Source organism: Peromyscus eremicus, chromosome 3, assembly GCF_949786415.1.
Source record: "Peromyscus eremicus chromosome 3, PerEre_H2_v1, whole genome shotgun sequence".
NCBI lineage: Eukaryota > Metazoa > Chordata > Mammalia > Rodentia > Cricetidae > Peromyscus > Peromyscus eremicus.
Genome location: NC_081418.1, coordinates 85,558,676 through 85,847,033, shown reverse-complemented (window position 1 = coordinate 85,847,033; position 288,358 = coordinate 85,558,676). Strand labels below are relative to the sequence as shown.

General features: G+C 44.1%; 2 protein-coding genes, 1 long non-coding RNA gene and 1 pseudogene across 4 annotated transcripts; 2 read left to right on the top strand and 2 right to left on the bottom strand.

Annotated features, from left to right (window-relative positions):
* Positions 1 to 2,586, top strand: part of LOC131906430 (large ribosomal subunit protein eL8-like) — a 12,338-nt pseudogene extending 9,752 nt beyond the window's left edge.
* A 19,050-nt stretch (positions 2,587 to 21,636) lies between these two features.
* Suclg1 (succinate-CoA ligase GDP/ADP-forming subunit alpha) lies at positions 21,637 to 52,406 on the bottom strand. Of its 2 annotated transcripts, none has more exons than XM_059258005.1 (9): positions 52,274 to 52,406; positions 43,939 to 44,042; positions 39,480 to 39,596; positions 37,616 to 37,828; positions 37,380 to 37,437; positions 32,454 to 32,537; positions 30,942 to 31,093; positions 23,615 to 23,803; positions 21,637 to 21,860 (listed from the first exon to the last, which is right to left on the bottom strand). In XM_059258005.1, the coding sequence occupies exons 1-9, from the start codon at positions 52,368 to 52,370 to the stop codon at positions 21,834 to 21,836; spliced, it is 1,041 nt and encodes a 346-aa protein (XP_059113988.1). In that variant the 5' UTR covers positions 52,371 to 52,406; the 3' UTR covers positions 21,637 to 21,833. The 2 variants fall into 2 exon arrangements, with proteins under 2 accessions (XP_059113988.1, XP_059113987.1); XM_059258004.1 differs by having other exon boundaries at positions 52,235 to 52,405.
* Positions 52,407 to 77,915: 25,509 nt separating this feature from the next.
* On the top strand, positions 77,916 to 282,976 carry Dnah6 (dynein axonemal heavy chain 6). The gene is made up of 77 exons (XM_059258003.1): positions 77,916 to 77,989; positions 79,918 to 80,152; positions 87,194 to 87,352; positions 91,588 to 91,850; positions 100,281 to 100,548; positions 103,334 to 103,468; positions 103,550 to 103,670; positions 103,961 to 104,087; positions 104,721 to 104,889; positions 106,068 to 106,184; positions 107,317 to 107,517; positions 116,488 to 116,608; positions 121,306 to 121,457; positions 123,953 to 124,105; positions 126,795 to 127,046; positions 128,183 to 128,311; positions 132,897 to 133,010; positions 134,955 to 135,098; positions 136,686 to 136,898; positions 137,617 to 137,709; positions 139,434 to 139,553; positions 140,524 to 140,704; positions 145,238 to 145,334; positions 146,750 to 146,969; positions 148,371 to 148,535; positions 148,617 to 148,727; positions 152,453 to 152,578; positions 152,667 to 152,822; positions 153,521 to 153,682; positions 159,377 to 159,514; positions 160,692 to 160,859; positions 164,120 to 164,268; positions 166,177 to 166,284; positions 169,760 to 170,315; positions 171,183 to 171,305; positions 178,091 to 178,273; positions 179,289 to 179,432; positions 182,163 to 182,384; positions 183,403 to 183,550; positions 186,094 to 186,251; positions 190,131 to 190,262; positions 191,183 to 191,354; positions 193,021 to 193,167; positions 194,369 to 194,442; positions 196,795 to 196,949; positions 201,115 to 201,346; positions 202,803 to 202,955; positions 204,648 to 204,788; positions 208,051 to 208,293; positions 210,097 to 210,264; positions 211,312 to 211,547; positions 217,215 to 217,476; positions 219,125 to 219,248; positions 219,975 to 220,171; positions 221,157 to 221,360; positions 222,069 to 222,194; positions 225,338 to 225,502; positions 226,471 to 226,538; positions 228,534 to 228,714; positions 231,144 to 231,323; positions 236,434 to 236,667; positions 243,929 to 244,064; positions 248,934 to 249,076; positions 253,098 to 253,288; positions 256,646 to 256,806; positions 258,819 to 258,907; positions 259,967 to 260,113; positions 262,674 to 262,812; positions 264,512 to 264,631; positions 265,804 to 265,925; positions 270,849 to 270,978; positions 273,571 to 273,698; positions 275,023 to 275,208; positions 275,746 to 275,818; positions 277,139 to 277,290; positions 278,294 to 278,516; positions 282,751 to 282,976. The coding sequence occupies exons 2-77, from the start codon at positions 79,925 to 79,927 to the stop codon at positions 282,852 to 282,854; spliced, it is 12,432 nt and encodes a 4,143-aa protein (XP_059113986.1). The 5' UTR covers positions 77,916 to 77,989; positions 79,918 to 79,924; the 3' UTR covers positions 282,855 to 282,976.
* LOC131907069 (uncharacterized) lies at positions 204,214 to 204,806 on the bottom strand. Its single transcript, XR_009378278.1, has 2 exons — positions 204,636 to 204,806; positions 204,214 to 204,338 (listed from the first exon to the last, which is right to left on the bottom strand). It is a non-coding gene; the product is annotated as an uncharacterized LOC131907069 (long non-coding RNA).
* Positions 282,977 to 288,358: the final 5,382 nt, after the last annotated feature.

Here is a 288,358-nt window from a genome sequence, read left to right as displayed (position 1 = left end):
GGAAGGGTGGGGGGTGGGAGGGAGGCTAAGTACAGGAGACATCAGCTTCTGGTGCAATGGAGACAGTAGATTTGGGGATTGCACGGCCTCCAGCTCATCAAAATCATCTCACATGTGTCATTCCCAACTTTAGTTTCCTCTGCAGCCCATAAATGCTTGACTTTTGCATGTTACCTGATTAGTCTGTGCACTCAATCTGTGTTGTGATGATCACCCCTACACACATACACATTCGTACATGCATGCAAGTGTACACACACACACACACACACACACACACACACACACACACGCACGCACCAGATCTCAGGCTCGTTTTGATTTTATCACCTCCACAGCAGCAGAGGTATCACATTATTTAAGGACAGAAGAAACACTAATTCTCTGACTGAGCTCACAATGAAAAATTCAAAATCCAAGAGTTTATCAACTTTTCAAGTGTCAGTGTAGGTATCTAGCACATCTCTGTGATTTTGTGTTACAACTCCTCTATACTCTGTTGTAGGTGTGGTTCTAACAGACACGGTCCTCCAGATGACCTTGGGACTCGAGTGTCTTCTGTCTCTCCCTGACACGATCTACCAGGAGCCCATCTTTTACTTACCACTAACTGCTGCATCCTAACTACTTAAGTTACCAGATCCCGAGGGCTTCAGACTCAACCAAGACAGGAAGCTGCCCCAGAGTCCCACCCCTCAGTGACTGTCTAGTACCCATTTCTACATTTCTCTAGGTTCAGAGCCTGCCATAGAATTTGTTTCAGTAATTTTAATTTAAAATCATTAAGACTCATTATCAAATGACTTAAAAGGCAGTGCAGTCATTGAGCTGGCCTTGGGAACGGGAACGCCCAGGAACACAGTACAGAACTTGCAGGAAACTGGGGTGAGAACATCAAGATCATCTTACCTTTGTGATCTTCGCCAGCAAATTATACAACCTTGTTTCTCAGTACCTACCAAGCTGAAGCTGGACAGGATGACATCTGTGACAGATGCTGGCGGTGGCGACAGAGCTACAGACGACTTCTACTCTGCAGTGCTAGAGTCTGCCTTCCATCTAACACTGTGGATGGGTCCGCTGTGAGGAAGCTGGGTCATCTACTGAACCAAAACACAAGGGAGTCTAGGAAATGCTTACAGCGTTTAGAAAGCCAGGATGCCTGCGACATCCTCAAGGAGGCTGAAGTCTACACAATGGAATTTGTTATGGTATAGGCATTTATGTAATTTCAAAGTTTCATGTAAAAAACTAACCCCACGGCTGGCACCATGCTCGAGTTAAGAGCACATACTACTCTTCAAAGAACCTGAGTTCCCTTCCCAGTATCCATGTCCTTGATCCTGCAGCTCCAGATCCAGGATATCTGATACCCTTCTGGCCGCCACCAGCACGTTCACTTACATATACATATCCACACAGAAACACAATATTAAAAAAAAAACAAATCTTTAATGAAAACAAGTGTTATCCCTAGTGCAACAGTATAAAGAAATGAATGAGGGCTTCAGGTCAGTGTTACTCAACCTATGGGTAGCAACCCCTTTATGGGGGTCGAACAACCCTTTCACAGGGGTCAAATATCAGATATCTTAAATATCAGATATTTACATTATTTACTAAAATTACAGTTATGAAGTAACAATGAAAATAATCTTATGATGGGGGTCACCACCACATGAGGAACTGTATTAAAGGTCATAGCGATATTACCCACAACTCCCTTTTCTTTATCTCTCTTCCAGCCAAGCAAGATGCCCAAGGGGAAGAAGGTGGCCCCGGCCCCCGCCGTCGTGAAGAAACAGGAGGCCAAAAAGGTGGTGAATCCTTTGTTTGAGAAAAGGCCCAAGAACTTCGGCATTGGGCAGGACATCCAGCCCCAAAAGAGATCTCACACGCTTCGTCAAATGGCCCCGCTACATTAGGCTGCAGCGGCAAAGAGCCATCCTCTACAAGTGGCTCAAAGCACCTCCTGCCATTAACCAGTTCCCCCAGGTCCTGGACCGGCAAACAGCTACCCAGCTGCTTAAGCTTGCCCACAAGTACAGGCCAGAGACAAAGCAGGAGACGAAGCAAAGGCTGCTGGCCTGTGCTGAGAAGAAAGCTGCTGGCAAAGGGGACGTCCCAACTAAGGGACCACCTGTCCTCCGAGCGGGGGTCAATACAGTCACCACCTTGGTGGAGAACAAGAAGGCTCAGCTGGTGGTGATTGCCCACGGTGTAGACCCCATTGAGCTGGTGGTCTTCCTGCCTGCCCTGTGTCGAAAGATGGGGGTCCCCTACTGCATTATCAAGGGAAAGGCCAGGCTGGGGCGGCTGGTCCACAGGAAGACATGCACCACTGTTGCCTTCACACAGGTTAACTCGGAAGACAAGGATGCTCTGGCTAAGCTGGCGGAAGCTACTAGGACCAATTAAACGACAGATAGGATGAGATCTGCCGCCACTGGAGAGGCAACGTCCTGGGTCCTAAATCTGTGGCTCGGATTGCCAAGCTGGAAAAGGCAAAGGCCAAAGAACTCGCCACTAAATTGGGTTAAATGTACACTGCTAAGTTTTCTGTACATAAATATAATTACAAACTTATCTTCCATCTTAAGAAAAAAAAAGGTCATAGCATTAGGAAAGTTGAGAATCACTGCCTTAGGTGATTAGACCGTGAAAGCTCTACTCACATGAATGAGATCAGTGCTTTATAAAAAAGGAAGCTAGTTACATCTTTCCCTCTCTTCTGCCATGAAAATACACAGCCTTGGGACCCCTCCAGAGGAAGAGTATTCGCAGTACCATCTGAAAGCAGAGACTGAGCCCTCAACTAAACACTAAACCATGCAGTGTCTTGATGGACTTCCCAGCCTCCTTAACTATGAGCAATGAATATGTGCTGCTTGTAAATTACTCCATCTATTGTATGTGGTTATGGAAGCAGTGGTGAGCATGGCAGGAGGCAGGCAGGCATGGCCACTGGAGCAGTAGCTGAGAGCTTACATCCAGAACCATGTAGGCAGAAGTTTCTCAGTCCCGCCTGGCCCCGCGGTCCTGACAAATCTCTCCCACCCACGATCCCGCAGCCATTTATAAAACAATTACACAGAGGCTTCTATTAATTACAAACTGTATGGCCTATGGCTCCTGCTTATATTAGCTAGCTCTTTCAACTTAATTCAACCCATTCCTATTAATCTATGTCTTGCCATGTGACTTCGTGGCTTACCAATACTTTCACATCTTCCTTCTTGGGTGTCTGGATCATGTCTCCTCTGACTCCACCTTTCTTCTCTATCTCATTTGGATTTCCCACCTGGCTGTAAGCTTTCTTGCCATAGGCCAAAACAGCTTTATTTATTAGCCAATGGGAGCAACACATATTCACAGCATACAGAGAGACATCCCACAGCAGAACTGCAAGTTAAATGCAGAGAGAGGGGGGCGGTCTGCTGTGGGCTTTTGAAACATCAAAGTCCACATCCAGTAATGCACCTCTTCCAACAAGGCCACACCTTCTAATCCTTTCCAAACAGTTCTACTAACTGGACCAAGTATTCAAACTATGAGCCTATAGGGGCCGTTCTCATCCAAACCACCATACCAGGTGATTTAATGTAGGAACTCCTGACCTTACTCAGCAGCACCCCACTCAGCCCCAGCTACCTCTAGCCCTAAATTACAGTCATCATAAACACTCCTGGTGCCTGTAGGATCCAATAAATCATGAGAACTTTATTCAGTGAAGACTCCCCAGTGTGAGGAAAGTTTGGTGACGCATGGCTATCATCCCATCACTGGCTGAGTCGGAGGACAGTAAGTTTAAGGCTAGCCTGAGCTATACAATGAAACTCTGTCTCAAGACAAAACAGGAGCTCAGGAGAATGCTTAGAAGTTAAGAGCACTTGCTGCTCTTGCAGTAGACCTGAGTTTAGTGCCCAGAGTCTGTATCAAGTGGTTTATAATAACTACAACTACAACTCCAGGGGATCTGACACCTTATTCTGTCCTCTGTGGGCATAAACACACAAGTGCATATATATAAATTACACCCTAGATCAGTGCACCTCTCAGCCCTCATCAGAGAAGCTTCCTTTTGCAGCAGATGGAGATTGGTATAGAAACTCACAATGGACCAAAGTGTAAAGATTAAGAGACTATTGTGTGCTCAGTCCTAAATGGGATATCTATGACACCCCTCCCTCCAAAGACCCAGATCACTGCAGACAGGAGGAGGGAGGGGAAGGCAGAAAGGTTGTAAGAGCCAAAGGCAGTGACTGGCTGCAACAAAATAATGTTTTCTAAACAAAACAGGGCTGTTGCTCATGTGAACACACAGCATTGCAGCGGTGTGCATAAGACCTTCACAAGCTCAAACCAAACATGACCCCAGAACGAAGTGCCCACCACAGCTAAGGAGCTTTGGCAAATAGCTGCTGGGAGAGAAAAAGCCCGTTTTTCTTTAATGGTGTGATCCCTGGTAAGTCTGCCTTGCTCTGGGGAAAGCCCCAGATGCAAGAGAGAGTTGGGCAATGCAAACTGTATTTGGTGGGTTTGAAAATAAAGGAGGACACAAAGTTGGGTGGGTAGGAAAGGGGGTGAATCTGGGAAGAATGGAAGGAGGGTAAATACAATCAAAATACTTTGTATGAAATTCTTCAAGAATTAACTTTGAGGGCTGGGCGATGGTGGCACATGCCTTAATCCTGGCACTTGGGAGGCAGAGGCAGGTGGATCTCTGTGAGTTCGAGGCCAACCTGGTCTACAGAGCTAGTTCCAGGACAGTCAGAGATATTAAACAGAGAAACCCTGCCTCAAAAAATGAGAAGAAAAAAATGAGATCCTCAGTGTATACAGTATGAACCACAGCATCGCCCTCTGTGAAGGAGATGAAGGACGCCTTCTGGCATAGACTGGTTGGACTTATGTGATGGCAGTCTCCAGAAAGCACCCAAATGTCTCATCTTTGCATTTCTGCAACTGTTATTCAACAGTTGTTAGGAAGCCATGTTGAGCCCTGACCAGGTTAGTGCTATGATGAATGAATAGAGGAAAGTGATTGCCATTTCTATCTTGAAGGGTAATATAGCTTGAATGTGTTCCCCAAATTTCATATGGTAATAGAGTCACCAGACTAGGCCTCAGGTGTCAAATCTAGTCCACTCCTATTTATGGAAATAACATTTGATGAGCACATACTGCATCCATTCCCTGAAGAATTGTCCATGCTGTTTAGGCCCTGTGACAGCAGAGCAGAATGGTGGTGACAGTCAACATCCTTGCCAAGCCTACAGTACTTACTGTCTAGCCATTTATAGGAAAGGTTTGCAAACGTCTGGGTCTCACAGTGGCACCATCAAGTGGGTTTCCAGACATATATCCATCTGATGGTACAGGGTTGGGGTAAGGTAAGGAGCAGAGGATGACCAAGGGGTTCTGATCCACAGGCCTGGGTAGCCAAACACATATTCCTCGGCTTGATCATTGAAACTGAAGGACAAATCTCTAGTCAATTAGAGGTACATTCTTGAAGAGTCATTGCAGAATGAGAAGCAGAGTTAACAAGATAATAAACCAAAGCCAAAACATGCTGAAGGTCTGGGAGGAGGGAGCAGGAAGTTTATGGATAAACTGAAGAAGAGGGAAAACAGAGTAGAGAGGTAAAGAGACATGACCCAAAATGCACAGGAGAGCCTGAAGAAGTCATGTTGGCTCTGTACCTCTGGCACTGGTCTCCAGTTTTCTGTATTCATTGCCTGTGAATTGCAATATCCTCTCCTGGCAGAAGGATGGCTCATAAGGCTGAGGAAACTGATCAAACTTGGAAGGTTCCCATGTTCAGAGAGTTATGCAATTCTCAAGGTCCTTCCCCAAGGTTATATAAGCAGTAAGAAATTGCTGTGGGCTCCAGAGAAGCTAGGAAACAAGGAGGACCCTAAGAGGGATATATAGATCACCTTGGGAAGGGGAAACAGAGGAGATCCCTATGGGTAAACTGGGAATAGGGGGCCAGTAGAGGGGAGGGGATGGGGGATGAGAACATGAGAAAATGGGATGATTAATATGGGGGAGGGACGGAGTGGGAGAGCAATGAGAGAGTTGATAGAGGGAGACATCATGGGGTAAGGGAGAAACTGGGTGCTGTAGCCATACGTTTCTTGGTCCCACCCAGCCCACTGCGGCCCAGACAAATCTCTCTTACCCACAATCCCATAGCTACTCAGACCCAAGTAAACACACAGAGGCTTTTATTATTTACAAACTGTATGGCTTATGGCAGGCTTCTTGCTTGCTAGCTCTTATAACTTAACCCATTTCTATTTATCTATAAGTTGCCACATGGCTGTTGCATTACCAGTCTGCTGGCATGGTGCTGACATCTTGCTGCTTCTTCTGCAGCGGCAGCTGGTGTCTCTCTAGACTCCGCCTTTCTCCTTCCTGTCTCTCTCCTTGGATTTCCCACCTGTCTCTAAGCTGCCTAAAGCAGCTTATTTATTTAACCAATGGGAACAACATATATTCACAGCATACAGAAAGATATCCCCCATCAGGGTGCTAGGGAAATTCTCAGGAATTCACAAGGATGACCCCAGATTAGACTACTAGAAATAGTGGTGAGGGGCCTGGACTGGCCTACCCTGGTAATCAGATTGATGAATACCATAACTGTCATCATAGAGCCTTCATCCAGTAACAGAAGGAAGCAGATGCAGAGATTCACAACCAAGCACCAGGCCTGGCTCCAGGAGTCCAGTTGAAGAGAGGGAAGAGGGATTACATGAGCAAGGAGGGGTCAAAATCATGATGGGGAAATCTACAGAGACAACTGAACCAAGCTCAAAGGAACTCACAAACTTTGGACAGACAGTTGTGGAACCTGTGTGGAACAGGACTAGACCCTGGGAGATAGTTGGGGAGCTGGGTCTGTTTGAGGGGCCCCTGGCAGTGTGATCAGGGTCTATCCCTGGTGCATGAACTGGATCTCATTAACTATGGTCGGACTCCTTGCTCACCCTTGATACAGTGGGGAGAGGCTTGGTCCTACCTCAACTGAATGTACCAGGCTTAGCTTTCCCCTTATGGGAGAACTTACCCTGTTGGAGGAGGGGATGAGTGATGGGTCTGGGTGAGGGGAAGGAGGGAGGAGGAGGAGGGATTAGAGGGGGACCTGTGATTGGTATGTAAAATGAAAAAAAAAAAAAAAAGAAATTGCTGTGGAAGAGGAAACTGTCCAGTAAAGCTTCCTGCACAGTGGGCAAAGAAGTCCAGGAATGCTGTTTTCAAGATTCGTCTACCACGCTGAAGACAGCCTTCTGCTGAGGTAGCTACCTTTGAGTCACTCATGCTCCTGAAAGTATCCCCTCACTCACGCCCCAGTAAACTCACAGGCTCATGAAGTTAAACTTTGATGGAATCCTTTCTTAGATCTATCATCAGTGTGTTACTTGAGGTGAACAGAAGACATCTCTTCAGGAAATGTCACACAACCGCAATGTAGCATGAATCTTAAAGGGTCTTATTAATAATAAAAAAAAAAAACCTCAGAGCCAGGTATTGGGGTGAACGCTGAAACGTTCCAGTTTGAGGAGACAAGATCAGCTAACCTCACCTCGCCAATTCCTCAGCTGATCTTGTCTCCTCAAACTGGAAGCCTCTGTGTCTTCATTTGAATGGATCTCAGCTGAACTGCTGCTCAAAAGCCTAAAAGCTTAACAGACTCTAGTTCCTGGTTCTCACACCTCATATACCTTTCTGCTTCCTGCTATAACTTCCTGGGATTAAAGGCGTGTGTCACCATGCCTGGCTGTTTCCAGTGTGGCTTTGAACTCACAAAGATCTGGATGGATCTCTGCCTCCAGAATGCTAGGATTAAAGGTGTGTGTGCCACCATTTTCTGTCCTCTATGTCTATCTAGTGGCTGTTCTGTTCTCTGACCCCAGATAAGTTTATTAGGGTGCACAATATATTGGGGGACACAATATCACTACACTGCCATACATTCTTCAAAAGACCGCCGTCCTAATCTGTAACACTATCAGCATCTTTAGCTTAATAAGCTAACTGCTCCCAAAAGACAGATATTAGGGGAAGGGTGAAGCTAGAAAAGGTGGATTATGTAGACTCAGGAGAAATTAATTCAAATCACATATCACTCTGCTTCCTTGTACAACTAAGCAACTGCTCTAAACTCTGCTGCGTCTTTTTTCTTGTCTCTGAAACGGGAATAGTATCTGTTCCATTCGGTTTCCTAAAGAATTCTAGGACATATCAAATTTAGAAGATGTTTTAAAAGTTAACATTTTTACTGAGACAACACATAGCAAACACTCAGCCCCTGTGTGTGCCCCTGAGCTTGATGATAATAACTGGAGAAGACTGGTCCACAGAAGGAGCTCCTGAGTTGGTACATGCGACTGGCGGGGAGGATGCAGAAAACAGAGTGAGCAGGTAGATGGCTGTCCACCTGCCCTACATCTGAGAAGTCTATTTGAGTGACACCCCTTTATCCCTAAGGTGCTCTTTCTTTGGGTGCTCCAGACTAGCAGTGTCTTACGGTTTTATAGCTGTGAATAGACCCCATAACCACAGCACTCTTCTGTAGGAAAACATTTCACTGGGGCTGGCTTACTGTTCAGGGATTTAGTCCATTATCATCATAGCAGGAAACATGCTGGCATACAGGCAGATGTGATGCTGGAGAGGTGGCTGAGAGTTCCACATCTGGATCCACAGGCAGAAGGAAGAGACAGCAAGCCACTAGGCCTGGCTTGAGCTTCTGAGATCTCAAAGCCCCCCCCCCCCAAATGACATATTTTCTCCAACAAGGTCTCACCTACTCCAGCAAGACCACATCTCCTAATAGTGACACTCCCTATGGGCCTATGGGGGCTGTTTTTATTCAAACCACCACAAGCAGTATCCATATTATTTGGGAACTTGGTAAAAATAGGCACATTGCCTCAGAGATGGCGTCTTTAGTTACTGCTCTATTGCTGTGAAGAGATACCATGACCAAGGCAACTCTTATAAAAGAAAGCATTTGATTGGGGGCTTGCTCACAGTTTCAGAGGGTTAGTCCATTATCACCATGGCAGGAAGCAGACAGGCATGGCACTGGAGCAGTAGCTAAGAGTTTTACATTCTGATTTACAGGCAGCAGGCAGAACGAGAGACACTAGGCCTGATGTGAGCTTTTGAAATATCGAAGTTCAGCTTCTATTAACAAGACAGCAGTCACAGTGTGTGCTACTGGTCATCTCAAGGACCGAGCTCCTTGGCATGGCTGGTGTCAGGTCTCCTGTGTTTGCCAAATTTAGAGGAGGGAGCCTCTCCATGGAGTAGCCCCCAAAGACAGTTGGCTTTCCTCAAAGAAAACAGCATCGGAATCATGATCTTTGTCTCTTAGTCTTAGAAGTGGCATCCAACCTCTTTCACCACATTCTATCCATTAAAAGTGAGTCACTAGCCGTGGATCTCTGCATCTGGTTTCCTCAGTCATTGGATGAGGTTTCTAGCACGACAATTAGGGTGTTTGGCCATCCTATCACCAGAGTAGGTCAGTTCGGGCTTTCTCTTGACCATTGCCAGTAGTCTATTGTGGAGATATCTTTGTGGATTTCTGTGGACCTCTCTAGCACTTTGCTTCTTTCTATTCTCATGTGGTCTTCATTTATCATGGTCTCTTATTTTTTGTCCTCCCTCTCTGTTCTTGATCCAGCTGGGATCTCCCGTTCCCCTCCAGGAGTCCAATTGGCGAGAAAGAGGAGGGTTTGTATGAGCGAGAATTGTTGAGACCAAGATTGGAAAAAGCACAGGGACAAATAGCCAAACGAATGGAAACACATGAACTATGAACCAATAGCTGAGGAGCCCCCAACTGGATCAGGCCCTCTGGATAAGTGAGACAGTTGATTAGCTTGATCTGTTTGGGAGGCACCCAGGCAGTGGGACCGGGTCCTGTCCTCAGTGCATGAACTGGCTGTTTGGAACCTGGGGCTTATACAGGGACACTTGGATCAGCCTGGGAGGAGGGGACTGGACCCGCCTGGACTGAATCTACCCGGTTGAACTCAATCCCCAGGGGAGTCTTTGCCCTGGAGGAGATGGGAATGGGGGGGTGGGCTGGGGGGAAGGCGGCGGGGGGGGGGGAGGGGAGGGGGGAGAACAAGGGAATCCGTGGCTGATATGTAAAATTAAATTAAATTATAAAATAATTTTAAAAAAAGAAACGCTGGCAAGAAACAAGTCAAGCAAAGGCCAGACATTCAGAATTAAAAAAAAAAAAAAAAGTGAGCCACTAGATTCCACCCATGCTCAAGAACATGAATGCCAGGAGAAGGAATGATCAGAGGCCATTATAGGAGCTGCCTGCCAAACCTACTGAATCAGAAACTCGGCAGTGGGAGCCCAGACATCTGTTATAACAAGGTCTCCAAGTGACTGGTGCATGCTAAATTTAAAATCCACTGGACTATGAAGTAGGTACAAGGTTCTCTGATGATTTCTCAGTAGAACTATTCCTAAGTGAGTAAAAAGTTTTACTCCCATGATCCTTGCATCCATCTTTAATATAGAAGGTGGAGACCTGCTATCTATTCCATTCAGTGCCACCCATATTTGCTCTATATTAGAGGCTGAGGATGGAAACTTTGAAAGAGAAATGAATCCTGATGCCAAGGCCCCCAGTGTAGACATATAGAGTATTCCGAAAACTTACATTTGAGTTTTTTTAGTACCAGGTACCACTGATGAGTGATTGATTGGCATGCACCTGCTACCATGCTTGATTAATTTTTAAAATATTATCCATTTAATCTTCCCAAGAATCCAGTGAAGAACATTCCATTCTTCTTATTCAATAAATGAAAATTTTAATGGTTAGTTTTAATTGTCAACTTGTCACAACCTAGGGTCACCTGGGAAGAGAGTCTCAGTGAGGGGATTCTGTATATCAAATTGACCTGTGGACATGTCTATAGAAGACTGTCTTGACTACATGAATTGAGGTGAGAAACCTGCCAACTGTGGGTGGCATCCATCCCTATAAAGGGGATCCTGGGCTGAATGGAGAAATTGAAGTAAGCACAAACATGAATGCATTATTTCCTTACTCTCAATTCCTAATTATAGATAAGATATATGTGCTGGCTGGTTTTATGTCAACTTGACACAAGCTAGAGCCGTCAGAGAGGAGAGAGCTTCAACTGAGAAAATTCGTCCATAAAATCAGGCTGAAGCAAGACTGTAGAGCATTTTCTTAATGATTGATAGGGGAGGGTCCAGGCCATTGTGGGTGGTGCCAGGCCTGGTTTGGAGGTCCTGAGTTCTATAAGAAAGCAAGGCAGTAAGCAGCAGTCCTCCATGGTCACTGAATTAACTCCTGCTTGCAGGTTTGAGTCCCTGTACTGACTTCCTTCAAAGATGAAGAATTATGTGGAAGCATAAGCCAAATAAGCCCTTTCCTGGAGAGATGGAGAGATGGCTCAGTGGTTAAGAGTACTTGCTGCTGTTCCAGTCAATCTGGGTTCCCAGCACCCATATCAAATGGCTCACAACCATTGCAATTCCAACTCCAAGAAATCTGACACCCTTCTGAGCTTCTGGGCATCTTTACACTTGTACATACATGCACACATATATGCATACACACACACACAAACAAATACTAGAATACATCTTTAAAAAACAAAATAAACTCATATATAACAGCAGAAAAATCTTTAAATAAATAAGAATATATCCTTTCTTTCCCAGACTGCTTTGGTCATGATGTCCCTTCACAGCAATAAAACCCTAACTAAGACAGAGTTCATCAGGCTACATGACCCATAGTGAGCAGAGGGAATGTGTCCTAGAGGTAGGAAAAGGTTGGTGTGTTACAAAAGCCCAAAGGAAGATGAGTGGGCTATGTGATTGAGGTGGGGTAAGATGGCAGAGGGGAAGCAGTTATGGTGATATTTTATTTGTGCACCCCAGTAAACTTATCTGGGGGTCAGAGAACAGAGCAGCCACTATATTAAACATAGAGGTCAGACAGTGGTTGTACATGCCTTTAATCCGAGCATTCAGGAGGCAGAGATTCATCTGGATCTCTGTGAGTTCAAGGCCACACTGGGAACAGAGCCAGATATGGTGGCACACACCTTTAATCCCAGCATTAGTTAACCATAGAGGTCTGGAGGTCTGTACAGACAGACAGGAGGTGATGTAGCTGGGCAGAAAGAGGAAGTGATGTAGCTTGGCAGAGAGAGGAAGTAAGATGGCAGGGCACAGAAAGGCATGCAGGTGTGGGTATATAGGAAGTAGCTCTCTCTCTGGAGGTTGGGGAGTTGGTAAGGTGAGATTGGCTGTGGCTTGTTCTATTCCTCTGATCTCTCAGTTTTCACCCCAATATCTGGCTCCAGGTTTTTCATTAATGAGACCATTTAGCAATTCATGTTACAGACAGTAGCCAAAGTATTCTGGGAAATACACAGGTAGAGTGTCTAGACCTGAAGCTTAAAACACACTGATCAAAACGGGTCTCTTGGAAATCAAAGAAGAATGTTTATGGGACCCTCCCAAGGCAAGACCAAGTTTTATGAGGACTGAAGCTTATGAAGTTGTAGAGAAAAGAGCACAAGATGGGAAATATGAAGTTATTGGGATACCTGAGAGAGCCCTGAAAGAGCAAATAGGAGACCTTACAGCTTAAGCTCAGTTGGCTTCTTGATAAGCTGCCAGAGCTACCTTGCTTCCAGTCTCTCTCTTCCTTCTGACAGAGTCTAGGGAGAACTTTTCACAGAGCTTCTTAATTAAGACTCCTTCTGCCCCTTTTAAACAGAACCCCATGTAGACCACAATCCACAGAACACTCTGATGTGAGTAGTCAGAATCAGGTGATCATTTAGCAAATATATGTTCTCATTTGCTAGACTAAATCTCAAACTTCTAAAAATTTTATTAAATTTACAGTGCCCTTGGTAATCTATGGTGTGGTCTAAAAGGTGTGTAGACCAGGAATACAGCTGCCAATTAGACAGGTACATATATTGGTTTCATGAAATGAGCATCCCTCATTTACTTACTTGGCAGTATTTAAGTAGAAGGAGGCTTTGGGACCCTCTAGTAGTCTAGGCTAATGATCTGGTCACTGTAGACATCCATATGGAGTTTGTTTTCTTTATGGCAAAAGCTAGTCATGTGGTCAAAGAAACTGCCCTTGCCTCAATTGCTGACAGTTACTGTCCAAACTGGACCAGCAGGAAACAAAAAAGGTGACTGCTGAACTTTGCCAAGACAAGGTAGGACAGTCCTTCAGAATTCCCTGCTTCATGGGAAAGCCTGTCAGATATGCTGGGTCTATAGGCCAGAGTTGGATGCCCCAACGTTACAGAAGAACTCTGGGTAACTGTCCAGGCAGCGATTTGTCCCTGTCATTAGGTAACATTTCACCCTTCTGAGGTCTTTGATGGAGTTGAAGACTAGATAGTTATAGTTTTCCTTATTTATGATAAAAGATAAATTATATACAAAACTTTAGACTCTTTAAGATAAGATAGACAATTATTTTCTCTAATTTTGCCTATCTATAACAATAGATAGGATATTGTTACCATAATTCTTATTTAATAACTGTTGTTGTTGTATATAGTTTTACTATAGTAAGGTTAAAAATCTTCCTTTTTAATTAGACAAAAAAAGGGAAATGATGTAGAACAATCTTTTTCTACACTATGAATATGTATTACTTTCATTAGTTAATAAAAATCTAACAGGCCAGTAGCTGGGCAGGAATTTAGGCAGGAAAGCCAAACTGATGATGGGAAGAAGAAAGGCAGAGTCAGAGAGGAGACGCCAGCCAGCCAAGAGCAAGCAAGACATGTGGAAAATGTGGTAACAAGCCATGAGCCACATGGTAGAATACAGATTAATAAAATGGGTTAATTTAAGTTGTATTTTCTAGTTAGAAATAAGCCTGAGCTATCGGCTGAGCAGTTGTAAGTAATATAAGCCTCAGTGTGGTAATTTGGAAGCAGCTGCTGGAATGGGAAAACTCCACACACAGGTCACTGTAACAACCTCCCAGGGAGTAGGATCTATAAGAACAGAACCATGTCAGAGAATTTCACAGAGACAGCTGTGTGAAGGAAATAATGTGAGTTTTATCTTAAATATTCTCCTGCTTGGTTTACCATGTAAGAATGTATTGGGCCTTGGCCCCCGTTTTGGGGGAGCTGTTGCCTTGCTTGCTGACCTTGATCAGATGCTAATTCCCTGCTGGTTTCATTCCGCCTAAACAGCTGACTGAAGTTTCCTTGTTTGCGTATCCTGCATATTGGTGTAATGCTAGAATGTAAAACATCTGTAGCTTACTTTTGCCCTCCCAGGTTCTTCCACTGTCCTGTAAGTCTGTATTTAAGGCCTCCTCCCTCCTTCAATAAAGGGCATTCTACTGAGACAAATGACCCGCTGTCTTGTCTCTCTTTTTAATCCTTAGCCCCCTCACTCGGACATGGTGAATGGGTAGTAACGCAGGTGTTGCTACAAGAATGTGTGTGCGTACGTGTCTAAATGTATATAATCTCCAAAGATATGCACATACCATATGCAAGGCACCATGTCCACACATTGAGTCTGTTCCTTCATGTGATGAGGTTTTTAGACTGCAGTTAGCAACTAGCCTATAAATGGAGATAGAGTCTCTGAGGGAAGGGATAAGGGACATAGCCTCTGCAGGTAGGTTTCTCCCTGTGTGCTGTTTGTCTTTACAGAGAACTGAGGACAGGATTTGGCCATGGTAATAAAGGCTGGGGTCCTAGGAGCCAAATGTGAGTGATCAACTGCCATGAAGTAACTGAGGTAAGGTAACTAATGACTCAGAGAGAAGAAAACAAATGGAAGGTCAGCCCTCATTTTCTTTTTAAGGTTTCTTATGTGTATGTGTGTGTGCCTATGTGAGTTTATATGCACCATGTGCATTCAGGTACCTGCATAAGCCAAAAGAGGGTGTCAGATCTCCTGGCACTGAAATCACTAGTGATTAGAAGTAGCCCAACATGAGCACTGGAAATCAAACTCTTGTCTTCTGCAAGGTCACTAAGTGCTCTTAACTACGGAGCCATCTCTCCAGCCCCCACACACCTCCTTAAGAATCAGTAAGTGCTCTTAACCATGGGGCCATCTCTCCAGTCCCCTGTTTCTTCCATGAGAAAACATTTATCAAGAGGGAGATGCATCCTCAACAATTATCACTATCTTCTGTGAAGAGGATAGGCTAATTTGATTTCAGGGTTGAGGTTCAGCAGATTAACGTTGAATGTCCGTACATGGGAGTGAGCTGTAGAGTTTACAGGCATAAATAAGTCAGACAGAACTTGGATTATTCAGGTCTGCTTCCCCCCTTTTCTCCTTCCCTAGGGTCTGAAAGTATCTCAGTGGGGTCTTCCTAGTGACCTCCAAGTGTCTGGATCAGAATGATGCATCATGGCGACAACCCTAATCACTCTGGTCCCAGTCGCCTGCATTACATTAAAGGTTTCCAGAACTCCTGGTGATTCCTTCCAGTGTGAATTAACTTTATGGGACATAACTGCCTAGTACAAGGTGGTTTTTTAAAGTCTTTAATAAAATGTTCTGCTGTGACCTGTTTTTGCAACAACTCCAACAGTTTTTGGTTTATGACTCGAGGTGACCGGGGGCCCTATACCCTTACATGTCACCACCTCCCCATCAGATAAAATATAAATATAAGGTAATTTGGACTATATTAGGGACATAAAGAATCTAGGAAACCATACCTTCGAGACACCATCAAAATGAAGAATGCAAAAGGAAATGATTTTGCTGTGGTTTGCCTTCTTATTTTTGAACTTTGTGCATAAAACAATTCCTTTGAGCCCTGCCAAGTGAAGTCTAAAAAGGACCATTTTCCTTTAATATTTATCGAACTAGATGGGAGTGTACAGCATGACTCTAGGAGCCACACAGACATAAAATGCAAGCTGTGCCCTTCAGAAACAAAGTCTGCTTGTGAAGCACAAGACAGTTACAGGAGAGATAAATGATAGAACCAGCCAGACACCATGAGGAACAATGATAGTTTGAGCACAGGAGGTCAAATGCTGAGAACTGTCCCTAAAAGCTTTGGGGCAGGTGACATGGTCACCTGCACGTGTGTGGCCAAAGGGAAGGAGGGAGCATGTGTGGAGCTCCAGGGCTTGGCCAACTGGAGCATGAGTCTTGGTGGTAATTAAGGATGACTCTCATCAGGTACTGGCATGGACTCAACACCTTCTTGACCTTACCCACTGCTGGAGCCCTCTCACCAGCAAGTAACTTGTGATGGGGGACACACTCACCAAGACCACTGTCTCACCTTCCCTAGCTGCCTAGAATTTCCACAGCACCAACCCAACTCTGTGGCAGAGAGCCCCTCAACTCCCTGTGACAAAAGTAAAGTTCTCAAATACTGAAACATTAATTCAGGTGCTAAGAAGATACCTCCCTTACTAATGAACTAAAAAGTTATGAAAGCTTAGACTCCTGGATTTGAAGAAGTCACTCACCTTCACACTATCGGTTCAGCTTTCCCTTGGGTTACGGCATGCCTAACCTGGCTTTTGATAACCAGCAATTTCAAATCTCCATCCAAATCAAACAAGAGCTGGTATCAGAGATGCCTAGAACAGCAAAGCTTTGATGGAATTCATCTCTGTGTGTGTGCATGTATGTGTGTGCGGGTGTACGTGTGTTCAAAACCACAAGTCAACCTTGGTGTTGCTCCTCAGGTGCTGTCTACCTTCTCTTTATTTTGTTTTGTTGTTTTGTTTTGCTTTGTTTTGTTTTTTGAGATAGCTCTCTTACTTGGCCAGGAACTCATCCATCAGGTGTGGCTGGAGGGCCAGGGAGCCCCAGGGGTCCACCTATCTCCGCCTCCCCAGTGTACACATGACCAGCTCTTTCACATGGGCTCTGCGTATCAAGCTCAGGTCCTCGCGTTTGCACAGGAAACACTTTACCAGCCAAGCTAACACCTTGGCAGAACTCTGAACCACTAAAGCAAACTATGAAGTCCTGATTCCCACCCTGCCCTCCAGCTGGACTCTATCTCACGGCGAGAGAGCTCGCTCTAGCTGTGCTTGGCTCTCGGGATCAACTAATCTCACTTCTAGAATACGGGAAATTTCCAGAGAGTGGGTCCGGTGCATATTGCACACATTTGAACAGCTGTTGTCTGTGGCCCATGCCATTCCCCAGAATGCTATTTTAAGCCCCTCCCTTCACCTCTGCTCCACTTGGTAGGGACTGGCTCATGTGCCTTCCCTGTGCCCCTTGCCAAGTGAGGCATGGGCTAGGGCCTCGGAGAAGTGACCTCAGGTCGAATTCCAGTTTTTCTGCCAACTCAATTCTGAGTTTAGACTTCAGTTCTTTGGGTCTTAGCTGAGACATGAGGCTAGGGCAATCTTCAGCTCACCCTTCTACCAACAGGGACCAAAAACAGCTGCAAATAACAACAGGACAATTGTATTCTTGGCCAGTGTTACCCAGCTGTGAGCTTCAGCTACAAGTCCCATGCTGCCTCTGTGCTCTGGGAAAAAATGCTCCTTGCTGGGGGAGTTCATGGAACCCCTTTAAAAAGCCAGCCTGGGACCACAAGGTCACCACCAGAACTCTGAGAAGCAATAAAAGATGAACTCTCTGAAGCCATTGAATTGGCCCAGAATCCTGACCTGCCCCACGGTCCTTCAAAAGTAAATGTCTACCAGGCATTTCCTGGAGTCATTGGTATGCTCCAAACATAGTCTATAGCCTACCTCTGCCAATACTTAATATATAGTCCCCTACCCCCCACCCCAGCTGCTACCCTGGCCAAATATGAGTCAGAAGGTGAAACTCTAAGTTTCTGCTTGGTCATCTGGGCCCATTCTCCACTTGTGCCATGATTCTGTGCCCCTGGGAGATTACCCCATGCATGGCATCATCTGTGCCTGCACATTCTCTGCCTTCTAGTTGGTTTCAGCCAACCCTCCTGGCAGGAGATTCAAGAGGGGGGTGGGGCGGGAGGGGGGAGAACAAGGGAATCTGTGGCTGATATGTAGAACTGAATTGTATTGCAAAATAAAAATTAAAAAAAAAAAAAAAAAAAGAGGGGGGTGGGTTAGCCAGGGTATGCATTCCCGTCCCTCCATGTCAGGGTTTGGCCTGGGCAGTGGTAAAGTTCTTCTGTGCAGGCCGCCCCTCCTTCCTGTGACCTCACATATAGCACTGGCCTCATATCTTATGCACAGCTCATATCACGTGTCAATTAAGGTCTAAAGGTGGTAAAGGCTTCTCACAGTTGCCGACTTGTGAGTGTTCCATATTTAAATATGCCATCTGTTAGACACCTCCCACAATAACTCAGGGGGGTGCAAACCAAAGGGGCTGTCAAAGCAAAGTTCAAAGGACGAGCAACATTCACACACGTGCAAGATGAAGTCCTAATTCATGACCTGTCCGGGAGAGAGAATTCTAACAGACTGACAACCAGGGGAGAACCTGAACACAGGATTCCAAACGGACAAACTCAACCACAAACAAGTCAAAGGCCCTCTAAGGGACCATCCTCAGGAGATCGTTCTCTACTTTCTAAGCCACAGCAATGACTTGATCAAGTTGGGCACAGGGACCAGTGAATTCTGCAATTCCCAGGTTCATCTCTCTTTCTCCAAGAGCTCAGTGTTAAATATAAGTTCCTCAGAGAAGAGTTTTAATCAAGCATCGCAATCCTGGAGCCCAGAATCACCAGACCCAAAACAAGAGACCAGAGGCTCAAACTGGACATTTGCAGTTAAACTTACAGCTAACTCACTCATTTCCTTCCCTCCCAAACCTCTCTTATTTCTGAAACAGAGTCTCATGTAGCCCAGGCTCTGTAGCTGAGAATGATCTTGAACTCCTGATCCTCTTGCCTCCAACTCCCAAGGGGCTAAACGACAGGGGTGCACCATCAGGAAGTCTATTTACTGCCCAGCCTTCTCTTTTTTCTGACAGAAATGCCAACTCCCTTCTGGCCTCTCAGCACTCAGACTGAAGCACAGGAGTGTGGTGCAGTCCATCTCTGTGGGGACAGATGCTCCTTTGTCCTACCCTCATGACCTTGACAGGGGTCCTCTCCTCTACTTGGCTGCTCTTGAGTGGTTTTATAATGAAACTGTGGTCCCGGGTACTGTGCTTTCAGAATTGAGTCACCCCAGCAAATCAGTCTGAGGAGAGTTACAGAAAGAAGTCTCCAACCTAAAACCAAGCCAAGTGTGGATGGCATGGTGACACCAGGATCTGCAGCTGGCATGTAAAGTAGGCACCCTAGTGAGATGGCTTTCCTTACCTGTGGGGTCTCTAGTTGGTGCAGGAAGGTAGGGTCAAAACTGAGCTGAACTATGGGACGGAGCAGTTGGTGCTGGGGAGCTGGATGTGGGGATGTAACACTAAAGGAAGGATGGGAGTCAGGGAAGCAGGAGTCCCACCTGCTAGTGATAACTGAATCTCTCCCTGGTGACTCCTGCCACGGTGACTGCTTAGACATTGTCAAAGGCTGTGGATGGATGTGTTTCATCTGGAAGCTCAGGACCCCCTGAGGAGCTGGGCCTACAGCGAGTGCTGCAGGTTCCTCAGGAGAAAGTGTGGTTTTGCAATCTGGTAGCAGCTAAAGCACCGGGATGACACAGAGCTACCCCCCTGGGGAGCTTGGCCTGAGGAGGGGAAGCCTACATGTCAGCCTGCTGTGGGAGAAGCACTGTGGTGAGCCTGGAGGCCAAAGTTCCCTGGTCAGTACCTCTCGGTGACCTTGACGTGACCAAGGAAAGGTAGAGCTGAGCTCACTGTCACCGTGAGCACATCCTGGTGCCTCTTGCCAGGTCCACCACACACCAGTGTGAAGAATGAGTTGTGAGAGCAGGCAGGTGGCTCACAACAGCCCAGAACTCCAGCTCCTAGTGGTCTGGTGCCCTCTTCTGTCCTCTGTGGATACTGCACTCACATGGACATACCACACACAGACATGCACACTCACACATAATTAAAAATACATCTGTAGCAACTACAACAAAAAGCGTAAGTTGTGGAGAATTCAAAATGAGACTCTATTGTTTGATGGGTGACCCCAGGGGACACAAGGAATAGTCAAGATGTACCAAGAGCAAAGGCAGAATGAACACCAGGCCAGGCGTGGAACTGTAAGGGAAGAAAGTCAGTCTTGGCTTCTACCTCATGCTACTCAGGAAGGTCAACAAGGGTGATGTGAGCTACATATATAGGCTCTTAAAACAAGAACATTACTGTGAACACGGGGCAGAAACACAGTACTCAGGATGAGAAAGTTACAAAAAAAAAAAAGAAAAAGAAAAAGATCCTTGCTTTTTATCTTTATTTAAAACCTTCAACTCATTAGAAGACACTGTTAAGGCTGGGTGTTGGAGCTATTGCTTGTAATCCCAGAATTCACAGCACTGAGGCAGGAGGTCTGCCGCTGATTTAAAGCCAGCCCTGCCTATATGCTAAGTTTAGGCCCTGCCCAGCCTACAGAGCAGACTTGCTTCAGACTACACTGTCATATTTTTTTTTTTTATTTTTATTTTCCCCCGGAGCTGAGGACTAAACCCAGGGCCTTGTGCTTGCTATACTGCTGAGCTAAATCTCCAAGCCTAGATTTTAACAGGTATCCTGTGGGATGAGTCATGGTCTGTGTTCAAGGTGATGAAATGCATGGCTACTGCACTCCAAAGCCATTCACACCGCATCCCCCAGGCCTGGGCAGACTCACATGGTCTTCCCAGGCTCTCTGTGCCTTCAGCAGCAGCCCAAGCACATGAGCTCAGATCATGTTTCCCTTGGCTCCTCAAACACCTCAAAACCAGCACTTTTCCTGCCCTGTACAACCAGTTCCCCCAGCCCCCAGGGCACTTGCCTTCCCTTTCCAGCCCTTAGGTGCCCTGTCCAAGAAGACACCACCTAGCCTTCCCTCTCAGACTTCTCCTTAAAGCTATTGCTTATTTTCAGGGTAGTTATACAATTTGAGAATATTTTGTCTTCCCCACTCCAGAATGTAAGTTAGGGTTGGGCATGTCACATTTAGTGACAAATTCCCACTGAAGCTTCCAGTTACAAGCTTTTTTTTAAACACAAAGCTGCAGAGCCAATGGCTTTCTTCCATCTTGCAGTAAGTATCCAAACCTCAAGCTGGGATGGAGGCAGTGGAAAAGGAGGAGGTGCCCTGTGTCCAGCCACAGTGAAGCACTTTAGTAAGCACTCTCCACTTCCCAAGGACAGGAGCTTCCGGCCAGCACAATGACAGCGGGGATGGGTAAGGCTCCAGAGAAAGCCAGGGTGCCATCCTACAGGCCAGACTTCCGACATTTATGTCCTACTCCCTGGTGAACTGGACAGTGAAGACTTATATGTGCAAATGAGCTATGATCCAAAGGTCTAAGGTGTATGTCTAGAACAATTAGAAAAACACCATACAGAGTTGTTAGAGTCTCATTCTGTTATGTTTTCCACAGAGCCATTAGCCATTTGTGTATGTGCGTGCATGCGCGCACATACACACACACGCACACGCGCACGCACACGCGCACGCACACACACCCCTCCATCCCCACCATCACTGCCGGAACAATGACAAGTCTCATGTTCAAATCAAATGATAGATTTATTATCTGTCTCTGTTACACAGTAAGTGAAAATAGCTCAATTTCGGACATTCTAAAATTCACCTGGGTTTCCCATGTGCTGAGAGGCCAGTGTCAGATGCGTGGTCCAACACTCTGGACTGACTCTCAGTCTACAAGGGTTCTTCCACAGCTTCAAAGAACTTCATGTCATGTCCTTCATAGCATCTTCCTCTTTTCAAATTCCTTCACAAACAGGAGAGAAGAAAAAATGCACATTACATTCATGGGAAAGCGATCTTCAAAGTAGCACCCCTAGGACCTCGCCTCTGCAGAGGTAAAATGTACGAGAGGGAACAGGGTTCTTGCGCACACGGTAACTACTTTCAAATCAGTCTGCTCCAGTGCCAGAGCGGCAGACAGAGATTGACTTTTTCCTGGAAACCCCAAAGCCAATAGGTTTTAATAATCCTGTCTTCACTGCAGAACTACTGCTAGGGCTGATGGGCACCACTGTTCATCCAAAACTGTAAGGCCGTGTATGCGAATGCAACAGGCCATTTGATAAGACAATGAAGACTTTCTCAGAGAATAAAACTCAACACTGACTCAGCTAGAATTTGAACACAATGTCAAGAACCTTAGAAATGCCCGAAACACACAAATACCCTAACCAGAAGGAGCCAGGGCAGTAGCCAGGCTGTAGCTGGAAAGGCGCTGCCTGCCACTCACAGGAGCAGAGTGGTAAGCCCCACGAAAGGCACTTGCTTTTGACCCTTGCCTGGGTTTCAATCGCACTTCTTCATATATGGAATACGATATTCAGAAGGCAAGAGATGCAAAGATTTGGTCAAACAAGGAGTCTTTTAGAATTCCTAAGATGAGGGCAAAGTTCACAGGAAAGCAGAACTTTTGAATTCTCTGATAACTGTTCCCTCCCTGGAAAATAATTGTGCCTATTTTCAGCTTAAGACACGGTGTTTTGTTGTTAAGAGACAAAGGCCATACGAGCTGTTGTCTACCTTTCTTTTGGTTTTGTCAAGGTTAAAACTCAGAGGAAAGAGGAAAACAGTAAAATACAGGAGGGGAGAGAGCCGTGCTATTCAAGACATACTGAGAATCAGTGCGGAGACTACAGGGAACAGATCGACTGAGGGTGTGTGTTTTGCACTACAGCATCCTATCAGAAAGGAAAAGCGACGGCAGCTGACATGGGGCTCCTCTAACCAGCGAGCAAGAGGACAGCACTGCACAGTCGGTCACCGCATACCTGGTCACAGCCCAGGCCCACCCTCCTCAGGCCCCAACTCCCAGCACCTCTGTTTGCTTCCTTACTGAACTGCAGCCCCTCTCTCTGGAAAGTGATATCTGTGGAGTTAGGATGGCAAGATCCCAATTTCCTGGGAACCGAAACATGAAACACAAAGCTGCAGCCCTTGCACACCCACACACCCACAGGGCGCCTGCGGCCTCTGCAATGCTTCTGTGCATGTCATGCCTGGCACTGACAAAGGCACAGATGTCTACACTTTAATCAGGGTTGGGGGGCGGGGGAGCAAGAGTGTCCAAGGAAGGTTTCTCTGTGCAGCTCTGGCTGTCCTGAAGCTCACTGTAGGCCAAGCTGGCCTCCAACTCAGAGTTCCACTGGCCTCTGCCTCCTGAGTGCTGGGATTAAAGGCCCACGCTTCCATCGCCTGGCTTAGAAGGTTTACATTGGGCAGTGGTTCTCAACCTTCCAAATGCTGCGACCCTTTAATATAGTTCCTTATGCTATGTGACCCCAACCATTAAATTATTTTGTTGCTACTTCATAACCGTAATTTTGCTACTGTTATGAATCATAATGTAAATATCTGATGTGCAGGATGGTCTTAGGTGACCCTTGTGAAAGGATCATTCAACCCCTAAGGGATGGAGACCGACTAGTTGAGAATCGCTGCACTAGGGCATGAGAACATTAAGCTATGGAGAGAGAAGGAACATGGCCACTGTGTGCTCACCTTATACATGGCGGTTCCCAGCTGTGCGGGGGACATGCTCACAACAACCCCTGCACTCTGAAGGGCAGCGATCTTCTCTTTAGCGCCACCTTTTCCTCCAGCAATAATGGCCCCTGCATGGCCCATCCTTCTGCCAGGGGGAGCAGTTATACCAGCAATGAAGGACACTACAGGCTTGGGATTTGCCCCCTGGAGAGAGAAAGAGAGACATTTTCAATAACAGAAGAGTAAGTCAATCAAACTGGACTTGAAATCCTGGACTCTTGGTAAACAGGAAGTGGCTTGGGAAGGAAAAGTCCATCACTCAACCCCAACACTGAAGTACTCTCCTGAGGGAGACTCAGCTTTCCACACGAATGCAGAAGCTGCCCTGAGCAGACTATCTGCTGAGTATCAACACTGTCCCACTCCACAAAAAAAGGTTCCTGAACCTTTCTTTTGATAACCAAAAAAGCATACCCACCTGAAAATTTTGTTTTGTGACTTGTAACAATAAATTAAGACTCAAGAACAGTTGACTTGTTTTACTTCTACACAACTTCTTATCTTGAGTTGTTATTATAATTCTCATCCTTAATAAATATCCTCCAAGAGAAAGATGAGGGGTGATGGGCACAGGGAAAGACCCAGGACTTGAACTCAATTTCCTAGTAAGGCTGCATGTTCTTGGACCCAGCCCATCACTAATACAGACCTGGACATCCTCAAATATGATGAAATGGATGACAGTTACTAGTTCTTTCTACTCTAAAATTCTACAGTCTAAGATGATTGAGGCTGACTTTGATACATCTAGTACACAAACCCATTTACATTACTATCATTGGACTAGATTTTGACTTTAAATTTTCTTAAAGCCCACACACAGGAACCAGTGGTTTCTAAGCTCTGGGCTTGCATTGTAGTTGAGGAAATACTATCAAGTATCCTATCAATCCATCATGAGATACCACACAGCAACACATGACTACATATGGTCAGGCTTCACAATGAATCTAAGGAGAACAGGTCTGAAGCATGGATCAAGAGCTTCATTCAGTTGCTACTGTCTTCCCCACCCCATCCCACCTCCCAACACACACAGCAGCTCTCAAATTATTTAGTCTGGGGACCCTGGATACTTATAAAAGTTATTAAGAATCTCAAAACACTTTTGTTCATATAAATAACCAAAGTCCATTCAAATATGCAACCTCTGTGTATATCAATGCCTCAGCACTCAATTCTGAGCTATTTATTCTTTGTAATGATATCCAATGGTACTTACTATATTAAAAATTAAAACTGAGGGCCAGTGAAATGGCTCAGCTGGTAAAGGCACTTGCCCTGAAGGCTTAGTGATCTGAGTTCACTTTCTGGAACCCATATAAAGGTGAAAGGATACTCTATGAAGTTGTCTACTGAAATCCACGTGAATGCTAAGGCATGTGGGGACCCATCCACACCCACACACATAAAATGTAAAACTGAGGACTTTTATAAAAATATAAAGTTTTGTAAAAACACAAAAATATTTGTGAATTCACTTAAAAATCAACTTCTTTTTAAATAGTGTCTAAAACATTCTGGTGAGGAAAGTAGCATTTTACAACTAACTTCTACAGCTCTGACAGCTTAACTTAATAAGTGGTCAATCATATCTTCTTTTGCAATTGATCTGTTGTGACAATTCATTTAGCTGAAGTACAAGAAGAAAATCCAGCCTTGGGCAGACAGATGGAAAAGGATGATGTGTTTTAACTGCCTTCGGAATGCCTAAACACTCTCTAATACTAAACAAGCCTCTTCAAGTGGTCATTTTTCAAAGGTCACATGTAATGCTGCAATCTGAAGCCACAGTGCTGTGGAACAATCCTTTCTACACTATGAATATGTATTATTCTCATTAGTTAATACAGGCCAGTAGCTGGGTAGGAAGTTAGGCGGGAAAGCCAAACTGAGAATGATGGGAAGGAGGGTGGAGTCAAGAGAGATGCCAGCCAGATGCCCAAGAAGCAAGACATGCCAGAGGACAGGTAAAGCCACAAGCCATGTAGCAATACATAGTTAAATAGAAATGGTTTAATTTAAATGTAAGAGTTAGCCAGTTACAAGCCTGAGCTATCAGCCGAGCATTTATAATTCATATTCAGTCTCTGAGTCGGTTATTTGGGACTGGGCAGGGGGGACAGGAAATGTCCATTTATACCACAGCAATGAATTTTTGTTCTTTGTCCTTCTGAAATTCCTTCATCTGTCTTAGTGTCTGAATGGCTCTTTAATCCACAATGGTTTTGTAACAGAAACTGTTAAATTGGAAAATACCTGTTCAGTAGGTATGCACATCTTCCAAATGCTTCCGAATTTAACCACTCAGTGTCCACAAGCACAGGCCACATTGTACCAGCACCAATTGCAAGAGAAAAGTCTCTTACAGAAAACAGAAGATCCTAAGTTCACGGTGGCAGAAAGCATTTTCTAAACTGTTGCTAGAAAGCTCAACTTGTATCATTAGCAACAAGCAGCAGGGCAGCTTTCTTACTGCGTTCCGAAAGACATTCTGTGAGGTACCCAAGTCCAGTGAAGCAGCTTGCTTGCCAGCCACTCTTCCAAGTAACGTTAGCGTCCGCTGGACGTGGCTGTGAGAGAAAGAGCTGCAAACCGCAGGAAAACGCAGTGGAACCCGGCTACTATCACAAAAGCCTAGAAGTCTTGGTGATATTTTAGCTTTGGATGTATATTAGCCGATTCCTACAATGGTTTCCTTGTGTGCCATGTGCAGTTCCAAGAACTTCTAACAGTGTATTTATCTAAAATACCTATCAAGCATCCAAGGCCAAATGATCTCCTCAACTAAGGTAATACCCTTAGGGAAACAACACCTGTCTCCTAGGTCAGGCGGACAGCTTTATTTCTTGTGCAATTTTAGCTGAGACCCTCCTTTCTTATACAGCCTTACTAACATTATAGACTCCTAACTTCTTACCTAACCACTTCTAGGAATGTAGACTGAGCACATAGATCCCCTTTTCTTGATATACTAACCGGTCATTAGCTCTCAGTTGACCTCCTCCTTTACCACCCTCTTTTTGGGTTGTAAAAGAAAACCTGATGGTCACTCCCTGAGGAAAACTCTTGTCTGCCTTTATGACCCTGTAGGAATTCAAGCCTGGTGACCTTGCTTGGCCAGAGGAATGCTACTGCTTGGTTTTATAACTGAATACCTGAGAGATGAGGGAGCGGAAAGGTATAAGGAGACTTAGGGGAGAATTCTGGAGGACGAGACAGAGAAGAGAAAAGAGAATAGAAGAACTAGATGAGGAGGAACTAGACTGAAGGGCTAGAAGAGAGTACTAGAGAAACAAGATGGAAGATGAGGAAGAGCCAGATGGGGAAGAACAAGACGAGGAAGAAGGAGATGAGAGAGAAGGAGATGGGAGAGGAGCTAAGATGGGAAGAAACTAGATAGATGAGAACCTAGATGGGGCAGAGCTAAGATGAGAGAATTAAATTAGAACTTAAAGAGAACTGCAGATAAATGAAAAGAGAAATCAGGCAAGAAAGGAGCCAGGCATAAGAACAGAACTGAAGCTGTGTAGATAGGATTTTATCCCAGAGCAATAAAGTAGACGGACAAAGAGCTCAGTACTTAGATTCTTTCCCGAAAATAATTCTTGCCATTTTTAGCTTCTCTTCTGAGCCCTTGGGAAGACCATTATTAAGGCGGGTCCTTAATAATATTCGAGAAGAAAGCACTCCCAGCTCATCACAAAATAGTCTCAAGATTCACAATTCAATAAAGCTAATAACTCTTTTGCTTCACCAGGAACATTCCTAAGTAAAACTGACTTTCTTTTTAGCCACAGATCCCCAGAGCTAGCCCACTGGTTCTGCAGGTTCCACCAGGTTCTGCAGGCCTGCCCTGGCTGGACCCCATTGCTCTTGCCTGCTGTGGATGAAGCCCCCTGACTTCTCCCACTCTGCACTTGGCTCAAAATGCTCCTCACTCTCGCTGCACATACGCAGCTTTTCACTCTGGCTCATCCCCCCCTCCCGACAGAAGCCTTTCCTGAACCCTTCTCCCCCATCCCACCAAGGCCCTAGGCTGACTGGCTCCTGAGGCCCTGCTCTGCCTCTTACGTGTGTCTATCACACACACACACAGCACACTGGCTGTGCTCTTCTTCCCATGTTCTTCTACTACGCAATGAGATCCCTGAACATCAAAGCCGCCCTCAGTTCCCTAAGCCCAGCACCACTGCAGTGCCTGAGATGGAGAATACACAGCAAACAGGCTCCAGTCATTCATACATTCCTTTGTGGTCTTGCTCAGGCTATGGGAATCTCCTATTTGAGTGGTATAAACTTCTACTTCCTCTGTTCCCTAATAGCCCCCTAAAATGGCAATGCTACTGCACTAGGAAAAGATTATAAGCTTAGAATGCCAAACAAAATTATGCTCTGTCTCACTGACAAAGAGCCAATGGAGACTGCTGAAGTGGAGAAAAACAGAATTAGACAGCAGGAGGTGTGGTGAGAAATCAGGACGGGGTGGTGAGAAATACGAAAAGCCTAAACACAAGGACCAAGGACTGGCGGTGACGGCTCAGGGCACTCTGCACAGCCCAGGATGACTGTCCCATCCTTCAATCTGCCTGCTTCACCCTCCAGCAGACACTACTTATTACTTACTCCAAACCACGTATTATCTGTTTATGTAACCAACACTCTGTCTTAAGCTGCTTAACCTTGAACCACGTATAGGTTAGGCTCTCAAATAAAAAAATAAATAATAAGACACAAACAAGCTCTGCAAAACCCAACCAGAAATAATAAATGAAACAAATGTGCATGCTTTCCACGAAACTTGTAAACTGGTTAAGGAATTCAGAGTTAGGACCTACACTTTAATGTTAATTTAACAGTGTAACATAGTATCTGATTTTTTTCTGAAGAGAGGTGAATTTTTACTTAAACTTTCAGACTTTTCTGAACTTATGACAGCAGCTAACAATCCGTCCTGCTCATTAATCAGCACTCATCAGTGCTTTCTATGGACTACGCCAAGGAGACCAGCACCCTGACATCCACAAGCAGCAAGCTGGCACATGCAATGGGGCATGGACCTGAGGAGGTGGCGGGGGTCGGCAAGGAACTAGAACATGAGCCAAATGGGGCCTAGAGTCGTACTTTCACCAGTGGGACACACACACACACACACACACACTTCAGTGGACAATTTAAAAGGAGAGATTTAACTTCCACTCATTGTTTCAGAGGGTTTGTTCAATCCATACTAGGCATGCTCTCCCACTATGATATGTGTGTAGCAGAGAAACGTGGTCTGCTGATGTCTCTGCAGCCAGTAAGCAGACAGAGCAAGAAGGGGCTAGGGCAAAATAATACCTCAAGGACTTGCCTCTAGTGACCTGCTTCCTCCAACTAGGCCCATCTCCTAAAGTTTCAGAACCTCCATAGTACTACCAGCAAGGGACCAAGCCCTCCGCATGTGATTATACAGACACTTCATCCAAAGCATAACATGTGCCATGGGAAACTCTGATTAGTTTTACCCAGAGACAAAAGGTCCCATGGCCTGGGGGAGAAACCAGTGGCTGGGGAGAAATAGAGACATCAGGGAAGGCATGACTGGGACAATCCAAGTGAGCAAGAAGAGGCACAACACAGAGCAGCATGAGGAACTGTAGGTGAGACCTCTGGATCTGGACCTATCACTGCATGGACACAGGGTAGGAGAAGTAAAGAAAGCAGCATGGAGGAGCCTGCCATGGACAGCAGCATGTAAGACAATCACACAGGATGCTTAGGAACAGATACAGGAAACAGACCAGGGAAGAGGAACAAGGAGACCACTGAGAAGCCCCCAGAGGACAGAGGAGTCTGAGCTCTAGCGGAGGCCCCTGGGAACCTCTGCAAACACAGCAGGGGAATGCCAGCAGCTCAGTTCACCAAGACTGCTTCCCTCCCTGTGTCACTGTCATCCAGACTCTCTGACCCTCCCACACACTCCAGCAGGCCTGTGCCAAGGAGAAGACCAAAGGGGAGCTAAGGAACACTCTCAACCGAAACAAGACTGCTGGGGGGGCGGGATAGGGAGTGGAGGACAGGAGGGAAAGACACAGAGGTGAGGGGCTAGCTGGGCCATAGCTAACCAAGTTAGAACTTCAGATCCCCACAGAAGATCAAGAACACTCAGAACAGGCCCCGGAAGCTCCTGAAAGCACAGGTAAGTGAAGGACACTGTGTACAGGATGCTGGTGACATTACTGGCTCCTTTAACATGACCATATTCACTATTTCTCCTCTGGCATTTCCTTCATCCACTCCTCAGGTCTTTCTTCCAAAAGCACTAAAGGGAGGTTATCTCCCCTCTCTTTCATTTTTCACTTTATCGTGTATGAGGGTTTTGCCTGCACGTATGCATGTTCATTAAGTTACGTGCCTGTACCTGTGGAGGCCAGAAGAGGGCACCAGATTCCCTAGAACTGAATTCACAGACAATTGAGAGCCACTGTGTGGGAGTGGGGAACTGAACCCAGGTCCTCTGCAAGAGCAGCAAGTGCTCTTAACCTCTGAGCCACCTCGCCAGTCCCATCTCACCTCTCTTGCTTGGTCAGCTCTCAGACACATCTCTCAGAGCACAGCGGGGCTGGGACAGTGGCCTCCTTCTGGCATTGTGGCATCCCTTCCCTCACCCCTCACCTACCAAATCCCAACAGAGGCGCTAAACAGTATGTTGGCATAGCAGCGCACTACTCCTTATTTAGTTAACTCTAAGGCAGAGGCAACAGGAAAGCCTTCCCCTGGAGGATACAGAAAGCCTTTTTTTCCTACCCAATCTTTGGTGCTAAGTCCTTTCTCCAAGCAAAGACTAAAGCTAGCAGGAGGGGGAAAAAATCACAAAGAAGGTTATGTAAGAAATTCTCTTTAGAGGGCCAACCTTGAGAAAGACAAAGGATATTTATTTCCCTTGGAATTTAGAGAAAGAACACCGGGGACCTTGGATTTAAGCCTCAAGTCAAGTGTGGGCTTCTTCGACCCACGGCCTGAATTCTCTCCACTTAGCAGGAGGCTACACAGTGTGGGTGATGCCTGGGGAGAAGGAGGCAAGAAGAGCCATAGAGAAGAACATTATGGGAAGCAGGGGAAAGGATGAGCTAAGAATCTAGAATTTTCTGAGTGTTATAGAATAGAAAGCCTAGATTTAAAGTTAGCTTTCATGTTTTCTTGCGAAATTAATTCATGAAAAAATTAAAGATAACTTTTTCTACAGCAAGCCGCAGGGTCAGTCAGCAGCAGAGGCCTGTACTCTCCAACACAGACTTACTGAATTATGTTCCTTCAAGAACTCGGCGGCGTTCTCTTCAGCATGACCACCAATTTCACCAATCAGTATGATGCCTTCCGTGGCCGGATCTTTCAGGAAGATGTCAAGGCAATCAATAAAATTTGTCCCATTAAAGGGGTCACCTCCAATGCCTGAGAAGGGCAAAGGATGTCACTATTAGTCAAAAATGTAAGGACAAACCATGGAACTTCTGTCAAAAACCGTTCTAACTCAGTTTTCATCCTCTGTACCCTTTCTCTTTAACATCTCCAGACTGCAGCCTCACTCTTCACCATTCAAAGATCTCAAAGTGGCACTTGTTTCTGTTCACAGAAACATATGTAAATGATCGTTCGCTGCCTGCCCGTCTTCACAAAACCACAATGAGCGAATTTCTCTGCACAGAGAAATCCTTGACAAGTGTGCTGCAGAGAAACTACTAAGCCTGGAGACACACTGTCAGTGAGCAACAGGGTGGAAGGTTCCCAGGCCCTGCAGGTCCCAGGCTGGGACACCGCAGAGCCTGTACACAGGGCTCTCCTCTGACCACGGGGCATTTGAGAACTTGGAGGGCAGTGAAGCAAATGTCCTCTACGCTCTGCCTGCCAATGCTGTAGTGTTTAAATTATAAACTTAAAGAGGCTAGGGATGCTTGTTCACTTTTCAACCCATCTTTGAGAGGTGACACTGAGAAAGGGAAACAACGTTGATTACAGCCAGGTGTCAAGTCCTGTGCTCTGCTTCACAAGTCTGTTCAAAACCAGTTCTTCGTCTCCATTACACCAAATGATCTCATGCCTAATATTGTGTTCTGCAAATAGAACAGCTTGATTCATGTTTTCAACTTGAATTTATTTATTTAGAGTATAATAAAAATACTCCAGGGCTCTGTTTTGTAATTTTTATTATAAAAAGATATTTTTAAAAAGCTTTTAAAAGGTATTCTGAGGATCTGAAGATTTAAAAATGAGAAACTTGTCTAGTTTTTGGAAAAAAAAAAAAAAAAGACAGTTACTGTGTAAAAGCTGCTCTGACTTTCTAAAGTGTCAGAGAGTCCTGTGTGGCACCAAGGGAAGCCCTGGGGCACATACCAGCCTCAACCTTGACTTTCTGCCCAGCAAGCTACACCTTTCAGCCTCAGCTCAGAGGAGCCTCAGGGGCTGCCCAGAGAGAAACAGCGAGGCAAAGAATGCAATAGCTACAAAACACAGAATATAACTGTGATAACAGAATGCCAAATGTGAGGAGCCATTTCTTCATAGCAAATGAAATTAGTCATGCTTTGGGCACCACGCCCATCCCACGGCCACCCGTCCTACAATGTACACTCAGCCTAGAATCCGATCTTTAAAAATGCAGAAAGCACCACACTTCAGCAAAGCAAATGTGAGATCCCAACATCTCCTTCTTGAACAGCACCAAAGCCTCTCATAAACCCTCGGGTAAGTCCTTGTCACCGCTTGCTCCTTGAGGACACTGCACTCCAATAAAGACCTGCCGCCAAGCACTCACCAATGCACAAGGACTGCCCCAGGCCAACCTGGGTTGTTTGGTGAACTGCTTCATAAGTCAGCGTGCCGGATCTGGACACAATACCTTAAAAGGAAGAGAAAACTATCAGATGGTGTGGAGGAGAGACTGCCAGATAGATGCTAAGGAAACTAACATAGAACTGTAAAAATCCTCATCTTGGTTTGCCACTTAGATCAACAGTATCTTCAAATAATGAAGATGAAAAAGAAAACAGTTCATTAGTTAGGGTAGTTTTATGAGTATGAAACTAATGCCAAGACAAAGAAACAAAAAAACCTTAAAATCCCTCTTCTGAGACTTTACGGGGAGGAGAGTATTAATAGGAACTTGGTAGGCATGATCCTGCTTAGGGCGGTGGAACAGACTGGCTTTAGGTACCCCAGGCACTAAAGCATAAAAGCAGCATTAACTGTACTTACCAACATTATCCACCCTCCCCACAACTATTTTTCTAACAATTTTCACACAGTATACAGGCATGCCCCCTCCGGATTCAGCTAGCCTCCCATTCAACTTCCTACTGCATCAAGTCTGCAGTAAGAGCATCTAACTTCACAACCGAGGTCTGTGGGAGGAGGGCAGCAGCAAGGGTCCAGTCGAGCTCACCGGGCTTGCCTGCACTGCCCTGCACTTCCCAAAGGCAGCTAGTGCCATGCAGCGATCCACGCAGTACTTACAACAACAGATACGAGATGCAGATATTCCTAATTCCATACAAGCTTAACTAACTTTAGTTGTTACAAAGTATTAACTTTTTTAAATGTCAAATAAAACATATCAGCGCATTGGACAGCTCTAGTATGTCCATGGGCTGCTGTCCTGAATCTCCTGCCTTGGGTAAGACTTTGTCCTAACAGCATGACCCTCCTATTAGGATTAGGAGAACTCTTGTCTGACTAAAACAACGGCCATGACCAGGAGCTAACTGCAGCTACAGTGCAGCGTGTTCAGTCTTCAACAGGTGCTGTGTCTCTGCTGCCACTCTTCACTCACAGGCATGACATACGTGATCTGCAAACACACCTCTGTGCCCTAAGGACTCAGGCACACAATACTGCAGATTCTCCAGGTGAAACACAGTCAAACTGGAAGCAAACATTCATGGACCTCCAGCATGCCACCACGTCGTTCTTTTAGATGGGGTCTACACAGCTCCCTGCCAATGCTTCACCTTGTAGGGAACTCGGCACCAACCCCCTGGCCCAGAACAACGCCCTCCCACAAGCCTTGTTGCATTCTCAAAGGAGTCAGACCATACAACAGGGCTCTCGTGGGAGGTTTATTGGGGAAAGCAGAGGAAAGGAGTAGAGAAGGGGTGGGAGGAGGGAGGGAGAGGGAGAGAGAGACAGAGACAGAGAGACAGAGACAGGAGGTGGGCAAGGCCCACCTTTTATAAGGAAACAGGGCAAACGCTCACGGGGGTGCTCTCAGTGGCTGCAGCTGAGGTCTGTCCTGCCAGGACTCTAAGGGCAGGCCAGTACAGACGTCTAAATGCTAGCAGCCCTGGCCTACTCCCTAAACGCATTTCCTATATTTCCTTCTTCCAAAGAACTGCATTCTTCCTTGTTATCCTTCATGCTTCCCTGCCTTTTCACCTTCATTTTGCTTAAAACAGAGTGCCTCACCTGCCCATCTGACAAAATGCCAACTATCCATCAAAGACACACAGGAAGCTGAGTGCTGCTTTCCCACACAGGTCCTTCGAGACTGCCCCAGTGGAAAGGAGTCGGATCTGCTTCTCTCCGTCTCTTCTATAGCTCTTAACAGTGGGTGTCGAGAGAGTTATGCCTTACACTCCACAACATAACCCTAAGTATTCTCAGGTTGAGAACAACTTTCTGCACTAAATGGGTCACCACACAGCACAGCAGGAGAGCACACGGACTCCCCTCCCTCCTGAGGTCAGGGCTGGTGAAGACAACACTCAGTAGCCTACGGGTAACTATTTTGTTCTCTCTTGGTATTATAACAAATTCTACGAAGTATTAGCAGCAGACCAAAGAATATAAACACTACTTAAACAGGCAACAGGTTGTATGGAGCAACCTTACCAACTGCTGGCAGCGGGGCTGACAAGTTCCAAGAAGAAAGTAATCAACAAAAATTGTGACGTTGAATTAATTCTACAGCCTACACCATCAACAATGCCCTACGATGAAAGCTGTTCTTATTTAGTGTTAACACTTATAGGTAGAGATAAACACTGCCACCAGCTATTACTCTAGAAAAACAATATAGCTTAGTCAGTTAGCTGCAGAGAGTCTAAATTCAAGACTAGCACAGCTGACTTTGAATTGTGGGTTGGCCGTTGCCGTAAGGAACCAACCAAGTAACAGTACCATTTCCCAAGGCATTCTGAGAAAGTTTGTGACATCAATACAAAGTAAGTCTCAGATGAAACACAGAAACAGCAATGGAAAGCTCGCTCTTCCCAAGTGCACCTCTTGGCCTTCACTTGGAACAATGGTCTCTTTTTCCCTTGCTTCTAAGGTTGGTCTCCGGAATGATGAACTTGCCGTCTGCTTTACGTGCTCTTTGATAGCTGTTGCTGTTTCTAATACTTTGGGGGCTCAGTTCAGGAACCTACCTCACCGAAGCAGTGCCTCAGACCCCCTCCTAGGAGAAACACATCCTACCAGATCCTTTTTGGTGGCTCTTGGGGGCTAGGCCTCTGACATTCTCCAAGTCAGCAAAAGAATCCAGATTTGGAAGTCTCTGGATAATATAGGAGAGTCCAAGGAAATTCCCAAGGGACCAGGACCACTCTGTGCACAGGCCAAAAGTAAGAAATGCTATGGAGACAGCAAAGTAGTCCTTTGGTGGTCAGGGTATCCTAGAAGTTGAGACTTGCCTTTGACATGAAACTCATTGCAAGAAACCTCCATAAACGGGTTGAGCGTAAAATAATCCAGGATGGGAGAATAACCTAGGTTATTTTCAGTTCCCTCAGGGAACCTGGGAACCCTTCAGTCAGGTCTAGTAGAAGGAATGAAGACAGTCAGACAGTCTTGTGAGATGGTTAAATCTGATTGCCTTAGAAGATGCTGTCCAGCAACGACTTTTCTAGTTAGGTAGACGTGTCACGGGCTACTAGTGTTTTAAATTAGGATTAGCTACTTTAACAAGTTGGTTTCCAAAGGTCTTAAATTCCTGCCAACACAGGAAGTCACAGATCTTCTGATCTCAGCCCATGTAATATTCAAGTGGGATAAAAGGAGGCCAAGCAACAACTTGTGCCTATGGGCGGAGGAGAGGCTAAATCACACCCAGATGACAACGGTGGGTGTCCACAGTTATAGCTCGTGTGACGCCACATAGGACAGGCATCATGCTGACTTTTAGCTGACGCAACAGCTATCAAAGAGCATGCAAAGCCGACTGCAAGGTCATCGTTCTGGAGACCAACCTTAGAAGCAAAGGAAAACAGGAGTCCAATAGATGGAGGATCTTGTGAGCCCAACAGGAGATTCTAATGGACTTTAATTTGGACATTTGGTAGCTTCATCCCTGCCAGGGGCCAAAGATGCCAGAAGTTTGGGGGGAGCTCTGATTTCTGATCTGGTTCCTGGATGATCCTTAGGATTACCTCTTTAGGGAGGCGGGGATTGTTAAAACTGCAATGAAGGCGCTAAGAGAAAACCACTTCCAGTCAAGAGAATGGAGTCTCCGGCCTGGAGACAGACCCAACATTCCAATGGGGCCAGGAAAACCTCCAGGCCAGGGAACCACCCCTAGGAAAGCAAGCTTACCCTAAATCATGCTAACAAAAGGCCACCTCAGGATTAGTTTCTTAACTGACATCTTAAAGAGTTTGAAGAAAAGAGTGTTTAAAGAAAAAAAGAGGGATTCATAAGAAATGCCAAATATGAGTCTTTTCTATCAAATCCTAAAAAATGTGTGTTAAGGACAAGGAATTCTTTTATCTCTCCCACCTTGAAAACCTTTTATGTGAATGTTTTAGTCCTCCCCACCCAGAAATATCTGTTTTCAGGCCCACAGCTCTACTCCAGGACTCTGATGGCCTGGAGACCATCAGAATCTGATGACCTTCTTCTCTTGGAGCGGTGACCCTCCCCTTTCCTTCCTCCTTCAACTCCTGTGTGCCAACTCTTTTCAGACTAGCCAACTAAGACTGTGAGGTGGGACCCCAACCAGGAAGGAAAGGACAGTCACCACCTGAGTTAGACTAAAAGCCAAACGCATGTCCTGTCTCTATGGGTCTGCTCTTCCAAGTGCACCCTCTTGATCAACAGTAAAGACTTGAGAAGGCACTCTTCAACATCAGTCATCAGGGACATAAAATAAAACCCAATGTGACGCCATTTCATCCCCAAAAGAACAGGTTCACTGAAGACAAGAACACTGGAAGATGAGGGGCAACTGGGACTCTCCATTGATGAGAATTCAAAATGACACAGTCATCTCCTAGAACTATCTGGCAACTTCTTTACAAATCTAACATACTGTGTTCTTGTCAATTTTGTCCAACAGAAATGAAAGTGTATCCACAGCAAGGCCTATATTTTAGTCTAGCTCCTACTGCTCAACCCTGCAAACAGCCCAAATGACCACTGAGAGTGGATTAACAGTGGTCACACTGCATAAAGCAGACAGCTACTGAGCAGAAGCTGCTCTTCACCACGGACACAGAAAACACAGAAGAACTCAGACTGAACAGAAGAGGAGTCACGGCTCTCCTCCCCCAGATCATCATTGGTTCTACAGAATAACAACCAGTTCTCAAACAGACCCATTATATTTAGGATCCATGACTGACTCACTGTAAGAATGAATTTGATCTATTACAGTCACACATTTATTTAGTCACAAATTCCCTGTGAGCTTTGAGTTTGGATGATGAAATTTTTATTTTTTAATCCATCAGAAATCACAAATTCTACTCACCTATTCTTCCTTTCTTGTGAATATGGCCAGGCATGATGCCAATTTTGCATTCTCCGGGCTAGAGGAAAGTAAATTGCAGTTTTCAGGAAAGTTTCAAAGAAAATTCTAATTCCAAAGTCTGTCTGTCTGTCTGTCTGTCTGTCTGTCTGTCTCCCGCCCCACCCCCCCAGCCACACGCTTGAACTGACTCACAAAAGGCTAACCATGGGCCTCCCTCCTTCCTATCTGGCACTCACATTGATGATTCCAGGGCAGTTTGGCCCAATCAGCCTGGTCTTCCCCTGCCGCGTCAGCTTGTGTCTGACCCGCACCATGTCCTGCTGTGGGATACCTTCAGTAATGCACACAACCAAGGGAACTTCGGCGTCAATGGCTTCATCGATGGCGGCAGCAGCAAAAGCAGACGGTACATAAATGACAGAAGCTGTCGCTCCTGTTTTCTCTTTGGCCTGGAACGATAATCACAACCGGTTGAGTCATAAATAAACTACACTCAACAGCCTGATTTGATGAAGGTCTAGGAAAGGGTCACGGGCAGGCTCTCCTCATCCCCCATTCTGCAGTCCAGGACATGGTCAGACTCCTTCTGTCCCCTTTGAATGTCACTGTGAATGAAAAGGTTCTACACATCTCACCCCACAAAGGACAGTAAACCTGAGAGCACTGGCTGATGTGCACCTGTGTCCTCTTCTCCCTGAGACCATGCATAGCCTCACTGTTCCTCCCCAGACTCTCTAACAAGATCCGGTACCACCTACCCAGCTTCAAACTCTGCACCTCCTTAGAAGAGCCAAGGAACCCAAGTGCTCAGAACTTGGCTTTCAAGCATGTATTTTAAATCTATGGTAAATATTATCAACAAACAGTAAAAGTAGACTGTTCCTTTTTATATAGATTTAGTGTGCCTGTGTGTGTGTGTGTGTGTGTGTGTGTGTGTGTGTGTGTATGCGCACATGCCCTCAGGTGCCCTCAGAGGTCAGAGAGGATGTTGGATCCCCTGGAGCTTGAGTTATAGGCAGTTACCAGGAGTCCAGGTGGGTGCTGGAAAGTAACCAAACTTGGGTCTTCTAGAAGAGCAGCAAGTGCTCTCAATCTCACCCCGTGCCACTTCTCCAGCGCCTAAGTGTTCTTACCTGACATTTTACTTAAAGCATTCTTACTAGAAATCAACAATCAAACCAAGTGCAGATACACATATGGCCACAGATTAAGAATGTAGGTAAAATAAGCATTAAGTTTACAGGGTGTCAATCTGACCACTGTTCTATGGTCATGACCTGATCCATATATGATCTTTGTACATATGCATTCTTCTACTCATCATTTTATTTTTTTTGTTTTTGTTTTTCTGAGACAGGGTCTCTCTAAGCAGTGCTGGCTGTCCTGGAACTCACTATATAGACCAGTCTGGCCTCACCTCACAGAGCTCCACCTGTCTCTGCTGGGATTAAAGGCGTGTGTGACCCAGCCCAATTCTCCATCCACCTTTTTGTGTGGCCACGCCTCCTTGTCTACTGGAAGTCTTGTAGCCACAGAGGCTACAGAGCTATGAACGCAAGAGCAGCGGCCATTCCACAGCAGTCCTGTGAAGGCTCTGCACAGGAATCCGTAAGACTTCAGGGTACTCCTGAACCAGAGTATCCCAGTCTACAGATGAAGATGCTGAAGCCTGGGGGAGGGGCCCAGAGGGCCTCACCTCTCCCTGAAAGCTAACAGCAGGAAGGGGAGTCGTTCTCTTCAATGCCGTAGCCACTGATAAGGTACCCTTGCTCCAGTAGGTAGCCTCCAGTCCAGGCTCAGGCAAGCTCTTCCAATGAACTCAGCAGGCCACACACAGGAAGACTCAAAGGAGGAAAGAGATTCCTTGAGAGGAAGGGTTGATCCAGTAAGAACGAAGAATGGGGCATGAGAATAACCAAATGGGGCACAGCTTTAGCAAAACTCATGTGCTGGATCTTCCCAGCATTCCACTTTCTCTAGGTTACCGGACACCAGACAGCAAGTAACTCTCCCAAAAGGCACGCAGTTAAGACCTTTGCCCACAGAATGCCAGTCTTTCCCTGCAGTTTTTTCTCCACAAACCCAGAAGCCATTACTTACTTCCTTCACAGTATTAAAGACGGGCAAGCCCAGGTGTATCTTGCCGCCCTTCCCTGGCGTGGTTCCTCCCACGATTTTGGTGCCGTAATCCAAAGCCTGCTGGCTGTGAAAGGTACCCTGTGAGGAAAAAGCACAAGACCCATGAACAAGGCAGAAGACAGCTGAGAAGCAAAGGCAATCTCAGCAACTTGGGAAAGAAACCCAAACACGAGTGCTCCCAGGCAACAGCCCAGCCCAGCACTCTCGCCCCTTAGTGAGCTCTGCTGTCAGCACTGCGGTAAACTGGCTGGCCAAGCCAGAAGAGCCCGGAGAGCCCTTTCCTATTCCCTGCTGGAACTGGCTGCTGATCTGACACCCTGTTGCCTGCTTAAAAGGTCATTCCATTTTCCCTAGCCCACTTTGCCCAACTGCAAATCCATGATGGACCATTATATTTGTCCAACCACGGCCTTTTCACTTTTTTTTTTTTTTTTGCGTTTTTTCGAGACAGAGTTTCTCTGTGTAGCTTTGAGCCTTTCCTGGGACTCACTTGGTAGCTCAGCCTGGCCTAGAACTCACAGAGATCCACCTGGCTCTGCCTCCCTTAAATTACATATATAGCAAAAGCACAACTTGGTTTAATCTAACTCACCACCACCCACCGTCTCTCACACACACACACACACACACACACACACACACACACACACACACACTGCCAAATAGTAACTAGAGAAAACCCAAGGCTGTGCTAACTGGTCTTACTTTAATTAAGGATCAGTCAATCCACGGGCAGTCTTTCAGACTTCCCTGCCACTTTCTGCATTCCCAGTAACTCACTTTCTGTGACAGCCTTCCTGGGTTTGGGGACACCATCCTGCAGGGTATTTAACAGTATTCCCAGACTCTTCCCACAACATGCCATACCACACACACACACACACACACACACACACACACACACACACACCAAAATCCACCAAGTTGTAACAAGCACAATGGCTCCAGAGATTGGAAGAATCTTTCCCACTAACATCCAGGCCTCTGCTGTGTCCTGTTCTCTTCTCTCTTTCTTTTCCATCTCAGTTCATGACTTTTGTGAAGCCACCCTTACCAAGGCAGCAGTAGAATCTACATGGTGACCCTTGCCATTCACACTCCTCACACAACTAGCCAAGATCTCTGCCTGTAGTCACACACTCACCTGCCTACCTAACGTCTCCACATACAGAGCTGGTAGGTATCTCTGACTGAACATACCTCAAACTGAGTTCCTGATTACCCTCTTCTCGATCTGCTCCGTCTGTTGATGACTCCACTCCCACAGACATTCAGACTAAAAGTATGACATCACACAAATCCCTCTTCCTCTTAAACCCCGAATTTAGAGCCATTGGTAAATCTCACCACTGTATCCTGAAAACAGCCTGTCTCTCTCCTACCTTTTGCTGAGAAGTGTGAGGCTGACATCACCTTAACTCCTAGAAGCTTATTTTCCTTGCTCCCTTTGAATCTATTCCCCATAGCACCAAGAGTTATCCTATAAAACCTGAAAAAAATCATTCCATCTCTTTCTAGCTCATTAACTGTGAAAGTCAACACATCGTGTGTCCTCACAGCAGAGCCCATACCTGTCAGCCCTTATTTACTGTCTGCCGTGAAGATCTGACTGTAGCTTCCACACGGCAGGCATGTGCCTGCCTGAAGGACTTGCTGTGTACCCTGCATAAAGCCTCCCCCATCCCAACGCATCTCCGTGATTCATTCACATATCTCCTCTGGATCCTGGACCTGTCTGCAAACCTTCCCTGACCACAAATCATCTTCTCCCCGATACCAGCCACATGACTCCACACATAACAGACACTCTTTCTCCTTTCCCTGGTCTGTTCCTCCACAATGACTATACTTTCTAGTACACCACATAATTCAGTCATGGATTTTGTTGATGTATTTGCTCCTCCCAGCTGAGAGGTACACTCCATGAAGACAGTGATAGCTGTCTACTGTGCTTACTCTAATATGGCACCTAATTCAACACATTACGTATAGCAGACACTCAACAATGACCAGTCAACAGTGAAAGGTCTATGTGACAGGGACCTAAAAGTGCTGAGTCAACTACTTAAGTTCGTAATAATTTAATGCATAAAAATTGTGACTTTACGGACTTTAGAAGCTTTTCAATTAAACTTCTCTTTACACTAGCAAACTCAGCCTAAGCAAATCAAACAACTAATTTGAAGCCAGTGATGGAGTTTTAGAAAGAGCCACAAGTCAGTGCTCTGCACTCTCTCTTTAAACAGTGCTATTCCCTGTATGGTCCACAGACCAACTGATCAAGAGTGAAAAATGAGCAAGACAGAAGGAAAAGAAAAAGACCCCAAAACAGAAAGGACAACAAAAGTCTAATTTAAAAAAATGTTTGCAAGCATGACAGTGTGACACTATTGTGACGTTTACTATGTTTCACCAAAGTACTGATTCACTTTAAATCAGAAAGTCAAAACCAACACCCTAACAGATCCTTTACTCCTGACTCTGAGAAGCAATGGCCTACACTATACTGCCAGTTATATTTTTAGTCCCACTGTGCTAGTAAATAAAATCAGTGCTCCCAAGCAAAATAAGCTTTTTCCACACAGTTTTCATGCTAACACCAGCCAGTCCCAGTGTAGAACAGGAACACTTTCTGCAGCTCAAAAGAGCCAGTAAAGAATCCTACAGCACCCACTGGAAGTGTGCATAGCTAGAATCCACTCTAACATACAGACGTTCCTAGTTTATGTAAACAAGGTGTGCACTGAGAAAAAAAACTAACATGATAAACTACAAGCTTCTGTGGCACTTAGTTCAATAGTCAGTCAAAAAAAAAAACAACCAAAATAACTGAGACCATTAAGAGTCACAATTACTAAAAATGCAAACACAAGGGAAATGAAAAGACCCCAAAACATACAGTCAGGAGGCAGAGGTAGTCAGATCTCCATGAGTTCAAAGCCAGCTAATGGACACATTGAGTTCCAGGCCAGCCAGGACTACAAAGAGAGGCTCTGTCTCAAAAAAAGGAAGGAAGAAAGGAAGGAAGGAAGGAAGGAAGGAAGGAAGGAAGGAAGGAAGGAAGGAAGGAAGGAAGGAAGTCTTTGAATGCCGGCCAACCCAGCATTCAAAGACTTAAACAAATCATTACCTAATTTGGGAAGCAGAGTCAGTTCCAAATAGTGCTTATATATGGAACACAGCTCTTACAAAGGCATCAGAGGTTAAAGTGTCACAAGAATGTCATATAAAGTTCAAGAAAAAACAAACAAGCATAATGAACTTCCTCAAGAATTTGATTATATGCTAATATAATATACACAGAATTAGACTATACTTGGAAAGAAGGTGTGGTAAGTCACACCTCGTTCCCTCAGGATGTGTCTATCTTACTTTTGAGGATGTCTGTATGTGGACATGATATTTGTAACTCCTGGCCGGCCTTTAGCTACCACCCTCCAGATTAAGGCTTGGCAATCTGGTCTGTGAGATTGTGCCCACATCTACTTTTGTAAATTACATTGTATTAGAACAATTCTACAGTACAAATGCTGTAAAACATGTACTATACACATACAAAACACTTGTACATGTGTTTTTAAAATGAGACACACAGACCACAGAAATAAGTCAGAACAGCAAACACAACTCTGCCTTTTCCAGGATCACCTCTTCACTGACAACAACTATGCAGCAGCTTTTTCTAAAGCGGAAAAGAAATACCCAAGTTTACCATCTCCTTCCTCAGACAGAAAACTGGGGGACCTGTATCTGTTATCTGGAAGGACATATGCCAACTGAACAGAGGATTCCTGGAGAGCAGAATGGGTGGAAAGAGGGAAAGGAGACTCTTGTGATAGTTTAATTGCAGAATCAAATCGTAGGTACATTTCAACTGATGCAAAGTCTATGACATAGGTAGGGAGAGGGGACTATGTGAACAGAGAAGAATGAAAACCAATACTTAAGAGCAAGTTTGCCCACTGGCTTCTTCAAAGACCACTTGCCCCAGAGAGAGCGCCCCAGAGGAAAGTCACCTGCTGGGTCATCTGCCCACACTTGCCAGGAGCCTCTCTGGGTTTGTGTGTTTCCCCACACTGAGGTGCGGATTCCACGGTTAACACAAGTTTCCCTTTCCTATTACCTGGTACTCACAGGAACAGTGACCTCCCACAGCACTGGAGGAAAACCAGGGGTACTTGCTAAAAGACAGGGAGTCTCCACCACAACACTGCCATTCCTCTGCATGCTCGAGCTGATTTTAAACGCAGTCACCATCTTACAGGCTGTGACACCACCTGCCTCCCTCCTAACACACAGCCCCTTCTGAGTGGTATAGTTCTGTGCCAGTCACATAGAACTATTTTTATGTTATTAAAAGCAGGAAATAATTTTTTACATCTTTAGTCCACACTTTAAATAAAAATGTAGATGCACGTACCTGCTTGCCAGTGAATCCCTGGCAAATAACCTTCGTATTTTTATCGATATAGATGTGTTTCCGGGAAGCTGTATAAGACCCATGCCGTATCCCATTCTGCTGCACTGAGAAGAAAAGAAAATATGGCACGTTATAATTTTCCCACACTTTTGAACCATGAATTAAATTTAATAACCCAAATTTTTAAAAGGAGAAATCTTCTAACACAAGAGCAATGCTGTGACCACTTCTTAATTGAGACAGGTGCACCCCAGACACAAAACAGAAAAACAGACACAGGAGCCTGTTCCTTGTCACAAAGAAGCACAATCTTCTAGCACTTTCTGAACTGAGAAAGAAAAGCTGAAATTTGTAATTTTCGTTCCCAAGGGAACCTGGGATTCAAATGTAAGGTCTCAATTAGACCCTGCAATCATTCCTGCTCACGTTCACCACGTGCAGTACCCCGCTCTGGCATAGTCACAGCACCTATGAACACCGGTGAACTAGGAGGCACACTTTAGGAATGTAAGAGCTACCACATTCCTCGTAAGAGCAACGCAGGAAATGCTAAGTCGTGGGTTAAATCTGCCTAAAATACAACCCAAGATCACTTGGCTTGTTCCCTTCTGATGGAGGATTCCAAAGCATACATATTAAACAGAGAAAATAAAATGAGTTCCAAAGTAGATGAGAAGAGAAATATGAAAACAAACCAACAAAGAGCCACATTCCTAAGCTATGATTGGCAACCCACCTCAAGGGAGACTGAGGAAGTCTAGTAGTTACTATAACCCACCCCTAGTTCAAAACTCAGTGCAAAGAAGAGCACGTGACTCACAACTATGCGTGGCCTCTGAACCTTCACAGAGCCACTTAGCCTGTCTTCTCTATGGCCCACCTCTACCTCTTCAAAGCAGCCGGGCCTTCTCCCTAACTCAGAGAAGCCGTGAAAGCTAGCTCCAGAACGGACCTGTCTCCTCAGGCATTTCTCGGAGCCTACCCCACACACTTTCCTACTTCCTCATCTTCAGGCCTCAGGTGCACAACTAGAGAGGCACCTACCAGAAGAGGTGTCTGGAGACCCAGTCCTCTAGGGAAGAAACCCTCTGGGGAAGAAGTGCTCTGCGTGCACACACACGGCGGCACCGCATGCACACACACAGCTGTGCCGCATGCACACACACAGCTGCACTGCACATACACACACAGCTGCACCGCGTGTACACACAGTTAGTTGTATTGTATGTACAGACAGTTGCACCACATGTACACACACAGCTGCACCGCATGTACAGACAGCTGCACTGCATGTACACACACAGCTGCACCGCATGTACACACACAGCGGCACCCCATGCACACACAGCGGCACCGCATGCACACAGACAGCTGCACTGCACATACACACACAGCTGCACTGCACATACACACACAGTTAGTTGTATGTAAAAAGACAGTTGCACTGCATGTACACACACAGCTGCACCACATGTACAGACAGCTGCACCGCATGTACACACACAGCTGCACCACATGTACAGACAGCTGCACCGCATGTACACACACAGCTGCACCACATGTACAGACAGCTGCACCGCATGTACAGACAGCTGCACCGCATGTACACACACAGCTGCACTGCATGTACAGACAGCTGCACCCCTGCACCAGACTATGCTGCAACGGACTGTGAGGGTGCACTACAGCCAAGTCCTAGCTCAGGAACAACCAAGCACCTGACCTGAGCCAAGAGCTCCCACAACAGGGACTCAGGGCCTGTAAGGCTGACCCCACTGCACTGTGCAGCAGAGCCCAGGGATGTTACTCAGATTTACTGATAAAGATCACAAACAAGAAACACAACTGATGACAGAGATAGAGCAACACCCAATGAGATACTGACCTCCACTGACAGAGAAAACGAACACCCTAAATCAACCAGCAGGCCCGCAGGGAGGCCTGAAGTAGGCCATGATTATGCTGATGGCGAGAGCTATGAAGGCCACAACCTGGGCCATCTCCAGAGGCTCCAACACTGGCCAGGGGAGCTTGGTACTGTTCCCAGAAGCAGCTGAAATCACTCTCAGGAACCAGACAGGCCTGGGCTAGTGCTCATGCCCCGCTGGTTTCCAGCAGTGCAAACCAGGGCACTGCTTTTGATCTCCTTAGCCTTAGTATTCCGATCTGTAAATGGGCTAACAGCTTCGCACAGGAAGGGTGTGGTGTTACCATGAAATGGTGCCTGTAGACAAGGCAGCAAAGTGCCTGGTACATTCCTGAAACCCTACATGGGCACAAAGGTAAATCTTCCCCTAAAACAGTGGTTCTCATCCTGTGGATCGAGACCCTTTTGGGTGAGTCAAACGACCCCTTCACAGGGGTTGCCTAAGACTACTGGAAAGCACAGACATTTGCATTACGATTCATAACAGTAGCAAAATTACAGTTATGAAGTAGCAACAAAAATTATTTTAAGGTTGAGGGTCACCACAACATGAGGAGCTGTATTCAAGGGTCACAGCATCAGGAAAGTTAAGAACCACTGCCCTAAAGAGAGAATATAAGGTTCACACTTTAAAATCAAGTAAGTCCAGCCATATATACTTTCTATGTACATAAGAAAGAAAGAAAGAGCCGGGCGGTGGTGGCGCACACCTTTAACCCCAGCACTCGGGAGGCAGAGGAAAGCGGATCTCTGTGAGTTCGAGGCCTGCCTGGGCTACAGAGTGAGTTCCAGGAAAGGCGCCAAAGCTACACAGAGAAACCCTGTCTCGAAAAACCAAAAAAAAAAAAGAAAAAAAGAAAGGAAGGAAGGAAGAAGAAAGGAAGGAAGGAAGGAAGGAAGGAAGGAAGGAAGGAAGGAAGGAAAGAAGGAAGGAGAAAGGAAGGAAGGAAGGAAGGAAGGAAGGAAGGAAGGAAGGAAGGAAGGAAGGAAGGAATTATCATCAGCATGGGAGGTCGGAGAGGAGCTCTGTAAAGTCAGTTCTCGCCTTCCACCATTTGTGGGTTCCAGAGACAGAGCTGAGGTCGTCAGACTTGTGTGGAAAGTGCTTTTCCCAGGGCCATCTCAGCAGTCCACCCTCACACACGTTCTACACACAAATAAACCTCTGCGTAGACACACTGTGAGCACTCACAGACAAACTGGGACTCTCTTCACAGAGGAGCATTTGTACAGGGCTGGTGTGCAATTAAGTAAGTTTATACACAGCATGTGCAACACTGGCTAGGGTACAGTATGTGGAGCATCACTAACCATTACCTTACTATCATCACGGTCACTGCTGCAGAGTGAGCAGAGCAAACCACTGGAAGAAATCAGTGTGGCAGCTATCCACCAGGGGCTGAAGCCCTTGAGTACTTAAGACTCAGTCCTACCCAGAAGTCTCCTGGGTCTGTAGTAGAACCAAATGTTAAATGGAGAAGCACAGAACTATAAAAGGACAAACTGAAAGAAGTAGGATGCTAAAGGAAAGGGACTGGGTGCTGAGAAAGATGCTTTCTACAGAGCAGATGGGTTTGTCAGTCAGTCCAGAGTCAGTCAGTCCTAGCTCCTATAGACAGGTAGCAACTGTATTATAAGATGGCCGGTGCTATTAATGCTGCAATATATAACCAAAGAGCACCTGCCAAGTGGAACTAAACCATGACCTTTTATGACTAGTACACCCCTATCCAGTAATCGGACTCTGTTTATGTAAAGACTCAACTCAACCCTGGAAACTGTGTCCCGGTTCCTCCTTTACTGATCTGTCTGTACTCACGAATTCAACAAATGTAAACTTTAACTGTACTGTAATCCCACCTGCAGCGGATTTAACAAAGTAACTGACTTTTAACAGAGTAACGAATTACAAAGAAAAGCAGTTTGTTCAGCTCACACTTAAGCAGTGGTTCTGATCGCAACCCCTCTGGGGGTCAAACCACCCTTTAATAGGGGTCACATATCAGCTATCCTACATATCAAATATTTACAAGTCATAACAGTAGAAAAATTACAGTGATGACATCACAAGGAAAATAACTGTATGGTTAGGAGCTGAGGACCACTATTTCAGGGCAGCCTTATCTGTTTGCCTCTGGTAAGGACCCCTTTGCCTGTACAGGAACACGGCAGAACAAGGGGAGAACAGCATGCCACGGTGCTGGCCAAGCACATGGGACAGCCATGCTTGGCAACTCACTCTCAGGAGCAACTCAGACAGACTAACAGAAACCTCTTCTAGGCACGGTGATCTCAGTGACCGAACCACCTTCCATACTCACCTTACCACACCGGAGATTCCTGGCATGTCAACTCTCGGAGGACCCTCAAACCTGTCCTAATCATGAATTATAATTGGAAAACACAAGTATAGTGGTCCCCACATGAGGAAACCGTGTTGTGTGACAAAACTTTTCCTGGAGAGACACTACTCGCATGTCTACTTACCCCAGACAGGGAGCCCAGGACAGACTAAAGTACAAATACCAACAAAATGCAACTTGGTGGACCAGTAAGTTTTACTGCGGTTACTCACAGGAATGTGGGTAGGGGATACTGACAGGAGTAGAAATGACTCAAAGTCGGCTGCACCACCAAAGCCCACCCAGCATGGGTGACAGCTCCCAAAGCTGGGGACCGGGAGCACTCTGCACAGCCTGCAGGCAGGGAACACTCAAAGGGAAGAGTGTCCTTTCCCAGTGCCTTAGCTGGTCTAAACCTCTTCCAAGCAGCTTGGCTGCTTTCTGCAGGTCTGGTCTGAGAGACTTTCCTGCTTTGCTTGTCTGACAGTCTTCTTTGTAGCTCAGCTTCCTGCTGACTGAGTGGAAGGCTCAGCTTTTATTGCTTACTCTGACAGGGAGGAGCCTAGTGAATCTGGTCAGTTTTAGGGACTTCCTCAAGCTATTTTGTGTTCTTTACCTTCCTGCTTAAGGAGCTTTCCTGCAGGATGGTGTTTTAATGGCAGAGGAAACTGTTACACAACAGACCTACAATATATGGGAGTACCTTAGCAGCTACTTACCCCAAATCCCAAATACAAAACTGTATACTCACATATATTGATGATACATTCAATACTATTGGCTTAGTTGATCATAAGTATCATGTTTCATAAAATAAGCACTCTCATTTTTTAAGTACTAAGTGAAAAAAGGAAGGAAATAATGTGTTCAATGTTTTATAATGTATCAACAATGAGAAGACATTTCAATTTTAGAAAAACTATAAAGTAAAAATTAATAAATGAGTTTAACACAATAAATGGGTATCTATCCTGTGGCAAGCTCAAATTATTCTCCTATACCTAGGATAAATCCTTTTAAACTTCAGAGTTGTCATGAAGCAACTTTGAGGCCAGAAAATCAAGTTACTTTTCTCAGGGCTACATCAAGGCATTTAAATACAGGCTTCTATTTCTGAAATAAAGGTTTAGTTCTTGGATACAAATGGGCAACAGAGACTAGAAACGGAGAGGTCACTGTTGAGCGTCTCCTTTTCCAAATGCTTCTCTGAGTCTACACACAAGCCTGTGTAACTTGGCAAAGACATGAGAAGGGTAAATAGCACCTGTGAGCAGATAGATCCTGGAGAGTGCCAAAACTCCTGCTTCTAACAAGGGAGTTCAAGCTTCCCAAAGCACACGTTAGTGAGAAGACACCACAATGTGCCAGTTGACATGGATTCCGGGGTTCCTTGAACACCACCTGGGAAATTCTCTGGGTTTGTTTCCTCATTTGCCAAACAAAACGGTAGAACTAACTGGATTGTAAGATCTACTTCCTGACATCAAAATACTGTAATTCTAAGGATCAAAATAATACCTGCTCTTATTAACTATTATGAAAAAATGTGATTTACAGAAACTCCTGATTGATATTTTAAAAGACCCTACCACACTTTAAGTTTCTTTTAAAACTTCATTTCAACCTCAATGGTGCATATAAAACTCTTACACATTCTCATCAGAAATTATTCTCATTTTCCATTTATTTAATTCTCCCTACATCAACAGGATTCTTCCCCTTCTTTCATAAGTCAAAAAAGTGTGGGAAGGTGGGCAGCTGAGCAATTTCTGAATTGTCCTCCAATGGGGCCCTGTATCACCTAGGGCTGTTTGCCTTTTTGTCTTTTTTAACTTAAATCAACATTACAAAACTTGGGACCTCAACACATCATGTGCCAACAGCTAAAATTTAAGGGAGGGGTGGATGGGATTCTTTATCATCTCTAGTTATTTAACCTAAGAGCATAAGTAATTTGTGACTTTCTAGGAGGAAAGGAGGAGGGGGAGGAGGAGAAGGGGAGGAGGAGGAAGAAGCAGTAGCAGCAGCTTGCAAGGCAATGTGGCCACTGCAGTGGCTTGGAAATATGTCTGGTGTGATCAGATTCCGAGGTCTGCCAACTTGGAGGTTTTTAACCATTAAACACGGTCCTTTGTACCCTTAGTACTAATACAAAAACACCCTAGTTTAGATCTCAGACCCCTCAAAGCTTTAATAATATAACTCAGCTCCAAGATGACTCTAGCAACAGAAAGCTAAGTAAGTAGATTTTAGGTTTTCAGTCTTGGGACTCCAGGAAGAAAGCCCTTTACTTCTGTGGGGTGAGGACGGCCAAGTTTTGCTAAAAAATGACTTAAGAAACCAGATCATCTGAACATGCTTCTTCTGGAGACACTTCTATTAAGGCAGCAGACCTTCTGTCTGCTCTAAAAGAAGCCAGGCTCTTTTAGAGGCTTGGACCAGCAAGACCTGAGCAGAGAAAGACACCGGTGTGGTGTGTAGGTGAGCCACTCTTTGCTGGGCATTTCCATCAAACTGGCGAAAGTCTGGTCTTCCACATCTTAACCCACAAACAATTCCAATTAAGCTGGATTAGGCCCATACACAACACACTTGTGTTCAAACTCTACTGACCACAGTGATTACTAGGACAACTAATCCCTTTCTTCCCTTCTAACTAGAACACATTCAAGCATCCTTTTCATCATTCAAGAAAGAGCTCCAGAAAACTTTCCTCAAATAAACTCAACTCTTTCCTATTTGGCAAAGCCTTTGTCCTCAAACGATTTGGCAATGACGTATAGCTACTAGGTGCACACTTATCCTTGAACACTTTAGGATACTCAAGAAAAGAACTAAGTCTCACTCACTACTGGACACAAGAAGAAGCAGAAACAAAATGTGTTAACAATGAATAGAGGGGGAAAGACTGTTACTTGGGCGTCTATTCACAGGTTGTAAACTGACTCGCTTCTTCTGCGCAATGAAACCAAATCACTCATCACTTTTTAACATCTCTTAAATTTGGATGTGTCTGATAGCCAATCGCTCATCACAATTTTAATTGGCAATAATTTCTCCTGTTAGTAACAGGCAGGACAATGCTGCACTTCACAAACCACGCTCTCTCAGGCTCATTGCAATATGGCTCTATTTTCATGTGACTGGAAACATTACTTGAGAAATCTTTTTTTTTTTTTTATTTGGTTGATTGGCTTTTGTTTGTTTTGTTTTCTAGATACGGTTTCTCTATGTTAACAGCTCTGGCTGTCTCGGAACTCACTCTGTAGACCAAGCTGGCCTCAAACTCACAAAGATCCACCTGCCTCTGCCTCCCGAGTGGGATTACAAGCATGGACCACCACATCTGGTGAGAAATCATTTTTTTAAAGGACTATTATACAAGTATGAATGGATTAGAGAGACTACAAACACGCCATGAACGATTCCAAGGTTGCGCCCTAACATACCTAACACAGAGACTTTGGACGCAGCAATAATTTTCAAGAGTCAGCATTACTGAAAGAGTAGCAACCCTGGGAGGTTAGTTCTCAGAAACTGAGGTGTTCATAGAGCCTGGTGAAAAACACATTAGTGGTGAAAGTGCTTGCCAAACCAGCTTCTAGGCGCCCACAGGGTCATGCTGACTCTGGTTGCTGAAACCGCCTTTCTGTTCGCCCTACCGCACCACGTAACTGTTAACTCCAAGTGCAGGACCAACTTTGGTATAGGGTTATAATAGCCTCTTCAACCCTGGCTCACTGTCCCAGCAGAGCTGATCCCGGACCTCTTCACCATCGGCTCTAAGTAAGGGCCAACCTAGACGCCACCTCCACCCCGCCACTTGTCACCGTAGGGGCTGGAATACGTTCCCGGGTCTGCAGGATGCCCTGCCCCGAATCCGGCCTCGACCGATCCACCGCCCCATCGGACAAAGTCCCCTCCACCCCCGGGGAGCTGCCACTGGGGTCTGGCCCGGTGGCTCCCTCCCGAGGGCCCGCCTGGAAGAGCGCGGCCGCGGCCTGAGCCAGGACACGGAGCCCGAGACCTGCGGAAGCCTGGAGGAGAGAGCCCCGGCACGACTCACGGAGGAAGGTACGCGACAGCAGGCGGGCGGCGGCGAGGCCGTTGCTGCCGGAGACCATCGTGGCAGTGGCAACTGCAGCAGCTAGTGCTGCGGTCATCCCCCAATGACACTCCCAGGCCCCCGGGACCTAGCACCGATCTTTGCTCGCGGAGAAAGGTGTCTAGAATAGGAGCCTGAATGAATTGCTCTCCTCAGAGCCTCTTCTCGGACGGTGATAGTCACGGGAGGGAAAGAAAAAGACAAATGAGGTTTGAAAAGCAGATCGTACCTCAGTTCTTCTCGAAGTGTGCATTCGGGTAACCATAAGCATAAAGGCAATGTTAGGGACGTCCCATGCGAGGCCCGGTCGGCGCGTGGTATTGTGGGAAATGTATTTTTCCAGTAGGCGGCATGCGGAAAGGGAACCGGTAGGATGCGGCTTGAACTCTGGCGTGAGCGCAGGGTGAAAACGGTAACAAAACGGTGAGGGGAGGAGCCAGACGTAAAGCCTTGTCCCAGACGGTGGTCCCACACCTCGGTTTTCCTCGGCTGTTACAGAGAAGATACTACCTCCCATGCCTTTCTTGTAAGGATCCGAAAATTACCCCTGGAAATCGGGGCCGAATTCGCGAAAGACTTAAAGCTCCTTAGCTGAGTTTCCTGAAGCAGGAATCTCTTCATTCAACAAACTGACTCACTGCCTTCGACTAGTGTTAAATGTATGGATGCCTCTTTCTAGAATCCTAAGGACTGCAATTTAAGATCAAATACGATTTTTGCCCTAATGGGAAAAACTATTCACTTTTGAAAAACCTCATTGAGTCCTGGAGCTAACACACGAGGATTAGCCTGGTTCCTTGTCTAAAACCGTGTTCCTCAGATTCCTTATCATCAATAAAGTTATTCTTGTTCACTAAGGACGTCGTTGGAATGTGCACCAGTCTCTGGCTGGACATGTCTACAAGCTCCTTCCTTGTCTTGTAGATCCTATCTTGTCTTGTGGTAAAGTTAAATATTATCAGTGCTTTCCAAGTAAGTCCAGTATGAAGACTAGTTTTAAAGAGCAAAATTTTCACTGAGCCTTTACTTAATAATTTAAAATGTTGTTTCCTTTAGTTAACAATGTATATTTTTAAATATACATTTTTGTGTATATGTAGATATATAAATTATATAAAATCACTGATTTTTATTTTTTGAGAATATTATACATGAGCACTGCATCTACATCACTCTGGTTCTCCCACCACCACCACCACCCTGTAATTCCTCCAGTATCATCCCTCCCAATTTCATGACCTCGTACCTCAATCATTATTGCTACATACATTTGTATGTGTATGTATGTACATGGACCTACTGAGTCCATTTAGCATTGCTGGTATGCACGTGTGTCCAGGCTGACCACTTGGGGTTGGACAACGATGCAGGAGCTTATCCCTGGAAAAAACAAAGTTTCCTTTTCTCAGCAGCCATTGACCAACCACTGTAGCTCCCATCTCTAGGGATGGGACCTTGATTTTAATAAATTTGAATTTCCATGAAGGCATGGATTTTTGTTTATTTTGTGCACTGATGTATGTATCCCTAACAGCCAGAGCAATTCCTCACACTAGCACACACAAGAACTCATTGTGTGTTGATATATAGGGAAAAGAGTGTGCACATTATTTATTGACACCACAATGTTTGATAGACCTAAAGATATCTCAAGCCCTTGTAAGAACTATGTCGCACCTCAAGTCTGTAGCTCATAGTGGGGTTGGGGGGCATTACACTAGACAGTGCCTGTACCACTCTCTATACGCAGATTGAGTATCGGAATCATATGTGGATTTGTATTCCAGATCTGCCATTGGGATTCAGGTTTTCTCAACGAGACTGGGATAAAATTCCCATCTCATAAGACTGTAAGTAGGAAGTATAGTACAGCAAGCTCTTAGGACTTGTAAGCACTCAATAGGTGGGAACAAGTTCTTACTAAAGATTGTAGCGTGATGCTCCAAGGGCTGTCATTGGTGTGAATAGGCATTTGTAGAACAGGATAGTTCCGTTTGTCTTAGAACTTTGGCTAAAGACCTACATTATCACCATAGCCTAAGTAGAACTATGCTGGAGCTTCTGCTCTGGAGAGTTTAATGAGTGCCCAAACTTGTCTTTGGATTCCCAGCATCATGACAGAACCCACTCAAGTGGGAACAAAAGACTAAAATTCGCTGGTGGAAGGGATTAATTCTACTGTGTCTTGAGCTTAGTGTTCCCATTTCCTGTCTCAGCCAAGCTGATGAGAGAAGGCTTCTCACCTACAGATTAGCACTGAATTTCAGGCTAAAATTGTACAAAGCTACAGGAACTCAAGAGCCCTCCTCAGCACCCAAAATTAGACTTTGTTCTAAGAATACTTGGGAAAAATCTTATTTGAGGAATATGATGGCTATTCTTGCTTGTCAACTTGACCACATCTGGAATTAACCTAATGGCTGGGTACATCTGTGAAGGGTTTATTCTTCATTAAATAACTTCAACTAGGAAGACCCACTTTTAATCTGGATCTTTTGAGGTGGGACAATACACCTTTAATCTGGGCCGTACGTTATGGTGGTAGCCTCTATAAAGTATATGGAAGAAGGAAATTTGTTCTCTTTGCTTTCTTGGTCCTGCTCTTGCTGGCAAGTCCATTCCTTCAGTGGCATTAGAACCTACTTCTTCAGAATTCTGGCATACACTGAAGACCGGCTGAAACATCCAGCCTCATAGGCTGAATAACTACTGGATTCTTGGACCTTCTGTTAATAAGTGTGTGTGTGTGTGTGTGTGTGTGTGTGTGTGTGTGTGTGTATCAGTTATATCAGTTCTGTTCCTCTAGAGCAGTGGTTCTCAACCTTCCTAATTCTGTGACCCTTTAGTACAGTTCTTCATGTTGTGGTGACCCCAACCATCAAATTATTTTTCTTGATACTTCATAATTGTAATTTTGCTACTGTTGTGAATCATAATGTAAAAATGTGATATTTCCAATAGTCTTAGGTGACCCCTGTGAAAGGATCATTAGACTCATTAGACTCTCAACCCACATGTTGAGAACCATTGCTCTAGAGAGCCCTGACTAATAGAGAAGTGGTCCTAGAGCAATAGAAGAATAAGGATGAATTTTTAAAGTATCAGGAATAGGCTTTCCAACTTTCCAATGCCTACTGTTACTGAAGCCTCTCTGTTAGAAGCTTGGAGAGCATTGAAAACCCATGGTGTGAACTATTTTTGCAAACTATGACGAATACATTTGATTAAACTGATTCATCAAATGTGAGGGACAATGGATTTGGTGACTCTGTATATAAAACTATGGAAAAATGGGGGAAATGATGCTGCTGTTGGTTGCTTCTAGCATCTCTGGATAAATTGGCAAAGGAAAATAATGCACTCTGTGATAAAATTAACCAACTTCTAGCATCTCAGAATACAGCGAAGGACAATGAATTCAGTAATAAAATTAACTGACTCCAGATACAAATAAACAGTCTAAAGCTTTCTAAGTGTGCCCTAACAGAGCATCTTCTCTCCATCAGCCACAGAGCTCAAGTTGTGGAAAATCAACCCGAAACTCTCATTATAAGATAGACTGAGGCCGGGCGGTGGTGGCGCATGCCTTAATCCCAGCACTCGGGAGGCAGAGGCAGGCAGAGGCAGGTGGATCTCTGTGAGTTCGAGGCCAGCCTGGTCTACAGAGTGAGTTCCAGGAAAGAAACCCTGTCTCAAAAAAAAAAAAACAATATATATATATATATATATATATATATATATATATATATATATATATTGAGTTACAGCGAAAACGCAAGTCCAAACCTGGGAGGGTTTCTATGGTTAAAGTGTGGGCATTAACTGGTAACTGATAGGATCTTCTAACCTGGCATGGAGATGTGTAGGAGGACCCTATTGAAGATGAGACCATTGAACCCTCAGAATCTCAAAGGTTTATGTCACCTGAAGAAGAAGTCTCTCTACCCTTAGTAGATACATGCCCATCCCCACCTCCTGAAATATTCCTTTTTTTTTTTTTTTTTTTTTTTTTTTTTTTTTTTTTTTTTTTGCCTTCATTGTCTGCTAAGCTAGCAGTGACTTTCTCTGAAGGAAATGCCAGGCAAGACGGTACTGATGTTCCTCAGAGCCCACCAATAATTGCCTCTAGACCTATAACTAGACTAAGAAATCTCTTAGAAGAGAGAAAGTGTAGTCCATGAGGAGGTACACTACACTTCTGAAGAGCTTAATGCGTTTGCTAATTCATTCAAGCAGAAGCCTGGGAATATGTGTGGGAATGGATTTTAAGGGTGTGGGGTAATGGTGGAAGGAATATAAAACTGGATCAGGTTGAGTTTATTGGTAGGGGCTCACGGAGTGGAGATTCTAGGTTTAATATGGAAGCTCACACAGTTAAAAGGGGTCAAAAGTCTGGACGGTTGGCTGAAGCATTTGTCAAAAGATGGCCTGCTGAAAAGGAGCTGGAGATGCCTGATATTCTTTGACTTTGTGTTGATGGAGGGATTTTAAGGGCCGGGGAAATTGCAATGCTGAAGTGGATGTGCTGTGTAAATCCTCCACAATGGGAAGGCCCAGAAGACATGCCCTTCACTAATCCTTTAAGACACAAAATGGTAAAAAAAAAAAAAAAAAAAAAAAAAGGGCATCAGCACATTTGAAGAGCTTTATTATCAACCTTTTTCTTGTGTCAGACCTTAGGGTTGAGACACTGCTTCTCGGTTGGATGAATTCAATGCAATGGGTTTAGTTGGGCCCCAGAGTATCGGGGGGCCAGGTGGCAACACTGCATCGCCAAAGGCAGGAGAATTGTAGTTATTGTGATGGGCAGCGCAGACAAAGCAGTGTCCATAACGGCCTGACACATAAGGGACAGTGCAGGCGAAGTATTCTTATGGTGGTGTGACTTGTATGGACCTTTGGTACTGGCTAATCAATCATGGTGTTTCCAGGCATGAAATAGATATGCCTACTACATTTTTGTTTGATCTCTGTAAGTGGAAAAATTCTCAAAAGAAAAAAAAAGTTACATTGGATCTTGGTAAAAGGGAATCTTGGCCCATGAATCAATTTCCAAACTTGAGCCAGTTTGCAGACCGAGAACCCCTTGAATGAAGAGACGGTCAGGTTCCCCTGAAGAAGGACCTTGATAAGATACCTAAGAGTTTAACTGTTAGCCTCTATCTAGTCCTTCCCCAGAAGGACCTATAGGCCTTTTGCAAGGATAACTGTATACCCAGGGAAAGGAAACAATCAGATTTTCCAGGGTCTGTTGGATACTGGTTCTGAATTGACTCTGATCTCTGGAGATCCTAAGACACTGTGACTTATGGAGGTCCATGGGGGTTTATGGAGGTCCATAGGGGCTTATGGAGGTCAAGTGATGAATGAGTTTGGTTGAAGTCCATCTCACAGTAGGTCCAGTGGGTCTCAGAACTCATTCTGTCATTATTTCCCCAGTCCCGGAATGTGTAATTGGAATAGATACACTTAAAAGTTGGCAGAATTCTCACATTGGTTCCCTGACCTGTGAAATAAGGGCTACATGGTTGGAAGGACTAAATGGGAGCCTTTAGAGTTGCCCCTAAAGGGACAATAGTGAATCAAAAACAGTATCGCATCCCTAGAAGAACTGTAGAAATGAGTGCCACCATCAAGGACTTGAAAGATGCAGGGGTAGTGGTTCCCACCACATCTCCTTTTAATTTTCCTATCTTGCCACTGCAGAAGACAGGTAGATTATGGAGAATGACAGAAATACACCCTAGAAAAAAAGACAGCATCTTCAACAAATGGTGCTGGTCAAATCGGATACCCACATGTAGAAGAATGCAAATAGATCCATATCTATTATCTTGCACAACACTCAACTCCAAATGGATCAAAGACCTCAACATAAAACCAGATACACTGAGCCTGATCCAAAAGAAAATGGGGAATAGCCTTAACTGCACTGGCACAGGAGAAGACTTTCTGAACAGAACACCATTAATGCAGGCACTAAGATCAATAATTAATGAATGGGACCTTATGAAACTGAAAAGCTTCTGCACAGCAAAAGACACTGTTATTTGGACAAAGTGGCAGCCTAAAGAATGGGAAAGTAATTTTACTACCTCTGCATCTGATAAAGGATTAATATCCAAAATATATAAAGAACTTGAAAAACTTGATATCAAAAACCTAATAACCCAATTAAAAATGGGTTACAGGTCTAAACAGAGAATTCTCTATAAAGAAAACTCAAATTTTATTAAGAAACACTTAAAGAAATGTTCAATATCCTTGGCCATCAGGGAAATGCAAATCAAAACTACTTTGAGATTCTATCTTACACCTGTCAGAATAGCTAAGATCAATAATACAAGTAATAGCTGTAGGGAAAAGGGGGCCGGCTAAAGAAACCCACCCTGACCCTGGAACCCAGAACCAGTGAAAGAAACACAGCCTAGATCTGGGACCTGGGCCAGACAAAGAAACACTTCATCCCTGAACCCAGAACCTAAGAAACATGCCCTGACTCTGAAACCACTGCCAAAGAAACACACGTTGTCCCTGGAATCAGAGCCAGTGAAAGAAATATGCCCTGGCCTTAGAGTTAGAACCAAAAAGCTAAGAAAGGCCAATGAAAGAAACACAGTTTGGCTCTGAAATCAGGGCTCTCCCTGCCCCTGACCAACAAAACTAATCAATCTCTGAGCAGAAAAAACTAACCAATCCCTGGACAGAAAATCATCTCCATGGAGAAATTCCGCCCCTAAGAAATCCTATATAAACTACTCTGCCTGTTCAGTTGTGGGCTGTTCTTTCCCACGCTGGTAGAGGCAACCACTCTCCTGGACTCCTCCTTCCCAAATAAATCTCTTTCTCAAAAGAATCTTGGGTGTGAAGATCTTTATTCGCTGGTGCAGAGAAGAACCTTGCTGAGACATCTCTTAGGGGACTGAGCAGAACAAACCTTGTAGAGATGTTCCTTTAAGGGGCTGAGCAAGGCAGAGCTGAACAGAAGAACCTTGATGAGATGTCCCTTAGGTGACTGAGCAAGATGGAGCAGAAACTTTTCACCGGAGCCGGAGCCGGAGGAGGTTGCTAAATTTCTGCAAGGGTTTCCCCTTCAGCAGAGTGAAGCAAAAGAAGCAACATCTTAGGCTGGAGAAGAAGCAGAGCTCTGCCAGGAAGCCTCCTTAAGTGGGGGCTGAGCAAAGCCCAGCTGTAGCGGCTCTCCAGGAGAGGAGCAGGATTGCTATATCCTGCGGGGAGACCATCCCCCACTGTACCCCAACTCCAGGTACAGCCTGACTCCCAATCAGCATACCTTTCCCTCCAGTGCTGAGCTGTTCCATTAGAGCTCCAGCTGCCAGAGCTGTCCTAGCAGCTCAAGGTATCACCTAACTCCCCCAAGCAGTCAAGATACCTTTCCCCCAGAGTTGCAACACTCACTTACAACAGCTAATGCTTGTGGGGATATGGAGCAATGGGAACTCTTCTCCATTGCAGATGGGAGTGCCAATTTGTACAGCCACTATAAAAATCAGTATGGTAGTTCCTCAGAAATATGGGAATCAATCTTCCTCAAGATCCATTTATACCACTCTTGGGCATATACCCGAAGGAAGTTTCACTCTACCACAGATATACTGCTCTGCCTGTTCAGTTGTGGGCTGTTCTTTCCCACGCTGGTAGAGGCAGCCACTCTCCTGGACTCCTCCTGCCCAAATAAATCTCTTTCTCAAAAGAATCTTGGGTGTGAAGATCTTTATTTGCTAGTGCAGAGAAGAACCTTGTTGAGACATCTCTTAGGGGACTGAGATGTTCATTGTAGCTCTATTCATAATAGCCAGAAATTTGAAACAGCTTAGATGTTTCTTAACAGAAGAATGGATAAAAAAAATGTGATAATTTACACAATGGAGTATTACTGAGATCTTTAAAAAAAATGACATCATGAAATTTGCAGGCAAATGGATGGAACTAGAAAAAAAATCATCCTGAATGAGGTAACCCAAACCCCAGAAAGACAAATATGGTATGTAGTCACTGGATATTAGCCATTAAATAAATGATAACCAAGCTATAATCCTTAGGCTCAGAGAGGTTAGGCATAGAGGAAGGGATTGGGGGGACACATGGGTCTCCTTGGAAGGGGGAAATGGAATAGATTTTATGGATGGACTGCAGCTGGGGGGACAAGAATGGGAAGAGCAAGTGGGAAGCGGGAGGGAAGATGAGATTGAAGGAGGGAATGAGGACGGAGACAGCTAGAGCTAGAGAGCTTTGAGGGGGGGGGGGGGTGGTATGGAAACCTAGTGCAGTGGAAACTTCCTGTAACATATGAAGGTGATCCTAATGAAGTCTCCAATAACGAGGGAGATGGAAACCTACTGGCCATCTCTTGTCTGGATATTTCTTGTCTCTTATGTACAATAAAACCTTCCCCTTAATTATACCATGGGGTAGTCATGTTGTCAGTTTATACTTTCACCATAGTGCACACACAAATATGTACTCTCACAGACACACACTCAAAAAGAAAAATGGTGGGGAGAAGAGATGTAGGAGGAGTTTCCTGTCTAGACTGCCAATCAGCTCTGTCCCACCAGCTGCTCCCCAAATAACCACACAAAGACTTATTATTAATTATAAATGATCGATTGATAGCTCAGGCTTGTCTCCAGCCAGCTCTTACAATTTAAATTAACCCATTTCTATTAATCTATGTGCTGCTCCAAAGCTCGTTTGCCTCATCTATGAACTTCCCATATTGTTTCTTTCGGGGCTAGCTAGAGACTCCCCCATCTCTGCCCTCCTTCTTCCTAGTGTAACCTCTGCCCTGAAAATCCTGCCTAGCTATCAGCCAATCAGCTTTTTATTAGCAATGAAAGCAACACATCTTCACAGTGTGCAAGATTATTCCACAGAACAGAGAAGTAAGTACTCGTGGTGGGAGAGTCGGAGGAAAGAAGTACGTGGAGGAAAAACCTATTCATATTACAGAGTATATTCCTTCTAGGAAATGGGTACATATGCACTCACTCCGGAAGTTGAATCTGCCACATGGAAGGAGAATGAAAAGAACCTTCCAGAACCATTCTGTGAACTTTCCAACGAAAGTTTTTGATTTAAAATAATAACTTTAAGAACAGCTGCCTCCCACAGAGAGTAACTGCTTTATCAACAGCGGTTCATGCACACTGGGAGGAAAACCTGTTTGTAGCCAAGAGAAACTGTGGCCTCTGGGGTGAGCAGGCAGCCTAAGCCCTCAGGCTCTGTCATCTGAATCCCTAATCCAGAGATCAAACCGATGGACAGAGCACAGAGCTTGTGTCCTCGTCCTCAGGTAGGGAACAGGAACACAGTGTGACACAAATCAGAAACACCTCAACCCAGATAGGGCTTTGGCATTGAGAGAACAAAGACAGGATGAATCTGAAAGGCTGGGGATTGTTTTCATTTCAATCACAGTGAAAGAGAGAGAGAGAGAGAGAGAGAGAGAGAGAGAGAGAGAGAGAGAGAGAGAGAGAGAGAGAGAGGGAGGGAGGGAGGGAGGGTGAGAGGGAGGGAGGGAGAGAGAGAGAGGAGCCACAGCACAATTCTGAGTGAATCAGCTAGAGTTCTGTCTCCTTCTCTCCTCTCGCCTCTCTGTCCCCTTCTCAGCATATATAGTCCCCTACATAACTACGAGGATTTGAAAAAAAAGACAACGAAGTTTAGGAGTGAAAAAAAAAAGAGACTTTTTATTTTGAAATAATAATAGGTTTGCAGGAAACAAAACAAATTACAGGTTTTTCCAGGAGGTGGGATTTGTCCTCATACAACCACTGACTGGTGCTGAAAGTCCCAGGGTCATACTTGACCTCCTCTGACACCTCAGCACCCCTTGCCCCGGGATGGGGGACGGGGAGGGGAGGACACCCTGCGGCTGTCTGGTGAGGGTGGAAGGCTGGCATTGCTGACCTTTGCAGGGAGGCTTCATCATTTCCGGTAGGAGTCAAGTCTCCGCTGCCCCTCCTCCATCTTCTCTCCCACTCCTCTGGTGGCAAGAACTGGGGCCGACTCTGTGGGAATAAAAGACAACTGAATCGGGACACTGAAGAAGGGATCTGCTCGGTCCTCTGGGCTCTGGGCTGGCACCATGTCGCCCGAGCTAGGGTGAGTATCTGACAGTGGGAGGCACCAAGGAAAGACGGGACAGGACTGAAGGAGGTCCTGCTGTCAACACACAGGACACTGCCCAGCACTGTGGATGTGGTAAGGGAAGCCTCCCTTCCCAGCTCCAGGTGTCCTTTTTTTCTGTCCAGTACTGAAATTTCCATCTTGCCAAGCCTGATGCCTCTTCAGTGGCCCAGTTTAAGGTTTTATACCCAGAGTGCATTATCTACTCATCCCACTAAATAAGAGTCTTCTGCGGGACTTTCTACACCTTCCACGCTAGCACATACCTTCCACACCAGCACCGCCCCTGACATTTGCGGAGCTTGCAAATAGTTCAGGTCGCGTAAATGTACTCCTGACTTTCTCCCTAGCTGACTTCCAGATTCATAGTTCCATGCAATGGAAACAAAAACTTGAAAGTATTGGACGTGTCATCCTCTTTAAAAATCTTCACTCACATCTGGGAGGGGACACCGGGAAGAGTGGAGGGAGGGGAACCTGGTAGGGATGTACTAAAAACAAAACAAAACAAAACAAAATTAAGAAAATAAAATTAAAAAAATAATAATACAAGGCAAAGGAGATTGGGCTGCTGGTAACTTTGTAAGGGTATCGATGAAAGGGAAAGCATTGCTCAGGACCCCCAAGACCAAGTTCCCAGCACAAAGGAGGTTTATATGCCCCAGAGGGACAAAAGACTACCTCTGCATAGAGAGGAGGCAGATGTGGCCCATAGGAAAATGGTAGTTTCTAAAGGTAAAGGGGGAAACCCGGGGTTAGGATAAGGTGTTTAATTTTAGTTGGGCATGTTTCTTAGGTGAGCCAAAGGGGGCTTCTGATTGCTGGATTTCAATACTTTCATAGCTGGACCTTGATAGTCAGCATCAGGAGGAGGGATTGGCCTAAATAAGGAAATGGACCTTGGGGGCGAGTTTTAGGAATGTAATCTAATGGTTTTTAGCAAAGCAGAGGGAATTGGAGAGAAGGGCGAGGACTGCCAGAGCCAGACTCAAGTAGGCTAGTGTCCCTTCAATAGGTGAATGTCTTCAGCTTATCCACTGTGTACATTCTGATGGCTACATTAAAGAGAAATATTACATTACGTATTACAAGATATTTATGTACACATGTTTGTATTTTGTGGGAAGTGTCAGTGTAATTGATATAAATTAATATAAATGAGTAGATTTAAAATACAGAAATCAATTTTAAATGGATAACAAAGTGAAAATGTAAGTTCACTCACATGTCAGGCGTAGTTTGAATGTCTATAATTGCAGAATTTGGGAAATTGAAACAGGAAGATTATGAGTTTAAGAGCAGCCTAAACTACATAGAGAGAACCCACTATATCTCTGTCTGTCTCTTACACACACACACACACACACACACACACACATACACACACACACACACACACACACACACACACACACACACACACACCTTCAGTCATTGAAATGACCTTGAACTGCTAAAGCTGGCCTAACTGCTACAATCCCAGTGAGCATGGGGGTAGGGTGGAGGAGAGTGAGGTCCAGAATGCCTTGTACAAAGCCTCACAAAATAAGCATACAAAAACTGTTGGCAAAGAGGAAGGCTGGAGCATGCACACCCAAGACCGACTAAAACTGGCTGAAACCGTTGGCACAAATGTGGAGTTGCTGAAGGTGACCCGTGGCTCACTGTGATACTGAAACACACAAACCTAATGGAAATTTAAGTGGCTAATGAGACATGTGATGAATGAAATTATATGTAGAACTACTTGTAACAGACAGAACATGCTCGGAAAACCCCACACTGTGCAAATGAGCTCCAAAGCTCAAGGTATGTCACATAAAAGCCCAATCCTTTGTGCGGTGGAGCTATTGAGCTAATGAACTTACTCTCTGCCCACTTCTTCTCTTGCAATGTGCAGGCTTTCTTTTTTCTTTTGTTTGTTTGTTTTCATTTTTTGATATATATTTGTTTGTTTTCCAGACAGGGTTTCTCTGAGTAGCCCTGGCTGTCCTGGAACTCGCTCTGTAGACCAGGCTGGCCTGAAATTCAGAGATCCTCCAGCCTCTGCCTTCCAAGGGCTGGGATTAAAGGCATGCACCACCCCTGCCCGGATTATTTTTCTAATTTTTAAAGAAAGATTTTATTTTTAATTTTAAATTATGTGTGTGTGTGGATTTGTACAAGTGAGTGCAATGTCTGTGTATGCCATTAGAAGGCGTTGGACCCCTGAATTTGGCATTTGCAGGTGGTTACAAGCCTCCCGCTGTGGGTGCTGGAAACCAAACCAGGGTCCACTGGGAGAGCAGCAAGCACTCTTAACCGCTAGGCCATCTCTCTGCAGCCCCAGTATATCTTTTCTCAACAGCGTGTCTTACTCTGCTTGCTGCTCTCTACCCACTTGCATGTTTCTGTCCAGTTCTTTGTTCTGGGACACAAGAACCCAGAACTTCCAGGGGCGCTTTCTGAACCCTGTCAGTGGAGACCACCAGTGAATGAAAATGAGGACAAGACCGCTTTAAGGTATAGCTGAGGAGAAGGTTTTTATTGTAGCTATTAGGGAGAGTACAGCCAGAGGCATCGGGAGGAGTATGGAGCAGGGAGAGAAAACAGCCGACTGAATACAGCGAGCAGACTCAACCTGCCATGAGAGGAGAGAGCAGGAGAGCAAGAGAGGAAAAGAGAGAGGGCAAAGAGAGAGAGAGAGAGAGAGAGAGAGAGAGAGAGAGAGAGAGAGAGAGAGAGAGAGAGAACCAAGAGAGGAAGCAGCCAAGAGCAGAGGACCAAGAGAACGCACAGTCGTAATGGCAGGGTTGTATAAAAAAGAGAAGCTGGAGAAAGGGAAGCGAAGCCCCTGGGCTGGAGACATTTAGGGTAGGGGGCTGTGTGGAGTCAAGTGTGCTGGGTGAGCCTGGCCAGCGTGGGCTTTCATAAGCCAATAGGCACCACAGTTAGCCATTTGTCCAGCATTTCTTTGGGACCTCACCACCAGCACTTAGGAGGCTGAGGCAGGAGGACAGTCACCCACTCAGACCAATCTGGAATATACAGTAAACCCCAAGCCACCTGGGGATACACAGTGAGACTTTGTTTCAAAACTAACTTTTGTATTTTGTTTAAGTTAAAACTGTGATTTTTAGGTAACAGTGTCAGCTTTGGGTGATAATGTGGGAAATGCTTCATCTGAATAGCTGGCCGTTATCCGTCCCCCTGATTTACCTCAAATCACCTTTTCTCTCCCATTGGCCCTCCTACCACTCTGATGCTCCTCAACCTTTCCCAGACATACCTTAATATTTTCACAATTCTGTACCTTTAAGTACAAAACAATGAGGATGCCGGTCCCTTGAGAGGCCACTAGTAAATCGCAAGGTGACAAAATGAATTTCAATCATCAGTTTCTGGAAATCTCCCCCTCCAGCTTTACCCACCCCAGGTCCGCTGACTGCCCGGCTGCCTGAGACCTCCACTTGAAGCTGCCCCGTGTTTCTTCCGACTGCTGCTGCCTGGATCCTGTTAGAGAGAGGAAGGAGAATGACTTCCTGCCATCACCGCCTTACCACCCTGGGCGGAAACGTCAGGGAACGAGTCTCCAGAGAGGAGAGGCACCAAGGTCAAGGTATAGAGGGGAATTGTGCTCTCTGCTGGTTAATAGCTAACTAGCTTGCCCCTTTATTGCCCACAAAACTTGGCAACCTCCTAGGTCTACGTGGCTGTTTGCCTTTCCCATGGTGAGAAAGAAGGGATTTTCTTCCACTGTAAACAGGGTTGACAAATGAGACCCTGAGCAGAACAAGAGAGGCGATTACTAGAAGAAAACTGTTCTGCATGTAACCATGCCCGCAGGGTGGGGATATTCTGAGCAGACACTTGCTTCTAACCTTCTTTGCCTATCTGAGCGTTGAGACACTAGGCCCCCAGGAAACTGGAATTTCCCCTGGACTCCAGTGCTGGAAGAAGGAAAGGACTGAAGCCCAGTGCCAGTCAGAGAGGGAGACTGTCCCGCAGAAAGGGAGTTCATTGGGTCTGACTTGTCAGAGTGCCATGCTGGAGCCTAGACAGTGGTGTTGGGACCCACCTTGACCAGGACTACTGAGTTATCTTCGTTGCTTCCCATCGAAAGCCAAGCCTCATGTCGGGACCCTGAATACGGACTTGAGCAGTCCTGGACTTCTTCCCAATGCAGCAACATTGAATAAGTCTCACCTTTTTGCCTTTTACTATTGCTGTTCATGGAATTGACCTATGAGGATAGATGGTCAAGTCTAGCTTACTAGGGCTTCCCATATCGCCCTCAGTTCTGACAGCTATTTTTATTGTGGAATACCAGAAAAAGTTCTGCAGAAGTGTTGTATATAGACTTAAGAAACAGGATGTTTAGGAGGGAGGGGGGCTCAAAAAAGAAAGATTTAGGGAAGAATAATATTGTCCTCAAATACTTTAAAAGAGATTGTTGGAACAATGCAGAATAGAGAGATGATAGTTCTGCTGAAGATGGAATTACTTACAATAAAAGTCTTCCAACAGGGTGGTGAAGTAACACACATCCTGTAGCTGGGAATCAATAGAAAGGAGAAACCCACTCGCTGGGTGCCGTTCCTACCTTGTGTATGCTGGATAGCCTTCTTGTTTTCCATGAGAGCCCTTCTTAAAATTTAACATTCAGTGAGCTGCTTGCGAAATATGACTCTGGCTGATTCAGGACATTGGGGGCAGGGCATTAGAGTCTGTGTGTCTAACAAGTTCCAGATCATGCCAGTGTTACTGGCCCACCAATCACGCCTTGAAGAGAGGTTCTGGGACCTGATGGCACATTGGAGTCATCTAAGGGAGAGGGGATCTTTCCTTTCCAAAAACTTAATTCCCAGAATACAATGATCCAAGACTGACCATGGCTTACAAGTTATGTATTTTAACAATGTCTCAACATTGTACGGTAAATATAATAATAATTATTGATTTTCATAAGTTCTGAGACACTAGCCTCTCAAGTCTTTTACAAATCTACTCATCAGATCCACAATTCCTAACTTATCTAGTAATACATCCATTTGACCACAAGATGTCGCCAAAGGAACAAAATACGCCCCTTGCAAAGTAGAGCAAGGCACCAGGCCACAGAAGTCAAAGCTAAGGCGCAGCTCATTTTAGGGACCACATTCCCAGTTCTGAGGAAGAACAGATCACAGACTCCTTTGAGAATTGATCAAATCTATAGACAAAAAGTATGTACACAAATAGGAACACAATTTCAAGAAGTTCACAGGACCTCAAATTAAAATCCTCCTTTGCCTTTATAGGACGCCTTTGTTACCCCATTTCCATCCTTCTCAACAGCTGACCATATCTCCTGCTTCATAAGGAAAATAGAATCTGGCCCTAAATCTTCCAACTTGCTCAGTTCACCTGACATCTTCCTTTCATCTTCATAGGACAAACACAATTTCTTTTAAAAGGTTTTAAATTTTTATTTATTTTGTGTGTGTGTGTGTGGGTTCAGGTCAGAGGACAACTTGCAGAAGTTAGTTCTCTCCTTCCACCGTGTGGGTTCAGGCAATTGAGCTCAGGTCGTCAAGCTTGGTGGCAAGTCTGCTTAACCACCGGACCATCTCATAGCCTGATACCGTTTCTTTTCATTGAAGATTAAATTATGCTGTTCCTAATCCATTCCACACTGGCCTCTGACAAATTTTACTCTCTGCCAATTTTACAGCCAGTTACTTTTCTGATTGTTAAAATAGCAGTATTTTATTATTTTTTTTTATTTTTGAAACCTGAAGAAGCTGTGCCTATGGCATACAACTAAGGCCAGCCCACTAACAGGTTCAGCTTTTTATTAGACATGTGTAGCCGGAAGTTTCTCTGGTCCTGCCTGACCCTGAGGCCAGGACAAATCCCTCCCAACCCTGCCCTGTAGCCACTTGGTCCCAAGTAGACACACAGAGGCTTATATTACTTACAAACTGTATGGCCTATGAGTCAGGCTTCTTGGTAGTTTGCTCTTACAACAACCAATTTCTATTAATCTACATTTTACCATGTGGCCATAGTGTTACCAGTCTGCGGGCATCTTGTTCCTTGGGTAGCGTGGCCTTGAGTCTCCATGAATACGCCCTTCTCTCTGTATCTCTGCTTGGTTTTCCCTCCTGGCTGTAAGCTTTCTTGCCACTGGCCAAAACAGCTTTATTTATTAACCAATCAGAGCAGCACAGATTTACAGAGTGCAGAAAGACATCCCACAGCACTTCCCCTTTTCCATCTAGTAAAAAAGGAAGGTTTTAAGTTTAACATAGTAAAATTACATATAATAGAAGAGTTATCAAGCAAGAATTACAGTTACAATATCTAGTCTATTTGTATTGGCAAAATTAAAGAAAATATTCCATCTATCCTATATTTGTGAGTCTAAAGTTTCATATCTAATTTATCTTTTATCATAACTAAGGAAGACTATAATTTTAACTATATAATTATAACAACAGCTGTGGAGAGACACTGGATAATAGAAAAAACTACAGAATTAAATCAGCCTATATACTTTAAAGATGTGCTGACCTCAGAATGGAAACCAGGATATGTGTTATATTGGGGACGAGGTTTTGCTTTTGTTTCCATGGGAGAAGAAAAGCTGTGGGTACCATCAAAATTGATAAAGGTTCGATTTGAACAAGAGAGACTTCTTAATTAGAAGAGGTGATGGTTCATCAACCAGCATGACCATCCAAATTAAACTAACTTATACCACTAACAAATGCTTTTCATTTAATCAGATATAACTTACCAAAAGGGAACCTCCCCAAAGTTAGTCTTGGGGAAGAGTTTTTGTTTTTGTCTTTCAGGAGAATGAAGGTGAAGAAATCTGAAGAACACTGGACAAACAAGACATCTGAAGAAAAAGGACAAATCATCCAGAAAAAATGTCCCCCCCCAAAAAAGAGTAAATTGGCCTATTGATATATTACATATCTGACAGGATAAAATTTCATAAGTCTTCCTAAATGTTTCTTTCTGCTCTTCTCTACAGACACATAATGCAAATGGTCTTTATGTAGTTCAATTAAAAATTAAAGCTGGCTTTGGAGTTGGAGTGTGGCTCTCTCCTTTTTTAACCCAAGCATGCTTGTTAAAAGAAAATGCAAAACTTCTGTATTATGTCAGAAGAGCCACCTGATATGGGACAGAAGAAAAACCAAAATTAAGAGATTATTCTATGGCTATTAATCTCATGATCCTTTGGTTTTATTTTGACTCTTTAAAACTTTTCTTAAGGTATGAATTTTATATCAAAATTTATAAGATTAATATATATTTTAAACTTTTGTTATGATATTAATGGTCATATAGAGTACTAACTAATTCTAGAAAAAAGGCTTCATCTAGTTTCCTGTACATGATTTTGGGTTTGAGTCTCTATCAGTTTTCTGCAGTGAACCGTGACCATGCCTAACAGTGACTTTGAAGTCTCCAAAAAGATGATGGAACCCTACAATGATGATTCCACATGGACTATGATAATGCCATTAAGCTGACCAACATCACCAAAAGATTGACTTTGGACTACATACTTCTCAGGACAATTAGCCTCATAGACTACTTTAGCTAAGACTTGAGACAAGCCCTTCACTTCCCCATTACACAGAGACTGTACAACAAATGATACAGCTACCTCTCTCAGTACTTGACAATGACCTCAAAATCTTTCTTTTCAGGATCCCCTAAAGATACCTTTGCCCCCAGATGGCAGGAAGTAATTTTAAGAACATGACACCCACATTCCCAAGAGGTGGGGTGGGTAGTTTTTGGCCTTTCAATGGGTTATGGATAATTGTCATTGTTTAGAATGGTTGGTTACAAGTTATTAATTGATAATGATCAGAAAAAAACTAAACAAAGGAGATTAGATTCAGGGATCTTGTTTGAAAAAAGAAAAGAAAAAGAAAGAAAAGAGGATATAGATATGATAGATAAAAGGTAGATTATTGAATTTACTCTGAAAAAAAGAGATTAGAAATAATAGGATAAAAGGGTAGATTATTGGCTCTACTCTGAAAAGAAAAAAGGGAAGATATGTATATGATAAGATCAAAAGGCAGATTTTTTAATCTACTTTTAAAAATCAACTACTAGTTTTAAATATTTACATTGTATTGGATTTTTGTATGTTGTATACAAATTATGTATATTGATACAAAGTTGAGATTATTTTTTGTTGGAACATATACTATACATGCATTTCTACTCTTGTTCAAGGTATTGTACCTATACAGCTCATTTAACATTGTAATGCAAATTACTAGTCCTTGAAAGTTATTATTACCAACTAATTAAGATATAAAGAAATGCAAGTTAGTAGTTAGTCATTACAATCAAACTTGTAGTCAGGTTAGGCATGTTTTTAAGGTCAAACAGAAATATATTTTAGATAGACAAGTCATCTTCAAATACTTCAGAGATCTACAGAATATGGCATTTAAGATGTTTTAATAACATAGATTCTTTTTTATGACTATGAGACATGTCTGCTCCTGGCAGCACCAATCTGCTTCACAGAAGATGATGGACATTGAATAAACTCCATATGGACTTTACTTTCTTTGTGACAAAGGTTAGCCACTGGGCAAGAAAGTGCCCTCTCCTCGACTACTGACAGTATGCTGTCCAAATGGGCAAGCAAGACACAAAAGAAAGGACTGCCAAATCTTGCCAAGACAAGGTAGGAAGGCTCTGTAGAAAATCCTGCTTCACAGATGAGTTTGTCAGATAGGCTAGGCCTGTAGACTGAAGATGGATGCCCCAACATTATAGAGGAACTTTGGGTGGCTGTCCAGGCAGCCAGCTGTTTCTGTCATTTCTCACATTTTTTGCAAGTCTCTTATTTGCACTTTCTGCTTACTTAGTAAATATTTCCTTCTCAGGTCTCTGAGGGAGTTGAAGACTAGATAGTTATATAGTTTTCCTTGTTAACAAATTCAGAAAAGAAACTCACTAAAGAGGTGTAAAGTGTATAAATTTGAAAGACATCAAAAGTATTTGGTTGGTAATACAAGTTAGGATAGAAAGTGAATTAGATATAAAATTTTGGACTCACCAAAACAGGATAAATAATGGAGTATTTTCTCTGAATTTGTCAAATGTTTATGGACTAGACATTGTTAATGTAATTCTTGACTGTATATATTGTATATACTTATTGTACTTAATTGTATATAGTCTTTCTTATATTAGTTATAACCTTTTATTATTTTAGACAAAAGGGGGAAATGTAGTGATATATTGTATACCCTAACAAAATTTGCTTGAAGATCAGAGAACAGAACAAGCCACTAGATGAAACATAGATGCCAGGCAATGGTGGCACACACCTTTAATCCTAGCACTCGGGAGGCAGAGATCTGTCTGAATCTCTATGAGTTCAAAGCCACCCTGGACTATATGAGATTGACTCAGTCTAGGAGAGAAACAGAGCCAGGTAGTGGTGGCATACACCTTTAATCCTAGTAATTGGGAATCACACACCTTTAATCCTAGCATTAAGAAGGCAGTGATATGGCTGGGTGGAGAAAGGTATATAAGGCGTGAGGAAACAGGAACTAAAGCCTTTTAGGCTGAAGTTTTTCAGGCTGAGGAGTCCAAGAGGTAAGACGTGGCAGTGGCTTGTTCCCTTGTCTCTCTGATCTTTAAGCATTTACCCCAAAATCTGGCTCTGGGTATTTTTATTAAAAGACCATCTTAGCAATTCATGTTTCACAAAGCTGGAAGGAAAAAGAGGATGGACTTAGGTCAGTATTTGCAGAGACAATGACAAGATAAAACACTGCCTGAGAGTTTTCTAGAACAGAGATTAGATCAGACTGGCCTTGTATAAAACCTGCCTGAGTTGACAATATTCTATCAAAATCAGGTTATTCCTGAGGTCATAGCATCACAGTGGCTGAGGTGTAGAGTGGGAATGTGCTTCCCGACAGCCGAGTCCATTCCTTGAAATTCAAGAACTAAAGATGAGGCACTGTGACTTTGGGGACATTATGGATTTATCTATAACTAATATCAATTGTTCCTATTCTCTGCTGTGGTAAGCAATGAAACCTTTGGAGAACGACTGTGTCTCTCTTTGCTAACAACAGGGACAACAGACTGTTGCATTTGACATCTCAAGTAGCCTGAGAGGAAACACCCACAGGGCAGAGTGAGAGACTGTGGCTACCCAAGAAGGGAAAAGTGAGCCACAACTCTGAGGCTGTGGTGGCATTTTTTCAACTTTCTTTTTATTTATTCTTTATGTATTTCACATCATGCATCTCAATCCCATTCATCTCCCCATTCCTTCATATCCACCCTCTGCCCTTGCAACCTCCCCCACAAAATAAAATACAATAAAATTTGAAAGAAAGTAAAAAAGAAAAATCTTGTCATGGAAGCTGCAGTGTGACACAGTGAGTCACACAGTTTACCCTTTAGTTCATACATCTTTACTTGCAAGTGTTCATTGGCAAGGGTTATTGGTCTAGTTGGAGCCTCTGGCTTCTGCTACACCATTGATACTGGGCCCTCACTGGAGCTCCTCTTGGCTATCCTGTTGTTGCCTTGTGTTGTGGAGATCCTGCAGCTGTGGATCAGCAGGCTGTATCCCTTCACGTGCTCCAGCAGATCATAGATGGGGTGCAAGTGGGGGTGGGACAATTCATAGCCCTGGTTCTGGGCCCTGGTAGTTGCAGCATTGGTCAGCCTGCCACCTCTTTCCCATTCTCATCACCAGGGGGCGCTCTCCAGCATTGCCCCAGCTAGTTCACCCTATGTGGCAATGACCAAGGAATGGTGCCAGTACTCCTGCTTTCGTGCCCCCACTCAGGGTCAGTTCACCCACGCTTACACCATCAGGGCACTTCTGTGTTTCCCAGGCATGGTGCAGGGGCCACTCTCCCGAGTGCTGCAGTATTGGCGAAATTATTAAGGCCACTCCATGTAGTTAAAAGGAAGATTTATTTAGTGGGTAACTTACAAATGAAGGGATAGGTAGGTCGCGGGGCTGGGGAAGGTGTATCGCAGTCCAGCGCTGGCCCATCCCGATCTTAGGTCTCTCGGCGCCTCCCTTGGCCCCGCCTTGTAGGCGTAACAGTTGCCGAAGCCTCAATGGGGGTTGGAACTTCCAGATCCAAGCTGGAATGGCTACCCACTACACTGCAGCTGGTGAGGGGCAAGGACAGCTCTTCTGTTCTTATGACCTTGGGGCCATCTCTCCCAACCACCATAAGCAGAGGGGTGGGGGTGAGGGTAGGGTGTATGTGTGTGTCTTACCACACCACCATATGGCAGATGAGGGACCAGGCCAGATCTCCCAAGCTCACTGTCTTGGGAGGTTCACCCACATTCCTGTCAACAGGGTCAACTCTCCCATGCTGCCCAGATGAGGTATAGGGCCCGCTTTCCTGAGTGTTGTAGCTGCTAAGGGGGAGGGACGGCTCCCTCACCTGTGGCAGAGGTGAGGGCATCTTTCCCTCTCCCTCATGTGGTGGCTTTTTTTTTTTTTTTTTTTTTTAACTTTTAATGGTACACAAGTAGCTGGGCGGGTGCTATGATCTGACCGCGGTCCGTGCAGACTGAATACAAATGCTCACACTTGTTATTTCTGCTCCCCAAGTCTCTTTAGAAACAAGGTATCTTTGGCTTGAATCTAGTCGCATTCTGTCTCTGTGACAAAACACTCTGACCAAAAGCTACTTTGGAAGAAAAGGATTTTATTTGGCTTACATATACAATCATAGTTCATTGCTGAAGGAAATCAGAGCAGGAGATTGAAGCAGAAACCATGAAGGAACACTTCCTGCTCAGGCTCATGCTTCTCTGGCTTTCTTACACAGCCTGGGACCACCTGTATAGGGAATGGTGCTGCTCACAGTGACCTGGGCCCTCTTACATCAATTAACAACCAAGACATTCTCTCCACAGACATGCTCCCAAGGCCAATCGATCTAGGTAGTCCCTCAACTGAGACCCTCATCTCAGGTGACTGTGTCAGGTGGCAGTGTCAAGTTGACAGTTAAATCTAACTGGACACCCTGGGTGTTTTCCACAAATCTCATTTAGCAACTCACAAAAAAAAAAAAGGCCAGTATTTTTGGGGGGAGAGGTTGTGGAGGAGGGGGCGTGGTAGGGAGAAATGTTGATCAACGGGTGGTAGGTTGCCCTTAGGTCTGAGAAATAAGGCCTGGTGTTTATTGCATATTTGCTTTGCATAGTTTTAAATGCAGGAAGGAAGTATAGAAAATACTTACACAGATTGCAGCCGATGCTGCAGCTGCTTTGCAGCCCTTCAGAACCCCGGCAGCCACAAGCCGTTGTCCCAGGGTGGTCATCAACGCAGAGCTGTATCCTTTTCTGAGTCTGCCGTGATTAAGAAGGCACAGCCAGATGTGCTTGGTTTCTTAGAAGCCAAACAACAGGGTTTGAAGAAGAAGATATTACGGCCAGTGAAGGGACAGGGAAGTGAAGGACAGAAAATGTTCCTTGGAAACAGGCTAGCCCCAGGATATCCCCTGCCCCCTCAATGAAAGTCAGTACCATTTTCTCTTCAAAGCTTGAGAAACCAATGCATTTTTTACGGGCTTGATGTATCACCAAAACATCAATTTTGTCACATTATAAAAATATGAATACAGGAGCTGGAGAGATGGCTCAGTGGTTAAGAGCACTGGCTGCTCTTCCAGAGGATCCAGGTTTGGTTCCCAGCACCCACATGGCAGCTTGCAATCATCTGTAACTCCAGTTCTAGGGGATCTAATGTCCTCTTCTGACCTCTGAGGGCACCAGGCACCCATGTGGTACACAGATATACATGAAAGCAAAACACTCAAATACATGAAATGAAATTAAAAATAAGAGTAATACTTGATGTATTTCAAAAGAATGTCAGTGTTGACAATTCTGCTTTTCACTGCACTCAAACAGCACTAATGGAAAACTCATAACTTTTAGACCCATCAGTGGGGCCGGTGAGTCATCTCAGAGGGGAAGGTGCTTGCCACCAAGCCTGGCGACCTGTAGTTTGGTCCCTAGGACTCACGTAGTAAAAGGAGAAAACCAACTCTCAACTGTTGTCCTCTGACTTTCACATGTGTGGCATGGCAACACACACACGCACACACACACACACACACACACACACACACACGCAAAATAAATTTAAAAATGTATATGTAATATTTTCATTTATATTTTATGTATAAGTGTTCTGCATGTGTACCTGCATACCAGAAGAGGGCACCAGATCTCACTACAGATGGTGGTGAGCCACCAGGTTGTTACTGGGAATTAAACTCCTCTGGAAGAGCAGCCAGTGCTCTTACCCTCTCTAGTCCCCACCCCACCCCCCATATGTAATTTTTTAAAAGAAAAAAGTCCATTGGTATTAACACATTGTGTTCTTTATTCTAATTATATATTTTATTTAACACGATTTACCTAAAATAGTATTGTCCATCTCAGCTTGTAATCAATATAAAAAAATTAGTGAGATACTTTACATTACTTCTTACATCCTAAGTCTTGAACTCTATTGTATATTTTATCTTATTGACTTAGTTTGAGACAGGGTGGAAGGTGTCTCAGGCTAATGGAAGTCTATTAAATCAACAATGACCTTGAACTCTTGAAATGGCTGCCTCTACCTTCTGATGAGCATATTATCTGCAAAGGCAAGACCATATGTTTAAAAATAAAGATCATTTAAAGTGAAGGAAAATCAGTATTTTTAATAAAACTTAAAATTCTAGAAATAGAAACAGAACAACGGCAAAACACGCTGCCCCATCCAAAATAAATAATTTTTTTAAAAAGCAGACCGACAAATGCCCGCACTTTATACACAGTGGCAAACTGTTTTGAACAAGCTGTGTATAAACAGCAAGCCAGGGAGCCCTGGACAATCCAGGCTGAGAGCCTCCCGGCCAGACGATGTCCAGACAAGCTGCCAAATGGGACAAAGTTGAAACCCCTGTGGTAAGCAGTGTATGTGGAGTGTGGCACCTCAGCTTACGGACGCTTGCGGCAGCTGTGTGTGTGTGTGTGTGTGTGTGTGTGTGTGTGTGTGTGTGTGTGTACTCTCTGAGACTTCTGGATACGCAGAAGAAGTGCCAGCACTGGAAGTCTGAGTACAAAATCACACCTGCCCTGAAGAGTCTCCAGGACGTAGTGTACAGCCTGTTCGTGGCGGAAAACTGAAGGTCTGGGAAAGGACAGCACCCCATGCAGGGACATGTGCAGAATGCCGAAGAGTGGGAGAGGCGGGCTGAGAGCCAGAGGCTCTGTTGCCTTCCAAAGATCAGTCTTGGGTCCAGGGCTGCAGTTCTAACGCCAAGCAACATGTTGCTTAGCTGCCTAAGTGTGTCTAATGAGTCTTTTCTTGTTTGTTTTTCTCCTGACATCGGGCCTCCGTTATTCAATAATACCTTTGCTGCTAAATTAGTGTGCACTCATGAAATACGTTAATTTTATGAGCTTCTAGAAAGCTGAGTTGCCAACTTAAAAAAATACTGTTTAAACACTCCCTAGGGCCAGAGAGATCGCTCAGCAGGTAAAGGCACCTGCTGCCAAGCCTGGTGACTCGACTTATATCCCTGGGATCCACATAGTGGTAGGAGAGAACTGAACTTTTGTAAATTGTCCTCTGTCCTCCACATACACACTGTAGGACATCCCCCACCTCCACACACATGTTCCCTGAAAACTTCATGTGGCAAGAGACTAATGTCAGCTCAATTCTCGGGTGGCGTGTGAGGGGAGGTGGGTTAGCTTGAGTGATCTGTGATCTACACTCCAGCTCTAGATAATCCACTTAGAGGTAGGTGGAGTCAAACCAGCATGCCATCCATATGCGGTATGTGCTGCTGTTTCCTCGGTTTCACTAAGGGGGTCGCCACCCAAGACGCGAACGCGGTAAAAGGGGGAGGCGAAAAAGAAGAACGTTCCAGCGGTGATTACATTTTGTAGGGAAGGTTGAAAACAAGCCTCTGCCAAGCGGCGAAGCCGTGGCTCAAGGCAGGCGAAAGGGCTTCAACAGACCACGCATCCTGCTCTTGAGATTCGTTTCTTTCACCTCGGGATTTGAAGATGTGGGCAAACGTCAAATCAGACTCGAGCCTCTTGAGGAACAACAGATTCCTGCGCGAGACTGGGTCAACGATCGTGGACCGTCCACTAACGAAAGAGCATACAGAACGACCAGACCGCCTACGCCTGCTACACATCGCCAGGAATCCTTGGAGGAGGAAGCCTCTGGGTGGCGCCTGCGCCCTGACAACTAGTGACGTCAAGCTCCGGAAACACTGATTGGCTCAATTACTTGGCGCGCTCTGGAGGAGAGTTGTAGAGAGCAAAGGCCGTGGCGACTGGCTGGCTCCTCCCTGGCGTAGTGAGCGTCCTTGGAGGCCCAGTGGTTGCTAGGCAACGGGAAACATTTCCTCCTGGGACCCTTGGACCTAGACCACTTGGACCACTTGCGTCGCTCGGCCTCTAGAAACCCCTCAGGAACCGCTGCAGTTGGACCCCTGGGTGAGTCCAGTGGAATTGAGCCCTGGGCGGTGCCGGACACTCAGCATCGCCTCCCCAGCGATGGCTAAGCCTCCGAGAGGATGGATTCGGTGGTAGCTTACTATCCTGGGGGACTGGAAAGTGAGGACTAGGGATGCCAGGCTTACCCAGGACCTTACACTGACCAAATGTAGGTCTATCTGTCCTATCCAATAGGACACAGTTCCTAGACACCAGGTATAAAATGCACTCGGAAAAATTAAAGATAACCCTGCATCACACAACATCATTATGTATTAAAACGATCGTTCGAATGTAGGTAAAGCACATCATTAAAATCGAGACCTCTCGGTTTTTTTTTGTTTGTTTGTTTTGGTTTGGTTTTTTTTTTGGTTTTTCGAGACAGGGTTTCTCTGTGTAGCTTTGCGCCTTTTCCTGGAACTCACTTGGTAGCCCAGGCTGGCCTCGAACTCACAGAGATCCGCCTGGTTCTGCCTCCCGAGTGCTGGGATTAAAGGCGTGCGCCACCACCGCCCAGCGAGACCTCTCGTTTTTAATGGGGTTACTTGAGAAGTTAAAATTACATAAGAGGCTTTTGATTCTTACTGTCACTGAGCTAGGTTAAAACGTAGGTATGTCAACACCTGATTCAAGACGTTTTGTACTATGTAATGTGTGTGTGTGTGTGTGTGTGTGTGTGTGTGTGTGTGTGTGTGTGTGTGTAACTCTGTGTTCGCTCTTGCATGGTGGCTAGAGATTGGCATTGAACTGGCTTCGTCAATTGCTTCTCCACCCTGTTTTTGTTTATTGTGTTTTTGTTTGTTTGTTTTGAGGCAGGGTTTCTCTGTGTAGCCCTGGCTGTCCCAGAATTTGCTCTGTAGACCAGGCTGGCCTCGAACTCACAGAGATCCCATCTGCTTTCTGTCTCCCAAGTGCTAGTCTTAAAGGTGTGCACCACCACCACTACCACCACCCAACTCCCACACTGTTTTTTGAGACAGGGTCTCTCACTGAATCTGGAGCTTGGCTGGCTTGGCTGGCCAACATGTCCTGGGAGTCAGCTGTCTGCCCCTACTCCCCAATGCTAGGGTTACATGCAACACTTCCATGCCCTGCTTTTTATGTGGGTGCTAGAGATCTAAACTCCAGTCTTCATGTTTGCGGTCTTGTTTGGCTTTTTGTCAACTTGACACAAGCTAGAGCCATTTGGAAAGGACTCTGAGAAAATGCCTCCATAAGATTGGCCTATAGGCCTGTCTGTCCGGCATTTTCTTGGTTAATGACTAGAGTTGGAGGGTCCAGTCCACGGCTGGCTGTGCAGCCTCTGAATACAGGTGGTCCTGGGTTGTATAAGAAAGCAGGCTGAGCAAACCACGAGGAGCAAGTCAGTAAGCAATGTTCCTGCATAGCCCCTGCTTAAATTCCTGCCTTGAGTTCCTGCCCCTGTTTCCCTTCAAGATGGACTGCAGGCTGTAAGATGAAATAAACACACTTTCCTCCCCAAGTTGCTTTGGTCAGTGTTTTAGCACAGCAATAGAAACCTTAAGACACTTGTGTAACAAGCATTTTACAGACGGAGACATCTCCCCAGCCCCCTTAGCTACATTAAAAAAAAAAAAAAAAACAAGTTCCTTGGGAGATGTTTTGCATACTCAGGTCTGAGAGATTTAGTGTTCAACGCTTTTCTTCGTCCTTTCAAATCCAAGCCAGTGCAGGCCCCAGACCAGGGCTTCCTCAAGCCCAGGCATGCTTCTCAATTTTTATTCCTCTGGCTCAAGCACTCTGTTGGGGAAGACCTCAAGAGCTTTAACTGGCTTCCTTTCGGGAAAGCAGAAGAACTCAGTCCTCCCTAGTCCTTAATTCTCTCTCCACTCGCTACATCTCTCCCCAATTATTTTGTTCAACTTTGCACCTACTGTTCTTTTCGTTTCTTTACCCTATCTGTGCAGGAGCAAGATGGCTTCCCAAGCCACTGAGAATGAAATTGACCTGAAAAATATGGGAAACCAGGCAGAAGAAAATCCTGTGCTTACCAGACTAAACAGTATAAAAGCGAAAGGAGCTATGAATTATATGGCACTCCAAGGAAATGAACCTGAAATGCGAACCCTGACTTTTGGGCGCATCACAAAAGCCCAAGAGAAGACAAGAAAGAGACAGCAGCCTGTGAAGCTGGAGCCTCTGGTAAGTTAAAATAGGAAAAAGCAAGCAAGCAAACACACACACACACACACACACACACACACACACACACAGACACACACACACACACACTCACACTCACACTCACACTCACACCACCCCCAAACACAAGAACAGGTATTTGGGCCATTTTTCATGTACACAGGAGTTGTGAAGTTGCTTTACAGGACTGATTCCCACACCCTTAACTGGCAAAGAACAGATGAAAACTTTAAAAGTGAATTAATAACCTGTTCATAAAGTTGTAAATAACACAGATGTCTGTTCTACAAATAGGAAGTTTTAGGCACTGTTTAAGTTGGGCACACAATGATGAACCAAGCTTCCTAGTGGCTAAATCCTCTAGAAGGTTCTGTGTAATTTCTATATCCAATGATATGTTTTATAAGGATTTCTCAGATAACAGTATCATTTAATGCTAATAAAAGTCTTATGCACACTGACAAAGTTTTATCAAAGTATATGCCTCATGTCTGTTAAGTGTGTGTGTGTGTGTGTGTGTGTGTGTGTGTGTGTGTGTGAAAATTTTTTTTGAGGTAAGTTCTAACTGTGTACATCTGAGAGCTGTCCTGGAACTTGCAATGTAGACCAGGCTGGCATTGAACTCCCAGAGATCTGACTGTCTCTGCCTCCCTAGTGCTGGTTTTAAAATAAGATTATGCAATGCATACTGATCTTCAAAGTTCCTGTTGTCTTTTTAAATTGCATTTACTTTTTGTGTATATGTGTATAGGGTGGGCTTGCACATGCCTGTGAAGGTGAGCAGACAACTTGCTGGAGTCAGTTTTCTTCTTCTAACCTGTGGGTCCCTGTGGCCAAACTCAGGTCCTGAGGGTTGGCACCAAATGCCCTTACCCACTGGGCCATCCTGCCAGTCCTCAAAGTATATATGTCAGTTAAACACATGCAGAGACTGTTCTAACCCATGCATGTGGAGGTACCTTTTTAGTTTTGCTTCTTCCTTAGACAGGGTCTCACTGTGGAGTGCAAGCTGGCCTCGAGAGCAAAGCCCTCCTGCCTCAGTCTCCTGAGTGTTGTTATTACGGGCATCTGTCACCACACCCAGATGAAGGGATCTTTTCCAACAGACTGCTGCACACTGTTGCCTAGCTGCACCATAGTAAACACCCATAAACTGGCTTCCAATGGAAGGGAATTTAGGTTGTTTCTTATTTTGTGATGAGTTACTTTCCTATGATATATAATGCTCCTTTGTACATATAGAGATATAAAGATGGATTTCTAGCAGTGATATTTTATAGGTCATGTTACACACACACACACACACACACACACACACACACACACACACACACAAATGTTTTTCAGATAGGCTCTCACTGTGTAGCCCTGGCTAATCTGAAACTTGCTGTGCATACCAGGCTGTTCTTGAACCTAGAGCGATCTGCTTGCCTCTGCCTTCAATATAAACACTTTTAACTTTGAAAAGTGCTTTGGACTGCTCTCCAGAGAGATTTAACTCTTTTTTTCTGCCTATGATGGAAGTGAGGGTGTGCACACCCACACATTTGCATACTGGGTGCTATTGGGTCTTTATTTTTGCTAGACACACAGATTTACAATGGTATCACATTGATGTAATTTATATTACATTTGATTAATTTTTTTTACTAATATAAGTGTTATATTTTATTTAATTATTTTCTATATCTATGGAGGTTTTCATGTCTTTTTATTCTTAAATTTTGTCCTTAGTGGTTTAGTAGTTTTTCTATAATAAGGTCCTATCATTTTCTTGCAAAATTGATTGTGTACTGTTTTAATTTTGTTCCTTATTTGGAAAGAAGCTCTGTTGGGGGTCTGGAAAGATGGCTCGGCTGATAAGAGCACTTACTGCTCTTCTGAAGGACCTGAGTTCAATCCCTATCACAACCACCTGTAGCTCCAGCTCCAGGGATCCAGCACCCTCTTCTGGCTGTTATGAGCACCCACATACATGTAGCATACATACACTCAGACACATATACAAAATAAAACTTAAAAAAAAACTATTTATTGCCAGTAACATCCTTTTAAATGCTCATATTTAATTTTCAGCTTTTGTTTTCAAGCCATGTAACAAATATTTTTAATTCTAATACTCCTGTTTTTATTTCCTAGCAACTAAACCAATAGTTTATTTCATTTTCAAATTATGGCCCACGGGTCAAACTGAACTCCCCAACCTTTCGGGGTGATTGCTGCCACATGCACTTATTTGCATCATGCCCAAGACTTCTTTCCTGCTACCTTGACAGTTATGTGGCTGTAATGGAAACCTGTAATATGGTAGAGTAACGCGCCGATGGGAAGAGTGATGGAGGAGGCCGTTCATAGCGCGGCATCCAGGAAGCAGAAACGAAGAGAAAGGAAGGAGCTGAGCACAGTGTGCACCCTTTAACATATGCCCCAGATGACCTGTTTTGTCCAAGGGGCCTCAGCTTCTAAATTAGTACCATTTCCTAGTAGCTGAGAACCACACCTTCAACATGCAGGCCTTTGATGGATGTTCCAGATCCAAACTTTAAGGTTCTTATTCTGACAAAAATTAAGAACTGAATACGGTGTTGGTTTGAATGAGAACGGTCCCCACAGGCTCATCTATGTGAATGATTGGTTCCTAGTTTGAGGAACAGTTTGAGAGACTTGGAGGTCTTCAGAAGTCTCTCTCTCTCTCTCTCTCTCTCCCTCTCTGCCTCCTGATTGTGAGGCAGATGGAAGCCCTCAGCTACTTCTCCAGTGTCATGCTCGCCTGCCTCCTGCCTTGCTCACCACCATGATGGTCAGAGACCTACTGTAAGCATGCAACCAATTAAATGCTTTCTTTTATAATTTTCTTCAGTCATGGTGTCTCCTTACAGAAATAGAAAAGTAACTAAACAAGTACTAAATGCCATAGTTTATTATTATATATTATACATATATACCATATGTAATATATATTAATGATCTTATTCTTGATTTTAATAATGGCTTTAGTACTTAGGGTAGTTGATATTCACTATTGATTTTGTGAAATAGTTTACAGTATATTAAACTTATTTTTATCTATTTTTATTTTGTAAATAAATGATAAACACCTCAAAGAGAAATATCATAAGCAGCATTAACAGTGTTGAATTTTGCCAAATCTTCTTTAAAGTCTATTTTATCTTTCTGAAATACATTTTACATATATTTAGTGTGTGTGTGTGTGTAACATGCTACACTCATTGTGTGTAGACGTCTGAGAATGACTTATGAGAATTGGTCCTGTCCTATCATATGGGTTCAGAGAACTAAACTCAGGTTTTAAACCTTATCTTCTGAGCTGTCTCACTAGCCCAGAATGAAGTGTATTTCCAAAAGAATCGGGTTTATATCTCACTGCAGTCTCGGAGCCCTGGCTGCTTGCTTAGAGACGACCAGTATTATGACCAATGTGAACCTGTCCCATTTTGGGTATTTACTACTGTGCTTTAAAATTCCCGTTTCTCCCAACTTTTTTGTTATTCAAAGTTTCAAATATATAGAAACACTGAAAGAACCATGCATACACCTACACACCTCCCACCCAGATTCAAGAACTGTTCGTGTGTCGTCCCATTCACTTCATGCCTGTCTGCACACCTGCATGTGTTTGTTTTTGTTGTTGTTGTTGTTGTTTAAAGTGTGCTGTGAGCATCATAACACTTAACTCTCTAACACCTCAGCTTGCTATCCTGAACAAAACTAGTTCCCTATGGATTATAAAGTGTTCTTAGACTATCTTTAGTTACTTAAAACTTTCTAAATTACATCTTGGGGGGACATGTGCCATATGGCGGGATATTTGCAGGTTAGAGAACAATTTGTGGGTGCCAGTTCTCTCTTTCCTCCAGGTAGGTCCCAGGGATTGAACTCAGGACATCAGGCTTGGCAGCAAGTGCTTCTACTTGCTGATCCATCTCCAGCTCCCGTGACCTTTAAAAATTCATCATATTTAAAATCAACAAGAGACTGATTTTTGATGCTAAAATTGTTCCATACCCTTATTTGTTAGCATCATTTTTAGAGAACATCTGAATCTTCTTTAAGATGTCAGTGTGGATTTACAGTTTTAAAGATTATTTATTTATTTATTTATTTATTTATTTATTTATTTATTTATTTATTTTATATGTATGAATGTTTTGACTGACCATATGTCTGTGCACCATGCGTGTGCCTGGTGCCCAAGGAGGCCAGAAGAGAAGGTTGGATCTCCTGGAACTGGAGTTGAAGAAAGTTGTGAGCTGCTATGTGGGTGCTGGGAACTAAACCCGGGTCCTCTGTAAGAGCAGCAAGTGTTCTTAACTGCTGAGCCATCTCTCCAACCCTTATTTATAGGTTTTCAATAATTCATCATGAGGGCTGGTGAGGTGGTAAAGGTACCTGCTGCCAAGGCTGATGACCTGAGTTCAATCCCCAGGACCTACATCGTGGAAGGAGAGAACTGACTCCTGAAAGTTGTCCTCTGACTTCCACATTTACGGTACATGCAGGAACACACAGATACATGCATGCACATACACTGTGCTGCTTGTTTTTTGTCTGTTTGTTTTTTATCGATTTGACACAAGGTAGAGTTATCTGGGGAAAGTGAGCCTCAATTGAGAAAATGCCTCCATCAGATTGCCCCATAGGGGAACTGGTCAGTGGGGTATTTCCTTGATTAATGGTTGATGCGGAAGGGTCCAGCCCACTAAAGTCGTGACACCCCTGGATTGATAGTCCTGGAGATATAAACAAAAAAGATAGCTGACTGTGAGACTGGAAGGCAAGCCAGTGAGCAGCATTCCTCCATGGTCTCTGCTTCTGAGATTTCTGTTCTCTCTCTGTCTCTGTCTCTGTCTCTGTCTCTGTTTCTCTCTCTCTCTCTCTCTCTCTCTCTCTCTCTCTCTCTCTCTCTCTCTCTCTGTCGGTTCTGGCCTTGAGTTCCCCTGATGGACTGTAAGCTTCAAGAGGAAGTAAACACTTTCCTCCCCACGTTGTGTTGCATTTGGTCATGGTATTTCTTACAGCAGTAGTCAGCAAACTAGGACACCTTGCAAACGTGAGAGCCTGAGTTCAATCCCCCAGAATTCATGTTACAAAACAAGCCAGAGTGTAGAGCTGGGTAGGGTGGCATACCCTTGCCATTCTGAGAAGGGTGACACACAAATCCCTGGGGCTGACTAGCTGTTCAGCCTAGTCTACTTGGCAAGTCCCAAGCCACTGAGAGTCCTGTCTCCAAAAATGAGGTGGATAGCACCTGGAGAATAACAGCCCCAGTTTTCCTCTGCCCCCCCCATAAACATGAACACACATGCACTTGAATATACGTGTACACACACACACACACACACACACACACACACACACACACACACAAACAAACAAACAACCAGCACACTTTCTGTGTTCTCCTTTTTCCGGCCTTTATCTGGATCTTCTCTTTTCTTTGTCCCCATTGATATCTGTCTCATTCAATTGACATTCTGGTCTCTGAAGTTGCTTCCCCACTTGGGACTTTGTCCTAGTATTTATAGATCTTTGAAAGCTTATTAGAGCCATACTACTCTGACATCTTCAGTCTGCCTCTAAAACCTACAGACTGGAATTTGAAGGGTTCATACCTAGTTTCCATGGCTAATCTCATGGTAAAATTATTACTGATAAGGTTGTGTAGTGGTTTGAGTAAGAATGACCCCATTGGTTCATAGATTTGAATGTTTAGTCACCTGGGAGTGGCACTATTTGAAAGGATTAGAAGGATTGGGAGGTATGGCATTGTTGGAGTAGAGGTGGCCTTGTTGGAGGGAGTGTGTCACTAAGGGTGGGCTTTGAGGTTTCAAAAGCCCATGCCAGGCTCAGGCTTTCTTTCTGTCTGCCTGTGGATCAGGATATAGCTCTCAACTACTTCTCCAGCACCATCCCTACCATGCCTGACACTATGCTCCCCACCATGATGGACTAATCCTCTGAAACTGTCAGCAAGCCCCAATTAAATGCTTTCTCTTATAAGAGTTGGTCATGGTGTCTCTTCACAGCAATGGAACAGTGACTAGGACAGGTTGTGTATGGCTTTGGGAATTGTATTCAGAAAAACTTGCACACTAGATAAAAATCATAAAGGATGCTTCTACCAGCTACTCAACATCTTCTCATCCTCCCCCCCCCACACATAGTAGAAAAAGGTGCAACAGCATTTTGAATATAATTATTTACAATTTCATAATTCTTACCCCATACAGAAATCTTTAAGAAACTATCACAATTTGCTTTCAGTTGCTGTGATAAACACTATGACCAAAAGCAGCCTGAAGAACAAAGGGTTTATTTCCACTTACAAGTAGCAGTCCATCATCCAGGGAAGCCATTGGCAGGAGCTCAAGGTGGGAACTGAAGGGGACCACAGAGGAATGCTTGTTCCCCACAGTTTGCTCAACCAATTCCTATGCCTCTTAGGACTGGCTGTGCCACTGTGGTCTGGGACCCTCATGTCAGTCATTAGTCAAGAAAATGCCCCACTAACATGCTCACAGGCCATGATGGAGGCAATTCCTCAATTGAGGTTCTCTTTTCCCAGGTGACTTTGGTTTGTGTCAAGTTGACAAACACTAATTAGGATAGAGATTGACTTCCTTTCCACTGAGTATCTGCTGGGAATTTTGGGGTGTACCATTGTAAAGGTTCTTTGGTATCCTAGAGCCTTTGTCTTGTTTCAATCAGCACATGGACTTGTGTGTTGTTGCTTGTTTCTTCCAACAGTCAAGTGGTGGTAAAATTGTCACAGTTAATTAGAGGTATGTGATCCCATGGTTCTGAGTTTTTCTTAATCTTAGTTCTAGACATGTTTGCTGACACCCAGCAGAAGAGTCTTATTTGAGCAGCAGACCATGGACAGGAAGCAGGAGGACTGTGGCTTGGCTAGGAAATTAGAGCAGAGAAGATCGATTTCCTACAGGGCAAGCGTCCAGTATTAGTGAAGAATAAAGTCTGCAATGACATTAACAAGATTGTCCCATCTCTTCCTCCCCAAAGCCAGTGCTAAAAGTCTACCAAGATCACAAGCAGCCAGAATACATATATGAACAGAACCGATATCAACTAATGACCTCTGGAATCCTTAAGCCATCACCAAGCATGCTTGAAAGATCTTCACTTACTTCTGAGGCTCAAGATGCTGTGAAAAGGAAGCAGGTAAGATATGTTACTGTGGGATAGATAATGCTCTTGTACACTGTAAAAATTTGTCACTCAAATTGGTTTAATACAACGCTGATTGGCCAGTAGCCAGGCAGAAAGTATAAGCAGAGCTAGCCAGGCAGAAAGTATAGGTGGGCCAACCAGACTAGGAGAATTCTGGGAAGAAGAAGGGCAGAGTCAGGAGTCACCAGCCAGATGCAGAGAAAGCAAGATGAGAATGCCACACTGATAAAAGGTACCAAGCCATGTGGCTAAACATAGATAAGAATTATGGGTTAATTTAAGTGTAAGAGCTAGTTAGTAACAAGCCTGAGCTACCAACTGAGCATTTATAAGTAATATTAAGCCGTGGAGTCAATTATTTAAGAAGCAGTATTTGGGAACAGGCAGGTGGGAGAAAAACTTCTACCTACAATATGTAAAACATGTAAGCAGTCTTTGAAACTGTCATGTGTGTAGTGTTGCTAACATGCTTTTAATTCCTAAGAATATGGATAAGGTTGCCCACATTTGGAAAATAGACTATTTCTAAGGAAAGTGAGCATAGGAAAGGAAAATTATGGAGAGATTATTATTGTCTTTATTATCTTCTGGCATTTTCTTGCATATTAATGGTGTCCCAAACAATATATATAATTATTTGAAAATTGTAACAGTTTTTACCAGAAGTGGGGAACTTGGAAAACTCTGAAAAAGGGCGATAAAATAGAGATTGAGCCAGGTGTGGTAGTACACACCTTTAATCCCAGCACTCAGGAAGCAGAGGGAGGAAGATCTTTATAAATTCAAGGCCAGCTGGTCTACATAGTGAGTTCCAGAACAGCCAGAGCTACATAGTGAGATTCTGTTTCAGAGAGAGAGAGAGAGAGAGAGAGAGAGAGAGAGAGAGAGAGACCAAGGCAGCACAAAAAGATATATTCAATAGAGATTATAAAGCTGATTAACTGCCTTCTTACATTTCTCTTTGGAATGAATTTACAAAGGGCTTATCAGAGAATGACTTTGTGTCAGAGGTTCTCAACCTTCCTAATGCTGTGACCCTTTAATACAGTTCCTCATGTTGTGGTGACCTCCGACCATAAAATTACTTTGTTGCTACTTTATAACTGTAATTTTGCTACTGTTATAGATCCCATGTAAATATCTGTTTTCCGGTGGTGTTAGACAATCCCTGTGAAAGGGTCATTTGGCCCCCAAAGGGGTCACAACAACTGTTGCTTTAATAGATTGTAGATAACTAAGAAAGTAACAGAGATGAGAGAAGTTGTTCCTTGTTGTGAATGATTGATTGATAAATAAAATGCTGATTGGCCAGTAGCCAGTCAGAAAGTACAGACGGGACAAAGAGGGAGAGAATTCTGGGAAGTGGAAGGCTAAGAGAGAGAGAAGCTGCCAGCTGCAGCGATGAGTAGCAAGATGTAAGTTACCGGTAAGCCACAAGCCATGTGGCAAGGTATAGATTTATAGAAATGGGCTGAGTTTAAGTGTAAGAGCTAGACAGTGGTAGGCCTGAGCTAATGGCCGAGCAGTTTAAGTAATATAAGTGTCTGAGTATTTTATAAGTGGGCTGCGAGACTGGGGGGGCTTGGCAGAACCCAGAGAGAAACTCTCCAGCTATAGTTCCTTCTCAAGAGACAATGTAAGTAGAGCCAGGAAAATGTTTGACTTATCATAAGCTGTTAATTTGCATAAAATGGGCCTCACAATCTTGAGAGTTAAGAAGAAAAGAGAAATTGTGTGAGCATCTTGCATGGAAGGGCTGACCAAACGGTGATGGTAGCTTTTGACCAATGCACAGTTACTGGTTGTAATTGAAGGAATTTGCTAAAAGGGATTAAAGAGAAATGTGGAAGAAAAAGAGATGCCCAGGAGAAAGAGAATGCTATTCTTTCAGAATGTGGATTTCCCAGAAAGCTGCTCAAAGCATTGGGGTTTGAGCACAGCAAGGACGGCACTTGGCCTTCCTGCTCCAAGTGCGGTTGGTTCGGTTACCAGTCAGTTCCACGACTCTTGTGAGCAGGTTAGAGATGTAGCCTCCCAGGCTCCATCCCAGCAGTACTGAATCAGAACCTGCATTTAAACAAGCCCCCTACTGCTGTGGGATGGTCTGTATGTCAAGTGTGTTGCTGATTGGTCAATAAATAAATCACTGATTGGCCAGTGGCCAGGCAGGAAGTGTAGGCGGGATAAGGAGGAGAAGAATTCTGGGAAGTGGAAGGCTGAGTCAGAGACACTGCCAGCCGCCACGATGACAAACAGCATGTGAAGATGCCGGTAAGCCAGGACCACGTGGCAAGGTATAGATTTATAGAAATGGATTAATTTAAGCTGTAAGAACAGTTAGCAAGAAACCTGGTACGGCCGTACAGTTTGTAAGCAATATAAGTCTCTGTGTTTACTTGGTTGGGTCTGAGAGGCTGTGGGACTGGCAGGTGAGAGAGATTTGTCCTGACTGTGGGCCAGGCAGGAAAACTCTAGCTACACCCTACCCACCCACCAATCCATGTGTACATTTACATTTGAGAAGCACTGGTCTATGGAACAGACAATTATTCATTAATAAAATAAATGCTTTCCAAAAGCTGTAACAGCAATGATTTCAAGGATTCACTGTAACCACCCCTGAGCTTCACAAGTGTGGTGATATTTTATCTGTGCACCCCAATAACGCTTATCTGGGGATCAGAGGAAAAAGCCAGCCACTATATAAATATAGAGGTCAGGCAGTGGTAGTGCACACCTTTAATCCTAGCTTTCAAGAGGCCGGATCTCTGTGAGTTCAAGGCCACACTGAGAACACAGCCAGACATGGTGGCACATGCCTTTAATCCCAGCACTAGTAAGCCATAGAGGTGTGGAGGTCTGTACAGAGAGGAAGTGATAGAGCTGAGCAGAAAAAGGAAGTGATGTAGCTGTGCAGAGAGGAAGATGGCAGGGCACAGAAAGGTGTATAGGCATGAGTATACAGGAAGTAGCTCTCTCTCTGGAGACTGAGGAGCTGGTAAGGTGAGGGTGGCTGTGGCTTGTCCTATTCCTCTAATCTCAGTTTTCACCCTAATATCTGGCTCTGGGTTTTTTATTAATAAGACCATTTAGCAATTCATCTTATACACAAGGAAGTAAAGTTTATTACCAGTTATGGTGGCAGCTGTCTAAGACTGCATTCGTCATAAAGCATCAAGGTTGTCCAATAAGTGCTAAGACCTAGAGGATTCAGATACAATGTGGAAGGATGCCAGGGTTGCAGCTGTCTTAGAGAAGGGTCAGACAGGGGGCAGCAGGACCTTGGACAAACTGTTCTAAAAAAAACCCACCAGAAGATGTGCTGCTCCTTCGCCCCTAGACCCAGACAATTAGGAACTGCACACCAGACATTTCCTGCCATAACCTAAAGGATATGATATAACATAACTGGCATGATAAACAAAGCACCAGATATGTCCTGTGGGATGTTTTCTGCTGTTATAGATTGTATACCATGGCTGTCAGAGGGAATGGGTTTCCTGCAGATAAAAATGAGATGTCTGACTATCAGAGGAAATGGGTCTGCTGGCAAAATAGATACAATAACATAGATTCCTAGAGGATGCGGCAATTTCCTTACAGCTGCAACTCTCCAATCAGTTCAAATCAAGCATCTCTAACCTGAAGTAAGCACCAATCCTGAGCTTGTAACTATGAAGAGTTGGAATTCCCCCAGATCCCCTACCCTAACCATTATAAAAAACCCTGTTTGGTTGCTACTCAGGGTCTCTCCTCCTCAGCTGCTACATCAGACAGAGGGAAGGACCTGGGCTAACTCACAACAATAAAAAGACTCTTTGCTTTTGCATCAGATTTGGTCTCTTTGTGGTCTTTGGGGGACTCTGGGTACAACATTTTGGAGGTCCCACCAAGACCCCAAACCCACCATGACCACAATCTGTTGAGTCTTACAGCACCTACTGGGGACTCTGGGTACAACACAGCACAGCTGAGCGAGGAGCAGGTAAGCTCCCAGATACTCCAGAGAGCTAGCAGCATGTGAGTATGATGAGTGTGGCATTAAAGGGGAGAAGGCATTGGGACTTCTGTGTGGTAGAGGGATGGTGAGGCCTAAGAAGCTGCTCCGCTATGACAGAAAGTTTTTGACTTGAGAATGTTTCAATTTGAGGGGATTTTGTGTCTCTGCTCTTTTTCTTTTTTTCTTTTTGTGGAAACTCTTGTTTAATACAATTATCTTTGTTTAGATCCATCGACCCTCTGCTGATGTGTTTTCTCCTTCTCCTTCTAAACTGCCACGCACGGGTATTGGAAGAAGAGGGCTCTTTGGAAAGAGGTCTTCAACTTATCCTAAGTACACCTTCCATGACAGAGAAGAAGTCATTAAAGCCAACATTAGAGACCCCTTGCAAATCATCAAAATAATCCATGAGAATGAACATCTTGGATTCCTTTACATGATTTCTGCAGTGCCCAAGTCTTCCATTGAATATGATACATATAATCTAAAGTGAGTTCTCTTTTATAAAGCAATTCATTTAGTGTAACAAATAACAAATAAGATTGTAAATATTATCCATAATTGATTTGGTACAAATGATAAATATTATCAAAAGTAATTTAATTATCTCCCAATTATTAGTAAAACCTCATACAGTAATTTTATTCATACCTCCCATTATCTTTCTTTTTTTCTAGCTATAAAGATGAACTCTTTTATAGGGCAGTACACTGCTGTGTTTCTCATATATTTATATATCATTACTTAACATAAAGTTACAGCAGGTATTTTGATCAATATTATAAACATTTTTGGTATTTTTTATTATTGAAAAATATCAAGCTATAAACAGTAGATGATGCATGATTTATTTTGCATATTACTTTGGCTTTTCTTAAATTTTGCTTTGTTTTATGTATATGAGCATTTGCCTGCATATAAGTGTGTGTACCACATGAATACAGTGCCCTTGAAGGCCAGAAGAGAGTATCAGATGCCCTGGAACTAGAGTTAGACTGCTGTGATTTGCTATGTGGGTCCTGGGAACCGAACAGAGGTCCTTTGCAAGTGCTTTTAACTGATCAGCCATCTCTCCAACCTCACATCAGTTTTTCTTTATAGGCTAGAAATGAGGGTTTCAAGGAATAAGGGACATTATCAAAGAGACACACACCTGCATTCTCTCCATTGACACTGAGCACACATGTTGTTGCTATAATTTGAAGTATCATGTGATTGTTGACAATTTGGAGTTATCATGCATTAGAGGTCAGAAGCATAGATGATAGCTGCCCCACCTACTTCAAAAGACAATACTGCCTTTCTCTATTACTCAGTCAGCTTGAAAGATATTGTCAAGTCTTTCCTTCACAGTGATAACAGTTTGGTTTTGGCCCCCAGTCCCTCAAGCTACCAGCTTCATGGTTGGCCCTCTTGTTTTCCTTACTAAAGACTGTGCTTTAAAGTTTAGTCATCTGTAAGCCAGTTTGCACTGAAGACAGCTGTTCTGGGCAGAGGAAACACTATTTTAATGAAAATGTAAAGTAATAGACTTGTTGTGAATCCCAAAAGTATTAATAAGAGAAATAATTTGTAGGAAGGATAGTGTATATCTCAATAAAGAAAGACCACAAACACAATGCATGAACTAGTTACATGGAGGCTAAAAGTGACACCCATGGAAAAACAAGTGAGTTACAGAGAAGTAACTCTGGGAAGTGTCGGGAGAGGGGTGGTGAACTAACCAGGATGGTCAGTGTGGTGCAACAAGAAGTTGAAGAAAAAGGAAGAAATTATGTAGTGGTGCAAAGAACATTCCAGACAGCAAGAGACTGAATCCTGTTGAAGGGTGGAGAGACGGTGGCCGGCCACAGGATGAGGGAGAACTGGGGTGGATCACTTGGCCTTGTTGGTCACTGAAGGACTTTAGCTTCTACTCGGAGAACATGGAAAATGACTGGCAGATCTCAAGTAGAGAAGGGACATGGTCTGACGTGTTTTGAAAAGGATCCTTGTGCCTCCTGTGGAGAGCATAGACTGCTGGGGGGCCGGTGCTGCCACAGGAAGAACAATTAATGCTTTTATTCTGAAAGTCTGAAGAGAAAGTCACTGAGATGCTTCTGAAGGCCACAAGTAAGGAAAGCCACCAGAGGAGCCAGCATGACATCACCAGTGTCTCGTCTGAGCAAGAGAGTAGAGTGGCTGTTATCTCAGACACAGAAGGCCACATGAGTCAGACTCAGGAGAAAACAAACAAGCCTTTGGGCTTAGGCATACACGAATTTGAGGATGTTAATCGGAGGAAAGAAATGGAGTGGTACCCACTTTCACGGGCACTTAACAAACTATTCTTAGAAATAGTTTTTAAAAAAGATACCAGGATTAAGCATAATAGAATTTCAAGTCCTGTGATGTATAAAATATTTTTAATATTTTATACTGCAAAAGTGTTATCATCCCCACCACCACTTTATTAGTTTTAAAAAATAATTATCAATTTTGAAGAGGAAGTTAAAGACTTTAAAGGAGTGAATAATGGTTTATTTGCCGATTTTATAAACATATTTATTGATCCATATGTGGTAGTATGTCCATAATTTTGACTTCTGAGGAAAAAATCCAACAACCCAGATAGCACAGAACACTACATGGAATCTGTACTTCCCCATAAGGCAAAGAATCAAGTTTACCAATGGCAAAATCACTTCTCACTGAGGTCAGCAACAGGTGAGGCCCTGCATGAGAGACAGGAAGCCAGGCTTTGCCCAGTTCTGGGGAGTCGTCATAGTCTAGACTAATGAGTACCGATACCAGGGGAATTGAGCTCATTATTTTAGATATTTTGAGACTAATCCAAGTGATACTTAGAGTTAAATTCCTGCCCCTCAACTGCACTTGAATATTTGAAGTCCTGTGGTTGAAGGCAATTTCTTGGATGCTACACAGTCGGAAACAGCTAAAACAGAAGTCAAAAAGCAGTAAAATACCAAGGCTGGTGAGATGGCTGAGCAGGAAAGGGAATTTATCACCAAGCCAGACCATGTGACCCATATGAGTTCAATCCCGGAACCCACATGATGGAAGAAGAGAACTGACTCCCACAAGGTTGTCCTCTAACCTTCACACACACACACACACACACACACACACACACACACACACACACACGTGCGCACACACACACGCGCACGCGCGCACACGCACACTATGGCACATGAATCCCAAAAATAAATAAATGTTTAAAAGTATTATAAAATAGTGAAACTGGTTAACCAAATGAGGACACATTATAGTGAAGTCCTGTTTAAAATAATGTAATACAATAATTGTAACACCTTCGCATAATTGCTAAGCACAGTAACCCAACATGGTGGTGCACACCTTTCATTCCAGTACTCAGGAAGCAGAGGCGGGTGGATGTCTGTGAGTTTGAGGCCAGTCTAGTTTACATATCGAATTACAGGATAGCTAGAGCTACGTAAAAAAGAGATCCTGTCTCAGAAACAAAACAAATAAACAAAAGATGAAATTTCTAAGCATAGTAAAATACACACATTGTAGAGTGGTTTTCGCTACCAAGATCCCTATGAGGAAAAGTTTATCATTTATTCTAAAGAATCAGTTCAGTGGTACGTGTTAAGCATTCACAATATTTTCAAGACTATGCCTCAAGGAGAGATGCCTAACTATGTTAGCCAGCTTTACCTCAGCCCCATCGCTTCCCCGTTTACTAGTTTGGATTGTGTTTAGTGTCCCACAGAGTTTCATTAGGGCTGTCTGTGTGAGTCTGCATTTGGAGCTAACCATCAGAGCCTGGGCAACTCAGCAATGGATATAAAGCTGGTACTATGCCTGCCCCCTTCCCGAATCTGATGCTTGCTAATAGATCCAGCGGTGTGTGGAAAGGGTTCTCTCCCCCTCCATAGCTGACTGTTGAGAGGACCCAATTTCTGTGGATCCAGTACCAGCACACAGAGCTGTAAAGACTGCTAGATAGATCTTAGTTGCCATGGCTGTGTTGTGCTTAGAAGAGAGTTATTCTTCAGTCCTTCTCAACATCCTCCATCTTACATTCTTCCTGCCTCTTCTTCCTCAATGGAGTAGTATAAGTGACTTGTTTACAGCTAAGCTTTCTACCACCATTTATACTCAGCATCTTGTGCACATGGTTTGTTTGTTTGTTTGTTTTTATCTTCAGCTTCTGCAAAAGAACAAGAGCAGGACATTTCTTTAGCTTCACTCTTGATGTGTTGGATTAAAAAGAAGAATTTTGTCAGTAATCAGAAAATATTTGCAAATGATGCTATTTTGCAGATTTAGTTAGGAACAGTTCTTGGCTACAAAACTGGGGATGTAACAGACATTTCTACACCTGAATGAACTGAAGAAAATTCCAAGAGTTTCCTGGAAATATACTAACACATGCTGAGGATTTCCAATTTTTAGCTCTGGGGAAAGGATGGTTTAACACAGTTCTGGGGTTATTTTCATTTGAGGTGTGGATATGAACTAATTACATCTGTATTTGAGACAGCTTTACCAGTGTTTCCAAGATACTCATCATCGGAATATGTGACCAGATTTTAGCGCAATTATACTACCACAGGAAATTTCAACACTGCATCCATCACAGAAAGAGACATCTTTTAGGATTAAAAAAAACAAAGACAAAAACAATGGTGTCTTTGATAGCTGATTGCAAGAGGACCAGTCATCTAAGTACTGGGGCTTTCTAGCCATCTGGCACAGGACAATAGAGCATCATTCACCACTTGCCGCCTCCAGCTTACACGACTCTCTCAGCAGAGGTGGCTGCTAAGACCTTCAACAGATCCCTCACCAAATCTTGATTCGAAATTCAGGAGCTACTTTAGAAAGGGCTAGGCACATCTCCATGGTTACTTATGAACTGCACTGTATGAAACTTTTATCAAACTCTGTCCTTTGCATTTTTTAATTGTATTATATAAAGAATTATCATTAGTGTCTTTACAAGCCCTTGCAGTCACCCAAGTTCTATCACTATGTGGGGATTTTATATCAAATTTGGGAAGTGTTCTAGGATTATAGAATATTGTTATGCTGCATGGGAACATGACCTTTGTTTAAAAATCACAACTCTATTTCCCTGGTTAAGAGTAAAGTTGATTGGTTCTAGATAACATTGATTATGATTTAAAAAAGTGACCCTGATTGGTAAACTATTTCTGCATGGGAACAAGCTAAAAACAAATTATGAACATATGGTGGAGAATCGTCCCTTTGGGATTCTCATAGCACAGCATCTTGGGACCTGAATTTGGAAAAGGAGCTTTCATCAGTGGACAAGAAATTCTAAGGAAATAAGATTACAGAACATTGCACACACCATCTAAATTTTTATGGGCTTTGCTTGACCTAGCTGCTCCCTCTGTCTAGTAACTGGATTTAGTTGGATCTTTATGAGAAGAGTCTCATTAAAGAGGCAGGAAACAGGGCAGAGGAGATAGTTCAGTCAATAAGGTGTTTACTTTTCAGGCATGAGAACTGGAGTTCAGTCCCCAGCACCCAGATGAAACACTGGGCATGGTGCCATGTGCTCGCCACTCTGGTGCTGGGAAGGTAGAGGAATCCCCAAGGCTCCCTGGGTACCAACTTGACCTACTCAGTGAGCCCCAGATCCTAGTAAAAGACCCTGCCTCACAAATGCAAGGCAGATGATTCCTAAGAACGACACTGGAAGTTGATTTCTGGCCTCCACATGTACACACACACACACACACACACACACACACACACACACACACACTCTCTCTCTCTCTCTCTCTCACACACACACACACACACACACACACACACACCAATTTTGGGGGCCAGCAAGTGAGATGACTCAGCTTATAAAGGTGCTTGTCACCAAGCCTGATGACCTGAGTTCATTCCCTAGGACCCACCCGGCAGAAGCAGAGAATAACTCTTGAAAATTGTCCTTAGACCACATGTGCACTGTGGCATGCCCCCAATAAATAAATAAGCAACAATAAAAATAATCCATGCTTGTGAAAGACTTACATGTGTTCTTCTCTGTGGAGAGTTGAGATGAGGAAAATAAACAGATTGAGGGCCCGACAATATTTTGTAAAGAAACAGACATATAAATAAAAATCTCTTAAGTAGCATTGAGCACTGACTAGCAAGTGGATTTATGTCATGGACCCCCAACTGCCTTTGCTGTCAGTAGCAGAACACACAGAGGAAGTTCTCCAGACGTGTACAGGACCGTGACCACCTGCTTGTCCTTGCTTGGTTTTGATGTCTGATGTCAAGGAGACACCAGGAGTTAACTGCAGTTTCTGAGGTGTGGCGATTTGAATCATAATAGTCCCCACAGGCTCGTGTGTTTGAATGCTTTGTCACCCAGGAGTAGCACTATTTAAAAGGGTTAAAAGGACTAGGAGGTGTGGCCTTTGTTGGAGGAAGTGTGTCACTGGGGCTGGGCTTTGAGGTTTAAAAAGCCCACACAAGGCCCATATTCTCTCTCTCTCTCTCTCTCTCTCTCTCTCTCTCTCTCTCTCTCTCTCTCTCTCACACACACACACACACACACACACACACACACACACACACACACATCAGGATGTAGCTCTCAGCTACTGCTCCCGCACCATATCTACTGCCGCCATGCTCTGCACCATGATGATAATGAACTAACCTCTGAAACTGTGACCATATTCCCAATTAAATGTTTTCTTATTTTTTAAATAAGAGTTACCTTCGTCATCCTATCTCTTCACAGTGACTAGGACAAAAGGCAAGCTGAAGTTTCATATCATGGAGCAAATCATTCCAAATATATACCAGTTATACCTTCAGCTATTGATAGTGGCAAAGGAGAAACTTTCAAATGTGGCGTGCAATGCCTGACCTGCTTTCCAGTCATTTCCAGTGTGAGTTAATTAGAATACAAACAAAAAGTTAGACCCTGAGGTCAGGTGAAAGCAAAGCAGGTCAGAGTTTTCCATGGCAACAGTAAAGTAGGAAAGCAACATTCTCACTAAGTTCTATTAATGTAAAAATAGAAATTAAAAACCCAAACTGGTTTATGACAATGGTTCACAGCTTTTTGATGAAGAGGCCCAGAGTAGGTAAGAATTTTGTTCTGATCTCTTAAAACACTGATCATAAATGTGTAGCTTACATTATCTGTTTGTTTCTTGAAACAGAGTTTTTCTGTGTAGCCTTGGCTGTCCTGGAACTTGCTCTGTAAACAAGGCAGGCCTTGAACACAGAGATCTGCCTGCTTCTGCTTCCCAAGTGCTGAGATTAAAGTCCACTACTGCCTGGCAGTTTGTATCAGTTATTTGCCTTCAACCACTATAAACATCTCAAATGTCCAAAAGGCTATATTAAAGGGCCTTAGACTCCTATTCAGAATGCAGAGCCAAGAACAGAACATACGTGTGGGAAAAGTTGGTTTTCACTAGAGTGCTGCCATCTACTCTTTACCTAGTGCATATACTTTAAAAAAGTTTTTTTTTTTTCTGTTTTTAGTTATGTGTGCGTTGGGGGTTGGGAGTATGTGCACATGAGTGTAGTGTCTGTGGAGGCCAGAAGAGGGCAACAGGTCTTCTGGAGCTGGAGTAACAGGTGGTTGTGAGCATCTGACATGGGTACTGGGAATTGAACTCCGGTCTTCTGCAAGAACAGCCATCAATCTTAACCACTGAGCCCCCACTCCAGCCCCCATTGTATGTACTTTTTACATGGCTTTAATATAGGAATGATTTGGGCTTTGGTCTTTATGCTCAATCATTGTCTTGTGATTTTAAGTTTTCAGAGACTACGGCTATTATTCTTCTAAATTCCCAAACACATTTTGGCAAGGTTGTTATAGCATATTTTGCATTTGTTTTATTTCATTTAAGTGGCACATATTTGTTGCTTTAGCTAAAATTGCAGAAAATATCTTTATACTTTAAATTCTCATCGAAGAATTTTAAATCAAAGAACTTTTATAGAATCCACCCTTATTTTTTCCTTTTAATTTATCCTCTTCTTAAATGTCTCTTTGGTCTAGTTTTCTTTTGTTGTGTGAAGCTGAGGAATGCCCTTGATGAAAAGGAGTATCTTTAACAAAAATTTTTTTACAATAATCTGTGATGAATTAGACACTATTTTAGTTAATTTGAATCTTGATTCTACTTTTAATAATTCATGTTTTCTTTCATCTTTCTTACAATTATGTCAATACTAGATAGTTGAAAGGTCTTTTGTGCCATTAATATTGAATAATCACTAAAGAGTTAATAATTAATACAAGCTTAATTCCAAGCAGCTTTCATAAAAGACTATTAAGTTTAAAATGTCTATAGTGGAGTTAGATTTAGTGGCACATACCTTTAATCCCAGCACTCAGGAGGCAGGGGCGGGCAGATCTCTGTGAGTTCAAGGGCAGCCTGGTCACATAGTGAGTTCCAAGACAGCCAGGACTACATAGTAAGACCCTGTCTAGAGAAAAGTAATGTCTATAGTGAGGGTGGCAAGATGGCTCAGTGGGTAACGGTGCTTGCAGCCAACTCTGGGGACCTGAGTTGGATCCCCAGAACCCACATAGTGGAAGGAGAAATGACTCCCACAAGTTGTCCTCTGATTGCCACATACCTGCAAAATGTGGAAATAAATGTAACAAAAATGTCTATAGTGATTTGTTTTGTTGAAAAGATCACGCAACTGTAATGATTAAACATACCGCTAACATGGAATCTGTCTAATGTCTCATCCGATGTTTAAATCTAGCTCTTCTCTTGAGACTTCTCTTTAACTCAAAAGTTTCTTAGGATTTGGTTAAAATTTAAATGGTATTCACCTTTAATACGTTTATCTTTTAACATCAAAAAGCGCTTCCATTGCTTATTCTTGTGCTGAATACTTTATCCATTTGTCCCAATTGGTATTTGTCCACAGGGTGGTAAGTTATGAGAACATCAATAAAAATGACTACTACACAATTAGCAAAAAGGCAGTGACCCACATTTACAACGACGACATCGAGTTCATCGAGATTGAGCGGTGGGAAAAGGAGTATCTGTACCACAGAGAACTCACTAAGATCCCCATATTCTCGCTCTTCCGGAAGTGGAAGGCTTTCAGCGTGTGGAGGAAGAATGTCCGCTCCAAGAAAATCACTGGCTGTCGAAAAGCGCTACAAAAAAATCTGTTCATTGTTAATCCTGTATGTATTTCTTAATCATGTTTTTAAAAACATTACAGGGCAAGAAAGTGTGACTTGGTCACAGGCGTTGGTATACCAACACCTGACATAGACTATTTCATCTTAGTAAAAGCACAGTCTTTGTCCGGTCACATCTAGCAATCTAGTCTTCAGCGGGGTTCTGGCCCCTTAACAAGGGCAGCAAAAGGCAGACGCATAAGAAGAGAGACACAGGTCTCCTTCGATTAGAGGCAACCTAGAAATCTTAGAATGGTAATTTTCTCCGGGAGGGGTGGGGCCTTGTGCACCCGGGCCCCATTTATGAAGAATTACGATCAGGTGCTGTGCGGGCGACCACCTCATCTGTCTATTTCTACACGAGTCACCTTCCCCGGTCAGCAGCCACAGTTTGCTTCTCTTTGAGAATAATCTGATTTTTATGGGCGTGTCAGTTGTACAAGAGAGGAGGTCGAGAGGACTAAGATTAATGTAGATCAATAATAATTAAAATTAATCATGCAAAGTAAGGATGCAGGATGTGTCGTCCTGGTTCACCCCTCCCACTGAACGTGGTGAACTGTGTAAGGATGTCCCATTCTCTTACAGCATTAACCTCAAATTCTGCATCCTTAACTTCATTAGCCACTTGAACTTCTTTACCATGCTTTAAATACGGCATGGATCATACAATTTTTTAGATCATTATGTAGAAACTCTTCCTGGATTTGTCTTTTAAATGACCTTTCCCAGTCTTCATGGCCTCTTACGTACCGAGAATCGTCTCTTTGCCAGTGGTGTCTTGGTCATGATAGTTCCTCCCCTTAAATTTCTTCTTAGTATTCTAGAAAGTTCTCATCTTTCTAAGCTAAGATTTACCTAGGAATCTACCTACTGTCGTGGTTCAAATACCTATCAGCTGCTAACCAACATTCCACAAGTGCAATGTATACAATTAAGTGACTTCAATGGCTAATTCTTCTAGACCAGGCTAAAAAAGGGAGCATAGAATTTAAAATTTTTATGTAGGAATTATTTTTTAAATTAAAAAATTAACCTTTATTTTGTGTGTATGGATGTGCTGCCTGGATATTTGTCTGTGTCCTATGTGTGCAGGGCTTTTGGAAGCCAGAAGAGAGTGTTGGATCCCCTGGGGATGGAGTTACAGACCGTGGTGAGCTGCCATGTGGGTGCTGGGAACAGAACCCGGGTCCTCCGGAAGAGCAACTATTGCTCTTTACCACTGAGCCATCTCTCCAGCCCATTTTTTTTTTTTTTTTTTTTTTTTTTTTTTTTTTTTTTTTTTTTGGTTTTTCGAGACAGGGTTTCTCTGTGTAGCTTTGCGCCTTTCCTGGAACTCACTTGGTAGCCCAGGCTGGCCTCGAACTCACAGAGATCCGCCTGGCTCTGCCTCCCGAGTGCTGGGATTAAAGGCGTGCGCCACCACCGCCCGGCTCCCATTTTTAAAATGTCATTGCATTTTACGTATTCAGGTGCTTGCGCGTGTGTGTGCGTGTGTGTGTGTGTGTGTGTGTGTGTGTGTGTGTGTGTGTTCACCTGATCACCATGGTATATGTGTGGAGGTCATAGGACAACTTACGGGGGTTAGCTCTCTCCTACCTGGTGTGTCCCTAGGATTGAACTAAGGTCCTCCTCAGCTTGGTGGCAGATATCTTTACTTGCTGAGCCAACTTGCTGGCCCTGAAATTTTTATTTCACAAAAATAGCCAACCTTATAAGCACCTGTGCTTAAATTTTCCTTAACAACTTCATTGATACTTAATGTACATGCTTGCTATGTGTTCCCTCACCCACGGTGTATTACTTAGTGTGTTCACTAAGGGTGGACCAACCATTGCCACAGTTGATTTTGGCACATATCCATCACCCTAAAAGGAAGCTACATTTGCCGCCATGAATAGCCTTCTCAATTTCTCCCCAACTCCCTTGTTCCTTCCCCAACATCTGCTTCCTGTCTCCATAAGTTGGCCCTTTGTCTGTACTTATGGAATCATACAACATGCCTGACATTTTTCACTTAATGTACTCTCTTCAAAATGCATCACTGTTGTGAAATACCATTTATTTCCACTGACTAAATATATTTCTTTGTGTAGTTATACCTACTTTATTTATTTATCTCTTGATAGATATTTGAAATGTTTTCCCACTTTCTGGTAATTACAAATAATGCTTTTATAAATAAATGCAATTGCAAATTAATAACCATGTATAATTTTTTTCTAAGCATATTATAAATTCTCTAAATATTTTCTAAACATTTTCTCAACATTTTGTCTCCTGGGCACATTGTTGGGATGAAAGTGATGGGTCATTTGTGACTCTGTTTATCCTTTTCCAATGCATCTTGTTAGCCAGGGTAAATTTAAAGTTAAGTTTAGTTTTGTTATATGTCATAGCCTCTCAGATTAATAAATGGTCCCTTCTGTGATCATTGTGACTGGACACTGTAAAGCCTTTTAGTAGCCATTAGCTGAAGCTAATGAAATTTAAGATGCATAGCTTTTGTTATTGTCTTCAATCTTATTCCTTTAATAGCCAAAAGACATGCATCCTTCTTGAAGTGAAAAGGAGAGAACTGGGCAAATTAAATATGATAACCCGATTAATTCTTTTACAAAAATGTTTCCGAAGAGTTCCTACCTGGTGTGTGATTTTGTACTTATTAGCCAAGTTAACACCCCCTCACACACACTCCTATAACCCTTCATAACCAGTTTTCATTCTGTACATATTTTTTGCAATATAGGACTTTAAAAATTAAATACTAATTCTTATTTCCATTCAGTATCTGCGACCAGCTCTTCTTAAAATTAATGAAATGTGCTACCAACTGAGTTTTATGGGACTCTGTTATATTGAAAAATTTCACACCTACACCCTGCAGGAGTTCAAGGCTGTGCAAATTGTGCGCCTACAGGAGGTAATGGATGTTGTCTGTTGAGTTTCAGACTCCCTTCTTCTCAGGACCCGTGACTAATTACACACACCTGTGAATGTTTAGGTGACAGAGCGCCTCGATGATTTCCGAACTGAGGCCAAAGAAGTGGTCAGGAAGTCCTGCCGCTTTGCCTTACGTGCTGCGGGATTTATTCCTGATGACTGTGCATTCGAACCCTATGAGGGTATGAAGGGCCGAGAACTGGGAGGGTCCCGAGGGGCAGCCTTCCAAAATACCATCTCTTCTGTATTCTCGATTCCCTTCCAGCTCAATAGCTGTTCTCTTTTCACTTGTTCCAAACTTCTGCTTGCATGCATAAACTGTAGGCATGAATTCTATTTGTTTTCTGGAGTCCTGTGTTATTTTTTCAAATCAAAGGATTTTGTTGCTTTTGTGTTTTGTTTTGTTCTGTTTTTCTTTGAATCAATATTGAAAGAGCTTTTACAGAAGATTTGTGCCTTGTATTGTCCTTAGATTACTTTAAGATAAACATTGCAAGTTTAGTTGGAGCTTCGTCTGATTTGCCCACTTACGGAGAATCGGAAAAAATGACGTACACAGAACAGGCCAGCAAAAGGCATCACTGCATGAGGCTCACATGGTGAGAGCATCTTCTTTCTTTCAGGATAGAAAAGAGAATCTACACTTCTCAAGACATGAAAAAGTCAGCCCTGGGCTGGGGAGATGGCTCGGTGGGTAAAGGCTTTGCCCAAGCCTGATGACCTGAGTTTGATTTCTGGAACCCACGGAGAACAGAGATGTAGCTTGCAATGCTACATGAGTGCTGAGTTACAGGTGTGAGTCTCCCACAACACATGCACCATATCAGCATCCCACAGTACCTGCGCCATGTGAACCAGATTGCAAAGATGTCATACTTTACTTACAGACACAAGTTACACACATTGTGTGCACAGAGTTTTTCCTTAAAGCTCCCTGAAAAACTCCTGTGGCCCTTGGACTAGGTGAGCTGGGTGCATTATTCTTAACATGCATCTTGTTCATCAAATAACTCATGGGAAAGTCAGGACCACTAGTTAAGTCAATGTCCTGTGTTTGAATACATTTATGCTTTCAAGGCAAGAAGGTGTAGGAACAATTCCTAATGTTTTAATATAATCCAACCAAAATTCCAGGAGATACAATGTTCTAAATTTTAAATCTGTGCCTTAGAGTTGCTATCAGAAATATGTAGTGATCACAGAAATCTGAGAGTGTTTGCCTTTTTCTCAAGCTTCATCCGTCTGAATGACTACCTAATTCAGAACACCCTGCACGTCTTAACAGTAAACACTGCCAGCTCACTTTTGAATTTTCTCTCTGACAAACTAAAGCGAACGCCCTCAGCAGACATCATTCAGAAGTGGATTACTGAAGAGAAGCCCGAAGTCACCGAGAAAAAGGTACATTTGGACGAAATCATGTCTCTGGGTGTTTACCGAAAAGTGTCTCTATTTTGGAATTTTTCCTGGTATTTTCTATATTCTGGGGGGGGGGGAGAAATTTCCATTTGAGTGTTATATTGGTTAGTTTTAACTGTCAACTTGACATAACCTAAAATCATCCAGGAAGGGAGCCTTAATAAGAACTATGTAAGTCAAGTTGGTCTTTGGGCATGTCTGTATTGTTATCACAATTATTTAGACTGTTAATTGATAGGGAAAACCTACCCTGAGTGTGGAAGCCACCATTTCCTGGGCTGAGCCCTGGGCAATGTAAGTGGGGGGCATATATACTGGCCTATATTAGTAGAGGGAGTTAAAAAGCAAGCAAGGATGCATTCTGCTGATGTCCTTGACTGTATGTGATGTAACTAGTGCCTTGAGTTCCTACCTGGACCTCCCCTCAGTGACAGCCTATAGCTTGGAGTCGTAAGCCCAATCAACCTTTTCCTCCCTTGGGTTGCTTTTTATGAGGCTATTTTATGACAGTGATGGAAATTAACAAGGGCATGTCCATTACAGCATTTGTTATTGTAAGGTGTAGCTTCTATCAAGTATATGAACCCCATTTATTTTTTTAAACTTTATTTTTATTTATTCTTTGTGTCTTTCACATGCATCTCGATCCTGTTCATCTCCCTGTCCTTCGTATCTGCCCTCTGCCCTTACAAACACCCTCCAAATATAATTAATAAAATAAAATTTAAGAGAAAATAAAAGGAAAACTCAATCTCATCATGGAAGCCGTAGTGTGACACAGTGAGTCAAGCAGTAAACTCTTTTGTCCATATAGCTTTACTTGCAAGTGTTCATGCAAAGAGTCATTGGTCTGGTTCGAGGCCTCTGGTTTCTGCTACACTATCCATGCTGCCCCATTTCCATTTAAAATTATTTTCCAAGTTTGCTTGCATTTCAATTTTTACAGAGAGGTATTTTTACATTGCCGTATCATCTTCCAATAGTTTTATTTTTGCTCTGCCTGTGTTATTATTTCCAGAAAGACTTCCACATGCCATGGATCTAAATCCAGCTCATTATGTGCACTTGTCTGCTCCTCTTTGCGTGTTTGTGTGTTTGCTTTCCTTGATAGCATTCTGCTAGGTAGGATCTTTGTAACAGTGTACATGTGGTCCTTCCAGGGGGCCCCAGTGGTGGAGAAGCAGGAAGAAGATGAGTCTCTCATCCCCATGTTCCTTACAGAACTGATTCTGACCGTGGAGTCTCTACTCTTCGAGCCTTCTTTGGATGACTTTCTGGTATGTATTTCAGTATCTAATATCTGCAAATAAGCAACCTTTAAAATAATGGAGCAACTTCTTTACGGTCAGCTGATTGGTAAGACTGCAGTTGACACTGTCCCCTTACTTGGGGGCAGAGCAGAGGCTTGGCAAAGGTACTCCCTCAAGAGGATAATTCAGGGTGGCACAAGCCTTAGATTGACTAGTGCATCCCTCTGAGCAGAGTCTAAGACATCACACTGTTGTAAGCACGACTTTTGAAGTCTTTGCAAGATGGTCTTTTATCTTAGAAAATTCTGATTCTTGGTTATTCATCACTCTTTAACAATATTCCATAAATTTATCAACAGAAAATAATAATCATGCTTCCTTCCAGTCTTGTTTTGTGTGTTTTGGTATCCCTGCTTACCTAATCTACCATGAGGTTATATGCACTTGGACACATTTTTAAATTTAAAACTAAATTATGTTCTCTGCCCCTCTTCCTTCCTTCCTTCCTTCCTTCCTTCCTTCCTTTCTTCCTTGTTTTTGTTCTTTCTCCTTAACATTGTATCATAAACATTTGTCCATTTCATTAATTACACTGGAAACATCTTTGGGAAGGAGTAGAGCATTTTCCATAATCCATAGGTCTGAGCCACCATTTTTTAATATTTTGTTTTCTCTAATTATTTTAGCTACTATGAATAATTCCATAATGAATGCCTGTGCATAAATCTTTTTTTCTATGTCTAATTTTTTTCTCAGCTCATATTTCTAGGATAGAAACCATTTTTTTAAATACCAATAAACGTCTAACCATCATTTAATTTTTCCTGAGTTCCACTTGGCTTTCCTTCCCTCGTAGTGTTTTATTCATACTTCAAAATGTATCTCATCACAATGGGTTGCAATTTGTTTTTGTTTTTGTTTTTGTTTTTGTTTTTGTTTTTGTTTTGAGACAGGGTTTCTTTGTGTAGCGTTGGCTGTCCTGGAACTAGCTCTGTAGACCAGGCTGGCTTCAAACTCACCTCTGCTTACTTAGTGCTGGGATTAAAGGCATGCATCATTACCATCCAGCAGGAGTTATTCTTATTTATCAGAAAATTCTAAAACCTCATAAATGCAGTCATCTGTGCTTACATTATGTTTGTGTTTTTCTCTCTGACAGGATGGCATTTCCGGGGCAATTAACCATTTTCAAAACACTGTGTTGTCAGTTCCTAATCTGGTGCCTGACTCATACTTTGACGCTTTCACCAGCCCGTTCATTAACAAGAAGGTGGAAGAGAAGACCTGTGGCCCTGGACCAAGCCTGTCAGCAGTGTTTGAGGACGACAGGAATTTTCTCACCATCATCATGCAAATAAAGGTAGATTTGCTTTTACTAAAAACTGTTTAGTATATCCCCAGTTTGTAAGACATCGAAGAATGTGCTTTCTTCCTGTCTTACCTTTGAATGCTCCATTTTGTAGAAACTGGCAGGCACCTAATCTCTGAATAGTAAAATCTGACAATAATGTGGGTACCTTAAAGACTGTCCTGCTGGGGCCAGTGAGGTGGCTCAGCAGGTAGACCTGAGTTTAATCCCAGGGACCCACGTGATAGAAGGAGAGAACTGCTGGGCGGTGGTGGCACACGCCTTTAATCCCAGCACTTGGGAGGCAGAGCCAGGCGGATCTCTGTGAGTTTGAGGCCAGCCTGGTCTACAGAGTAAGTTCCAGGAAAGACGCAAAGCTACACAGAGAAACCCTGTCTCAAAAAACCAAAAAAAAAAAAAAAAAAAAAAAAGAAGAAGAAGAAGAAGGAGAGAACTGACTCCCACAAGCAAATTGTACTCTCACCTCCATCAGCGCATGGTGGCACCCGCCATCATTCAAAATAAATAAAAATGTAAGAAAAACATTTTAAATAAATACGCTTCAAAACCAAAAGTAACATTTTAAAAAAACTTACCATGATGGGCAGAACAGTGGTCTGACATTAGCAAACATTGTCATGTGTTTCTTGGGACACCTTAGGTACAAACAGAGCAGAGCAATGTCTTGCCCATGATTCTAACTGAAGTCATCTCTGTTAAATGTTTTGTGGTTTTTTTTAAAAAAGCACAATGTAATTATTTAAGGCCTGTTAGAGACAAACTGTAAAGGCTTCTTTTCATCACTCTTAAATGCTGAAGCTGACTATACATTTCTTTATTTTGCGAATGCATGTGGGTGGATGCGCATGTGAAACTGTGAGCATGGAGGTCAGAGGACAACTTGTAGGAGTAGTCCTGAAAACTGAACTCAGGTCATCAGGTTGGGCAGCAAGTGCCTTACCTCCCTGATCATCTCCCCACCCCGGATGCTAACTAAAGCAGACTTAGAGACTTTGAAAATACTATTCCATACCAAATTCTTTAACCTAAATGTCTTAGTTTAAGAAAAATTTTAGATCTGTTTATTTTTTTTGTTCTGTTTTGATTTGTTTTGTTTTTGAGACAGGGTCTCTCTATGTAGACCTGGCTATCTTAGAGCTTGCCATCTAGACCAAGCTGGCCTCAAACTCACAGAAATACTCCTGCCTCTGCCTCTGCCCCTGCCCCTGCCCCTGCCTCTGCCCCTGCCCCTGCCCCTGCCCCTGCCCCTGCCTCTGCCTCTGCCTCTGCCTCTGCCTCTGCCTCAAGTGCTGGGATAAAAGGCATGTGTCACTATGCCCAGCTTAGACTGATTCATTTTACATGTATGAGTGTTTTGCCTGTACGTGTGTCTATGTACCACATGCACGCAGTGCCTGTGGAAGTCAGAACAGGTGTGGCACCTCCCAGAACTAGAGTTACAGCCAGCTCTGCACGCCATGTGGATGCTGGGAACCAAACCTGGGAACTCCACAAGCACAGCCAATGCTTTCAACTGATGAGCCATCTCTCCAGACCCCAGAGATCCCAGTTTTAAAAGCAGAGCACATTTCAAGAGTGCACTGGCATGGGAAAGGAAAGAACAGCCAGCTCTAGGTGGGGCTTGTTTCTGCTTGGGCAACCAGCCTCCTGAAATGAAAGCAAGACTAAAATGAAAGCAAACTCCTCAACTGCCTTCTCTCCTGGGCATCCACGAGCCATTATGATTTTCCAATATAAAGTTTGCCTACTTGTCAGGCGTACACTATACATGCAGCCTTATAAAACTTAAACCTAGCGTGTGAGCACGTATTTCCACCCTCTCAGACTTCATACAAGTAGCATGGAGGGGCGCAGTCAGTAAAGCACCTGCTTACAAACATGAGCCCTGAGTTTGCAAGCCCACAGCATCCATGCAAAAGTAGGACATGATGGCATGCCTCTGTAACTTCAGCTAGGGGTAGAGGGAAGGAGACAGGCAAGGCCCTGGAGCTTGCTGGCCAGCCAGTCTATCAGTTAGTGAGCCCTGGGTTTAATGAGAGATCCTGTCTCAAAAACCAAGATGAAGGGCAGTTGAAGAAGACTCTTGATATTGACCTCTGGCCTCTGCACACACATGGCCACACAGAAAGACACACACTGTAAATAAGTAAATAAAAAATGACCAATGAATGCATAAATAACATTTTTAGAAAATGAAATGTAACAATAGTAAAGTATAATTTTTCAATAACCTCATGGGAAGAAATAATTTTTACCTAGGCAAGCCAGTCCCTTAAGGATCAAGGCTGTAGAAAATCAGATTTAATGGTTTTCTCCAATGGAGTGACACTGGGTATATCAACCACTCCAGGGCAGGCCTCATGTTCAGGAGTAGTTGACTGACACATAACGGACTCCACAGTTTTTTTTTAGTGTGTGCTATTATTTGGTTACAGTTTGGTGGGGGGTGTTTTTTCCTGTTTGGGTGTTGTTTTATGTAGTTGGAATGTTTCTCCAGTTCCACCAGGCTCCCGCAGTTCCTTGGCCCTTTTATAAAATAATCACTCAGAAGCTTATATCAATTATAACTGCTTGGCCATTAGCTCAGGTTTATTACTGACTAGCTCTCACACTCAAATTAACCCATAATTCTTATATATGTTTAGACACGTGGCTTGGTACCTTTTCTCAGTTCTGCCTTGTCATCTTGCTTCCTCTGTGTCTGGCTGGCAACTCCTGACTCAGCCCTTCCTCTTCCCAGAATTCCCATCGTCTGCTCACCCCACCTATACTTCCTGCCTGGCTACTGGTCAATCAGTGTTTTATTTATCAACCAATCAGAGCAACACATATTCACAGCATACAGAACAACATCCCACAGCAATTTTATTTTATTTTCTTGGTTTGGACGGTTTGTTGTTATACTGGGTGTTTGTTTGTTTTTGAGAAAGAAGTTAAAGTTGGGAGGAGGAGAGGATCTGTAAAGACTTGGGAGAAGGGAAGAATATGATCAAAATATAATTTAAAATAAATAATTTTAAAAATAGAACAGCAGATTTAAACGTGCAAGTACCCTGGGAATTTGTTAGCCAACAAGGAATCTACCATAGAAGGAGTTTCTTTCACCTAAGGTGTGACTTTGAACTAAATAAAACTGCTGGTTAGTGTTTCGTGTAACTGTGCTTGTCAATGTATGTAAGCGTGAGACAAAGACAGCGATCTTGATGACAGAGTACCACACAGCTGAGATACGTCCTACTCAAGTAGAAACTACACAGCCGTACATAACGGAGAGAATGGAGACAGTAAGACAGAAGGAGAAGGTCTGAAGATCAATCCAGAGGCCATAAGTAAAAATTAAGAAATTAGTAAAATCAAAATATCAAATGACGAGCTTAATAAACAGGTGATTTAAACACAGAAATAACCAGAAAACTTGTTTTCAAAATATGACCAAGGTGAGATGAATAAACCAGCAATACAAGGAAGTAAGAGTGAGCTCTGCCCACCTCTGAAATGAAAAGATCAGGGCCCGCATGTGCTAGGTGAGTGCTCTACCACTGAGCTACAACCCCGGCCTCTTTTTACTCTTTATTTTGAGATGAGGTCTCACTGAGCTACCGTGGTTGGCACCACCTGTCACCCAGACAGGCCTTGAATTTAGGATTACAGGTCCAGTTTAAACAAAGGCTTTCAATTTGGCCCACAAAGCCAGACAACCAACGTGTTACCAGAGGGGACGCAGTGATTCCGAAAGTCCAAATGGAAGGGTTGCCGTAAAGACGCAGAACTTAACCGCCCTAGAGTGGAAGATCCCCAAGACCACCGCACATTCCGTGACTTGCTAGGAGACCTCAGGAACTCAGGGTGGAGTTGTGTTCACAGCTGGGATTTTAACACAGTGAAAGGATGGAGACCCAGAGAACTCGGGGTGGAGCTGTGTTCACAGCTGGGATTTTAACGCAGTGAAAAGATGGAGACCCAGAGAACTCAGGGTGTAGTTGTGTTCACAGCTGTAATTTTAACGCAGTGAAAGGATGGAGACCCAGAGAACTCGGGGTGTAGTTGTGTTCACAGCTGTGATTTAACACAGTGAGAGCATGGAGAGTGAGGGCTTGTACAGCAGGAAATAAAATCCCGGGGACGGAGCGCAGGCCCCCAGGGTTGGCTCCCATGGACAGTAGTGTGCTCACAGCTGTGATTTACAGGAGCACTTGATCCCTTCTGCAACCAGCGGCAGCGAGGACCCCTGAAACAGTGTCTAGCAGGAATGCTGCTTAGCTTCTCAAACCCAGGTTCCTGCCGAGTCTCACCACAAAGGCATGGGCCAAATTGCTAGACTCCTCCAAGGGAGAGCAGATATTCAGCATAAACCACGTGTTTTCCCATGTGCCACGCTTTCCAGATAAGCGATGACAGAGCCCTTTCTGAAACTCGGGTTTTCTGGTATTGAACAAAGGCCGTCGCTGCAGGCAGACCTTTCCCAGGACAGCAGTGTCTGGCCTACCACATTAACCCCAACGCCAGACAGAGGAGTGTTTAAGTCAGTGAACACTAATGGAGCAAAAAAGAGTTAGCTTTTTAAAAACCCACAATTTGTGATGAAATATAAACGTGTGTGTACCACAGATGTCAGGAGACTCTCTCGTGAGGCTAAGAGGCAGACTAAAACAAACGGAACATAAATAAAAATAATGTAAATCAAATACCTTAACATACCATTCTCATCATAAGGAAGGCCAAGTAAGAATGGAGAAGGCCTAATCAACACAGTGAGAATGAAAAGAAATGATGATCATTAAAACAAACACACAAATAAACCAAAGGCTCTGAAAGCTCTGAGACTACTGTGGAGATGTTGATCAAAATGAATTTGAATATTTAGAGGACACATGTTTGCCATTACTAGGCACACACAGAAACCTCGCCATAGAGAAAGTTGTCCGTTACAGAAAGCTCTGGGCCCCGGTGACTTCGGAGGGGAATATTATGAGCTCTCCAAAGACCATTACACTCTCATCCTTCCTCTGCCCCCCCCTTAAGACCTTTTCCTCCCCTCCTTTTAGTTTATATGCACACATATGAAGTTAAGTCTAGTTTCTGCAAGTGAGAGAAACAAATGGTCTTTGTCTTTCTTAGTCTGGCCTATTGAGAGTGGGGAGGACATATGTGACGTGAAAGCAGGAGGAGGGACTACTGGGGAAGAAGGGGGATTAGCAAAGATGGGGAGGAAGAAAGGTCAGTGCGGGAGGAAGTAGAATGGAGAATAATGGCACACATGCATAACACATGCAACAAAACTCACCACTTTGTGTGGTGTGTGAAACAATTTCCAAGGACCAAGTGTTCACAACGCTACAGAAGTTGTTCTCGAATACAAGAAATGCTTACAGGAAAAAAGCCTCCACTCAGAATAACAAAAAGAGGGTATATAAACAGTGATAACCCAATGAGAAATATTAAAGACACACACGTGAGCATAGAAAACTTCAAAGATTTTTGTGGAGAACACCAGCTAGAATTTGAAGAGCATTCTTAGATGGGATGGCACAGTATAATAAGGATGTCCCCAGCTAGAATTGAAAGAGCATTCTTAGATGGGACAGCACAGTATAATAAGGATGTCCTTCAACCCAAAGAAGTAGACAAATTTAGAATCAATCTGGTAAGTTAAAACCTGGAAAGAAAAAGTCTTTGAAAGACAGTATACTTACTTTGTATTAAATATAAATAATACTCTAGTGTTAAAAGGGTCAGGTACTGCCTCATGAACAGATATCAGATTAGTAGACTAAAAACACAGGAAGTCAGGAAATAAACTCCAATATACAATATACAGAGATTTATCAAATTCAAAGCACAGTAGCAGAAGTCACTGAAACACACACAGACTGTTCATTAGATGGGGCTTGACCATGGGCTAGCCATGTGAACACTTAGGCCTGGATCCTACATTGTACACACTAACACATGAGTCAGCTAAAATATTTAAAATATGGAAGTTAGAAGAGGCTGTTTAGGAAGAGGGAAGGTGGCTATTGGAGGCAAAGTAAATGTGTATACATGTGTATAAAAAATCATAATAAAAGTAAATGTGTATACATGTGTATAAAAAAAATCACAATAAAAGTAAATGTGTATACATGTGTATAAAAAAACACAATAAAAGCCATCATTTTGTATTATGAACCTGTACTAATAAACTCATCAGAAAAATGAATTCAAGAGATCTAATGTGCCTCGGAGTAACTGAAGTTAATATTAATATAGCATTCACTTGAAAATTCCTGGAGTTTGTTTTTAACTGTTCTTACCAAATAATTAGAGGAAATTCACGTTTACTATATCAATTTAGCAAATATGCAGTGCATACACAAATCAAAACATACTTTATACCACACATATGTGCAATTGTGTGTAAATTTAAAAACAAAGTATTCTTTAATACACATGAAAGGAATGTGTTAATCAGGTATATTGAAGTAAAATAATATTATGTAAGTAGAACAAAAAATGAGTCATTTCTTCTATAATGTTATTCACAAGAAAAGGTCATTTAACTCTGATTCAAAACACAGATACACTAGGGGCTGGAGAGATGGCTAAGTGGTCAGAAGCATTTGCTCTTTTTTTCAGATGATTGGAGTTCAGTTCCAAACACCCATATGTGGCGACTCACAATCACCTGTAGCTACAGTTCCAGAGGATCCCACATGCCTCTGGAGACATGCACAGAAGCACACACACACTTTTAACTAAAATTAAAATAAAATACTTAATTAAAAAGAAATGTTAATTATAAATAAATATTTAAAAACCCAGACACACTCATAGAACAAATGAATAAACTTGATGGCATAAGTTTTTAAACATAAGGGAAGAAATCTCACCAAATAGAAGTGTATTTGCAAACCAGGAGAGTCTATTTACGTCGTTGCTCCCAGCTTCTGAATGCTTGAAGAAACTGTGCGCCAGAAAGAGAGGGGAGACTACAGCCAGGAGGGAAAACGGTCAAAGTCTAAGGCAGAAATTTGACCAAAAGTTATCAGCCAACCGGAGATACTCTACCCCACCCACCAGCTAAACGCAAATTCAAAGAAAAACGGGAGTAGCATTTTTCAACTAACACACGTTAGTAAAATTTTAAAAATGTGTTAAAACACCCCATGGACTAACCTGTGGGGAAACAGACATCCCACACTTAACTGTGGGAATTCGGAGAATAAAGGAGAATTTGTAGTATGTGAAACAAAAAAACTGTATGTGCATTTTCTTTTTGATTTAACAATTCCACCTTTAAAGACATGTCCTGAAAACACACAATAAGTGACAGAAAAAGACATATGCATGAGGTTACTTTTAGCATATTGCATCTAATTGTGTTGGAAGTTATCAAAATACCCATCCATGGGAGAATGGTTGAACAAGCTATGTACATTCACACAGAAGAAGGATAAATAAGTAGCCAACACAAGATTGGGGAAGACAGCTGTTAACTCTACAGAGTGACGTCCAAGATGCATTGTTAGGTGAGCGAAGCAAGAGACGATGAGTTTCTGCCATCTGTCCTTTTGATGTCATATGAACCAGAAGCTAAGGAAACCAGCTCCACGTTGGAGATTATGGACGCGATTTGGAAAGGGTGAGGATGGTGGGTCTGGAGTGAAAAGAATAGGGGAGACACTCTTCAAGTGTATGTTTGAATATAGCCCAAACAAGCCAAGAGTCAGGTGTGAAATCCTGAAATAAAAAAACAAATAAAGCCAAATTACTTTCAAATGAGCAACATAACCATGCTGAAGAGTGAGGGATGGGAACTAAAGTAAGTACATTATTATTATTATTATTATTATTATTATTATTATTGCTATTATTATTATTATTACTATTATTATTATTTCCAAGGATTGAAACTCAGGGCCTCACATAAACCTTGAACACAGTAGTTTGGCTCCATAACCTTAAGCTAACAACAACTAGAGAGCTCCTGCTGTGGGTTTGATATTGGCCTTGGAATCAGGGTATAGGCAATCGTAGACTACTTTCTATGTGTTCTACAGTTGAGTAAACAAGTCAAAACATATTGTGGGCAGTTACACCCGTTAGGTTTCTATTGCTGTAGTGAAACACCATGACAAAAAACAACTTGGGGGAAGAAAGGGTTTATCTCAGCTTACAGTTCTAGTCCATCTCTGATGGAAGTCAGGGCAGGAACCTGGAGACAAGAACTGAAGTGAAGACCATGAGGCCGTGAAGAAGCACTGCTTACCAGCTTGCTTCTCAGGGCTTACTCAGTCTGCTTTGTTATACAACCCAGGAATACCTGCCCAGGGGTGGCACTGCCCCCAGGGGGGCTAGCCCCTCACACATCAATCGAGAAAATGCCCTATAGATCTTCATATAGGCAATCTGATGGGTGATCCCTCAATTAAGGTTCCCTCCTCTCAGATCACTCCTCCCAGATCACATTGACAAAAAACTAACCAGCACAGCAACTAAGAGATTATCTCTAGAGAGTTAACAAATGGGGAGAGAGAAAGGCTAGACTAAACCCAATGATGTTGCATTGAGATCAGAGTCATGAATTCATGGTTTTTAATTGGCTGGTAGAAAGATAGAGAATTGAGCTTTATGGATGCATGCAGTGTGTGTGTGTGTGTGTGTGTGTGTGTGTGTGTGTGTGTGTGTGTGTGTGTTTAGTCCTGTCAGAATTGCCTTGGGAGCTGGAAAGATGGCTTACAAGTCAAAAGCACACACTGACCCTGCAGAGGATCCAACCTTGATTTCCAGCACACACACCAGACAGCTCGCAACTCTAAGTCCTGCTTCAGAGGATCAGATGCCTCTGGCTTCCATGGGCACCTGCACTTGTGTACACATACCCCAACACACACACACACACACACACACACACACACACACACACACACACACACCTAATATAAGAAAGGGAAACAGTCTTGTTCTTCTTCTACCACCTAGGAAACCATTCATTCAGCATTCGATTCCGCGTACTTGTATGCAGCGACATTCGAAAAGTTTCAGATATTCTTCAGGGAAAATGAGAGTCTGGATCTGCAGGCGTTGAGGCAGCAGGAGCCTGGTGAGTTCCCATCTGTCCCCACTAAGCACATTTGACAGAGGTAACAATATTTGTCATCTCCTAGGTTTCTGTTCAGTAGTGTTCAGTGACAGAGCTAGCAGCCTGAAACAGTGGACCCGACAAAAGGCGGGAATTTATCCATGTCTAGAATTTTCCATGGAATCACCCATTTCCTTTCCTCTCACTCCCTATCTGCGCTGTGTGCTGTGGGAGGCTGTTCCTCGGTTCCTCTGTGGCCTATCTGTTGAGGTTGCCGTGAGCACCAGGGCTCCAAGACCTGTGTGTGTTACAAGGAGTTGAGAGGGATCCCTGCCGTTCCTGTCAGGTAAGGCTTAAGAAAGCTTTTCTGTCTCAGGAATTCAAATTGCATTTATCTTCTGGTACCACCCCAAGACCTGGTGGGAATGATCAACAATCTTAGTGATGAATTCAGGCCCGGAATCTTGTGCGAGAGCCGGCAGGGTGCCTGCTTCTTACATGACTCCCTCTGTCACCCACTACTAGAGGGCTATTGATGCCAAATGGGGCCCCACTTCAGAAAACAAAACAATCAGGCAAGTCCATTTCCACTGTCCCTTGACCACACTGTCCCACAGTGGGGGTTTTTTTTTGGGGGGGGGCTTGTTTGTTTGGGGCTTTTTTGTTTTTGTTTTTTGGGGGTTTTGGTTTGTTTTTTTTTTTTGTTTGTTTGTTTTTAATGCTGAAATGAGCCCACATCAGACTCTATGGCACAGCGTCACGGTGGTGATGACATCATAGAACCTGGCCCTTGAACACAAAGTAGGGCTAATTAAAACAACCAGTTTAATCAATGAGGTCTTATAACGAAGGTAAATTTTCAGAGACACCAGAAGGTATAAGATGCTGGAAGACAAGCCTATGACTGTAGAATTACATATGCATTAGAAAGAGTGTTTTTTTTTTAATCAATAGCATGATAAAAATATATTGAAGTCAAGCATTATGGCACACGCTTAAAATCCTAATATTTAGGAGGCTGAGGCAGGAAGTTTGTGAGTTCTAGGCCAGCCTGAGTGTCTTAGTTAGGGTTTTCTATTGCTGTGAAGAGACACCATGACCACGGCAACTCTTTTTTTTTTTTCTATTTGACTTTTTTTGTTTTTACTAAATGTTTTCATTTATTTTACATATCAACCACAGTTTCCCCTCCCTCCTCTCTACCCATTCCAGCCCCTCTCTGTACACCCACCCCCATCCACTCCTCTTCTGTTTAGAAAGGGCCAGGCCTCCCCCGGGAGTCAACAACCCATGGCATATCAATTTGAGGCAGGATCAAGCTCCTTCCCGTGCATCAAGGCCGAGTGATGCATCCCAGCATGAGGAATAGTTTCCAAAAAGCCCACTCATGCACCAGGGACAGGTCCTCATCTCATTGCTAGGGGCCTTACAAACAGACCAAGCCACACAACTGTCACCCACATGCAGAGGGCCTAGGTCGGTCCCATCAGGCTCCCCAGCTGTCGGTCCAGTGAGCTCCCACTAGCTCAGATCAGCTGTCTCTGGACCACAGCAACTCTTAAAAAGAAAACATTTAATTAGGGTGGCTCACTTACAGTTTCAGAGGTCCAGCTCATTATCATCATGACAGGGGGCATGGAGGCATGCAGACAGACATGGTGCTGGTGTTGGAGCTGAGAGTGCTACATCTTGACCAGAAAGCAGCAGGAAGTCAACTGGCTGTCACACTGAGGGAAGCTTGAGCAAGAGACCTCAAAGCCCGCCTCCCAGTGACACACTTCCTCCAACAAGGCCCCACCTCCTAATAGTACCACTTCCTTTGGGGGCCATTTTCTTTCAAACCTCCACACTGGGCTACAGAGTGAAACACTGCCTCAAAAACCAAAACAACAGTAATAATAATAATAATATATTCAAGACTATTTAGGCTTTCAATGATCCTGGTGGATTAGAGAAGGGAAAATGGAGGCAGGAAGATTGTCAAAATGCAGCCTTGACACATACAGGGTACAAACTGCTGATTGCCCCAACCATGATTCAAGGGGCAGAGATGGTAGAAGCTGGAAGGAAGAATGAAAAATAACTTTAGCTATATTTGAGCTCTTGTGTTTCAAAGTTCTGTTGTGAACAGCTTGAAATATTTTAGTACCAGATACCATGTAGGAGAACTTTTAGCCTAAGCACAACTTCAAGACAACCTTGTCCACCTTAGGCTAGATTCTCTGATGCCTCAGGATACTCTGAATGTAGTTCTGAAGCACTTCGATGAAGTGACTACCACAAAATGTGAGCTGCATATAAAATTCATGTTATACTACATTGTAGTCTATTGAGTGTGTGGTAGCATTATGTTAAAAAAAAAAAAAGTAGCCGGGCGGTGGTGGTGCACGCCTTTAATCCCAGCACTCGGGAGGCAGAGCCAGGCGGATCTCTGTGAGTTCGAGGCCAGCCTGGGCTACAGAGTGAGTTCCAGGAAAGGCGCAAAGCTACACAGAGAAACCCTGTCTCGAAAAACCAAAAAAAAAAAAAAAAAAAAAAAAAAAAGGAGCTGGGCAGTGGTGGCGCACGCCTTTAATCTCAACACTCAGGAGGCAGAGGCAAGCGGATCTCTGTGAGTTTGAGGCCAGCCTGGTCTACAGATTGAGATCCAGGACAGCCAGGGCTACACAGAGAAACCCTGTCTCGAAAAACCAAAAAAGAAAAAAAAATGTGCCTTAATTTAAAAACATCTTATTGTGTCGGTGGAGTGCTTAGCCACAAATAAGACATCTTCATCAGACTCTCTTCTCCAAAGGTTCAGGGACCATGGCACATAGGAGTCAGAAAGATAGCAAGAGCCAGAGGTCAGGAGGACTGGAGTGAAACAATATCTTTTGCATATACATGACCTCTGCATTTATAGCAGCTGTGGCTGCCTATACAAGACCTGGATAAGATGAAGCCAGTCACCATTCCAGCATGGACAGGGAAGGTGCTCAAAATCCCCAAACCCAAATGAGGAACCATTGGTAGTTGGTGGCTGCTAGGGGAGGAAGAGTCAGTTTTCTTCAAAGGCGTGGCCCTAGCAAGGCAACTAAGCTGTACCCAGGAGTGAACGGGCCACACAGACTGGGGTCAGTGCACCATTAAAAAAAAAAAAAGAAGAAGACGCAAAGTAAAGAGAGTGGGAGTAGACACACAGGGTATGGATGGAGGAGGAGTGGGGATGGTGAGGATGATCAAAATACATCGTATGACATTCTCAAAGAATTAAAAAAATATTTATATTAAAGTAAATATTTAAACATGCTAGAAGCTACACCCATACAGTCTCACCAGCCTGACTGCTTAAATATGAGCTGAACGAGGACAACAACAATAGACAGGCCTCCACCCCTGACAAAGAACTACAGGCAGCTAAGGAGTGCTGAGAGTGGGAGGAATAGTCTCCCCAGGAAGGAGCTCACCAATCGGTTCTCCAGGACCAAAAGGACAGCCCTGAGAACATACAAGCAAGCAGTGTTACACAGACTGAGCAGGTTGTACTGAGGAGTAAATATACATGTGTATATATCAACAATTCATGAAAAAGAGGCCACGGATTTGAAAGAAATCAAGGAAGATACACAGGAGGATTTGGAAGGAGGAAAGGAAAGGGGGAATTGATGTAAGTATTATAATCTCAAAAGTAAAAGAAACAACAAACACTGCTAAAAATGTCAACAGACCTTCAATTTGTTAGAAACACAGTATCTATGAAGTGTGAAAGTAAAGCATAGGAGGCATGCTCAACGTTAATCTCATTCCTTATCTCTTAATGAGAGCCCAAAGACATGATGTTGACGTTGTAAAATAGTGTTTTTTTATTATGGGAAAAGGCTATTGTTAAGCATTATGAATTAACATTTTAGAGTTATACAAAGCATTCTAAGTATGGGTAATAGCATAAATACATACATAAATTTATTAATTTAAATTTTCCTTGCGTATATTCATTGTAATGGTAGCATGTTACATAAAGATTTCTCAAGGTAGTAAACCCTGGACAATGAGATGTATGATCACCCCCGTAGCCCACCCCTCCATCACCTTCCCTCCCCCATCTACCCTTCTTCCCCATCTCACCACTCTCCTATCCCTCTGGACACCTTCATTTCTATTTTCATGTCATACACACACATACAACTTTATGTATCTATACAAAACCTACAGACCATATAAGACACAAAATATGTTTTTCAGATTGGCTTAATTTGCTTAACATGATGACCTGTAGTCATTTTCCTGCCACGTGACATCACTTCATTCTTGACAGCTGAAAAAACTCCATTGTATATATTGATCCCATTTTCTTTATCCTTTTCCGCTGCCGTACATCTACATTGTTTCCATAACTTAGCTATCATGAGTAGAGTAGTGCTGCAGTAACGCTGATGTACCAGTGTCTCTGTGATGTGTTGCCCTGGAATTGCCCTGGAGTCCTTCGGCTGTACACCAAGGAGGGGTCAAACGGTAGATGTACATGGCTTCGAGCTGCCTTCCGTTGTGGCTGGGCTAGTTTACATTCTCACCAGCAAGGGATAAGGGTCCCATTCATCCACACCCTTGCTAGCATGTCATCTATTGTTTGTTACTTAATGGCTGCCCTTCAGGCTAGGGCGGTCTTTAATCTACTGTAGGCAGTTCCTTTAAAAACTAGTGTGAAAGACTCTATCATTTATGCATCTTGTTTTCCATAGACGTCAAATTCTTCAGTACTCAGCTGGAAAAATATCACAAGCAGCACAAGGACTCCGTAGCCCTGAGACCCACCCGAAACGTAGGCCTGCTCCTTATTGACACCAAGCAGCTGAAAGAGAAACTAATCCCATCACCCCTGCGATGCTTGGAGGTAACTGTGAGCTGGAAAAAGATCCACCACGTATGGTGCCTACCCTTATTATCATTTTAATTATGGTGTCTGCAAATATTTCAAACTTTAAAAAGAAATATGTTGATCTTGTGTATTACGATCGTTGAAATTATCATGAGAATATTGGTGACCCCTGATTTGCATACGTGTATGTGTGTGTGTGTGTGTGTGTGTGTGTGTGTGTGTGTGCATGCGTGCATGCACATGCACGTGCTGTTCCATGTATGTCTATAAGTGTGCAAATCCAGAGGACAAGCTCAGCTGTCATTCTTCAGAAACCATCCACCTTATTTCTTGAGACAGGGTCTCTCACTGGCCTAGAACCCACCAAGTAAGCGAGGCTGCTATGAATAAATTCTAGGGATCCACCCATCTCTACCTCCTCAGCCCCAGGACAGCAAATGCACACCACACTTGGCATTTTTATGTGAGTTCCGAGGACCGAACTCAGAGCCTAGTGATCGATCGTACAGCAAGCACTTTGCTGACTATCTCTATAGCCCCATCCTTGACTTGTAGAAAAAGACCCATATTCTTTCTGTTGCAGACATTGTCAGCTTTTAGCTACCATAGGGAAGGAGATGGCAGACTTCAATTCTCACTCCTGTTTCCTTGGAACATTTCCAAACTCAGTTAGAAAAGATACCACTAGTTGCTCTGTGTGCCAGTGGGACCCTTGCTCAATTAGAATCCCAAGATCAAATTTAAAGGATCATTTCCTGAGCTAACTCTTCTTCAGCATCCAGAATAACTCACACGACCAACAAAGCATTTCCTTTAGATGCAGCACACGGTTGCATCTTCTCAGATGCCTCCAGAGGACAATGGAAAAACACAACTGGAGAACTCCATGGCTCATCAGCCTGCCTATTGTTCTGTACACGTAGTTTAATCAGAACAAGTAAAGTCACCATGTTTATGCACTGCCTGTGGCTTCTTGCCCTGTTATGAGGACAGAGCTGGGGATTTGCGACAGAAATGTATGCCCTTGCAGGTCTGACACATTTATTGTCCGAACCTTAAGGAAAATCTTTGCTGACTCTAGGTGTGCATGATAGAAGACAGATAACAAGAAAGACTGGCAACCTGAATGCTAATTTCTGTTGTGGCTTTATGCGTATGACAGAGAGCTTTCTTCTGGTGTGTTGCTTCTTTATCTCTAAGAGAGAGAGAGAGAGAGAGAGAGAGAGGAAAGAGAGAGGGAGAGAGAGAGAGAGAAAGAGAGAGAGAGAGAGAGAGCGCAAGAGAGGCGGAGGGAGGGAAAGAAAGAAGAGAGGGAGGGAGGGAGGTAGAGAGGCTGGAGAGATAGTTCAGTGGTTAAGAACACTGGCTTTTCTCCCAGAGGTCCTGAATTTGCCTCCAGTACTCACATGGCAGCTCACAACCATCCGTTTAGATACTTTCTTCTGGCCTCCAAGGGCACCAGCCACACACATGGTGCACATATATACATTCAGACAAAAAAACAGTACACATTATTTTATATAGATATAATTGGAGTAAATACAAATTAATTTAAACATTTTTTAAGCACAACCAACATACCAATTCAAAGAAGATAAAATTCAAACTTGGGTGCTCAGAAAACTTATACACTCAGAAATGTTCAGAAATTGAGTGAACACTCAGTGTCCCTATAGCACCAGGCACTCAGTTTCTCTCATTCTTCTTTCTAATTGCTAGATATGCCATCACTCTAAGATGAGCATTTCCTCATGTTTATGAAGTGGTGGTTGAAGGTTTCATCAGGCTGGATATTTCCTTTCTATATAAAATGAGAAAGAAGAGATTAGAGTTTTATATACATCTCCCTCAGCCCTAAACAAAAGCTACCAAGGTCAGAGGTCCACCCGAGGCCAATCACTTTGTTCCAAAGAAATCTTGCTCATGTTCACCCTGGGATCAGTCAAACTTTATCTATGTTCCTGAGGAGACCAGTTTCCTCCAAACCACATGGCTGTTAGCCAACAGGAAAAGAGTGGACCTGGACCTGATGCTGAAGGGAGCAGGCTTGTGTCCACTGCGTAGGACAGGGAAGCAGAAGGCATCCTTGCAAGATGTCAGAGCACTAAGCAAACTGTCCCATAAACTCTACAACCTAAAAATGACTATCAAAATCCAGCCTTGCTTTTGTTTCATTTGAAAGGCAGTTATGTAGTGAGAGATTGTCCTCACACTCTGCTGTTTCCATACCCCCTGATTTAACAGCTGCCAAGACTTCTTCTTCTTCTTCTTTTTTTTTTTTTTTTTTTGGTTTTTCGAGACAGGGTTTCCCTGTGTAGCTTTGTGCCTTTCCTGGATCTCGCTCTGTAGACCAGGCTGGCCTCGAACTCACAAAGATCCGCCTGCCTCTGCCTCCCGAGTGCTGGGATTAAAGGCGTGCGCCACCCGCCCGGCCCAAGACTTCTTAAAGTATGCAAGAAAGCAGAAATGCTTAATTATTTGTTATTTTCATCTTCTTCTTTATTTCTTAGGTACTAAATATTATGCTTCCCCATTTGAGCAAGAAAAAAGTGGACGCCATCATCTCAGAGGCCCAAGATGCCGAGTATAAGCTTGAGTTCATTCCAACCACTACCATAGAATATGTGAACAGCTTAGTCTTCCTTGATGAAATCCAGGAGCGGGTAAGTGGTTATTCTCCTGTAATTCAGTGTCTTAGATCACACGGTAGGAAAGGAAGATGCATAGCAAGAAAAAAAAATGAGGGCACAGGGTCAGGAAACAGTTGCCTAAGTATCAGAAACACTTTCAGGCATGGTTAATGATGCCCTCTATTTTAACAGTAATGGCAACTAACCTTTACCAAATTCTAACCATTCAGGTATTGCATCAAGTTTTTACATGCCTTACATCTCTATCCTCACAAATACTACAGATGAGGAAACAAAGTGAAATAGACTGATATCCGAGGTCACAGAACTTGCATATGGTAAAGCTAGAATCAAAATCTAAATGTCTTCAACGACAAAGCCAACATTCTCAAGCATACTTTATTGCTATTCTAATTTTGCAGTAAGTGGTAGCATGGATGTTGGTCATCATAGGGTCATAATCCTTTAGCTTACACCTACATAACACCTCAGGATATTCTGTTAGAAGTGGACAAAAGCAACTCAAACTAGCTTAGGTAGAGACAGTCTCTCTGTTTCTGTCTGTCTGTCTCTGTGTGTGTGTGTCTCTCTCTCTGCCTCTCTGTCTCCCTCCCTCCCTCCTGTGAGTGCCTCTCTTGCTTGCTTTCTCCCTGGAAACTTGATCGATTGCCTCCTCCCCAGCTCTTCCCTGTGGCAGCAATATAACACTTGCCTCTAATAGTTAACTGTCCCTAAACTCATTACTACCAGTTTGGCATTAAAGCAGTGATAACTCATTTTCTAGACTATCAGAATTTGAAGAAATTTGACAGAGTAAAAGTTGGTCATCTGTAATTAACAGAGCTAATAGTAGAGTCTCTTTCGCGTGCTTGCAAAAGTAACGTTCCTGTCAGTTATTTCAAGAACAGCCCCTTCTCAAGGAGGCAGAGAGTTGCTGCGTCAGGCATGCTGCATCCCTGAGGACTAAAGACGTCAAAGATTTATCCTTACGTGTTCACTATTGTGTTTGGACAAAGAGCCAAACCTGTCGTGACCTACCCTAGGCCAAAATGGGACCCTCATTTAAGGATTCAAAGCTGCTTCACGGAAAGTCCCCCCACTCACGAGAGTAGCCAGGTTCAGAACTAACCAAGGACAGAACAGGACAGCTCCAATCCGCCCCCTCCGCCTGTCCTCTCTGCTTCTCATGTGACTGCTCTTTCTCCAACAGACAGGCTGCCGCTTCGTCAGCCTGTAATAGCAAACATGGCCGCCAGCAGCTCCCCAGGAGCAGCTGAAAGTCCAGCCAGCCACCAAAAGCGACAGAACGGATTTTTATGTACAGAGAATTAGGTCTATTTATAACTAGCTTCAGGTGCTAGATACTTTGTTGAAAGCAGTCCAAACTCATGTGAGTTAACATAAAAAATGGAAACATGGGGCTGGAGAGGTGGCTCAGGGGTTAAGAGGGATGGCTGCTCTTCCAGAGGACCTGAATTCAGTTCCTATTGCATTAAGCAGCTCACAACTGCCTGTAACTCTAGCCCCAGAGGATCCGGACACCAGCTTCTGGCCTCCTCAGGCACCCCACAACACACATACACCAAATAATAAAATAGTTAATAAAAGAAAAGAAATGGAAAATGTGTTCTAAGTTTGTTTGAGATGTTCTGGAAGCTATGGATAGATCCAAAGGGTGAAGAGTGGGGACTCGAAAAGCAGAGAAGAAACAAAAAGGCCTTCCCTGTTCCTCGCTGAGCTCTGTTCTTCTCTAGAAAACAGCTTCTCAAAAGGGCCCAGACCAGAGCAGAGCAGAGCCTGGGTGCTTGTTCAGAAGGTGCATCCTTGGGCCCCTCCCTAGGCCTTGTTAGTCAGAAACTCTGGGAGGAGCACTTCAGCCTGTGTGAAGGAGCTTCCTAAGGCCACTGTCCTGCAAACTACAGGCAGAGACCTAGTCTCCACAAGCCCCCTCCCCCAACTGCAGTCAAGGTCTCATGCTAAGGAACAGTAGTCAGCTTCCGCACAAAAGCAGATAGTTGTGTTCACACCTACATCTAACTCTGGCCGTGCTCAAGAGGAAGATCAGTCGGAGCTGGATTCTCCAGGTCCCAACTGTGTGAACGTGGCGGCTTATATAACCACGCGGTAGAGTTGGGGTTGAGGGATTTCCTCCAAACTGCAGAATCATTTGTTCCCTGAAAATTAAGGAACACAGGAAACACACTGTCCACTGAAAGTAGATCATCGAGTTTGGTGAGTAGCCATTTGGGATGCAGTGAAATAATTTAGCAAATTATAGCGAAGTATCACCACAGATCTGGGTTCTGCACCTGTGAACTAGGAACATGGTCTTCCCACACCCGAGGGGCTCCTCCACAGTGACAGCTGCTCAGTACATGCCCCTGACGCTCAGATGCAAACAATCATAGCATGTATGGTCTTAGAAACTGGCTGGCACTGTTTAATGCGACAAGGAACAGGAAGTGGGGAGAGAAACTGATTTCACCTTCTAAGACTACTTAACTGTACTCATCTCTGAACACTTACCCCCAACTCCATTACCCAATTACCTGTACTGTAGTCATGCTTGTATGTATCATGTGACCAGCTTCAGCCAATTAGATGGCCATGCCAAGTGCGCTCATGAACTGACCATTAACACTTTGATGTTCATATCTCATAGCGGCGTCTCCTATCAGAAGACACTGCTACTCTACTGTGTTTCACGAACGTTTCTCTGCAGATCGAAAGCCTGGAGGAAGAAGGGAATACGGTGGTTCAGATGTACAAGCTCATTGAACAGTACCAGGTGCCCACGCCTCCTGAAGACTTTGCCGTCTTCGCGACTATGAAGCCATCCATTACTGCCGTGCGGAATGCCATTGACAGGTCCGTGGGTGATCGAGAAACAAGCATCAAACAGTTTTGTCTGCACTTGGGTCGAGACCTTGAAGAGCTCAACAATGAAGTGAATGAAGTCAAGCTGCAAGCACAGGTAAGCAGGAGCAGATCTTTCCAAATAATCCATCCAGTTCGGGGATGACCGTGCATTTACACTGTGCATCACTGTCTATGTATATATACACACTATGGAATTTATTAAGCTAATTGATCTATCCATCACATCACATCCTTATTGTTTTGTGGTGAGAACCTTACAATTTATTCTTCAAGTCATTTAGAGACTATACTTCATTTCAACAAGTTAGTTTTTATTTTTCCTGTGTCTCTTCATTGTCTCCGTCATGACAGTCTTCTTAAGCTCCTGAAGTACAAATATCTTCTTAAGTTCTATGAACCACTATGATAAATGAATTGACCCTAAGGAGGAGTCGTGGGAACCTCAGGTCCAGGGAGTTGCCGTCGGCATCAGAAGGAGAACAGTCTTGGGAAGGAGCCCTCCACCTGTGGCATCCGAGGGGTCTCCAGAAAGATAGCATCAGGCTGAACTGCATTGGAGGACACTCAGCCCGGTGCTGATGCAGAACTGCTTCGTTTGCTGGGAGGGAACTCACACACACACCTAGTATCCGAAGCACGTTGTGAGAAAATACTTGAAGGATCTGACCTTCCTCATTGTCTCTCACAATTCAAAGCATTTTCTACTGCTTTATTTTAAGAAGGAAACTTTCTTTCTATCACGGCCCTCTCTCCCCTGTCAAATTCAGATCTCCACAGCTGAAGTCTTGTTTCAAGCAGGAAATGAAGGAGACTGTCTCAGGTTCTATTTTATCATTGTGTGTGTCAGAGGTGGAGAGGGGGTAACACGTGTGCCAGGGCACTTGTGTTTGCAGGTCAGAAGACAGCTTGCACCTTTCCATCACTACGTGAGTCCCAGGACTCAAACTCAAGTCATCTGGGTTGGAGGCGAGGGCCTTTGCACACTGAGCAATGTGGCCAGCCCCTACATTCTGTTTTAAAGAGTCATGTCCCCATTTCATGTCTTCTGCAGCTCTCTACTTTTTACTAGGCTGACATATAGCATTTAGGAAAAAGCCAACCATTTTTTAACATAGTTTCTAAGAGTCAAAGAGAGTTAGGGAAAATGCATTTTGGAAACAGGTTTATTAATTCCCCTAACCGTCATGAACGAGTAAGTCCGCCTAACCAGAACCCACATTGATTTTACAGGACCCACAGATCTTGGATATTAATGCTGACCAGGAGAAGACAAAGATGATGCTGAGTGAGCTGCAGACCATTCTGGATGACCTTCAGAAACGCGCCTTTCAGTATAAATCCTACCAGAAGAATTTCAAGGTAACCACGGTTGTTCACATCTGCTTCCAGAACGCATACACAAAGGTGTATTTATGCAGAATTGCTTTCAACAAACCAGAACCGCTCAGTGGACAGCTGTGCTCTGGTCAGTGTGCCGCAAGCACACCAGGGAAGCCGAGTACACAAGAGGGCTGGAGGGCTGGAGAAATGGTAGATAAAGCGCTTGATGCACAGGTGTGAGTACTGAGTTTGGATCCCCCATACCTGCACCAGAGTAAAAGCCCGGTGTAGCAGCCTGCCTGTAATCCCAGCATCTGGGAGTTGCAGACAGGGTATCCCCAGGGCAAACTGGCTAGCTAGATTAGAAGAATTGGCAAGTTCTGGGTTCAGTGCTTCTAAATATCTAGCAGAGAACAATCAAGGAATATCCAACGTCAACCACAGGCCTCTACATGCCTATGCGTACGTGCATGTGCGTGCACGCGCACGCGCACACACACACACACACACACACAATGTGCCCACACACATACAAACATGTACACACATGCATGTGTATCACGCATACATACAAATGCAAAAAACTAGTATAAGTGAGAGACAAAATATCCTCATGGGAAATTCTCAGCCAAACCCCCCTGAAGTTGCTATGTTAAAATGAGTGTGCATTTCAAAATGTGGTTCATTACAGCCCCTCTAGCTTTTCTTTTTCTTAAGTAAATTCAAGCTTTTTCTGCATTTGCATATATTTTGATTTCATGAGCTTTGCCTGACTCATCCTGGTGTTACATGAAAGAAGAGCTGAACCAGACGATAAAGTGGGTCCCAAAAGGGAGGTTTGGAAGGCTAAGGATGAAGAGAGAGAGAGAGAAGAGAACCAAGAGATGCTCGCACCTAAAACAGCATTTCCAGAGAGCAACAAGATAAATGAAAGACTAGAAAAGAAATAATTCCTAAGATCAAAAGCAGGAGGTCACCAGGCATGAGGAAGGTGCTATTGGTGTCTCAGAAGTCTTGGCAGAGTGGCCTGCGCCTCACATCATGATGCACCGGCTCACTCCAGCGTCCAGGTCCTCTCCTGAGGCCAGGCCTTAGTCGAGCAGTCTGAAGAGTAACACGCTTGGTGCCGGGCAATGAGATAGGTGTAAACCTGAGTGAGGGAATAAAGCCTAAACGGAAGCACAGAAGAGTCCGGAGAATAAAGCAGTCCTGAGCAAAAAGAACAAGGCTGGAGGCAGGGCAAAGCTGCAGAGCCAGAGGATCAAATCCAGAATTCTACCGGCGCAACAGTTGACACATAGGTCAGCAGACCAGACTAGAGGACCTGGAATTAAACCCACACAATGACAGCCGCCTGGATTTTGACAGAAATGCCGAAAACATACACTGGAGAAGAAAAGCCTCTTCCATAAATGGTACCAGGAACCCTGGGTATCCACATATTCAGAATGAAGCAAGATCCCCATCTTTTACCTTACACAACTATACATATTTGTCAAAGACTTCAGTGTAAGGCCTGAAGCTGCCAGGGGAAAGCTTCAAGATGTCAGCATAGGCAAGGCCTTTCTGGAAAGGACTCTACTATGCATGAAATTCAAAAGCTTCTGCACAGCAAAGAAAACAAGAAGGTAGAGGGAAGGAACAGCCTGCAGAATAGCAGAGAATCTTTTCAACTGATAGATTAATATCTGGAATTTATTGTGAACTCAAAATACTAAATACACAAAAAGATAAGCAACTTAATAAATGGGCTAATGAGGTGAAACAACAGTTCTCAAAAGATGAAGTACAAATGACCAATACATATATGAAAAATACTCAATATCCTTAATCATCAGGGAAATGCAGATTGAACCTGCATTGCAATCCATCCCACCCTAATCAGAATGATTACTATTAATCAAACCCCAACGGACATGATGGTGAGGGTATGGGGGAAAGGAGCTGCTATACACCGCTGGTAGAAATGCAAATTAACTTGGCAACTATGGAAATAAATATGATGCAGCTATACCACTCCTGGTGTATATCTGAAGGACTTTAAGTCAACATACCACAGAGATATCTCTGTATCCATATTTAATGCTACACTATTCAAAATAGTGAAGTTATAGAATCAGCCTAAATTCCCATCAACAGATAAATGGATAAAGAAAAATGTGATATGTGTACACAGGGTAGTTCTACTCAAGCATAAGGAAGGATGAAATTATGACATTTCCAGGAAAAACAGAGGGAAATTCTTGTGTTAAGTGAAATAAGTCAGACTCAAAAACACAAATACCATGTATTTTCTGTGATTTGTGGATTCTAGCTTTTATATAGATTTCATTTAAAATGCATGTGTGTGTCTTGAAAACAGAAGGGAGATGAGGAAAAGGAGACTCTCAAGGAAAAGAGAGAAAATATAGGGCAGTGTATGGAGTAGAAATGATCACAGTACTTGATACACTTGAAAGAAATTATAGTGAATACATGCCAGTTAAGAAGATAAACAAAAACAGGGGCTGGAGAGATGACCAGTGGGTGAAGAGTTCATACTGGTCTTGCAGAGGACCTGAGTTTGGCTCCCAGCACCCAAACTGGGTGGCTCAGAGCTGCACAGCAACTCTGATGTGTCTGGCCTACTTGGACATCTGTACTCACATGCACAAATCCACCCAGAAATACACATAATCAAAAATAAAACAAATTTTTAAAAATAAGAAAATCAGAAAAAAGTTTGGGGGATGGCTCAGCCAGAAAAGAGTTTTTCTGTACAAGCACAAGACTTGAGTTTTATCCCTAGATCTCATGATCTAAAGAAGCCAGATGTGTGGTACATGCTTATCCTAGAGCTGGGGGGAAGGGGACAAGGATAGCCAGATCCCTGGACACTCTGGTCAGCCAGTGTGGGCTACTTGGTAAACTCTGGGCTAGTGAGAGACCTTGTCTCAAAGCAATGAATCAGTTACTTAACTGGAACCTGAAAAATAGTCCCCTAGCTTCCACATGCATGCATACACTCACACATCTGCACAAATATGAACACACATGCGCGCATGTGCACACACACACACACACACACACACACACACACTCTAAAAAGGAAAGAGAAAAAAAATCAAATCATGTCATATGCAACATAGACGAACCTGGACATTTACCCTCCATTGAGATGAGCCGATCACAGAAGAGCAAATAGTGTGTGAAACATCTAAGGCATCCTCACAGGCGTGGGAATCACCACTGTGAGTGCCATTGTCTGAGGAGGGGAAATGAAGAGTTGCCTGCTCAGTCAGTATAACTTTCCATAACTGTGGAATGAACAAGCACCGGTAGCCGCTACTGATGTTGTAAACACTAGATAGTTAACAGAACTATACACATAGAGATCCCCTTCAAAAATAGATCTCACGTTATGTACTTTTACCATAACGTTAGGGGGAAAAAAATCTCTAAAGAAAAAGTGGGGTGATCAATGGCTCCGTGGGAACAAGTATGAGGACCTGAGTTCAGATTCCCCAAACCCATGTGAAGTCACTGTAATCCCAGTGCCCCTAAGAGAGGAGGCCAAGCGAGGAGAAGCCTTGGATGCTTGAATGGCAGGTAACCTGGTGTATGGAGTAGCAAACAGCAAATAGATCCTGTCTCGAACAGGATGGAAGGTAGAACCATCACCATACTTTATTCTCTAGTCTCCACAATGCGCCATGCCATATGTGTGCCTCACACTCAAATGCGAGCAAGTGCTCATGGCCCCCATATACAGAGTAAGCACGTACTATGCACACGTACACACACAAACACACACACAAATAAATAAATAAATAAATAAATAAATAAATAAATAAATAAATAAAATAAAATAAAGCCAGATGGTGGTGGCAGACGCCTTTAATCCCAGCTCTCGGGAGGCAGAAAGCAAGCGGATCTCTGTGAGTTCAAGGCCAGCCTGGGCTACAGAGTGAGTTCCAGGACAGGCTCCAAAGCTACACAGAGAAACCCTGTCTCGAAAAACCAATAAATGATAGATAGATAGATAGATAGATAGATAGATAGATAGATAGATAGATAAAATAATAAAAAATAAACCTTTACAAAAAGAAAACACCTTCAGATTGTCTGCATTATTCCTCTCCACAAGGTTTCTCTACAGATCATGTGGTTAGAAACAGCGGGGCTATTCAGTGATCTTAAACCTCACTGCCTTCCACCGTTTCCCCCAGCAGCCACCACATACATATGTTCTTCTTCCGTCCCCAAAGCATAGGAGCCCTGAAGGAAAGCAGTCAGTCAGAAGACTCACCATTTCCCCCCAAAGACCAAGCGTCCAAAACCGAAGCCCACAGTGCTCCCCCAGTAATGACCCTGCTCAGGATATGTAAGTTGTAAGGAAATGTCATGAACTATATTTTGCTCCTCAAAGGAGGAATTATAATGTGTGTGGCACTTTGTAGGGTTTTTAACTTTCAGTCGTCGCTCCCTCCCCCCCCTCCCCTCCCCTTCCCTTCCCTTCCCTTCCCTTTCCCCATTTAGGACCCGCATTCTTCCAGGAAATGACTGCACCCAGAGTGGCCAGCAGGACGAGACAGTCGTTCTGTCTGAACCCTAAGCTCTGCGTTTTGCCTCTTGTGTTTTAAAGGTGGAAGTGTCCAAGTTTGATGCTCTGGAAGAAGTTAGTGCTGAGCTGAGGCTCAAGCAGCTGCTCTGGGACTCCTTGTCCGAGTGGGATAAACTGCAGCAGGAATGGCTGAAGGTAGGGAATCAGCTCTCAGTGGTTATGGTGTTTTACTAATCCCACTGAATATGAATAATATGAGATGTATTTCAGTAATCGAGTGTCTTCTCATCGTCAGTGAAATATGTACCTCAGCACTCAGAAAGTTGAATTCACACATCAGAGTGGGGGAAAGCAGCTATGGTGGACTTGAAACTCAGAAGTTAGAAAAAAATAGCTTCATGTTCTTGTTCGTCTTTCATGTGTCCAGTTTTGCATTCCAAAAGAATTCAACGTGTGCGGTTCCTTTGAGGCAGTGGTTATGAAATCTGGGCTTTCTCTTTAGTTCCATTGGCCATCGTCAGTAGGAACTAGACATGACTAGTCACCGAATGCATTTGTCACGTTGGCCCACTTAGAAAAAGCAGGGCAGAGGTTTTGTAACCTGAAAAGTTCTGTTTTTTTCTTCTACTTCAAATCATCCCATTACAGTGTTACTCAATGTATAAATTGTATTGCTTTGCATAAAATAAAGTATGATTTTATGAAGACATAATCAGTCTTCTAGTTAAATATAAGAGGCCCTTTGTCACTGAATGCTACAAAGCAAACTTTTCTTCTAAGGCAGACTTGCTGGCTCCTTTGTTTACGAGGGCTGCATGGTGGAAGTGCCCACGTCACATGATGTCTGATGGCAGTATGAATTCTAAACACAGTGTTGCCATGAAACACCCCAGTGTTCTTGAGGACTGTTGGTTTGAGTTGTGATTTACCTACTTAGATGTCTGTTAGCTTAGGCTTCTGTTCTTCTTGTCCCTGATGGAAGGAGGCCATTTTGTTCACACCGGTAGAATAGTATTGGAGGAGAGATCTCAGCAGTGACTTCTCATGTCTATGGCGTCTAGTCTGACAGCCACCCTAGCTTCACTTCAAGGATCTACCCTTATTCAAAACTTGAAAAGGAAGCAGATGTGACCACTTTCAAGTACGATCAACCCTGGAGTACCACTCTCTCAAGTATGATACAAGTATGTGGAAACTACCATCTGCTTCACAAATAGTTTACACTCCTCCTTCATCCTACCTGTGATAACGCCTGTAACCAGAGGCCACATGTCTGAATAAAAAACCAAATGACATAGGAAATGTTTTCCAGGTAATATTCCAGGTGATGGGAGAGGCAGAGAGGCATTTAAAAGAGTAAAGTCTCTCTCTCACAGAGCCCACCTTCTGGTGGGAGAGACCAACGGCAAACAGAAAAGAGGCAGAACATGTGTGATATAACACGTGAGAGAACCTCACATGTTCTCCTATAACTCACGTGTCAATGACTTGGAGAAGTTTCTGACCACCACAGTGGTTAGAGCAGTGGCTTCCAGAGAAGATTGTGCCCCTCTTATGACGTCTGCAAGAAGACCATAGAGGGCAGAAGGGATATGTGGGATCTAGGGGAAATAAGAAACCATATAGGGTTACAAATTTTTTGTTACCCTCAGTCCACATGACAGACAGGCCAATAAATATATAGCCTTATACATATATATAACTAAAAATACAAATATAGATATATGTGTATTTTAAATACATATTTATCTATTTTTATATAACATAATATTTATATTTAATATATTTATTTTTATTTTAATATATAATATAAACATATGAATGATAAATACATCTTTACACTAGTATATTTTATGCATTATTATAACTTCTTCGTTAGCTCGTTTCTCCTAAAAAAAAAAAAAAAAAAAAACCTCTATAAGCATTGACCCTCAAGGATCACAGTACTGCACCTGATGGTGAGCGAGACAAAACTATGATAAGAACTATGGCAGTTGACATTATAAACAGCTGTTTCCAAGCCTCCAGATTGATTTGGTTTAGAATTTTAAGGGCCAGAAAAATTCAAATAAAGTAAAACTTTTATAATACTAGAAGCTTGACTTTTATCATGTGTTTTAACTTTTTTTTCCCCCACAGTCCAAATTTGACTGTTTGGATCCAGAAGCCCTAAACAGTCAAGTTACCAAATATGCTAAATTTGTGACGCAATTGGAAAAGGGATTGCCGCCCAACAACGTGGTGCCCCAGCTCAAACAAAAGGTGGAGAGAATGAAAGAAAAGGTAAGAGGGGATGGGAATCATTTCAGAACCAAACTCAGATGCCCTGGGTGTTGTTTTCAGGAAAAAGAAATAACAATCTGATTTGACTGGTGAAATTGTTGCAGTTGCGTGTGGTGATGAGAAGCGACACTGGGTGTCTGTTAAGTGGTAGACACACTAATGCCAAGATGCTGATGCCCTCAGCACATGGGCAGCAAGCAGGCTTGCCTGCTGCAAACAGCCTTATCCGTTTACCCTGTGTGCCACACAGCCAGGCACTGTCCAGATGTATTTAGTGTGAAAAGTCAGGGAAGCCAGGTAGCACGCATATAGGGCTAGTTTGAAACTTTGTGTCACAGCCACGCCAGTCCTTAAAAAGGGCCAACGGGCTGGGTGAGACTGCTCAGCGGGTAAAAGGCTCTTGCAGCCAACCCAGAGGTTGACCTTCCCATTCTGACCTTGCCTGTATCTCCCTTTTTATTGAGACCTCTAATAAATTCATAGTAGTTCATTTACACGCTCTGTTCCCCCGTGTGCCATTTCTGGGTTTGATTCTGCTCTCTGTCGACTCTCGGGTGTGTTCTGTTGTGTGTCTTTTCATTTTTTGTTGTTTTGTTGTTGAAACACACCTGCAGCTGTGGGTGATTACTGGAGTACATGATTTGCAGTCTTGGAGATGAGCATTCTTTTTCCTCGGTTTACCTTTTTGTTTGCCGTGTTATATGAACTCCAGTTAGGAGTTCAGCGGGGCTTGAAATAGGATGTTGCTACAGTTGGCCTCACAGCACCTGGGTCTTCTTGTTTTCTAGTGACACCTACTGCTTCTCATGTGAGCTAGGTCCCAGAGGCTGTTTTCAGTTTTTTTTTTTTCTCCTAGACCTGCGTCCTTCTTTTTTGTTGTGCCCCACTGAGAACCGGTTTCCTGTAGCTTCCCATTTTGACTGCATTATTTTTACCTGACCAAGGATAGCCTGGTGGGAGGGGCAAAGAGGCACTTATTCATTCACGATTAGCTCTACTCAGTGAGGCACTCCATCCTTGCCCTCTGTTCTGGTCTTCAGAGAAACACGTGACTACCAGTTTCCCCAAAATTTGTAATTAGTTAGCCGCCCTGAAACCCCATGTTCGCACAGTCTTAATAAAATTCCTCACTTGCGTTGTTCTCTTGAATTTTCTCCACTGTGGGTGCAAGTGGTGCTGTTTTCACATCTCTATATTTATAAATTGAAACCATGTACAACGTGTTTTGATTAATTCCACCCATCATCCCTCCCCTCCAACTTTTCCCCAGTCTCACCCCCACCCCCAACCTCATGCACTCTTTTTCACGCACTGAGTCTGATAAACTCTACCAGTATGTTCATGGGTCTAGGACCACGCAGTACAGCATTGGCACCCTACTCAGGGCCACACCCCTGAAGAAAACCTGTGAGGCCTGCTCCCAGATGCCAGCAGCTACCAATAGCTCCTCATTTAGCTAGTGACAGGGCTTCCTGAGCCCCTCCTCCATCCACGCTGGGGCGTGACAGGCTTGATCTTAGGCAGGTCTTGCGCATGTTGTACTTTTTACAATTAAAAATGCCCTGCCTCCAAATGTTTGCTCTCCAGCTTCCTGTGATCATCGACCTGAGGAACCCAACTCTGAAGGCGAGACACTGGGCCGCAATTGAGCAAACTGTTGATGCCCTCCTAGTGGATGTTGAAATTCCGCTGACCCTAGAGAGGCTGTCCGAACTACACGTCTTTGATTTTGGTGAAGAAATCCAGGACATATCTGGACAAGCTTCTGGGGAAGCTGCCTTAGAGACAATTCTTAAGAAGGTAAATCAGGGAAAAGCCAGGTGTGGTGGCATATCCCTTGCATTTCAGCACCAGGGAAATGGAGAAAGGCGGATGAATCCCTGGGCCTTGGGCCAGGCAGCCTAGCCCACTTACAAAGTTCCAGCCCAGCCAAAGACCATGACAATCAATCGGTAAGCGAACACCTGAGGAATGGCACCTGAAGCTGACCTTTGACTTCCACATACACATGCTCTTGAGCACATTTGCCTATATACATACACCCACACATGTAAACACACGTATGTATAGACACACACACACACACACACACACACACACACACACACACACACACCATAGCATGTGAAGGTTTACAGATACAACATAAAGATTACTAGTATCTGTGTTATCTGGATGGAGTTTTCACCAACCCAAGCAGCATCCTCTGTCTCCTTGAATGTGTCTCTTGGTGTTATATATTCAGTCTATAGCCCAAGCAGAACCCGACAGCACCAAGGTCGGCTATGTGCCAGCTTTTATAAAGAACTGCATGCCAGAGATTTTTTTTTAACAGAATAAATAAATATGAAACCAAGAAAATCAGTGGCTTCCAACCAAGAAAAGGGTCTTGAGAATTTTAAGGGCCATAAGGAGGAAAGCGGGGTATTAACAGTTTTCTCTGATTTCACGCCATGTGCCTTTACGGTGTGTCTAGACACGCGAGTTTAAATTTCCTCATGCTTGAACTATTTCTAAGGTGGAAGATTCTTGGAAAACAACTGAATTTGTCATCCTTCCTCACCGTGACTCTAAGGACGTATTTATCCTTGGTGGCACAGATGACATACAGGTATGTAAATGGGTTACAGGGAAATCTATGGTAAATCAGGCATGGTGGCACACGCCTGTGATCTCAACATTTAGGAAACAACAGCAGGAGGATTGCCATAAATTCAAGGCCAGCCTGAGCTACATAGCAAGTTCTAGGCTAGCCAGGGATAGATAGTGAGACTCTGCCTCAAAATAAAGAAGGAAAGGAGAGAGAGAAGGTGAGGGAGGGAGGTGGAAGGGGGGGAGAGAGGGGTGATTTTATGGTAAAAGTCCTGACTATACCTCCTGAAGCTTCTGGGAAAGATTAAGCAAAGGGAACTAAGGAAAAGTTAATCTGGAAAGCAAGATGTGAATAATTGATACAAATGTTTATTCACAAATACTTACCAAAGTAATAAAATGGGGTGTGTGTGTGTATGTGTGTGTGTGTGTGTGTGTGTGTGTGTGTGTGTGTGTGTGTGTGTACAAGTTACAGACCTATTACAGGTTGAAGTGATAGGAGAGTCTTTCCTAGATTGATCAGGACAAGTGACCTTAAAGACAAGAGATAATAGCAGGGAACAGGAGAACTTCAAGCTGTTTCAACAGAGCAAAGTAATGTGAGTGAGCATTTCCTGTGTGCAGCAGCAGGCCAAGGAGTTGAACTCACCTTTATCTGTCTAGGTAGATAAAATCTAACCCATGTGCTTAGAGCATTTAAAATCTAAAGGTACATTTGTTTAGCAAAGGGAACGGGTCCTATGGCCCAATTCAAAAGGCAAAGCTGTAGTCTAGGGTGGGTGCAAGGCAGAAGTAGGAAGTGTTGGTATGGAGGGTAAAATCAGACATCACTCTGTGCAATAGGTGACAGAGAACTGAGTTGAGCATGGGAGCTCAGTGGACAACTCCATTTTCCAGATTTTGTTTAACTCACATGTTCTATGGGGAATGTTGTTGTTCAAGGGGAGCAGTAGGGAAGGGGTGGTATGAATACTTCCTCTAGGGAATTCAGCTTCGTTGTCTTGGAGACGATTTAAGAGACAATAATCGTTCATTGAACAGAGGCTAACCTTGCAAGCCCAGGGTGTTTTGAGAGATGAAAGCCTACCAGAGTGACAAAACCCTATAAAGGAGATGCCCGTTGCCTAGTGGTGAGAACAAGAGAAGAACATTAAACTAAGCAAAGCCCTCGGGCCGTTCATGATGGCAGGAGACGGCTCAGGCAGTAACACACCTGCTGTCCAAGCGTGAAGACCTGAGTTCAAGTCCCGACACCCATGTACGACGCTGGGGTGGGGCAGGGAGGTGCTGGGTGCCTACAGTCCTAGCGCTGAGAGTCAGACAGAGGTGGCTCTCTGGGGCTCACTGGCCGGCAGCCTAGTCTAAGCAGAGGGTCCTGGGTCTCAGTTAGAGACCCTGTCTCTCTCAAAAGACAAAGGGATGGCTCCTGAGGAGCGTCTTCCCTGGCTGGCCTCAGCCTCCACGTGCACGTGCATTCAGGTGTATGCACAGCCCCATGCACACTAGTGCACGATCACACACATACACACACACACACACACAGAGGTCTCTTAGTTAAGTGCCCCCCAGTGACCTTTGAGAGAACGTAGAGGGTTGTAAGCACAGTGAAAAGGCCACGCTTTGGCCGTGCCTGGGTAGGAAGCAGTAACTGAAATTTTGACTGAAATGGACTCTCAGAATCGGAACTATCCTGAGCTCAAGGACACATGGTTCTGCCTGTGTCTTGGTCCCTTCTCTCTGAAGGTCCTTCTTGATGACAGTACCATCAACATTGCAACCATCGCCTCATCACGGTATGTGGGTCCCCTGAAGTCTCGAGTGGATGAATGGCAGAAACAGCTTTCCTTATTTAATCAAACACTGGTGAGTAAGAGCAATTTCACCTCCTAGACTCTCAAGTGGAGGGCCACAAGGCCCTTGAAAATATTGATTCTATGGGGCTAGGGATGCGGCTCAGTGGCAGAAGGCTTGCCCGGAATGTACTAAGTCCTGGGTGTGCTCCCCAACACACACATGCACACACACACGCACGCACGCACGCACGCAGTAGTCTTAATATTATATAACTTAGAAATGTAGAGTTTAACTTTTGTTTTATATTATATACAGTTGTTTTAATATTATGTTATTTAGAGACACAGGGTTTAATTGTTGACATTTTGTAATGTTCAGAATGAAAACATACACATTTGGCTTGTTTATATCATTCTGCAGCCTGCTGTCACTTTTATCATCACTGTTAAATTATTTTGATAGAAAACAAAAGACCACAAAATTAAACAAGTTATACATTTATCGCTCAGCGTATTTGTTAGTTAAGTACAGCACATCTGGATTCTCATAGCTGGGTGAGTCAGGAAGTGAGTCTGGCTTGTACCGGGTCCCTCTGCTTAGGGGGTCCCAAAGCCACAATAATGATCTGGATAATTCCTCATTAAGACTCTCTCCCTGAGTCATTATGGGCTCTGCTTGTCTATATTTGGGAGTCATCATGACTGTTGCCCACCCCATCCTTCAGTTTTCTGTCAAAAAACAGCTGGTCTCCCAACAGAATGTGTTCTCTACACATTTTAATCATGTTTAACGGGACCCCTCCGGCTGTCTACACAGCTGACTCATTGTAATTACCTTCAGTGGAAGGCGGGCTGAATCAAGCTGGACTGACTCTTGGGCTCTTCTAAGAAATTTTATTTCAAAGGCCCTCTGGGAGATGTCAGCAGTTCCCAAGGGAAAGATACCACGGTTCCCAAGTCGTACAGGCTATGATTTCCAGTGTAATCGGGGGGTATCAGTTTGGAAGTTACCCTTTGATAGTCCCCACGCTTTTCTCCAGGAAGAGTGGCTGAACTGTCAGAGAAACTGGCTCTACCTAGAAAGCATCTTTAACGCCCCAGATATCCAGAGGCAGCTGCCCGCAGAAGCCAAGATGTTCCTTCAGGTGGACAAGTCATGGAAGGAAATCATGAGGAAGGTGAACCGGCTGCCCAACGCGCTCCGAGCTGCTACTCAGCCAGGTAGAAACTTCAGAACAAACCGTGTTTGTCACTTCTAAAACTCTAAGGGGCCTGCGGTACATCCAGGACTTGATGGAACTGAGCTTTCTAATTATCAGGCTTACAGTTCAGTTTGTGATGTTAGAACACAAGTTAAATTCTGTTCAGGTTCTTCCCTCACAGATAGAATCACAAAAAATTCCACAGTTTTAACTCATTCATTAGAATGAATTAAACATTTTACCACTTATTGCAATTCAAGTAACAAGGTTGAAATTTTCATTGTGTGTGTGAGGGAACATTACTCTTTATTTCTTTTTTTAAATTTTATTTTATTTAATTAACATTTTTTCATTTATTTTGCATACTGACCACAGTTTCTCCTCCCTCCTCTCCTCCTGTCCCCTCCTCTCCACTCCCCACTTCTGTCTAACCCCCTCCCTATCGACTCCTCCTTCATCTCCATTCAGAAAGGGGCAGGCCTCCCATGGGCTTGAACAAAACATAGCATATCAAGTCGAGGTAGGATTGAGCTCCTCTCCCTGCAACAAGGCTGGGCAAGGTAATCCAGCATGGCAAACAGGTTCCCAAAAGCAGGCTAAGCACCAGATAAAGGTCTTGGAGAGATCAGGGATACAAGGAACATATCTAAACATTATAAAAGCAATATACAGCAAGCCGACAGCCAACATCAAATTAAATAGATCAAAACACAAAGTGATTCCACTAAAATCAGGAACAAGACAAGGTTGTCCACTCTCTTCATACCTATTCAATATAGTACTTGAAGTTCTAGCTAGAGCAATAAGACAGCAAAAGGAGATCAAGGGAATACAAATTGGAAAAGAAGTCAAACTTTACCTATTTGCAGATGATATGATAGTATACATAAGTACCCCAAATATTCTATGAGAGAACTCCTACAGCTGCTACTTCAGTAAAGTGGCAGGATACAAGATTAACTCAAGAAAATCAGTAGCCCTCCTATATACAAATGATAAACAGGCTGAGAAAGAAATCAGAGAAACATCACCCTTTACAATAGCCACAAATGATATAAAATACCTTGGGATAACTAACTAAATGAGTGAAAGACCTGTATGACAAGAACTTTAAGTCCCTGAAGAAAGAAACTGATGAAGATATCAGAAGATAGAAAGATCTCCCATGCTCATGGATAGGTAAGATCAACATAGTAAAAATGGCAATCTTACCAAAAGCAATCTACAGATTCAATGCAATCCCCATCAAAATACCAACACAATTCTTCACAGACCTTGAAATAACAATACTCAACTTCATATGGAAAAACAGAAAACCCAGGATAGCTAAAACAATCCTGTACAGTAAATGAACTTCTGGAGTCATCACCATCCCTGACTTCAAGCTCTACTGTAGAGCTACAGTAATAAAAATAGCTTGGTATTGACGTAAACAGACACGTGGATCAATGGAATCAAATCAAATCAACCCTGACATAAATCCACATACTTAAGAATGCCTGATTTTTTTTTTACAAAGAAGCCCAAATTATGGTTGAAATTATTTTTAACTGTTTCTCCTAGATATACTAATTACATATAACAATGAGTTACAGCATGACATTTTCATGCATGTGTATCGTATATTTTGCTAATATTCAGTCCTATTACCTTCTCTTGTCCCCTCCCACTCCTGCTGATCCTCTTCTTATTCCCAACTAGTCACCTTTCCACTCTCATGTCTTTTGGTGTGTGTGAACCAATGAATTTAGTGTGGTTTACAGGATCATGGGCACCTTGCCAGTGGCTACACCACCAAAGATGTCGTCTCACCCCACCCCACCCCACCCCCACCCAGCATCAAGGTTGAAATGTTATAACAAGTTCTGTTTCTGTGCATATGCATCCAGTTTCTGGGATGCACATATACTCATTGAAGTTTACACTCTATACTAAAGCCCCAGCCAGCCTGCTTGTCATGTGGCCAATGGCAGCATCTGGCTATGATGCAGAATAGTCTCAGACACAGACCCTGCCTAGCAAAGGCGACTTTGGGGGCTATGTTCTTTGCCCAAAGATTCTTACATAAGACAGAGGAAAGGAAAACTATGGGGTGGCAGAAATCAAACATCCACAAATGTCTTAGGGAGGCTGCTCATCGCTGGTGGCTCACGGCTGTCCTCCAGCTGGTAATAACACCTCAGCAGCCTTGGACCCTTTGTTACACAGGTGTTCCGGATGGTATAGAATATCCTCCCCATACCTCTGCAAAGTTCCCATGTCCATATAAACCAAGCAGACCCACAGATGTAGGGATTAGAGCATCATCATCTCTGGAGGCGGGACCACCGCCCTGCCTGCCACAGTCCTTTCATGGCCATATTAAAACCTTCAGTGTCCAAACACAGCAACATTTGGTTACAGAGTGATGTCCCTAAAGACTTGTTATAAAACAGACGTTTAAAATTATTTATTCTTTGGAAGTTTTATACACAAATATAATATATTTAGATCATATCGTCTCCTCATTCTCTCCAAATCCACCTGACTTCACATCCCCTTCCTCCTCCTCCTCTTCCTCCCTGTTCTTGCCCCACCCCCACCTCCTATAACCTGCCGGGTTCACTTTGTGCTGTCCATATGTGAATGGGTTTTAGGGCATCTATAAATGATGAATGGAAAACAGGTCTCTCGAAATTAAAAAAAAAAAAAAAAGAATATAATTCCAATAAATATCTGGCCTCAAGACTTCAAATAAAGAAGTGTAGACCTGTAATAAATCGGATGATGGTAAAGCCATAAAGAAAAATAAAGTAGGATAAGGGAGTGGCTGAGGACTATTGTGTGTGTGTGTGTGCACGTGTGTGTGCACGCGTGTGTGTGTGTATGTGTGTGTGTGCATGCGTGTGTATACATGTGTATGTATATATCTGTGTATGAGTTTATGTGAGTATGGTCATGTGTATACATGCATATTTATGCATGTGGGTAGGTGTGTGTGCACATGTGTTTATTTGTGGGTGCATGTGTGTTCATGTATGTGTATGGCATGTGTGTGTGCACATGTGTATGTATATGTATGTTTGTGGCATATGTATGTATGTGATATGTGTGTTTGCATGTGTGTGTGCATGTATATGTATGGCGTGTGTGTGTGCATGTGTATGTATATGTATGTTTGTGGCATATGTATGTATGTGTATAATATGTGTTTGCATGTGTATGTGTCTGCATGTATGTGTGCATGTGTGTGTATGAATGTGTGTATGTGTATGTGTATGTCTGTGTGTACGTGTGTATATATGTGTGTATGTATTTATGTGTGTGTGAGCATGTGTACATGCATGTGTGTTTATGTGTTGTTAGACTTTTCAATAAAGTGGCTTTTGAGCAGAAACTTGCAGGAAAGAGTGAGTGACAGTATGTGTGCCTCTGCAGGAGAATTGTTGAAGGCAGAAAGGCAGAGAGAACAAAGAGCACAACCAGGCTCCTAAGGCAAGAGCATGCTTAGCGTGTTCCCTGTCGATATGGAGTTGTGTGTCCGTCCCCCCACCTCCCCCACCCACTCCCAGTAGCCTGCTTGGTGAGAGAGAGGTCCGAGGGACCCGGGGGCTCATGTGGGTGACTGGCCACTAGATGGAGCTGTTGACTACACAGGGTCTCAGAAGCCGTGATAAAGATTTGGGGTTTGTTCTTGGGCAGGTGGGGAAGCAGGGACTGTGCTCAGCTTCAAAAGCACAAAGATGGAGAGGCATGGAGACTGCTGCCTCCGGAGCTGCAGCTGAATACCGGAGAGCAGTGCCCGCTGCCACACTTAGCATTTAACCGTGACAGAAAGCAGGCAAGCAGGAAACTGACAAGGAGCAGGAAGGTTCCAGACGCTGGTTCTGTCTGCCCTGTGGACTCACAGCCCCCTAAAGCAGCGGACGCTGGCCAAAGTCATCTACAATTAAAAGTACTGTTCAAATGAGGTAGATACTAAAATAGTATAACTAACTAGCAGTAATAATTCTTGGGCTGGGGAGGTGGCTTAGCAGTTAAAGCGATGGCCGCACAAGTAAAAAGCCTGGAGTTCAGGTCCCCAGAGCCCACACAGAGGCCGGGTGACGGATGTAGCTCACATGTAATCCAGCCTTGGAAAGAATTACAAAACCCAAAGGCGAAGATGGGCATACCCAGAGGGAGCTGAGCGACACTAGCTGGGGAACTCCGGGTTTGACTGAGAGACCCTGCTTAAAAAGAGTCGGGTGGATGAGCCATCAAGGAAGATTCTTGCTATGAACTCCAGGCCCTGAATATCCATACATGGGCATGAGCACCCACACACACATACATGTGCTCCCACAAACATGCAAACATATATACATACACTCATAATGCACAGTACAACACAACATATGCATGAAAAAGGAAAAATTTTTAAAGAACGAAGCATCTCAGCCAATACTACCATTTTATTATTCATTATTCTACCAAACAAAACAGAGGCTTTAAAATGTTAATATCTTTTATTTTCATTTAAAATTGTATTCTCTATTTAATATAATTGGCTAACTTTTTTTTCAAATAATAGGGCTTCTGGAGACTTTTCAAAACAATAATGCATTACTTGACCAAATTCAGAAGTGTCTGGAGGCATATTTAGAGTCAAAGAGAGTTATCTTTCCAAGGTAAGTTAAAACAACAACAACAACAACCTACGACATTTTGTTGTAGACTGTAGATCAATTAGAAATGGCAGTCACACCCTCCAAACCTCAGAGAACTGGAGAGGAGACGAGGATGCCCATGCTGCTTGCAGTTGCCTCAGACGTGTCGGGCAAACACTACGCTCTCAGAGATGCCCAGGCTGGAGGAGAGCAAAGCTCACTCTCTGCTTGAGGGGACGGGGAACCCAGAACACATCACTCCCTCCATCTCCCCATCCTCAGCTCTGCGGCCTCCCCAGCTTTAACTCTTCTGTTCCCTGCATTTAGTGTGGGCCCTAGAGTCTTCGCCCTCCCCTCACCGTGGGCCCCTGAGAGGCCCGACAACTCACTTCACCATGTTGGCATGATTTGGTAGTCTAGAAGTTCAGACAAAATAATAACTGTATTTCTGAACGCACACTTGGATTACTTAGGCCTAAGTTTGGTCAGGAACAGACAAGCTCGTTCTTTACCCATTTCGCATAAAATGATAATGGAAACACAGGCAGGATGCTTCATTTCCTCATAAGTATGGCCATGTATGTTGGCAGAATCATAGTCTGTCACTTTTCATAGCAGCATATGTTGCCTTGTGATTGGTACAGTGTCACAGGACCAAACGGCTCCACAACCACCCATCTGTCTATTAGTTCTTCAATAGTTAATGTGCTGTGTGACATATCTTCACTAAAGCTCAAAACCAAGTAACAGGCAAACAGGCCAATATTGTAGCAAGATCTAACGGTATTAATAATTTTTAGAAAAATCCTTTCTATTCTAGCTACTAGGCCTAGGTGTTCGAGATACATCATCATTAACCTTTACAAGAACTTCCTTAGAGACATGTGTGCTGTGGGATGGTCTGTATGTCAAATGTGTTGCTGATTGGTCAATAAATAAATCACTGATTGGCCAGTGGCCAGGCAGGAAGTATAGGCGGGACAAGGAGGAGAATAAAGCTGGGAAGTGGAAGGCTGAGAGGGAGACACTGCCAGCTGCCACCAGGACAAGCAGCATATGAAGATGCCAGTAAGCCACGAGCCATGTGGCAAGGTATAGATTTATAGAAATGGATTAATTTAAGCTGCAAGAACAGTTAGCAAGAAGCCTGCCACGGCCATACAGTTTGTAAGCAATATAAGTCTCTGTATTTACTTGGTCGGGTCTGAGCGGCTGTGGGACTGGTAGGTGAGAGAGATTTGTCCTGACTGTGGGCCAGGCAGGAAAACTCTAGCTACACATGTGGCCTACCCTCAAGCCCAGAGAAGTGGGATTAGAAGCCCAGGGCATCAGTGCCCAGGAGCAGATGTGGCAGGATCTTACCTTTTACGTCTACCCAAGGCTGGGCATCAATGTCAAGTCATGCTTTACATCAAGGTGTCCCTTTAACTCTGCAGGTTTTACTTCCTGTCAAATGATGAGCTCCTGGAGATCTTGGCCCAGACACGAAATCCACAAGCTGTGCAGCCTCATCTAAGGAAATGCTTCGACTCTATTTCGAAGCTCGAGTTTGCGCTCATGCCTCCAGCAGAAGGGAAAATACCTGGCGTGGACACCGAGCCAGAAAAGGTCTTCACCAATGACATTTTAGCAATGCTGTCACCTGAGGGAGAGCGGGTAAGGTGCTCAACAGTTCCTCGTGGATAAACTTGATCACGTGTCTGGGACCCGGGTCGAGGCTGCTCATTCTCACCCTAGGCTTGCCAGGGACTCTGATAGCCCAGCAGTTTCGAGAGTAACTGAGATAAAACTCTTACCCTCAAAGAGCTGGACAGCTAAAGGATAAACTAGAAGTGGCCACGATACTCACAATGGTCTGTTTGGGGAATGAAGTAGAGAGACACCATCACATGTTAGCCAGCTCTGCAAAGAGGAACAGTGACTGACCCAGAGTGCCAGGGCTTGACTAGGGCACCTGGATCAAGACCTACCAGCCTCTAATCGCTTCCACGAGATAGCATGAGCAGTAGCACCCTACTAGCAGGGCGACAGGACTTGGAGCTGTTACTCTATGTAAATGACTTAATGTGGCAGCCATTGTGCTCTGTGTGAGAGAATCTGTTACTGCAGTTCCTCCAGAGCTGTGCAGCCCCTGCATTTGGAGAACACATTTGGAGAAGAGTGAAGGGCACACACACACACACACACACACACACACACACACACACACACACAAATATAGACGCTCACATGTATGCATGCATCATTGCTGATGCAGAAGGAAAGAAATGAGAGAATTAAGGATAAAACATTGAGAAAACATGAAATTTCCAAGGAAAAAGTGGTTAAAGGAATCCCAAACAAGCAGATACCCAAGTTACTGGAAGTCAGAGAAAGAAGCATGAAAAGTGTTGAGCTGAAAAGATGTAGATCTGACTTCTCAGATGCAAAGGGAAATGGTTGAAGAAATGCAGGGAGCCTGTGGGGAGCCCTCTTTCAAGAAGCCTGCCCTAAAAGCATGCTTTTACTAGAACGCAGCAAAGGGGTGGGTTATGTGAGAACTGCCAAAGGCCTCACTGTTTACAGAGCTCAGGGTTCTGTTGTAGAAATGCAACATGTGGGCAGCTCACAAGCCCCACCTAAGACACTTTCTTTCTTTCTTTCTTTCTTTCTTTCTTTCTTTCTTTCTTTTAAGATTTATTTATTTATTGTGTATACAGTGTTCTGTTCGCATGTATCCCTGCAGGCCAGAAGAGAGAGCCAGATCTCATTACAGATGGTTGTGAACCACCATATGGGTGCTGGGAATTGAACTCAGGACCTCTGGAAGGAGGACAGTGTTCTTAACCTCTGAGCCATCTCTCCAGCAGTGGTCCCACATGCCTTTAATCCCAGCAGCACTCGGGAGGCAGAGCCAGGAGGATCTCTGTGAGTTCGAGGCCAGCCTGGTCTACAGAGTGAGATCCAGGACAGGCTCCAAAGCTACACAGAGAAACCCTGTCTTGAAAAAAAAAAAAAAAAAAAAAAAAAAAAGATTTATTTTACAGTCACTTTCTAATCATCCTAATTGCCTCACAGGTTGGCCTGGGGAAAGGCCTCAAGGCGAGAGGCAACGTGGAGGAATGGCTCGGTAAGGTGGAGGAAGCCATGTTCACGGCCCTCCGCCGCCTGTGCAAAGCGGCCATCGCCGACTACCAGGGGAAACTGCGGACAGAGTGGGTGACGGCTGGCCACCCTTCCCAAGTAACGCGCAGCTAGCTTTCCCTTTCTGGAGCCGGCTTTGGTGCGACAAAGCACACGCCTAAGGGAGATGTTTTGTCGCAGGTGATCCTGACCATCTCTCAGATTATGTGGTGCCGGGATTTGACCGAGTGTCTGGAATCTGAAGGTAATCACTTTGAGGCCCTGGAAGAATTTGAAAAAGTAAATTTCGAGGTAAGTTTTTTATCAGAGAGGCCTTGTACATGTTGCCGTCTGTGCAAGATGGCAAGATAGTTCCCATGGTTTTGTTGTTGTTGTTGTTGGAGGGGTGTTTTGTTTTCAGGTTGTTTTTTTTTTTTTTTTTTTTTTTTTGAGACAGGGTTTCTCTGTAGCCTTGGCTGTCCTGGAACTCGCTCTGTAGACCAGGCTGGCCTTAAACTCACAGAGATTAAAGGCCTGTGCCACCGCCACGGGCTTAGGTCCCCATGGTTTTTATCATGGTTAATGCAAATTCACTTTGTTTCAGTTCTGAAGTGCTGACCTGACTTCCAAACCTTCGGAGTCCTTACTGTCCATCTTAGGGACACTCCCTTGATGATTCTTTAGTATTTGTATGAGTAGCTGTAAACTACGAGGGAAAGCAATTTAAGAGGGAAACATGAGTTATTTATAATGATTTGCAAACATTTAAACATAATTATGTTTACTAGGATCTGTGTTGTGGTTTGAAGGAGATGTCCCCCATCGTTTTTCAGTATTTGAACACTTGGTCACACTATTTGGGGAAGCCTGGGAGGTGTGGCCTTGTTGGAGGAAGTGTGTCACTACGGGTGGGCTTTTAGGAATCCAAGCCTCCTGCTATTCCAAGTGTGATCTCTCTGTTTCATGCTTTTGGACTAAAGATTAGATCCCCCAACTTCCTGCTTTAACCCTTCGCCTCTGCTCTGCCTTCACGGACTCCGATCCCTCTGGAACTGTAAGCCCAAACAAACACTCCCTTCTATAAAACTGCCCCTATCATGATGTTTTTATCACAGCAATAGAAAGCTAACTGCTACAGTTAGGATGCCTCTCACAGAACTTTGTATTTTTATTAAAAGTTCTGAGTGAGCCCAGCATTGCCATGCATGTCTGAAACCACGGTGCTGTGGGCCAGAGCCTAGGAACTTACTGGTAAGCTAGCTGGCCCCCCTTAAACAGCAACTTCCATTTCCGTGAGACACTCTCTCAAGGCGGTAAGACAATGCAACGGGGGAAGGCACCCTCTGTCCTTCGCTGGCTTCTGCATGCATCCGAGACCACACACACACACACACACACACACACACACACACACACACACACAATTAAAAACATATCGTAAATGCACAGTTCAGTATTTCTAGCAATAGACCGCAGTGTTGGGCAGCAGGTCTCAGAACCCATTCATCTTACCTAACTCTACAGCTCCGTGTCTGCTGAACAGCAATACCCCCACCACCAGCCCTGGCAACCACCACTCTTCTCTGTTTATACGAGTTTGATGACTAGACACACCTCATTCCTGTGACTGGCTTATTTTATTTAACTTAGTGTCCATCCAATTCATTCTTGTTGTCACCTGTGACAGGATTCCCTTCCTTTTCAGGCTGAATGCTAGTCCGCTGTGTGTGTAGGACACATTTTCTTTATCCACTGATGGCGTTTTAGGTTATTTCTTCATGCTGACTGCGGTAAATAATGCTCCTTAAGACCCTGATTTCAATTCTTTGATATATATGCTCAGAAACTGGGTTACTCAGTCAAATTATAATTCTATTTTTAGGTTTGTTTCCTTTTGTTTTTGAGAAACCTCCGTACCACGTCCCATCCACATGTCCCAACCTCATATTCCTACCAACCGTGTCCAGGGATCCCTAGCTCCATGCCCTTGCTGGGTTTTTTGTTTTGTTTTGTTTCTTTGTCGCCTTGACACACACTGGGGAGCTGGAGTCATCTGAGAAGAGGGAGCCTCAGTTTAGAAACTGCCTCTCTAAGACTAACCTGTGAGCATGTCTGTGGGGGCTTTCTTATTAATGATTGATGTGGGAGGGATCAGCCCATTGTAGGTGGTACCATCCTTGGGCATGTGGTCCTAGTATACAAGAAAGTAAACTGGGAAATTGATGGAGAGCAAGCCAGTAAGCAGCATTGTTCCACAGCCTCTGCATCAGCTCCCACCTTGAGCTCCTGCCCTGGCTTCCCTGGATGATGGACTGTAACTTGTAAGTGGAAATAAACCCTTTGCTCCCGAGCTGATTTTTGTCCTGGTGTCTCTGCAGCAATAAAAAGCAAACCAAAACACCTTTGGTGTCTGGGCAGCCATGAATCTCAGCACTCACTGTTCAAAGAGAAACGTCTCAGAGAAAGAATGAGGATAGTCATGTGTTTGCAAACTTCATAATTTCATTTTTTTACATTGAACTTTTGATAATAACATGCTTGGTGACTAGAGATATTCAGCATCATATATGGATATATAGATATAGATATAGATACAGACATCAATATATAGATACAGGTATAGACACTGGGCATTTGGTATCTCTTCTTTAGAAAAGTAGTATTCAAGTCATTTTTCCATTTTTTAATTTGAGTTATTTAGTATTTTCTTATTGTTATCTTATCCACATATAAAAATCAATTCAAAGTAGATTCAGGAAAGATTTAAACATATGACTCAAAGCCAAAAAGTTCCATGACATTTTCCTTCACATTGATTTTCTGGCCATGACAGCAAAAGCAAAAACTATACCAAACTAAAAAGCTTTTCCCAGCAAAGGAAACAATTAACAGTAGAAACCCAATCTAGACAGCGAAGATATAATCTGTCAGCAGTGTTTCCAACAAGGACCTCGGCTTGATCTTCAACTCCAAATTTAATTGCACTCCCAAGTGCCACTGCATTTCTAAAGATTCACCCTTGAAACAGAGCAGGGAAAGAGAGCAACCGTCTTGAGAGAAGCAGAAACACCACAGGGAGATTGTCGGTGGGATTCTTTCCCCAGAGTCCCAGAATAGAGAAGTAGATCCCCAGAGAAAGTCCCACAGCCATCTGCAAACGGTCCCTGATCTGGGCAAAACAGGATGAAAATCCAGGCCACAAGTATAAGACCCTCAGAGGCACCATCCTACTTGATAAGGATGTGATAATTTGGGGTAAGTAGGGAGATAAAATATTTGTATTTAGTCATTAGCCTGGTTAAAATGCTCTGCAATTTTCTTTTATTATTATCAGTGGAAAACTACTCCTACAAATGAGAAGCATCATCAGGATGACCTAGAACTCTATGTAGGCCAGGCTAACCCCAGGCTCACAAAGATCCACCTGCTTTTGGCTTTGAGTGCTAGCATTAAAGGAATGCCACCGTATCTGGTGAATTTCTAGGTAGAGCAGTCTATCCCCAGAGACTTCATCATATATCAGGGACTTTCAAGAAGCAAATGTCCACTCGGGTCTAATTTTACTATTTCATAACTGTGTGACAGCCATCCAGTTATTGACCCTCTGATTATCAGTTTGCTTAAATACAAAAAAAGTATTCAGATAGCCTATGCTTCATAGAAGTCTTACAGAAATTAATTAAGACATTGTATTGTTTTATTTTGTCCAGAATTATAAAGTTTTATAATTAGATGGTTTTTTTAACACAGATCTACTTTAAATTTAATAATGAAAAATATTACAAGCTGATATTGAAAATTCACAGCAACTCTTATACTTTTGGTTGTGAGCCTAGCCTTTAACGGCTGAGCCATTTTGGGGGGGGGGGTGGGAGGAGGGAGGAGGTGGGATCTGTGGGTGGTATGTAGGGTAAGTAGAAAATTTCTTAATAAAAAAATAAATAAACTTTTGAGTGGGCAAAAAGAAAGAAAGAAAGAAAGAAAGAAAGAAAGAAAGAAAGAAAGAAAATTCACAGCAACAATTCTTTAATTTGTAGAGATTAAACGCCCTGGCTGCAATAGTTCGAGGCGCTCTTCCTAAATTACACAGAAACATCATAACCGCATTGATTACCATTGATGTGCATGCAAGAGATATAGTTACTGAACTGGTTCAAGCCAAGGTAAATGTTTCATTGATGGAAAATGGCATGGCAATCTGCGACCTCCACGTGTGTGTCTAACACAAACACCATGTCTGTCACGATGTAGGTAGACACAGCAGACTCCTTTGACTGGCAGAGACAACTGCGCTATTATTGGGATCTAGACCTGGATAACTGCGTGGCTAGAATGGCACTCTCTCAGTATACCTACGCCTATGAGTATTTGGGAGCATGCCCGAGACTGGTCATCACTCCCCTCACGGTACGTTATTGATCACAGGAGTGCCTTTTCATCAGAGCAGGGTTGAAAGTATCCATCATTGCTGCATCTTCACAAAATAAAGAGTTGCACGGTTTGATTTTTTTTTTTTTTTTTTTTTTTTTTTTTGGTTTTTTGAGACAGGGTTTCTCTGTGTAGCTTTGCGCCTCTCCTGGAACTCACTTGGTAGCCCAGGCTGGCCTCGAACTCACAGAGATCCGCCTGGCTCTGCCTCCCGAGTGCTGGGATTAAAGGCGTGCGCCACCACCGCCCGGCTTGCACAGTTTGATTTTTGTGGCTGGGTCTGTGGGCATATTTCAGTTAGAATTTTTCAGGATCAGGGAGGTGTTTCATTCTGGAAAGTGCTAGCCATTTAGGCATGAAGACTTGAGTTCAGATCCCATATAGGAAGCTGGGCATGGGGACATGTGCTGTAACCATAATGCTGGGGAGGCTGAAATAGGAAGATCCCCGCTGATCACTGGCCAACCAGCCTAACCAAACCAGTGAGAGACTCTGTCTCAAAAAATAAAGTGGAGAATGATTGAGGAAGACACCCAGTTTTGACCACTGATGCACACACACACACACACACACACACACACACACACACACACTTCTACTAAATAAATGACTTAGACCTATGAATCTGTAAATTAAGTCACTTCCTTTCAACAATGACAATTGATTGATTTCTTCAGGATCGTTGCTATCTTTGCCTTATGGGGGCTTTGCAGCTTGACCTCGGAGGCGCACCTGCCGGGCCTGCTGGTACTGGGAAGACAGAGACCACCAAAGACCTAGCAAAAGCTCTCGCCATCCAGTGTGTGGTCTTCAACTGCTCTGACGGTTTGGACTACAAGGTGCAGTTGTAGTTTTTAATCTGAATACAAGTATTAAATGCTTTCACCCGCCTTCTTTGTTTAAAACATGACTTAAAACAGCGAGACATAGGGGATGAAGCGAACAGAGAAGAAAATGCTATTAAAACAGGACAAAGAGAGAAAGTCAACATGTGGTGGGCTGGGTCGTCTGGGTAAGAATCAATGCAGGCGAGACACGTCAAGAGTGAATTTTTTTTTCAAGATCTGTGCAGGGTGCATTGAGGGTGGCTGGAAAGATGCCTCAGCAGTCAAGAGTGCTTGCTACTCCTTCTGAAAACCTGAGTTCATTCCCAGCACCCACGTCGGGTGGTTCACAATCATCCATAACACCAGCTCCAAAGTATCTGACATCCTCTTCTGGCCTCCATGGACACTGCAGGCCTCACACACACATATACGTAGAGACACACACATAAATAATAAAATAACCTCTTAAAATCTATACATAAGTAAGTAGAATGAAAGGTCATATAGGCTACAGGGAAGACATAAGAACAAAATCTAACTTTACTGGAGAAGATGGGCAGTTGAGAGACATTGATACACAGTGTGAGGTATAAAGGCTGATGCACAGCTCACTACTGAAACACTTGCCTAGGGAATTTGATTTTTCCACACCACCAAAGATACAAGCAGCCTTCAGGGAGTTGAAGTACATGGGAGGAGAAAGAATTAATGGTAAGGTTTTCATAGTTTGGTCTTGGGGTCCCTTCATATGTTCAAATTTTTTCAAGTCAGATTGTAGCCATTGGTGTTTCACGTGTTAGAAATTAAAGATAATATATTTTATATATTTATTAGACTTAAAATACCAATAACAATGTTATCATAAATATCCATTTTGTGACTTTTTGCAGGCAAAAATCTTATTGGCTACTTATATGTCTTTTTAAATCTTTGATAGTTGGTAAAATGGATTTTCATATTTTCTTTTGTATTTAATCTCTTGAGGATTATTGTTTTTTGATTGAATTGTCTGAAGAAAATCTAGTTTCTGATAGAAATGTCCTCTGGAAAGAGGAATATTTTAATAATTTTTTAGGTAGTTGAGTATAAAAGAGATATAACACTTTAGTGCAATTATGAAAATGCTTTGACCTCACAGACACCCTGAAAGACACTTTGGGGCTTGCAGAGATCATGTTGGCTTTTTAGTTCTTCCGATGGGTGCTATTAAAATCACAAAAATATACATTTCTTTCTTTATTGTTAGAAACTTTGAACACTACCAATTCATTAAGTAAGACTTTTTTAGACATTGTCTTCCAACTTTCTACCTTCCATTTCCTGTCACAGTTTGTGACATTTGCACACTGTTCAATACTTTTCTCTGTTTTTTCTGGAAATGGAATATAAAATGTCAGTGCCTCACACAGTATTCATGCTAAGATTGCTCTTTGCAGGATTTGAGGGCATGTTAGACCCCTAGATCAGAATTAACACAGAAAAATACACTACCTGCCCTTCAAAGGAGAGAATTATTTCAAGCAACGAATAGTCTCTTTCTTTAGCTCCTCTAGGACAGTGTTTTCTTTGTGTGTATAAATTGCCTAGTGATCTTCTATTAAAATAGATGAGATATTCGATTCTATTTGCTCCTTCAGTTGACCACAATTTCAGAAACCATAAACATCAGAGCGTGTCATTGGACGCCCACAATGGAGTAAGACAAAGAAAACATACCATAATTGTTTATGAGAAGAGACATAAGCACTCTGTCTAAACCATAGCATGACTGAACATTCCTCTCTCCCAGTTACCTAGTAACTGCTGCCTCTTCAGCAAAGCTTCAGGTACCTGTCCTTTGGCCTGCTACCTAGATATGCATTATCATGAAATGCACCACAGAATTCCCCTGCTCTCTTGTTTGTATAAGATAATGTTAAAACTGCATGAGCCTAATCCTGTGACCAATGCCCTCCTAAGAAGGAGTAACTATGAGTATAGTCACATAAATAGAAGGGGAAAATATGTGAGAAGACACATTAGAAGCAGAGATTGGAGTGATGCAGTGTAAGCTGGGAGATGGTAGGGATTGCCTGCAAATACTAAAATCTGGAGGCAAGAAGACATTTTGCCTAGGCAAGCATGGTTTATCAACACCTCAATTTCCCATTTCTAGCTTCCAGTGCTGTAATATAATATATATAATGGATACTCAAAGCCAGCCAGTTTATTGAAATTTGTTGATATACAGAGCAGGGGCTGGAGAGATGGCTCAGCAGTTAAGAGTGCTTGCTGTTCTTGCCGAAGACCCAAGTTTGACTTACAGCACCCACACTGGCCAGCTCACAACTACCTGCGACTCTAGCTCTAGGAGTCCAGAGTCCTCTTCTGGCCTTCACATGCACTTGCACACACGTGTACACATACACATAAATAAAAATTAAAAATTGGAGTTTCAGAGATGGCTCAGTGGCTCCTTTTCCAGGGGACACAGGCTCAGTTTCCAGCCCTCATACAGTAGCTCACAACCATCTGTAACTCCAGTTCTAGGAGATCTGACATCCTCCTCTGGCCTCTGTGGGTATTAGACCCACAAGTGGTACATAGACATACATGCAGGCAAAACACCCATACACATAAAATAAAATAATAAATGTTTAAAGATAAATAAGTCTTTAAATACTATACGTGTATCTGTTTATGTAGTGCAGAACTCTTCTTCACTGAGCCTTTGCTGAAATCTCCTGGGCCAAGCCTAACCCCTATAACAACCCCTTTCCTCAAGTTCTACAACAAGCCATGCTTCCTTCGGGGCTCACAGGGCTCACTTCACCAAGTGTGTGTTCTCCCTTGCTGGGACAAGTAATAAATGCAATTGTGATTGATTATAGATGTGTTTCCTGTCTATCCTCGGCCCCTATGCTTTGTCCTCTCCTTCACTCACATTGAAAGGGGGCTGGAGAAATGGTTCCATAGTTAAGATTGTACTACTTTTGTAGAGGACCTGAGTTCAGTTCCAAGAACCCATGTTGCAAAGCTCACAACCACTTGTAAATCTAGCTCCAGGGGATCCTATTTTCTCTTCTGGCCTCTGCAGGTACCTGCACACACACACACACACACACACACACACACACACACACACACACACACACCTAAAAATCTACCCGGCTTGCAAAAACATTTGTTAAACAGTGGGTCACTAGAAACATCCCTTTCGGCAGGGGAGTTTCTTCCTTCCTTTTTTTGTTTTTGTTTTTGTTTTTATTTTTGTTTTTTCAAGACAGAATTTCTCTGTGTAGCCCTGGCTGTCCTGGAATTCACTTTGTAGACCAGGCTGGCCTCGAACTCACAGAGATCTGCCTGCCTCTGCCTCCGAAATACTGGGATTAAAGGCATGTGTCACCATAGCCTGGGGAAGCATCCTTTCTTAAGATCACTAATTGGGACCACCCCTCTTTTAGACAGGCTGAAAGTTTTGCATTCTGGGCCAGTGTGTCATACTAAGATACTGTTAAGGTGAGGCCAGGCTGCTCTTAGCATCTACTGGCCTTTGATGCAGACAACCCAGGTGAGGGCTGGATTTCCAATTCCCACAGTCCTCCTTGGCCAAGAGTGGCAGAATGAGAGGGTCATTTGTACAGGCATGTACTCAAGGAGCCATGGTTTAGCAAAGAACTGATATCAAAAGTCAAATTCAGAAACGTTTTTCTTACTTCTGTTAAACTGCACACACATGAGTATTGCTTGGACATCTTCGTGTACCCCAGAAGACAGGCATCTCCCAAGGAAAAGTCCCAGCTCCACAATGCCCCTTGACCTTTAGTATTTCCCATTCTGTTGTTCAGCACATGTTTAATGTTTTTAATGTTGATCATAGTATTTTTAATTTTCAAAGACTTTCCTACGCCAACATTCTTAGTATTTTATGGGAGTGCAATTTCCTCTCAAATCTCTCTATGGATTCCACTGGAATTATTTCAAATGATTGTCCATTTCCTAAATGATCTTCATTTCTTCCAAGGTTGCTCACTTGTCTCATTCCTTCTTTTCTTGCATGTTGGTTTTCACCCAAATACATGTTGATTGACTTCTTGGCTTATATGTATGAAGAGAAGACTAAGTTGTCTATGTGGGTAGCTTGTTTCTCCAGAGTGTGAGCTGAACTTTCAGGTCTAGCTTGTATGGAAAGCAGACGTCTCCACAGAGTCTGGACATGGAGCAACCAGTACACCTTATTGAGTGATAGCTGACGATTTTCCTTCTAAGTATCTACATTTCAGTTGTTTTCTCTCCTGAATAGAACCATCTTTTATTATTACTGAGTATCAATGACTGAATTGAGAGATCTGGAATCATCTTTCTTTCCCTGTCTCTGCTTTTCTGGCCCCACCACCAATATCCTTACCTCTCACGATCTCGCAATATCTCCCCTAAATAGACTCCTTTGTCTACAATGAGGTCCTGGTATTTTAATCTGATGGAGAAAAGTCAGTGTTGAAATCTCAACAACCTTCCACATAGAAGAGAAGGAAAGACCAACAGATGAGGAACCACAAATTGTCCTGCACTTCCTGATGTTGGGTTTGGAAATTCTTGAAGGCCCCACTGAACAGTATTTCTGCCTTTTCTACCTTGGGATGTACTTCTCTTGATTATATGATCTGTTTCAATGTTTTTCCAGCTTCTGGCAACTTTTTTCCCCAAGTTTTCTTCCTGTCATTATTTTCCCCTTTGCATCATGATTTTGTCACATGGGAACAGGCATGAGTGTAGACACACAAATGATGATACACAGAAAGACAGAGAGAGATAGGAGAGAGGAGAGAGAGAGACTATGAACGTATGCTTGCTGGAATAGGAGGAAGAATAGTAACTGTACAGTTCACTTGACCTTGAGACAAGGTGCATCAGTTCCATTCTTAGAAACAATGCATACTATAAAAGAATATCAACCAAAACCGCCAGTCTTCAAAGACATTGTACACTTTAGATGGCACAGTTACACAGACATTCTCATTCACCACTAGGATCCTGCTCCAGAATCGACCAGCAGGACCTGGAAAGGTGGCTCAGCTCAGGAGTTCAGAGGACTCAAAGCTCTCTCAGGCCCCAGGTTCCGTTCCTGGATGTCATATGGTGGCTCCCAACGCCCTCTTCCGGCTTCAGTGGACACTGCACCCACATGGAATACAAACATATATGCAGACAAGATTCTCAAACATATAAAATAAAAATAAATCTTAAAGAAGAAGAAGAAATCCAGACCCGTGCCCAGTGCAGCAGGGCCTCTGTTGGGAGTTCTCACGCCCTGCCTGCTGCCACAGCAGGCACCTTTCAGAGACAACAGAAATCCCCACTAGTGACATTCCTCAAGGCCTCTTCAGAACCCTCAAGTTGGTCTCTTCCATGAGCTGTCCTCTTTGAGAACCTCTAAGTATTTGCCATAGATAAGTGGAGGTCATGAATAAAAATTCCCCAAGGAGATGTTACATGCTATCATTTTATTTAACAGAGAAATCAGATCCAAATTACTCAAAGAGAAGCAAAAAATACTTATAGAAATGTACTTGCCTCTGATCTGTAACGCTCATCGTCACTAGAATACCAAGAGCAGCAACACTCTGGAGACCACCCTCTTTTCCTTGGGTGTCTTAGCCCCAAACCGTACACAGCAGAGGAGGCAGCAGTGCAGCCCGACGCTGATGAGCTTGGCTTGCGTTTCAGATGATGGGGCGCTTCTTCAGCGGCTTGGCGCAGTCCGGGGCCTGGTGCTGCTTTGATGAGTTCAATCGAATTGACATTGAAGTCTTGTCCGTCATTGCCCAGCAGCTCATCACCATTAGGAACGCCAAAGCCGCAAAGGTGAGACTTCGGGGTGGCTGGCTGGCAAGGTCGCTTTCTCAGATTGGTCACTAACTCAGCAGGCAGGGCCTTGTTAGGGAGGACAGTTTCAGTGTAACCCGCGAATGCCACAGTAACAGTGCCTACTTGCAAGCACAAACATACACATAATGTACATAGACACATGCGCACATTTTCCTTTCCTTACTTTTGACATTTACTTACCTGATGTTTCCTCAGTGCCACATTTTCTGGGCCCCATAACTTCCTTTGTGGCTTCCAGGGTCAACCTAGTGTTGGTGGAAAAACCTAGTGTCAGGAGAGAAAACCTGAGAAGCCCAAAGAGTCCATACCTCCTCAGGTGAGCTCTTTAGAGCTCATTGAATGGGAAAATCTGAAGGCCAAATAGAGAATCTGAGTGACCCTGCTACTTAACATACCCCCATGTGAATCATTCCTGAAGAAGGGGGTTTTGTATTTGGGAGGTGACAGCTGTGAGGGATGGGACCTTCTAGGTTTGGTCACCAAAGAGCAGCACAATTCAGCCTACACAGACTAGAACCTTCCTCATTCCCTCAAGGAACTAACTGCCCCAAGTCTCTTAATTCCTGCCTCAGCCCCTTCCAGGAGACACTCAGACTTCCTCAGGCTCCATCAGTAAGGCTTATATTGCAAAGCTGGGTTCTTTGGACTCACCCCAGCTCAGGGGCCAATTACCATTGAAAGGTGCCCTGGTAAAGAGTTAAGTCCAACATGGAATCCTCAGAAGGTCATTCCCCCCAGACTCTGTCTTAGTGTCACAGTGGAGCAGAGGCCACACCACCCAAAGACTAAAACTAGACTAGACTTTCCTGGGAGAATACCAGAAAGTAGGAGTGGAGAGGCCTCGCCAGCCATGAAGTCTAAGGTAAACTGAAGAGTCTCAGCAAATGTTGAGACCGGAAGCTTTCAGGACTGGGTCAGGAAGGAGCATACAACTTGGGCAAGGCAGGCCAGGGAAGTAGAGAGTGGTAAACACTGAACCCAGAAGAGACCGGAAGGAGGCAGCTCAAGAGAATGCTTCCATCATCCCACAAAGGATTCAGTGGGCTCTGCTTGGCCACTCCATAAGTGAGTGTCTGATTCAAGAAACGCTTGTGGGGAAGAAGTTACAAACGCTCGGAGAAGTGCTCACTCATTATACCTTCTCTTTGAACAGCTCTCCAGATTCATGTTTGAGGGGCGGGAAATCAAGCTCATTATGACCTGTGCGGCTTTCATCACCATGAACCCTGGCTACGCTGGCAGGACGGAATTGCCAGACAACCTGAAAGCCCTGTTCAGACCATTTGCCATGATGGTTCCCAATTACGCGCTGATTGCAGAGGTGAGCTCAGACCATACCGAAGCAAAGAGAAATTCCATTCTAACAGGGGAAGTATCCATCGACATGAACCATCTAATTCTCTCAAGGCAGAGACTCATTTTGTTTCCTAGTTTCTTTTCTGTTACTGTGATACAATGCCTTGACCAAAAGCAATTTAGGAGAGAAAGGATTTATTTTGGCTCTTAATTCCAGATTGTAGTCCATCAAAGCTGGTAAGAAAAGGGAGCAGGAACTTAAAGCAGCTAGTCACATCCACAGTCCAGAACCAAGAGAAATGAATCCATGCTTGCTTACTTGTGCTCAGCTCACTTACACACTTATACACCAGTCCGGGGCCCAAGCCCAGGGAGTGGAGGCCCCCACAGTGGGCAGGTCTTGCCCCGAGCAGTGAATCCATGCCCCCATAGACACAACCACAGGCCAACCAGATGTAAGACTCTCTTCCCAGGCGATTCTTGATCATGACACGTTTACAACTCAGTCTCCACATCTCACTTTCTAAGCACTCAAGCAATGACTGCCCATTTTCACCCACCCTGGGTGTGAATTCGAGCAAACAGGGACTGTCTCATTCTGCAGGCTTGTTTGGTTTTCATTCTTACTGCCAACATCCAGAGTTCTCCCCAAGTGGTTCATAGAATATAGCAGACTCCTAAAATGGGATGAATCGGTGTATTTAATTAACCCATTTACTAGGGTTTAGTCAGCTTATCTCTAGGAGTTTAAGTGTCGGGATTTGTTCTAAAAAAAAAAAAAAAACAGCATTATCCTCATTTCTCTGTGGATGTAAATTTGAGTCAAGAAGTATTGGAGCCCAGTCTGGGGCCTTGTGCCTGTAATCCCAGCACTCAGAAGGCTAAGACAGAAGGATTATTATGAATTCAAAACCAGCTTGGGTAATATAGTGAGACTTTATCTCAGAAAAAAAAAGACAAAATTAAGAAGTAGTGTTGAGTCAAAGCTGTATTAATCACTTGAATATTAATAATCACTTGATTATGAAGAAGGGAGTCCATCTGTAGTCTGTAACAGTTTGGGTTAAAACAGTAATCATTAATAAATCAACTATTTGTGATTGCTCACTGTTTCTACATCTATCAAGGAACTCTTTTATTTAAACATTATGTTCTTTCATCCTAGCTAAGACCTGTGTGTGTAAGTTTTGCATGTGTTTCTCAGAGCACTTTTAATTGGGGTACGCTTTATGTACAATAAAGTGCACCCAGCTCATACAGATATGAGCAAATATTTGCACAGAGATTCATCTGTCTGGCGCCAAGATCAAAATACAGGGCTTCCTTTCAGAACTCCAAAAGCTCCCTTGAGCTCTGGGCTGCATTTCATATCGATGGACACTTCCCCTGTTAGAATGGAATTTCTCGGAAAGCACCGATTACTCCGGCGGCTAATACATTCCTTTGAATTATTAAAGAATCCCCTACCTGAAGTAAAAGGAATTGATTAAGACTAGACCAGACCAACCCTAGAGGAATTTCCACTTGAGTTAGCATAATGCTCAGAGCGTTCGGAGGTGTCCTGTAGTGTCTCCTGCAGACATGGAGATGTGGAGGGCAGTTCAGACAAACAGTGCCTTTGCTATCTGTGACCCACTCACTATGTGCTCACATCTCCCACTTTGCCCTAGGGTCATGGTGCTCAGTCCTGAACTGGAGGACTCTCAAAGTCCAGTCTTCTGGGCATGCTTCCTGTTGTTGCCACAGATGAATAGCCATGAGTTTCTCATCAGCAAACGCTTTTAACTGTGACAAATATCCTCACTTCATACTAAGAGCGCTGGAGACGCCAAGGAGGGGAAATGAAGCAGCTGACTTTCTGACCTACCAAAGCTGGGCAGCAGCCTAGAGTGGCAGGCACGCTGACCGAACCCCTGACACAAGTCCCTTCCTCCTTTTCCTCTGTGGCTGAGGAATCGGAAGGATTTGATCCAACACACCATCTAGGTCTTGTCTTCCGTCTGCCGCTTACACAAAGACACACCCTTTGTCTTATTCTGAACAAACATCATGTGTGAGTTTATCTTCATCTGTCTTTTTAGTGTATCAGATGCATGACCTTGTCACATCTAGAGGTCATAAGGCAAGCTCGGCTGACAATAATTTTCTATTCTAAACTTCTAGCTTGGGGTAGTCAGCTTAGCAGACTCTAGCAGGGCTCCTGTGCCACCTGTTCATCTGTCTTGGGCCTTAAGCTGACTGTGAGCACCTTTGAAATGAACCGTCATCTAGTGTTTCTTACATAATCATCTACAGTGTGGAGTCAATGGTGGCAGAGCCACAGAGAAAGCAGAAGGCAGTGGGTGGGCTGCGTGGCTCAAGCCCTGCTTCCCAGCTCACCTGCTATGGTCAGGGCAGATCATTGGCATGATGGGTAGAAGGAAGGCTCCGTTCCTCCCTCTGCTGTGGAAGGCACTAAGATTTGGACTGCAAAATGACTCAGCAGGTAAAGGCACTTATCACCCTGAAAATCTGAATTCAATCTCTGGAGCTTCCACAGGCATGCAATGGCACATGCACCCACACACACACACCACATTCTCTCTCTCTCTCTCTCTCTCTCTCTCTCTCTCTCTCTCTCTCTCTCTCTCTCTCTCTCTCACACACACACACACACACACACACACACACACACACAAATAAATGTAAATAAGGACAGCAGCTTTCTAGGCTGGAGAAGGGCTGCAACCCTGTGCTTGGGTCGCCTCAGCTAAAGGGGGCAAATAGTAATTCCATCCCACCAGAGGAGCTCTCCTCAGCCTGAAGAAGCCTGATTCTTGTTTTTGTGCTCAGAGCTGACACCACCGTTCAACCTCTGTGTGAACACTTTTAAAAACTGGACATAGCTGCTCCTCAAACCAAGTGTCACCAAGGCTCCGTCACTGTCTGCGGAGATGACAGTCACCGCTCATGTCCCGGACAGCACGCTACCTGTCACTCTTCCTGGGGCTCATAAAACTCTTCTCATTATATCCTCTACTTTCCTCGGTGCCGTTACAAAATGTCTGACAGAAAATACTGAAGGAGGAAAGGTTTGTTCTGGCTCACAGTTTGAGGGAACAGCAGGGGTAACACCGATGCAGGAGCGTTAGGCAGCTGGCCACACTCTTTAACCATTGTCTCCTCACTGAGCGATATAAAGGTGTGATGTCTGGGGCAGATGTCAAGTATATCCACATCCGTCTAGCGTGTTGAAGGCAAGACAACGTAAACAACGTAAACACTGCCTCCTATCTTCTCTCCTAGGTAATTCTGTATTCTGAAGGGTTTGAATCCAGTAAAATACTAGCGAGAAAGATGACGCAGATGTACAAGCTCTGCAGTGAGCAGCTGTCCCAGCAGGATCACTACGACTTTGGCATGAGAGCCGTCAAGTCTGTGCTGGTCATGGCTGGGTAAGAAACCCCCGGGGAGATGATAGCTCAGCCACCAAAGTGCTGGCCCTGCAAATGTGAGTTCCGGCCTCAGAAGCCACGTGAGAAAGCCATGACGGTGCATGCTTGCAATCCCAGGGCTGAGGAGGCAGAGCCAGGCAAAGAGCTGGGGCTCACTAGCCAGTCAGGCCGCTGAGAGACCTTGCCTCAAAAAAAAAAAAAGTGGGTAATGACATCCAAGATTGTCCTCTGGTCCCCAGGTATATGTGGTCACACACACACACACACAGAGAGAGAGAGAGAGAGAGAGAGAGAGAGAGAGAGAGAGAGAGAGAGAGAGAGAGAGAGAGAGAGATGGAGGGGGTGGACAAGAGTGAAACTAACCATGAAATCTTTAAGCGGGTGACTCACAGGCTTTGAGATCAGTGTCTGATGGGTATTAAGTGATTAATAAACGTGGGTACTGCTGTTGTGGGAATCCCTCCTTGGTCACTCACGTGACCCAGTGATGAATCTTCACTGTGAGTCCAACTGAGCTCTCGCTAACTTGTGTTTCTCCAGAACGTCTCAGATACGTTGGGTTTTAGAGAACGGAAGTCATTGCAGCTGGTGAGACGTCAGTATGGTTAGGAACATTTGCAGCTCCAAAGGAATGTAGCTCCCAACAGCATGTCAGATGGCTCACAGTCTCCCGTCACCCCAGTTCTAGAGGATCCCATGCGCTCTTCTGACCTCTGTGGACACTGCACTCATTCCCACACACACCCGTATATACCATATCCACACAATTAAAAATCAAATCAAATCTATTTTTGAAATGCCTCAGTACCTGCCAGGCTGACCAGTTGTCAAAGACTCACAGTCTGATGTGCACATGCTGGGAGGTAAATCCCAGGTTGCCTAAAACTACCTCAAGGGTTAAAAGGAACTTGGTTGTTTCTTCTCAGTCCGTGATTATCACAGACTCTCTGTCTTTCAGAGAAGGTTCAAGTTCAAGACTAAGGTGTTTCCTAGTCACTAGCAAAGGAGACTCTGATTTCAGACTCTAACTTTCCCCTTTATAACTACTTGAAGCTAGCACATCCTCAGTCCTTATCCTGTCCAGGACTCACTGAAGCCAGTTCAGTGGATCCAGGGCCCCTGGCTCCTGAAGCTTGGAACAAACCATGCCTCCACTCCCTGTCCCTTACCTTAGCGGATCAGATTTAGTACATCTCCTCTTCACGCATTGCTGGGTAACACATCCACATTCAGACAACACGACTGCATCCCCACAGTCGTCTGTCTATATGAGGTGGAGAGGGCAACGCCAGGGCTGCAGAGAAAGACAGACTAGCCTACAGCCGCTTTCTGGAGAAGAGGCTCACGGGGATGCTTTGGAAGGGAGCGTAAGAGCGAGCAGACAAGGGACTGGAGAAGTGGCTCAGCGTGGAAGAGAGCTTTCTGCTCTTCCAGAGCACCTGAGTTTGGATCTCAGCACCCACACTGGGTAGCTCACGACTGAGTAACTCCAGCTCTAAGGGATCTAAGAACCCTCTTTTGACGTGTGTGTGTGTTTAAAAATAAAAGAAATAGATTTTTTTTTTTTTAAGGAGCAGGCAGAAAGAAAGGCAGGGCATTCTAGACAGAGGGAACAGAAAATGACAGCGATGTGAGCCCTTGTGATACATTGACAGGGCTCCAAATCCAGACTGAACAGAGTCTAGATTGATAGGGAAGGGTATTTGAGAAAATGTCCCTTGTCACTCTCCTCTGGGTTTTATATCCAATGAAGGACTTGTCCCTGTGCTGTGATAGAGGCAAATCAACCCACTCAGGAAGACACATCTTTAGCTCGAATCGCAGCACGGTCCCTGACCCCGCAGGTCTAGAACATTCTATTCTGTCTTACACTCTTCAATGTCATCTTAATGACTCTCTTGAATTTAGGTCTCTAAAAAGAGAGAACCCAGACCTAAGCGAAGACGTGGTCCTGATTAGAGCTCTACGAGACTCCAACTTGCCAAAATTTTTAACAGACGATGCTCTCCTGTTCAGGCAAGTTCCCAGGGCTTGGGGGGGGGGGGGTAAAGGTCACTGCCACGCAGAGGGAAAGGATGCAGCTCCCAGGGTTTTCTGTCTCCTTAAAGCCAATCCATTTCTCATCTCATCTGGAGATGCGTGCATCCCTTAAGAAACACAGCCAGAGGTGGCAACGCCGACCTGGGAGCCCCCCACTTGGGAGGGGGCAGGAAGATCAGGAGTTGAAAGCTAGCCTGGGCTACATGAGACCTTATCTCAAAAACACCAGAAGTAAAGAAAAGGATATAAGGCCGGGCGGTGGCGCACGCCTTTGATCCCAGCACTCAGGAGACAGAGGTGGGCGGATCTCTGTGAGTTCGAGCCCAGCCTGGACTACAGAGTGAGTTCCAGGACAGCCAGGGCTGTTACACAGAGAAATCCTGTCATTAAAAAAACAAAAAAAAGAAAAAAGAAAAAAAGAAAGAAAAAAGCACTGTTTAGAACAAATGAACTAAATCTACAACACTTTTGTAATAACCTTTTGTTTTTCAAAATATTGGCCACCAAACTGTGTCATTTTACAAATTGTTAAATTCCTGATCTTAGAGAAATTTCTAGTCTGAAAAACAAGTAAGCTTGGAATTTAATATGAATATGACTGCTTTAATCATTTATTTTTTTATTTAATTACCTTTTTCATTTATTTTACTTAACGACCATAGTTTTACCTCCCTCCTCTCCTCCTGTTCTCTCCCCTGACTCCCATTTACCCCCTCCCCATCTACTCCTCCATCTCCATTCAGAAAGGGGCAGGTTAGTATTGCTGTGACAAACATCATAACCAAACAGTAAGTTGGGGAGGAAAGGGCTTATTCAGTTTATACTTCCATATCACTGTTCATCATCAGAGGAACTCAGGACAGGAACTCAAACAGAGCAGAAACCTGGAGGCAGGAGCTGAACAGAGGACATGGAGTGGTGCTGCTTACTAGTTTGCTTCTCCTGACATGCTCTGACTGTTTTCTTATAGAACCCGGAACTACCAACCAGCCCAGGGATTGAACCACCTACAATTAGGCTGGGCCCTCCCCCATCAATCACCAATTAAGAAAATGCCTTACAGCTTATCTTACGGAGGGAGGCATTTTCTCAATTGAGGTTCCCTCCTTTCGGATAACTCCAGTTTGTGTGTCAAGTTGACATAAGACCAGCCAGCACACTGTATATGTGTTAGCTGAGCCATTTCATTTTCTTGGTTTTGATATTTGAATATTATTTTCCACACACCTATCTTTGCCAAGTTATCATATTTCTGTTAGGGAGATTTCTTGAAGCAGATTTTTCTGTGTCATAGATTTTGCATGTGTGTGTGTGTGTGTGTGTGTGTGTGTGTGTGTGTGTGCATGATGTCTTCCTCAATCGTTCTCCATCTTTTTTTTTGAGGCAAGGTCTCTCACTGAAGCTGAAGCTCATTGATTTGACTAGGCTCACTAGCCAATGACCTTAGGAATCTGTCTGTCTCTGCCGGCTTACTCCTTCCTTGTGCTGGGTTACAGGTGTGCTACACAGGTCTTTTATCCTGGTCCCAGGGGTCCAAACTCAGGCACTTTCCTCGCTGGGCCGTCTCTCCAGTCCTGCAAATACTTAATTTAAATGGATTCCATCATGTCGACTCCAGAGAGCTTTTGTCCTTCTGTAGTTATAGAAATGGTTGTATGAAAATACTGATTTCCCCTCAAATGCAAAGAGTGGCCAAGAACAGAGGACTGTTTTCACACGCAGGCCTTCAATTATCTACACCTCAGCTGTCATTTCCCGTGTCTGTTAGCATTTTATTATTCATAGATGATTTTCCCATTATGTTCTTTTACTTATGCTTATAGAAACTCAAACCCTGACCTGATATAGACAACGGAGCTATCCTTTTAAGTCTCTCATTCATTCTTTCTTGAAGAGGAGGGTGTTGAGGCAGGCTCTCACTGTGTAGCCCACGCTGCCCTTGAACTTATGATCCTTCTGCTACAGCTTGCAGAGCTCTGGGATTACAGGGAGGGACTGTCATTCACCCACTAAGTGTATGTGTGAAGCCTTCTGCCCCTCTGACGTCTGCCCTGTGTCTACTTAGTTTTACGTTTTACCTTACTAACTTTGAGCAGTTGTAAGCTCTCTGTCTTCCTTAGAAAGACCTCCTTACCGAAGTGTGCAAAATTCATCCCTTTTACTCCCATCTGGTGCTTTTGCCAGTTTACGTCTTCATTTTGGAAAATACAAATATAATTTTTATTATAACTCTAAACATTTCTTCTTTGAAATGTGCATCGTACGTGGCACTGTGTTGGCTAAGAACATTTTCATACAAGTCCATATTGTACATGGAGCACATCCCCAGTGACCTTCTGTCCTCCCCATTTTCCCTCCTATTAGACCCCTTTGTTCCTCTAAATAGTTTACCTATGTTTTCACGTCACACGCACATATACGTGCATCTCAAATGTATCTGTGCGTCTACTGTGTGACAGTGACTGAGCCTCCTTCTTCCCGCAGGAATGTCTCTTCTCAACTGTTTCTCAGAATTTCCACAGCTCTTCCCTTCCTCCCTTTTTAGCGAGTACTGATTTTCTATTTCATTTGCAAGATTTTATTTGTCTTCTCAAGTTTTCATTCCGTGTGTTTTGATCACATTCACCCCTTCCCCAACCTCTCCCAGATTACCTCCCTCATGCTACCCTCCTAATTTTATTTCCTTTTTTTGTTTTTTAAGAACTAAGTCCAATTTGTGTTGCCCATATACTCCTGGGTGCGTGACCTTCCACTGGAGCATGGTCCGTTTGGAAATTAGTAAGGGTCATGGGGTGGGGGGCTTTCAAGGGAAGGGAGAGAGGACACGGTGTTATAAAGGGTTAATCAGAACGATGGATCGGGAGGGATGAAGTGGGGGGGTAGGAGAGAGTGAGTGGGGTAGAGGAGGAGGTATGTGGAGGGTTAGCTGATACTGAAGACCTTTTGAAAAGGCCATATGGAAACCTACTTCTCTGGAAGCTTCCAAAAATATAGAAATGCTCCTATATAAAAAGAGTTTAAATGGAGTTACCTTATAACCGGCTGCCAAAGCCCCTACTAATATTCTATCTTAGCTTCCACCTTATTTTTCTCAATATCCACATATATCATGGGCATATATAATACTTTAGGGAAACACTGAAGTGAAAATTTCAAGTTTATTGATAAATTCATCAGCTAGGTGTTTGGTACTGTGCTACCATGCACTGTGGGCAATGTAGAAATGAGTCCTATTGTTGATTTGAAGGAAGCCCTGTTGTACAGAAAACATGCCAGTCTGCTGAGCAGGAAATGAGATCACACAAGAGTTCAGAAAAAAGGATGGATCCTGGCACAGACCAGGACAGACTTGTAATGTGAATGGTCAAAAGGTCATTCAGTTACTTACGACAAGTATGGGAAGACAGGAGTGGCTGGTGGCTCCTAACTAATGTCCTTTCTGTTTTGTTAGTGGGATCATATCTGATCTTTTTCCTGGAGTCCTAATCCCAGAACATGACTATGGTATTTTGCAGTCGACAATTGTGGATGTCATGATTGGACAAAACCTTCAGCCTGAGTTATGCATGGTCAAAAAGGTGATACAGTTGTACGAAACCATGCTGGTGAGGCATGGCGTTATGTTAGTGGGACCGACAGGAGGTGGCAAGACCACAGTTTACCAAATATTAGCAGAAACTTTAGGGAATCTGGAAAAACTCAACACAGGCAATGCTTTTTATCAGCCTGTAAAAACCTACGTTCTTAATCCGAAATCGATCACAATGGGTGAGTTATATGGAGAAGTCAATAATGTAACCTTGGAATGGAAGGATGGTTTGATGGCACTCAGTGTCCGAGCAGCTGTGAACGATACTTCAGAAGATCATAAATGGATAATCAGTGATGGGCCAGTGGATGCGCTTTGGATTGAAAATATGAATACAGTGTTGGACGACAACAAGATGCTGTGTCTGGCTAACAGTGAAAGGATTAAACTCACACCTCAAATCCACATGCTTTTTGAGGTAAATGCATGCCTTACTGGGAAGTGAAATACTCAATGAATTGGCCACCACCATCAAAAACAACTTACTTTTCAGTGATGTATCATTTCATCATTTATCTGTGGTGATATTTTATTTACTTGCTGAGTACTTACTAAATTATCTTCTGTAATAGGTTGACACCACCTGTCAGATATTTCCACTTCTCTGTAAAATAGAAGTAGAATTAATTCTAGTTTCACTTGCTCTTTTTTGGAGACAGATATGTGTGTGGCTTACATAACTTTAATCTCTAGGTAAAAATAATGTTAGGCATTCTGTGAACAAATTACTCCACTGTGCCAGGAATAGACACTACCTTCTCTGCCCCGTTGTGAGGGATTGTGAGAAGGATGATAATCAAACACAGCTACAAAAATACACAGGAAATACCATCTGGATACTCCCCCCCACCCTTGCCCCGCATCCATCAAATACTGAAGAATATCTGCTGTGTGCCACGTATGTGGCTAGATGTTAGGATACAAGAATGACAGAAGAAAAGTCAATAGAGAAAAGGGGGGAACGATGATTCCTATTTTGTATACAGATGTGGTGGGCACACCTGTAATCCTAGCAGTTGGAGAGCAGAGGCAGGTGGGTCTCTGTGAGTTTCAGACCACTCAGGGCTATGTGGGTAGATCCTGGAGAGAGGGGCATGGGAATGGAGACTGATAATGTGGTCTACCTTAAACCTTCACCTGTTCCTTTTCAAATTGCATACTGCTCTCTCACTCTTTCTACAGAATCCCTTTCCAGGTTAGCTTACACTTCAAAATTGTGACTCATTACTACTGAGGTTGAAAGGGTATGGAAGTAACCTGTTAGCTGTTTCCTGTTCAACTTTAGGTACAAGATCTCAAGGTGGCCTCTCCTGCAACTGTCAGCCGATGTGGAATGGTGTTTGTGGATCCGGAAGAACTCAAGTGGATGCCTTATGTTAAAACATGGATGAAGAGAATCTCTGAAAAAGTAAGTGCAGCTGGATGTCCTTCCAAGTCTCCCCCAAGTATGTGTTGGGACTCGTATTGCCCAGCAATCCACAAATGTGGGTCAATCTAGTGGTGTGTGTGATTAGAGGAATTCCATCATTTTAGCTTGTCTCTCTCCCAACAAATCCCTGGATCCTCCAAAAACATATACACACCCTGTAAGTGTTCTCTACACTACCTCACCTGCCAGCTACCTGTCAGTCTGCCTCCTGCCCTCTCCACCCAGCCTCTCTGCAAACTGGTTCCTTGTAAGGACCAACATGAGGTATTCCCTCAGCCTTACCATTCTGCCCCCCACAAAAGAACAGAACAAGCTGAGACAGTGAGCAAGACTTTGCAGACAGCCTGGTGGGTGATCAAGGAAATTACAATAAAGAATATTTAAATTCTGGTTGGATTTTAGGGTTTAGGAGCCTTGAACACCTCTGAGAGCCAGAAGGAGAGAAAAATCTGTTTACCTCCTGCCTTGATCATAGGTGCAGTACACGTTGTCACCTCAGAGGTACAAGGTGTAAGATACGTTATTTCTGACATCTTACAATGATGTGATAGGCTTGTTATGATCAGTGCGCCAATACCAATGCATTGTTTTTAACTGGAGTGCATGGCTTACAGCAGGGCTCACTCTGCATTGTACAGTGCATAGGAATTTTTAAACACATAAATTCACGTAGTCACCATTATAATGCTTCACTTCCCGGCCCTGAAACTCCTTGGTGCTCTGCCTGTCTGTGCTTCCATCTCTCGGCCTACTACTTGGTAATCTTTCACTGCCCCTATGGTTCTACGGTTCCCAGAAGTCAGACAGTCTGGGTCATAGTATATAACCTTTTGGAACCAACTTTTTTTTTTGACTTGGCAATTTAAGGTACCTCATGTCTTTCTTGGTTTGATATCTCATTTCTTTTTAACATGGAGTAATAATATTTCCTTGTATGGACATACCACAGTTCATTTATTCATTTATTCAGTTATCTCCTAAAAGATATTGTGGATGCCTGGAGTTTGAGCAATTATCAATAAAATTGCTAAATGCACTAGTGTGCAGGTTTTTCCTTGAAATTTTGATTAGTTTGGGTAAATACATAGAAGTGTAGTTTCTTTATTAGTTTGGGTAAATACATAGAAGTATAGTTTCTAGATCAGATCCATAATACTTGGCTCTGTAAAGAATCTCCAGATTGTCTCCTACAGCGGCTGTGACATCTAGTATTCACACCAGTAGTGGAGGAGAGTTCCTGTTGCTCAAATGCTTTCCATCATTTGGCATTTTGGGTGCTTTAGGTTGTATGTAGCTCAGTGGGCAGGAACAACAGGATCTTGTTTTGATTGGCAGATCCTCAAGCATGCCTTTATGGGCTTGTTTGTATCTATATGTCATCTTTGCTAAGGTATGTATTAGGGAATAGTTTTGTCCGTTATTTAGCTGGGGCTGGTTGTTTTTTATTGTTGATATCAAGAGTAGAAGGCCTGTGCAACCATACGTTGGGGAGAGGGGGAAATCTTCGGATATTTTTTGTTTGTTTGTTTGGGAAGTTGTTGTTGTTTTTTTTTTTAATTCTTCTCTCATACAATACATCCCAACTGCAGTTCCCCCTCCCCCCTTTCCTCTCTCCCAGACCCACTCCTCTTCTGTTTCCCTTCAGAAAAGAGCAGGCCTTCCAGGGATATCATCCAAAAATGGCATAACAAGTTAAAATAAGACTAGGCACAAACCCTCATATCAGTGCTGGATGAGACAACTCAACAGGAAGAAAAGGGTCCCAAGAGCAGGCAAGAGTTAGAGATACCCCCCCACTCCCACTGTTAGGAGTCCCACAAGAACACCCAGCTACACAACCATAACATATCTGCAGAGGACCTACCGCAGACCCATGCAAACTCTGTGATTGACACTTCAGTCTCTGTGAGCCCCTATGAGCCCTGCTAGTTGATTCTGTGGGCTGTGTTCTTCTGGTGTCCCCAACCCCTCTGGCTCCTACAATCTTTACTCTCCCTCTTCCTCAGGTTTCCCCAAGCTCTGCCTAATGTTTGGGTGTGGGTCTCTGCATCTGTTCCCATCAGTTGCTAGATACAGCTTCTCTAATAGTGATCAGACTGGACACTGGTCTATGAGTACAGCAGAATATCACCAGGAATCCTTTCATTGACTTTTTTTTTTTTTTTTTTTTTTTTTTGGCCAGAACTCTGGGCGATCCAGACTCTGGTTCCTGGCCATCCAGACAGTGTTGGGCATGGGCTCCCTTTGGTGGCATGGGCCTCAAGTTAAAACACTCATTTGTTGGCCACTCTCCCAAGCTCTATGCTACCATTACTCCAGCACATTTTGCAGGGAGGACAAATTAGAGGTCAAAGGTTTTATGTCTGGGTTAGTGTCCCAGACCCACTACTGAGAGCCTTGCCCGGTTACAGAGGATGGCTGGTTCTGACTCTGTGCCCCTATTACTAGGAGTCCTCACTAAGGTTACCCTTTTAGATTCCAAGGAGTTTCCACTGCACTAGGTTTCCACATCACCTCCCAAGTGCCCCCCATTTCCAGTAGTCTCTCCCTGTTCTCTCTTTCCACCCCTCCCACTTGATTCTTCCTGTTCCCATCTCCATGCACCCCCAGTCTACCCACAAAATCTATTCTATTTCCCCTTCCCAGGGATATCCATGTGTTCCTCCCTTGATCCCTTTTTGTTATTCTCTGGGTCTGTGGATTGTAGCATAATTATCCTTTACTTAACAGCTAATATCCACTTATAAGTGAGTACATACCACGTTTGTCTTTCTAGGTCTGGGTTACCTCACTCAAGATAATTTTTTTTCTAGTTCCATCCATTTGCCTGAAAATTTCATGATGTCATTTTTTAACAGCTGAGTAATACTCCATTATGTAAATGTACCACATTTTCTTTATCTGTTCTTTAGTTGAGCAACACCTAGATTGTTCCAGGTTCTGGCTATTACAAACAAAGCTGCTGTGAACATAGTTGAGCGAGTGTCCTTGTGTGTCCTTTGGGTATGTGCTCAGGAGTGGTGCAACTGGGTCCTAATGTATATCAATTCCCAATTTTCTGAGAAACTGACATATTGACTGTACAAGTTTGCATTCACACCAGCAATGGAGGAGTGTTCCCCTTGCTCCACATCCTCACCAGCATGAGCTTAGCCATCTGACAGGTATAAGATAGGCTCTCAATGCAGTTTTGATTTGTATATCCCTGATGGCTACCTGGACTTTGGTCATGGCCTTTCATTGAACAGGGGGTCTCCACCCAAGTTGAGGGCTGAGATGAAGATGATGAAGAGGGGAGGGGGGATTGGGGATAGTGTCAGAGTTGGGGGGGGGAGGTACCAAAAAAGTGGAGGAGGTCTGCAGGCAAATGGTCTACCTAGAGTTCTGGTGGCTGGTGTGGCCTCTGGTCCAGCAGTGAGTCTCTGCATGAGTTTGCCTACTTGTTGTTCTGGCTGATGTAGCCTGCACTTGAGCAGGGGATGTCCCCCTGAGTTGGGGGCTGGGACTTGGCACCAGGGGTGAGGGGCAGAGGATTAGGTCTGTAGGAACCAAACTGAGGGAATGGGAGAGTTCCATGGGTGAGTGGCCTGCCTATTCTTCTGGATGGCTTGGGCTGCACTTGAGCAGGGGATGACCTTCTGAGTTGGGGGCAAGGACATGGCAATGGGAGTGGAGGTTGGGGGGAAGAGGGATGGTGGAGAATTATGTCTGTGAGAACCAAGGGAGTGAGGATGGTCCATGGGTGGGAGGCCTACCTGTTCTGGCCAGCATGGCCTACATTTGAACAGAGAATGTCTACCCTCCTTTGTCCATTTTGATACAACTTTTTTTTTACAAATGTTTTATCAAATTATATCTTTTGGAGCTGTTTTCTCATAGGCTGTGGCTTCTTATTCTTCTAACAGTACTGTGGTATCTCTTTAGACAATATAATCTTTCAATTTTTATCCCCCAACAGTGTCTTTCACAGAGAAAATGTTTTTTTAGAATTTATTTAATTTCATATGTGTGAGTATTTTGCCTGCATGCATGTCTGCATGGTATGTGCATGTCTTGTGTCCACAGAGGTCAAAGAGGTTGTCAGATCCCCTGGAACTAGAGTTATGGGTGACTATCAGACACTGTGTGGGTTCTGGAAATGGATCCTAGGTCCCCTCCAAGATCATCTAGTGCTTTTAACCATGGAGCCTTCTCTCCAGCCCCTAGAAACTTTTAATTTTAATGAGGTCTAACATCAATTGTTTTTACATATCATTATATTAATGCTTTCTCTAAAAGCCCATTTTCAAATCCAAAGCCATCTCAGTTTCTCTTGTATTATCTTCTGTAAGTTTTATATTTTGTGTTTTATATTCATGTCAATGACTCATTTTGAGTTCATCTTTGTAATGGGTCTAAGGTCAGTATCTCTACTCATTTGGTTTTATGTTGTTTTTCATTTTTTTTTATTTTTCATTTTGTGGATATTCTGTTGTTTCAGTATCTATTGTTGAAAATAAGACTGTCAAAACAAAATTTGAAAACTCCAAAGTTAGTATAGAGACTACTAAGAGAGGGTAAAGGGATGAGAGTTAGGTGAGTAGAAAGATACAATTGATGCACGTATAGCATTGTCACCGTTGACCTAGTAGTATGAGAGATTAATCTGCATTAATAACTCTACCTTTTTAAGGAAAACATCTCTTGTGCACTGGAATGCCTTATTATTATTATTATCATCATCATCATCATTATTATTATTATTATTATTATTATTATTATTATTTTGTTTCTTTGAGACAGGGTCTCATGTGGTACAGACTACCCTTAAACTTACTATGTAGCTGAGGATGGCCTTGAACATTTGATCTTCCTACCTCTACCACCTCCCAAGTTCTAGGATTTGAGGTGTGAACTACAAAGCCTAGCTTTAACCTTTGTCCTTTTGTTAAAGAAATGTTGGCTATAGTTGCACAGGTCTGTTCTGAATTCTCTAGTCTATTATATTAGGTGCATTGTTTGGAGACAGGATCTTATCATGTAGCTCCTATAGCCTTTAGCTCACAATTCTCCAGCCTCAGCCTACCAAACACTAGAATTACAGGTATGTACCACCATCCCAGGCTTCTGAGCTCTCTGTCCTTTTTCTATTGACATTTTATATATATGTATATATTAATAATTCACATAATAGACATTAATATACATCACACACACACACACACACATATATATATATATTCAAATTATCTTTGCCCTAAATCTTGAAGTGGGGTGGTATCTCAGTTACTTTTATATTACTGTGAAGAGGCACCATGACCAAGGCAACTTATAGAATAAACAATTTCTTGGGGAGTTTCTAACATTTTTAGAGGGGTGAGCCCATGACCATCATGGTGGGGAGCATGGCATCAGGCAGGCAGGCATGGCGTTGGAGCAGTAGTTTAGAGCTTTATATCCCAATCCACAGGCATGAGGCAGAGAGGAAGAGAGGCAATGGGAATGGTGTGGGCTTCTGAAACCTCAAAGCCCACCCCTAATGACACACCTCCTCCAACAAGGCCTCCTAGTCAGTTCCTCCAACTGGGAAGGAACCAAGTATTCAACGTATGAGTCTATGGGGGACGTTCTCATTCAAATCATCACAGATGGCATCAATCCTGCCATCAATGTGCTCTTCTTCAGTATTTTGTTGCCTATTCTTGGACTTTTGTCTTTTCATAGGCAGTTGTGAGCCTCCTGACATGCTAGAACCAAACTCTTGTCTTCCACAAAAGTAATGTGTGCTCTTAACCTCTGAGACATCTCTCCAGCCGCTACTTCTCCCATTCTAATCTGTGACTACTTGGTTTCTATTGTCCTGTCACTTTAGCTTGAACTTCCAATATGGTACTGAATAACGAGGACTAAACTAACTTTTAAGTCTTTGGAAATTATCCCTTCCACCTTGTTGAGACATTAAAATGTTGCCTTCTCTGCTTATTCTTTCTTATTGTGCTTAGCGGAGAAAGATTGTCAGCAAACAGTGCTGTGTAATGTATGCACTGGTACTTTAAGAAGTACTTACAAAGTGAAACCTCTGAACTCATTACCAAACCAAGAAGTGTAGTGCATTCTCCACTGCCTAGTATGACCTCTGTGCATCCCTACTGAGCCATGGGTTTCTGAAGACTTCGTTTCATGCTGTGTAATGCTAAAATCCTTAGAAACTAGGGTGCTAGCAGTAGATCTAAAGGCTACTGAATGTACTAGACACATGGATTTTAAACACCTCATTTCTAAATTTAATCAGGATTGTAGGAGCCAGAGAGGTCAAGGACATCACAAGAAAACTCACAGAATCAACTAACCTGGGCTCATGGGGGCTCACAGACACTACATGGGACTGACATAGGCACTCTGCATATATGTTACAGTTGTGTGGCTTGGTCCTCTTGTGGGACTCCTGACAGTGAGGACAGGGGCTGTCTCTAACTCTTCCTGGCTTTTGGGACCCTACTCCTCATTATTGGGTCGCCTTGCTCAGCCTTAATACAAGGGGAGGTGCTTAGTCTTACTGCAACTTGATATGCCATGTTTTGTTGATACTCATGGGAGACCTGCCCTTTCCTAAGAAGAAACGGAGGAGGAGTGGATTGGGGGGTGGAAGCAGAGAGGTGCTGGGGGAGGAACTGGGAGGAGAGGAAGGGAAACTACAGCTGGGATGTAAAATAAGTAATTTATTTTAAAAAACACATAAATAAAACAAAGAAGAATTTACTCAAACGTTCTTTGTTTCATTTCAGCTGAATGAGGAAACCCAAGAATATTTGTTGAACCTTTTCAATCGTTACGTTGATGAAGGGTTACATTTTATAAACAAAAAGTGCAGCCAAGCCATCCCACAGGTAGACATCAGCAAAGTAACCACACTCTGCTGCCTGCTGGAGTCCTTGCTACTCAGCAGGGATGGAACTATCCTGTCAATGGTATGAAGTTTTGTTTTGTTTTAAAATTGTGTGTGTGTGTGTGTGTGTGTGTGTGTGTGTGTGTGTTGGGCCAGGTGTTGTAGTGCATGCCTTTAATCCCAGCACTCAGGAGGCACAGGCAGGCGGATCTCTTTGAGTTTGAGGCCAGCCTGGTCTACAGAGCGATTTCCAGGACAGCTAGAGCTGTTACACAGAGAAACGCCATCTTGAAAAACCAAAATAAATAAATAAATGAATGAATGAATAATACATAATATACTTTGGGGAGGTGGAAGAAATGGTTCAGTGTTTATATATATGCATGCAGGCAAGATACTCATACACATAAAAAGATAAATAAAAGTGTGTGTGTGTATGTGTGTGTGTGTGTGTGTGTGTGTGTGTGTGTGTGTGTTGGTATCTGAACACCATAGTGCACATGGGAAGATCAGAGGATAACTTTGGGGCATTGGTTCTCTTCCCACCAAGGGTTCAGGAGTCATGCTTAGGTTGTGGTGCTTAAATGCTTTTACCCACTGAACCATCACACCAGCCCTGCGTGAAGCCTTCTTCTTACTATAAAGCTACATAAATACTATTGGTCTATCAGATTCTTTGCCAATAGAAACTCTACATTTTCTGAAATTTGACCATTTTATTTTTTTAATTTAATTTTCATGAGACTAATGACTGTGTTAGGCCCAAAGTCAGAAGGGATACCAGAGAGCCTGTAGTTTACTCCTCTGCTTGACTTTTAATACCCTTGTGGTCTACAGCATACTTCAGGACAATGTGCTCAGTCTGTATAAAAACATTCACACAGCTGTGAAGTAAGTTACAGTGCACAGCAGAAGGCATCCTCGGGTGTGTTTCCAGCTGGTACCTATCATTTACTTTCATCGTCTTCCATCATGGAAAGGAAGCACAACTTGGCGAGTCACTAATAAGTCTGATAAGACAAAACTCCCAAACTTTACAATTTAGGGTTTGTTTTCCGTCTGAACGTAGATATTTACGCTTCTCTTTGTACTTCCAGGAGCAAATGAAGCTGAACACCTTACTGTGCCAGACTTTCGTGTTCTGTTATCTGTGGTCTCTGGGTGGAAACTTAACCGAAAATTACTGGGATACGTTTGATACATTTATTAGAACACAATTTGATGACAACGCTGATGCCAGGGTAAGGACCAAGTGGAGGTGACATCACAACTTTAAATCCTAAAAACTTTAAGACCTTTATGTTTTGTAAATAGAAGCGTGGTGCTCATATGATTAAACAGACACTCCAGAAAATGTAGTTGTAAGCTTAAAGATTTGAATTAATAAATACAATTTAATTCAAATAAAAAAGAAATGTGTGAGCAGGAAGAGCAACAACTTTAAGAGCTTTAGTCCCGTTCGTTGTGAGGTTTTTAAAAAGTTATTCTCTTTCAGACACTGACAACATCTATTATATTAAAAATAAAAAAAAAAAACAAGCAAATAAGAAATCTTTTGGTATGCTTTCAGAGGCATTTTATATTAATAAGGCAAATGGTCTGTAAACTCCTGAACTGTAGATAAGGACTGAGTCCTAATTAACAGGTGCATTTTCACAGTTGATCTGTATTGACTCTTTAACTACTTTTATGCATCCCAACATTGAACAAATGTGCTATGGTGACCAGATTCCTCATCATCACAGATAGATGCAAATGTACCTTGTGTTATTAGATTGAAACTGGAAATACTACTACTCATGGATTTTTAAAATATTAGTGTATGGGTATAATTGTATGAAAATTCACATGTGCGTACAGTTGTCCTTGGGGAAACTGATCCCAGTATTCTCCCAAAGGATTCCAAAGTCTGCAGATGTTCGAGTATCTTCTATCAAAAGGGGCATTGTTGGTAAATATCCTACACACTGCCTCCTGCGTGCTCTAACTCATCCCTAGGTTACTCATAGCACCTAAGATAATAAAACACACTCCGTACAGATAGACCGTTTGTGAACCTCTTGAGTGTGTATGTGTGTGTGTGTGTGTGTGTGTGTGTGTGTGTGTGTGTGTGTGTGTGTGTTTGAGTGGTTGACTCTTTTGTTTCTGGCACTTCCGTTGGGTTCTTTTCCAGACTCTCAATTTCCTTGGTAAATTTTTCCCCCATGTTCTCAAATTTCTCATCCATTTTGCTAGGGTTTTTCCTCACCCACATTGGTGATTTTAATCCAGGACTTGAACTAATTTCCTTATTTCACTCATCCTATTCAATTCCTCCTTGAAATAATTCAATTTTTAAAATGTAGGATGTAGAATTCTATTTTTTTTAAATGGGGTCTTGTGAGGGACCCGCCCCTACCTTTTCCCCAGGGAACTCTTGAGGAGGGAGAAGTGAAAAATATTTAGATAGAAACATAGAGGGGAGCGAGACAGATAGAAACACAGGATAGCTCAGGAGGGCCTGGATCCTTCTCCACCAGCCCCAGGCCACTGTGCGCCAGTGTTGCAGGTGCTGGAAACGGAACCTGGTTCCTCTACAAGAGCAGCAAGTGCTCACAACTATCGAACCGTCTCTCCAGCCCCTTGTCTGTTTTATTTTATGTGGGTCTTCTTAGTGCCCAGTCCTTCCTTGGACTTAGGGACCCTGCTATTATTTAGAGAGGAGAAGCAGATAACAGTAACAGGGACAGTGATTTGACAACAAAGCTGACACTAACATGCAGTAAAAAGCAACACTGTCCTTCGTTTTCATCCCCCAGTGCGGTACAAGAAAACGAGTGTTGGGACAGTGTGAAGACAGATGGAGTGTGAGGATTCCTAAAGCTTAAGAATGTGATGAAGAATAAGTAAAAGGGGGAAATAATGAGAAAACGGAGAAAGACAAAATTTGACTGAGCAAAAAAATTAAACAAAGAAATTAAGAAGTCTATATGGGGCTGGGGATAGAGTTCAGAGGTAGAGTGCTTTCCTAGAAAGAGAGAGAAGGGGGGAGAAGGGAAGGAAGGAAAAAGGAAGGGAGGGAGGGAGAGATTGAGGGAGGGAGGAAGAGAGGGAGGGGAAAAGAAAGGATGGAAGGAAAGAAAGAAAGAAAATGAAGATTCAGAAAATAAAAGATAAGCGAGGTTAAAGTTTTCAAAACTTCTGTCACTATTTCTTCCTAACCGGAAGCTCCAGCCCTCGATTTCTATGAAGGTGAGAGAGCAGGCGCTCATATCTCAAATGAAGACGGATTAAGGGGGATGTAGCGCCTCTGTGGGGTTGCAATCAGTTGGCCCGGCCTGTCTGCCTTCCCTGCTGAGCAGGGGTCATCTCTCCTTTGGCGTTTCTCAGCCCCAGCATGGGGGGCACTCTCAGGGTAATGCCCACCCTGCCAGCTCCTGTCTTCTCTCTGCACGTGTCAGATTTTAATGCCAAAGGCTCCAAGGGGGTTGAGTTGGTGCACATACAAACAAGTCGGCACATACACATAAATAAAAATGAATCAAATAAATAAATAAATGTAAATAAATAAATCCCATCCCATACTCTGTAATCTGGAGACAGGAGTATCTCTGGGGGCTTGCTAGCTACCAGCCTTGCTCCAGGTTCAGTAAGACCTCATCTCAAATGAATAAGGCAGAGAATGACAGAGTAAGGCATCCAGTGTCCTCCACTGGCCTCTGCACTCACCCACACCATGCACACATATCACACGCATGTGCACACACACACACACACACACACACACACACAGAGGAGTGAATGCATCCCCACTGCAGTTAAACTAAAAAAAAAAAAAAAAGAATTAGCCTCTGATATTTGAACAAATTCTTCTTAAAAAGAAAAATGAAATTCAACTCTCTTTGTGTTCTCTGGACTCCTTTGTTTTCATGTCAAGGTATCTATTTCTGTGGGTCAGTGTTGTCCATTGATACTTGATTTTCTATTTTCAGCTTCCCAGTTCTGGAGACCTGTGGAGCATTCACGTAGACTTTGACACCAAACGCTTGGACCCCTGGGAACGAATCATACCCACCTTCAAGTACAGCAGGGAAGTCCCATTCTTTGAGATGCTTGTCCCTACAGCAGACACAGTGCGCTACGGCTATCTAATGGAAAAGCTGCTGGCCGTCAGGCATTCGGTGTTGTTCACGGGAACAACCGGCGTCGGCAAGGTAGGAAACACGTCGGAAAAGAAGTGCTATCAAAAGTGAGGGGACTGTGGAGTTAGGGTCCTCAGCACCGGAAATAACACACCGTTTTCCAGGGGAAATTTGTTTTTTTTTAGATTCTATCACTTTTTCAGGAAGAATTTATCTCTGCAGAATCTATATAGACTCAGGGATTTCCCCAAAGTTTATCGGTTTCTAGACGTATCCTCGGGTTGGAGTCACCGACCAGGCTTTGAGTTTAGGGGCATTTCTGTACCTCTGCAGTTCTCTCCTGTTGTCTGGAGAGAAACTGCCCAGAGCAACTGTGTTCCCCGAGGACTGTTGATAAAGGTCATTCTGTCCTGTTTCTTACTTATTTTAACTGACACAGCCATAACTCCAGTGTCATTTTAATTTGGGTGGGGAGGGGTGGAGAAGAAAATACTTAGAGGCATCCACACAAACCAGGATTCACTGTTTCCTATATTATCACTAAGAAGTGTGGGCCAGCAACACAGCTCAGCAAATAAAGCAGCTTGCTGCTAAGCTTGGCTACCTGAGTCCAATCCCCAGGACACAGGGGTTGGAAGGAGAAAACCAATTCCTCCTGTAAGTTGTCCTCTGGCCTCCACATATGTACACCATGACGCATAGGCACCCCCACATACGTGCTCACACATGCACACATGCACACATACTCACACATGCTCACACACACATACAATAAATAAAATATAAATTTTAAAAGATTTCAAAAAAGAAATGTGGGTCTACTTCAGTATCAAATTGGGCAGAAGAATTTTGGTGTAACACTAAGACTTCTTTCTGAGTTAGGTCTGATTAGAGTATTTCTTTGGTTCTGCTGACTATAACTGAAATCCATGTCCACAGTGAAAGAATTCCCAACAGTCCCATCTAGATCCAGACCTCCTCCTTTGATCCTGTTTCTCATTCACTGAGCTGGATCATGACCAGTGTGGGCTACTGAAAAAGTATTGTACCGAATATGAAATCAATCAACATATTCTTTTTTTATTCAAAGTCTGTGATCGCAAAAGGGTTGCTGAACAAAATTCAAGATTCAGCTGGCTATGTCCCCGTTTATCTGAATTTTTCTGCCCAGACTTCATCTTCAAGGACACAAGAGATCATTGAGTCAAAATTGGAAAGAAAAAGAAAAAATATTCTAGGTAAGAATCATCATTGCAGGGTTTTTTTTTTTTCACACAAATTATTCATCAGCCAATAAATCGCTTACAAAGAGAGCAAGCTGAGGAGACCAGCTTGCTTCACACCAACCCACTCTTGCGGTGAGCAGCCTAGTCCTTAAAGGTCCTACGTGTCCAGCTGAGGCCATGCCTCAGCACAAGTTCGTGGCGAGCCCACATAAGGAGAGTCTGCTAATGGTTGTTTTCCTCATCCGGGTATCTCACTGTGAATTGCGTGTTGTTGGTATGACAAAACACCAGATGAAAGCAACTTAAAGGAAGAGGAATTTGTTTTGGCTCACAGCTGGTTGGGGGGCGGGGGCGGGCAACTGATCAGAGCGGGGAAAGCATGGCGGCAGGAACGAGCAGGTGGTCACGCAGCATCTGCCATCAGGAATCAGAGAGACGAAGGCTGGCGCTCAGCTTGCTTTCTCCTTTTATTTCTTATTCTTATTTAGACTGGGATCCCAGTCCATGAGATGGTGCCCCCACATTTGGGGTTAACCTTCCCTTCTCCATTAAACACTCTCACAGACACACCCCGAAGTGTGGCCCCTAGGCGATTCCAAGTGAAGTCAAACTGAAGATTAACCCTGACAGCCCCGGTCAGCCCAGACCATCTTCAGTCTCTGACATTTCATGGCTCCCCTTCCCTCCACCCAAGGTCCTCAAATCCCAGTTGACTTCCATTTGTTCAAAACCAGCAAAGGTCTTCATATCTGGCACATGGAGTTTCTGGGTTTGGTGTTTTCAGACAAGGTTTAACATCTCCTTCTCTTTCCTTTATTTGCTACTAAGTTTTTTTAAAAAGCATAATTTTCCTGTCATCTTTAGATGTTTCAAGTCTGGGCCAATGTAAAATACCAACCCCAAGCCTAATTGAAAGTCAGCCCTTGTCTCTGCTGTAAGTCAGATTTGCAGCTCCAGGCCTGGCATGGAGGGTAGCATGGGGTGTTTTTACTAGCCCTAGAGGTCCTGATGTGCAGGGGCCGAAGATGGACTAATGTTTTGTTCCTCACTGGCATTTAGGTTGTCGCTTTGTGTGGCCCCTGCTCCTCTGGCCCTGGATTGCTATCCGTGTTCCCTGGGGGGCAGGCGTGCAGGACCGAGCTCTTGTGAGCTTTCCTAAAAGAGCAGTTCACTGGTCAGCCTTCAGCCTCCTTACTGGAGGGCTGCCTGAGGTTGATCTCAAGGTCTCAGCCTCCACTCCTTCCCATCCTCCAGCAACACAACCTCTACCTTCTAGGTGCTGGACTTCACTTAGCAGAGCCCACAGCCCTTCTGGATGGGTACCTGACAGAGCTCAGGCTCAGCGGCTTTCCACAGTGTCCATCATGCACTGACCTCCATATGCTAACAGTGGGGTTACCAACTGCCTCGCTGACTCCTCTTGGTCCCCTTTGCCTTGCTCAGCTAAACACGGGGCAGCAGATGCCAGTCTGGCTTTTTGGCATGAGCTCCATGTTTTTAATGAATTATTCCCTTAGGTCTTTTCTTCCCAGTCTAGTCTTGCTACATGGCTTCTCTGGGACAGAAGATGGAGTGGAGGCCTGAATTAGCTTCAGTTGCCTTGGAACCACCACCTATCATTAATCCCAGCCATAGGGCTGTAGCTGTTTTCTCAAGCCCTGAAGGCCAGAATGGGTGAACTCACCTGTGCTTCCTTCCTACTGTCCAGGAATTTCCATTGATGGGATTGGGATGCTTCCAAATATCAAAGCCTGTTTTCCATATGGGAATGGTGAGGTGGTGTTCATGAATGGAAACCTTTGGTATCTGTCTTAGTTAGGGTTTCCATTGCTGCGAAGAGACACTATGACCACAGCAACTCTTATAAAGGAAAACATTTAATTGGGGGCTGGCTTAAAGTTCAGAGGTTTAGCCCATTGTCATTATAATGGGAAGCATGGCAGCACCCAGGCAAAAAATGGTGCAGAAGAGGTAGCTGGGAGTTCTACATAAAGATTGGTAGGCAACAGGAAGGGACTTTCAGCCACTGGCCTGACTTGAGCATCTGAAACTTCAAAGTCTGCCCCCAGTGACATACTTCCTTCAACATATACTCCAACAAGGCCACCCCTCCTAATAGTGCCACTCCCTATGGGCCTATGGGGGCCATGTTCTTTCAAACCACCACAATATCCCTCTACTTCCTTCTGTGGAAAGGTAATCCCCTTCCTCCCCCATGCTCAGGTGTTTAGCCATCTGGTCCTCACATCTGGAAAGGTCCAGACCTCACTGGGGAGCTAACATCATCACGTGTTTCTGAGACTAAGGATAGGGAACCACATGGCAGGACAATGTGAATGCCTGTATCTCCTGGAAGAGGGTGGATGGGCAGATCCCTCATGACCCCAAATGCCCCAATGGTTCCACCACCTCTCTATTCCATCACACCATGGACCACGCCTCAACATGAATTTCTGTAAGAACAAATCATTTTCAAACGACAACAACAACAAAATGGCCTTACATTTTCTGATGACAAATTGTGATTCTTTTACAATTATTTTTTCTTTTCCCAGGAGCACCAGGAAACAAACGAGTCGTGATTTTTGTTGACGATCTGAATATGCCCCGACTGGATCGCTATGGCTCCCAGCCGCCCATTGAATTACTTCGGCAATATCAAGATTTTGGTGGATTTTATGACAGGAACAAACTCTTTTGGAAAGAAATACAGGTTAATTTTAGATTTTACAGTAATTGGTGTCTTCAAATATGGAGTGTTATTTGCCAGGGCTACTATAACAAAATACTACAGTCTGGGTAGCTTAACCTAGTTTTTCATAATTCTGAAGACTTGAAGTTCAAGATCAACGAGTCACCAAACTCCACTCCTCTAAGACTTCCCTGCTTGACCTGTAGATGTCCTCCTTCTCATGTCTTTACATGGGTTTATTAGTCTGTTTCCTGTTGCTAACCACAGGCTGGCTAAGTTATAAAGAGATTTATTGTGGTTTTGATCCAAGAGCAAGAGGCTACATGTGGTGACAGCTTTCCTGCTTCACCATTGGGATGGTGCAAGTAGTAGGTGACACTGGAGAGATATGTACAAATGTCCCCTCAATGCAGATGGGGAACCAATGGTGGACCAAAATAAAGATACCATCAAAATCCAACCTGGGAAACCAATGAGTCTATTGGGCTTACTTACAGGTGTGGATAAAGGGTTACTTACAGGAACATGGGTGACTCAAAGGCAGCTGCAGAGTTGGATATGGTGGTACACGGCTTTAATCCCAGCACTTGAGAGGCAGAGACAAGTGGATCTCTGTGAGTTTAAGGCCAGCCTGGTCTATATCATGAGTTCCAGGCCAGCCAGGGTCACAGAGTAAAACCCTGTCTCAGAAGGAAAAGCAGGGGCAGCTGCCTCACCCAAAGCTCACCCCCACCCCTAGCATGGGTGACAACTCATAATAGCTAGATCTAGAGTTTGTTGCACAACTTGCAAGCAGCTCAACATTTGAGTCTCCTCTCCTCATCAGTCGTTACTACCTATATAACCTTGGGAATCCAGGGGCCTTGTGAATCTAGTAAGTTTCTGGTATTTCCTAGAACTTGTGAGTTGTTTATGTTTAGTTGTACTGGTATGAAAAAGCTTCCTTTTGCAGCTTTTTTTTTTTTTCCGAGACAAGGTTTCTCTGTGTAGCTTTGCGCCTTTCCTGGATCTCGCTCTGTAGACCAGGCTGGCCTCGAACTCACAAAGATCCGCCTGCCTCTGCCTCCCGAGTGCTGGGATTAAAGGCGTGCGCCACCACCGCCCGGCGACCTTTTGCAGCTTCTTAAGCAGCAGGGGGAAATGCTATATATACAACAGCAAGGCATCACATGGAGAAATATGAGAAGCATGTACCTTTTTTTCTGTCCCTGCTCTCATGAGGCCACCAATAACTCTATAGTGGGAGTATCATTCTGATGACCTTATCCAATTCTAATCACTTCCTAAAGTTAGCATCTCAAAACATGGTTGGATTAAGCTTCTCCTCTCCACATGCCTCATAACAGGGATTAAAGTCCGACATGAGTTATAAAGGAGGCAAACTGTACTCAAACCACAGCAATTGGCTTCCTTCTGCGTCCCAATCTCTTACAAAGGTATCATTCATCTAGTATTTTGGGTCACCCTAAAGACATCATTTTACATTAATCACCTCGTCAAATTCCCTGTCTCCAAAGGCAATCAAATTTTTACCACAAATTAGGACTTCACATTGTTTCTGGGTAAATTCAGTCTATAAAACAAGGCTGGGTGTTTCTTACCTTTAATTCAGTTCATCCTATCTGCACTGAGTTCTTGCCAGGCTGTTTGGGGAGATGGGTGGCAAATGAAACTGTCCTTGCCTCCTAGAGAGTGGAGTGTTAGAAAGTAGGCAGACATTTGTAGTGAAAGATGATGAGCAGCAGAGACAGAATTCAGGGTTGGGACTGGGTTGAGGATGAGAGAAGCAGTTGGTTGAGAACCTAGAATATAAACACAGAACAAAGCGAGTGAACACTTTATGTTTCATAAACAGGGAGTCTGAAATACCCATGTCCTGTAAAATGTGAATCCAGAACAGCAAGAGGAACAGAACTCACACCTCAGAGGGCTGTGGGTTCATGATGAGGAATGTGGGTTTGTCCTCTTAGTGGTGGGGAGTCTTTGAAGCAAGTGTTCTAGAAAGATCTCCTTGGCTGTGGGAAAGGAATGGATTAGAGAGAAGGCAAGAATAGAGAATCTGCAGCCCCTGAGAGGAGAAAAGATGAGAATCGGAGCCCCAGTGTGATGATGACATGTACAACCAACAAGTCATCAGCAATGCTTAGGAGTCTGAGGGGGATGGGATGCTGCATTAACTGCCTGCTCTGTTTCTGTTCCGCAAAGGGTCGTGTCTGGGGTAAGCCATTTTGCTCATAGTAAAAACAAATTACACCAAGCTCTACTGTCATTTAACTCTCCCAGCATCCCTGCAAAAAAAAAAAAAAAAAAAAAAGGTGTCATTAGCTTAAAGACAAATAGACCCAGCCCAAATCCTAGAATTTCTTCTGAATGTATGGGTTATCTGTTGTAAATATTTCTCTGATCACTACTTCCTTTTCATTTCCATGGTCATTATCTGAAGCCCTCTCTCACACAGACTTCTGAAGCCAATAGTCTTTATCTCATTACAGTATCCAATGGACTAAACTAACACATTGAACTGATCTCTAGACACCCTAGGTCTCCGCCCTGATCTTCAGACAGCCAGAGTGGACTTTTAATCTCCACTGTTTGTCTTTAAAGATTTATTTTTTATTTTTAATTATGTGCCTATTTGGGGGGCGGGGGTTGTGCACATAGCCCCATGGAGTCCAGAAGAAGGTGTTTGATCCCCTGGAGCTACAAACAGTTAAGTCACTTGATGTGGGTGCTGGGAATAAAATTCTACAACCATAAACTATGGTCCCCTACAAGACAGAATGCATTCTTTTTTTTTTTCTTCTTATTTTTTTTAAAGATTTATTTATTTATTATGTATACAGCATGTATGACTGCAGGCTAGAAGAGGGCACCAGAACTCATTACAGATGGTTGTGAGCCACCATGTGGTTGCTGGGAATTGAACTCAGGACCTCTGGAAGAGCAGTCAGTGCTCTTAACCCCTGAGCCATCTCTCCAGCCCCTTTTCTTCTTATTTTTATTAAGAAATTTTTTATTCATTTTACATGCCAGCCACAGATCCCCCTCTCATCCCTCCTTCCGCCCCACCCACCCACCCAGAGCCTTCCCTCACAGTTCATCCCCTATCCCCTTCTCCGAAAAGGTAAGGCCTCCCATGGGGAGTCAGCAAAGCCTGGTACATTCACTTGAGGCAGGCTGAAGCCCCTCCCCCTGCATCAAGGTTGTACAAGGTGTCCCACCATAGGTAATGGGCTCCAAAAAGCCAGTTCATGCACCAGGGATAGATCCTGATCCTCCTGCTAGTGGCCCTTTAAACAAACCAAGCTACACAACTATCTCGCTTTTGCAGAAGGCCTAATCCAGACCCATGCAGGCTCCACAGCTGTTGGTCTAAAGTTCACGAGTTCCCACTAGCTTGGTTCGGTTGTCTCTGCAGGTTTCCCCATCATGATCCTGATGCCCTTGCTCATAGAATCCCTCTTCACTCTCCTTGACTGGACTCCTGGAGCTCGGCCTGGTGCTTGGCTGTGGATCTCTGCATCTGTTTTCCATCAGTTACTGGATGCAGGCTCTCTGATGACAGGGTAGTTGAGACCTGGTGCTAGGGAAGTTCCCAGGAATCCACAAGGGTCACAGAACACATTCGTACACCCTGAGCCATCTTGCCCAGCCCCCAGAGTGGCCTTTGCAAAACACAGCCCCGACACTGCCAACTGAGCAACTCAGTTAAACACCCAAGACCTTGGTTTTTCCATCATGAAATGAGGGTAGGAACAGTGACCTCAGCTACTCACGGGGTCGCAATGCCGGCTCCTGATAGGTCCTCAAAAGAATGTCGGTGCCAAGTCTTGATACTGGGGAGGGCAGGTCTTATCTCTTTCTCTGCACAGTGACCCAAGTGGCTTTCTCTCCACACAGGATGTAACAATTGTATCAGCGTGTGCTCCCCCAGGAGGGGGCCGCAACCCTGTGACACCCCGCTTCATCCGACACTTCAGCATGCTGTGCCTCCCTATGCCCTCGGAGCACAGTCTAAAGCAGATTTTTCAGGTGAGTGTGGATTCTAACTTGACAAGATGGGGAAAAGAAAATATATAACATGAGATCCTTGGATCTCATAGTCAACATAGTCCGCTGGGTTTCCAGGGACCCCTTCCATCCCTTTCCTAAGGAGGAAGCATGTGACCATAGGCACCCAGAGAGCAGCTGACAAGTGTCTGCATCACTGATTGCTGTAGTTGTGGTCTCACAAGGCAGACCATTTAGGAATGCAGACAGATTAAACATGACATTTATTCTTAAAAAAGGCAGGCCTCTTCCACTGCCCAGCCCTTACCTCTGCTCACACTTCAGACATGACATCCAGGCCTGGGTCTCCCCTCAAACCACAGACCACTCCAGGCAGCTCCAGTTCCGCACATCTCAGACAGACTTCATCGACTCTCCCACCACCACTATGAACTATCAGCCATCTTTCTCCCACCTGTACTAACCTCCCCAAGGGACAAATGACTCATCTTTTAAATGGGAAGCGCATTGTTCCCTTAACCTAGAAGTGCTCAGAAGTGTCCAATAAATGTGAAACATTATTTTGAAAAGAATGATGACAAAACTTGAGTCAAGGGAAGGCATGCCATCGCCAATCACCCAAGGCTGGCCTTGGAGGAGGATTCAAATTGACAGAGAGGAACAGAGATTTCTTGAGGGAACAGAGTCACAGAGACAGGAAATGGAAAGTTTGTGGTAAGTCACATATCACTTTGAATTCCACTCAGCCAACCCAAACAACCACAAATCACAAGAAAAATCCTGTTCTTGAGAGTACATTCTGAATAAGGGCTTGACACACAGATGCCTTTGTGTTGGAATTTAGTCTTCTAGTTGCGCTTAGAAAAGGTATCAGAACCAGAGTACTTGAAAGACAAGTATTTGGCTTAAAAATGTAACTCTCATTACACTTCTGGTTCTAGGCCATCTTGAATGGCTTCCTGGCTGATTTCCCACAAGCTGTAAAGCAAACTTCATCAAACATTGTGGAAGCTGCAGTTGAGATTTATAACAGGATGAGTGTCGATCTCCTGCCAACCCCAGCCAAGTCCCATTACGTCTTTAACCTGAGAGACTTATCCAAGTGTGTGCAAGGTAGTGTACTGAACCTTTGTCCTTGGTTCTGCATTTCCATTGCCTTCCACCAACTCTCTCAGAATCATGTGCACCAAGGTGTCTATGATTCAACTAGGCGCCCCTAGCACGATGCTTAATCTCAATTTTCCACATGATGAGTTCTAGAACCACCTGGGAGAGGACCTTCTTGGCATGGCTAGTTGAGGTGGGAAGACCTGTCCACTATGGGTGGCACTATTCCCTGGGCTTGAGATCCAGACTATGTAAGGAGGAGGAAGTAAGCTGAGCACACATTCTACTTCTCCACTCTCCTGTCTCTGCTACCTGACTGTGGATGTGTTGTGCACAGGTGCCCCAAGCTCCTGCTCATCTGACCTCCCTGAAAAGATGGACTATTACCTGGAACTGTGAGGGAAGCTAAACCTCTCCTTCCTCCACAGCTGCTTTTGCCAGGGTATTTTATCACAGCAGCGGGAAGGTAGCTAAGACACAGAGCATAGCTTATTCAAGTCCCCTTACCCCCCTACCTCACGCTGAACTCCAGAACTTTCTCAAATCCCCAGCATCCATCCCCCTTCTCACTTCTAGATGAAAGTGAGAAAGAGAAAGCTGAAAGTAGAAGTAATCAGACCAGAGGCACCTCATCTCCCAAATCTCCCAAACAACTTCTCTCCTGCCCTGAGCTGAACTGCCCCTGTATACTCCCTCTGCTATGAAGGTCCATCTCCACCTTCCTCAGCGAAGATTTGCTCCTTATAATCCCCACTTCACTTTTATAGAATTCTCTTCTATTAGATCAAGTTAATTCTCCTGAGGTACCATTCCTCTCCTTTTCTAGAAAGACTCCTATTATAAAAAAAAAAAAAAAAAAAAAAAAAAAAAAAGGCCTCTCCTCATGATCCCTTCAGTTCTACCTTTAACATGTGTCAGTCGAAGCGTATACCTAACCCTGGACTTAACTCGGCTTCCCACAGGCCCGATCTCAGTGTTTGGCACTGTGCCTCTCCCCGACCCCAGCAGTCCAGGGTACAAGCTCTTCTGTGTTCCCTTCTCTGTCCCTGGTTGTTGTCACTACATCTGCATCGATGGCTCCTCATCCGCTCTACCTTAAAATTGTGGCCCCTGGGTTCTGTCCTGGGTCCACTTTTTGTCCAACCTCCTCAGTCAGTTCTCTATTACAGATTTCAGCCTCCTGTCTAAGTGAGTGTCCCCCACATGCCATGCTTTTCCCAGGGTCCTCACTCAGATGCCCAATTGAACTTCTTAAACTTAGCAGATTGACAGTAGATTCTTAGCCAGATGTGTTAATGCACGCCTTTAATTCCAGCACTCAGGAGGCAGAGGCAAGCAGGTCTCTGTGGGTTCTAGGCCAGCCTGGTCTACAAAGTGTGTTCTGGGTCAACTGGAGCTATATAGTGAAACCCTGTCTCACACACACAGAAAAGTAGATTCTTGCTTCATCCCTCCACCACTGGCCATGGGTATCCCTGGCCTAGAGGGGACTACCATTAACTCCTCTGGTCACAGGCCTTGAACAACCTCCCCTTCAAAATACATCCCAAATCTAACCACTTCTTTCCATCCCAAGCTGGACTTGGGATGTTTCCTACTTTATTAAACTGTGATAAATGAGTTCACGAATGCAAATTTTTCGCTTTCTTCCTTTTCTTAAAAAAACACACAGGTATTCTCCAATGTGACCCAGGAACAATAAGAGAAGAAATGCAAATATTTCGACTGTTTTGCCACGAGTGTCAAAGGGTGTTCCATGATCGTTTGATCAATAATGAAGACAAACACTACTTCCATGTCATTTTGACAGAAATGGCCAGTAAATATCTTAATTTAGCTATTCTTTTATTCTTAAAAAACAGGAAAGTAATTTGGTTTTCATCAGGGAAATGAAATGATTTTGAGTTTTCGTCATTCATAACTAAAATTTTTGATAACTCAAATATATATATAAATATTATGAAAATTAGTTACTAGAATAAAGCAAGGTTTGGTGGTCTCAATCAGGTATGAAATCAGAAATAGAGGCAGGAAAGTAGAGAAATAGACTATTGTCTAATAAGAAGCCAGGATAACGTGTTTCCTCTCATCCAAGGAATAGACAGAGATACAGAGACTATTGATGAACCCTGTAACAGAAGGGAGAAGGGCAGGGAGAACGCAGTCGAAACGATGTGGGAGGGGACGAGAGAGTGTTGTGGGTGAACAGAAAGACAAATATCACATGTCTTCTTCTATCATGGGGAATCCAGATGTAGCTATATATATTTATAAGCAGACCCGTGTGATACAGAGTCACACATATCTGAAATGGACACAGATAGGATTAGATAGAGGGAAAGGGAGAGGAGCAAAGAAGGGGAAATACAAACAAAAACAATGACCTGCATATGTCAAATTGGCATAATGAAAGCCGTTATTTTATGTGATAACTGAAAAACATATTTTTATCTGGGTGTAGTATCTCATTTCCATAACCCAAGCACCCAGGAGGTTTCAGCAAGAGGATTGCCATGAGTCTGAGACCAGCCTTGGCTACAGTATAAAACTCTGTCTCAAAAAAAAGTGTTATGCTTTTAATTTTTTTAAGTAGATTAAAATAAAAAGAAATTACTATAATTCTAAAATGATCCTTTTTATTGAATAATCAATATTTACTATTTAACAAAAGTTTTTAAATACTTGCTAAATAATCTTCAATCTGGGAAATTATCCACCCAATTAAAGTAGTATGTTGTTTGCTTAGCTCTCTCTCTCAGTTTTCATATCAACTGCAGATATTATTCTGCAGATCTTATTAAAATGCTACATTTGGCCGGCGGTGGTAGTGCCCGCCTTTAATTCCAGCATTTGGGAGGCAGAGGCAGGAGGATCTCTGTGAGTTCGAAGCCAGCCTGGGCTACAGAATGAGTTCCAGGAAAGGCTCCAAAGCTACACAGAGAAACCCTGTCTCAAAAAAAAAAAAAAAAAGCTACATTCAAGCTGATTCCCATAGTAAAGTTGCTTTTATGTTTTAACAGACAAGCACTTTGGAATTGCAATTGACCTGGGATATTTTTTAAATAAACCTATCATATTTGGTGATTTCATCAAGGTGAGTAGTTTTAGTGAATTTGCTGTTTTCCAAATCCAGTTCATTTACACAGGATTTTGCATTTGAAAAGACTAAATATCTAAGCCAAGTGTGGGCAAGCTTAAGTTCCATGGGCCAAATCTGCCTGCTGCCTAGTTTTTATAACTATGTTCTAGCTAAACGCAGCTACACTCACTCTTTTGCCCAATGATAGCAGAGTGCAGTAGCAGAGGCAAAGGCAGCTGATCTGCAACACCAAAAAGGATTCAGTCTCTGGTCTTTTGCAGCAAAAATTACATTCATTTTGGTGATAGCTCAAACCAGCTCCATCAGAAGGAGGCAAAGAGGCTTCTTAACCCTCAAATCCCCCTTCCAATGACACACGTCCTTAACTCAGACCATATTCGACATGGCTGTGCAACCCCTAACCAAATGCTTCCAACCACAAAAGCTTATTAGTCAAAGGAGATGCTCTCTTAATTTCAAGAAACTCTAATTAGTAGCATTCTTATATTTAATTACCTCTTATATCATTGTACTCTTCTCTCCATCCTTCCAAAATGTCAACACATGGACTTAATTTTACCCTCTGAACCTTCCTAGAACAAATCTCCCATCCCTACTCAACTCCACCCCACCTACATAGCAAACTACCATCTGCTGCACAAAACTAACTCTTACTTGCAGAACACATTCTTGATGTCTCAAGGCCAAAGGCCATAGGCCCATTCTGTTCACCGAAGTTTCAGCCTCACACACAGCGCAAGGTACATAGCAGCCTGCCAATCAAAGCTAATAATTTGATAATAAATAAACCGGTCCTTCTATAAGCTATATGCAGGGCTGCACTCCAGATGAGTATTTCCACCTGATGAGGGAAAAGGATAAAGTATTTATGTGAAATATATCTATTTAAAGTTATCACAAAAAATTAAGGTACAGCAGCCACAGATGCCTGTGCAAGTCCTGTACAAGGTTAAAGCAGTCAGTAGTCCCCATGGGTGCCCACACCCCTAGCCAAGGAGCTATCAGGAATTGGTGGCCGGGAAAGTCACCAATTGTGCTCGAGTGGACAGGCCTAGACCCGTGCACAGATAGGCAGTACTGATTGGACTGGACTCAATGGTTATAAAACTCAACCAATCAATTAATTCTTTAAAAAAATATAAGGCAGCATTAATTAGGAGGGGGATATGAGGGATATTTTATAGGAGTTGGGGGAAGATGGATATAATCTAAATATATTGTATGCATGTTCAAAATTACCAACAAAATTTTTAAAGGAAAGAAAGACAATCTTAAACACAACAAAGTAAGTAAAATAAATAAAGCTCAAGGACTTGTTTTCTCAAATTACATTTGCTATGTGCTTTTAGTGATAGCATTATCAAATGAAGGATAAAAGACAGGCCTGGGGAGGTAGCCGAGGTGGTAAAGTGCTTGCATGAAAACGTGAGTTCGGATCCCCAGAACTCCGTGTAAAAATCCAAGTGCAGTAGCATACACCTATAATCCTAGCAATAGAAAAATGAGGGGCAGAGATGGGGATCCACAGAAACCACAGGCCAACTAGCCTGGCCTACTTTGCAAGGTTCTGGGCCAATAAGACAAAAAAAAAAATGGAAGGCTTCTAGGACAGATATCATCCAAGGTTGTCCTCTGACCCTACAATAGAATATCCACTTATACACACACACACAGAGAGAGAGAGAGAGAGAGAGAGAGAGAGAGAGAGAGAGAGAGAGAGAGAGAGAGAGAGAGAGAGAGAGCAAAGTAAAGTAGATGAGCCAGACCTGAGTTGGGGGCTTGACTAAGTGGTAAAGCATTTGCCTCCCGTTAAGTGGTAGAGCGTTTGCCTACTGTGTGTGAGCCCCTGGGTGCAAGCAGAACTCCATTAGCTTTGCCCAGATGTATTTTAGGTGTCTCCCAGAAATTTCTACAGCACAGAAAAGTCATCCTCAATTGGTCCAACCAAGGAACCCGATTACCTTTTCATTTACACCTAACTTTTATTCTCAACATTATTTAGCTGTAGGTGGCTGCTGTTGTCAAAAAACAAACAACAACAACAAAACTACCTATAGTCCAGGAATGATCATTCATAGAGAGAGCAATCTGCCATACACATTTTCAGTTACCTTTTTGAATGTGAACACCCTAAGAACAAAGTATGAACCAGACCATTGGATTGCACAAAAAAAAATTAAGATGCTTCCAAACTCCTTTCTGCATGAATTTTATTGCAAAAATCATTGACATTACAACCTACCGCTTGAAAAGATGAAGTAAAATGAATTTCCCAGACTGTGTGTGTCATATGTCTATGTAAAGTAATTGATCCAACTTGGTGTGTCCCCATAAAATGCCTTACAGTTTGGAGCAGATCCGTCTGACCGCATCTACGATGATTTGCCTGACATAGAGAAAATTGGGAATGTTCTACAGGACTATCTTGATGACTATAACCTCACAAACCCTAAGGAAGTAAAGCTGGTGTTCTTCCAGGATGCCATAGAGCATGTGTCAAGGTACCATGCTACAAGCCCCCAGTTACATATAGATCCTGTTTGTTTTTCATTAAAGGATAGCACTTTCGATGAGTTAGTCGAGTTAAAGTCTTGTAGAAATGCTCAATGTGGACTAAAAGATACTTTATAATGTTTTTAAAATTTTTTATTTGTGTGTGTGTGTGTGTGTGTGTGTGTGTGTGTGTGTGGTGCCTGAGGTGGTCAGGAAAGGATGTTGGATCCCCTGGATCGAGAACTACAAGCAGTTGTAAACTGCCCAGTGTGGTTGCTGGTACCAAAATCCAGGTCCTCTAGAAGAGCAGTATGTGCTCTTAATCACTGATTCATCTCTCTAGCCAAAAAATATATGCTTTACATACATACCACGTGAATTTTCTATGGAATCCCACAGGTCAGTATTGCTAAATATGGAGATGTTAGCTTTATTTATGTGTATGGGTGCATTGTCTACATGTATGCATGTGTACCGTGTGTGTCTGATACCTTTGGTGGTGAAAAGAGGGTGTAGGAGTCCCTGGAACTGGATTTACAGATAGTTATAAACACCATGAGAGTGCTGGGAAACAAACCTGAATTCTCTGCAAGAGCAACAAGTGTTCTTAACCATTAAGCTATTTCTCTAGCCCTTATTATTGCAAAATATTAATCAATTTTATTTGTTTGTTTTTATTCTTGTCTTGTTACAAATAGTATCTAAAGTGCTTTAAGAGATATATTAGGCTAATTATGTGTGTGCCTACAGAGAAAGCTCAAGATCATAGTTTTGAACCCTGAGGATAGATCCATCTGCTTAGAAGTGTGACTCCTATCCACTTACAGCCCTCTTGGAGGGACATTCCTCACATGTGGGTAGAGCCTGAATATCTTCAGTCTTTGGGATACACACCATTTTGTTCATGTCCTTTTAGACAGTTCTAAGTGTTAAAATAACCTTCCCAAGTGAGCCATCATTTATTTCCTGTGGCTTCTGGTGTCAGGTCCATTCTAGGGAGTAGGAACAATGAGCATGTAAAACCATGATGCATGACATCATATTTAACGTCACAGGCCTCTCTTGGCTCAGTATATCAGTCTCTCTGCAAATAACGCTCAGAGAATGTTCCACTTGGCTTTTTAGACATGCTTATATCTGTTGGCTCCGTTCCACCATTGTCTTTTATGGTTCTAGGCCTCTCTCTTGGGGTGTTTCGTGGAGTCTCATCAGACAGTGCCTGGAGTGCCTGTAGCATCTATCCTCAAGTGTTCTCTCCACATGCCCCTGTGTTGCAGGAGCGGGATGTCTGGGCTTCCCTAAATAATGGCCCTGGCTCCAACAGCAAGAGCAGAGGAAAAGCCAAAGGGCCCTATAACTTAGCTTTGGAAGTTATACCTATTCTACTATACCTAGTCTTTCAGCCAAACCAGCCACACAGGCACACCCAGGCTCATAAGAAAAGAACAGAGCTCTAGCCCTTGATGGGATCCAAGAGCAAGTTGGACCAGGAACAATACTGCAGCCAACTTTTGGACTATAGCATGGAAAAAAAATAGGTACACTTTCTCAAGTCTTCCTTCTAATGAATAACAGGATTGGGAATCATATTCAAACCTTTGCTTCTAACACCACTGCAGGCCTCCCAAACCAAAACAGGCCTGATTTTTTCATAAAAGCTCTGTAAATGTTTTCAAATCATTCCCCCTGCTTCTCTTAGCTTTATCCTTACCAGGTACAACTCTCCTGGATCATGCCAGGAGTACAGTGCTTGTAATCCCAGCACTTGGGAGGATGAGGCAAGATTGCTACAAGTTTGAGTCTAGCCTGAGCTATTATACCAAAACCTGTCTCAAATCCCTGTCCTCTAAAAAGTTACTCTGGATATTTCATGTTACTTATTAAAAGAGAATTTCCAGCCTTCAATATGCTTAGCTTCATAAATTTCTGATATTGCACTTTAAAAGTGGTACCCATATTTGATGACATTTATTTTGCAAAACTCAGCTTGAAATTATTAGTGAGTGGGATCTCCCTTTGCTACAATTTAACAGCTCTGTGGGTTTACATTCCCAGTCCTTGTACAAACTGACAATTAAATCCCAAGAATTTTTTTCACATAAATAATAGCAAATAAAGTCTTCCATGTGTCCTGCATTTCTGCTCTTTAACTCAAATTTAAGAAGTCGTGTTTGCCACGGCTTGTGTTATGACAAGACCATTTATCACTGGGCTGTTAAGACACTGCTTGGCTCGCATCTGTTCTTTTGCCAGTGTACCCGCGGACTGTATCTGAACAATTTTCACTCCTGTTGATAAACCCCATTTCAAACACTGATGATAATTTTTTGAAAGAAATTATTTTTACATTTTCGATTTTGTTTTTCAGAATTCGTTAATACCATCACTCCCTGGGGGTGGTCATGTGATCATCAACACTCAGACATGAACTCTATGGGTACTGCTCGTTCTTATACATCCTTCCTGCCTTCTTGGATTTTTAAATTTTCCTCTTTCTTCTGTATATCTTCAGACTCACCTAGGATAGGTTTGGAGATTGTCTCTGAGCCACAATGTGACATTTTGCCCCTCGCTCAGTCTCTCGCCATATCATCTCATGAAATGATGCCTTGAGGCCTGTTGTGTGGCCAGCCTATGTGATTCATTTCTATGCGGGAAATCTATTACTCCTGCTTTAGACGCTCATAACATTTTTAAGTTGTGTCAAAAATGTAGATCTCAGAGATAGAAGTGGTAGTGCAGCTTGTGATTCCAACCCTTAAATGTGTGTGCATGCATGTGTGCATGCGTGCATGCGTGTGTGTGTGTGTGTGTGTGTGTGTGTGTGTGTGTGTGTTAGCCAATTCTTTCCTTCTACCGTGTGGGCCCTGGGGATTGAACTCAGGTCTTCCAGCTTGGCAGCAGGTGCCCTTGACCCCACTGAGCTGTCTCTTTAGCTCACAGACAGCTCCAGTCTTTCCTGTTTCTCCTATAGCGGCTGACATGTGGTCTCTCAAGTTCTATTTTCTCCCCATGGTTTATCCTCCTTTGCTTCCGTGTTCTTCCTCGTCCTTTCCTCTCTCTCTCTCTCTCTCTCTCTCTCTCTCTCTCTCTCTCTCTCTCTCATTCTGAGTCATTCTGAGCATTCTTTCAACATGGCTCATTTCCTACAATATCCTACGTGAGATGTGCAGCTTCTGCTGACCTCCTTCTCAGGTTAGTGGTCCCATCTGTCCATACCTCTCTACTTTTCTCTGAACTCAAGTCCCGTGCTCTCCTTCTTGGGTGTCCTCTGCACTGTTTTAGATCTGCACTGAAGTGACTCAGCAAGTTGGATGGCTGTGACGAGACACCCTGAGCAAGGCAACTTAGAAAAGAAGGTGTTGAGTGAGGGTTAGAATCCACGGCCATCACGGCAGGGAGCACGGGAGCAGGCAGGTGGCCATCAGGGCAGGGAGCACGGGAGCAGGCAGGTGGCCATCACGGCAGGGAGCACGGGAGCAGGCAGGTGGCCATCACGGCAGGGAGCACGGGAGCAGGCAGACGCTGGAGCAGTGGCTGAGAGCTTGTATCTGATCTACAGACACGAGGGGATGCGGCTAACTGCAAATGGCATGGAGCTTTGAAACCTCAAATCCTGAGCCCAGTGACACACCTCCTCCAACAAGGCCACGCCTAATCTTTCCCAACTGGGGACCAGCATTCTAATATATGAGCTCACGGAAGCCATTCCTTCTCAAACCACCGCAACAGCTTTCTAGAATGCTGTGGATCTATACAGTGACTGGATGTTGACACCCGACCCTCTTCAGAACCACAGTGTCTTATTCTAGATCCAGTGATTTTTGTGCGTGCTTGCCGTTCTAGGTAGAGACCTGGGCTTTGCCGATGTATGAGCAGGACCCATGATCAGTCAAGGTTCCTTTCCATTTAAACAAAGAGAAAAGAAATCTTCCTTTATTTTGAATTTGCACACCTAAGGCAGAGAGCCACCAGCCTGTGATGAATCAAAGGAGAGATGGAGAAAAGAGTCAGAAATGGCACTCCTCCAACCATGATTTGCCTGAGATAGCCCACTTCTCACTTGTACATCCTGCTTAGCTGGCCACAGCCATCCCCACCGCAGCAGACCCTCTCAGCAGAAGCCATGCCTGTGAACCTGAACTCAGTCTTCCTCTGCTTCACTTCCTGCAGGATTGCACGGATGATCCGCCAGGAAAGAGGCAATGCCCTGCTGGTCGGGGTAGGAGGCACGGGAAAGCAGTCCCTCACGAGACTTGCAGCTCACATATGCGGTTACAAGTGTTTGCAGATTGAACTTAGCCGAGGGTATAATTATGACAGTTTCCATGAAGACCTGAGGAAGTTGTACAAGATGGCTGGTGTGGAAGACAAAAATATGGTTTTCCTTTTCACAGATACCCAGGTACATATTCAAACAGTGAGCACATAGGGTTAAAACCCACTGGGAACACGTGGGGTTACATTCCACTGTGTGCTGAAGACAGGTAAAGTATATTGTTGCCCCTCCCAACTTCATGTCTTTTTTTGTCTTTTTTTTTCTTTTATAACCCACTGAGTCCATTTAGTTCCACCCATGTGTGCATGGGAATACAGCCCTCTGCTGAAGCATGGGCAACCTACGAGGGGCTGTGCTCATCCAATCTCATCAGCCATCAGAGATCAGGAGGTTCTTAGCAAGGGCCGAGGCTTTGCACACCCTTCCCCATCCATGCTGGAACATTGACTGGAACATTGACTAGCTTGAGAGCATGCAGGTCTTGTGCAGATAGCCACAGCTGTTGTGAGTTGTGAGTACACAGCCACGTCATGTTCAGAAGATGCTGTTTTGTAGTAGTCCTCCCTAGGAGAAGTCAGTGTGGCTAACTTTGCTCTCACTTCAAAAGCAACGATATACCAGTTAAATCCCCCAAAGGAAGTGCTTATAAAATGCAAATTAACAAAAGTAAATATTAAACATTACTGAAGTCATATTTGACCTAAATGAGAAATAGTTGATATTAATTCACTTTGCATGTTAATCTCACTCCTGGGAATTTGGTGCATGAAAATAATTTGCTGCCAGCTGAGGAGCAAAGCTCTAGGCCTGAAGATGATTCATGATATAAACTAAATTGTCAACCATTTATGCCCATGGAAATGCAAGGCACATTGTCTCCATGGTGTGTTGTGCTCTCATATTTGTGGTTTAATATTAACAATGAAATTGTAACTGAATGGAGCAGAATACAAGATACTTGTGCATACGACTTTGATGGGTAAGGTATTGTGCCAGTTAGTTTTAGCTGTCAAATTGACACAATCTAGAATCACCTGAGAAAGAGTTTTAAGTTGAGGAATTCTTTAGATCAGATTGTCCTGGGAGCATGTCTGTGAGGGACTGAATTGATGTGGGAGGGCCCAGCCCACTATGAGCAGCTCTATTCCCTGGGCAGGGGGTCCCAACCGTAGAAGAGAGTGAGGAAGCCAGCTGAGCATGAGAAAACAGGCAACAAAGATACGTTTATTTCTCTCTGCTCTTGGCTGTGGATGTCATGTTACTTAGCTGCTTTGAGTTCCTGCCTTGACTGCAGCCTGGCATTGTACTTCAAATAAGCCCTTTCTTCCCAAGGTCCCTTGTGTTTTATCACAGCAAGAGCAGTGAAGCCGGAACAGATGCAAATGTTCTTCAAGAGACAAAACAAGAGAGAAAGGTGGAAACTCAATAGAATCACTGTGTTAGGATTTAGGATGCTATCTACGGTTTAAGGATCTTTTAAAGGTGGAACTGGTACCTGTGAGTTTTGGAATGAATACTTGATAACTTCCTGTAATAACTGTAGTGTGGTGAACTTACAATGGCCACTCTGCTTTCCCTACAGATTGTTGTGGAAGAGTTCCTTGAAGACATCAATAATATTCTAAATTCAGGTGAAGTGCCTAATTTATTCGAAAAGGATGAGCTGGAGCAGGTTTTAGCAGCCACACGACCAAAAGCAAAGGAAGTTGGAATTTCTGAAGGGAACAGAGATGAGGTAGCCCATTCCAGAATAGTTCCATGACTTTCTAAGTAACAATTACCTTAGCCTTTTGCTCAGCAGCCCACAGTTCACCTATAAGGAGTCCATAGGTAGATTTTTTTATATGATTTTCCTTCTAATTCTATGTATTCTATTTTCTGTGTGTCCATGGAAACACAATCAGAAATCCTATTGCCCCCACAGAGATTACATAGTCAGCTCCCCTTATTCTTCTTCGAGCCTGTGCTTATTAGATACACCTGTAGTGTCTAGCCTGAGGGAGGCTGCAAGCTGAAGCCTAATGCTTTTCATACCCTTGTCTGGCAGCAAGGTTCTGCACAATGGAACAGGAATGTGTTTTCTTTCTCTGGAACAATATAGCTGCTGCCCACCTCCACTTCTCCAGCACCATGATTTCAGGCGCCCTGTCCCTCCCTTCTCTCTGCACCTCCTTCCACTCTGGGGCTATTATACCTGGATATGTGCTGTGTCCCTGTGAGAATTGCCCTGGGTCGGAGAGGATAAGTACAATCAGCAAGTCTTTTTCTTTCTTTGAGACACCAGAAACTGATCCAGGGTTTCACACATAGTAGATAAGCCATCTATCACTGAACTCCAGTACTCCATTTTTATTGTTTGAGACTAAGTCTCTCTAAATTTCCCAATGCAACACAAATCTTAAAAGGTCTTATTAATAGAAAACCCAGAGCCAGATATTGGGGTGAAAGCTGAAAGATCAGAGAAGCAGAACAGCCAGCTACGCCTCTAAGAAATCCTCAGCCTCAAGAGAGCGAGTTCCTGTTTCCTCACAACTTATATACCTTTCTGTGTCCTGCCATATTACTTCCTGGGATTAAAGGTGTGTGTCACCACTGCCTGGTTCTGTTTCTCTCATGTAGTCCAGTGTGGCCTTGAACTCACAGAGATCCAGACAGATCTATGCCCCAGAGTGATAGGATTAAAGGTGTGTGCCACCACTGCCTGACCTCTATGTCTAATTTAGTGACTGGCTCTGTCCTATGATTCCCAGGTAAGCTTTATTGGGGTACACAATATATCACTATATCTCAATGTGACCTTGAACTTACTCTATAGTTCAGGCTGGCCTTGAACTTGCAATCCTCCTGCCTCAGCCTCCTAAGTAGCTGTATTATAATACTGTATCACCACCAGGTCTGCCTCAAGCTGTCATTTTTAATATTTTCAGACTACATGAGTGTCTTCACTACTTTCTTGTTGCTATGATAAAAAAAAAAATACCTAACAAAATTAATTAAAGATGAAAGAGTTTATTCCAGCTCATAGTTCAGAGGCATAGTCCATCATTGGTACAGCCCATCATGGCAGGGAAGTCATGGTACCAAGAGCTTGAAGCAATTGGACACATCACATCCACAACTGGAAAGCAGAGAAATAAATGTGTACATGTTAGAGTCCAGCTCCTTTCTCTACTTTATAAAGTCCAGGATCCCCTGCCTAGAAAACAGTCCCACCCAGATTTAAGATGGGTCTTCTCACACCAAGTAATATGAGCAAGATAACACCTTACAGGCATCCTTCCAATGAGTCTAGATTTTTGTCAATCACACTGAGTATAGATGTTGACAATTCATTTATCTAAGCTAATTGTTTTTGATGATAATATCCTCACTTGTTTTCCTTGCTGTTTTCTCCTATTTTAAACTGAAAACTGACCTTTTCCATCAGGTGTTTCAATATTTCATCAGCAGAGTGAGACAGAAGCTGCACATTGTTCTCTGCATGAGCCCAGTTGGCGAGGCCTTCAGGTCCCGATGCCGAATGTTCCCATCCCTGGTGAACTGCTGCACCATTGATTGGTTTGTCCAGGTTTGTGACACCCATGATACCTCTTGGAGAAGATAGATTTGCTTGTTTGGGGCTACCACACTGTCTGAGCACAGCTCATGATACTTGGATTAGTTCCAAAGGCTTCTAGGAAGTCACTCAGATATAGGATTATGGTAATGGTCACAACAAAGAGAAAACACATTCTGTAAAGGAAGGAGAGGCCACTGACACTGAAGGCATTGTGATCCCGACAAGAGCTGTTTCAGTGCATGGACGGGGAGAGAACTAAGGAGAGAGGAGGCAGAGTGGAAGAGATAGCTCAGCAGTTAACATGGCTCAGCTGTTCTTCCCGACGACCCAGGTCCGATTCCCAGCACCCACATGGTTGCTAAAAATCATCTGTAACACCAGTTCCAGAAGATCTAACTACCTCTTATGGCCTCCAAGAGCACTGCACACATGTGATGCACAACATACATGCAGGCAAAATACCAATACACATAAAGAAAAAATAAATAAATCTCAATGAAAGGGGGAGTCAGAGACAGTGAGTATAAGCAACACTCTCAAGAGATTTTCCCAAAGGAAACAGAAAGACATGAGTAAGGGCTAGAACGGCACAATGAAACCAAGAAAGCCTGATCTTTAAATTTTTTATTGTATTATTTATTTAGGGAGCAGGGTATATGCTACAACACTCATATGGAAGTCAGATGTCATCTTGCTGGAGTCGGTTCGCTCCTTCCACCATGTGGGTCCAGGGGTCAAACTCAGGTTGTCAGACTTGGTAGCAACCACGTTTACCTGCTGATCTATCTTGCTGGCCAAGAAACAAGTACCTTTTAATGGCAATTTTAAACTCTGTGTATGTTGATAAAAATGATCCAGGAAGAGAAATACATTGGGTTACCTCACTCAGGATGATTTTTTTCTAGTTCCATCCATTTGCCTGCAAATTCCATGATGTCTTTGTTTTTCTCTGAGTAGTACTCCATTGTGTATATGTACCACATTTTCTTAATCCATTCTTCAGTTGAGGGGCATCTAGGTTGTTTCCAGATTCTGGCTATTACAAATAATGCTGCTATGAACATAGTTGAGCATGTGTCTTTGTGGTATGATTAAGCATTCCTTTGAGTATATGCCCAAGAGTGGTATAGCTGGGTCTTGGGAAAGATTGATTCCTAAATTTCTGAGAAACCACCATACTGATTTCCAAAGTGGCTGTACAAGTTTGCACTCCCACCAACAGTGGAGGAGTGTTCCCCTTGCTCCACATCCTCTCCAACATAAGCTGTCTTCAGTGTTTTTGATCTTAGCCATTCTGACGGGTGTAAGATGGTATCTCAGAGTTGTTTTGATTTGCATTTCCCTGATGACTAAGGATGTTGAGCATTTCCTTAAATGTCTTTTGACCATTTGAGATTCTTCTGTTGAGAGTTCTCTGTTTAGCTCTGTAGTCCATTTTTTAATTGGACTGTTAGGTATTTTGATATCTAGTTTCTTGAGTTCTTTATATATTTTGGAGATCAGCCCTCTGCCAGCTGTGGGGTTGGTGAAGATCATTTCCCATTCTGTAGGCTGTCGTTTTGTCTTATTGACTATGTCCTTTGCACGGCTGGGTGCCAGGCTGATCTCCAGGAATCCAATCGATGAGAGAGAGGAGGGATTCTATGAGCAAGGGGCATTGAGATCATGATGGGAAAATGTACAGAGATGGCCAGCCAAATTAGTGGAAACACATGAACTGTGGACCAATAGCTGAGGAGCCCCCATGGTACTAGACTAGGCCCTCTAGATAGGCAAGACAGTTGTTTAGCTTGAACTGTTTAGGGGGCCCCCAGGCAATGGGATCAGAACCTGTCCCTGGTGCATGAGCCAGCTTTTTGGAGCCCAGTGCCTATGGTGGGGCACTTTGTGCAGCCTTGGTGCAGGGAGGAGGGGCCTGGACCTGCCTCAAGTGAATGTACCAGGCTCTACTAACTCCCCATGGGAGACCTTGCCTTGGAGGAGGTGGAAATGGGGGGTGGGTCGGGGGGAAAGGCTGGGGGGCGGGAGGAGGAATGAGAGGGGAATCTGTGGTTGGTATGTAAAATGAATAGAAAATCTCTTAATAATAAAAAGAAAAAATTATGCAAAAAAAAGAGAGAGGAATACACTAATACAACATTAGGCCTCATGGAACCAATGTCATTGAATAGCAGTGAAGCACAGGGTGTAATTGTCAGAGAAGAAGCTGTACCCTGGGGGATAAGAAGTGAGAGGTGCCAGGCGGTGGTGGCGCACGCCTTTAATCCCAGCACTCGGGAGGCAGAGCCAGGCGGATCTCTGTGAGTTTGAGGCCAGCCTGGTCTACAGAGCGAGATCCAGGAAAGGCACAAAGCTACACAGAGAAGCCCTGTCTCGAAAAACCAAAAAAAAAAAAAAAAAAAAAGAAGTGAGAGGTGAGGGGCGCAGGTGCAGGTGGGAAGATCCTGGGGTGGGGGTGGGGGGATAAGAGCTCACTGAAGTGTTATTTGCTTCTAGTCTTTTTATTCATGTGGTAAACAAAACAGTCAACTGAAAGTAGCACAAAAGGAAAGTGCAAGTCTGGGAAAGGGTAGACAAAGCCCAAGACTGCAAAACTGACGCATTAGGAAAGGCAGAAGCATGTCTGGGCCTCGCTCAGGGGCAAGTTGTCAGGAAGTGCACGGAAAGCGCCATGTGTGGGGTTTGTAATCCCAGCACCAAGGAGGCTGAAAACCGAGGGATTGCTTTTCATTCAAGTCCAGCCTGGGCCAGAGTGAAAGAGCCTGGTTCAAAAACTAAACAACCATCAGGGAGTGTGAGGGAGCACTGGGGATGTCCCTCCAGCTGCAGTCAGCTGCCCAGCAGCCTCACAGAGTAACTAAGGGTCAGGGGAGCTTGGAACCAGAGAGGTGGGAAGGAGTTGGGGTCTGAGCGGGACAGTGATCACATGGATGGACCGACCCCACAACTGTGTATTACGGCGAAGATGAGAGGTCCATGTAACCCCGCATCATTCCCTGCGTGGAATTGCAAAGATCTCCAGCCATTCCCTCATCTAACCAGCCAACGTTTATCAGCACCTTCTATGTGCTTGACACCGTTCCGGGGGCAAACTGGTCAGCAAACACAGACCTGAGACCCTGGTAATAAGGTTCGGTTCATGAAGCCCCAAAGGCAGGAGTAGGAGTAGACAAGGACAAGTCCCAGACAAACACAGTTTCTTAGTGGTTGAATGATGTGTTGTAAAAATGACCGACGGAATTTTTTTTTCTGATGCCCTCTTCATTTACAGTGGCCCAGAGAAGCGCTTCTGTCTGTATCAAAGACATTTTTCTCAGCTGTCGACACTGGAAATGAAGAGCTAAAAGATAAGCTTTCCCTCATGTGCGTGAACGTGCACCTGAGTGTCGCCCAGATGGCGGACCGCTACTACAGTGAGCTGCGCAGGCGCTACTACACCACGCCCACCTCCTACCTGGAGCTCATCAACCTCTACCTGACCATGCTCACTGAAAAAAGGAAGCAGTTAGTTTCAGTACGTTCAGTCTTGTCCACAAAAACAATTTGGCTTTTGGCTTAAAGCCAAAACTTTAGGGGGCAGAGGGGAGGTGTGAATAATATATCTATGTACCTGTCTTACTCGGAATGCTAAGCAATTGCTCTACTGCTGAGCCATATCCCCCATCTTCAAACCAAACCATACTCTTTACAACCTGTAACAGCACCAAAAAAAAGGGTCTTCCTGTGTTGGTACAAGGGCCTTCCCCTTCCTTAATATTTATATTTTCCTTCTTTCATGTATATGTGTTGTTGGCTCAATAGAATAAAGAAAACACAATAGCACAGAAGTTGAGCAGAGATTCCACCATCTCTGTAGGGTTTTAAATAGAAGAAATGATTTGTTGTTGTTGTTGTTGGTGTTATTGTTTTTGTTTTGGTTTGGTTTGGTTTTTGGTTTTTCGAGACAGGGTTTCTCTGAGTAGTTTTGGTGCCTGTCCTGGATCTCGCTCTGTAGACCAGGCTGGCCTCAAACTCACAGAGATCTGCCTGGCTCTGCCTCCCAAGTCCTGGGATTAAAGGCATGCGCCACCGCCACCCGGTGGAAGAAAGGTTTTTGATGCAGAGATCTCACCATCTCCGTAGGGTTTAACATGGAGGAAAGCTCTTGGATGAGAAGTAGAGATGAGCTGTGAATGCTCTACCATGTACAGACCAAGACCAAGAACTTGACTGTCACATAGTCTCCATGCCATGAACTCTGCCTCTTCCATCACAACCTTGAGCCTGTTATGAAAGGTCTGAGAGCTTGAATAGAAGATAACCCTAAACTTGGAGCAATATACATGTCTATAATCCCAGCACATGAACAATGGAGCAGGAGGATCAGAAGTCCAAGGCTGTCCTCAGCTACATAGTGAACTTGAGGTTAGCCTAGGTTACATGAAATCTCATAAGAGCAAAAAGTAACACAGAATTTTTTTTTAATTTAGAAAGCAAACTTTAGAAATACTTGTAGCTCCTACTTAATTTAAATAAGACTGCAAAAGGACAAAGGAAACAAATACATAAAGACACAATGTTCATGAAGTACTTAAACTGTGGCCTGGCATGTGAGGTGCCCATGTGGCTGTCATCCTCCTACCCATGGAGCCATTAACACGACCCAAAATTCAAACCTTTCAGTCACAGAAAGTAGAAGCCTTGGCTACTTAGACATTTAGAACACTTTTCAGGAGCCCAGCCTTGTAGAACGCGTGACTTGTAACTAGCCCAAGAGTCACCTTGACTACTCACCATTTGAAATGATCTTGTTTATGCACCTCTTTCCTCCGGAGGTGTCTCCTGGACTGTACGCCACCTCCACAACCCCAGACAAGGGTTTTCACTCCTAGGAAATAGGGCTCAGACGCAGCAATCAGAGCCCAGGTCTCAGGGCTCTGTCTCCAGACTCTCAGGGCTTTGACCCACTCCGAGTCAACAAGCTCCCAGAATGAAGGCCTCCAGGGCTTCCTGTCTGAACTTGTCTCTGACATTGACATTCGACGTGTTACCATGAAGAATAAAAACAACAGACTTGCTTCCTTCCCTCAGTGAGCCAAATGGTTCAGAGACATCCCACCACTGTAGCCGGAGGGTTGGGTCTAAGCACACGGTCAGTAGTGTGGCCAGTTCCTAGCGTCGTACTGCCTACGAAGGTTTTCCTATTGCTGTAGGTTCACAACTTGAAGTGTTATACAATGGTGTGATGATTCTGTAGGTATAAAATTCAACATATAAATAATGAATGACAGCAATCTAGAGCTTCTAACACTGTTAGGGAACTTTTGTTGTCATTTAGGCACGAGATCGTGTGAAGAATGGTCTCACCAAGCTACTGGAAACGAACGAATTGGTGGATAAAATGAAATTAGACCTCTCGGCTTTAGAGCCTGTGCTACTACAGAAGTCACAAGATGTTGAAGCCCTGATGGAAAAGCTGGCGGTGGATCAAGAAAACGCTGATCAGGTAGTCGGGGCTCTGGGAGTGGCCCTACGGGTAAAGGCTGCAGCTGGGCACCTCAACAACCACAGAGGATAAGTAATCATTTTTCTCATCACTACAACCAAATAACTGGCAGGAAGCCACTTAAGTGTGGAAGGGTTTGATGGAGCCAACAGTGTGAGGGAGTGCAGTCCAGCATGGCTTCAGGGGTGTGGGGCAGTTGACCACAGTGTAGCCACAACCCAGAAGCAGACGCGGGTGAATACAGGTGAACACGGTGTTGGGTTTCCTTCCTCCTTTCTATTCAGTCTAAGACCCCACCCCGCCCCAGCTCACAGAATGGTATCACCCACATTCAGGGTGGTCTTCCCTGCTCACTTAAAGCTTTTTAGAAACAAGCCTAGAGACATGCCCAGAGCTGTGTTTCCATGGTGACTGTAAATTCTATCAAGTTGACGATCAAAATTAATCCACAATAACTGATCAGGTCGTTTTCATATATGTGTCATTAAAATAGATACCAGAATCGGTAATGCTATTTTTCTAGAAATTCAGTTATGTTTTAAGTTTTAAACATGTTTCACTTGACCAAATCAGAGCTGAAAGGGTCATGAGAGAAGCAATATCTGAAGTTATAAAACAGCTCCCCCTCCTTCTAAGAAGGCATGAGATAGATGAAATGTAACTCCCTCTCACCACTGGTCTAACACAAAGGGCAAACATAGGTCATTATCCTGACTCTTCAAACACGAGTCACATGTCTCCTGTTGGAAATACCTAGCATAAGAAGCATTTTGGATTTTTCTAGATTTTGGAATATCTGTATAAATAGGAAATACACAGCACAAGACTCAAATCTAAGCACAAGTCCGTTTGACTTATCTACATTTTATAAACAGCATCTTACAGTAACTTGGTACTTAATCTTAGCTGTCTGAACTCAACTGTTGCTGTCATGTGAGGCCCAGTGTGGAATTCTCTGCTTGTGGCCGTATTTGGTGCTCCAGCACTTCAGACTTTGGGTATTTTTGCTCACTGAGACCTCTTAATCAACCCCGATTCTGTGGTCAGGTCCGAAGTGTTGTGCAAGAAGATGAAGCAATCGCAAAGGTGAAAGCCGAGGAGACCCAAGCAATCGCTGACGATGCCCAGAGAGACCTTGAGGAAGCACTTCCTGCCCTTGATGCTGCCAATAAAGCGCTGGATTCCTTAGATAAAGCAGATATCTCTGAGATCCGAGTCTTCACCAAGCCCCCTGATTTAGTCATGACGGTGATGGAAGCCATCTCCATCCTCTTAAATGCCAAGTGAGTCATTCAGAATATCTGGTGAGACCTTCCTTTAATGTATTTCATTTAGACCTTTCTTTAATGTATTTCTCCATTTTCATATTTTCCTATATGTACATCCATTCTATTCTCTAGCCACCTCTCCTTGATTTGATTGTTCATTCAACAAACTTATTCAACAAGCGTTCTATTAAGTGTCTGTTTTATGATAGAGAGTGGGAGATACGAAACACTTGTCCATAGAATACAGGTAGTTGAGGGACAAAGATATGAGCAGGTATATTTTTTTTAAAGAAGATGCTCATTTGGAATGTGGGGCCTTGGAAAAAGCTTGGAGACCCATGATTTTCATGGAATGAGAGGGAGCTGAGCAGACAGGCAGTGGTTTCTTCAGGAAAGACCATGTATATGTTATGCCAAGCAGATTTCCTCTTGATGATGTTTAGTTTTCAATTTTTCTTTAAAATATCCTTTTCTAAATTTTATATATATATATATATATATATATATTGATATGATATGTGTGTATAGATATGCATATATATGTACATATATATCCCTTTCTGTGTAAAACTGAGCAGAGTCTGGAACACTCCACTACCATCAGATGTTTCCACTGGCTCTTAGGCTGACACTATGGTCAGACCAGGGCTCTATGCAAAACATACGTAAACATGAGCAAAGGGGACCTAAGAACCACTGAACATTTTTTTTTTTTTTTTACCTAGTCAGAATATCTTAGAAATATCAATATGCAGCCTGGTCTACAGAGCAAGTACCAGGACAGCCAGGGCTACGCAGAGAAACCCTGTCTTGAAAAACAATCAAAAAGAAGAGGAAGAGGAGAAGGAGGAGGAGGAGGAGGAGGAGGAGGAGGAGGAGGAGGAAGGAGAAGGAGAAGAAGGAGGAGAAGAAGAGGAGGAAGAAGGGAAGGAAGGGAAGGAAGGAAGGAAGGAAGGAAGGAAGGAAGGAAGGAAGGAAGGAAGGAAGGAAGAAAGGAAGGAAGGAAGGAAGGAAGGAAATCAATGTGGCAAAAGCTCAAAAGAACATGGTTGTTTGACCAAGCGATGCAAAGCCTAGTTAGAAGGCAATTTTAAAGACATCCTAGCAAGAGAGTTTAAAAGTCAAAGTTGAGGCAAAGGAGATAAAATATAAGGACTATGGTGTTTTTAAAATAAAAACTATAACTTCAGGGCTGGAGAGATGGCTCAGCAGTTAAAAGCACCTGCTGCTCTTTCGGAGGATCTGAGTTCCCAGTACCCACATCTACCGGTAACTCCAGTTCCAGGGGACCCCATGTCTCTTTTGGCCTTCACAGCCACTACACGCACACATACATATTCCCATACACAACACACACAGAGAAACACATACACATCATTAAAAATAAAAATAAAATAAATCGCATCTTGTGGGAAGCGCTGAAGCAGGCGCTTTTGGCTCGGCGCGGTCCGCTGCAATCCGTGGAGGAACGCGCCGCCGAGCCACCATCATGCCTGGGCACCTACAGGAAGGCTTCGGCTGCGTGGTCACCAACCGATTCGACCAGCTATTTGACGACGAATCGGACCCTTTCGAGGTACTGAAGGCAGCAGAGAACAAGAAAAAAGAAGCCGGCGGGGGCGGCGTTGGGGGCCCTGGGGCCAAGAGCGCGGCTCAGGCCGCGGCCCAGACCAACTCCAACGCGGCGGGCAAACAGTTGCGGAAAGAGTCCCAGAAGGACCGCAAGAACCCGCTGCCCCCCAGCGTCGGCGTGCCCGACAAAAAGGAGGAGACGCCGGTGGTGCAAAGCTACACAGAGAAACCCTGTCTCGAAAACAAAACAAAAAAAAAAAAAAAGAGAGAGAAAGAAAGAAAGGAAGGGAGGAAGGAAGGAAGGAAGGAAAGAAGAGGAGGGAAGGGGAGGGGAGGGCAGGGGAGGGGGGAGGGGAGGGGAGGGGGGAGGGGAGGGGGAGGGGGGAGGGGAGGGGGGGAGGGGAGGGGAGGGGAGGAGAAGAGAAGAAAAGAAAAGAAAAGAAAAAAGAAAGAAGGAATAAGGAATAAGGCGAGTTGGAAGAAGACCTGGTCAACTTCGGGGAGAATGTAGCACGAATCTTAACAGGTCTTATTAATGAAATCAAACCTGACACCAGGTATTGGAGTCAATGCTGCAAAACCGGAGAAGCAGAACAGGCCACAGCCACCTCACCTTGCCAATTCCTCAGCTGATCCTGTTTCCTCAGACTGGAAGCCTCTGAGTCCTCATCCAGAATGAATGTCAGCTGAACTGTGCTGCTCAAAAGCCTAAAAGCTAAACCAGGCTATAGTTCCTGGTCCTCATGCCTTAAATACCTTTTTCTGCTTCTTGCTATCACTTCCTGGGATTAAAGGCTCTTGTTACCACCCCTGGCTGTTTCCAGTGTGGCTTTGAACTCACAGAGATCCAGACGAGTCTCTGCCTCTGGAATGCTAGGATTAAAGGTGTGTGTGTGCCACCATTTTCTGGCCTCTATATCTAGTGGCTGTTCTGTTCTCTGACACCAGATAAGTTTATTAGGGTGCACAATATTGTGGGGAACACAATATCACCACACTTCCCCTTTTTTGTCTAAATTTTAAAAAAGCTTGTAACTAATACAAGAAAAACTATATCCAATAAGTATATACAATATATACAGTCAAGAATTACATTAACGATGTCTAGTCCATTTACGTTTGACAGATTCAGACAAAAAACTCCATTAATATATAACAATGTCCAGTCCATTAACATTTGACAAATCCAGATAGAAAAATTTCATTACTTATCCTGTTTAAAACAAGTAGTTCCTTTTTAAAAGTAGATTCAGTAATCTCCCTTTTTATCTTATCATATCCAGGAGAAGGGAAAATAATTGATAGGAGAACAGAAAGGCGACCACCTCGGGAAAGAAGATTTGAAAAGCCACTTGAAAAAAAGGGTTCTGAAGGTGATGAATTTCCAGTTGATAGACCGATTATTGAACAGCCTATCCGAGGCCGAGGTGGTCTTGGAAGGGGTCCAGGAGGCCGTGGATGTGGAATGGGCCGAGGCGATGGACTTGATTCTCGTGGCAAACGTGAATTTGATAGGCATAGTGGAAGTGATAGATCTGGCCTGAAGCATGAGGACAAATGTGGAGGTAGCAGATCTCACAACTGGGGAACTGTCAAAGATGAATTAACAGAGTCTCCCAAATACATTCAGAAACAAATATCTCATAACTGCAGTGATTTGGATCAATCAAATGTGACTGAGGAAACACCTGAAGGTGGAGAGCACCCAGTGGCAGACACTAAAAATAAGGAAAATGAAGTTGAAGACACAGGGATCGCCCAACGACAGAGAAATGGATGAGATCTACATGAGCAAACTGGACATGAGGGAGGGGGGTAATGGAGGGGAAGGGTCGGGAGAAAAAGAGCTTAGGGGAGCAGTAGGTCCCAGCTGGATCAGGAACAGAGTGGGAGAACAAGGAAAGAAATACCATGATAAATGAAGACCCCGTGGGAATAGGAAGAAGCAGAGTGCTAGAGAGGTCTCCAGAAGTCCACAAAGATACCTCCACAATAGACTACTGGCAAGGGTCGAGAGAAAGCCCGAGCTGACCTACTCTGGTGATCTGATGGCCGAACACCCTAACTGTCATGATGGAACTCTCATCCAATGACTGATGGAAGCAGATGCAGAGATCCACGGCCAAACCTCAGGTGGAGCTCCAGGAGTCCAATCGGCGAGAGAGAGGAGGGATTATATGAGCAAGAGATACTGAGACCATGATTGGAAAAAGCACAGGGACAAATAGCCAAACTAGTGGAAACACATGAACTATGAACCAATAGCTGAGCCCCCATAGAACTGGATCAGGCCCTCTGGATAAGTGAGACAGCTGATTAGCTTGTAACTGTTTGGGAGGCCCCCAGGCAGTGGGACCAGGACCTGTCCTTAGTGCATGAGCTGGCTTTTTGGAACCTAGGGCCTATGCAGGGACACTTTGCTCAGCCTTGGTATAGGGAGGAGGGGACTGGACCTGTCTCAACTGAATCTACCAGGCTGAGCTGAATCCCCAGGGGAGACCTTGCCTTGGAGGAGGTGGGAATGGGGGGAGGATTGGGGGGTAAGGCTGTGGGATGGGAGGAGGGAGGATGGGAATCCGTGGCTGATATGTAAAATTAAATTAATTATAAAAGAAAAAAAAAGAAAGAGGTTAAGGAAGAGGGTCCAAAAGAGATGACTTTGGATGAGTGGAAAGCTATTCAAAATAAAGACCGAGCGAAAGTAGAATTTAATATCCAAAAACCAAATGAAGGTGCTGATGGACAATGGAAAAAGGGATTTGTTCTACATAAATCAAAAATGAAGAGGCTCATGCTGAAGATTCGGTTATGGACCATCATTTCCGGAAGCCAGCAAATAATATAACGTCTCAATTGGAGATCAGCTTTGGAGACCTAGGCTACCCAGGACGTGGTGGCAGGGGAGGACGTGGTGGCCGTGGCCATGGTGGCCATCCAAACCATGGCAGCAGGACTGATAAGTCAAGTGCTTCTGCTCCTGATGTAGATGACCCAGAGGCATTCCCAGCTCTGGCCTAACTGGATGCCATAATACAACACTGGTTCCTTTGTGGACCCTCCTGTTCAAAGCTTTTGCATGCTTAAGGATCCCAAACAACCAAGAATTAAAAAAAAAAAAAAAAAAAAAAAAAAGACTGTCATTCATAACATAACATTCACACCTAAAGACTGAATTTTATCTGTTTTGAAAACGAACTTCTCTAGCTACACAGAAGTAACAAATACGTTAGTCGGTTTTATATTTAGAAATGTATTGGTAGCGGGGATGTTTTCATAATTTTCAGAGATTATGCATTCTTCATGAATACTTTTGTATTGCTGCTTGCAAATATGCATTTCCAAACTTGAAATATAGGTGTGAACAGTGTGTACCAGTTTAAAGCTTTCACTTCATTTGTGTTTTTTAATTAAGGATTTTAGATGTTCCCTCAATTACAAGCCGGTTTTAAATATTAGGCACAAGCCTGGTTTTAATATCTGCTTTGCATTTTCACACATGGTCAGCTGGGACATGTAAACTTCTGACTTATCAGATTTTATGCTGCGTGAAATACTAACCACTATGTATTTTAACTATATATTTTTATTTGGGAGTTGAATTTTTTCCCACAACTTATGATAGCTAATATATACTAAATCTTTATACAGAATTAGCAGTACCTGAATGAATTCAAAACACATTGATTTAATTAACTCTTGGCTCATGCATGGTTTATTAGGTTCAAATTATATCTGATTCACCTATATTTACTTTTCAAATGCATGGCTTCCCCATTTTAAAAGTAAAACTAAACACTGCTTTTGGAAAAAAATAAATAATAATAAAATAATAAAATAAATCTTTTTAAAAAACTACTCTTTCTATAATATCTTACATTTCTAAAACTCTTGTTTTATATTTCATTATCTACTGAATCTAAGCCATAGAGATTTAATCATCCAGTTGCCTCTCTCCCCATGAATTAGTTGGGCCATTACCAGAATTACGGTGCCGAGGTTCAAACTCCCCACCTCATGGGGTAATGTTATGATGTTCTCCCAGGAGTTCATCTTGGTATTCTCCCATTGCTTGACAGCAGTGCCATCAACTCACCACGGTCTGTCTTTCAGGCCCGACTGGCCAACAGCAAAGCAACTTCTTGGTGATTCTAACTTCCTAAGAAGGCTTCTAGAGTATGATAAGGAAAACATAAAGCCTCAGATACTGGCAAAGCTTCAAAGGTACATCAACAATCCTGACTTCGTGCCTGAGAAGGTGGAAAAGGTGTCCAAAGCCTGTAAATCCATGTGCATGTGGGTGAGAGCCATGGATCTGTATTCTCGGGTGGTCAAGGAAGTCGAACCAAAGAGACAGAAACTCCGAGCTGCCCAGGTACATTATCCAAACTGTGGTATTTTATAGACTAGAAGGTCATGACCAGTCATCACTCACACTCTCTGTGGGAGGCCACTGTAATCCTCTGGTGTACAATGTGAAAGTAGCTCGTTTTTAAAAATAACAGGCAGGTTTTTTTTCCTCAGAAATTTTCTCTAAAGTCAGCTTTTTGTCGAATAAGAAGAAAGTGAATCATCTCCTTAATATCAGGGGAAAGGGCAATACGTCTGTGACGCTTGTGAAGTTTCTGGTAGTCTGTTGTGTGGATGGTTTGCATTCCCACACCTGGTGGTGTCATCTCAGGTGTGAGAAGCACTGAACCCACAATCAGACATGAGGTCCTCAGTCTTCCCAGGAAGAACAAAGAATGACCTGTATGTGGAGCCAGTTACCAGAGCTGTGGGTATGGAGCAGGGCTGAGCAAAACTTTTCTCGCCACATCTAGACAGTAAATACTGCTCTAGCGGTGTGATTACCCCCGCAGAACCAGCCAATCCATAAACAATGTGTTCACCAACAAGCATGGCGAGGCTCCAGCATCACTTTGTGATGGACACTGTCATCTGACGTCACACACGTATCATGCCGCAAACTGCACTTTTGATTTCTTTTTTCCTAGTGTTACACATTATGAAAACCATTCTTAGAGGCTGAGGATAGGATGTGACTCAGTGAGAGTCTTGCCTCCCGCACCCGAGGCTCTTGAGTTAAGTCCTCAGCACACTGAAGAAAAAGAACCAAGAAGGGGAAGGGGGGCAGGGAGAAAGAAGAAGTCCTAGTCTAGCTCACAGCATGGACAGACACAAGCAGCAGTTCACCATTGCTGGGGGAGGGAGAAGCACTTGCCCTCTGCTGGCATGGCGCCCGTGGTCCTGTAAGCAACTCTGATGAAACTCATCCGGTGGTTAAAAACAAAAGGCATGGAAGAGGGAGGGAGACTAGCTGGGAAGAGGACTGGGAAGAGTGGGGAGGGTACAAGAGAGGACAACAGGAAGTGAGTGTGATAAATATACGTTATAAACACATAGGAAAATGTCATAGTGAAGACTATTATGTATAGCTCATAGATGCTAAGAAAACCTTTTTTGAAAATAAGCTATAGGCTACTTGTGGCCTGCGGGCCTTAGCTGGTAGACTTCTGATACAGAGAACTCTTAGGAAATATTAGTCTCCATCATACATGAATACTCAGTTTGTTTTATAATTTAATCCTCATCCATTATGGGAACTACTACATCTTTCGCTCTATGCATTCTGTGATTTGTTTTCTTGGCCACTGTTCTTGTTCTTACTTGTTTGTTTGATTATGATCTCACATCCTACTTTAAAGAGGGGAGGGGAGCTCACGTAGCCTAGGCTGCCTTAAGCTTGCTATCTGGATTTCTGACCCCCTTGCCTCTACCTCCCCGGTGACGGGATTACAGGTATGCACCACCATGCCTGGTTTTGTGCAGCACTAGGGATTGAACCTAGGGCTTCACACACGCTCCACAAGTATCCTACCATCCAAGCTACATCCCTAGCCCAAGCTGTGCAAGATGGAAGTCTTTGGGGACATGTAAAAAGGAACACAAATCATATTTCAAATCAGTTTTACATACAGGCAAGTCCGTCTCTGTGAGACCCATTTGCTTGCTTCCATTAGGCTGAACTTGACATCACGATGGCCACCCTGAAAGAGAAGCAAGCATTGCTGAGACAGGTGGAAGATCAAATAAAGACCTTGCAAGATGAGTACGACAGAGGCGTGAACGAGAAAGAGAGTCTGGGTAAGAGACGCGTGACTTGTTTGAGACAGGAGAGGCCTGGTTTTCCAAAGGAGAGAGTTTCCAGAGAGTCAGATCACAGCTTTCGAAAGACCTCATTTTATTTACAATTACGTTTATATGGGGGGTGGGGGGAGCAGGGTATAAGCACATGAGTGCAATGCCTGCAGGAGCCAGAAGAGGGCATCAGATGCCCCAAAGCCAGAGTTGTGAGCCATCTCACACAGGTGCTGGGAACCACACTCAGGTCCTTTGTAAGAGCAGTAAGCACTCTTATCTGCTGAGCATCTCTCCAGCTCCCAGATCTCAGCTTTAACCCAACCTGTAGGGTATGCTTTCATTGTCCTTCTCTCCTGAGCTTTCTAGTACCAGATGAGAAGGACGCAGATGCTGTATGAATTCACCCTCTTACATACAAAAAGGCTTGTTAGAGCATTTACGTTATAACTCGCAAGAACACGTGACTTTGGTCTAGACAATAAATACCGCAGACCACAGAGAGAGAGCATTGTCTTCAGCCAGAGTTGGGAGCACACAGGAAGCTCTTGGCACCGAAGACTTGGCTCTGAAATGCACCCACATGAGGAACTGGTGTGAGCTTCTGTAAAGATGAGCTGACATCATTAGCCACGTAACCCTAGCTCCTTTGGAAACCAAAGCAAATCCATCAACGTTTAATCATTTGAAAAACATCGACTAACGTGACCCGATGTTCTCAAAACTGTCCAGCCAAGAACATGGCCCTGACCAAGGCGCGCCTGGTGCGTGCTGGAAAGCTGACAGCTGCGCTGGGGGACGAGCAGGTTCGGTGGGAAGAAAGCATTGAGAGATTCCAGGATGAGATCGAGAACATCGTCGGCAATGTGTTCATAGCAGCAGCCTGCGTGGCTTATTACGGGGCTTTCACAGCCCAGTATAGGCAACTGGTGAGTAAGACTGCCGCATACAGCATGGTAGGAAGCTGGTGGAACTGGGGTGGGGGTGGGGGGCTCATTTTCCCAGGTTTAGATGGAAGTTCTGGACTTTGGCACTTCACCAGGGCAGCAATCTTTATTATATTTACACACACACACACACACACACACACACACACACACACACACCTTCACCTCTCCTATTGACTGGTGACCACTTACATCTAGGCTTCCAGTAACATATTTCTCCCTTTCTTCCTTCTACATTGTAAAGCTAGCCGTCACTCAACACAATAACCTGGGGGAACAAGAGGGATAGAGTGAGGTCCCCGCCTTTATGTCAGAAATGGCATCTAAAGTCAGCAGAGAGGCAGATTCATGAAGAGACAGGACAAGCACAGACAGCTTGAGGGAGGAGATGAAAAGGAACAAGACACTGGATGAATCTGTGTTTTCTGGGGCTTTTGTCTTTAATGTGTACACACACACACACACACACACACACACACACACACACACACACATAATTTATCAGAACATGAATATTCTGTCTACCTGCACTTTACAAAGAACTAAATGACCAGGAAGAATTGCATAGTCATTTTCTTTTATGAAATAACTTCCTAAAAATGTTCACCTCCATGAGCAGTGGAACCTGGTCTAAGAGTCACTGAGACTCGGGAAGTACTCAGGGGTCCTCTGATTCAGTGTGAATGGTCTTTTGTTGGGGAGGAGGGGAAGACAGTTCTGTATCATGAAGTAGTACTTACAGCCATCGTAAGAAGCCCATTTTTCTTCTCATGAGGAAACTGAAATCCACACAGGAGCTAACCTGCCTGAAGTCATAGCTAAAGACACCATTCTGGCATTAGACCCTTGGTTTTTAGTCCCCTTCCTTCTTCCTTGTCCACTGTGGAGATCAGTAGGTGACAGCTCTCCCAGCAGCAACTGGCTTCCTGCTGCTCTCATCATGCATTGAATGTTCCTCCTTATACAGCTTATAGAGTGCTGGATTGAATCTTGCCTGGCCCTGGATATCCCGATTGACCCCGCCTTCAGTCTCATTAACATTCTCGGAGATCCCTATGAGATCAGGCAGTGGAACGCAGACGGACTGCCCAGAGACTTGATATCAACTGAAAATGGCATTTTGGTTACTCAGGGGAGAAGGTGGCCTTTGATGATTGATCCCCAAGATCAGGTGTGTAACAAACACTTGTGACAGAGTGGCCCTCTGCTGAATATTTACCTGTCTGTGATAACATGTAGGAGAGAATTTTAACAGACTTGAAAGGCCATGAACATTTAGACCTAGGGAGTTGAGAAACCTTCTACCCTGAGTCCCTCGCCTTACGGAAGTGGTCAGTTTTGTGAAAAGTCAAGAGGGACCTGCACAAGAGCTCTCCATTCTTCATTTTGACTGGTTTTGTTTAAAAGGCTGGCCATTAGTTTTTCATTTTCTATTGGGGAGCATATATATTGACAGAAATTTGTGATCATGAATCCTTTGACCCTAAAAAGCCTGAGGAGTCGGGGTGAAGTCAGAATAGATGGAATTGGGGACAAGCCTGCCTTCAATTTACAGACTCCTGCTGTCTGGCTTCCTAAATGCTATGTGGGGTCTAGAACAGGAAGCACCTGCCAAAGTCACAGAGCCTGAATGCCAGCAGCCTGGGCTTTCCTAGGTGGCGCTTTTCTTCCTCTGTTTTAAATTTGGACAAAAGAGGAATCTCAAACATTAGACTTTAAAATGTTTATACTAGGAAGAGGAATTTTTGTTTTGTTTGGAGGTTTTTTTTTGTCTCCAATTTAGTTGAACAATATCTCTAAATTTTATTCTAGAAACGTCCCCTTCCCCGACCTTTGTTTTACTCAGCAGCAAGGGCCTTCTGTGTGTTTTCTCTCACAGGCCAACCGCTGGATACGAAACAAGGAAAGTAAAAGTGGCCTAAAGATCATCAAGCTTACAGATACCAACTTCTTACGGACACTGGAAAACTCCATCCGCCTGGGCTTGCCTGTCTTACTGGAAGAGGTTCGATTTCTGCTTTACCCTCCCCTGTTAGTCCCTAGCTATCCGATGTCTGGAATGCTGTATACAGGCCAGTAGACCACACCTGCACATGGGAAGGACACCAGTCAAGTCCATTTGCAAGCTGGTCAAACCAGTCGCTACTCAAGCAGCGCATTCTCCGATGAGATGAGCTGGAATCTGTTGATTGAAGGAATTTTCGCTCCATTATTTTGTAGCTGAGTCTCTACTTCCCAACACTGCTCATTCCCAGGCCTCATTGCGGGCCTTAAAGGACGGAAAATTCAAAGCAATAATGACAGTAGGAATCTTTGTCGACATACATGCCACACACTAATGATGAACCAGTAGATGTAATCATTATTTCTACTTGGGCATAAGGTCAGATTAAATTGATGACTAATAAAAAGGACCAGTTTTTTGTTTTGTTTTGTTTTGTTTTTTTGAGACAAGTCTCATGTACACAGGCTGGTCTCAAACTTATTATATAGCAAAAACTTACCTTGAACTCTTGGTCCACTTGCCTCTACCTCCCGAATGCTGGAATTACAGACTGGGCCATCACAGCTTGTTTCTGGGATTTGGGGCACGATGGGCAAATACTCCACCAACTGAGCTACATCCCGGCCCCCGGAGGGATGGCTCACTGAGTTAAAATGTTCTACTGGGAGATGTATCACTCCAAGATTAATATTGTTTACATTGTTCACTCATTCCACACACCTCTGAGAACAAACTGCGAACAATATAGACAGAGTTCCTGTCTTCAACAGCAGATAGACTCGTTGGGGACAAAGATAGTAAACAAGGAAAAGAAGTGAGGGGGAGGAAGAGATCTCTCAAGACCTTTCAAAAGCTTTGAAAGAGCACATGGGGTACAGAGACAGCCAATGGGAGCGGGGGTACAGAGACAGCCAATGGGAGCGGGGGTACAGAGATCCCGCTCTACTTTCATCCTCTGGCTGGGATAAGACACTCTGACAGAAAGCAACTCGGGGAGGAAAGGATGTTTTTGACTTACACTTTGAGTCACAGTCCATCACTGAGGAAGGGCAGGGCAGGGACCATGAGAACGCTACTTTTGGGCTCCTTCACTGACTCAGTTAGTTTTGTTAATGCAGCCCAAAATCACCTTCCCATGGATGGCTGGACCCTCCAGCATCAATCAGTCATCATGACAGTGTCCCACAGACATGCCCACAGCCAATCTGATCTAGGCAATTCCTCAGCTGAGGCTGCCTCTCCTCAGATGACTCTAGGTAGTTAACAATAAAAACTAAGCAGCGCAGAGCCTAGTGTGGGTGAGATTTAAGCCGTCATTTCTGTCTGAGCTCAACCCAGCAAGAAGGTCTCCAGAGCAAGGGGACTCAGAAACCAAGAATATTGCCTGATGTGTTTATCCTTACCAATAAAAACTCAGGAGTCAGATATCAGGGTAAGAACCTGGGTGATCAGAGAAGCAGCAGAGAAGCATCCAGTGACCTCCTATCTCTGTCATTCCTCCATTCAAAAGGGCTAAGACCCTCTCTAAGCCCCACCCTACTACTTTCTGTCTTTCTATCTGTTCCTCAGTCCTCCAAAACCTCTATGATTAATGCTGGTCAGCTAGTAGCTAGCTCTACCCTCTGATTCAAAGCAAATTTCATTGTCAGAATGCAATCAGGATATCACACAACAATTGCCTAATGACCACACTTTGCTTCCCTAATTTGCCATTCCGTTTTTTTAAAGGAAGAAGGAATAAACAAAAGCATGGGCTGTGACCATTTCAATCCCTTGTAGAAGTATCTCTGATACAGCACAAAAGGTGCTCAGAAATGATATTGACCTGGGGTAATTTAGCGACAGCCCTTGCACGGTAACAAGGACCAATAATAATATGTCATCCCTAATATTTGTGGGAACCAAACAGTCAAAATTTGAACCAAACAGTCAAAATCTCAGTATCCTAACTTATTAATCCTCACTCCAACCTTACCAGACAGTTACTATTATTATCCCATTCTTCCAATGGAGAAACTGAGGCAGTAAGAGGTTGAACTATCTGAGCAGTCTTGACTGCTTAGAAAATCTAAAATGAGTTACAATACTCCCCATTGGAGCCACATAGAGTACCAGGGCCTCAGTGCAGCAAGCTTTGACCGACACAGAGAAGGTGCCAGAATGAATCTCAGGCCCTGCCTTGAACCCTGAAGTCATGTGACAGAGAGAAGTCTCTAGAAGATTTTGGCACAGTTGTATTAGCTTCAAGCTATGCTCTCTACCCTGTGGTTAGTTTGAGACACAAGGGGTCCCAGGAACTTTCCTCTCTCACAGCAGAGGACAAAAATCCCTTCCACAGTGTTGTCCCCTGTGAGAGAGTGCCCTTTATCCATAGCAGAGCACACTTGGGAGTCAGACTCCCGTTCAATGACAGGATGCTCCACCTGGCCCTTCCCTGCTCTCCAGGGCTTAATGTCATTACCATGGTGCTCATTCTTCGATCCTCTCTGTATTTGCTACAGCAGTTCTCTCAGACTTTGTCCCCACCTATTTAGGAGTGTGTAATCCATTCTGTCTATCTCAGTATTTTGTGTGGAGGCTGGGGAAGATGTGGTTCACGTGTCGTGCATGCATGTGGCGGCCAGAGATTGACCTTGGATGTCTTCCTCTATCAATCTATATCTTGATTTTTGAAACAGGGTCTCTCACTAAACCAAGACCTTACCAATTAAGTATACAATCTTAAATGATCTCAAGGCAGATTATTTACTTGGCTACAAGGTGCAGCAAAAGTTCAGTCTCTTTGAGATCAAGAGGAATTTTCAGAAAATTGTATCACCACATAGATCTACTTGTGTACAGACAGCTGAGGGGTGGATCACCCAGCAGTGATATCCCATCATGTTCCTCTCTTAGCTTATTTCTCATAGGGATGAGTAGCATGTGAGGTTATTCTAAATAAATGCATTCCCTTTGTGTGCTCTTATTCACTGATAAATACTCAGAAAACATGTACTGTTAGAAGTAAGGTAAGGATATTGGGAAAATACATGATCACCAGGAAAAGTACTTATTCAAAGTAAATCTTGAGGCCCTTAAATGTCAAGTTGGTGGCATCTATTTTCAACTCCTTGCTTTTTTCATGGTTTGTTTCCATTTTTAAGCTCAGAGAAGTCTTGGATCCAGCCCTGGAACCCATTCTTTTAAAACAAACTTTCATGAGTGGCGGAAGACTACTCATCCGCCTTGGAGATTCGGACATCGATTATGACAAGAGTTTCAGGTTTTATATGACAACCAAAATGCCGAATCCACACTACCTGCCTGAGGTATGTATGAGCTGCTTGCTAGTCTGGAACTTTTCACCCAGCTGAATTATGTGTGATGATTCTCCAAAGCTTGGTGGGCTCCCACGTACAGGGATCAGCTAACAACCTCTCCTGCTCCCCATCTTCTCCCTTTGCCACCCTCCTTACCTTTCATAGGACAGAAGTGCCCCACCCAGTCAGTCCCCAGAACAACGACCTGTCTCATAGCATTGTGCAAATGCCAATGTCCTATACTCCCAAGTAAAATTGGAAAACTCTAGTGACTGGGTGAATTTAGAGAATCATTGGCCAGAGTTCCAGTAGCTGTTGTTAGACACGGCAGGAGGTATTATCTTTTTCCTTCCCCTTGCCATTGATTTATTCAAGTGAAGTCTGAATAATGTGATAGTATGATAATAGTTTCCCATAAAAATGTTATGATGAAATGAAAGAAGTAAAGCAGCTCGTTTTATTACAAATAAAGCTTCTTTTGAACAAAGACATTATGTGCAAGTCACCATCTATAACTGAGTGATTTTATTACCTCATTCAGTCCCCACAGACACCCCTATAAATTCCTTATAAGTATCAGAAGCAAAAGCTTGACAGATATGAAAGGCTTGACCAACATCATGCAACCACTGAAGGGTGCAGCTGAAATTCAAACCAAAGTTGTTGATTCTAAAAGGCTGCTGCTAACCCTTTCTGGCTCATCAATTCTTAAACTATCGTGTAGGATCCTGGGTATGGGGAAGAGGGGAAGAGCAAGGTTACCTCTCCTACTGGCAGAGAAAATCACAAGTTGAATTCTGAAATCATTGAATTTTCAAAGCCACTTTATGCTTGGTGTATGTGGGTAGTCATGTGCGTGATCAGACTTGAGACTTCTGCATCTTCCCAGATAACAGGGAATCCTAATCCCATAAAGAAAGCCCATCTTGTTATACCAGCTGACTTAGGCACTCAAGTCCACCATGCTTGTCTTCCAGGTGTGCATTAAAGTCACCATCATCAATTTCACTGTAACTAAATCAGGTCTGGAGGATCAGTTGCTAAGGTAACCAGGAGAGAGTATGTGTGGGAAGCTGGGTTATGGTCATGGGTTTCACAATGTTTTATTTAGAAGGGTGTTTTGAGATTTATTTTTTTATATTTAATCATTTGCATGCATGTTTGTCTCTGTGTATCTGCACTTGAGTGCAGGTGCGTTCAGAGGCCAGAAGATGGCATCAGATCCCACAGAGCTGGAGTTACAGAAGGTTATAAGCCACCCACTAAGGGTGCTGGGAACAAAACTCAGGTCTTCCGCAAGAGTAGTATGCACTCTTAACCACTGAGCCACCTTTCTAGACATTGTTTAGAAGTTTTGGCAAAGAAAAACAAACAATAGAATGAATCTCCAAAAAAGATATATCAGTCCTCAAATTCACCACTAAACAGAGGGTCTTTTAAATGTGATCAAATGTAAGCACTACCTGTAATATTATTTTAGATTGCTAAATATCATTGAACTTACTCCATGTCTATGTACATATAAGCATGCATCTAAAATTTTTATTATTTTAGTTTATGTTTATCATGTTATATATTTATACCGTGTATACAGTGTTTTACTATTTTATCACATTAGTTACGATGGATGCATGTGTTGTGTGCACCCTTACACCGCCACTCAAAGGACAACCACAGGAACTGGTGCGCTCTGTCCACTACATGGGTCCCAGGGATTGAACTCAAGTCTCCAGGCTCAGCAGCAGGCACCTTTAACTGCTGAGTCATCACAGTGGCCCATCCAGAGGAAGGGCTTTAGAAGAATGCCTCTCAAACCACGTTTACCTCTAAGGAGGGCATCAGATGTGGAGATGGAGCTGACAAAACAGAACTGAAATCTTTTCATCTTTTGCTCTGTTATAAGAATAAATTCATATAGTATTTATATAAAAGAATTGCTTCTTTGAGGTGGTAGTGTTTCATAATATCCCGTGTCCACATTTTTTTTTAACTCCTGTCTAAAATGTTCGGCTTCCTCTGTTCGGCTTGGCATAGATGAGTGTTAGTGAATGAAATTGAATGATCAGGGGGCTGAAGAGATGGCTCAGTGATTAAGAGCACTGGCTGCTCTTCCAGAGGACCTGGGTTTAATTCCTAGCACCTACATGGCAGCTCACAACTGTTTGTAACTCCAGGGTTCTGACACCTTCACACCAATATACATAAAATAAATTTTTTAAAAAAAGAAATTGAGTGATCAGAGTGGCAAAGTGGTTCCCTCCAGATGAGCAGATGCTGTGAGAACTGTGGTGGAAAAAATAATCAGAAGTGACATTCCAGGCTGGGGAGACAGCTCAGTCCACAGAGTGCTTGATGGACAAGCATAGGGACCTCAGTTCAGTTTTTTTATATTTATTTATTTGTTATTTAGTCAGGAGTATCACATGCACTGGACCATAGAGCACATGGAGAAGACAGAGAACCACCTGTCAACATTAGTAATCTCTTCTCCTTATGTGGGTTCCAGGAATTGAGCTCAGGTCATCAGCCTTGGTACCAAGAGCCTTTACCTGCTAAGCTATCTCTGAGGCCCCTGGGACTTCAGTTCAGATCCCAGAACTCACATAAAAAGCAAGGTGTGGTGGCCCATGCTTGTTATCCCAGCACTGGGAAGGTAGAAATAGGCAGATGCCTGGAGGTCTTCAGTCAGCCAGCCTAGCCTATGGTGAGCTCCAGGCCAATGAGGCCAGTCTCAAAATAAGTTAGGTAGCATTCCTGAGGAAAACCACCAGAGGTCAACATCTGGCCTCCATCTGCACACACACACACACACACACACACACAACAAATACATATAAAACTAAATAAATGATTGGCATGCAGTTCTCTGAAGAGCCATCATACCAACCCAGCAACCAGGGATATTGTGCTTTCAGATTCAGCTACATAGCACTCCCAATGCCCAGTTACAGAATACTCAGAAAAAAAGTTATATACAGGAAAGCAGTGACTTAGGGGAGCTGACCAAGTTGTAATCCAGCTCTTCCAACTTCGGTTCTAGCGATGTGGTGCGGCTTGAAAAACCTGAGTTGGAGGAACAGCGAATCAAGCTCATTGTGAGGATCAACAGTGATAAAAACCAGCTGAAATCTATCGAAGACAAAATCCTGAAACTGCTCTTTACATCTGAGGGGAACATTCTGGATAATGAAGAACTCATTGATACACTCCAGGACTCAAAGGCAAGTGACAGTCTTAGCGTTCACAGAGTGTGTGCATCCATCCACAACAGTATAGGCCTGTCCCAGCATTCAAGAGGCAGAGGCAGGAGCATCAAAAATTGAATGCCAACCTGGACTATGATGAATTACAGAGTAGTCTGGGTTATGTAAGGACACTCAGTCTCAAAACAAGAAATGTGTGGATTCAAAAGTCATAGTTTAGGGGCCTGGTTTGGCTCCCTTGTGGCTCAAATACCTGCTGTTCCAAAAGACCCAGTCTTCCAAGGACCCAGGTTTGAATTGCAGCACCCATATGGTGACTAACAACCATCTGTCACTCCTGTTCCAGGGGATCCAGCGCCTTCTTCTGGCATCGGCCAGCACTGCACACAGGTGCACAGACACACATGCAGGCAAAACACCCATATACATAAAATACAAATAAAATAAAAGTTTGAATAAGTCATAGCTTCATCATCTGAGGGTCCTACATGGTCTTCGAGGCAAGAGTAGACCATCTGTAAGTTGCTAGGGACACATAGAGTATTTCTAGCAAAACTTTCAATCGCCATAGATGGAAAAACAAGATACTTCATGACAAAACCAGATTTAAACAATATCTATCCACAAATCCAGCCCTATAGAAAGTACTAGAAGGAAAACTTGGGCATATACCCAAAGGAAGCTTGGGCGTATACCCAAAGGATGATCAATCATACCACAAGGACACTTGCTCAACTATATTCATAGCAGTGTTATTCATAATAGCCAGAACCTGGAAACAACCTAGATTCCCCTCAACCAAAGAATGGATAAAGAAAATGTGGTACGTTTACACAATGAAGTATTTCTCAGCTGTTAAAAAAAAAAAAATGACAACATGAAATTTGCAGGCAAATGGATGGAACTAGAAAATATCATCCTGAGTGAGGTAACCCAGATCCAGAAAGACAAACATGGTATGTACTCACTCATAAGTGGATACTAGATGTAAAGCAAAGAATAACCAAACTACAATCCACAGCCCCAGAGAAGCTAGATAACAAAGAGGACTCTAATAAAGACACACATGGAGGGCCCCGGGAAGGGGAAATAGTGAAGATCTCCTGGATAAACTGGGGGAGAGAGAGGTGGAGAGGAGAGGATAAGGGGATGAGAACATGAGGGATCGAACTGGGGGCCCGACCAAGAGGGAGAGCAATGAAAGAGATATCTTGAAATGAAAGAGGGCACCATTTGGGAGTTAGGGAGAAACCTGGTGCCAGGGAAATTCCCAGGAATCCAAAAGGATGACCCCAGCTAAAACTCCTAGCAATAGTGGAGAGGGCTCCTGAACTGGCCTTCCCCTGTAATCAGAATGGTGACTACTCTAATTGTCAACAGAGAGCTTTCATCGAGTAACTGATGGAGGCAGATGCAGAGATCCACAACCAAACACTGGGCTGAGCTCCAGGAGTCCAGCTGTTGAGAGGGAGGAGGGAATGTATGAGTGGAGAAGGGTAGGGAGTAGGAGGTGGTGGTCAATATCATGACAGGGAAACCCACAGAGACAGCTGACCTGAGCTCATGGGAGCCTGCAGGGGTCCAACCTGGGCCCTCTGCATGTGAATAACAGTTATATAGCTTAGTCTGTTTGTGGGGCCCCTAGCAGTGGGATCAGGACCTGTGCCTGGCAGGTGAGCTGGCTTTTTGAAACCTATTCCCCATGCAGGGATGCCTCACCTAGCCTTGATGCAGGGGGAGGAGCTTGGTCCTGCCTCAATGTGATATGGCATGTGTTATTGGCTCCCATGGGAGGCCTGCCCCTTTCTGAACGGAGGAGGAGTGGATGGGAAAAGGAGATAGATGGGCAGTGGGGAGAGGGAACAGGAAGAGAGGAGGGAAGGAAACCTGGGGTTGGTATGGTAAATGAATGAAAGATTTTAATTTAAAAAAAAAAAAAAGAACCTACTGGCCTCACTACCAGTCCAGTGGTTGCCTATAACATTCCTGGAACTGAGTCTCTGCAGGTCAAGAACTCTACCCTGAGCTCCATCCTAGCCCTCCTCGTGACTTGTGAAACTGTCCACTGTCTTTCTTAGTCTCCTAACTGCAAAGAGCCAGGGTCAGCTCAGTCATAAGAATGTCACTGCCTCCAGAGCCTCTTCCAATGCACCTTTACATTAATACCCCCCTTATTATAACCACTAACTCACTCCATCCTTATTTTTTTTTTTATTTTTCTCCAGACAGGGTTTCTCTGTGTAGCCTTGGCTGTCCCTGGAGCTCGCTCTGTAGACAAGGCTGACCTCGAACTCAGAGCTCTGCCTGCCTCTGCCTCCTGAATGTTGGAATTACCACCACGGCCTGACTTTATCCTTATTTCTTTCCTAGACTGGACTGGATGCGTTCTCAAATCCTCACTATTTTTCAGAAGCAGATCGCTAAGAACTTGTTGCGTGTTTATTCAGATCACTTCAGGCGCCATCAAAACCAGGCTGAAGGAGGCAGAGTCCACAGAGCTGATGATCAACGTGGCGCGAGAGAAGTACCGCCCAGTGGCCACCCAGGGCTCCGTGATGTACTTCGTCATCGCCAGCCTCTCCGAAATCGATCCCATGTATCAGTATTCGCTGAAGTATTTTAAACAGGTGACGGCCTTGTTGGTGTGCCTTCCCTTTGAAGCTGGGTTATTTCATACCTTTGCCAAGCCATGTTTCAAGTTTAGGGGTGAAATCCTCCAGGATTTGGGGTGCAGACACAGAGTTCAAGAGTGGTCCCATCCACCAGATCACCTAAGGAGTCCAGTGCCCAATGTGTGCAGAGTGCTATAGAGGAAGAGGAGGGTAGAGCTTGGCAAGGCCAATTTTCTCTCTCTCTCAACTAACTAGCTTGCTTGCTTTCCCTCTGATCTGCTGCCTTTTGTGGTAAGAAGCACTTTAGGGCCGTGGTTCTCAGCCTGTGGGTCACGACCTCTCTGGAGGATCAACAACCCTTTCAGAGGGGTCCCCTAAGACCGTCAGAAAACACAGATATTTGCATTACAATTCATAATAGTAGCAAAATTACAGTTATGAGGTAGCAACGTCAATTTTATGATTTGGGGTCACCACAGCATGGGGAATTGTATTAAAGGGTCTCAGCATTAGGAGGGTTGAGAACCACTGCTCTAGGGGTTAGGGAGATAGAGCAATGGTTAAAATGCTTTTTGCTCAAGAATGAAGTCTAGAGCAAATGCCAGGTGGACAGGGCACCTGCCTGTAATTCCAGCCTCAGAAGGCAGAGACAGGGGATCCCCAGAGCAAGCTGATTAGCAACATTAGCCATATCAATGAGTGCTGGGTTTGATTGAGAAACCCTGCCTTCAATTAATACCACAGAATATGCCACACTAAGACAGTACCTTGATTGTTTGGGAGCCTGCCATGGGAATGACCCTCCTTGAAGTCATCTGAGAATGACTAACTACCTTTTTGTGTGTTGTGTTTATAATGTTGTCTCTGTGGTCCTTGTTCTTCACCTTAATGGGCATAATGGTCCCATTATCTACTGTGTATGGTGTAACCACATAACTAATTGTGTGGTGGGGGGTGGGGCTATGGATCCAGGTGCTAGTAAAGATGGCCCCAGGGAAAGTGTAGAGGGTGGAACCCAAGTTGTTACAAGAAAGTATGATTGGAGCTTCAGGTCAAGAAAGATGATGTCAGTACATGATTCTCTCGTGGGCAACACTGTAAATACTGTAGACTTGGCACATGATTGGGTAACCTTCAAGCTGATTGGCCCAATGGGGCACTTTTCCCCCCAAACCTTGTTTTTTATGCTTTAAAAGAGCTTGCTGTTTTTTGTTTTTTATTTTTTTTACTTTGATGCCCTTTTTTTTTAATTTTTATTTTGCAATACAATTCAGTTCTACATATCAGCCACAGATTCCCTTGTTCTCCCCCCTCCCGCCCCCCTCACCTTCCCCCCAGCCCACCCCCCATTCCCATCTCCTCCAGGACAAAGCCTTCCCTGCAGACTGAGATCAACCTGGTAGACTCAGTCCAGGTAGGTCCAGTCCCCTCCTCCCAGGCCGAGCCAAGCGACCCTGCATAGGCCCCAGGTTTGAGCTTGCTGTTTTTAAATAAAGGAGTCCATGACTGACTTGGCTCCCGGCTGCATCTAATTGTCTCCCAGGAAAAGGGAGGCTGGGGAATGGGAGAGCGGTGCACTTACCTTTCCTCAGTTCTAGGTGGTCCCTTCTCGGGAGACCTAAGTTCCCCATGGGGCAGGACCCCACAACTAATAATGTAAGAATGATTTTTCTGGACTACACTTTAATCAAAGCTATCCACAGTGGTAAAATGACTTCCTTCAAAACTCTTCATGCTTTTTAGTACAACTGGCTTTTCCACTTTTAGTATTTTTTTTATTCTGTTTGGACAATCAGCTTGAATTTTATTTTTATTATACAATTATTCTGATAACAATTAGAAAAATCTGTAAAGCTTTTTTCTTATTCAAGGAGTAAGTTAAAAACTTTTCTGACTAAAAGTACTTCAGATTGAAGCTATTGTTTCCTGAAGATCTATGTGCAATTGACAATAAACACAAATTCAAACAAACGAGAGAGAGAGAGAGAGAGAGAGAGAGAGAGAGAGAGAGAGAGAGAGAGAGAGAGAGACCCTGCCTTAATAAGTAAGATGGAAGAGTGTAAGAGTGTTTGGGGATGATTCCCAACCTCAACCTCAGGTCTCCACATGCACGTTCACATATGTGCATGTGTTCACACACACACGAAGCATGCATAAGTACACTCGTGCATAAACATCTCACACACACATACACAAACACACCACACATGAGAGGATGAAAAATAATCTCTTTGTACTTTGTGCTGGCTCTTCCGACTTCGCAGTGGGCTAGTAGGGTGGCACCACCTTAGCGAAGCCGGCTCCTGCGTCTCCCCCACCTCTCCCCAGAATGCACCGCGCCGCACCTCCTTTGCTGCTACCTGGGATTCCTTGGCTCCTTTTCTGCTTCACGAGCAAATTGTGAGACTGTGCTGTTTTATTTCGGTCTCTCTTGCCTCACATCCGCACCTGACCCCCACCTGCTCTCTCCTGAGGAAGACTGACTGGATGCCTCGCTGTCCTCAATGCCGCTCTCAGTATCTACCCCAATGCATTCCGAGTCCTGGAGCTTCAGCAAGCTCTGCTGGGTTCACTGAAGACTTCAGGGGAACAGAGAGCTCACCCCACAAGTACCTCGCTAGCCCAATCTTCCACCTCCCTGCTCCTCCTGTCCTGACTATGTTGTGTCTCTTATCTGTTAACTAAATAGTTAGAAGGTGGGGGAAAATGTTACTAATTTTAGCTAAAAACAATAAAAATAGTATGGGGGTGAATATGCTCAGTATCCAGTTTATATACATACAAAAGCTTGTAGAGAAAAAGGCAAAAAAAGTCAGAAAATAAATACTATGCATACATGTCATGGGATTCATATAGATAGTGTAAAGTTTACTAGAGAGGAGCATCTTACCATATCCACATCCTCACAGTTATCCATAGTTTTTGCCTTTATAGCAAAAGCAACTAAAAACTACTCATTTAAGCAGGAATCCCATAGAAGAGCACAATTTTGTTATTTGCAGGCTTCTGGTTATATTAGATACTTGGTCATCTTACCTCTCTTGTACCCTGTGTTCTCCAATCTACCTCTTCCCACTTTCTCCCCCATCCTCTACCAGCTCACAGCATATATGGTCCCCTTTTCTATGGGGATTAATTTAGCGTCCTCCACTTCTCTAATCCTCCACACTCATGCCCGTGACAGTACAACAAAGACCTCCTCCTTCTATGTGGCTCAGAGTAGACGACAAAGGTGCCTGATTCCTTGGACACACCAGCCAAACTGACTCCTTCTCGTTACCTAGACTCACTGATTCATTGTGCCGAGAGCACTCTCTCTACTGTCTAGAGCACCCTGACTTCTAGACAAAATGCCACCTTCTCCAGAAAGGCCTGCCACACACCTCTGCAAGCTGACCAGATTGCACGCCTGTAAGGTCTTCCTCACGTGGCTGGGTTATTGACCACTCTAAGAAGTGGGTCTGGTATCTCAAGAAAATAACCACACTGTGGTGATATTTTATTTGTGCTGAAATGTGGTGATATTTTATCTGTGCTTTAATAAATAAAGTTTGCCTGGAGATCAGAGGAAATAGCAAGCCATTTTAAGTAAACAAAGAAGTCAGGCAGTGGTAGCACATGCCCTTAATCCTATCATTTAGCAGGCAGGATCTCTGTGTGGTCAAGGACACACTAGGGAACAGAGTCAAGTGTGGTGACTCATGCCTTTAATCCCAGTACCAACCATAGAGACCTGGAGGTCTGTACAGACAGACAGAAAGTGACAGAGCTGTGTAGGAAGAGGAAGCGAGGTAGCTGGGCTAAGAGAGCCAATGAGAGGGCAGAACAGCAAGGCATATAAGCCTAGGTAGACAGGAAGTAGCGTATTTTGGTAAGGTTAGCTGTGGCTTTCCCTGTTTCCCTGACCCTTCTCTGAGGCTTTCACCCCTATATTTGGCTCCGTGTTTTTTATTTAATAAGACCATTCAGAAATTCGTCTACACCACACAGTCCGAAAGGTTAACTTCTTCAGAACAGTGCAGAGCTGTGCCCACTCGAGCAGGCCAGCACACCTGGCCGGAGTCCTTCGGGTTTTCTTTCCTAACTCACAGGGGTCCTTGCCCCACTCCAAGTGGCCAATTTGGAGCAGAAAGTACAACCTTGAGCACGCAGTTTGATTTCCAGAAGGGCTGGCCCTGGAGGATTTTAAATTTCTTCTAAGCAGCTTCTTTACAGTGTTTTTTAATGGAGTTTTGTTTTATTTAACTCTTTAGGGAAAAAGAAAAAAAAGTACATTTTATTTACAGTTCCCCTTCGTTTGATTTTCTTCAAATTTAATTAACATTGTCTAGCTTTCCTGGTTTATGGTATTCATCAGGAATATATGGTAAGATGTGGGGAGTCTCTTACTGTTGTTTCAATTAGTAGTTGGACTCACCCTCATATGCATATCAACCAACTAATGGGACCCAACTATACTCATGGTCACTGGCCACTCCAAGGCCTTGGCCATCTTGCTACAAGAAAATGAGGTGGGTGCCAAGAAGGCATCTCCCTGAAGCAAAGGTACAAAGAACCCAGGTGGGATTCCTGGTCCATCCCTGAGAGGCACGCACTGCACTCAGGCTGAGGTCTAGCAAGTTGCTCAGGATAGTCCAGACTTGAGGGGAAAGTGTGCAGCCCTGACTCCCGACGGGAGGGGTAGCCAACAATCCCAGCAGTTGTTTCTTTATCCTGATAAGCCTTGTGTGCCACTTACCCCACCTTGCCTCAGGTGGAGGGTGTCTCTCTCCAGCTGCAGTCTGACCTCCCAGAAGGCCATGCTAAAGCTCTCCCAGACCTCTGGCCTCCACACTGCCCACTGTCATGAGTCTCTTTGAGTGAGCAGACTGCTCCCGTTCATCCCTAGCAGTCAAACAATTCCCGTGAAAATGGAAACACCTGGACAAACATGACGTGGAAATGAGCCAGATTTTCCTCTAGTGGCCTTAATGGTGCGGAACACAAACCTCACCAAGTTGAGATGCATTCGAGATTTTTCCACGGTGTTCGCCTCCCACATTGTTCACTGAACGTCAAAATGGGGGGAGAGAGGAGAAGCGTCTCTGCTTCACAGAGAGTGAGTCCAATCTTCTTTCTCCTGCAGTTGTTCAACACGACAATCGAAACTTCTGAGAAGACGGATGACCTGCAGTACCGCCTGAGCATCCTCCTGCAGCAGACCCTCCTCACCGCGTACACCAACGTCTCGCGAGGGCTGTTCGAACAGCACAAGCTCATCTACAGCTTCATGCTCTGCGTGGAGATCATGCGGCAGCAAGGGCAGCTGACAGAGGCCGAGTGGAATTTCTTCCTCCGAGGTTCCGCAGGGATGGAGAAGGTACCTGAGAGGCTGACAGTCTCCCACCCGGTAGCTCACATGTCACTTTTCTTACTGTTGTGACCAGAAAGTGGCAAAATTCCCCGACAAGAAGCCGCTTGAGGAAGGGAGTGTTGGCCTGAGCTCGGCAGAGGGCACCGCGGTCACGCTGTGCCCACAGTCGGGAAGGAGAGCGAGGACCAGACGTGGGGCCAGGAGAAAGGTTGAGAGCAACATGTGGGAACAGATGATAACACCTGTTTGATTTGGAGTGCTATCTTGGGGTGTCGGTTAAGTAAATTCTTCCCTCATAAAACTCCGCTAAAGATTTCCATTTAAAAAAAAATAGTATTTCTCATTCTTTCCCAAATCATGTTTTCTGTGCTGTTCAATAGATACAGCACAAAGTCCTTCCTTGTTAAACAACAGGGTCAGAGGTCAGACACATGCAACAGATAAGCTGCTGGCAGGCTACAAACCACAAACTACAGAAATGGAAGACCACCCCCAAAAAAAAGTACATCCAGGCAATAAAGACCTCAAGAGCCACCTCCAGTTACCCACTTCCTCCAGCAAGACTCTGCCTCCTAAAGCCTCCACAACCTTACCCAAAGTGCCATCAGCTGGAGACGAACTGTTCAAACGCAGGATCCGGGGAGGAGCCTGTCACAGTCATACCGCAGCACGCAGTCCCCTGCCTGACAGTGCTCCCCAGTCAGGAGGCCCGGTTACAGCTCAGCCAGCTGCGCCTCCAGCTGCCTGGAGAATTTGGTTAACGTTTTGCCTCCTGTGCAGCTGTGTCCTCGACTCCGAAAGCAGGAGTAACCAGTGAGCTAGAAAATTAGTTCTCCGGGAAACTGGAGAGATGGCTCAGTGGTCAGAAGGACGTGCTACTACTCCAGAGGACTAAGTCGAGCTCCCAGCACTCACATTTGAGAGCTTACAACTACCTATCACTCCTACTCCAAGGGATCGAACCTCCTCTTCTGGACTTCATGGGTACCTGCACACACGTGCACACACACACACAAACACGTAATTTTAAAAAAGCAATCTTTTAAAAAAAATATTAACCATCTTACAAATGTGAAGGGTTTTCTCACACAGAGGCTCAGAGAAATGAAAGAATTTTCCAGAACACGTTAATGCGTGAGAGGGACTGATTCAAACATATGTCTAAGTCTCCAAAGCCATGTCTCTTCCATTGCTTGTGGTGTTCCTCATGAGTAGGGCATATTTTCAAAAGAGGTTGAAAATCCATCAAGTTCAAAGCTTTAAAAACACTCAGAAATCAAAATATCAATTAATCAGTTAATGACCGGACTCAGTGACGCACTCTTTTAATCCCAGAATGTAGAGGGTGGGTGCAGAGGCTGGTGGATCTCTGAGTTCAAGGCCAACCTGATCTACATAACAAGTTCCAGGCTAGCCAGAGCTACATAGTAAAACCCTGTCAAAAATGAACAAAAACCACACAGAAATCCCCATTAGAAATTTCTCAAAAGTTTTTAAAATTAAAATTTTCCTTCTCTCACTAAAAAAAAAAAAAAAAGTGAAATGAAAGTTCGTGAAAGGAACAACGAGATGCCTCCTGGGTTAAAGGGGCTTGCTGCCAAGCCTGATGACCTGAGTTCAGTCCCCAAGACCCACATGGTAGAAAGAAAGGAATGACCCCCACAAATTTTCTTCTTCCCCCACATGTGCCTTAAGGCATGTGTGCACCCACATGCATGCACACACAATAAATAAAAAAGTGCAACTTTAAAAGTTTTAAATATGTTTGGAGATATATTTTATACTGTTACCTAGTCAGCTATGTATTTTAACTCTAATAATTTCCATTTTTATCTTGTGTCGTGTGGGTTTCGCTACCTTACAAGGCACGTTAGATTTTCTGGAATGATATAATGCCCGTGTGTGAAACATGGTGAGAAAATTTGCACTGATCAAATTCAGTTTTTCTTAGGACTGGATGGAAGGGGGTGTAGGGGAAATAGCAAGGGGTCCAGGCATACCTCGTTTTCTAGCACTTGGCTTCTGGGCGCTGCAGCCATGTTTTTTACCTCCAGATCATCTACAGGCCATTGTCCAATAGCAGGAGCTTAGTGCGTGGCTCTGGGTTACACACTGGTCATTCTCTCAGTATTCCGAGTTCTCAGTGTTATTATATCTGAGCTCAGAGATCTGCCATGCCTACTGTTGTCATGGTTTTGGGGTACCACAAACTGCACTCAATGAAGCAGTGACCTTAAATGTGTGTGTTCTTACTGTTAAACCAACCAACTACCCCACCTCTTCTCTTTTCTTGGGACTTCCTATTCCCTGAGGTACAAGAATTGAAACTAGGCCAATTACCAGCAAAGGGGAGCTGGAGGAATTGGGAGAAGATGCTGTGGGAGGGGACAATTTAGAAAAAAAAGGAAAATGGCACCTATGTATAAAAATCCCATAATGAAACCCTTTACTTTGTGCCTTAACTTAAAATTGTAATAACGAATAAATAAAAAAGAAATTGGAAACTGGAGAGATGACTCCATTGTCAAGAGCATGGGCTGCTCCTGCTGAGGATCCAGGTTCTGTTCCCAGTACCCACATGGTGGCTCACAACTGCCTGTAACTCCAGGTCCAGGGAATCCAGTGCCCTCTTCTGGCCTCCTTGGGCACCAGACATGCACATGGTGTACATGCATACATGCAGGCAAACACTCATACACATAAAATAAAAAGAAATTTAGCCAACTAGCGATTTGCAGCAACCTTTAGATGTTCAAGTGAGAGGAAGCATCACGAATTTCTCACTCGGAATCTAAAACCCAAAACAATGAAGGTTGGAAGAAGCCAGGCCTCCTGCACCAGGAATGAGCAGAGCTGTGACAGCACAAGGAAAGCTCCTGAAGACAATCATTTTCTGTTGCTGTTGTTGGGTAGGTCTTTGTTTGGTTTGGTTTTGGGGTTTTGTTTTGTTTTTGAGGCGGGGTCTCTGTATTATGTATCTCTGGCCATCCTGGAACTCACTATGTAGACCAAGCTGGCCTCAAACTCACAGAGATCTGTCCACCTCTGCCTCCTGAGTGCTGGGATTAAAGGTGTGCGCCACCACACCGGCCTTTTGAAGGGAATGAGAAGCATCACTCCAGTGAGCATAGGAATGACAAGGGAAGAAGACCGGTCCAGCCACCTCAGTCCAAAGCCCGACTTGACTCTCCAAGCCTGTGGAGGCAGAGGAAGGTAGAGAAGATGCAGAAGAAGAGTTTGATTGTTGTAAGGGCAAGGTGAGGCAGCAGGTGCTGTTACAGAGGCTGCAGAGAGCTATCTAGACTATGGAGCTAAGGACAGCTCTTGCAAAGCACCTAGGTTCAGTTCCCAGCATCCACATAACTGCTCACAACTGTCTAGCTCCAGTTCCAGGGCATATAACGCCCGCCCTCTTCTGGCCTCTGTGGGCACTGCACTCATGTGGTGCACATACATACATGCAGGCAAAACACTCTCCTTGCACATAGTACAAAATGATTTTTTAAATGTTTTAAGAATTGAAAAGAGTGAACGACAGTAAAAGTCCTCCACTGTGCTAGGTGGAGTATCAGAGCCTGGTGAGTAGCACATTTAGGGTTGGAAAGAGGCCTTGGCAGTTAAGAACACTTGCTGCTCCTGGAGAGGGCCCGAGTGTGTTTCTCTCTCTCTCTCTCTCTCTCTCTCTCTCTCTCTCTCTCTCTCTCTCTCTCTCTCTCACACACACACACACACACACACACACACACACACACACACACACACACACTTTAGGTGGCTCACAACTGCTGTAACTCTGGCTCCAGAGGGTCCAACACCACCTTCTGGCTTCTGCAGGCACTCATATGCATGGGTGCATACAAACACACAAATACACACATAAATAAAAATAAAAACAAACTTAACGAAAGAAAGAAGTAACATATCTGTATACAACATGGTCACTAAACGTCTCAAACCCACTGTTAAGATCTACAGCTCAAAAGAGAAAACAGATCCCACTCTGGTGGACAGTATTCATGGTCACTCAAGAGCTCTCATGAAGATGTATGAGGTGACTGTTGTCTCCATGTCTTCTGGGACAATATCCCCTCTATGACCCAATGGAGCAGGGGTAATTGATTTTCAAGTCCCACTACTTATAAAGCATATCTCATAAGGATATGATTCTTCTAGAGATCTGGGCAAAGTAAATTGAAAACCTTCTAGAAAGGGCTCAACATCTGGACACCATTACAAGTATTCGCAATTTAAAAGAGGGGTTAACAGGAATGCAGAGTAAGTTGACTTCAACTCTCATGGATGAATTTGAGGGATCCAGACTTCTGTACAGGAAGGAAGTATAGATGTAATTTTTAGAAATCCAGAGAACTGGAATTAGAAGTGTCTGGAGAGTTGGAGAGAGTGGCTGATTTGCTAGAATCTCATGATGAAAACCCAATTACTTCTTACAGACCAAAGGGTGTGAGTTCTTGAGACGGAAACTACTTCTGGTGAAGATGCTTTGAAGCCTTGGAAATAATAAGGGCTTTAAAATGTTACACAAGGGACTGGAGAGATGGCTCAATGGATAAGAACCTCTGAAGATTACTGTACACATGACACACTCACACACACACAAAAAAAAAAAAAAAAAAAACAATCAAAATCAATCTGTTTAAATAAAACGAAATCACACAAACTTACTTGAATGAGAAGGACTTGAGAAGACTGACTCCAATTTTGGAAGATGTTCTACTGTGAGTGAGATGCTGCAAGCAGCTTCTCAAGCTGCAGAGAAATCTGTTGTGAAAGAAAGAGGCAAGATTTGCACTGAATTTAAGAAACTGCCACAGCCACCACCCTGAGCAGTCAGCAGCCACCAACACCAGGACCCTCCACCAGTGACGACGTCACAACTCAGCAAAGACTCAGATGATCGTTAGCAATTTTTAGCAATGACATTTTGAGTTAAGGTATTTACGTTTTTAGGCACAACGCCACGTGTTGCATATGTAATAGATGACAATATAGTATAAAATAATTTCATGTGCCCTAGTAAACCAGAAACGTAATGTAAACCAGAAACGTAATGTAACATTTAATGGCATTATCCACCTTGCTGCAGTGATCAGGAATTGAAACTGAGATGTCTCCTGGAGTATGTTGATGTACAGTCTGATATTTAGGGGATTAAGTCTTCTAAAACAGTCAAGCAACAGTTACACTTATCTGTTAATACTCAAAAAATCATTGTGCTATATCAGCAGTTCTCATACTGTGGTTTGAGACCCCTTTAGGGATCTCACATCAGATATCCTGCATATCAGATATTTACATTATGATTTATAACAGTAACAAAATTACAGTTATGGAGTAGCAATGAAATAATTTTATAATCGGGGTCACCACAAGATGAGGAACTGTATTAAAGAGTCACAGCATTAGGAACGTTGAGAACCACTGGGTTATATGCTTTAAATGGTTGGATTGGATGATGTATCATTTGTGTGCAACAAACTGCTTGAAAACATAGTCAAGCATCTATTTAGGGAAATTTCATAGAACTAGTTTCAGCCTACAGCCATAGTTATCTCTCTCTTGCAAAACTCTTCAGCCTTATGTAAGTACTTCCTAGAATATTGCCAGGCATCCCAAAGGAGATTTCTAGGAATATCTGAAATAACTCCATATGTGCTCATCACAGCTAAGGGGTGTGTGTGTGAGTGTGTGTGTGTTCTTAAAGGCTTTTTTTAATTATATGCATGTTGGAGGACCACATGAGTGCTTGCTAAGTCCAGAAGAGGGTGTCAGATCCCCTGGAACCGAAGTTACAGGTGGTTGTGAGCCATCTAACATGGCTGCTGGAATCTGAACTCGGGTTCTCTGTGTAGCACAAATCTTAAAGAGTCTTATTAACAAAATCAAACCTGAGCCAGATATTGGGGTGAATGCTGGAAGATCAGAGAAGCAGAACAAGCCACAGCCACCTCACCTTGCCAATTCCTCAGCTGATTCTGTTTCCTCAGACTGGATGCCTCTCAGCTGAACTGTGCTGCTCAAAAGCCTGAAAGCTTTACCAGCTCTAGTTCCTGGTCCTCACACCTTATATACCTTTCTGCTTTCTGCCATCACTTCCTGGGATTAACGGCTCACTTCCTAGGATTAAAGTTGTGAGCCACCATGCCTGGCTGTTTCCAGTGTGGCTTTAAACTCACAGAGATCCGGATGGATCTCTGCCTCCCAAGTGATAGGAGTAAAGGCGTGTGTGCCACCATTTTCTGGCCTCTGTATCTAGTGGCTGTTCTGTTCTCTGGCCCCAGATAAGTTTCTTAGGGTGTACAATATTTTGGGGAACACAATATCACCACATCTCTGCAAGAGAAGCAAGTGTTCTTAACCTCTGAGCCATCTCTCCATCCCTGTAAGATTATCTTTTTACTGTCTTGGTGCTGGTATTACTCCACTGTTCAGCTTTCCTCACCTTCCAGGCTTTGGAGTATAGTTGTTCAGGGAAAAGAATACCATTAACCACAGAAGTATTTTGGAGTTGGGGCATGGATGTGGGATGATGCAGGAGAGCCTGAATGTGAGCATAACAGATTTGACTTTATTCCTTCACCACGTCAACTCTGCTCTCTGCAGCATCAACTGGGAAGTCTCAGCACCTGCCCTCATGTGAAGAGCAGCCCCCTGAGAACCAAGGTTGACACAGCACTGTGCCTTTTGCTTGCTTGCTGACTTCCTTGCTTTTTAAGACAATGTAGTCTGGGCTGGATTTGAACTCATGACCCTCCTGTCTCAGCCTCCAATAGGATTATGGGTGTGCACTACAATAGTAACATAGTTATCTTTACCACTGATGTCTATTTCTTCATATCTTACTATTTGTGTTAAGAAAATGTTTATGGGGGGGTATGTGAGGGTGTACACATGGGGGTGAACCCATGAACACATGGGTGGAAGCCAGCAAAGAGAGCTGAGTACCCTCCTCTATCACACTCTTCTTCCCTTGAGGCAGGCTTTCACTGGCCTAGTGCTCATTGGTTTTTTGCTTGCTGACAAGCTCCAACTCTCCTCCTGACTCTGAAAGATGTAAACAGACACCCCTGAAGTTTTCCACTGATGCTGAGGATATGAATACAAGTCCTCACTCTTGCCCAGCAACCCCCTACCCACAAGTGGTCTCCCAGCCCCAAGAATGGCTGCTTCTAACACACTGTTATAGCTTTTTTTCCGCTAGACAAAGTGGAAGTGCATGCTATGACAGTTGTTCTCTGTCTCCCTGTAGGAGCGCCCTCCTAAGCCTGAAGCTCCCTGGCTGCCACTTAACATGTGGTTCTCCTGCTGTGACTTAGAAGAAGCATTTCCAGTTTTTGAAGGACTTACGAAAAATATACTGTTACATCCCATTCATATACACTTAGGTAAGATGCTGTTGATGAGGGGGAGGCATATATAGGCTCCTGAGTCTTTAATTCATGCATTCACCCTTTCTCCAATATCTATACTTTTTGCAAAAAAAGAAAAAAAATCATAGGTTAATTTCTTTTACAGTATCTTGAATTGAATGCTTGGCTCATGAATTTTGAATATTTCATGCCTACTTTACAGTGTGTGTGTGTGTGTGTGTGTGTGTGTGTGTGTGTGTGTGTGTGTGTGCATGTGTTATAAGAGGATTATTCACCTATGCAAGTGGGCAGCTATGGAAGCCAAAAACTGGTGTCGGGTATCTTTCTTCTATCATTTCTCCACCTTTTATTTTTGTGTGACAGGGTCTCTCACTGAGCCTGAAGTTAACCATTTCCACTAGGCTGGTTGGCCAGAGATTCACCTGCCTCCACTGTCCATCACTAAAGTTACAGGCAAGAGCACCAATGTCTGGCTTTTCCATGGGTGCTGGGGATCTGAACTCGGGTCTTCATGCTTCACAGCAGGCTCTTTGCTCGCTGAGCCATCTCCCCAGCCCCTGCTTTATCCTGTTGAAGGCAGCCATAGATCTTTAAACTTTTTTAAGGGATGACGTGTATACTGAAAAGTCAGAAGTACAACTTGACATCATACACTTACACACTTACAAACCACCACCGCACTGAGAAATGGGGCAGTACCGCCGTCTCAGAATCCCTCCCGCCTCCTCACAGCACCTTCCCCCTTTGACCTGGGTAACAACAGCTCTGAACTGCAACGTTTTCTTCTCCATGTGTCTTCAGTTGTGCTCTTTCCATTCCAAAACTACTTTTTGTAATTCAAAAGCAATTCACATTTGGGGGCCTTATGGTACGGATCAAACTCAACTCTATAATGAAAAGTATCCTTGCGTTTTGCATGAGATTCTTTGTGTCCTTCTAGACATTTTGGTGGCTTGATGCATGCGCTGTCTATGGAAGATGTTCTATGCATCTCATTTATTGGAGGCAAGATTCTATATGTGATGCTCAGCTCAAGCTGACTCTGCCATTTATTTCACTGGAAGTTTTATACTCGTTCAGTCGGGTCCTGAGGGAAGCATGTTGAAGTGCCCCATGTGATGGGCAACTTCTGATTGGAGTTTTCCAGGTTTTTTTTTTTTTTAACTACATCTCATTGTGCTATTATACGCAAATGAAGTTATTTTCTCTGAAGAAAATTCTTCATTCTTATATAGTATTTCTCTTTACTCTGAATAATACATTTTTCCTTAAAATCTATTTTAAATTGTTTTTATTGGTGTGTACTGTCTATGTGTGGGTATGCCACATGTGTGGGCGTACTGAGGAGGCCAGAAGAGGGTATCTGATACCTTAGCCCTGAGGTTACAGACAGGTACGCACAGAACAAGGGTCCTCTGTTAGAGCAGACGGTGCTCTTAACTGCTGAGCCATATCTCCAGCCCTTAAAAATCTCTTTTGTAATGTAAGTTTCTCTTGGCAGCCTCCATCTCTGTATTTCTACACTCTGTTTCTAAGTCTTGGGCGTCATTGTTACTGTTCAGGTGTATCTTGGTGGGGTGTTGTTGTTATGAGGCCTATAAGACTCTCTCTTTATTAGCAGGCATGTTTTAGTCCATTATATTTATTTGAGATATTAATCTATTTCTGTTTTCCAAACTGGTGAGCATTTTTAGCTCCTAGAGGATATTTGGTAATGTCGGGAGATATTTTCTTTGCCACACTGGGGTGGTGCCGCAGGTGTCTGGTGAGAAGAGACCCAGAATGCTGCTGAGCACCCTATAGAACTCACCATGGAGAGGAACCACCTGGTCCAGAACGTCAGCATTACAGGGTCTGAGGAGGTGACCAACTTGGAGTTGCTGTTACTGTCTCATATTGTGGAGGGTTTCTTTTTCCCTTCTTGACTTCAAATGGGTTGTCCACAGATCATCTCAGTTTCTTCCCTGCTAACATGAAGTTATGCTTCTCTTCTTCTCAGTAATCTCTCGTACTTCTAACATTACTACTTATTTAGCTAAGCACACCCAGCAAGTGTGCTAGTGTGGAGTCTATGTGGACCAGAATTTCTGGGATCCTAATAGTTGACTTCCAAAAAAACTATCAAAAAATGCTATTCTATGATAGCTTCATGCTGTGGGATGGTCTGTATGTCAAATGTGTTGCTCTGATTGGTCAATATATAAAACACTGATTGGCCAGTAGCCAGGCAGGAAGTATAGGCGGGACTAACAGAGAGGAGAATTGAGAGAACAGGAAGGTGGAAGGAGACACTGCCAGCCACCACCATGACAAGCAGCATGTGAAGACGCCGGTAAGCCACCAGCCACATGGCAAGTTATGGATTTATAGAAATGGATTAATTTAAGATGTAAGAATTAGATAGCTAGAAGCCTGAGCCATTAGGCCAAACAGTTTAAATAATATAAGCGTCTGTGTGTTTATTTTATGAGTGGGCTGTCAGACTGCCGGGGCTTGGTGGGACCCGGAGAGAAAACTGTCCAGCTACAGCTTCAAATAAAAATTGAATTTGTATATAGTGCACCAGTTAATGAGCTAGATCGAGACTATAGCAGAGCCCCACATGAAATCTACTCATCAGAAAAGCCTGCTTACGGACATTTAGGGATGGACAGAAGACAGAGGACTAGCTGTGGCTAAGTGCAGACAGAGAGAGAAGGAAGGAGTTGGGCTGACAGGCATGGGAATTCTGGGAGCAACCCATTGCTTCTTGATAAACCGATAAGACGGTAAAGGATTACCCTGTCCACTGAACTAAAACTTTAGAAAATGGTTAAAGTTCCTATTTACACGATTTATGCTCTAAAAGTGAGATTTAGAGCTTCGCTGGTGATATTTAGCAAATAATCACATTGTCACTCTGAACTCAATCTTCATAATTGTCTTAACATATAGCCTTATATGGTTTTCAAGTACCACCGATTCTATTAGTTGAGAGTAACTACTTAGAATGTGCAGGGGGTGGAGAGATGGCTCAGTGCTCCAGTGCTTCCTGGTCTTCCAGGAGGCCTGGGTTCAGTTCCCAGAACCCACATCAGGCAGCTCAGAGCCACCCATAACCCCAGCTCCAGGGACCAGAAGCCCTCTACTGACCTCTTTGGGCACCTACACACATAGGCATACACTCACACACAGACACACACATAGGCATACACTCACACATAGACTCACACATAGGCATACACTCACACATAGACACACCCATAGGCATACACTCACACATAGACACACACATAGGCATACACTCACACATAGACTCATACATACACATAAATAAAAAAATTTAAAAACAGAATCGTGGTGGAGGATCTGGGAAGAGTTCTAGTGAGGAGTCAGAGATGATCCACATATATTTCACGCACATATGTTACCAAATAATAAACTGTTATATTAAAATATAAAATTAAAACAAATAAACCTTTAAAATAAAACTTACAACATGTAGCTATGCCAAAGCACTAGAAATGAGACAGTAAATGAGAACCTCGGGGTAGTCTTCTACGTACTTTGGGTTCAAACTGGATTGGATTGGCTCTGCGATGAGTTCTCCCCACTGCTGCTCAGCTGCTGCTCACAGTAATGCAACCACCATCACCTGATGAGCATCGCTGTGACATGAGCCCTGTGCGAGCACACCCTGTAATCACCTCCATTCCCTATAGGAGTCAGAAGTTCTGCGTAGGTGGACACTGCCCCAGGACCACTACCATAGGTGTCACTCAATTTCCAAGTGTTGCTGGCTCTTTGCTACTCATAGGCCCTCAGAAGATATGCCCAGCAATCCAACTCCAGGGGGTTTGATGCCCTCTTCTGGTCTCTGTGGACTCCTCTACATATGTACACAGATACCCACACGCAAATAAAATATAAAAATAATCTTTTTTAAAAAGCTAACTAGCATCCTAACCCTCACGCAAGAGGCAGGCTCATTTCTTGGAAATATTGCATAGCTGGAGTGGTGTGGGAAGAATGATGTACTCGGTGTACTGGGGCATGTGCTTGTATATATGTCGATGTCTTCATCTATTAGTTATCTCAATCAAATTACATATACCAGAGTCAATATTTCTCTTGTGGAAGGCTAACAGCTGTATGCCATTTTTTTAATTTTCTTTTTAGATGTATTGATTTTTATGTTTATTGATGTTCTACTTGCCTGTATGTCTGTGCACCACATGCATGTGTGGTGCCCACAGAGGTCAGAAGAGGGCACTGGATCCCCTGGAACTGGAGTTATGAGTAGTTGTGAGCCACCATGCAGGAGCTAGGATTTGAACTTGAGTCCTCTGAAAGAGCAGCCAATGCTCCTAACCTCTGAGCCACCTCTCCAGCCCCTATATGCTATTTCTTAACACTATTGTATTTTCTGCTTTTCCTACTACCTCCAACAGGTGCTGCTTGAAATATTCCACGTTATTATCTAATGTATGTGTTTATTTTGCTGTGCCTTTATTATGTAATTTTTATTTTAATTAGTAGAACTTGACCTACTGCCTCGTTTAATTATGATTACTTTAAACTTTGTTTTACCCAGTGTTACTCTAATCATTTCTAATTTCACCTATCTTTAATATAATATCTCTGTACATTCCTTTCTTTTTAACTTCTCAATTTTGGGGGGTTTTTTTGTAAGTGTCTTGCTGTTGGATTTTGCTTTGTGATCTCGTTTTAAATTCTTTGCTTTCTACCTAGCTCAAGTAGGGGGAGGTTAATGGTTTCACAGTTGTGTTTAAAGAAAACTGTGGCAGTAAATGTAGGTATCTTCTTTGAACTAGCGACATGTATTTATTTAATTTCAGAGTCAAAACTGCTTTATTAAAACATCTTTTCAAATTGTCTCTCCAGGCTCTTTTGAGACCTATATTAACCCTCGGCAATGGGAAGGATATGTTAAATCAAAACATGATGAGACAAAGGACCACGGTTGGGGTTCAGACTTCCGCTCTTTCCATAAGCTGATTCTTATTAAGTGCTGCAAGGAAGAAAAGGTGGGTTTTCTTTTTTACAGGACACTATCACAACATTTCCACCAAAGATCATCAGCAGATTGTGAGTTATACATTTACTTGTGGCTAACAACAGCCAAGTTTAGGAAGCAGCTTTAAAAATAAAAATGATTGTTTCAGTAGAATGTGTTTTCCATGCAAGATAAGAGAAAAGCCAGCCGGGAACTGGTCATCTTCTGAAAGCTGTACACTATTAGGGAAATTCCGCCTTCTCTCCCATAGGACTGGAGTCTGTTGGAAGGTTTTGGCAGGGAATTACTCTTAGCAATAATGGGGAGGAGGCGTTTGATGGGCACAAAACCATAGTCTCCAGACCTGTTTGAAAACTACCAAAGTAATCTGTGTAAGAGATCGTGGAAACTGAGTTAAGACAGAAGTAGCAGATTGTCAAAGGAGCAGGGGATGTGATGAGGGGCTACTGTGCCTCCCAAGTTCTGCCTAGGTGCCAGTGGGGCTATTTGTACCAAAAACTAAGCCAAAAGGAAAGGGTAAATGTGTGAGGCAGAGCAAGATGGCTGTGAGTTGTCAGTGCCTGCCAGCTGTCAAAATGGACGGCTATCTAGAAACTCCAGAGAGAAGTGTGTGTTAGAATACAGATGAGGGAATCATCGGTGTTCAGTTGGAAAGTAAAGCCACAGAGGTTATTGTGACTGGGGGAATAATACTTAGTACAATAGGAGGTCACTGGGCAGAGGATGATACACTGATGAGCCCCACCTTCGAGGAAGGGAAATGAATAGTCAACAGAAGTTTCGGAGAGAAGCATCATGGAAAAATAGTAAGGCTTGCAGTTTCGTCATGGCAAGCTAACAATGGATGCTGATGGTCATTTTCATACGTGCAGATGTGATCCCAATTTTGCTGGTAATAAGGGACCAATAACACCTGCTAAGAACCTCACAGTGAGTTTCAGGAGGCACTGAATAGAAATGGAAGCTGTTCTTTGTAGGAGAAATGGAGATGGGAGAAGGGCACAGTGGGGAGGGCTATCTGGGATTAGCTGAAAATGGCTAGAGCATTTCTACTGGTGTGGTGTTGCCCTCTTTCTGTAAGAAATAGAGTTGGGTTGGCATGGGATACAGTCAACTGCAGTGAAAGTGTAACAGCCACACATTATTGAAAGCATGGCTAAGAGTTTTCTAGGAAAAGGAAGTATAACAAAAGGGTCTACAGACATAAAAGGAGGTTTCATTGTGAACAGATGACGTTGGACTATGGTCGTTATCTCAGGTTGACCATCTCCACAGCTATCTGAGATGAGATGAGATGAGATGAGATGAGATGAGATGAGATGAGATGAGATGAGATGAGATGAGATGAGATGAGATGAGATGAGATGCCCTGAAATTACAGGACAAGGAACTCTGATTTTAGGATATTGAATGTGCACATTGACCCTGAGCTTGTCATGTGTCACCTTGAATGGTGGGAGAGTGGCCAGGACCCAGCAACACTTTGGGATGGAAGGCTCTGAAACATATGGAAAGTCTTCAAGGAAAATGGGACGGTGGCTGCCAGTGGAATGTTGGCAAAGAGAGCAGTGACTAGGAAGGAAGAGTCCCAAAGAAAGAGGAGCTCTGGTGATTGAGCCCTGTGACTAGAAAGTCCTCGCCTATGAGAAACGTTGAAGGTATACAGTCTGTTTTATGCAACTGCACATTTGCTTCTCAAGGGGGAAAAAGGTTTTGTTTTTTAAAAAAATTAGATTTCTTTTCTATGTATTAGTGTTTTACCTGCACATACTTGTGTGCACCGTGTGCATGCCTGGTGCCTGCCAAGGTCAGAAGAGGTCACTGGATCCTTCGGAACTATGTAGGTACTAAAAACTGAACCCAGGTCCTCTGCAAGAGCAGCAAGTGCTTTTAATCCCTGGGTCATTTCTCTAGCTTTCAAAAGAAGAGTTTTTAATAGGGATAGACGTATGAGAGAAATCAACTAATCTTTATTATAGGCTTTATTTTGACTCTACATTAAACATATTGCTATTTAAGCATGTATACATACACACTTACAATTCAGTCAGATAAAGGTGAATGCTGGCTATATGTTTGAAATTAACAGGTTATCATTAGTAACTGTGTAACTATGGTGTTAAAAGACTGTCATACAGAAACATGCCAAAATCCTTCATGGTAAAACAATGTGATACATGAGACTTCCCGTGAAATAACTCTGGGAACTGAAGGGATGAGCAGAGGTATCAATGAAGCAAGATCTGGCCTCATCTTAATAAATGCTGGAGCGGAGTGGAGAATCAGGATTATGACTCTTTCACTTAAAAGTCTAAAATAAAAGGCTTTAGCTATAATTCCTAGTCTTATGCTTATACATAACTGGGCTCTCTACACACGATGAAAGGAAGCTGGAGAGAGGCCTCAGCAGTTCAGAGAATATACTGCTTTTGCAGATGATCCGAATTCAGTTCCCAGTACCCACATTAAGCAGTTTGCTACTGCCTGTAATTCCATCCCCAGGGATAGGATTCTCTCTTCTGGCCCCTATGGGCACTGCACTCGCAAACACATAACTACTCAGAGACACACACATAATTTAAAATAAAAATAAAATCATTTCTAAAAATATGATGAAAGCTACAAATGGCAGGCATTAAAAATTCTTGCCTGTGCATTCAACCAAACATCTTTTAAGATTTGTGCTGCCAAACAAATTTTGCTTCACAAATTAACATGGAAGAGTCTAGAATTCAGATTGTGTTTTAGAAATGGGACTCAGCCAGTCATTCCAGAGTATTCAAAAACCCAAATCAGCCAAGACCATGCACAGGATCGCACTGAAAAGGAGGTTTAAAGACAGCAATATGCCAGGCATCCCCCTTCCTCATCAAATCATTCGGGACCATCATCCCACTGTTTGCTCCAGACAATGACATGATAGATAAACGGGGCTGGGGGCCAGGGGTGGCGACACATGCCTGTAATCTCAGCACTGTTGAGAAAGAGGCAAATGGATCTCTGTGATCTCTATGAGGTCAATCTCATCTACAAGCAAATGGATCTCTGTGGTCTCTATGAGGTCAGTCTGATCTACATAGTGAGTTCCAGGCTAGCTAGGATCAGACAATATGATCCTGTCTTGAATAAATAATTAGCTAAATGGAAAGAAAAAAAGAAATTGGAGTTCGAAATAAAGAATCCAAATTAAGTTTCAAACTTCAAACTGAAGATCTAGAATCCTACCCAGATAAAGTACCTGTTGAAGCCTTAGAACAGATAAGACCAGAGAGAGACAAGATCTCGTGTCATGAGTGTAAGGTGCCTGACCTGTTGTTCTCAGTCTGTTCTAAAGCAGGGCCATTTGGTGTCCAATGATCCTATCTGCTGGAGTCAAATGTTCCTTCAGGAGAGGAGACATTCCAGCATAGGTGATCTCCATGAAGTACTGCAGTCTTATACACAATTTCAGCCTTCTTCAGAAGCAGCATGTTTAGACTCAAAGACGAAATTTCATTCTAAAAAAAAAATTCTTGGTGAGCCAGCAAGAAGGCTCAGTGGGTAAAAGCACTTGCTGTGCAAACCTGGTGATCTGAGTTCAGTGCCCTGATCCCACAGCGGAAAGAGAGAACCAACCTTCTAAAGTGGTCTTCTGACCTTCGTACATGCACATGCCCTCTAGAGTGCATGTGCATGTGTACACACACACACACACACACACACACACACACACACACACACACACACACTCTCAGAGGTCCTAAGTTTGGTTCCCAGCACCCAGCTCAGGCAGCTAACAGCTGGTCACTTGCATACACGTGGCATATGCAGCTCCAGGGGATTCGGGCCCTCTTCTGGCCTCTAACGGTACCTATACTCACTTGCACATACCCACATGCAGACATACACATAATTAAAAACAAAATAGGTTCTTTTTTAAATACCAAAGTACAGAGTGCCCTCATCTAAGAGAGAAAAAATTAGGATAAGAATGTCAAGCATCCTTATCCAGCATACTACTTTTAACATTTTTTTTCCTTTCCGACTTTCAGGTGGTGTTTGCTCTTACAGACTTTGTGATAGAGAATCTTGGCAAACAGTTTATCGAGACACCCCCAGTAGACCTGGCCACTCTGTATCAGGACATGTCAAGTAGCACACCCCTGGTGTTCATCTTGAGCACAGGCTCTGATCCCATGGGCGCCTTTCAAAGGTTTGCCCGGGAGAGCGGGTATGCAGAACGGTAAGATCACACCATGAGGTTATATATGTTTGTGTGTGTGTGTGCATATGTGTATTATATATAACATTGTTATTGTCCATATCAACCATATACTAAGGTACGTCTGTGTGTCCTCCCCTGTGGAGCAGGGTTTTTCCATTCAAGCAGCCCTTACTAAATAAACTGGCTTAATACTCAGCCATATGTATTGTTAAAGGGGGGTCAGAATGATAAGCACAGGTGTAAATTTTATCTGAGCCAAAGAGAGATTGCCTAAAATTAAAGTAAAATCTAGTGGAAATATATTAGAACCTATGTAGCATTTAATACATGATTATCAATCAATAATCATAAAAAGAATGAACCTTGCTCCTTATGTTCAAATATGTTTAAGAACAGAATTGTTATGTCCTTATAATTTCATCTTTCTCAAGATGACCTCTAGCTCAATGGGATCCAGTTGAAGTTGTTGGTATGGCCTAGTCCCTGGACAGAGAATTACAGAGAGATGATGGATCCCATTTCTTCATTTAGGTTTCATGGTCCATATTTGTTAAGCTTCTGCAAAGAAACAGAATCATAGGCTACTGATGTGGGGTGTGTGTGTGTGTGTGTGTGTGTGTGTGTGTGTGTGTGTGTATGTTTATGTATAGAAATTTATTATAAGGAATTGGATCGTGTAATTATGGAGTCTGAGAGGTCCAAGCTCTGCAGTCAGCACCCTGGAGGCTCTGAAGAGCTGATGATGTATAACTCCAGTCCAAGTCTGAGAGGCAGAGATCCAGGTCAGGTGATGGTATGAGCTCCAGGCCAAAGTCTTGAGACCTAAGAAGAGCCATTGCTTCAGGCTGATCCTGAAGTCTGGAAAGCACCATGCTCCAGTCTGACAGGCAAGCAGGCTGAGTTCTCTCCTTCCCTGATGAGCATGCAGACACACAGAGCCCATGTGCAAATCAGCCATTTGCTGTCACTCCAGACACTGGGTAAAACCTCTTTGCTGCCGGCTGACCGCCAAGCCCACCAACCAGACAGATCAGCATGTATACATTGCAAAGAATACAAATGTTTGATAAATACGTCACTAAATAAAAATAGCAACCACGCAACAGCAATAGTAAGCATCAGAGAGAGGTGACAACCTGATTTCTACAGTTTCCATATTACATATTCAAAAAATCTACACTTCAAAAAATTGCATTGCAACCAAAGAAACGAGAAAAATGGGAGTGTATGGTTCATTCTCAGGGGAAATAATTAGCAACTTACTGTGAAGAATGTAGTACACTGAACTTAACATAATAAAGTTTGTCAAATATATTTTAACTGATTCATAGTAACTACGAGTTACTATAAGTATATATACATTATATGTATTATATATATACACACACATAGTAACTATGAATTACATGTCATCAGACGTGTATACTGTGTGTTAAGATCAGATCTGTGTGATTGACATCTCTGTCAAAATCCTCTCTACTAGCAATTTTGAAATATGCAGTTAACTGCTGTCAACCAGTTAGTACAATCTTCCTGTCCACCTGCACCCTGCACCTGTTGACTATCCTTTATCCCTCACCAAAACCCCTTCCCAGAGTCAGTTTGAACCATGATCCTATTCTATATGTCTTTAAAATCAACTTTTTAGCCAGGCGGTGGTGGCTCACACCTTTAATCCCAGCACTCGAGAAGCAGAGGCAGGTAGAGCTCTGTGAGTTTGAGGCCAGCCTGGTCTACAGAGTGAGTTTCAGGACAGTCACAGCTGTTACACAGAGAAACCCTGACTCGAAAAACAAGAAGCAAAAAACATCAACTTTTTTATCTTCCACATATAAATAAGAATATTCAATATTTGAACAACAAAAACTTGGACTGTTTTAATTTTATTCATAACAGCTAAAAGAAAGCACAGACAAGGGACTGAGGGAAAACACAAAAGATGTCTTACCCAAAAAAGAATATCATAAGCAGGGTTTCCATAAAGAAAGCAGGTAGACATTATAGAGGTGAGAAATGCAATACGGAAATGGAGGTTGCATTGAAGGGAGACAACACACATGTGAGGAGGCAGGAAACAGACACAGTGGGTGTGAACACAGGTCAGCTGAGATTGTGCAGAGCAGAAAGACAAAGGATTAAAGTCCCAGGAGAGAACCAGAGAAAGGCACAGAAAGATGGCTGAAGACATGTTCCTTTGGCACTGGCACCCTGTCTCAAAGCCTGTGGGCTCGGACCGAATGAAATGACCAGCTTTCTGCATGATCAGCTTATGGGTGGAAGACTGTGGGTTGGCCTGGCCTCCATGATTGCATGAGCCAATACCTGCTATATCTTACATAGGAACATATACACACAATTGTGTATGTCATGAGAATGTATCTGCTGTAAGAACGTGTGTGTGTGTGTGTGTGTGTGTGTGTGTGTGTGTGTGTGTGTGTGTGTGTTCTATTGGTTCCGTTTTTCTGAAGAACTCTAACAGTGGGTATGAGGTTTCCTTGGGGGTGTGAAAATCTTTCTGAAATGAGCAGTGACTCACCAGCCATTCAGTGTTGTGAATACACTGGAAGACACTGAACCACACACTTTATGATGGTTAAAAGGAATGAAATATTACTGAAGCTAAGCAAGATGAGATGATATGTTTTAACACATGTCAAGACTTGCTGTTACTATTAGAAAGAGTCATTATGGTCCTGGTCAAAACTAGATAAATAGATGGCTAAAAGAGAATAGAAAAATCAGAAATAGACACACCTAATTTGGGAAAACATTTACGATGAAGTGACACTCCAAAGCAATGAAGAAAATGTGATCATGTTTCTATGTAGTCCTGAGTCAGTGGGATGGCCATACACATAAAGTGAACTTTATGCATGTAGATCAATCCTGATAACTGGTAGATATGAACATGGTAGGCAAAGCAATAAATAGAGGATAATATAGAAAATATCACCTGAAGTATGAAAATACTTCTTAAATGAAATATAAACAGGAGAGATCATTTAAAAGATTGACAAGCTGGGTGTCCTTGTGCACACCTGTAATGCTAACACTCAGGAGGTGGAGGAGGAGAACTTCTCATTCATGGCCAACCTGAATGATGCAGTGAGTTGAAACTCACTGAGCAATAACATCTGCAGCCAAGCTTAATGACCTAAGTTCAGTCCCTGGGTCCCACGCCATGGAAGGAGAGATCTGTCTCCTGTAATTGTCCTGTAACTTCCATATGCACACCATGGAACCTAAGTACCCATGTATGTATATGTGTCACACACACGTGTGCAGAGAATGTAGATAAATGTAATTTAAAAATTAATTAAAATATCTATATTGCTTAAAAATCACATGAAAGGCTTGCACTGTTGCTCCCCTCAGAGTTCAGTCAATCTCACTGGGACAGGGGCAAGGCCCCATTGCGGAGAAGATGATCAAGGATGCAATGAAATCGGGAAACTGGGTGTTTCTGCAGAACTGCCATCTTGCCGTCTCCTGGATGTTGGCAATGGAAGAGCTGATCAAAACCTTCACAGATCCAAGTGAGTTGTGCACATTGCTTCTGAGTAATGACAGCATCCTCAAACAGCTTTTCTTGTCCAGACGGTCTAATGACAATTCTCCGTTGTAGACCTCGTGCTTTCTCCTATTGAGAAGAAAGATTTGAGCAATAGGGAAACTGGGTAATGTTCCACCCAATCAGGATTCAAAAGCAGGCCTTTGAACTCCAAGTAAGGGGATGGCACACCGAACCATCTGGTCCACCTTGAGTTCTGTGAAGCCACCTGAACTCAGAGTGTATCTTATGGGTGGGATGAAAAGAAACAGAAAAACAGGCTTGGGTCAAGAAAAGACATTAAATCTTACACTATACAATGAAAAGCACAGCCTCAGCATTGTGGCGTTTTCCTTGAATCCCTACACTTGAGACATAAAGGCAGCCAGATCAGGAGTGCAAAGTCATCTTTGGCTACAAGGCAAGTTCAAGACCAGCCTGGGCTACATACAAGACACGCTACCTAAAATAAAAACAAAGTAGAAATAGAAAAAAGTACAGGACCAGGTGTGGTGGTGCACACACCTTTAATGCCAGTACTCTGAAGGCAAGGGCAAGTGGATCTCTGTGAGTTCAAGGCCAGCCTGGTTTGTGTTATCTCCAAAAAAAATCAGAACCAGGATGCCATATGGAGAGTACCAAATGGCCTAGGGTATCCATGACCCTTTCTTTGGGACCTTGCCAACTATGGAAAGCTTTCAGAGAGGGTAAATAAGAGCTATATGACTCTTGTCTCATTTGCTCACTGTGCCTCTTGAGAAAACAGTGCTTCTTTACAGGGTAACCCAGCTGCCTTGATTACTAAGTCACCTTCCCTGGAAGCCCCTCATCCCCAATGCCATCCCTATACATTTAAATGGGAAATGAACAGAAGGGAAATGATCTCACACCCAATGAGAAATGACAAGGTCTTCACTACAGGTCAGGATCCAGCATCACAAAAGCAGTTCCTGGCAGCAGGGCTCCTTCCTCTTCTTGCCAGCTCTTCAAGAAGCCTTAAAAGACTGAGGAGGTGGGCATGAGGTCCCACCCTGTGGTGATCTATTGTGTATCCTAATAGAGCTTGCCTGAGGATCAGAGGACAGAGGCAGCCACTAGACTAGACATAAAGGTCAGGCAGTGGTGGCACACACCTTTAATCTTAGCACTCAGGAGGCAGAGATCCATCTGTATCTCTGTGAGGTTAAGGCCACACTGGGCTACATGAAATTGATCCAGTATAGGAGAGAAGCAGAGCCAGGCAGTGGTGGCACACACTTCTAATCACAGCACTTGAGATCTCATGCCTTTGCTTGGGAAGCACACATGCCTTTAATCCCAGGAAGTAATATGGCAGGGCAGAGAAAGGTATATAAGGCGTGAGGAGACAGGAACTAAAGGCTCTTTTTGGCTGAGACCTTTTCCGTGAGGACTCAGAGGCTTTCAGGGTCGGCTGAGGAGTTGGCAAGGGGAGGTCGGCTGTGGCTTGCTCTGCTTCTCTGATCTTTCAGCTTTTACCCCAATATCTGGCTCAGGGTTTTCTATTAATAAGACCGCTTAAGATTCGAACAACGCCACCCCCAGCCAAAGAGCTATATTGGCAACTGATAGCTGCTGGGAGAAGGGAAGTCGATTTCTGCTGAGTGTGGCCCTGGTAAGGTGTCCATGCTTCACTGGAAGGCCACCCATCTGAGAATATTTGAGCAGTACAAATCGGACTTGACAGGTGTGAAAAAAGACTCAAAGTTGTACTGAAGGGATGTGGGAGGAGTCAGGGGAAAGATGGGGATGATCAAAAATCCTCAAAGAACCAATAAAAACATATATTAAATAAAAAAAGGTAAGTACTTTATTGATATGTCTAATTTCTTTATGGAAGCATGCCAGCTTCCAGAGGTACAGTTTATGGTATGCTTGAACTGTATGAACTGCGTCTTTCACAGCAGTTTTCCTTCCCTAGAAAGGGACTCCTACAAGCTCTACATTTTCTTTCCTGTTGTTTTGTCTTTGTTTTAACAGATCAGACAATTAAGGAGACGTTCCGGCTTTTTCTAAGCTCCATGCCTAGTTCCACATTTCCTGTGACAGTCCTCCAGAATTCTGTCAAGGTAATGCATGCAAACAACTAGAATGTGAGAGAATTGGTCCCTGAGTATCCACCCAGGGCTCCAGGGGTCCCAGATCTTGAAGAGACCCACATAAGGGACTGTAAGAGCAGGCAGGGAAGGGGTTTCCCAAGACAGTGTTCATTTTTGCGTGTCCTGGTCTACTGGCCATTCAACTCTTCCGACTCTCCCCTCTGCAAGAAAATGCTACATGCATGGAGTTATGAGGATGGTCCCCTCTCAGAGCTAAGGGACTGTTTCTGCATTTGACAGACATGAGGCCTCCAGTTTCCGGGTTTCAGTGCGGTAAGTTTCCAATATGAGGGAAATCTTTGCATATGAGAAACAAGAGACACCTCTTGCCTCCCTCCCCTCATGTCATGGGACATAGTGGGACAAAGTATGCAGGATAGTTCTTTATTTTGAAATGACCACAGATCCAATGGAGAATTACTAGGCTTTCTGTCTTATGTTTAATAGGGGAAGGACCCTAGATGGAAACGTCTGAGGTCCTTGTGATGGTGGTTCAACATGGTAGTTCTGAAGACCCCACTAGGCTCTGTTCTCCATGGTCTGTGGATAAACAAGACAAAACGTAGCGGTGCTGGGGAGATGGCTCAGTGAGTAATAGAACTTGCTGTGCAAGCATGAGGAGCTGAGTTCAAATCCCTAGCACTCATATAAAAAGCCAGGCATAGCATATATACCTAAAACCCCAGTGCTATGGAGGGCAGAGTTAAGAAAATTACTGGGGCTTGCCACTCTCACTCTAAGGTCAGTGAGAGACTATGTCTCAAATAAATAAAATAGAAAATGATAAGTAGAACATCTGACAACCTCCTCTAGCCCCTGAGCATACATGGGTGTGCACATAACCACACACACACACACACACACACACACACACACACACACACACGACACAAAGTAGGCCTGACCATTCCAAAAATGCCCCATTGGCATCAGTTATCCATCTCGGTGGCTCCAGTATATGCATGCTCTCCAGAAATAATGCGACCCTATAAAATCATCTCCTCTGTCACATATGTTCTCTAAATCCAGGTAACCAATGAGCCTCCAAAGGGCTTACGTGCAAATATCAGGAGAGCCTTTACTGAAATGACACCTTCGTTTTTTGAAGAGAATATACTTGGAAGAAAATGGAGACAACTAATATTTGGCATTTGTTTCTTCCACGCAATTATTCAGGTAAACTCCATTCTGCTTTTTTAAAAGATTTGCTTATTTCTATTTATTTTTGTGTAAGTGTCTGAGTGTGTGTATACCATATATGTGTGGGTGCTTGGGCCAACCAAAAGACAGTGTTGGATCCTCTGGTTCTGGAGTTAGAAACAGTCATGAGCCACCTGGCATGGGTGCTGGGACCCAGACTTGGATGCTCCGGAAGAGCAGCAAGCACTCTTAACCCATTGGGCATCTCGCTCCAGACTCCAATTCTGCTTTTTAACAGCAATAAAGAAGTGGTCTATATTAGAAATATGTAAATAGTTAATACATAAGTGAAAACTTGAAAATAGCATTTTAAAACTCTAAGGGCTCACTCTGTGTTGGAACCAAAGTTTATTTAGTTCAGCCACCAATCTCTATGCCTTTTCTTGCCTAAGCATTCCCACAGCCCCCGCTCTTGCCTCTATCCTGATCTGCCTAGAGAATACCATCACCCAGGTGAATGCATGAGGTCCAGTTCAACAGCTCAACTCTGCCTCATACCCCAAATCTGCTTCCCCTCCAGAATCCAGTCCCCAAACTGGTGATCTCTTTCACTCAATAACCTACAATAAAAACTCCAAGAATATTTTTATCCTTTACTCACCCACATATATTTTGCCAGTCTTCAAGATCACCTTGTTTTTTGTTGGTTGTTGTTTTGAGGCACAATCTTTACTTTTGTACAATCTACCACACAGCCCAGACTTCCCTTGACTTTTCGCCCTCCTGCCTTACCCTCCCAGAAGCTGGGACAGCAGGTGCATGTCACTACACTCAGTTTGGTTCACATATTGTCCTTGTGGTAGTTCGCTCCTACCTGCTCCTCAGGATGAGTTCACCACCTTTAAGAGACTCCTTCTTACCTCTAACTAAAACCCTAAACCCTCTGAAAGATAACCTTCAAAGCTGCACCAGATTCCTTCCATCTGTTCAAGATGCATTACTTAGTCCGTTATACACCCTGTGACCCTGTCCTCGAATTCTGACTCTTTACCTCTAAGTGTTATTGGTTAGACTAGCTTCCTGGTTTTCAACTGTGTGGGCTCTACAGAGAAAGAGGCATTGGGGAAAAAAGGGATGGGTAAAGATGCAAGACATGGAATAAACAAACAAATGGCCTGAAGAGATCAGAAACTCCATAGATGGAACTGTATAACGTTTAGTCGAAGTTTGACCTACAGGAGAGAAGATGGAACCGACTTCTGAGCCAACCATTAGTTTAAAATTAAGAAGTTGGGGGGGTAGTAGAATATTAAAGGGGGTAATTTCACTATGATAACACAGAGATTGTGATTATGTATACCAATTTTAGTTGTCTGCAGTTATTGATGCCACCATGGAGAAGTCATCAGGTAACCAGCATGATATGGCATGACCACGAGGCATAGAAAAACTTAAAGCAGTAGAAATGGTGATGTGATGGTTAGTTCTAAATGCAATTTAACACAACCTAGAACCAATGCAGGGTTGTTGAGATCAACTTGGCCTGAAGCGGTGTCTGTGGGAGATTGTCTTGATTATTAATTGGTGTGGGAAGACCCAGCCCACTGCAGGTGGCACCATGCCCTGGGCTTGGATCTTGAGTTGTGTAAGAGTAAAGGAAGCAGAGCATTCTCTCTGCTCTTGTCTGTGTGTGTGATGGGGCCACTTGCTTTAAGTTTCTGCTGCCATAGCTTCCCCATGGTGATGGGCTGTAACCTGGAGTTCCTGCCACCATGGCTTCCCCATGGTGATGGGCTGTAACCTGGAGTTCCCAATGCCATGGCTTCCCCATGGTGATGGGCTGTAACCTGGAGTTCCCAATGCCATGGCTTCCCCATGGTGATGGGCTGTAACCTGGAGCTAAAGTAAAGATAAACCCTTTCTCCTTAGGTTGTTTTTGTCAGAATATTTTATCACAGCGATGGAAATAAAACCAGGACAAGAATTCTCTCTCCCTCTCCCTCTCCTCCCTCTCCCTCTCCCTCTCCCTCTCCCTCTCCCTCTCCCTCTTCCTCTCCCTCTCCTCCCTCTCCCTCTCCCTCTCCTCCCTCTCCCTCTCCCTCTCCTCCCTCTCCCTCTCCCTCTCCCTCTCCCTCTCCCTCTCCCTCTCCCTCTCCCTCTCCCTCTGTCTGTCTCTCTCTCTCTCTCTCTCTCTCTCTCTCTCTCTCTCTCTCTCTCTCTCCCCCCCTTCCCATTTCCCTTTCTCTCTCATAATTATAGTGTTTTTATGCCAAACTCTAAGTGAGGTGGGGTTTTTTTCCTAGCTTGAAATATTTTTTTTTACTCTACAGAACAAAGTTTCTTTTGATAGACCTGCCAAATCTTCCATGACAGATTTTCTTTTAGAAACATGGGAATATTGAATGAAGATGTCTGTGGCCTGTTTGGTAAAAGCCTGACTGAAGCTGAACCAAGTGTTTTTAACCAGTTGTCGTACGGGGATGCCCACCATTAATGAAAACTTTTATTTTTTCAATACTGAAAATTCACTTCCTCATCATCATACAAAATTAACTTCATCAGTCATATCTCAGAATGTTTTCATCTTCCATTCTAGGAGAGAAAGAAGTTTGGCCCCCTAGGCTGGAATATCTGCTATGAATTTAACGACAGTGATAGAGAATGTGCCTTACTGAACCTCAACCTTTACTGTCATGAAGGGAAGATCCCCTGGGATGCGCTCATTTACATTACTGGTCAGTGTGTGCATGGGGCCTGGGCATCTGGCTGCGGAACAGAGCTATTGATTTACACCTGCCTGGCCCCTGTGAAGACTGTGTCCTCCTCCAATGCTTAATGTTGGCAATGACAACTGATGTCCCCTTTGTGAACTTACAGTAGCAATAAGCATGTCATGAGAATATTTACACATAAAAAATTGGGGAGACATTTCTCCCCAATGATAATACAATAATGTAGCAATAATACAGATGTCATTTGTGTGTGTGTGTGTTTGTGTGTGTGTGTGTGTGTGTGTGTGTGAGAGAGAGAGAGAGAGAGAGAGGTATGTACTACCCATGTGTATGGCTATACATGTGTGTACACGTAAAATCTAGAGGCCAACATTCAGTGTGCTACTCAACCAATTTTTTTATTCCTTGAAAATTTTATATACATATCCAATGTATCTTAATCATGTCTACCTCCCTCCTCCCCTCCCCCACTCCCCCTAGGCAAAGGGAGAGCCATTTGTCTTTGGGGCTGTGACCACTGGTAGCTTTCCACCTCACTCTTTGAGGCAGGGTCTCTCACTGAACCTGGAGCTCATTATTTGGCTAGGCTGACTGGCCAATGAACTCCAAGGACCCACCTGTCTCTGCCCTCATCCCCAGTTCTGGGAGTACAGACACAAGCCACAAGGCTTTGATGTAGATGCTAGGGATCCAGGCTCAGCTTCTCATGCTGGTGCAGCAGACACTTTGCTGACAGCCATCTCCTTCACCCTAGGAACTTCTTTAAATATTTGAGATGAGTAAGTATGTTAAAGTCTTACGTCAACCTTGGCAATGTCATATCATACATGAAATCCTTCCAGGAACACTACAGTAATAAACAGTGAATTGTGCCAATGGAACTCGAATTTCCCCTAGGCATTATATTAACATTAAAAATCATTCCATGTGGTTCCTGCCTGCTCATGTTTTTGAGCAACACTGAAGCATGCTGGGTGATGCATCTCTGGAGACAGAGACAGTGCAACCATAAATTTGAATTCCCCCTGACTTGATCTTTGACAGACAAGCTCTCTCTTTCACTTTGGATCCATCTTTCCTTCCTGGCTTGATAGCAATAATTTATGAGGTGTGTACAGATCAACGATCTTTCTATAAATGTGAGGTCTGTTTTCTCAGTGAGCTCAACAAAAGCAGTGTTTCATGGAAAGTGAGTACATTTTAGAATCTGACAGTTGGGGGGTGGTGGTCAACACTCAAGAACATTCTGAAACAAAGGGAAAAGGAAGAAATCCTTCAGTAGAGCCCAATAGCTTTAGTTTCTGTTTTTTGAAAAAAATGAAATTGTGGGACTGAAGAGGACTGAAGAGTGCTCAGTAGTTAAGAGCACTCACTGCTCTTGCAGAGGACCCAGCACTGACTGGCTCACGACTGCCTCTAACACCAGTCCCAAGTGACCTGACGCTATTTTCTGGCCTCTATGGGCTCTAAACTCATACAGGATCACATACATACATATACAGCTTTTAAAAAATAAAGTAAAATAACCAGAGCATACACGTTAGATTTTTTTCTGCTTTTTAAAAATTGGCTTATTAGAGAAATATAGCAACTACTTTCAATACCAACTAAATATGCATATAAATAAACCAAATAAAATTTGGTTATGTTTATTAATGTAAAAAAAATAGTAATGTATTTTAAAATGCAAGCTCCCTTTCAGGTGAAATCACCTACGGCGGGAGAGTGACTGACACCTGGGATCAGAGATGCCTTCGAACTGTCTTGAAAAAATTTTTCTCTCCTGAAACATTGACCCCTGATTATAAATACTCTGAGTCAGGTAAATGACTTTTATGCAAAAAGTCCCTTCCCTGGAATCCTCAGACAGCGCCTTTCAGTTTTCCAACAAGGTGCCCTGTCCATCCTCACAGTTTTATCCCATCCCCATGTCTGACACTGCCAGAGCTGGTTTGGTAACAAGAACACAATACTGCATATTATATAGCAACTACTGTGAATTTGCTTTGTATTAAATTTGATTGTATTATATCTAAATGCATTTTCAGAGCTATGGAATAATGCATTTTTAATATAATTAGAGAATCCTTCCATTATCAAATACTGAGTAACGAAGGTGTATGAGTTGGAGGTAACTCATTTGGGGTCAGACAGTAAATAGATCAATGGCCTCGGGTGTCCGTTCTTTAGAGGAAGAAATCTGATTGCTACAGTGCAAGCTCATAAAGCTCCTATTGTTGGGTTCCTGGACACTGCTTCAAATCAACTGTATGTCTTGGCATCATTAGGGAAAGGGCAGTGATGCTTCATTTCAACATTTTGCAAATGTAGCCTTTGATTTGCCGAATTAGAATCTACTTATCAAATCCATGCAAAGACCATTTCTTTTTTTTTTTTTTTTTTTTTTTTTTTGGTTTTTCGAGACAGGGTTTCTCTGTGTAGCTTTGCGCCTTTCCTGGAACTCACTTGGTAGTCCAGGCTGGCCTCGAACTCACAGAGATCCTCCTGGCTCTGCCTCCCGAGTGCTGGGATTAAAGGCGTGCGCCACCAACGCCCGGCTCATGCAAAGACCATTTCTAACATGAGCATAAACTTGGATCCTTCATGAGACTCACTTCCAACAGTGTCCAGAACCCTTCTGGGCTCCATACTCTGAAAAGATCGTGATTATAATCTCTGATGCTTAAGGGCTCAAGAAAAATTAGTGTAACTATAGGGCTAGCGCAGTGGCTGAAGGTTAAGAGCACAAACTGTTCTTGGAGAGGAAATGAATTCTGTTCGCAGCACCCATGTTGGCTCGCTCACAATCACCGGTCACTCCAGCTTCAGGGAACCCAACACCCTCCTTCTGGTCTCCACAGGCAAATGCACTTACATGTTCACGCCCATGGGAAGACACACACAGAGAAATAATTTTTTAATTAAAATAAGAACCAGGCCAGACAGTGCTGATCCATTTCATTCACATTTATCGTCTGTGCTTTTTACCGACAGGCATCTATTTTTCCCCTTTGGCTGACAGTCTCCAAGAGTTCAAGGACTACATTGAAGATCTGCCTTTGATAGATGATCCAGAAATTTTTGGAATGCATGAGAATGCCAACCTCGTTTTCCAGGTGTGTCGTCTTTCTTCTTAAAATAGCATGTTATATTGTGTAGATAAACTCGACGTTAGTCCTGCCCTCACAGCCCTGTGAGCTACAACGCCCTCAGCAAAAAAGTTAGAGACTGGCTAACCTTTCTTTCAGCTGTGGTTTCAATTCCTTCTGGTGCCTTTAGGGTCTTCAATGAGACTCAATTCCCACAGTAGCCAGAATCCTTCCGGCTCCATACTCCAAAAAGATGAAGATGCTAATCTCTAACAAGGCCTCAAGGAAATTTAATGTACCTAGACACAGCCTTCACAGAATCCTAAGACACATGCACACACACATACACACACAGTTCTGGATTAACACACGAGTAAGTGTGTGTGTGTGTGTGTGTGTGTGTGTGTGTGTGTGTGTGTGTTCCCTTCTCCCACCACACTGAACACATTTGGCTCCTGTTACATGAAGGTTATGGATATACATGGTTAGATTAGAACAGAATAGTTTTAAGTGCCCAAAGGGTCTCTTCTCAGCCCCTTGGTTCAGATCCTGGGAAAATATCCAAGGAAGATAATTAACCTTGCTCTCTCAAAGCAGTCAAGGTACCAGACCACAGCACTGGCTCCAAAGCAGTGACTCTAACCTGGGTCACGACCCCTCTGGGGGTCACCTAAGACCACTGGAAAACACGGATATTTATATAACGAATCACAACAGTAACAAAACTACAGTGATGAAGCAGCAACGAAAATAATTTTATGGTTGGGGGTCATCACAACATGAGGAACTCGCATGACCCAGCCTCATCTCAGGCATCTGTAAAGAACAGAGCTGTATCTCCGAGGACTCCAGACATCTCTAACGGTCATGGGTTAGATTCTCCTGAAGAGATCAGGGCAGGGAGATCATCTTTTTTTTTTTTTTTTTTTTTTCAACTTAAGTTTTGCCTGTATGTGTGTTAGAAGGGGAAGTCGCCAGGCAGTGGTGGCACACTCCTTTAATCCCAGCACTCGGGAGGCAGAGGCAGGTGGATCTCTGAGTTCGAGGCCAGCCTGGTCTACAGAGTAAGTCCAGGACAGCCAGGACTGTTACACAGAGAAACCCTGTCTCGAAAAACCGAAAGAAAGAAGGTGAAGTCTACCTCGGTATGGAGGCCTCTAACAACACCGGAATCTCCAGAGCACACCAGGAGGTCAGTGTTCTGACACTTATTTCATGTTCGCCAATAGTGATGCCGCTTCGTTCAGAGGGGCACTAAAATGATGTGTCCTGGCTTCCGTTGCTCTGCTTTCGAGAGAATCTGCTTGGAGCTAAACCTTCTGTTTACTCCTCTCTGACCTCTGACCTTTCTCCTAAATGGCAGAGGGAGGAGGGAAGACAGGGCTGGCCCAGCCTCCTCCAGAGGACAGCTTCAGGAGGGATAAAACCACCCCACTCCCGCCCCTCACCCCTAACACACACACACACACACACACACACACACACACACACACACGGCATTGTAAACCAGCCATGGAGACGTTCGTGTTGTCCATTGGTTTCAGAATGACTGGGAGAGCAGATGTGGAATGACTGGGAGAGCAGATGTGGAATGACTGGGAGAGCAGATGTGGAATGACTGGGAGAGCAGATGTGGAATGACTGGGAGAGCAGATGTGGAATGACTGGGAGAGCAGATATGGAATGACTGGGACAGCAGATGTGGAATGACTGGGAGAGCAGATGTGGAATGACTGGGAGAGCAGATGTGGAATGACTGGGAGAGCAGATGTGGAATGACTGGGAGAGCAGATGTGGAATGACTGGGAGAGCAGATGTGGAATGACTGGGAGAGCAGATGTGGAATGGCTGGGAGAGCAGATGTGGAATGACTGGGAGAGCAGATGTGGAATGACTGGGAGAACAGATGTGGAATGGCTGGGAGAGCAGATGTGGAATGACTGGGAGAGCAGATGTGGAATGACTGGGAGAGCAGATGTGGAATGAGCCCCAGATGTGTTTCTCTTCGCCTTTCCTTCTTGCACAGTTCCGGGTTAACACTGCAGCCACTTCCTTTGAGCAATTGCCGCTTTTCCCTCCAGAGGATTCTGATAAGGTGGAAGTTGGAGAGACGGCTCAGCAGTTAAGAGCACTGGGGACTTGGATTCGATTCCCAGCACCCACGTGCAGCTCACAACCAGCTCCAGGGGACTCAGTGCCCTCCGCTGGCCTCCACAGACATGTATGAACGTGCTGCATGAACGTGCTGCACAAACATGCTAGCAAACCACCCATACCCATAATATAATGTACAGAGGTGGGCATGTGACCGAGGCTAAACCAAAGGCTGCCACTCCTCCCTCTGCCACTCTGTACACAGATGTCCAGCACGGTCTACGCACATGCTGAGTTTCGGGAAGGGTCCTCTGGAATCGGTGGCTGGGATGTCATATCTGCAGATATCTGTCTTTCCCCTGATGATCCCACCCCCTCCCTAACCACCATGTAGGGGAAACTCCTCTGCCATAGGAAAAGCCAAGAGTCCCGGAGAAGAAAACAGCCGGACATGTGTAGAAGAGACAAGATTACACCCGTTTGTGACCCCACAGACGTCCACACTCTCAAGGCCCCGACTGAGCCGTGGAATTGAACTGGCGTTACTGGTACAGCTTCCCAGGGATAAGAGTTCACAGACTTAACATAAGCATGAGGACACCAACGAGAAATGGAGTTTTCCGAAGAAGTGCGCAAACCTAGGCCACTCGGATCATGTTAAACACAGGGAGGCAGCAGGGGGAAGTGACGTAAGAATGCAGAGAGGTGCTGCACCTGGCGGTGGTGTCGCACGCCTTTAATCCCAGCACTTGGGAGGCAGAGACAGGCGGATCTCTGTGAGTTCAAGGCCAGCCTGGTCTACAGAGCGAGACCCAGGACAGGCACCAAAACTACACAAGATACCTTATTTTGAAAAAAAAAAAAAAGGAATGCAGGGTGGTCAGAGCAAGATATGCATTTTTTGTATCTTTTTTTATTATTGTTGTTCTTTGAGATTATATTCCCTCTTCTTTTCCCTCCCTTTAAGCCTCTTATGTGCCACCCCCTTGATCTCTTGCAAATCTGTGGCCTCTTTTCTTTAATTGTTGTTGTTAGCGTGTGTGTGTGTGTGTGTGTGTGTGTGTGTGTGTGTGTGCATATGCATGTATGTTGTGTATGTGTGTGTTCCTAAATACATAAATACAATCTGTTCAGTCTGTATAATGTTACAGATATGTGTTTTCAGGGCTGAGCATTTGGTAGAAGTGTGCTCTGCCCTGGGGAAGACTATTGGAGGTTTTGGTTTGGTTTGGTAGTTTGGTTTTAGTTTTTGGTTTTGGTTTTGGTTTTTTTAGACAGTCTCTGCATAGCCCTGGCTGTCCTGAAACTCGCTCTGTAGACCATGCTGGCCTTGAACTCACAGAGATCCGCCTGCCTCTGCTTCCCCAGTGCTGGGATTCCAGGCGTACACCACCTCCCACAGCAAGGTTGCTCTTCCACCAGATCACTGTGGAGGAGTGCTTCCTTCCTCCAGACAGCAGAAGGCCTGCTTTGGTGTGAGAGCTTTTACCTCCTGCTTTCAGGAAGGAAGGAGGAAGATTTGAAATCCTCCATCTGTTTGCCTGTTGCCTTTAGCCAGAGAAAATCTTTGTATCAAAGTGTCATTATGAGAAAGCATGTTCTGCTTAGGTTAGGTAACTCGGTCCCTTTTAAGGAATGTGGTCTGAACAGAAAAGCTATACATTCTTCGTACACTTCGCAAGTTATATTTAAATAAATGCTTCCTAGAAAGTAGTAAAGGACAGAACGGGGCAGGAAGGGGCAGATCTGAGGTCCCGAGTGTGTGTCACCGGCCCCCTCTGCTGTCTGAGCCTGACCTTGTCACCCCAGGGCCCTGCCGAAATGTCACTTTCTAAAGCTGAGTCTGAACAAGACTCAGTGTTGCTATGAAGAAAAGCCAAATGACAACCAATTGGATGCTGCCGCCCCACGTAGCAGATTCTGCTCAGACAATGAGTGCTAGGGGTTGTTGAGTCGAGGCTGACAAGCCCTCTGAAGAGACACTTGCTGCTGTGAGGATGGTCTGCTTCTGAAGGACCGAGTGGACCAGAAGTGGAAGAGGCAGGCTTGTGTCCACACAGCTGCTGGGTCTGTCGCCCTACTGGAAAGGTCTTTCTGTCCCGTTGGGGGGAGAAAGATGCCATAAAGACACAGTTGAGCCAAGCCAGCTAAAGTGGAAACTTGCCGAGCTTCCGGTCCAAACTCAGGGATGCCCACATCCATGTTGTGTCCAGAGCTCCGCGGGAGACCATGTGTCATTCTGCCACAGAGGCCGGGAAAGAAGGAGCTGAAATGCTTTGCTAAGCTTGGAGAGCCCAAGCTAGAATTGCAGGCCGAGACCACTGGTTGTGTGTCTATGCTGGGCAAAGGCAATGAGACGATTATTGCTGGGGAAGCAGCTTTTCCCTTCCTTTCTCATCAATGGACGTAAGGTCTTGGTCAGGAAGGATGAGCAAGCAGGTCTAGAGATCTGATGAACAGCCTTGTGCATGTAATCAATGGTACTGTGCACTCAAAATTTGATTGCGAGCTGGTGAGAGGACTCAGTGGATAAATGCAGCTGCCACCAAGCCTAATGCCGTGAGTTCAATCCCTAACACCCGCAGGTGGAAGGAGAGAACTGACCCCTGCAAGTTGTCCTCTGACCTCCACTCACACGTCATGGCATACATGTGCATAGGCGCACACAATTTTCTTAATGTAAAAAAAAAAAAAAATGTAATTTGGTTAAGAGAGTAGCTCTCGTATTGTACTCTAACCACAATTGAATTGATACCTTTGTTTTTGAGAACTTGCCTGCTTCCTACATGTAAACGACACATATGAAAACTTCACCTGACTCCACCTTCCCTGCTCTGTCTCCTACCGCCACTACAGTACAAAGAAACCAACACCCTCATCACCACCATCCTGGAGGTTCAGCCGAGATCCTCCTCGGGCGGCGAGGGGAAAAGCAATGATGAAATTGTCCAGGAGCTCGTTGCTTCCATCCAGACCAGAGTTCCAGGTAATAAACACTTCCTGGCGTCTACCCATAACGGGAGCCTTAGGAATAAACCCAGAGAACTAAATGGTAAGCAGATGCGGAGGCTTAATTTTTTTTCATGGATTTTCTTTCCCTGGAGAGCTCGCCTCACGTGGAGTTCTCCGTTTATGTCTAAAGATCTACTGCACCCCAGCAGCCCACCTGCAAGGACCACGAGGAGCCACCTGGCTTACAGCCCACACGACTTCAGCCAGGCTTTGCTCTGAGCTCGGGTTCTAAAGTCTCTGGACCTGTGGCGTCCAAGACAGTAGCTGCTGGCTACATGCGGCAGCTTGCTAACCTTAAAATTTGACATTAAGTGCTCGGTTGCACTAAGCATTTTAAATGCTTGCGTCTTGGACAGCACAGATGGGGACATTTCCAGCATGGTTTAAAGCTTTATTAGAATCCTGTCCTAGAATCCACTTCAGTATCTTCTTTATTCAGGAGAAATGGCCACTGGTAATTTATGGAATCTTCCTGAATGATCACAAGAGAGCCACTCTCCCACTTCCCTGAGACTGACAGTATATTTACGTCCCTAGATCAACTGTTCATGGTCGGAAGTAATGTCATAACAAGAGAACAGAAACTGAGGTACAGAAAAAGAACCATGACAGAGTCCTAAAGACTCTAAAGGCCTCCGGGTGAAAAGGAGCTCTGAGCCATGTGACCCAAGCATAATCCTGTCATTCCCCACCACACAAAGGGCGGGCCCCAAAAACCGAATGTCCACTTGGGCGGGGAGTTGTGTTAATGTTGAAGAACACTGTCAGTTAATGTAGGGAGCAGTTTCTTCTACATAAATAGAATGTAGGAGAAGAGTAGAAATGATGCAGAGATGAGGGGCAGTGGACACAGCAGACTTCCTCCAGAGTCCCGTTGACGCTGAGATTTTCTCTCCATGCTTCATAAAGCTCTCACTTACACTCTGAAATGGGAAGCAGGTTTCTCCACACATCATGGAGCTTATGCTTTTTCTGTGAAATGAGAAGCAGGCCATCTGCTGAGACTGAGAACAGGAGGTCCGATCAGCTCCACAGAACTTAGGGGCTTGAAATGCCCCCCTCTGTGGGGGATAATAAAGCTCGTATAACTGCAGCTCTGTGGTCCGGAGAGATCAGGCTGACCCACACCCTGCTGAGTGATGTTCCTCCAGCAGCCAAATTGTGAATGCTTCAGAAGGAATCCAGTCTGCATATGGTATATCTTAGAACCCCTTATGTGCTCACCCTTGCCACAGACATTCAAGGAAAACAGAGTTCCTTCCTTCATCCTAGCCCATGTGGCTCATCTGGACCTCCGTTTTGTAGGACTGGGGTAGGAAGGACATATCATTCTCCCTCCAGTTCGACTCCAGTCTTGAGTGATGCTCGTAACTTGGAATAAGCGCAAGTCTCTCTCAGTCTCTGTCTCCCACTTCCACCCCTTCCTGTCCTGGAAGCAATGCAGGTCTACAGGAAGACCAAAACTTACACACATATTCGAGGGATGAGGGGAACACGACACTGGGTCCCTGGCCCTCGGGTCTCTGGATCGTTGCTTGTCAACTAAGCCATCACTTTGGTGGGTGGCATTTGTCCCAAGGTGTTCAGAGCTCTGCCTCTCATTCTGCCAAAGCCAAATGTATCTTGGTGAAGTCAGAGGACGACTTGTGGGAGTCGGCTCTCTCCTTATAACTAGGTGTGGCTCGGGGATTGAACTCGAGTTAGGAGGTTTAGCAGCAGGCACCATTACCCACTGACCCATCTGCCCAACCCCAGATGTATTCTCTTAGGCCTCCCTGCCACGCCTCCACACCCACTGTGGAGACTGACCCACAGGAGCCCCTCACTCAGACCTGCAGAGTCCACAGGCACACTGACTTATGCCTCACTGGCTTCCTCTCAGCCCCTCCCCCATGGTTACCCAGAAAGGAAGCAGGCTGCCCTTCGCTTGGGTGCATGACTTCCTCCCACACTATCCCAGTCAGTGTCTCTTGTGCTCTACCTACCTGTGTCCAAGCCAAAGTTCAAACCAGCCCAGAAGATGAATGAATACTGCCTTGACAAGAAGTGAAATACTGATTCTCTCTCTCTCTCTCTCTCTCTCTCTCTCTCTCTCTCTCTCTCTCTCTCTCTCTGACAGACACATTTTTCCCTGATTTCCATTCATTTAAGCCTTATTATTTTGTGACTGCTTCAATGTAAACACAGGTGGATCACCAAAGACTTATAAATTTTTTTTAAATGTTGTCAAATTGAAACTCTTGCTTAAATAATGAGAGAAATTAGCTTTAGGGAAAAATACATGTAACAAAAAGCCAGGCCCCTGAGAAGGCTCGGGGGCTGAAGCGCTCACCTGGCCAGTGTGAGGACCTGTGCTCACGGGAAGGTGGAAGGGAGAGCTGAGTCCTCCAGGTTGCCCTTTGACCCCCACAGTCCATCATGGCATGCATACACTTGCACTCACGTGTCGCATGAAAACACAACAATAACAGATAATGTTTTAAAGGAGAAGCCCCTGACAGTAGTAGTGTTGTGAAGATGGAAATCAAGGATGTCTGGTCTGAGAAGCCAACTGTGTGTGTTTCAGAAGCCCTGCATATGGAAGGAGCCTCCGAGAGCCTTTTTGTCAAGGACCCTCAAGGCCGCCTGGACTCTCTGACCACCGTCCTTGGCCAGGAAGTGGACCGGTTCAACAACCTGCTGAAGTTAATACATGTATGAAGGCTTACCTCCATCACTGCTACTGGGTAGCTGAGCCTGAGAACAATATAAGACCATGAGTGTGCTCAGAAGTCTCCATCCTGTCGTTTCTAGGCTTCTCTTTGGCTGTACTAAGCCCTCCTCAGACCCAGGCTGTGTGTGGTTGAGTCAGCATTCCCTTATTCTAACAGCGGCTGTGTGAACATGTGACATTACAGACCCTCAGGCTCCTCACTGATCTGCCTTACATCTGTAGAATTACTGTTGGGGGCTGGAGAGATGGCTCAGTGGTCAAGAGCACTGGCTGTTCTTTCAGAAGACCCGGGTTCAATTCCCAGCATCCACATGGCAGCTCACAACTGTCTAGAACTCAAGTTCCAGTGGATCTGACTCCCTCACAAAGACATGCAGGTCAAACACCCATGCATGGAAAAAAATTACTGTTGGGGGCTGGAGAATGGTTCAGTGGTCAAGAGCACTGGCTGTTCTTCCAGAGGACCAGGATTCACTTCCCAGCATCCACATGGCAGCTCACAATTGCCTGTAACTCCACCTCCAGGGGCTCTAACACTCTCACACAGACATATATGCAGGAAAAGCACCAATGAATACAAAATAGAAAATAAAATAAAAATAAAATTAAAAACTCCTTAGAATTACTGTCAACTCACTTGAAATTTTCCAGGACCTCAGCACTCAGTTAAGAGTGAGTTGGGGCTGAGGAAACAGTTTAGTCAGGACAAGCCCAGTGACCGAAGTTCAAGCCCCAGAACCCAAGTGAAAAAAGTAGAAGCCTTGGGCAGCGGCCTGCCCTTGTAATCCCCTCTCTGGAAAGCAGAGAGAAAGGTGGGTTCTTGGGGAATCATTGGTCAGCCAGTTTAGCCTACTTGGGAAGTTCTAGGCCAGTGAGGAACCTTGTCAAAAAAGAAAAAAAAAAAGTAGGGCTGAAGAGATAGCTCAGCAGTTAAGAGCGATTTTTGCTCTTCCGGAGGACCTGGGTTCGATTCCCAGCACCCACATGGCAGCTCACAACCACCCGTTAACATCAGTCCCAGGGAATCAGATGCCCTCTTCTAGCCTCCCCAAGCACACATGTGGTGCACATACATATACACAGGCAAAACACTGAAGCACATAAAATAATAAAATACATAGATTTACTTTTTGTTAAAAAGAGGTAAAGACAATGTCAGAGGAGTGATACCTGAGGTGGTCTTTTGCCACATGCGTGTACACACACATGCTCAGTCACACACATAGACACTGTGAAAGCCATTTTACATTCCCTCTCCCAATAATTATGCCTGTAATGTGCACTGATCTTTTTTTGTGCTCTCAGATTTCTCTAGAAACACTCAACAAAGCCATTGCTGGACTTGTGGTGATGTCTGAAGAAATGGAAAAAGTGTATCAGAGTTTCCTCAACAACCAGGTTCCCTCTCTGTGGTCTAACACAGCCTACCCATCCTTGAAGCCACTGGGATCATGGGTCAAAGACCTTATCCTGAGGACCGCATTCGTGGATGTACGGAAGATTTCACTCGTGCGGGTTTTGATGGATTTGGGAGATTTCACTCGTGCGGGTTTTGATGGATTTGACAGCATGGCTGGCCCTAAACTCCTGAGGGAGCTCTGAGTAACAACTGTTAGCAATCATTTGATTCTGGAGAAACAGAACCTTCTAGTATGGCTTCACTTTGAAAGTCTTAAGTAGATTATAATGCCATTTTCCCTAGGCTCTTATCTATATATTGGTTTTCAACTCCAGGCCTTTCTTGAGGTTTTAGCTGCAATGTACAGCCCCATTGTAGAGTGTAAAAAATGGCATGGCTCCACCCAGTCAGATGTGTGTTGGCTGCCCCAGCCTCTTGTCCCCTGTGGGTTCAGGTTGGCAGTCAAGGCTGGTAGTTGAGAAGGGGAATGGACCAGCAGTAATACGAGGGGCAGAGGGTAATTCAGAATTCATTTAGATGCCACCCTCCCCTCCCAACACAGCTCTGATTTAGACAGCTCATTCTACCTCCGAAATGAAATGCTTCATGAAATCACGTCTCTCCCTTAGCTGTGGCTCAAAAGAGGACAACCCAAGTCCTTCTGGATTTCCGGCTTCTTCTTTCCTCAAGGATTTCTCACAGGTACTGGTGCCTTCCTAGGAAACTCTTGCAGGAAAGGCTGTGGTTTTTTACACGCACAGGGTTTCTAGGAGCTGGGGAAATAGTGTGGCTGCCGATGGTCCTGCTGACCCGGCTGATCTAGGACAATCTAGGATTACTCCTCCTCCATCGTGGAGGTGGAGGGAGTGGGAGGGGAAAAATAGATGCTCCCTGGTAAACTAATCCTTGCCCTTCTCTGGTTATCCATGGGTTTGATTTAGGCTAAATCCATGAATAGATAGCTATTGGTTCAACTCTCCATGTGACACAACCCTCCCATTTCCCACCCTCCTTCAGAGGTTTCCACTGCTGTCACCCTGCACATGCCTCAGCTCTAGGCAGCCTCCTCTCTCTAAAAGATACTTTCTATTTTGAGACAGGGTTTGGTTTGTTTGTTTGTTTATAGTTTGGGATTTGTTGGTGGTTTTTGTTTGGGTTTTTACTTTTTGTTTTGTTTTTGGTTGGTTGGTTGGTTGGTTGGTTGGTTGGTTGGTTTTTTGAGACAGAGTCTCATTGTGTAGCCCTGGCTAGCTTGGAACTCACTACGTAGACTAGGCTAGCCTTGAATTTACAGAACTCTGCCTGCCTCTGCCTCCCGGGTGCTAGATTTAAAAGTGTTTGCTACTATACCTAACTTGTTTGTTCTATAGGTGTGGGGTGTGTGTGTGTGTGTGTGTGTGTGTGTGTGTGTGTGTAGCAAGTATTTGTATGGAGGCCAGAAGAAGCTGTTGGATTTCCCTAGCACTGGAGGTATATAGGTGGTTGTGAGTTGCCTAATGTAGATACTGGGAACTGAACTCGGGTCTCTGCAAGAGTAATAACTGCTCTTAACCACTGAGCCATCTCTCCAGCCCCCTTTCCCGTCTTCTTAATCATGACATAAACTTATACATCCCTTGGGTCCTTAACCATCCCCGCCCCCAGCATAATCCAGGCTTCTATGCTCTATGAACTAATTCCATGTAGAATGTTAATAGCTTGAGTTTCTTTTCCAGTTATTTTTCCTTACATTTATTTATTCCTTTATTGGGAGGGAAGGCATGCGTATTCACAAGACAGATGTGGAGGTCAGGGGACAACTTGCTGGAGCTGGCTCTCTCCTTCCACAATGTAGGTCCCGGGGACCAAACTCATCAGGCTTGGCAGCAAGGGCCTTCTCCTGCTTAGCCATCCCACCAGCCCCAGTGATGGTTTCTGTGGAGAAGGAGCTCTCTGACGCTAGCACAGCCTGGGTGAATGGGAGGACGAAGGATCTGTGGAGCAGCAATGTACTTTAAAAGACCTACGCTCTTGTATTTTCAGGAACTCTTCAGAACCATGCTCGAAAATATAACTTGCCTATAGATGAGCTGAGTTTCAAGTATAACATGATCCCCTCCTACCGAGATCAAGCCGCAGTGGTAGAAGCGGCCAAGGACATTCATTTTGGAGAAGAACTGCCCATGGACCTGGAGGTATTGCCCACCTGACTACATGGCAAAGCTTCTATCCACTGTCAGTGAAGAGTTCAGCCAGTCCCCCCTGCCCCACCACCCCCATTCGCAGGAGCGGGAGAAGAGGGCGGTACTCATACCCCAAGGCCAGCTCCTCAGCAGCAACTAGATGGAAACGTCTCAAATGTAGTCCAATTTACAGAACTACTTTTCTGCATAAAGCTACATCATTTAGATTCAGACAGCAGTGGTGTCCATCTTACAGAGGCAGTATAATAAGACATTCAAAACAGTTTCAGAATGAAACAAACTTGAGTTTGAATCCTGGTTCTGCCCTTCACCAGCCATGTGTGCTGAAACAATTGCTTACGTGCCTGAACTTCGGTGTTCTCATCTAGAAATTGGGGCTGATGACAGGACTCAAAGAAAGAAGCAACATGTGTCATATAGCCAACGACAAGTTCACTCACATAATCCACTATAATATTATAGACGAAGTTTGTCTACAGCAGCCACTCGGCCCCCTCCTGGCAGAACTGAAATGCTGCCTTCATACCCCTTCTAACTGTAACCACAGTAGGTGTGTGCTGTAGGGGTGTGTCTTAACGGTCTTACCCTCTTCCAATAGTATTGCAGATATATAATCTATCTTCTAGAAGGGCACGCAGATCCTCAAGGGGCCTTGCTGAGAAGAACAGATCCAGCCCTTACCTCCCTCCCTCTGCTTCTCAAGAGGGAAAGAAAAGGCATTACTCACAATGTCAGATAGTCTAAGGTAGCCACAATTGGGTTTCCCAGGAGCATCCCCAAGTCTGCATCCTGGTGCAGTGTAGCCAGTATCAAATTCAGTACCAAACTGAGGGCCAGGGTGACCTGCCTCTCAGATCTTTAGGGTACCCCTCTCTGAAATGCAGGAATAGGAACGACTGTTTTTAGAGGTACTTGTTGAAGGGGTGGGACACAGGCAGTGACTCAAACTGTTCATCCCTTCTCCTCCGCTCACCCCTGAACTTCTGTCTTTCAGTTGCCCTCTCCTGAAGATGGAGTTCTTGTTCACGGGATGTTCATGGATGCTTCTCGGTGGGATGATAACGAGATGGTCATAGAAGACGCATTGCCGGGACAGATGAACCCCATGCTGCCTGTAGTTCATTTTGAACCACAACAAAACTATGAGCCAATCCAAACACTCTACCACTCCCCACTCTACAAAACAGGAGCCCGGGCAGGAACGCTTTCAACCACAGGTGAGGATGTTCTTCAGATTTGTACATGGGGCCGGAGAGATGGCTTAGGAGGGAAGAGCACTATCTGATGCTCTTACAGGGAACCCAGGTTTGATTCTTAGCACCCACAAGGTGGCTGACAACCATCTGTAATTCCAGTTCTGGAGGATCCAGTACCCTCTTCTGGCCTTCAGGGGCACTGCACACATGTGTACACAGACAAACAAGCAAACACACACCCATGTACGTAAAAATAAGTATGTTTTAAACAAAAACCTCAATCAAAACCCAAATACTGCTGGGCATGGTGGCACATACCTTTAATCCCAGCATAATCAGACAGGTCTTCTGTGAGTTCAAAGCCAGCCTGGTCTACATAGTGAGTTCCAGACTAGCCAGAGGTACGTAGTAAGACTGTCTCAGAAAGAAAAGAAAAAAGCCAAATGCTGGTCACTGAATCGGTATAGTGCTTGCCCAGCATACACAACTTCCTGTGTGAAGTCCTCAGCACTGTGTAAAACTGGGGGTGGGGTATGTGCCTCTAATCCCAGCACATAGGTCAAGGCAAGAGGATGAGAAGTTCAAGACCATCTTCAACTATTTAGCAACTTTCTGGGGCTAGCCTAGGCTATGAGACTCTCTCTCTCTCCCTCTCCGCCCCCCTCTGTGTGTCTCCCTCTCTCTCTCTCTCTCTCTCTCTCTCTCTCTCTCTCTCTCTCTCTCTCTCTCTCTCTCATACACACACACACACACACACACACACACACACACACACACTGCTGCACTGGGGATGAAGCTCAGTTATGGAATACTTGCCTGGCATGGAAAGTGTCTGGGCTCAGTGCTCAGGAGTGAAAAAAAAAAGTTAACTCTGCCAAAAAAAAAATTGCTGGCTGTAACACACTAAGAAAGTTGTTGGTCCAATTAACTAGATTTAAGATGGGAGTATCTGTGCTGGAGAAATGGTTCAGCAGTTAAGATCACTTACGGCTCTTGCAGAGGACTGGAATCCCATCCCTAGCACTAATGTTAGCCTGTGACTCCAGCTCCAGAGGATATAAACCCCTCTTCTGGCCTCTTCAGACATGTACACTCATGTGCACATACCCCCATGCAGACACACATACACATAAGTAAATAGAAATAAAAGAATACACATTTATGGCTGGTGAAGCTGTGTTTGTAATGACGCTGGGTGTACATGGACATCAGAACCTTAGTGTTCATTCCTGTTAGAACTAAGAAGTAGAAAACAGAGTTTAATGGGCAGAGACTTCCAGTTCCAAAGTGATGGACTGAATAGGCACTGAAAGCACCCCTCACCAAATAAAACCTGGCCTGTCATAAAAGAGGTTTTACATGAAGTAAGTGAAAAGCTGTGTTACAACACTCTGAACAGATCTGAGACACAGTCCTCAAAAGGAGGCAGAGAGAAAGAAAACCATCTCTACGGATAGATATGCATACACACAGACACGAAAATTAAAATTTTAAGTTAGATCATTGATAGATACTTGAGGCTTAATCACCAAATTTTAAAATGCTTAACTCCTAATGAAATGGTTGTAATAATTGCCAGTGGCTGCTTGTCTCCTAAAAAGTCAGTCAGGTGTACGCATGTTTCCTAATGGAGGTGCAGGTCACCGTAAAATGACCTTACTGAAGCAGTCAAATCTCTACGTCTAAACCTTCCTTCACATGGATAGGAGAGATGTCCGGATTCTGGGAAATCTAGTGGGACAAACAACCCGGTTATGTCAACAAATATATTGTAATGGGTGGCAAAGACACAGAGGGGGACTTATAATTAAAGGAGATTTAAGGCACACGTCATTGCTGTGGGGTGTGGCCCTTATTTGGAATCTGAATCAAGCTAACTGTCAAGTACCAATATACTGTATGGAACAGTGCGGGGAGGGGGTTGCAGGTATTATCTGTGTATGTACACTTGAAAAATTTGAACAGCTATTGGAAGTTAACATCTTAGCTGTGACAGTTGTTAAGTCTCTAGGAGTCATGACTTAAAGACACACACTAAAATAAGTGCAGCAGAAATTGACACCTAGTATCTGCTTCAAAGTAATCTAGGAGTCGTGAAGAGGTGTATAGGATGAGACAGATACAAAAGGAATGTTTCCATTTATCCACAGAGGAAAAAACAAATATGATCAAACATGAACAGTGAACCTAGTTAACCAATCAGCGCATTCTAACAATTTCTCGCTATGCTTTAGAACGACACAGTAATACCGTTTTGAAACTAGGCTGAACGAATGGCTGTCCAAGTCTCTTGTGAGCTGTAGCATCATAAAGAAGAATGAAAGCAGGCAGGTTCCTCTTGTGATGGAGACCGGAAATATTTCCAGATGTAAAATGAGTTTCTTCACTATGGGGTCCCCACCCACCTCAGAGCTAGTTCAGCTAAGGACCTGCACAGGCCCTGGTCCTTCCTGCAGACAGCAGCTTCCTGTAGTTCAGGCTCTGTAGTTCTAAAGCCCATTTACATTCAGGCACCCTGACCCTCTGGGAAACACAGCCTTTATTCCTGCATCCTTTTCTTTCTTTCTTCATTCATTTATTTTGAGACAGCATCGCACTGTGTAACTCTAGCAGCTTGGAACTTGCTATGTCCACCAGGCTGGCCTCCAATTGGTAGAGATCCAGCTGTCTCTGCCTGCCCAGTGCTGGGGACAGACATGAACCACCACACCCAGACTGCGATTTATTTTTAATTATGTGTATTTGTCATGGGGGGTGGGAGGTTACAGAATATGAACACCTGAGTGCACATACCGCCAGGGTCCAGAAGAGGGCATCAGATCCCTTGGCGCTGGAGTTCCAGGTGACTGTAGGCTGCCTGACGTTGGTGCTCATACATACGCTCTTAACCATTGAGCCGTTTCTCCAGCCCTCCTATATTCCTTATTACACACATCCGACTGCCCTTAACCTTCTAGTCATCCTTCTTCCCTCTGCAGAGCAGCCCACTTTTGCTTTCTTTAACCACAGTCCACAAGGCAATGTCTGTGTGCTTGCCGTAACCATCCTGATGACCTCTGACATCAGCCCTCCAGGGTTCCAGCCCAAGCAGATATGTAACATGAGCCACACACATCTATCCCAATCATCTACCTCTTGGAGATGGTTATTGTCTAACTCTGAGTCAAAGCAGAGTCTACTGTACAGTGAACCTCTCAGAAAACAGTGGTGAGACGCGGAGAGAAAGGCTTTGGGGCGGCAGCTCAATTCATTTCTGGCCAACAGACAACTTGGTTCTGCTTAAACAGACAGTGGTAGCAGGGGGTTGGTTATGTCCCGAGTCCTTCTCCAGATGTAAGGAAGGCCTCATGTGCTCAAGACACTGACTGCCTGTGGGGAAGTGTACATTGGGCTGGCACCCAAAGAAGCATGGAAAAGGAGAATGTGAGCTTACAAGGGGGTGCTTAGGACCCTGGACAAATTTCTGCACTGCATAAAACCCGTAAATACATTGGAATACTGTCTAGATTGGCTTGCCATTGAACTTGGGCCACTGCACTGGACAACCTGGTTTTCCATAGGACACAAAAGTAAGGAGAAGGTAGAGGCGTCCTCTCCTGGGTACGATACCCTCCCCTGATGTTCATCCATACTGATGTCATCTGAGAAAGCAGTCCCAAGAGACAGCAGTTTCCACTGAGGACAATAGTGTCTTCTCTATAACCCCTCAGACAGCCACACAATGGAAAGGACACTAAGAGTGACTTTTTCTATTGAATGACTAGAGACAGAATGCCTGTCACTATGCTTATTCATTTCAGGATCCCAAGACCCTTCCAGTGTAGCATGGGATGCAGGATGGATGGAGGGATGGAGGGATGGATGGATGGATGGATGACCACATGAATAGATACCTTACCTACCATTAAATACCCCTAAATCCCACTGAAATGTCAGGCCTTAATCCCAGCCCAATACTCCTAGATTCGGACTACAGACAACCTGAAACATACTCATCAAGTTATAAGATCTAAGCCTGACAGGCCCTAAAACACCATGATTCTAAAATCTCAACCTGCATAGCATGAAACCGGGAACTTTGGAGACCTGTGCCCTACATCTTCAGGTTCAGTTGGGTCTCAAGCTAGAGTCCCTACACTCTCGGTATCTCTCTGAATCCAGAGGTTACTCTTTAAATAACAGCTCTTCTCTCCCACCCCCACCCCACCCATACCCACTCGACCCCCACCCCCACCTCTCTTGTATCCCTTATTAGGCCATTCAACCAACTTCGTGGTGACAGTCCTCCTACCCTCCAATCGGCCCAGTGATTACTGGATCGCCAAGGGATCTGCATTACTCTGCCAGCTGAGTGAATGAACAGGGGCCATGCTGATCAGAGATCCTCCATGGTGAGGAGAAAGTGACTTCTAACCTGACTTAAGTGTAGCTGCTGCAGCTGTTATTTCTCCCACGACCTAAAATAAAGTAGTTTTGAGTTATTTCTGTTGGAAACCCCAGCTGTGATGTGGAGGCGACGGGATCATACACCCTCTACTAAACTCACTCCCTGACTCCATGTGAAAGCCTAGCTGCTTCTCTTTGGTGTGTTGCTCAGAGACCTGGGAAGAACGAGGAGTCGGCCCTCATTCACACATTCTCCCTGCCTTGTCACAGTTGTATGAGAGGCCCACAGTCCATGTCAGCCTCATGGCCCCAGATACTTCAGTTTCTAGACTTAATTAAAGTTCTCGAAAGTCCGACATGCAGAAGGCTGGTCCAACAACAATAATGACCATCAGGTGTGTCCAACCTTTTGACATTGTGACATGACATTGTCACCCACAAAGTTCACCCTTGAGAACTGTGCAATTGAATTAATTGTGCAAAAATAGTGGCAGGGGAGTCTTAGCAATGTGTGTGTGTGTGTGTGTGTGTGTGTGTGTGTGTTATGTGTTCATGTATGTGTGTGTGAATGTAGGCACATGTATACCATCATAGTGCATGTGTGAAGATCAGAGGGTAATCCTCACTGTCTACTTTGAGGCAGAGGCTCTCATTCACTGCTGCATATACCAGCATAGTATACCAGCATAGCTGGCCCATGAGCCTCTGACAGTTTTCCTGCCTCTGCTTCCCACGTCCTAGACTGGGATTTCAGACATGCTACTATGTCTGGCTTTTATATGGGTTCTCAAGACTCCTGCTCAGGCTACCAGGCTTCTGTGGCAAGCACTCTACCCACAGAACCCTCTCTATCATCCTAAACCTTCCACTTATGGATGAACCAGTGTCAAAATTGGCCACATCCTAATTGGGTGCATCTGAGCCCAGGAAATGACTGGGAATGAGCCCACAAAAGTCTCCCGAGGGACTGAGAAGATGGCCTGCTGTGCGAGCATGAGGACTTGCCTTGCGTTTGACTCCCCAACATCCACATAAAAGCTGGGCTTGGAGTATCTATAACCACAATGCTGGGAGTGAGAGCACAGAGACAAGAGGATCCCTCGTGTTCATTGGACAGCTAGCCTGGCCAAACAGATGAGCTGCGGGGTCACTGAAAGACCCTGTCCCAAAAAGTAAAATTGAGAGTGACAGAAGAAACCCCAAGGTCAACTTCTGATCTCCATAGTCACCTGCACACACATACAAACAATACATACAACACACACACACACACCAGGAAAGGAAGGGAAGCCAGAGCTTAAGATCCAAGCACACAAGCTACCCTAAGCCAAACGACAAATACGTGATGGTATTACTTCCTAGTCTTTCCCAGTCCTGTAAAACTGTTCTGAAGTCTTGGGAGCTACTCCAAGGCCCAGGAGAACAGAAGAGGACCCACGGGGAATAGACGCTGATCTGGAACCTGTGGCTAGGGGAAATCAGCTGGACAGGGCTGAAAGTTTCCATTTGGGGCACAGGTAAGGCAGTTCTACCTGTGTCGTTTCACTCAGATTCTCCCTAAGAGACCCAATAAACATGTAACTACTAAATAACACAGAAGAAGTGGTAGTGTAAGCCCACTTTTTGTACAGCCCCTCCAACAAATCCCCCGGGGCCTTAGTTAGGGTTTCTATTGCTGTGAAGGAGACACTAGTCTCTAATCCTGCCAGACACAATGGTGCACACTCATAATTCCAACACACAGGAGGATGAGTGGGGAGGATCCCAAGTTCAAGGCCAGCCTGGGCTACATAGCAAGATCCTGTCTCAAAAAAAAACAAAAATTCTCTCTCTCATTTGGGTCTATCAATGTCGGACCAGACTGTGAAGTACAGGGATGGCTAGTTTTAAAGTCCAAGAGGTTAAAGATGGCCTGGATCCTCTAGTTACTGTAAGAAGGGTGTCTCTGCTCTGAGAGCTGGCATTAACACCCAGAACACAGGAATCCGGAGGGACAGGCAAGCCTCCATAGCCACCATCTGGCTGTGGTGAGGATTTCTACAGCCAGGACGCTGCAGCCGGGGCCAGAGGGGTGAGCCTGTCCATAACAGGGACCGGGAGCTGTGGACATTAAGAGGCAAAGACAAAGACTCAGTGCACAGTGGGAGCCACGGCAGTTTCCCACGGCCCGATGTCCACACGGTGACTTTTTATCTCCCTTCTTTAAAGATAGAATTGTGTGTTCATACACTACCGCAGTGCTTTGGGCCATTCCCACCAGAAACCAAATGACAGAACGTTAGGAGGATAGCCAACTGTCCTGAGGTTTAGTGAGTGCTAAAAGCCTGGGTAAAGGAAAACCCAAATCAGAGTTCTCCCATCATTAGCCTCTGGCAATAAAGGAAAGCCCAAATCAGAGTTTCCCCCACCATTAGCCTCTGGTGATCTTGGGCACAGATCTAGCTCTCTGAGCACAGCCAGACCATAAGGCTCCCTCCCTGAGTCTCTGCCCCTCTCGCCTACCCCAGTCTGGGCCTGTGTGAACACCATGCAGGCACACCAAGCCAAGGCAGGACAAGGTTGTGGGCCCATGACTTCAGGCTCGTCTGGTCCTTTCAGCTCAGCTGAGGAATAAAACCCCTAAACCCATGGCCACCTTGAAAGGAAGTGGCCCAAGGTGAAACTACTACCTAGGGGAACTTAATATCCCATCAGCAGAGGAAGGTCAAAAAGATACCATGGGACATGGACAGTTGCTAGCCCTTTACCTAGCTACCTTCAGGCTGCCAGCTTTTATGCATTTAAAACTGAAATTTGGGGCTGGGCTTGGTGACCAAAAGCATTTGCTGCTACTATAGAGGACCTGGGTTCAATGGCAGGGACTACATTGTCAGCTCCCAACCTTTTATAAAAGCCAGTTCTATGGGGAGCCAAGGCTATCTCCTGGCCTCCATGGCCACCTGAACACACTTAGTAGGTGTACATACAGCCAGGTGCATATACATAAAAAAAAAAAAAAACCTTTAAAAAATGCAAGTCACACAGGACAGCAAAGACTCCTTCAGTCCTTTCAAAAACTCCCTTTTGCCATGGGCATGAAATTCTGTCCCTGCCTTCCTGCTTACCTGGACCACTAAATGCTTTTCTTCTAAGGCACCAACCAGAATTGCCTCATCTCGCTATCACTCCCTCCAGGACAGACTTTCACTCGGTCCCCTATGCTCCAGATCCCCGACTCCCTCATCGTTCACTTACACGACATTAGCTCTCTGCATCTACTCATCCAGACTCCGCAGATCTGCTCATCCAGACTCCACTCTGTCTGGTTTCTGCTTGATATCAGCTAGAAGAATTCTTCCTTGGGGAGGCTCTTCCTAAGCCCGGACTGTAGCTAGTCCCCTCCAGCACACATACACACATACCACATACCACAATACCTGTGCTTCCCTTGAAAATTCCTGACTCAGAATCCTGCTTCCTCGCTGGACTGTGCACTTTGTGAAGGCAGGACCAATGCCTCTCCAGTTCACCAACATACACAGCGTGCAGACAGCGGTAAACACACCAGAGGAACTCGGCTTGGGTTAAACTTTAGGGACCCTGGATTCCAGCCTCTCTAATTCTTCCAGAGGCTCCCTGCCCTCCAGACTCCCTCTTCTATCCACCACTGACCCACAGCTGCTCTAAGATGGTGGTCTTGGGTCACCAGTTCTGGCAAGTACACTCATCTCTACAAAGCTTCCCGCTCTGAGTAGTTACTAAACCGTCACAGAACTTCAATGGAAAAAGGGCTAAAAGATCGAGTTCTTCGTGAGCTTTATTCTCACCTCATTCCACTTTTAATGGGCACATCCACACATCCATATTTATTCCAACAGGTATAAACATGTAGCTTTTGCCCCGGCTTGGAGCAACTACCTTAAATGGGCAGACAGGCATCTGGAGAAGGCTACCCCATGAGGGGCCTCCCATCTCTCCCAGTGAGGGGCACTTAAGAAGCCCTGGGCTAGACCCTCCCTTCTGTCTGTGATGTGCCGCCTTCTGGGACAATGCTGAATTCAGCCCGCCATGTCTGTCCCCAGTCCCACCATCCCCTCACTTCCTCTGATGTTTACACACACTCTCCCAGCTCTAACACGAACCGAGACCATGTCAGTCACACCCGCTGGCTCCCATCTCTCCACAGCAGCATCCTTGTGTAGAGGGACACCGGCCCTCAAAGGGGGGGACAACTCCCACACCTCAAAAGCGGAGCTGTCAAGACTCACCCAAGTCAGCCTTGATCCCTCCTCCTCCCCGACAGCTGGCACTTGGCCCAATCCGAGGCAGCTTCTGCCTGCAGCTGGACTCCTGGAGCTAAGTCGCTGATGCCCAGTCTTAAAAGCTTCCTGAAGACGCTGCGTTAGCTGCAGCCCTTTACCTGCTAACATCTAAACCTGCCTTTTTTATATTCAGTGCTCTGTGTGACTTCAACCTTTGTACCCAGGACACCCAGGTGTGTGTGGATAGTGTCTTTCTTCGTCAGCTCTGCAAAGGGCAAAGGCCTCACACACACACACACACACACACACACACACACACACACACACACACGTTAGATGGCTCACAACTGCTGTAACAGGAAGTAATTTCAAGAAAACCGGAGTGATGGTAGAAATTCTTGAAATTACTTCCTGTTTTCTAGGGGTGAAGACATCTTCAGGGAATCCTGAAAAGAAAATTTTTGGGTTAATTGTCAAGTCCTGTATCATTTGTCCAGTCTCTGCATAATAGGAAAGTTCAGGGCTTGTCACAAGTCCTTGTTCGAGTCATCTGTCAGGCTGGATCATCTCAGCTAGTCATCTTGAAATTGTCCTGACCAGTTTGTAGTCCAAAGTCGATCTTTCCGTGGTGTTAATTGGCTTAATGGCTTTACCATAGTCCATGTGGAATCATCATTGTGGGATCCTGTCACCTTTTGAAGATTTCAAAGTCACTGTTAGGCGTGGCCATGGTTCACTGCAGACTTTTTTTTTTTTTTTTTTTTTTTTTTTGTGCCTCCTCTGTGGTTTGGAGTAATCACAGTCTGATAAATGTCTGTCTCTCAGAACCATGAACATTCTTCCCTAGAAGAGAAAATCTTCACAGCAATTTCTCCCCACCATTTGTCTTGCCAAACTTTTCCAAACTGACCTTTGCCGATGTTTTCTTGTAACACAATGGTCCTGGCAATTGTTCTTTGAACAAGTAGCAGTAAACCCTTTGTCCCAGGTAGCAGCATCACTGCAGTCACCAACATGAGAAGCAGCCAGCAGCGTGGAGCAGCAGCAGAAAGGTATATAAGGCATGAGGACCAGAAAATAGAAGCATTTGGCTGGTTAAGCTTTTAGCTGGTTAAGCTTTAGGTTTTTGAGCAGCACAGTTCAACTGAGAGCCATTCAGATATGAGGACACAGAGGCTTCCAGTCTGAGGAAACAAGACCAGCTGAGAAGTTGGCCAGGTGAGGTTAGCTGTGGCT

Coding starts and splice junctions, on each gene's coding strand:
- Dnah6 (XM_059258003.1), top strand. CDS start 79,925: ATGGCTTCCCAAGCCACTGAGAATGAAATTGACCTGAAAAATATGGGA. Junction 135,099..136,685: donor TGGAGAGAATGAAAGAAAAG/GTAAGAGGGGAT, acceptor TTTGCTCTCCAG/CTTCCTGTGATCATCGACCT. Junction 265,926..270,848: donor ATGCCAACCTCGTTTTCCAG/GTGTGTCGTCTT, acceptor CCGCCACTACAG/TACAAAGAAACCAACACCCT.
- Suclg1 (XM_059258004.1), bottom strand. CDS start 52,370: ATGACCGCAGCACTAGCTGCTGCAGTTGCCACTGCCACGATGGTCTCC. Junction 37,438..37,615: donor ACTGCCCTGGAATCATCAAT/GTGAGTGCCAGA, acceptor ACTTTCCTCTAG/CCCGGAGAATGCAAAATTGG. Junction 23,804..30,941: donor TCTTGAAGGAACATAATTCA/GTAAGTCTGTGT, acceptor TTCTCTCTCCAG/GGGGCAAATCCCAAGCCTGT.